The 288,358-nt window shown below is 39.7% G+C and overlaps 1 protein-coding gene, 1 long non-coding RNA gene, 1 other non-coding gene and 1 pseudogene across 14 annotated transcripts; 2 read left to right on the top strand and 2 right to left on the bottom strand.

Moving 5' to 3' along the window:
• Positions 1–54,741: 54,741 nt before the first annotated feature.
• CCSER2 (coiled-coil serine rich protein 2) lies at positions 54,742–244,436 on the bottom strand. 12 transcript variants are annotated; one of them, XM_025435088.3, is made up of 13 exons: positions 244,290–244,433; positions 238,349–238,409; positions 202,309–203,758; positions 200,986–201,182; positions 149,248–149,338; positions 143,977–144,139; positions 132,024–132,219; positions 105,463–105,546; positions 99,836–99,922; positions 87,614–87,703; positions 72,149–72,281; positions 66,743–66,782; positions 54,742–59,542 (listed from the first exon to the last, which is right to left on the bottom strand). In XM_025435088.3, the coding sequence occupies exons 3-13, from the start codon at positions 203,717–203,719 to the stop codon at positions 59,479–59,481; spliced, it is 2,556 nt and encodes an 851-aa protein (XP_025290873.1). In that variant the 5' UTR covers positions 203,720–203,758; positions 238,349–238,409; positions 244,290–244,433; the 3' UTR covers positions 54,742–59,478. The 12 variants fall into 12 exon arrangements, 10 of the variants coding, with proteins under 10 accessions (XP_025290873.1, XP_025290877.1, XP_025290875.1 ...); XM_025435092.3 differs by having other exon boundaries at positions 72,197–72,281; XM_025435090.3 differs by having other exon boundaries at positions 72,149–72,245.
• LOC118354624 (U6 spliceosomal RNA) lies at positions 163,391–163,497 on the bottom strand. The gene has a single exon (XR_004815507.1). It is a non-coding gene; the product is annotated as a U6 spliceosomal RNA (small nuclear RNA).
• A 204-nt stretch (positions 244,437–244,640) lies between the features above and the next one.
• Positions 244,641–282,969, top strand: LOC118354566 (uncharacterized). The gene is made up of 4 exons (XR_007410185.1): positions 244,641–245,041; positions 270,928–271,046; positions 280,966–281,253; positions 282,125–282,969. It is a non-coding gene; the product is annotated as an uncharacterized LOC118354566 (long non-coding RNA).
• On the top strand, positions 272,259–277,551 carry LOC118354565 (heterogeneous nuclear ribonucleoprotein A3-like; annotated as a pseudogene).
• Positions 282,970–288,358: the final 5,389 nt, after the last annotated feature.

Raw genomic sequence — 288,358 nt, 5'->3', positions numbered from 1 at the left:
GGACTCTGTGTTCGCAGAGGGCTGTGGTCTCACCTCCTGGGAGTGTGTGGGTGACACAGGAGCTGGCGTCAGGCTCCCTGGAAGCATCACACCCCCTCCCAGACACGGGGTGAGAGCCAGGCCCCCAACCCCCAGGACACTCTGGGCTCAGAGCCTCCCCACAGCCGAGGGGCTGAGGACTAGGAACTGAGCAAAAACACAGGGAGGCTCCAGCTGAGAGCACTGGATAAGATGGCCGTGGTAGACGATGCTCAAAATGCTGCTTTGGGGGGGCAGGGGGGACACAGGGCAGCGGCAGTCCATGTGAACATCCCTCAGGCGCTGGGCCTCGGCTCCGCAGCCCCCCACCACCAACTATCAGCTAACGGACTCCCCCCGCCCTCAGACACCCTCCCCAGGAGCGCAGCCCTCTGGCGGGCGTGGCGTCTTCTCCAGCCCAGCTCTCGATTCCCCAGCCACCAGGTAACTGGGCTCCTGCAAGACCTTGCTATATTCTGGAACTCAGTCTTTGATTTGGGCATTAACATGTGATGATTTGGGCTAAGTGATGGCAATAATAGATGATGGGTTGTTGTTCGGTTTGGGTTTTGGGTTTTTTTTTTTAATGCCCACATGTGACATAAGAAAAGGTTGACAACATCGGGTTGGTATCTGAAATTCCAGATACCTATGAAAGCCAGATCTGGAGACTCCTAATATAGGGGAGGTAGACTTGGATCCTAGGGGATGTATAGACTTGGATTCCTACAGCCATGCTGGAAACTCCAGGTTCACTGCCCGGGGACCTGCTTGACCTTAGGCAAGCTTATTTGCTTCAAGGGGACAACTGGGGAAGCATTAGTTTTCGCATCCTAAAAAAAAAAAAAAAATTGAATGTCTTCATGCGCAAAACTTAATTAGATCTTGATTAAAAAACAATGAAAAGGCCAGAAAAGATATCTGAGGAACAACTGGGGACATTTGAGTATGAACTGGGTTTTAAATTATATCTAGGTATTATTAATTTTCTCAAGTGTGAAAACAGCATAATGGTTATGTGGGAGAAGATCCTTATTTTTCAGAGGTGCATGCTGAAGTATTTAGAGGTGAAGTTTTATGAGGCTTGCAATTTCCTGTGAGATGGCTCAGGGCAGAACAAAAAGGGTAGGACAAGAAGCAGATTCAGCAAAATGTTAACAATTGTTGAATCTAGGTGAGAGATATATAGGAATTCACTATAATAGACTCTTAAATTCTCTATAGTTTCAAAGTTGGTATAATAAAAAAGGAGGAAGTCCTTAAAAACACCTTATTTGCTGATTTGTTGGGCAGATTAAGTAAAACAACACATCAGAGAAAGTCTTGTCTGAGAACAAACTACAGAAAGGCAAACAAAACCTATGACTCGGTCAACATTCTCAGGATCCTTGCTCTTGCCCCACTCCAAGGTGGGCAGCAAAAGAGGGTCTTGGGTCCAGGAGATTTGTCACCTTCTAGGATATTCTCAGTTTTCAATGCCACCGATAAGCTTACCATTGTGTTTCTGGAACCCCAAGTTATGGAAATTTTATGTATCTCTGGGGCTGGGTACCTGGCCAAGAAGTTCTGGAATTCAGTTATGAAAGACAGAGTAAGAGGGAGAGATGGAAGCAGAGGCAGAGAGACAGACAAAGAGAGAGAAAGAGGAAGGAGGAAGAGGAGAAGGAAGAGGAAGGAAGGAAGAAGAAAGGAGGAAGAGGAGAAGAGGAAGAAAGAAGAAAGAAGGGAGGAAGAGGAGAAGGAAGAGGAAGGAAGAAGAAAGAAAGGAAGAAGAGGAGAAAAGGGAGGAAGGAAGAAGAAAGAAGTGAGGAAGAGGAAGGAAGGAAGGAAAGAAGGAAGGAAGGAAGGAAGGAAGGAAGGAAGGAAGGAAGGGAGGAAGGAAGGAGAAAAGAGGAAGAGGAGAAGGAAGAGGAAGGAAGGAAGAAGAAAGAAGTGAGGAAGAGGAAGGAAGGAAGGAGAAGAAGAAAAAGAGGAAGAGAAGGAAGAGGAAGGAAGGAAGAAGAAAGAAAGAAGGAAGAGGAGAAGAGGAAGGAAGGAAGGAAGGAAGGAAGGAAGGAAGGAAGGAAGGAAGGAAGGAAGGAAGGAAGAAGAAAGGAAGGAAGGAAGAAGGAAGGAAGGAAGGAAGGAAGGAAGGAAGGAAGGAAGGAAGGAAGGAAGGAAGGAAGGAAGGAAGGAAAACAGGAAGAGGAGCAGGAAGAGGAAGGAAGGAAGAAGAAGGAAAGGAAGAAGAGGAGAAGGAAAGGAGGAGGGAGGAGAGAAAAGCCCCTGAGCACAACTATGATCGCCAGAAGCTTCTCTGAAGGCCAGATAATCAGACCAGGGGCAGATTTAAAAACGTCTGCCCACTTAGCTTCACCACCAACTTCATTTATTGTTAATCCTTCTTACTGCTCATAAGCCTCAGCAAGGTCCCTACCTTCATGAAGCCCACACATCCTGCCTCAGAATGCCTTTCTCACTTGTGCCTTTACAAGTTCATTTCCCCTGCATGTAACGCTCTTCATTACTTTGCTGCCGGTTGGAAGTCTACCCAGTTCCTCAAGCTGAAGGGGTACCTATTTTATGACACACGACTGGATCCTGATTCCAGGCAGGAGTGATCTCTCCCTAGTCTGTGCTCCTATCTACCTTTGCCCACACCACTGTGAGATGATCACGGTCTGTCTCATTATAAAGAAATGTACATTTGTCCCCACTTCCCCGCCAAATTGAAAACTCCTTGAGGAATGATTAGTATGAATTTTATTCACACTAATGTGTACAACACAGATCCATAGTAAATATTGGTTCGATGTATTAATGAATGGTTCAGTGAGTGAACAGACAAGTAGATACTTGGATGGATGGATGGATGGATGGATGGATGGATGGATGGATGGATGGGCTGGTCTTTCAGGCCTATAGATAAGAATGGAGCCTACCCCAAATTAGTGTTTGAAAAGACATCTCTATGTAAGTGTGAAGACTAGGGCTTGAAATACCTTACATATGCAAAGGGAGAAACTAAAAAGGAATTTCTGCTTCTTGAACTTGAGAAGACATGAGTCTTCATCTTCATCTCTCAGCTTCATCTCTCAGCTTTTACCAGTTCATACGTGGATAAGCCTCTGACTTTTTTGCCCCAGAAGGCTGGGTGAGGAAAAAATTGTCTTTCTAGAAGAGGGACAGAGAAAGCATGGGGACCCAGGCAGCAACCTTGCCGGGCATCCAGGCACTGTTCCTGCATACAGAGTGAAGGGAACCTACAACACAAGCCACAAACAAAGTAGATTTGTTGTAGAATATGGTCTTTCTGCACATCCTGCATTGTGATACTGCCAAATTCACTGACTCTCTAACAAAGAAAAGCAGCAGATGAAAACTGATCATGTTTATCTTGGAAATTCCAGAAAGCCCCTGGAGGTGAGCACTTCCAGAGCTTGTAGCATTACTGTTTAATCAAGAGCCATAGCACGGTGTATACTATGGTTCCATTTCAGCTTCAATGGAGAGAGAGGCAGGGAAAGGGAGGGAGAGAGATAACCTGGTCAGAGAGAGGGGGCCAAGAGAAAATGAGAGGAGGGAAGAGACAGAGGGGAAGACAGCTTCAAAGCAAGGGAAGAGAGTAGAAGGACTCACCTCCCAGACCTGCCTGGCACTTTTAGGGACGAAGGAACAAGACTGATGGTGCCCTCATCTGATTCTTCCAGAGCAAGGTTGGTGTGCTTTGGGTAGCCTCACAAGTGGAAGGTGTTTTATTCAAAAACTTTACTCTTTTTATTCAACGGTTCAGGTGGCAATCTGGATGGGGAAGGAAATTCACATCTGCTGAGTGTGCAATTGTACTATGCCAATAGTACTGAGCTCTCAGGATTTTATAAAGTAGATACTAACATTTCTGTGTATGGATAAAGAACTGGGACCTGATTAAGTCAGCTGATTTATCCAAAGTCATCCAGTTAGTAAGTGGCAGTGTCAGAATCCATCTCCATTTTGTCCTACTTCAAACCACCCCACTGACAAATTGGTGCCACCTCCACAGCTCATTATGTCCCAACCCATAAAGTAGATTTGGTGTGTACTAGACAATTCCTTTAAGATTCAAACCTTGCATATCCTTACAGTATTTGGAAGGATAGTGTTTGGAAGCTGTTAAATAACATCATGTTCAGGATATAGGAGATGTGAAAGTCTTGCCCAACTCCTAGCATCCTGAAGACCCAGGTAATGACAATAGGAGACAGGAACCAAAACGTCACTTTCTTATTGGCAGGGACAGTGTCTAGAACCCAGAGAGTAGAGCTCCGATAAGTCTGGCTCCAATATTTGGCTTAAGGTTGAGCACAAGCCAGTCCTTCAATTCTTTCCTATGTCGCAAAGCAAAACTTGTGACCTTATCATTGTCTGGTCATCATGTGGAGCTATGGTCAGGATACTCCCGTGATAGTGAGTGATTCTCTGGAGTGTAATCTGAAAGTGCCAAAGAAAATTCTTCCACTCTGTGCATAACCATTAGTGAATGATGACCCTGTGCCCTAGTAAAACAGGCAAAATCAGCATCGTTCCTTCTCCTTCCTCAAAGAAAACCTAAGAAGATTGTGAGCACAGAAAAGCTTTGGCATATGGGAAGGTAACTGTGTGTTTCTGCAACTATTTTAATAGCATAAAAAGGGCCTCAAATGTGCTTTGTCACATGTAAAAATAGGCATGGACCCCCCAGAGAGGCAACAAGGGTATGATTTTGCTAAGGAGCTGGTGATGGGAACCAGAGAGTGCATCTGTATGGTGCCTGAAGGAAGTTTATCCTATTTATCCTACTCCTGAGGGATGAATAAGTTCAACTCCCTTTGGTGGAAACATGGACAAAAGATTGATGGAGGCAGCCAACCTACCACCATCATGAGTAACCCATGCTGATAACCAGCAACATGAGCTCTGCTGCTCCCAGGACAGCTTCCATATGAAGCGGTGCTGATAGGTGGAACAGGTGCATTCAGAAACACTCAGTGACCTGAGGCCCAACTGGTAGGATAAACCACAGACAGACAGTGCTTAAGAGCTTTCAGTATCTCCGGTCCAGCACGCTCCTTTTCCTCTACCCCCAAATCAAACTGGCCCACATACATGTGAAATCATTAAACATACTCTCGTAGACTCCTTTCAAACTCTGAACCAGTTCCTTCATCTCCTATGACTGCCAGAAAATTAAAAACCCAGGCTCTGTTGTGCATTTCATGGAAATGCGCTAGATGACTATGTTGGTCTCAGTGGGTCTTGGAATTTCCAACATAAGAGAAAGGGAATACAGATATCAGGTATATATGGTTAAGTAAAAACCCAACAATCCTGGATTAGAATTCGAAGTAGCAGTATGTTTCATGATGCCTTTTATTTAAAAACAAACATACATTTCCTAGCCATGTTTACTGAAAACATCTAAAAACAACTGATCCAAAGGCAATGAGCATCCCTAGCACTCCGATGGTGGTTTTCTTTCTTTTTTTTTAAGATTTTATTTATTTGTTCATGAGACACACAGAGAGAGTGGCAGAAACACAGACAGGGAGAAGCAGGCTCCATGCAGGGAGCCCGATGTGGGACTCAATCCCAGGATTTCAGGATCACGTCCTGAGCCAAAGGCTGGCGCTGAGCCACGCAGGCATCCCAGATGGTGGTTTTCAAATAGCATTTCCCATGAATGGAGTCAGAGTCAGATTTCCAAGGAGAAATGGCAGATTCCAGATCAGGACATGAACAAGATTAGTCTATTACATCTCACCCAACCGGAAAGTAAGGAAATTATCAGTGACTAGTTAGGTCACACCAACTGAACTCAAGCCAATTTGAATAGGTTCTCACAGGCGAAGATGAGACAATCTGAGCATCAGCAAGGGTAACAGCTGCAACAAAATATGTTTCAATCCGTTGAGTTCCATGATGGTGCTCAACAGCATCAAGAGCAGCATGGAACTAGGCTCCACGATAATGCTCCATAGAAGGGAAAGAGCTACATTGGCCACCTTTGAATGATATTATAGAATCGCTGTTTTGAAAGCTTATAAGTAAAGGGAAAGAACTAAGCATAATTCTCTTTCCTATATAAACTTGATTTCTGGGTAACCCAACAGCCAATGAACTGAAGTTTTTTTTTTTTTTTCTCTTTGTAGATATTTTCCAGCTTACGAATGGAGAAAATGAAGAAATTAGAATGACACTATGTTGTAAGCCCTAATGAATTAATGGGCTTGGGCTACGATCATCATGGCTGCTAATCACGAAAAAGAAACAGCCAGACGAGTGTCATGCCTTCCAACACAAGTCATAACTCCACCCAAGGAAGGAGCCTTGCCATCAAATCTCCCCTGAGCTGGTCTGTATCTATTTATAGGCAACGTAAGGGACAAGGAACATGGAATCAACTCCATGAGGATTCCATTCGCCAAACCAACTGAAGGAAATTCTACAAAGCAACAACAAAAACAAAAAGCAATGAATAAAAAAGGACTAAAAAGACTATAGTTAATCTTAAAATAGGGACCTCGTTTGGATCCTGATTCAAATAAACCATTAAAAAAGTCACGTAAAAAAAAATTTTAAAAATTAACGTTTCTTAAACATTCAGGGAAGTTTAAGTGTTAATGGAATTTTATGTTGAAAAACTTATTAAATTATTAGATGTAATAATTATATACATATTTTTTTGAAAGTCCGTATCATTTGTCAGAGATCTGCTCAAAAGAATCCAGAAACAGAATAAACAAGGTCGGCCATTGTTGATAATTACAGAAGCTAAGTGATTGATACATAGAGATGAGTTTCTTCTCTTTGCTTTTGTGTGGGTATAAAATCCTTCAAAATGGAAAGGCTCTTATAAATAAAAGGAGAGGTAGTTTCTTCCACTTTCTCATGTCTGACTCTCCTAATATATTGTTGACCTAGATACATTTGCCTGATTCTGCTGAATCAATACATCCTAATTCTACCCCTTTATAAAAAAAAAAAAAGCATAATACACAAAATATTTGTAAACACAAACATCTGATGAGAGAAATCTCCCATTCATATCACCTAACCTAAAAACTTCTATGTACTTCCATTTCCTTTTTTGCTTAGTGTCTCCTATCACCTGCCTCCCCATACCTGTTGCAGATGACCCTCCAAATGTGTGATCATCCTGTTAAAGGAACCAACTGCTGGGTGCTCCCCAACTCTTCTCCTGATAATCCCTCAGCCTAGCAGCACTACAGCTGGAAGTGCGGCTGGCCCCACCCAATAAATGAAAGCGTGGCTAGTCACTGAGCAGAAATAGGAGCCGGAGGTGACACACAACCTTTGCTGTCAGGCCAACCCGGGTCTTCACTCTGCCTTTGACCAGCGGTGATCCTTGGGCAGGTTATTTCAACTCTCTTACCCTTCACAGGATCTTCATGAGGCTTGAGATGATGTACATAAATATTGAAAAGAGGTCCAGACAGGGCAAGGGCCCAAGGAGGTAAAATTCCTTCCCGCTGGAAATGGAAGATAATAAAGACAGTGGGAATCTCCGCGGTGAGAAAGAAGAGACCCAGAGTCAAAGTGAGCCCAGAGATGGTGTCGAAGCTGCAACACAATGGCCAAGGTGACAACAAAAAGAGAGCTGTGGAGGGTAACGTAGGGACTACAAGAAATCTTAGTGGACTCACGGGGTAGGTCACCAGGTCCCAGAAGGGGTGGCCTCCTTGCTCTGTCCACACACCTGTCCTTTACCTCACATCCAGCCACCCAGCACTGCCCCCCATGCCGTTGAGCGCTTGGCCAGCTCAGCCTCTCCAGTGAGTCCCATCCTTTGGCCTTCCTCCCTATGCTGCTTGCAGACTCCGATTGGCACTTTTCCCTGGCACAACCTCCTTGTCCCTAATAATCTCATCCATGAAGGGAAAATGCTTCGATAAACAATTCAAAGGATCCATGGAAGCAGCTTCGGAAGATCAAAAGCTAGAGGCATGTACCATCCACACAGAGCCAGGGTCCTCACCAGATACAAGCCAAGACTCCCAGTAAACCAGTTCCCTCCGGCCTCTTTTGTGCCCCAGGACCTATTTGCATAAATTGGCACTCGGGTTTCTAGGCAAAAGAGAAAAGTAGGGAGGAAACGATGAAGGAAAGCTAGATTGAGGTCTTTTTCTAACTCAGCCTGCGGGGACACAGTGACTGCACGTAAAAGCCAACAGTTGCTTTCATGAGCATCCGTGAGGCTCCAGACACAGGCTGCGCTGCCTGGGGCCCAGGTGAAAAGGTGGCGCAGAGGGTGGGCTCCATTTCATCCTGGCCCAGGGCCGACTTTGATTCAGGAAAAGTGAAGCATATGCAAGAGTGCAGAGCCCCACTTGGAGGGCACTGGGAGGCAGGAGGCAGAGCAAAAAGGAGGCTCTAACAAAGGGCAGCGGGGGTCACAGTGGTGAGGGCTCTCTCCAAAGGGACAGCAAACAATGACCCTATAAGGATCCCGGAACAGAAGAAAATGAGTGGCTGTGTTGAGATCACATCGGACACCCCCCCGGGGACTCCGGGATTTCTAAGCACCATCAGGAGGCCGAGATCCCGCCTTGGCCACGGGAAGAATTCAGCCAGTGGCATTTGGGTTATTAAGGCAGAAGTTATTGTGGTCGCTTGCTGACGGGCCTGGGGCCATTCAGGTCACGCACACTCACAGGCGAGCACCCCTTCGAGGAGATTCAAAGACAAGAGGCACCCCTAGGCACCGAGCTGTGGTTCCAAGGGCGCCGCCGCTTGGCAGGAGGGACAGTTTACATTTGGCCAGGGAGGCCGGCGATAACCCACAGTCCAAGGCCACAGGAATGGCACAGACAACAAGAAATTTGAAATTCAGAGAAGCTCAAGGTCAGGGTGTGCTGAGGAATCCAGGAAGGCATTTTAGGGAGGAAAAAAAAATGTGTTTGTTCTCTTCTCTGAACATTTATGGAGCTCCAGTGCCAGGCATTGCTCCAAGCTCTGGGGACGTGGGCAGAAGTCAGAGCTGCCCGCAAGGGGCTCAGGGCCTTCCAGGAAGAAGTGACTGTGGCCTGGCGACCATCTCTCTGATTCAGGTCCCTACGGGGGCTGGGGGCACAGGGATGCCCTTCATGCAGGTAGGTAGGAGGGGGGCACTGAGCCTTCAGAAGGTGACAGTTGTTCCAGGCTTAAAGCAAAGGAGCAGGGACGGTTTGGGCAGGGGGTGCAACAGAGACCCCAAACTGGGGTCTGCCCATGGAAGTTCTGTGGGGTGGGAGGTGGGCTGGGGAGAAAGGGGGAACTTTGAGTCCCGATAGTGCAAAACGGGACTCGGGCTCTGGGGAGAGGTGCTCCAGTTGGAAGGGCTGGGGGGCCTGGGCTGGGTGGGCTGCAGCCAGGCTCCTACCCTCCCCCGCGGCTCCAGCTCTTGCTCCGCTAGGGGGAAGCCACCTGCCCCCACTCCTCGTCACCTCAAATGGAAGGACCCAGTGAGCTGTGGTTGGTGGGAGTCCTGGGGCGACTTGCGAGAGGCTTCCAAGCGCTGCCTGGCTCTGGGGGCGCCCGGGGAGGCCCCGCTTGCTCTGGGCCGCGGGGGGCAAGCCAACAACCCACTTGATCACCACTGGGCCGGTCAGGACTGCGGCCCGAGCGCCCGGGCGCCCTTCTCTAGGCGGAAACCAAATCTAACTGATTTATTTTAAGTGAGACTTACACAAGTCATCACCGAGTATGGATTTAAGCTTTAAGAATTAATGAAAGGAGAAAAACTGCGAATGTGCCCCAAACCACAATCCGAATGAAGCTTTGTCCTTGAACAATCATAATTTAGGATTGTCATCTGCGGCCCTGATCATGGAAAGGAGACTTTCTCCAGCCCCTTCTCCAAATAATAAGAATTGATTTTTGACCAAGGCCAATCTATTGTTCCAGATCATTAACTTCGGAGGGTCCATCATTTTCTGATGCAGTGAAACTGGTTTCAGGGCGTTTGGTGCTCCAGGCGGTGGGCGGCGTGGCTGGAAAGCCTCGGGGCGCTGGGAGCTGCTGGGGCCACGGGGGCCACGGGGAACATGGGGGACACGGGAGGACACAGGGGACACAGAGGACATGGGGGGCCACAGGGGGCCAGGGGGATGTGGGGGACACAGGGGGACACGGGGGGACACAGGGGACACGGGGGGACACAAGGGGTCATGTGGGACATGTGGGACATGGGGGACATGGGGGCCACGGGGGGTCATGAGGGGCCACGGGGGCCATGGGGGGACACGGGGGACATGGGGGCTGCCTGCTAGCCCCTCAGGCCCATGCTGAGCATCTGAGCCCCAGCGAGGCCCTCTGCCCGCACACCCACCTGCCCCCCCACCCCCCCACAGGTGACCCCGGGTCGGGCCTGCCCACCTGGCACCAGGAGCAGAGTGGGGCCGGCGGCCAAGGTCCCCGCACTCGGGCCCAGTCACCCCCGGCCGCCCCGGGCCCACCCAGAGAGGGCAGCAGCTGCGGGACCCTCGGGGAAAGTGGGTTCTGGGCCATGGCCGTGGCGCCCAGCGGCGTCCTCCGTGTCCAGCGCCTCGCGACCAAGCTGTCCCTTCCGTGTAGGGCAGGGGGCGCCGGCAGGTACTCAGGGGCCAGGGACAGTGCGGCTCAGGGCTTGCACTGCCCACCCCGCCTCTCAGGCCCGTGGGGCGAGGGGACATCGTGGGACCCTCCGTGCAGACGAGGGGCCGAGGCGTCGCAGGTGTGGGTGAGGACACACGGACCCTGCATCTCCAAGCGCAGCCACGGCTACCACCGGATCCCTGGAGCCCCAGGGTCGCCCCGGCTGCAGCCCCCTGGGACCCCAGGGAGTCCCTCGGCCGCCCACCTGCCCCCGGCCTGGCGAGCCAGGGGGACAACGCGGGCCCTGGAGCCCCGCCTGCTCCACATGGTGGGGGGGGGCTAACCCTAACCTAGGAGACGTACCCCCGCCAGGACCGCTGCCAAGGAGGAGCGTGGCCCGATGTCCCAGGCCTAGGCCGCCCTCCTCCTCCCCACCTGTGGTTGCGTGTGACTCTGGGGCCGCCCAGGGGTCTCTGCGGCTCTCAAGGCTTCGGCTGCTCAGAAAATCTCAAGTCTGAGCTCACGGGAATCCCACAGAGGTGAGTCCTGAGTGCGTGTGTGAGAAGCAACCCTAAACCCTTACCCGCACACGTACGCACACACGTGTACTCAGAGTCACACAGGGGCGCAGCTGAAACACGCGACCACTGCTGTGACATGGGACCAACCGATCAGAACCGATGAGGCCGCCTGTGAACGTCAGAGCCCGTGTCCCCAGCACACTCCCCAGGGGGACGCCGCGCCGGTTGCATCCGTATGGCCCTGGAAGTGGAGCCAACTGATGAGAGTCTGTGTCTGAAAATTCAGAATTAGGAGAAAGAGAGTCAGGGCTTTTCATGGAGAAACAGTGGGGCAGCCTCGGTGACCCATTAGTTAAGCATCTGGCTTCGGCCCAGGGTGTGACCCCGGGGTCCCAGGATCAAGTCCTGTGTCGGGCTCCCCGAATGGAGCCTGCTTCTCCCCCTCCCTGTGTCTCTGCCTCTTTCTCTCTGTGCCTCTCATGAATAAAGAAATAAAATCTTAAAAAAAAAAAATGGAGAAAAAGTAAAGTGAAACTGCGGTTGACCGGTTTCACATCCCACGGGCCGCGAAGCAAATGAAGACCAACTATGAAGGAACAACCGAGCTGACGGAGAGGGAGGCGGAGGCGGAGGCTCTTCTCCTGGGCCTTTCAGCCTCTGCCCCCCCCTTCCGGAGCCCGGCCTTATTTAAAAACAATTTCCCTGTGCTTAGGGTCAGGGTCAGAAACCATGCCCCGCCACACAGATTTGAAAACACCTTCTTGGTTTTGGTCTCTGTCCTCATCTTCCCTGAAGCCTCCGTCCCCATTAATGAAGCCGCTCCCCTCAGTTCCCCGTCTACACAGGCGGGAGGTGGGGAGCGGATGTGACGCTTGCCACTCAGAGGTGGGTCCATCTCTCTTGAGAGACAAGACTTTCTCAGGTTAAATCCCAGGAGGGTTGAGTCTTGCAGGATGCGTCATCCCCTGTTCCAAGGTCACCTGGGTTGACAGCCCCAGTGGCCTCTGGGGGATCAAACATCTCCCCCCTCCTTTTCATTTCAATGGGTGCGAGCGGCTCTCTAGTACCTTTAAAGATTCTCAGTGGACACAGGAGTAGACCAGAAGCTCCTGCTTGGATCCTTCCAAACAGTCCTCGGGGGCTTCCACTTTCTGAAGGCACCAGGGATGGGGGCGCGGACAGAGGGGTTCGACCTTCGGTCCCACCTGTCCAGTTCCTGCCTCTTCCTACATGCAAAGGGGAGGCCTCTGGGCTGGCCTGCTGCAAACGCCCCCTCTTAGCGGAGCAGGAGGTGGGCTGGACCCTGACGTGTGCCTCTCTCCATTCCCTACACCCTGTTCCTTGCAGAGCCAGAAGCCGGGTGCTACACAGGGCCTAGCACCCTGCGCACCTGCCCAGCCTCCCCGTCCGCCCCTGTTCCTGTGAGTCAGCCCAGCCATCCCAGTGTCTCTCATCCACTCCACACCCCACGGAGATCCAGCCCTGGGAACCGATCTCTGGGCCCTCCAGCCAGGGCGGGGAGGAAAACGGGATGGGGGCCTCTGCCCAGGGGAGTACCAGCTCCTTGGACGTTGTGGCCAGAAAGCTCACCCTCTTGCTTCCTGGGTCACGTCTCTCACCCCCGCCCGAGGCAGGGCTTCCCCGCGGCCAGGCCATCCCAGGTCACACGGTCTTGGTCCCCTCACACCGTTTAGGATGCAAGCTCCTGGTTGGCCCCACAAGCCCATAAAGCTCTCCTCAACAGCAGATCTAGAAGCTTCTTACCTCCCCCCAGAGATCATTCTGGTCTCAGCTACTGTGGCTTGAGGGCACAGGAGACAGACCTGGAAGCTTCCTATGAGGGTCCTCTGATCCACTGGCACCTGCTCCCCCCGTCCAGCCCCTCCGTCTCCCCCACAGGGGCTCTGCACTTCCTCATCACGGCTTCACTGTGGCTGCGTTGCTTGAATCCACTTCTGTAAATCGCAGAGGCTGGCCCTGGGGGGTGGGGAAGAGGGACACCGAGTGACAAGGGTGCCGCCAATGGAGGCAGCAGCCTCGAGCTCACTGGTTTAGGCGTTGCAGGGAAGGGCCAGGGCAAGTGGGAACACCGGGCTCCAGCACATTTGCTTCCCAGAGGCAAGTGGCGTGTGCAGCTGACTTTCCCACAAATGCATCTCCAACTGGGACTGAGTGTCTTTGATTGAGTTTAATATCTAGACTAGAAAATGCATTACCATCTACAAAGTCGTCTTTAATGATTTCATACCGTAATCTTCAAAATTTAATAAGCCCTCCAGAGATAATTAATAAAAATGTGACCTAACAAAAAGTAAAATGTAATAGTACAATATCTGCAGATATTAAAAGGCTGTGTGTCCAATGACCCTTCTCCCCCCTTTCTGGGAACGTTGGCTCTTTCCCAGCACTGCCCTGGCAGAGGGAGGTAAGATTTAGACCGGAACAAAGAGGGAAGGTAAATGAGCCCCATTCTAGAGCTGGGTCCTTTAAAGGGAAGGTTTTCCTTTGAATTTCAAAGGATATATTTGACTCGGATAATCCAGAATCAGAGCTCTGTGAATGCAGCGTAAAATCTAATCAAAAACACAGGAAATAACCGGTATGGGTGAGGATGTGGAGAAAAAGGAACCCTCCTTGCACTGTTGGTGCAGCCACTGCGGAAACAGTGCGGAGGGTCCTCAAAAAGTTAAATACAGAATTACCCTATGATCCAGTAATTCCACTGCTGGGGGTATTTACCCAAAGGAAATGAAAACACTAATTTAGAAAGACATATATCATCCCTACATTTGTGCGGCATCATTTATTTACAATAGCTGAGATATGGAAGCAATCCAAGTGTCCATCAATAGGTGAAAGGAGGGGGTGCCTGGGTGGCTCAGCAGCTGAGCCTCTGCCTTCAGCTCAGGTTGAAATCCTGGGGTCCCGGGATCGAGTCCCACGTCGGGCTCCCCGCAGGGAGCCTCCTTCTCCCTCTGCCTATGTTTCTGCCTCTCCTTCTGTGTCTCTCATGAATAAATAAATAAAATCTTTAAAAAATATAGATGAATGGGAAAAGAAGATGTGGGAGATAGATGATAGATAGATAGATGATTGATAGATGATATAGATAAATGATAGATGATAGATGATATAGATAGATGATAGATAGATAGATGATTGATAGATGATATAGATAAATGATAGATGATAGATGATATAGATAGATGATAGATAGATGATCTTGCCATTTGCATCAACATGGACCTAGAAGATATTACACTAAGTGAAATAAGTCAGAGAAAAACAAATAACACAAGATTTCACTTATATGTGGAATCTCAAGAACAAAAACAAGCAGGTTTGCCAGAGATCACTGTCGGAAGGGAGAGGGATGGGAGGAGGGGTAAAGAGGTAAAGGGGATTAAGAGGAACCGACTTCCGGTTATAAAATAAATAAGTCACGGGGATGTAAAGTACAGCATAGACAATATAGTCGATAATATTGTAATGACTTTGTGTGGTGACAGATGGTAGGTACACCTGTGTGGTGAGCATTTCATAATGTACATAAATGTCAAATTACGATGTTTTGCATCTGAAACCAATATAAAGTATATGTCAACTATACGTAAACAATTAAAAATAAATAAATATTTTATCAAAGAATGGGACACTGCCTGCGTCCTTTTGAAGGGATTGAGGAGCTAGATTATACTGAGGGGGGCCCTGAAAGCAGAGGGCAGGAGGCCGCTCCACTTTCTGCCTGAGATTCTGGAATCTTCTCCCCTAGATGCTCTGCAGCCACACGGGACCCGGGAGCATCGAGGCTGGCACCATACCATCTTTGGTGGACACATTTCTCAGGATTATTGGTTTCAAACCAAGAAGCCAGTTCTGGCTAAAGAATTAGAAAAGACGCTGATTGACAGAGGACCGGAGGCCCCACGGAATGGACAGAAGGCATGTGTGGCAGGCGAGCCCCGGTTGAGGTCGGTGGGGACGTCCCAGCCTCTGGTCTCTGCCCTTGAAGACGCCACAGCTGATGGTCCGCGGCCGGCCCAGGCTCTGCACCCCTCTCCCAGGGGTGGAGAAATTGTTGTGGATTTTCTCCAGGCCCCGTGGGAGCTAAAAGAGGCGAGGGCCGGAGGGCAAAGGCTAGCTCAGGCCCTTTCTGGCTCCAGAAAATATTTCTCCTTTTGGCCACCCAGAATCTGAGCATCTGTCCTATTTGGGGGAATCCTAAGACAGAAGAGAAGTGGCTCTCCCTTGGAAGCCATGGGGTGGAGGAAAAGGGGGTAAGTGTTCCTTCTGGCCCTTAGGGTAGACATGTGGTCCGAGTGTGGCCAGGCAGGTGAACTACCAGGTCTTGGTTCTTGAGTGATGTGAAGGTTCAGGGTCAGGTAGCTGGTTTCCAAGTGGCCCATGTGGAACGAAGTCCAGCAATCTGCTGGCAGCAATGCCCATGGCCAAGTTGAAAAGGGCCCAGCTATCATCCACAAAGGGAAGGACCCTGCCTTCTTGGTATTTGCCTGAGTCCCGACCTGCAGCTTTCCTCCGAAGCCAGCACAACACACAAACACACACTGAAAACTTATTTAACCTCAGCGGGCGGAAGACAAGAGAAAGAGAAGGGGTCGCTTACTAGTTTGGCCGAATATTTAACCAAATTTACAATATCCTAAACCATAAGAAATGGTATTACCAACATTAAAGTCGTCGGTAGGTGGTAAGAGGGGGTGGTCCTACCTTTAGAGGAAGTGAAGGGTCCTGACCACACTCAGTTCCAGCTCGTCTGAGACAGCCTGGGGCATAGAACCAGAAAAATACCTTTTTATTTTCTTGAGCTTTGTTGCCTTTTCCAACCGCCTTGGAGTCTCCCCACTGTCTTACCCAGAATTGCACTCTCCCCCCTGCCCGCAGATAAGGGCGCCTTTGGCACTGTGCCCTTGGACCACCCTCCTTGGTCCCAGGCAGCACACTACCACTGGACTCATTCTGGACTCCAGGCCCTGACCTGTGTGGGCCCGGCCTGCCTGGAGAGGTAGTAAGACAAGTGGACACTACATCAGGAGTGATGAATGGATCAGATGACAAGGGACCATGACAGGAGCCCCTGTGGAGCCAGGATAGGTGGTTTTTAGCTCAAGAAGGAATGTGGGTGCTCGACAGTGCAGAAAAGAGGACCAAATGGCCTCCCGGGAGCCTTCACTGGATACCCTACAATTACCATCAGATAAGAAAAGGGCTGGTGGGTCTATGAACCAGACACCTCTTCACTTGGTAAACACACTTCTTGATGGTTCAGCAGAAGATATGACCCAGGAAGGAGGAGAACCGAACTCTCTAGTTAGAACACGGGGTGAAGATAGTTTCAATAAGTCCTAAGTGATGTTGCCCAGTTCCTAGATGGAGAGCCACGTGCCTAGGGATAGAGCACGAGAGCAAGAGATAGTGCTCTCTCCCCACACACAACCACACCTGACAGACTCCACACCCCGCCCCCACCTCAGGCAGTCACCAGCAGCTGCAGGCGACAAGAAAGGTGCAGCCCCTCTAAGAACCCCATGGGAGCCCATCCCCACTCTCTCCTCTCAAAGGAGCAAAGCACACTCATTAGGGCCCCCACTATCAACATCTTCTATATTCTAAAGAGATGAGATTTAAATCAAGGTTGACGTTGACGGTATAAATTGGGATTAAACTCTAATACCCAAAAGGGATCTGAAAGCTACAGAGCTGACCAAGATGCTCTTAAGAAGGGGAAAGAGATGCAGCAAGGTAGGGACAAAAGAAGTGAGTGGGGAAAAATAAAACCACTCCTGCTCCTAGCCCTGTGGGTATGTAACCCTCTCTGGTATGTAGCCAGCCAGGGAGGGGGAAGAGTGACTCAGTCGCTGAGTCACTGAGGCTCTAGATGGGCTGGTAGAACTCACACCCATGTCACTCATCCCTCAAGGAGCTGAAACCATCTTCATCTGGCGCCTTTCCCCCCTATCTTCTGTGAATGAGAAGGAGACGGGAGATGGGGAGAGGAAGGGAACTCATATGGTGTCAAGCTTGGCGCTTCCCAGCGTCGTCCCCCTTACGCAGGCAACCCACGCAGCAGCGGGCAAACTGGGCAAACCGAGCCTCCAGGAGGTGGAGCAATCAGCCCAAACGCTCTTCACGTTACTCCCAGGCATGTCCGACATGAGTCACACTCTCTCCTCTATGTCATGAGGAGTCTGACAGTACACTGCCCTGCCTAAAAACACACCATTCTCGTCTTTCTCTCCTTTATTTTCCCGATTCACACCACTCCGCACAGGCCCTCTTCCCTCACCTCCGCCCCTCCGGAGCCTGGCTTTGTCATCATGAGTGATGCCTTTGCCAACATTCTCCTGGACATTGGGAGTTGTGCCAAACATTCTCAAGCTTGATCCTACCTCCCTGTCCTCCACAGGGAAGTGGCCCCCAACACAGATTATTTTCATGAGCCACAGCTCTGACCCCACTAGATGTTGCCCTACCATTTGAAAACATGCCAGCTGGGCGAAAAAAGGCGTAGTCTTCTCTATTCAATGCCCCTCTGCTTTCACAGGTACAGCTCCCCAGGCTTGGCCAACCGGCCTGGAGACTATGCCTCCCAGAGGGAATCTCTTCCAGGATTGCTAGGTCAGGCTTAAAACAGCTCATTTCCTTTCCACAGTGTCTCCTGCCCAGTCTGCCCAGGCCTCACCTCACCAGGGAGCTGTGTTTCATTTATCTATCCAATGGGCCAGTCTTTGCTAAATGCGTGAGGGGAGATGGTAAGCCCAGGAGCTCAGGCCAGGGGAGACTCTTATCAGTGGGCAGCCCACAGGGGCCAGGGGGAGCTGTGGGGACACAGAGGGAGGAAGCCAAACTCAAACTCAGGGCCCAGGAAGAGCCTAGGGAGGTGATGTGTCCACTGAGCTTTGCTGGGCAGACACTGGCTCCAAAAATAGTCTATATGGAGAGGGTCTTGAGGAACTGTGTAGGTGAGGTATGCACCGGGTGTAGACTTTGTTCAAGTTCAAACTTGGTTTCTTCTGCTTCCGGGCTAGATTTACTCTCCTGTCTGAAACAACCAAAAAAGCTGCAGATAAAAATGTATGAGACAGTGGCTTTCAAGATGTTGGCTATCTGGCCGGGAAGGACTATGGTCCCTGAAAGATGGGCAACCAACAGGGTGAGCTTACTGCCTTGTGAGAGCTTCCAGGGAAAGGCCCAGCAGAGCCCACCACTCTCTCGGAGTGGAGAGACAGCAGTGAGAGCCAAGGAAGACCCAAGTGCCTGGAGTTCACATGACAGAGGCTAGTGAGGACACAGGTAGAGGGAGAGACCCCTGGAGACGTGCAGATGGTCTCCTCGGGTATTTGGCAGACTTCTGATCAACCTGTGTGTGTGTCCATGTGACTCTGTGTGTGTGTGTGTGTGCACACACGTGAGTGTGAACCACGAGAGGCATGGCTGGAAGGCATCTTCAAGAATTAGAGGAAGAAGCGTCCAACAAGGCCAGAAATAGTGTCCGTTCCCACAAGCCAGGCTGGAAAACCAAAACCATGAAATACGGTCCCGGATTTTAGCTCTGAGTGTGAAATCCCCAAAAGCCATCAATCAAGATCCTGCCTGTCGGTGCCAGGCATCCCATGGTGCTCCTCAGTAGCTGTCACACTCCTGCTCTCACTGCCCCCACCTATGCAGTCCCCTTGGGTGGCCAGTAAGTGGATCTCACCCTTCCTGGCCGAACCCGTAGCTTTGTTGCCGCTGGGATTCTTTCATTCCTAATTCCCATCATTACACTCAAGAAAAAGCACTCTAACTCACCAGCTTTGGATTTTCTCTTCCTTGGTCAGTGAAAGAACCAAGTGGACCAGTGAAAGAACATCTTTTTTTAAGATTTTATTTATTTGAGAGAGAGAGAGAGAGAGAGAGAGAGAGAGAGGGAGGAAGAGGGAAAAACTCTCCAGAAGAGTCAAGCTGAGCACAGAGCCTGATGTTGGGCTTGATCCCAAGACCCCCAAGATCATGACCTGAGCCAAAACCAAGAGTCAGACACTTAACCAACTCCACCGCCCAGGCATCCCAAGAACCTTTTCTTATAGCTCTTTCACTTGGCTCCATTTTGGATGACTGGACACCTCTCCTTAGGGACTGGGCACAGACCTTCCGGAGACCAGTCAAGAGGTAATAGATTAACGCCGATTGGCCACACTCAAGACCGTCACTCCACTCTACCCCCGTGCAGGGCGTCTGTGCTGTGGGCTTCATGCGGGGGCCGCTCTTCGCTATAGTGAACACTGTCCAAGAGGCGATCGGGAGAAGGAGAAGGAGAAGAGGAGGAACAGAGCAAGGAGGAGAACCAACAGCTGATTCCCCAGGCTGTGCCCATCGCAGAGGTGGACTGCAGCGGCACCGCAGCCCACCTGGGTGGCCCTGAGAGATGAGAAAGAAGGGTGACCCTTGCAGCCGCCCAAGCTTTCCGGAATATATCTCTGATGAATCTGCTTGAAGGGAGACGTGAAAATGCACACAGGTCCGTTCACCGAGGCTTTAGGAGCCACCGAGCACTTCGACTCCTGCTGCGGCAGCCAACCTGGCTCTCCGTGAGCCGTCTCCCCAGCTGAAGCCGGGCGGTGCGGGGGACGTCGTCAGTAGAGAACAAGCCCCCTGACGATGGCTTAAAGCATGGACAACCTAAGGCCCCAAAACATGATCTGTAGGAAGTCAAGGGAGGAAAATGTGCACAGAGAGGAGGGAGAGAAAAGAACATTTATTGAATACTTGCTCTCCAAGCCTGTCCTGATCTCACCAGCTGTGCTAGGACTTAAACAGCTCCGGCAGATCCCAGTCGTAACTAATAGATGGTCCTACAGGTGTCGGCTGTGTTCAACTGCTACCTGCAGCGCCTTCCCTTGCTGATCTTGGGATGGAACATGTTTCCCTCATTGCTCTTCTCTGCTCATTCCAGCCTGCTGTCACCTGGTTGGTCTTGTAGGACTTGTCATTCTTCGCTTCCCCAGGGATTGTCCTTCAAATTCAGTGTGATCTGCATATCCTCACGACTCCAGCATTTCATTCAAGTGTCTGGGTTCATTTTACTTCATCTCAAATACTTCATTTTTGTTTCATAGTTTCTCAGGATGCTGCCTTGTGGCAAAAGAAGTGCCTCTTAAAATATTTAAGGGTTTTAATGAGGAAATAGATTCTCAAAATACATATTATTTGATGAAATAAACTGTCTGAAATAAGTATTGGTAGAAATACTCGTATGCCTTCAATTTTTTTTTAATTAGAAGAGATGAAAAAAATTAAAAAATAATAAAAAATAATTAGAAGAGATGTTTAGGAAGTGATAATGTTTCACTTATTGTTGACGTCCTCGAACATAGGTTACCTCCACTTCATATCACCAAGTATGTGCATAAGTATATATGAGACACAGTTCACATAGCGTAAAATTCATCCTTTCAAAGTGTACACTTCAGTGGGTTTATATATTCATAGAGTTGTACAGCCATCACCACCATTTAATATTAGAATATTTTCATCACCCTAAAAAAGAAACCTTGTGCCCAACTGCAGTCACTATCCATGAATCCTCCCCAAGCCCCAGTCAACATTAATCTACTGTTTCAGTGAATTTGCTTCTTCTAGGTATTTCATATAAATGGAATACACAATATGTGGTCTTTTGTGACTGTCTTATGTCAATTAGAATAATGTTTTCAAGGTTTATCCATCTGAAGTGTGTGTTAGTATTTCATGCTTTTTTATTGTTGATAATATTCCATTGTGCGGGTAACCAACGCTTTGCTTATCCATTCCTCAATTGATGGCCATTCCCATGGGTTTTGCTTTGGGGATATTACGAATAATGCTGCCATGAACAGTCATGGCAAGGTTTTGTGTAAGCATATGGTGTCATTCCTCTTGAGTATATACATAGGAGTGGAATTAGGGGCTCATAGGGTAACTGCATAATTAACTCTTTGAGGAACTTTCAAACTGTTTTCCAAAGTAATTGCACCAGTTTACATTCTTACCAGCAATGTATGAGGGTGATAGCCAGGGGTGTGGCTGCCTTAGTCACTCCTCCATCAGCAATATGAGAATGTGGTGGGTATAGGCAGGCAAAGGAGTCACAAGGTCACTAATGCTTATAGTAGAATGAAATGGAAAAAAATGCAAATAATATTAAAGAATAAATAATCTTACTGAGCACCTCATATTTGCCTCTTGATAAGTAAACAAAGATGTTTGTGTTTTAAAAAGGGTGTGTGTGCATACTCATTACTGAGTACATTACTCATTACTGTTGAAAGCAAAGACCAACAGCTGTCATAGCTCCCTGCCTGGTCACACAGAGACCCCTGTGAAGGACCCCTCCTAGTCCTCTCTTCTCCAGCCCAGGCCACCCTTCTCTCAGCTCCCATGTGGCATGAGATACGTGGCTTCTACCTTCCTCTATTTTCTTTCCAGTCTTAGCATTGTGGTACAAATTGTGTACCTTCACTTGGTTTCGTCCTTTTGAATCGTTAAAAGTCTGTTTGGGGAATCATATAGTTGCAATCTATTTCTTGCCGGCTTTCTTCCTACTTATCTTATTCATCCTGAAGGCCACATGAGCATCTTGATTGACTAGAGGCAGAGATCAGGCAATGTGTACAAAGAAATGGCAGGGGAAAGCAATAAGAATAATATTTCAAATCACTATCATACACACGAAACACATACCTGAAAAATATTCACGTGAGAGAAACCTGCAATAGACCTACAATACATAGGTGTGGTTAGGGGCAGTTCCATCCTGGAGAGGAAAAATAAATATATTAGGTAATCCCCAGCAAGTTATCTCAGAGGTACAGCCTCTTTGCTTCTATTCCTTAAATTTGTTCTTTTCCTTCACAGCCAAACTCACAGTCAGCTGGTTCAAGTCCAGTGAGTATCTGATTCAGGTAAGAGATGGATTACGTTTGTATGCCTAATGATTTGGGTCTTGGATCCTACTTCCTTAAACTTATGAAACCTACACTTCTATCTGTACTTTTTTTTACCATCTTCCCTTTATTTTTTAAAGTACTTGCATAAAGGTACACTGCTGTGTAGACAAAGAAGGTGTGCTGTCGCCAAAACTAGGCCCTTAGCAGGTGGGCCTTAAGTACCAGCTGAAAGGGTCATTTATCAGCTAATGGGCAAATGTGTACATTCAATAATGCAAGATTTCTTCCCTTGTTAAAGACTGTATTAGAAATGTTTGATTTTGGGTTCCTGGGCGGCTCAGTTGCTTAAGCATCTGCCTTTGGCTCAGGTCATGATCCCAGAGTCCTGGGATTAAGCCTGCATTAGGCTCCCTGCTCAGTGGGGAGCCTGCTTCTCCCACTCTTCCCCATTCATGCTCTCTCTTGGTATCTCTGTCTCTCTCAAATAAGTAAAGTCTTTTTAAAAAGTGTTTAATTTTATAGAAGTTCTAGGTGATCATTTTAAAAAGTTAAACAATAGAACTACGTGAGGAAAAGGTTAATTCTTTTGCTCTCCCACATGCCCTTCTCCTCCGGCACCATACCTGTAGCTAACCAATGTTAATTGCTTGGTGTGTTTCCTTACACCTTTCTCTACACAAACAAAAGTGTCTATAAGCATATGTACACAAATGCTTGGTTGTATTATTTTTAATCTCAATGGATTCATACAACCTGTTTTTTTAGTCATTAGTGTACAATGGACTGCTTTCCAGACCTCTGCATAGAGATGTAGTTAATTTTACCTTATGCATAATATTTCATACTCAGGATGTTTTCAAAATTTATTTAACCATTCCCCAAATGAACCTTAAGATTAGTTTCAGCTTTTTAACACCACAATAAATCATCTTGAATATTTACAGAAAAATGAATGAAGCTATAATTTCTGTAACAACAGTAGCCAAAATCAGTTTTACTAAATCAAAGGATTTGTGTAATATGTATATTACTAGATATCATTATATTACTTTCCCAACAGTTACAGGAATTCACAGTCCCACCAGCCATATCTAAAAGTATTCATTTCTCACTATTAAGATGTGTCATCTATGGTTTTAACATTTGCCAATTGGATGAGGAATGGTATCTCATTTTCATTTACCTTTACCTGCTTCATTAGCAAGATGAAGCATCTCTTCAAATGTTAATTGGATAATTCTGTGAATTTTCTATTCCTATCCTTTGCCTGTTTTTCTGTTGAGTTATTTGTCTTTTCTTACCATATAGTTTTCTATTGCTACCATAACAAATTACCACAAACTTGGTAGCTTATAGAACACAAGGTCATTATCTTACAGTTACGGAGGTCAGAAATGAGAAATGGGTCTCGTTGAGCTAAAATCAAGGTGGTGACCACATTGTGTTCCCACCTGGAGGTTCTAGGACAGAATCTGTGTCTTTGCCTTTTCCAACTGCTAGAGGCAAACCACCTTTCTTGGCTTGTGGTCCTTTTCTTCATCATCAAAGCCACCAATGACAAATCAAGTCCTTCTCACACTGCCTTCTACCTGGTTCTCTGTAGCCAGGGAAGGTTCTTTGCTTTTAAGGATTCACCAAATTGAGCCCATCTGGGTGATCCAGGCATATATCTCCAACTCAAAGTCCATTGATCACATCTGCAAAGCCCTTTTGTCACATAAACCAACCAATTCAAAGGTTCCCTGGGTATCTTGGTGGGCCTGGGATTGCAGCATGGGTATCTTTGGGACCCGTGAGTCTGCCTACTACACTTAACAATGTATGGAAGTACTGTATTTTTTTAAAAAGGTATTAGCTGCTGTCACCATAAATATTGCACACATGCTAACCCTATCATTTGGTTTTTGGTATTGCCTATGACTCTGCTCTCCTCAGACTTGCAAACAACTTTCCATTTCATCCATCGTAAGGCTGTGTAATTGTTGTAAGGTAAGCAATAGTCTCCTGCAGTCTCCTGATTCAAAGCATCAGTAGCTCCAAGGACCAGAATCACAATGTAAGTTAAATTCACACCCCTACCAGGTCTCTCATGGGAAAGTCAGGGTAATAATGGTGAAGCACCCTGAGCCACCTGGGATTCCCCAATCCTTCTGAGTCATCCTTTGCCAAAATAAGTCTCCCTTCTCCCCTCAGTGATTGTGCCTACTCTGCCTTCCTTAAAGACTCGAACTCATCGGGGATCAAGAGGATTCTAATTGTAAGGGTAGTCTCATTCTCCTTAAGATCTACTCCCCACCACTCCTTGTCTTGAACACCCATTACTAGGACCAGATCCCAGCATTACCCAGGGGTATGAGTCTAAATATGACATAATGTGGAGCTCTAATAGTTTCAAGCTTATAATGACAAAGGGAGAAATTATTCTACTGGAGACAGCTGGAAGTTGACATTCCCACATGGCAATTTTGAGCTCCACATGCCAGTAAAGCAGCATGCAGTAAGAGGAACCAATGATACAGACTGGGGGAAAAAGATTATCAAGGGGTAAAAAGATTGCTGCTTATCAAGGGGGAAAAAGATTGCCACTCTCTAATGGGAACACCAAAAGAATGTCTAAAATAATGCAAAGATATACGTGAAGTGCTAAAACAAAATAACTGACAACTAAGAATTTTGCATCAGAATAAACATCCTTTGTATCCTACAAAATACATATTTCCAGAGAGTAAAAAACTAAACAGAGATGCATTAGATGAAACACTAAAGGAAATTCTTCAGCCTGAAGAAAAATAATTCTAGATGGAAGCATGAATTTTCAAAAATAAATGAAGAGAATTACACATATAAGGAAAGACAGATCTCAGTGAATACTGACTGTATAAAGCAACAATAATAATGACATCATATGGGGCCTAAAAATACACATGCAAAAGAACACATGCAATTAAGACACATAAAGAAAATAATATGGGGGTGCCTGGGTGGCTGGTCATGATCTCTCTTTCTCTCTGCTCCTCCCCCCACTCATGCTCTCACATGCTCTTGCTCTCTCTCTCTCTCTCTCTCTCTCTCAAATAAATCTTTAAAAGAAAATAGTACAAAAGGCCAAAGGTACATTAAAGTACTCTAAAGCCTTTAACTAGAATGTGAAAGATAATTTCTTAGACTTTCGTAAATTTAGGATGCCTACTGTGATGTCTCCAGTAACCATTTTAAAAAACTGTAAAAGAACATAAAGCTATTAAACTAATAGAAAAAGAAGGAAATAAATAAAAACTGCAAGGAATAAAGAAAGCAAGAAAGGAATGGAACCTAGGATTTCTGGAATCAATAGAAAAATGCTATTAAGATAATAGATTTAAGTCTAAATATATTACAATTACATTAAAATAAATTAACTGAATACTCTGATTAAAAGATAAAGTTTATATGAATTAAAGGGGGAAATGCACCATACAAACACTAACTAAAAGAAAGCTGGTATAGGGGCGCCTGGGGGGCTCAGTGGTTGAGCATCTGCCTTTGGCTCAGGGCGTGATCCCGGGGTCCTGGGATCGAGTCCTGCATCAGGCTCCCTGCAAGAAGCCTGCTTCTCCCTCTGCCTGTGTCTCTGCTTCTTTCTGTGTGTCTCTCATGAATAAATAAATAAAATCTTAAAAAAAAGAAAGAAAGCTAGCAAGCTAGTATAGCTATAATAATGCCAGAAAAATAAAGCAAACTTCAGGGATAATATATGATAAGTGATAATGTGGGATATTTCATAATGATAAAAGAGACAATCATCAGTAACATTGGGGAAAAGTCTAAAATTGTATGTAGCTAATGGCATGGTATCAAAATATATAATTCAGTAATTGACAAAACTGAAAGAAAAAAACATGAATTCACGATTTTAGTGTGAAAAATTTTAAGACACCTCTCTCCATAACCAAAAGAATAAGTAGACAAAAATTCAGAAATACAGAATACTTAACCTTATTTAGCACACTTTACCTAACTGATATATGAAACACTGTATCACAAACTGCAAAATATACTTATTTTCAGGTGCATGTAGAAAATACGCCAATATTAACCCATATTCATAGACCAAATGTCAATGAATTTTAAGAGATTAAAATCTCAGAGTATATTCCTTGACTGTAATGAAAGTCAAGTTAGAACTCAGTAACAAAAAATATAACTAGGAATTTCTCAAATATTTAGGAATTAAGCAGGATACTTCTAAACAGCACATAAATGAAAGAAAAAGTTACAGCAGAAATTAGAAAATATCTGAAGCTGAATGGCGATGAGAACGTGGCATAGCACAATGTATTGCAATTCAGTGAAAACTATGAATAGAAGGAAAAGTGTATCATTAAATGTACACATGAGAGAAGATAAAATACCAAAAGAGAAAGATCTAAACATCCATCTTAAGAAGCTAAAGAGAGAAAATAAATTAAACTCTAAGAATGTGGAAGAAAATAACAGAGCAGAAATTAATAAAAAGGAAACAAATGATGAACAGAGGAAAGTCAAGAAAACTTAAAACGAAGCTTTCTCTTTGAAGGCACTAATAAAAGTCATAAATCCCTGGGAAGGCTAAACATGATGGGGAGAAAAGAAGGCACAATAAATAAATCGATACCAGGAATGAAAAAGGGGATATGTCTACACACCTGCCAGGCATTAAAAAGAAAATAATCGGAAATGATAAAAATCCTTTGTCAATATATTTAAATATGTAGATGAAAAGGGTATGTTTTTAAAAGATTCAACAAAATAGAAAACTTGAGTCATACTATGCATTTTTCAATACAACCCTTATCAAAATTACAGCAGGATTTTCAAATTCAGTTTGAAGTTGTTAAGCTGATTTTTAAATTCATATAGAAATGCAAATGTCCAACGAAAGTGAAGAACCTCTTGAAGTAGAACCAGTGAGATTTTTTTTCCATCTTCACTTATTTATTAAATAACAACTTTTCCTGAAGAATGGGCTGAGGTTCATTTTCCCTTTCCTCAAAGCTCTACTCTAGCTAGAGTAGACCATCCAGGAACTTAACATATATGTAGCCTAGCTGGTTTAGAGCTACCAGCTGGACCCAGAGATTACTGCTTGAGTCTTCCTTTTGCTCCTTCCTTCCCAAATTGCAAGTCCCAGGCCAGGGCTTGCCCCAGCAAACATGAAAACTTAGAAAGCCAAAATAATTAAGGCAGTAATTAAACCAATAGAACAGAACATGGAGCCCAGAAAAAGGCTCATACACTTTGACTTCTGGTTTATAATAAAGGTAATGTTCTACACCAGAGGGGAAAATGATGGTCCTTTAGTCAATATGGTGCTGGGTAAAATGGGGAAAGGAAAAAAAATATGAAAAAAAATCAAAACTTGACCTCTACATTATCCACAAAATTAAACACATTTGGATTACACATTTAAACACATATAACAATAAAGCTTCTAGATAATAATATGGGGAAATTTCATCATTATCTTGGAGTAAAGAAAGATTTCTTAAATAGGACCCAAAAGGCACTAACTTTAAAGGAAGTAATTGCTAAATTGGACCTGATTAAAATTAAGAACTCATTCTCCACAAGATATTATTAAGAGTCAAAACCAAAAACAAAAGAAAAAACAGAGCATAGAATAAGAGAACTTCTGGAATATGTATATATAAGTAACAAAAGACTTTAATCCAGAATAGGATGCCGCAAGTAAAGAGGAATAAGACAATGCAATAGAAAAGGTACTTCATTAAAAAGTGTGGACTAATGTCCAATAAACACATGAAAGCCTCCACAATAGTGGTCAAGAAATTACACACTAAAACCGCATGAAATAGGATTTCACACCCGCCAGAACGGCTAACTTTAAAATATTAGCAATGCCAAGCGTTGTCAAGTATAGCCAGCGGAACTGTCATATACATTTAAATAAATTATGATTTGATAGATCCACACAATGAAATACCCAGGTGTTTAAAAAGTGTGATGCATTTACACGTACTTATATAGGAAGAACTCCAACGCCTGTTTTTAAATGAGAAGAGGAAAAGGAAGAACAGTATCTCATGCGTATTTAAAAAATGAAAGCATACAGGTATGTGTACATATTTACATATATTAATAGTTATAAGGATATAAACTTTTGTAAATATACACATGAAAGGGTTAGTAGTAGCTTCTCTTAAGGAATAGGACTGAGGATCAAGGGAGGCTTTTATAATTCAGGGTTTGAATGTAACATGTGCATAGGTTTCGTCACATGTGCTTGTGTGTGTACAAGCCCATATATACCATCCACATGTACACAACACATTCATGCGGACACTCTTTGCTGCAACGTTTAAACCTTTTTTTAAAGTTACTATAAACTTTTATTTTTTTTTTTAATTTTTATTTATTTATGATAGTCACACACAGAGAGAGAGAGAGAGGCAGAGACACAGGCAGAGGGAGAAGCAGGCTCCATGCACCGGGAACCCGATGTGGGATTCGATCCCGGGTCTCCGGGATCGCGCCCTGGGCCAGAGGCAGGCGCCAAACCGCTGCGCCACCCAGGGATCCCTAAACTTTTAAATGTTGGCTGACATTTATTGTAAAATGACTTGGAGTGCACCTGGGTGGCACCACTGGTTAAGTGTCCAACTCTTGGGGATCCCTGGGTGGCTCAGCGGTTTAGCGCCTGCCTTTGGCCCAGGGTGTGATCCTGGAGTCCCAGGATTGAGTCCCACATTGGGCTCCCAGCATGGAGCCTGCTTCTCTCTCCTCCTAGATAGAGAGGCAGAGACCTCTCTCTATCATAAATAAATAAATAAATCTTTAAAAAAAATAAGTGTCCAACTCTTGGTTTAGGCTCCGGTCTTGATCTGACCGTCATGACATTGGGCCCCATGTTGGGCTCTGTGCCCAGTATGGAGTCTGTGATTCTCTCTCCAGCTCCCACTCCCCCTTCCATGTGTGTTCTCTCTCTCTCTCTCTCTCAAATAAATATATAAACCTTTAAAAAATGGCTTGGGCTTAGAATATCAATCTAGTGCTCTAATTCTGGCAATGACTAAGATAATAGCCCAATCTACCTCTGAGGACAGGCTCATTCAGGGCGATGAAATGTTTCATCCCATTCAGAAGCATAATCCTGCCACAAGCAGGTCCCCAAGATAACTGCAGAGCCGAGAGTCAAAGCACAAGTTTAGAGGGAGTGAGGGTTCAGCTTAGTACACTCTGGATGCCCATGATTTATCCAAATAATTCGTCCACTATTCTACTGATGGCAAATAGAAGTGATCCAGAGAAATCCCAGACCCATCAGTGCACATCCGCTACTACTCCCCTTCTTTAGATCTTAACCTTATTCCTGATTCATCCCAGTCCTTCCTGACTCTGGGTTCGTTTTCTTAGCTTTATCTCTGCTTTTACCTAATTTTTATTATTTCAAAGCTGTCTGGGTTTTTTTGGTTTGCCTTTTATTGTATCTAAACACTTTGGTTCCTTCAACGTTTAGCTGACTTGGATAGGTAACCACTCTCTACTATTTAAGACTCAAATCACAGTCCTAATGCCCTCGGCCACCACCAAGCTAAGTCTGCATCTACAAGGGAGTTTTAGTACTGATTTTATCTGGGCAGAACTTGCTTTTTCCAAGACCATAGCATCCCTACCCTACTCACAGGACGACCTTAAGCAAAGGTGTATCAGAGCCTAGGATTTGCAGTCAGTCCAGCAGAACACAGGAATGGTGACTGGGCTAATTCTACCATCTGTACTTTCACTAACTGTATGACTTATAAAAATAAAAAAATAAAATAAAATATAAAAACAAAAAAAACACCAAATTATCTAAACGCCTATATAAAATAACAGTATTCCTTGATAATCAAAGAACTTTATTTTAAAAATACTATTATGATAAATAAGTGAATATGATATGGTTGCTAGATACAAGATAATTATACAAAGATCAGTAGATGGTTTAGTTCTGTTTTTCGCCTGTGCAGTCAGAATTCTTTAATGTACACAAGCAACATGCACTAGTTTAAACAGAAAATAAATGTATTAAAAAATATGAAATCTCTTAGAGGGCCAGAGAATCAGGCTTGGCATTTAATCAGAATCAAATTATTTCACAGAACTGAAGCAATAGAGCCACCATTGCTGGGAGAAACATTACAGCTTGCATCAGCAACCCCACGGGTACTAGGCACTGTATGTCACAACTAGAAAATGTGCTTCTCCAAACTATGTGTAGCTCCTTCCAACCGTGCCGGAATTCTTTAGTACATCTTTCTAGGTCATTAGCTTCCGACTCAAAGTCTGGAACAATATACTAAGTGGCAAAGCCAGAGTCAAGTGCCTGAGTCCCAGCTACAAGGGAGGCAGGGAAACTTCCATATGGGAGATGGTAATTTGCATAGATGCATAAAATGGGAAATTCCTCAAAGATAGAAAATAAGTTCAATGCTCTGGGTAGCCAGAGAGAATGAGAAATGTCTACCGTAGTCCACTCTTTAATCATCCAACATCAACATATGACTTTTTTCCTTAATCTTCCAAATCACAACAATGATGATCCTATCAAAAATAATGAAACTATCTGCCCCCAGAAAAAGTGTACTCATGCTCTTCCTGAAAACAGACAATGCAAAACCTTATTAGATGTTTCACCTATCCCCTTATCTAGGCTTCTAAATAATGTCCATTCCTCCTCTAGTCCTGTGATAATCATGTATTGACATTCTGCAAATCATGGACTAAACAGTAGAGTTCAACATCATAATAATCCTACATAAAATTACCAAAAAAGGAAGACAAAGGAAGCATGTAATTAGCTACAATATACCATTATATCTATGATGCTGCAAAGAGGAAGTGCCTGTATTTATACTTCCAAACAATACCGTGCTTCCACCTAATGTCGTGTACTAGTACAAAGAAGGGCACAAGAACCCTCTCCCCAAAGAGAGATGAAACCCAAAGCCCACGGGTTACTAAAACCACATTTGGATGATATTTATGCATCATATCACTAGTCCCGATTCCATTTTGCTCTTGTGGGTGACCTAAAACTATAAGATTCACTTCAAATAACATGTATAATACAAACTAGTATAGAGAGAAGATAGAGAAAATTGATCAACACATAAAAATCTACACATATCCACATAAAGAGGAATATGTATGTCTCCTCACTTCTGCAACTAGATATGAGGCTGTATTTACTGATTACAATTTTCTGTTTCCCCTATCGACCCTTCACTTTCGGCCAGTCTTTTAGATCATCACAGCTCCTGCCTGGGCACTTCCCCGCCCAGCCTGTCCAGCAGTACTCCAGAAGCACTTAGACTGTTGGCTGGGAAACAAGTCGCATGAGGCTGAGTAGGTAAGATGTGGGAGACCAGCCCCCTGCATACTTGGTCCTCCTCAGGGCTCACCCCCTTCTGCCCAAGGCCTACGAATGCCTGGAAGGACCCACTGGCACAGGATGAGGTCTGGTGACAACATAAGGTCTACGAAGCAGAAAACAGGTACGCTTGGTCTGTTCCCAGAGCCCAGGTCAATGGCGGGTTCCTGAGGAGAAGGCCAGATGAGGTTTGGGTCCAAAGCCTAGATCTAGGACCAGACGGAGCTGGATGTGAAAACAGTCTCTGAATCTTGTTAGCTTTGTGAATTTGTGCAAACTTCGTGTCTCTAAGCCTCAGTTCTTTGTAAAATGGAAGTAACAGTAGCAACTCCTTTACAGAATGGTTGCCATGACGAAGGGAGACAATGCACCCAAATACTTAGCACGGTTCTGGGACAATCTGAACATGCAATGTATTCAGGTAATATTTCTTTTTGCCACAGATGCACACGACAGATTTCCGTTCCTTAATCAGCAAGCCTACATTCAGGGATCCTGGGGTCCCTAGGAGGAGCCCGAGGTCCCCAGCTCAGCCTGGTGTGCCAGGGCTGTCCCCGGGTCCCTGCCAATTCTTTTCTGTTTCTAATAGGTGCTCTGGGGCTGAAAAGTGTTCTTCTCCCAGAGCCCTGCCTATTGTCTTGGGCTCAGGTCACCTCCTCCAAGCTTTTACAGATCCCTGTCTTGGTGGTATCTGGCTCTGGCATAGCCCCAGGCACAGGGAACTGCTATTGACTTCATCGTCAACGCCACCACCACCCGGAGGCCCAAGCTGTTGAACCACGATCCCACCCTCAGGATTCCCTGTCCAGCCCTAGCCGAGACAGAAAGCCTCCTCCCCCCCCACCCCCACCCCATGCTCTGTGGACAGGTCGCTGGCATCTCCCAGCTGGCCTCTCTTGCTTCATCCTCGGCATACCTGAGGGGCTAAGCTGTAGTGGGGATGAAAATAGACTAATTCACTGAAGTTCAGTTTGCCAAAGCCAATCTGTAAACGATTGAGCCACCGACTTATTGAGAATTAATTTAATTTTCGTCTTCGTTGCATCATAGCTTTCTTGCAGCCATTTAACGATGGAGCAGCGTGCTCAGGTCAACCGGATGGGAGATCCTTCAGTGTCGCACAGTTCAGAGGCAGAGCGCTGCTTAAAATGAACAGCGTCTGACTCTGAACAGTTGGACTCTCGGTTAGATTTAGGCTCCTCTCTCTGTGTCTTTCATGAATAAATAAATAAAATCTTGAAAAAAAAAAAAAAAGATTTAGGCTCCTGTCTTCTTGTTAAGTATCTTTCTCTAACCCTTACTTTGCATCTAAATCTTCTTTTCATGTGCTTCCTGCTCTGGTGACACAACGTCGGCAGCCAGTCATCCGAAACACGGTTGAGGGCTGGATGGTATTCAGTGAATTGGTCAGTAAGTTATTTAATGATTCAGCAAATTTATTTTCAGCAAATTAACTTTTGGTGAATTGGCTTTGGCAATTAGCCACTCAATAAATTAGCTTTCATCAAATCGACCTAGTTCCGTTGGCAATCTAGGTTCCCAAGTGATATTTTAGAACAAAATGCCAACTGGTAGCAAAGAAAGAGTCACATTTTTCTTATCCTCTAAGAGAAGGAGGACTCACTGACGCATAATGAGTGTGAGAGCCAGCATGTGAGTGCGCTCACACACACTCACACTCACACACACACTCTTTTAACGAAGGATGCAGTTGCCACACTGCGGCAGCCAGAGTCTATCTGATCTGGCCGTCCTCGGGAGAAGGGAGGTGGAGGGGATGGGATGAGGCCACTCCCATGCTGCCACCCAGGGACAAGGCGCTGTGGAGGCCCAGATATATTCAAGAGTTGGTTGCAAAGAGATAAACATGTTACCTGGTTGAGAATCAGGTTCAGTGGCTTCACATTGATGGCTGGGTCTCATGATGACAGTAATCGACATTTATCGAGAACTTTAGGAGTATAGACATCATCTGAGCCCTTCCATCAACTCTGGAAGGTGAGTATTCTTATTATCCCCCCAACAACCAAAGAACAGAGAAATGAATTAACTGGCTCCATGTCACACGGCTAATGAGTGGTGGAACCTGCATTTAAATCCAGAGTCTGGGATCCCTGGGTGGCGCAGCGGTTTGGCGCCTGCCTTTGGCCCAGGGCACGATCCTGGAGACCCGGGATCGAATCCCACGTTAGGATCCCGGTGCATGGAGCCTGCTTCTCCCTCTGCCTATGTCTCTGCCTCTCTCTCTCTCTCTCTCTCTCTCTCTGTGACCATCATAAATAAATAAAAATTTATAAATAAATAAATAAATAAATAAATAAATAAATAAATAAATAAATCCAGAGTTCATGAGGGGCTCCGTGGTTGAGCATCTGCCTTCTGCTCAGGTCGTGACCCCAGGGTCCTGGGATCGAATTCCACATGGGGATCCCTGCAGGGAGCCTGTGTCTCCCTCTGCCTTTGACTCTGCCTCTCTCCCTGTGTCTCTCATGAATAAATAAAAATTAGAATCTTAAAAGCAAGCAAACAAATAAATCCAGAGCCCAAGACACGCCATTTCTCTGGGGGAAGCCAAAGCTTGATCTCAGCACAGATGGGCCCTTGGGAAAGAGGGCATCTGGGCCACTATCCAACAGTGGAACAAAGCCATGGGCCGGGCTGGGAGTAGGAATGGGAGAGGAGAAGGGAGGGAGAGGAGGGAGAAGGAGAGGAGTGCAGACCACTGAGCTCCTGCTCTGGGCTGGGAACTGTGCCCAGCACTTGCTTCCCAAGCGTCCCAGTGCTGCAGTGCGTCCCAGCTGCACAGAGGAGGAAACTCGAGCCCAGAGAATTGTTCAGGGCCCGTAGCCTCCAAGTGGTAGAGCCGGGCTTACATTCAGATCGGTCTGGTTCTAGAGCCTGTGGAAAGTGGGCTCCAGCTTGGGGCTGAGAAGACAGGAAACGGCCAGAGTCTCTGCGGCCGAGGCAGGCACAACCCGTCCCCTCGGGAGGCCCACTCCCTTTCCCAGGGGCAGCGTCTGGAGGAAACCCAAGACCGGAAAGCAATCACTGGACCCTTCCGGGGTGTCCGGCCGGGGGGGGGTATTCCAAGGACAGCCCCTGCCTCCTGGAGGCCGCCGGCACCTGCAGTCCTCTCTCAACCCCTCCCCGAGGCTAGCCCCCCCACCCCCAGCCATTTAATTTGGCAGAGCCAACCCGGCCTGTGAGTGAGGATGCTGAGCAGGTGTGGGCTGGTGCTTCGGGTAATTGATGACTAATTACCGGGCTGCGGCCAGTTCGGTGCCCAAGCAGTCCCTTCCACTGTACGGCGCCAACGGGACAGTAGTTGCACGTTCCTCAGTTCAGTGACTCTGCGGTTAATTTGCTGTGAGCCTTTCAGAATATGGGGGGGGGGGGCAGGTATCTAATTGAAACGCTGCTCTGATGTGGCTAAGGTCGGCCTCCTGGTCTCCGCCTCCCTGAGAAATCAAATTATTCCTCTTTGCAAAGGTCAGGCTCCACTGGAGGTGTCGGCGCCACGCATGGGCAAGCACGTGTGACAGAAAGGAGCTGGACAGGCTGGGGAGGAGAAGCAGGAGAAGCATGCTCCCCCTGACACCCCCGCCCCCGGGCCGTCTGCCTTCCAGCTCCTCCAAGACCCGCTCCAGCCCCGGGGGCGCTGCCGCTTCCCCACCACTTCTCCTGAGCCGCCCCAGAGCCTGCGAGCCCGGCACCCAGGCAGTGAGCAACCGGGCACCTTGCGAGGGTCCTCGCCAAGCTGTGCTCTCCGCTCCCGCGCCCTCGGGGCGCCCGGCTGGCCCACAAGGACTGCAGCAGGGCCGCCAGCAGGCCCACGGGCCCCCGAGGAAACAGCTGAGCCCGAACGACCAGCACGAACGAGGGGCGAGGGCGCCCACCCACCTGCCCAGGTGCGGGGCAGAGGCTTGGTGCGTCTCATTGTCCGGGCGGCGTCAGCCGAGTGGCCTGGCCGCTCTATGCCTCAGTGTCCTCGCCCCTAGGACAGAGGTGACGCCAGTCCCGGCCACTTAAGTCTGCTCGGCTTGTGCTGAGTGGAGGCGCGGGCGGGGCCGGCGGAGACCCGCGCAGCAGGTGCCTCCCATCCTTGACAGGCAGGTGCGAGGGGTAAGGAGGACAGCGCAGGGCGCCGGGCATGCAGGGCGGGGGGCAGCGGGCTGCATGGGCTCTGGCGGGCACGTCCAGCCTCCTCGATGGCCCGTGTCCCCGGGACAGGGCCACCTCCCACCGCCCGCCCTACGAGGCTGCGCGGGGCCACGTGTCTGCCAACCTGGAGGCCCAACGCCCTGGGGGGGGAGCAGGAGCTCTGCAGGCAGCCTGCAGCAGGGGACCCCAGCCCTGGGTCAGGGGGTCGCGGGGAGGGAGTAGGAGAGGCTGTGGGGAGTGTCCCGCGTGACAGGACAGGCTCGTGGGGCGTGTAGGCAGACAGGGCCTCGCCCCGCACCCCTGGCCCCGTGGGGCCTGCACAGCGTCACAGGACCTCCAACGCCCGCCGGCCTCGGGGGACACGGTCCAGGTTCACTGCTGAAAGCTCTGTCACCGTCACCCCTCGCCCCACCCCAAACAGTCGGGTACCCGCGGGGTCAGGTGCTGACACAGGGCTGTGACACCCAGCGCGGCGAGCCCGAGAGACACCTGAGCGCCAAGCTCCTGGGCCTATGGGGGTCTGCTCCACACAGGCCTCTGGCGACGGAGGGGGTGACCCCGCGGCCCCCGGCCACTGAGGGTCCTGAGGGGGACTCACTCCAGACGTCGTGGGCTCCGCGCAGCAGCCTCCAGGCCGCGCCTTTCCCCGCCGCAGCCTGTGAGCCCTCCCGGAGCTCAAGGGCATGTAGGGACCAAGCTCCCACGGGCACACACCCAATTGTTTTAAAAATCGTCCCAAGGGGGATCCCTGGGGGGCTCGGCGGTTTGGCACCTGCCTTTGGTCCAGGGCGTGACCCTGGGGTCCACGGATCGAGTCCTATGTCGGGCTCCCTGCACGGAGCCTGCGTCTCTCTCTGCCTGGGTCTCTGCCCCTCTCTCTCTGTGTCTCTCATAAATAAAAAATAAAAATAAATTTTTTTTTAAATAAAAATAAATTTAAAAATCTTTAAAAATCGTCCCAAGGAGCAAGTGTTTCGCCGGTTAGAGGCCGCGCCCTGCCCCAGCAGCTGCCACCTGCTGATGAGATCTGCTCCTCCTTGGCCAGGGCCCCCTTTCCAACCGCTCTGTCCCCTGAGCTGCCTTGCCCTCCCCTCGTCGTGACCCCAGCTGCCGCAGGGCGCTGCTTTCCCTGATGTGCAACCGGGTCCAGGTTTCACCCAACAAAGCTCACGGCCCGGTGCCATCCTGAGGCCGCATCTTCTTCCCCGACTGGCCCCCCAGCCCCTCAGGCCCCCCTAAGACAGGAGCCTCCGGAGCGGAGAGGCCAAGTGTGAATCCAGGGACCCACATCCGTCCTTCCGCGACAGACAGACCAAGGAAGGGGCCCAGACTCCTCTCCCGGGAAAGCCGGGGACCGGACCGGGGCGACGCAGCTGGCCCCGCGCTCTCCCCGACACAAAGCCCGCGCCCGGGGCCTGAAGTTATTTTGGCGCAGGGGACAAAGCCAAGATGTCAACATTCTTGTTTTCCAAATATTTTGCCAGCGGTTGCAACACCGTCAGGTAAGAAAATGATGTGTCCGCTGTCCTGCGATGCCATGTTGATTGTGAACAAAATTCTGGCGTCACTTGAGTCCATTCCTGCATTTCAATGTCGCTCACTAATATGCCCACTTCTCTGCCAGGACCGTATTCTTTCTTTTTTTTTTTTAATTTTTATTTATTTATGATAGTCACAGAGAGAGAGAGAGAGGCAAAGACACAGTCAGAGGGAGAAGCAGGCTCCATGCACCGGGAGCCCGACATGGGATTCAATCCCGGGTCTCCAGGATCGTGCCCTGGGCCAAAGGCAGGCGCCAAACCGCTGCGCCACCCAGGGATCCCGGGACCGTATTCTTTCAATCACTGTCCCTTTGTAATAAGGTTTAATATCTGGAAGAAGCTTCATATCTGAAAATGTTTCATCTCGGGATTTTTTTTTTCTTGGCTGGTCTGTGTTCGTTATTTTAGACGAACGTCATTAAAAGTCAAAAAAATAAAATGAGGCCCCGGTAGTATTTTTTAATTGACCTGGAATCCTATTTATATTCGGCTCCGGGGGAACTGCCACCTTCACAGCGTTGAGTGTTCCGGTCCCTTCGTTCACTGGCTGAGGAAGTCATTACCGAGGCTCCCAGGTGCCAGGTGTAAGGCAGGTGCTGGCACCCGGGCACTGTCAGCTCTGATCCCCGTCCTCTCAAAGCTTGTTTTGAACTTTATATTTATTTAAAGAATTATTCACACATGGGTGAGAGTTGAGTTCTGGCTGTGAGAGCAAAGCGGGGAGCTTGGCTAATAAAGCACATGATCAGGACTCACGACCCAGCTTCCCCTACAGGAAGACAGGGCTGTTAGGCGCCGTCCCCAGAGAGCACCCAGCGCATCCTCGAGCCTGTGATCCAGTGGAGAGCGCCCAGGAGCCCGTTTAATGACTCGGGACAGCAGTGACACAGACACCGGAAATAGTGTCCAAATCACAGTCCTGAGCATTGTCGCAGAGGGGCTCACCTGAGGAAGGGGGTGGAGAGCCTGGCCCTCCTGCCGCCCCAGGAAGTTGGGAAATAACCTGTGAACCCAGAGACTCTTCATGGAGGGTAAACGTGTGAAGGGCCAGCAGACCCCCCCAGCCTCCCCGCCTCTCGTCCTGGCCTCCTGGAGCTGCTCCTGCTCCGCCCCTCCCCAGCCTGCTCCTCAACACAGGCTTTCTTCTTTTTTTTTTTTTTAAATTAAAAAAAAAATACATCTCTTATTTTTTATTTATTTTTTATGTCCATTGCATATGACACCCAGGGCCCATCCCATCACGTGCCCTCCTTCATGCCCGTCACCCGGTCACCCTGTCCCCCCACCCCTTCCCCTCCAGCGACCCTCAGTGTGTTTCCTATGATTAAGAGCCTCTCACGCTTTGTCTCCTTCTCTGATTTCATCTTGTTTAATTTTTTTCCTCTCTTCCCCATGATCTTGTGTTTTTGTTTCTTAAGTTCCTACAATATGATAATTCTTTCTCTGGTTGACTTATTTCACTTAGCATAATATCCTCTAGTTCCATCCATGTCGTTGCAAATGGCAAGATTTGAATTTTTTTTTTTTTTTTTTTTTTTGCGGCTGAGCGGTGGTGCATTGTGTATCTAGACCACATCTTCTTTATCCAATCATGTGGGTGGACAGCCGGGCTCTTTCCACAGTCTCGCTATTGTGGACATCACTGCTGTGAACACTGGGGTGCAAGTGCCCCTTCGGATCACTCCAGCAGCACAGCTGTCTACCCCCGGCCCACGGCCCGCGTTCCTTCCCAGGGTCTCCACTGCCATTGTCCCGCCCCGTCTGGCGAGTACCTCCTTCCTAAGCACTCAGATCCTAGTCGCCGGCATATGACTTCCGGGCGATCCCATCTCCTAAGCCGGCCTTGAGCTCGCGCGGGTTAACCCGCAAGCACGGTGAGGCCACTGGCTTCTCTGGGCCCACGGGCTCACCTCCTTCCTTCTCCCTGGGAAAACTAACAGGAGGAAACCTCAGGAAAATGGAATCCAGGGCCTGGAAGGGGGGAGCAGTACCACTCGGTGGCAGTTACAGACGCTAACAGAAGAATCCCAGACTGGGATGAGCGTCGGGTCCCAACCAGGAAAGGTGCACGTTGCATCCCCTTGCAGTTCGGCCCCTGAGACACCCACCTCCCTGTGAGGTCCCCCAATGGCTCTCCGTCCAAAGCACCTCCTCCCAGTTTCCTCCTTCTTCATAAAATAACATTCTTCTCCTTTGTTCCTTGGACTCGTTTATGGTTTCGCCACAAGGTGCACGTCCCCAAAATTGCAATTCCCTGCTATTCCCAAACAGGCACTTTTTTTTTTTTTGCCAGTAGGAAAATCAGCAACTCACGGGAGAAAACTTGCGTGACCGACAGACATAAGAAAAAGAGGCTGAACCTCATCAGTCCCGAGGAGACGCAAATGAAACCGCGTTGCCTGCTAGCCAGGGAGACGAAAATGGAAAAGTCTCACCACACTAAGTGTCGGTGAGATCTGAAGGCAGTGTAGACATGAAATCCTTTGGGGTGGGGCCCATGAAGGGGTGGACCTCAGGCCACGTTTGTCGGGGTTGAGGGTGCACAGACCCCACGTACACGCGGGCCCAGCTGCTCTGGGGACACTTGCGAGGCCGCCTGGCCCGGGTGCCCAGGAGGCACGTGCCAGGCCAGTTGGTGAACACACCGCAGTGTCTGTCGCAATGGGTTCGTTCGTGGGGAGGAGCAAGGGCCAGCAGGGCCCGCTGGGAAGATCAGAGGCACCCGCTGCACAAAGGAACTGAGCATTTACACAAACCACGGACGGTTCCCAAGACTGTGAGGTTGAGTAGAGACTCCATCTGATTTTAGGAGCCGGGGGGGGGGGGGGGGGGGGGGGGCAGGGGGAAGCGGAATTCAGGTTTTAGTTGCATCCTCTGATTTTTCTTTCTGGCGAACCGAACGCGGCAAGCTGTTGTGATCCAGTAAATCTGGGTTCTGAATACATGTTTGTTGTTTTCTGTGGCTTCCTAATGTTTGAAGTGTTCCAGAATAAAACATTTAAAGGAATATTTTGTAGAACGGTCCTTAAGAAGTTTCTGGACTCCTGGGGACATGAGACAAGTAGGCAACAATTAAAACTGATAAATAGGGGATCCCTGGGTTGCTCAGCGGTTTGGCACCTGCCTTTGGCCCAGGGCACGATCCTGGAGTCCCAGGATCAAGTCCCACGTCGGGCTCCCTGCATGGAGCCTGCTTCTCCCTCCTCCTGTGTCTCTGCCTCTGTGTGTGTGTGTGTGTGTGTCTATCAAAAATAAATAAATAAATAAATAAATAAATAAATAAATAAATAAATAAATCTTAAAAAAAAAAAAAACTGATAAATAAAGGGCCAGCACAGAGAGCCAGAGCATAGGCCAGACAGCAGACAGGTTTGGGGCGGCCGTGACGGTGGCATCACAGCAGGCGGGACACGAGCGGGGTGCTGAGGGATACAGAGAAGTTCTCCGGCTGGCAGGGGGCAGGGCGGATGGCGGGGCTCCTCAGGTAGATGCAGGTGCAGAGCCCAAGCATGCGGAAAGCGTAATGCTTAGGCGACCTAGATTGGTCCGAGAAGGCTGGAGACGCGGGCAGCACCCTAAGAAAGGCCCTGTTGACACACCAAGGTCCTCGGGCCCCATCTTAGGGGGTGGGAGCCACTGGGGAATCCAGCCGCGAGTGGCACCCTTGCACTTTGTGTTCCTCGATGCTTTCCCAGACAACAGGGACGCCAGAGGGAGAGCAGCAGAAAACCAAGTACACGAAGCAGCGCTGCAGGCCGGGAAGGGCCCCCCACGTCTGTGGGGTCCTGCTGGCCTGCCCTTCCCAGACCCTCCAGTGGCCCCAGGCCTGACCCCCCTTCCCCCAACCTGCCTCCCCGTCGGCAAGCATCCTGGGCGAGCAGATTCGCCAGGCTTCAGACGGGGACTCACGGAGGACCACCCCCTGGGTTCAGGGGAGCCCATGGCCCCCATGGGGCGAGCACAGCAAGTATTGGGGCGGGCACAAGGGTGAACACGTGGCCCCATCGGTGTGTGCTCAGAAAGGGACACTCCCCGGGGCCCCAGAGCCTGACAGGATGCCAGGGCAGCGCCCGGAGGTGCAGCCTGAGACGAGGCCCCACGTGGCAGAAAATGGGGCGCCCAGGGGGAACCCAAGAGACGGCCTGCCTGGCTCCCCGAGGCTCAGACCAAGCCCCCCAGGGCCTCCCCCCGGCCCCGCACGAGCCAGGTGGGCCTCCTTGGAGGCATCCCCTGGTCCGCCCACGGCTTCTCCGCACCCATCGCTGGGGGCCCCTATCTGGCCCCCGAGACCACGGCGGCCCCTCCCGGCCTGCTGGTGCCCAGGCGGGTGGCCCGCGGTGCGCACCATCACAAGATCGCGGCTGGGCCGTGGCCAGGAGCCCTGCGCCGGGGCCTCACTGGGCAGATGCGGGGGGAGAGGAGCTCAGGGGCCCACACCCCGTTCTCCGGGAAGCACCCCAGCGCCACCCGCCTTATAGCCGCGGCCCCACCGTGGCCCCCCTCCAGCTGCGACGGCCACTTCTCTGGTCCCCTCGCCGGCGCCTCTGACATGCAAGCAGCCCCACGGCGACGCCGAGCCTCGCGGAGCCGCGCCAGTCGTAGTAGTCATCTCACTACAACTGGAACTACCTGGTTGTCTGGGTAAACTGCAGACGGACGCGTCCCGTGCCAGACGTCGGGGCAGGAGCCCACAGTCCCTCACCTGGAGGAACCGGAGCAGCTGCCCAAGCCTGTTCCCGCGTTTTGGGGTTTAGGAGCCGCACATGAAAACAGGAGCCTGGGCGTCACGTGCAGTGATTCCATGAGGCCCCTGCTTAAAGCTGCATTTTCTGATGACAAGTCCCTGGTGTGTGTGTCTTTGCACAAAACAACCCCCAGCAAGATGCAGTAGAGGGGCCGGGGGAGGGGGAGGAGGGGTCCATGGCCAGGAAGGCCCCCCTCCCGGCGCCCACCGCATCCAAGCTGCAGAGAAGCTGGGGCGGGAGCCCACAGTGGTGACCAAAGGCCAGCTGTCACATGCATCAAGCCTGCGGGGGTCTGTGTGTCCCCCGGCACAGCAGGGGGTCCCTTTGCCGCCTGTTTCTCTGACTTCTGGAGGCAAAGATGTGGGGCTGAGGCCTGAGCGCCACACCCAGGCCCACTTTTCAGGCTGGGGCTGGGCTGCTGTGCAGCACCTGCTCTGGGCCTCCCTCCGCAGGTCCCTCCCCGGCCCCTCCCCGCTGGCCTCCCCGCAGGTCCCCTCCACAGGCCCCCCGACCGGCCTCCCCGCAGGTCCCCCCGCCGGCTCCCCCGCAGGTCCCCCCACCCGCCCCTCCGCAGGTCCCCCTGAAGGTCCCCACCGCAGGCCCCCCTGCCGGCTCCCCCACACGTGCTTTTGGGCTGTTGGATAGGAAGCCGCTTACCCGGCGTGTAGACTCAGGGCAAACTGGAATCCAGGACACGTCGCACTAAATCACAGGAGGGCCAGACGTTCATGCTACCTGGAAACTCTGGCCAACTGGCAGCGGGGTCTTCTGTGACTTCGCCACGGAGACAGGACGACTGCCCGCCTCCACCGGCGAGGAAAGAAAACAAAATGAGCATCTAGCGACCACTCCCCGCGGGGACGCTGCTGGACACCGAGGGCCAGGCTGGCCCGCCCGGCACACCCCCCCCCCGCCCCGCGCCCTCCCCAGCGTGGCTCGGGCCCGTCCTGCTGCGGGTGCTCATTCTGGGGCCAAGCGTGTACCTGGGGACGCTGGTCTCACGTGTGACCCCCAGGGTACAAGGCGCCGAAGCCGGGCGGCCCGCGGGCCAGGGAGCCCCTGCCAACCTCCCGGCTGCTCGCACTCCAGGGCCAAGGCCAAGGCTGTAGCAAGGTGCCTGCAGGACCCTATCCCAGGCTGGCGAGATTTAGGACCAGTCCTTGGGTCTTCCGGGGTGGGGGGGAGCTTCCCGGGGTTGCTTGGGGGAGATCCTGGGATTTCTAGGCGGTTCACGGACAACCAGGGAGTCCCACGAGGACGCAGGAGTTTGAAGCTAGGCATCGTGCAGAAAATGAACTGTTTAGCTGGGTAGCCGTCGGGGGGCTGGGCTCAAGGACTCATCCCCGGGGGCGGCGGCCGGGTTGTGAGTGAGCAAGTGGGGAATGACAGCGACGTCACAGGTGGCCTGTCCCTTGCACGGGTGGCCTCCTCGCTTGACCTAAGAGGCGGAGGGCAGAGCCGGGGCGAGAGGGGTGAGGACAGGCCCATTTCCCCGGGGGGCGCGGAGGCCCACCTGGCCCGTCCAGTAATGCAGTCGCCGCCTGCTCGGGCTGCACCCCAAAACCCAGGGAGGAGCCCATGGGGACCCCCAGGCTGCCTCACACGGCAGGGCTGGACCCCCAGTCCCGCCTCAGACACAATGTCTCCGTCCTCTCCACGTGTCTTACCTCAAATCCAAAACCCTGGTGGGAGTCCTTGGAGGGGGCCTGGGGGGCGATCCCCCGTGTGGACACGATCCCTGTGACCCGAGCCCCAGCCCCCTGCTCAGCACCCGCCGCCGCCCCCCCTCCCCTGCTCCTGCTCAGGCCTGCGCTCTCCAAGAAGTAAATGCAATCTTCACCAGCAAGGAACCCCTGTGCCTGGGGTTAGGGCCTTGGGAACGGGACCCCAGGGATGACCTCAGCCTTGACCATGGGGGGCTACGGTGGGAGGGCCGTGGCCATGCCACCCTGGAGCTGGGCCTCCTCTCCGTGGTGCCCCCCAGGGGCCCGGTCACCCCGCCCACAACCCGTGCCCTGAACCCAAGCAGGGCTGAACCTCCCCACATGCAAAGGACGGTTATGCCTCAGCTTTTCCTCACTTCTTGTTTACTTTTTGCCCGTTTTGCTGTGTTCCCCCTTTTACACGGCCTGTTCTGGGGGGATGGTAGGGGGGCAGGAGTGTGCACGCGGCCACAGGGTGCTGGGGGGTAACAGGAGCGTGCACCTGGCCACAGGGTGCTGGGGGGGACCGAGCATGCACCTGGCCGCAGGGTGCTGGGGGGAGCAAGACCGTGCACCCTCACTCCCCGTCATCCCCCGCACCCCCGTACCCTCACCCATCCCCATCTTCCTGCCCTCCCCATCCTGACCCAAGATAAAGCTGCTCCAGAGAGGGAGCCGTGCCTGGGAACTGGGTCCCCGGCCTCCCCAGGCTGGGGCCCGCAGCCCCCCTGCCGTGTCAGCCGCTTGACAGACCCGCTCTCCTGGGACAGCCACCCCCTGAGGCAGTTCCCGGGCGGCGTCCTGTGGGCAGCACACAGCACCCTTGCCACCCGTGTCACCTGCGAGTTGAGGTGTGACGTCACATGCACCCGAAGCAAATGTGCAGGTTTGAAGAAGCCCCTGCAGGTGCACGGCGTCATGGGCTGCCTGGTGTGCCCGGGGGTGCCCACTGCTCCCGCTGTGCCTGCTGTGCCCAGGACGCACACGGGAGCCCCGTGCCGCCCTCCGGGTGTCGTGGGAGACTCCGGCCCCTGTGACCTTCCGGGCCCCAGCACATCTGTCTCTAAAGGACTTTCGCTCTTGGGTCCCTGGGCCAGCAGGGTCAGTGCCCAGGACACGCGCCGCCCCCGGTGGGCCGACGGCCTGGTGTCCGTGGCGCTGGTGCCGACAGGAAGGGGCTGGAACTTCTGCAAAACTGATTCTTAACATCCTAACATGACGCCCGAAACGCAGACTCGCGGCCGTGAGTGGGGCCCGAGGGTGCCCAGCCCACCCCGCGCTCCGAGCGCCCGCCACTGCGTCAGAGCCCACAGGCCCCGGGCAGGGCCACGGCCGAAAGTCGCAGCGGGTGTGGCCACCCCGAGGCTGCCCGGCGGGTGGGCGCCCACCCCGGGCCCAGACCGGCCACGGCCCCTGAGTCACGTGCCCAGGACCCAGTGACTCCTCACAGGGGACCCATGAGGGACACACGGGCCCTTCATGCCCGGCCGCCCTCCCCAACCAGGGCCACCCTCCCCATCCCCATCTCGGGCCTCCCTCCCCATCCCTGGACCTCCCTCCCCATCCCGGACCCCCCTCCCACCCCACCCCACCCCCGCCCAGCACTCCCCTTCCCCAGGCTGGGTGTGCACCTGCAGGCGACCAGGTGTCCCCACCACGCAGCCCAGCTATTGGGAGGAAAACCGGAGCTGAATACTCCAAACCTCACCCAGCTCCACTGCGGTTCCTACCAAGGTCTAGAAAATCCGCTCTGGAAGCGCCCCGTCTAGAGGACAGAGTTCCTGCGGCGACCGCGTAGCCCATTCTGGCCGGGGCGCTGCACGAGGCCACCAGCTGCTCGGCCACCGGGCCTCGGGCGGGAGCCAGGGGAGAGGGCAGAGGGTCTGCACCTGCTGCTTCACAGAAATGCGATGCCAGCCGCGTCGGTCACGTACGACTTTGTAGAGGACGCATTTAAAAATTTAAAAGGAAGAGAAATTGATTTTCATCACATATTTAATCGACCTCAGGAAATCACTCATGTCGAAATGTAATGGGAATGAAAATCGTTAATGAAATATTTGCCCTCCTTCAAGAGGAGCTGTGCTGCGGGCGGCACACCTACGGGCCACCTCGGTGCCCTAGCCCGCTTCCCGCGCCGCAGCTCCGTGGGCCTCGCCTTCCTGCCTGCGCAGGGCGGGTCCGGCTCGGGGCACACTGGGCGGCATCACGGCCGCCCCGAGGTCCGACCCTGGGCGTCAGGTCCCCAGGGCCGGGCCTAGAGTACAGGAATGTGGGCGCCTGGGGCTGAAAGCCCGGGTAAACGGGGTTTGCCAAAGCCTGCCCGGGGGTCCCGTCGGGGGCGCCGGGGCTCAGAGACAGGCGGGCGGCTGCTCTGCACACGGGCACGCACCTGTCACACTGAGCCCCGACCAGGGCGTTTCCAAGCTAGTGAATGTCCACCCGGAGGCCGTCTGTTACCGCTGCTGCCGTCGAGTTCCCGATGAGGCCCAAGATCAGGCGCACACTCGACCTACTGCTTTGGACCCTGAGCACAGCCACCGCACGGGTTTCCTTCTTTGCCTTCGCTCCCAGGGAACTCGGGGTCAGGGGTGTTCTCAGTGCCAAGACACACCCCAGCGAGACCCCCAGTCTTATCCAGTTGTGCTCTCACTGTTGCACTAGGCAATACCTTGGGGATTTTTCAGGGTTTCTGTCTTCGGAAATTGTAGGGAACTTGGGAGCCTTTGGGGAGTGGGCCGGGTAGGAAATGGGTTAAGGACGTTGCCCAAAACGTCGCACGGTTTCCCACCAGATGGCAGCATCGGGTAACAGAATGTGTTGGTTGCTCCTGTGGGCCTGTTCTGCTCTTTCCTGTGTGGCCGGGGTGGGGTGGGGTGGGGTGGGGGTTGGGGGGGTGGATCTTTTCAAGCCCCGAGGGTCCGTCTGTCCTACGAGGAAGGAAGGGCTATGGTGACCATGACCCGCGGTGAAATACAGCCAGAGCCCGGGGTGGGCTGCCGCGGCCAAGCCAGGTGGCCTTGCGGGCTCCGGGCCGTCATGAGCCTCCGCTTCCTCGCTGCCCAGGGGACATGCGGCCTGCCCGTGAGGGCTCCGGGAGGGCCTGGGGCAGCCCAGGTGCTTGCAGGGGCGCACACGCGGGACTGCGGGCGCTGGCTTTCATCGCGGCCGGTGACCCCCTGCCCACCCCAGGCCTTGGACGCCCAGCTTCATGGTGCGGTGCCCACCCCCCCATGCTCGAAATGGGGCCTCCCTGCGGCCCACAGGCTCTTGTGTGTGTGAGGTTGCAGGACGGACCCCGACCCTGGCCTGGGGTTGGAGATGCCGTGGGGCGGGGAGCAGGGGGATCAGGGCAGGAAGACACCTGAGGGGCTCGAGCCCTTGGGGAAGGCTCGGGCTGTGGGCCGAGCGGCTGAAGCCACCCCCGGGGCACTGCTGCTGCCAAGACCTTGTACTCGGATCCCGTCACAGTATTTCCCAGGGCAAGGAAAGAATTCACACCATTGCACGATTATTTTTGGCAGCCAGACCGTGTTGTGCGTTTCCCACTTAACCTCGACTCAACACGGAACGAATGGGTCCTTCATTTGGGACCCTTGCCTTTATAAAGCATTTAATCCTATTCTTGCAAACAGAAGGCCCTCAACAAACACTAACTCTTATTATGGGCCGAGCCTCCTCGTCCTCATCGGGCACCCACCCCGGGAGACAATAACCGCATTTCTCCAGCGTAGGCTCTACCCCCACATTCTATGTTTCCTCTGAGACTCCCTGCAGTTTTCAGTAACGAAGATGACTTTGTTGAATTTAACTTTTTTTTGGTTCGTATTGAAGTAAAATAAGTTCAGATTTGGAAAACAAAAATTCAAATTATAGGATTGAATATTCTTTCCTTAAAGTGTACCCGTCAGACATTGTAACGTACCCCACTGAAGCAGCCCCGTCTACCTTGAAGCTTCTCAATTCCCATGAAAAGGAACCTCCTTCCCCTCACTCCTACCCCTCATCTCTGTGCCTCTTACTGTGCTAAAAAATAAATATGTATCAGGCACAAGGCTCTATATTCAGCTTGGGGAGCATATATCCAAGCCATAGGCTCTACACCCTGGCATGCTTCAGCTTTCAAACACCTCTGTACTTTATCTCTAAGATCCCAGGTATTTCAGTAAGGGAAAATACGAGATGGATTTTATTAAAACAAATTTAGGGCCACCATTTGGGGCCTATGTGGTCAGCCCCTGCTGCAACGTGTATTTGGAGGAATGAAATAGAAATGAAATGCTTAAAGCCTTCAGTGGGGCTCTCCGATCCAGGAATCCCAAACTAAGAGGCCTTGCACCCTTTATGTGCCTCCTGGCTCCGTGGGCCTACGTGACAGGCCGCTGACCAAGTGAGCACGGGCTTTACCCTCCTTGCCCCCCAAAGGTCGAAGGCTGCGTTGATTCATTGCTGCTGTCCTCCAGGCCACTGAAGACCACAGCAGGAGTCTGTGGCCACGGGAGTCTGTCAAGTGTGTCCCACATCAGCGGCACCGGGCTTGAGAGGGCTACGCAATCAGGCAAGGAGAAGAAGGAAGAAGGCATCCACATTGCAAAGGAATAACTAAAACGGGTTTTTGTTGTGTTTTGCTTGTTTTGTTTGCAGGTGACATGAAGAAGACCCTATATGTAGAAGACCCCATGGAACCCAGAAAGGTTCTATGAGAACGGATACGGAAGTATAGTAAGTTGTAGGATTCCAGAGCAAGATCCAGAAATTGTTATTTCTATATATGAACAACGAATAATCCGAAAAGAAATTAAGAATGCAATTCCTTTCGTAATAGTATCAAAAAGAAGAAAAAATAAACTTAACAAAGGAAGTATAAGAGGGGCACTGGGGGGGCTCGGTGGTTGAGCATCGGCCTTTGGCTCAGGGCGTGATCCTGGGGTCCTAGGATCGAGCAGGGAGCCTGCTTCTCCCTCTGCCTCTGTCTCTGCCTCTCTCTCTCTCTGTGTGACTATCATAAATAAATAAAAATTTAAAAATATATATATATATGAATGGATTGCATTAATTTTCAGAGGGGTGTTCTGCAGAACCTGACAAAATGATCCTAAACTATATATGGAATTATAAAAGGACATGAATGGTCAAAATAATCCTTAAAAAAAAGAACAAATTTGGAGAACTTTAACTTCCTTATTTCAAAACTTACTATAAAGCCATAGGGTAAAAGCAAGGTCCTTGTAAAAGGACAGACATGAAACCATAGGCCATAAAAAAAAGAAAGAAAGAAGGAAAGAAAGAAAGAAAGAAAGAAAGAAAGAAAGAAAGAAAGAAAGAAAGAAACCATGGACCATAGAAGAGAGTGGACTGCCCCCAAAAAGTTCTTTGTATTTATGGTTTATTTTCAACAAAGGTGCCAAGATAATCCACCGGGTAAGGGATAGCCTTTTTAACAAATGGATCTGGGACAACTGGATATCCACATGCGAAAAGATAAACCTTAAAACCTTAACTCACACCCTACACACAAATTAATGCAAAATGAATCACAGACTTAAACGTAAGAGCTAAAACAATAAAAGATGACAGAGGGGGAAATCTTCAAGCCCTTAGATTAAGCCAAGATTTCTTAGATACGATACACAATATATTACACAATATAGCACAATATATTTTTAAAAATTGACAGAGTTGATCTCTTTTAAATGGAAAACCTGTGAACTTCAAAAAACATTACTCTGAAAGGAAGACAAGCCAGCAGATCGGGAGAAAATATCTGCAAAACATGTATCCAGTAAACGACTTGTACCTAGAATATAAATAGGGTCCTCATACCTCGATGATAAGACAAGCAAGCCCACCAAAGAAAAAGACAGAAGATTTAAATAGAAATTTTATCAAAGCAGGTGTAGGAATGGTGAAAAGGCCCATGAAGAAGACGCTCAGCTCGGTCGTGAGGAAACCACAAGGCAGCACCACGATGAGACGCCCTTTGGCACCTGCGAGGGTGGCTGTGACCGGGACAAACAATAACAACTGTTGTCAAGGATGTGGAGACACAAGCACCTTGCCCGTTGCTGGAAGGAACATAAACAGCGCAACGACTTTGGAAAACAGCTTGGCCATTTAAGCAAAGATTTTGTCCTGAGGCCCAGCAGGGCCCCTGTTTCATCTGCCCAGGAGACAGGACGCCACGGTCCGCACATGCACACAGGACTGCAGTTAGCAACATGATTCACCAGACAACAAGCTGGAAACAATATCGTCTGTCTGTCCGTCTGTCGCTGAAGGTGGCGTTTCCACCGGATGGAAAATCACTGAGCAGCAAAAAGCAATAATGCACGGGTTCCTGCTGCACCTGGTGAAGCTCGACAGGTTATGCTGAGGGGACGACACGGTACCCGAGATTTGTATCTTATTTGATTTCTTTTTTTGTTTTTAAATATTTTATTTATTTATTTCTGAGAGACCCAGAGAGAGAGAGGCAGAGACACAGGCAGAGGGAGAAGCAGGCTCCCTGCAGGGAGCCCCACGTGGGACTCCATCCACGGTGTCCAGGATCACGCCCCGGGCCGAAGGCAGGCAGCAAACCGCTGAGCCACCCTGGCCCCCTTATTTGATTTCATTTATATGAAAAAGTCTAGCTCGCTCTCTCAAGTAAGTCAGTCTAGAAAAGGCAAATTTATAGAGACAGAAAGCACAGTGGTGATGCCCAGGACAGTTCGGGGGCCCGGAGTAGATTACACTGCACGTGGGAGCTCACCAGGGCGAGGACCGTGTCCTGCAGCTGAGGTACCCGACGTTGCACAACCCGGTGTGTTACACACACATGCACACGCACTGAGGGGGGCACCTGACGGGATGAGCACTGGGTGTTACACTGTTTGTTGCCAAATTGAATTTAAATCTTAGAAAATGTGATGAAAATAAAAAGAATAAAAAAACCCAAAACATTGAATTGTGTGCTTGGAACGGGTGCATTATACGAAATGTAAAGTTACGTCTCAATGGAGTAGCATTCAAACAAAAAAGGAAAAGGAGGCCACACAGCTTTGGGAAAAACGACCTACTTTCCGTCCTTACCTGATTTACAGGCTCCTGCTGAGCGTGGACCACGGAGAACCCAGGGAAGCGCCTACTGGGAACGAACGCTCAGAAGCCCAGCGAGGGGCGTACAAGGGGCTCCGAAGAGTGTCATGTCTTGGGGCCCAAATCCTGCAGCCTGTGGAGGGGAGGGGGAGGGGGAGGGGGGACGGGAGAGAGGAGGGGAGGGGGAGAAAGGAGGCGGGGAGGAGAGGGGAGAGAAGGGGGAAGGGGAGAGAGGAGGGGGAGGGGGCAGGGAGGAGGGGGAGGAGGGAGGAGGGCAGGGGAAGGAGGGGGAGGGGTGCGGCATCCCCCCTCCCCGGGCGCTGCGCGTCCCTGTCTCCCTGCGGGCTCCGGCATCCCGGGGGGGTGGCGGGGGGGCCCTGGCTGTGGGCGCTGGACCCCGGTGCCGGGGCAGGTCTGGGGCGGCCCTTCCCCCCGCCCCGCGCGGACCGGTCCCAGGCAGGGAGCGGGGCGGGGCGCGGCGAGGGGCCGGGGGTGGGGGGGGGGGGCGGGGTGGCGCGGGGCGCGGGTCCTGCGGGCTCGGCTCCACCCGCCGGGGCTCCGCGCGTCCCCGCCGCGTCCCCCGCACCCGCGCGCCGGGCTGGGGCGCCCTCCCTGGGCGGCGGCGCTGGCGGGGCCGCGGGGCCGCGGGGTCGCGGGGCGGCGGGGGCCGCGCTCCAGGGCGGGGCCGCCCGGCTCGGGTCGGGTCGGGTCCCGGGGCACAGGGCAGGCCAGGCGGCCCCCCCCGCCACCCCCCGACCCGCGGAGACCCGCGCGGCCACGTCCCCGGGGAACAACGGGACTTGCCCTGGAGACGCTGCCCCTGCGGCCCGACCCAGCTCCACGGCCGGTGGGGGGGAGCGGGGGGCAGCGGAGGGGCAGAGCGGGGCGGGGGGGGGGTGCGTGCGGGGGGGCTGCGCAGGGGCTCAGGGGGTCCCCTCCCCGGGGCTGCGGAGATGCCGCCCTCCGCCCCCCGCCGGCCTCGGTTGCAGGCTCAGGGCCGCTGCAGGGGAGGATGCTCCTAGGCGGTAGGCACGACCGCGCTATTTAAAACAAGCCAAAAACCGCTTTTCTGATGATAAGAGCAGTCTCTTAATTAAAAAAAAAAGGGGGGGGGATCCCCGGGGGGCTCAGCGGTTTGGCACCTGCCCTTGGCCCAGGGCGTGACCCCGGGGTCCCGGGATCGGGATCGAGTACCACGTCCCTGCCTGGAGCCTGCTTCTCCCTCTGCCTGGGTCTCTGCCTCTCTCTCTGGGTCTCTCAGGAATAAATAAAATCTTAAAAAAAAATAAAGATTAAAAAATCTAAAAGAAAACATGTACGGTGAAGATAACGTGAACCCACCCATAATCCTATCAGGATTGTTAACTCTGCTTCTTATCAGGGATTTGGAAGCCCATCCATAGGGGATTGTGCTGCTTACTTCGCTCTTGTCCCCACGCGCTGTGCATACTAGCAAGGAGCAAAGGTCACAAGGTGACCGGCTGAGGAAATATTAAGATGTTAAGGGACTATAGTATGATTTTCAGGATGGATTTTCACACGTGAGTAATTTGATCGTTCCCCTCCTGTCAAATTTATTTTCCACTTTTAAATAGCTCTTTGCATGCAAAGGTAGGTGGCTGGCTGCTGTTCCATGTCGCCTGGCTCGGCCAGCAAAGGTCAAGTGTCCCTGTCTGTTGGCACTTGGTCTGCGGCTGGGCCGCTCTGCACAGTGGGCAATGCTTGCTGCGACTTTCACCGGTGACCAGAAGTCCATGGTCTCCCCTCTTGGCCTTTACAGTCCCAGGGGGCCCTGGGAGACAGGCAGGCATGGCATTCTGCCCCCCGTCCCTGGAGAGGGAGAGCCGTGGGACCAGGGCCCAGGCCTCTCAGGGGGGCAGGAGGTGAGCCGTGGGGTCAGACCCAAGCCCATTCCCAGGCATTGCTCCTAAGCTCCCTCCAGCCCTGGACCTTTGAACCTGACTGAGGTAGCAGGTGCTCGGGGTACGAGTGTGCGCATCTCCGCATTAGTCTGGAATACAACTGAACACGAATTACTAACTCATCAAAGATCCTGTTCTTTTCATTGAAATTCATGACAACTTTTAAATTACACAAATGCAACATTTCAACTAAAATCGTCGTGAAAATTCCCTAGAAGTCAAAAGTATTTTGAGCTCATCATGGGCTTAAAAAGGTCTCAAGGTGGTTGATGTATCATTACCCACTCCAGATTATGTGACAGTAATCTAATCTTCGTTTAGCTGTAATAATAATAAAAAAATTCTAACACAAATGTGTATTTGCCAAGGGAGGTTGGTTTATCGTTTGGGCGTCTGTCTGTTGTGCTGTAATGTCGCCTGTCCCGTGGCAGGACGGTCTCACTCAGCCTCAACCACAAGATCGAATCCCAGGGGTTGACACACAAGCAGCATTTTAACCATATTTATTGGGAGGAATGAAAGAAAAGCAGGTACCTTTCACTTCAGCAGATGAACGTTTGAGATGTACTTTTACAGAAAACTATAATCACCTAAAATCACCGAAGAAGCATTATTCCTACTCAAAATGGATGCCTGAACAGATTTATGGGTGGATTAGATCAGATAACTGGCCATGTTCCCCAATGTGGGCAACAGCAATACTGTTTCTACGGCTGGAAAATCAGAGAGGCCGGTGAGGAACTGTTCCTTTTTCTTTCACTTTTTAGAATTTGAGGATTTTGGGGGGGAGGGGTAGATGAGCTAAATTTCTCCTCAGAGGTCACACAGCAAAAAATGGCAGGGAACCAAAAACATCAACTATCAAGGCCATAGTAGATACGAGAACGGGACAGAAGGAAAACGAAGCCTGGATGTGAACTGAAGGTTAAAAGTGGACTTCGGATCCTATGGGCCAAGGTCTAAAAGGGAGGGTGGCTTAAGACAGCTGAGAAGTCCCAAAATTAAATCCTGACTAATGACCTATGAAAGAAAAGGCAGAGAATTTAGGAATATCTGATATGGCTAAAGAAGAAGTTCCTGAATTAAATCAGATTATCAAAGGGAAATGAAGGCATGTAGCCAGGAATACAGGAGCAAAGATGAGAACGGTGGAAGGCAGTTAAAACCCAGAATGAAGTGAGGTGAGCGGAGAGGAGTTTTAGGGTCATGCTCTAAAAAAGAGAATTAGGGCATTCCTGAGCAGGATGGTGTGAGGTAAAAACCACCTGTGGCTCCGCAGCTCCAGGAGCCGAGGACCCTGTGGTGTTCACCTCAGTTCACCTGGCGGCTCGCACAGGGACGGACATCCTCAGGCAGCTACAAAACTTCCTTAAACCCCATTACTAGAAGGAGCAGATTCAACGTGTGCTTGTCTTTTCTGGGGGGAGGGGGAGATGTTCAGAATGGAAAATGTGGAATGAGCACGAGAAACAAATGAAATTACTACACTTGGTGACAGCCTAAAAAAGAACCTGGAGTTAGTCTGAGAAAGTACTTGCTAGTAACGCAGAGGGCCCTAAAGCTGATAGAGAGGTCTTAGGAGGTAGTAAATGCCATTATCAGATTTATTAGTAATGAAATTTCCTTCATTCTTTTTCCTGCATTTATATAACCATCTTGGATTAATCCTATCACTGTCAACTTCCTAAATCTTTGATATAATGACTATTACATATAGTTAAATTGGAAAATAAACGATAAAGACCCTGTTCCATTTGTTCCTAAAAATTATGTAAAATTTCGTTAAACAGTCTTGTTGCTTCAAGCTTTTTTGTACAGGTTTAAAAAATAATTAAAATTACAATGTCTTCCTCTTGTATGCAGCATTCCTCACTCAAGATGCTAATATTACTTTAGGTAAAAATTATCCGTTATCCCAATATTTTTCTGAGCTAAAAAGCAGGCATTTGATTAAAATGGAAAGTGATGTATTTGATCACTTATAGAGTCTATGGAAACGCTGAACTATTGCTTACCTCCTACTCAATCAGGATTTGGAGTGTGATGTGTGTGTAGAAGGAAGTGTGTAACATGACACAGAGTTTGAAAATCAACCGAATGAACATCACACTTTGGATCTTTGTGGAGAAGAAGATATCCAAGAAAAAGTACACTATGGAAGGCAGTGGTGAGGACAAGAAAACTTTTATAATTATGAACTTTATTTTTATTTACTATGCCAACATTTTCAGGAAAGAGACTTTACATCCAGTTTTTATAACTCATTTTACAAGCAAATTCTAATATACAGTATTTACTCTGGTTTTTAAAATCAATGGGGAAAACAATACTGCAGGTATTAAAGACTGTGGCGTTTTTGTTTTTAGTTAGTGATGACTTAGAGACTTTAAATTCTTAGGGTCAGTGTTATTTTGTTATGGTGACGCTCTAATGAGGAGAAAGTGGGTAGCTTTTCCCCAACACAGTTAAAATATATGACGTATCTTTAATTGACAGCATAGTTGTAGATTGGCACCCACCATCATAATCATTTATCCGAGTGTATTCTTTCAAACTGCTGCAGCAGAAAAACTGAAGGGAGGTGTGGAAAGAAAATTAGAAAATAGAATTCAAGCATCAGAATTAAGAAAAAATAGCAAGGCCATCATCCTCAAGGAAAAACATCAGGTATTTGTACTACAGCTATAATTAATTTTCGAATGTGTGCTTAGGCATGCAAACGTAACCACCCAAACTAATTTATAAACACGAAAACTACTATGTGAGGTGAAGAGTGAACTGAAACGATGCTGCAGTCTTAGTGAACTTCGTTGCAGGCTTAGTCGGTGACTCCAAATCACATCGTCCGTGCCCCAGAGACCAGAAAATCATCGTGACAACTCTGCTCAGAAATGAAAAGTGCACTTCTGTGTCTGTAACGATCACCTATGCGACAGGAAGACCCAGAAGTGACAGCTATGGGGGATCGTGTTCTCTTTGATGCATTGAGTAAAATACTTCAGGGAACCATGAAACATTCAAAGAACTTAGTGCTTTAATGAGTAAAGTGACATGCTGAGGATATAATTCTGTGAAAGGCTGTACTTCAAACAGCAACAATTACAGAGAAATTCGTTTCAACAAAGAAAGCCACGCCCAAGAGGAGGCGTTTCGATATTTCAGGCACAACTCCAAGCAATTAAGCTCATTTAAAGTGCAAATCTGATACTTTCTCTCATTATTCAGATTTTTACTTGTTAGAATACTTACTAAAATTCCCTAACATCTATATAAATACAATGAACAGTAGTCTATATGCCTGAAAACATTGCACAAATGAAAATGAGACTCCAAAAGAAAAATGCTAGAGGGTCTCAGTTATTAGAAACATTCTAAATGATACACAACTATTTAATCCTTTGTTTAATGCCTTAAAATCATCTGCACCTGTACTGATGAACTCCTTAGGCCAAGCTTTCTCTAAAGAATTCGACAAACATCCACCCACCAACAGCCAAATGTCTAACTCTACATGCTCTATTACTTTTCTCGTTCACGAATGTGAAACTTAACCAACCCCCACAAAACTTTTTCTTCAGGATTTACAATTCATATACTGCAGCCATCTACATTGCAATCATAAGAACTCAGAAAAAAAAGTGATCCGAGTTCCCGTAGAGGATTTGGCACAGAGTTGACTTATAGAAGCACTAAACAGAGATCAAGCCAAATCTGAGAGTGACCCCTGATTATCCAGGCGAGTTACACATCCTCACCTCATTTCTCACTTAACGTTGGACTATGGAGCAGTTTTTAAAGAAATATTCATGCAGTTTTTAAAAGCAAACTGCAGGCAAAACCTGTTTTGCACAAGCATCCTAGATTTTTTCTCTTAAATATATTAGGCTTCAATAATTATGTTGCTGAGCCAAGGCTGAGGCTCAACAAAAGCACAGAGAAGTTGATAAACTGATGGGTTAATGTTTCTGTAAATTCATCAGGGAGAAAAAAAACCGAGCAGGGAAAAGACTGGAATAAACAAAATTGCAGGAGTCAACATTTTTATGTAACAAAGGTATTTCCCCCCAGACTAGGGGGTTTGCTTAAAAATAAAGTTTTAAACTTTTATTTGTAAATAATGTTTCACAAGAGTCTACACTAACTTCCAAATAAACCAGAAATCAATTCATCAATGTGTACTTTAGGAAAATACAGTGTGATACCCCATTTGCAATATATGACATCAGTTTTCTTTCTCCTCAAGATGCAACACCACATGTACCCACTTACGGCTGCCAGCCATCACTTCTTGCCTCTATGAACAGAGAGCTTTGCTGATATGTCTGAGCACTTTAACAATATCTGGACTATGTGAAAACCTTTCTGAACTTTAGTGCTTCTCCAACAAATGTGCTGTTGAAGGAGACTAGATTTGTGTTGCTCACCTGCTACCAAATCCAAGAATGGTTTTTGTATGCAGTGAATGGCAAATTCACTTGAATGGTCCTCTGGTAGGTAAGGGAAGACTGCACCAAAATGACAGTAAACGGCTCTTTCAAAATTTCCACTAAAGCACTTGCTGTTGTTTTTTCTAAAAGGGGCAATTTCACCAGTGTACATTTTTTAAAGTGAAATTTCAAGAACTTTGAGTGACTAACTTCTTGGTCATAATCCCTTATGATACATTTTTGGTCAGCTGATCACAACAAAGATTAACTTTGTAAAAGGCTATTTGTCAGAAAAGCATTAATTCTAATTAAAGCAGCAACAGGTGAACAGCCTAAAGATGACATGATTTGGGAGAACAGAGGTCAAATTCACTGAACCATCTGACAAGTGGCCCGCAGCATGATTAGGTTAGTGCATATGGTCCCTAAGTGGTTCCCCAGCTACCTTCCTAGAACATTAAGCTAGCTTTTAATACTTTATAACAAAACACAATGTCCCCTCTCCAATTCTATTTTTCATCCCAAAATCTACTTTTCAAGAAACTGCCATTCAAACATACCAACATAAAAGGGAAACCTGGAAAACTCAGAAAAACAAAAAAAGAGTTCCAGCTTCCTCAAGATAGTCTTACTAAGTTTATAATTATTCTCAAAATACTTTAACTGTTTTGCTATAGAAAATAGTTTCAATCCCTGTCCTTAGGGTATTTATATCTCATCAAAGGTTTGTGCAAACATTTCAAGTCCATTATTCCAGTCTCCAGATATTAGCAGAAAGTCAATAAATATAAATATTATAATAAAGACTTAATTTAAAATATATGCTGTGGAACCTTAAAACAGCTATCCTGGATCCATAAGCCTATAGGGTTCAAAACAATTACCAGCAAAACTCTAGCACCAACAATACATGTTACAAAATGAATACATCTTTAGGTACAGGCTTCAAGATGCAACCCAGGCTTTCTGAAACTTAAGGAGTTGCAAAAAGAAATAGAAATTTTGTGTGTGTGTGTGTGTGTGTGTGTGTGTGAGCCTGCAAAACAAGACATTCAAGCAACATATAATTGGTTTTTACATCACATGAAACATTTTTAGCCAGGGGAATTTGGTAAATAAATAAATACTGAAACTAACTGGCTGATCCTAGCAAGGAAAAATAAAACTTACATAGACTTCCCATTAAAAGCCTGATCTTTTATTCATCATAAAGCTTTTGCATAGACCTTTTGAATACACAAATCACTGGCCAGAATTTTACTTACAGTCTACCATCTTCAATTATCACCCTATCTTTAGTTAAAACAGTAACCATATTCACAGGAGACACAGGTGAAAAGGGGTTAGGCTCTGAGAACCACAATTAATACAGGCCTTCAAAAGGCTAAATGAACAAAGCACATTGCTTGCCTGCTACACGGGATATCGGGGACTTCTTGATGTGCAGAGGGATGGATAACATGATTAGAGCCCGCTGTAGGCCGCTGAAATGGGTAAGCAAACTTTTGTGTTTACCTGAGACAAATACGCTCAAATGCTCAAATATATCAACCAGGATATAAAATGGAAGAGCCAAACTATTAGAAGCTTCCACATTTTAATTTTAAGATTTGCAAGCTTTCAATGGAACCTCCGTCATGGTAGCAAACTGCACGTAAAGCTATTACAGAACAGATTGTTTTTTTTTTTTTTAAAAACAAATTGGCAGGTGATGGCTATGTACTTAATGTATCTTTGGTTTAGGAAGACGGGAGTATCGATTAGAGGCCAAACAATCCCCAGAATTCAAATTGCCGTTCAGATTCTGCATGATTTCCTTTCTTCTTATTAGTGGCCGTGGGATGCTTGTCTTGGCCTGGAAGTTTTGAGGCTCTAGTTGGGAGTTGCTTATTTGTTTTTGTCTGAAAGAGCCAGAAGGGGGGCGGAGCTTAGATGCTTTTGGATTCGGATTACTTGCAAGATTTGTCTGACTAGATGTTGGCTGAAGTTTTGATGAACTGCATGGTGTGATTACTGGTGACTTTTTACAAGTGGGAGTCCTACTTGGAGAGGATTCAGAAACTGGAGGAGGTACCAAAGAATTTGAGACGGATGGTTTAAAAAGTGGTAAAGACTTGGGCTGGGATGTGTAGCCCTCCAGTGAAGACGGATTTCTTTCAACTCTCTTAGTCTGGTCTACTGCACTTGACTGGGGAAGCATCTGAAGAGAAGTAGGTACAAATTGCATGTCACTAATTTGATTATTTGCCGAATGATAAGGCTCTTGAGCATTCATGGTCATGTTCAAGTTTGCTTCAGAAGGTGTACTCTCAGCCACATCCTCAGTGAATTGTGGGCTTGAAGAAAAAGGCCGGTCTTCCACATCATAGCTGCTTTCTTGTTGTAAGCCACGTGTAAAGCTTTCATCCAGATGTGCAACACCCTGATGTATGCCCTGGATTGTGGGTTCACTGTGGGCCTCGATATGTTGCGGCTTTATTAGTTTTCCCTGGGCGTGGTCTGTGGGTCTGGGAAGGCTGCTGGAAGGCTGTAGTACTTGAGGCTATTAAAATTAAAAACAACATTAAGCAACAATTCATTTTATATATGCCACCCAGAATTAATATAAGTTCCAATTAAGCTGTTGATACTTATGTTTTAATATAAGAAATATGTAAGGTTTTTTTTTTAATTGAAAAATAAACTGCAATATTCAGGTGAATTCATGACACACATACAAGAGTGATAATGCAAACAAAAAATGATACAAGCAGTAAACACTAAACAAGATTAAAAATAAAACAGGGGAAAAGAAAAATATTAAAATACTTATTTACTGTAGAAAAAAGATTTCCTGCCTTGATTCATTAAGTATTTAAAACTTTATAGGTAAGATAGCTTGAGAGAATGATTTCTATAGCACTTTGATTTAATCTTCATAAACCACAGATAAAAACTGTGACCATTCGGAATATTACCCATTTTGAAGACTTTTTTTTTTTTTTTTTTTTTAAGGAAAGCTGTATAACACTTTAACACACTTGGCTAGAGAAAGTATTAATTTAAAAGTGTCAAGCTGCTATACTTCTATCAAGAGTTAAAATCAACCATCAGATAAACAAGGCTTAGATTGATTATATTCTTGTTGACGTGAAATTCTAATTACTCAAACAAAACAGGTCAATACATTTAGCTAATATTAACCTATCTTTAACATTCTTGTTGAAAAGTTTCAGAATAAAACGTTTTCACAGCTTATTTGTTCAGTCTCACTGCCATATGAGGGGTCAACTAGGGTTCTGGTAAATGGAGAACAGTTAACCTGCCCAAGAGTGAACACCCATCTAAAATTTAAAATGATCAGCCTTTTGAATAAACGACTCAGAGTAAAACAAATTTGAAATTACCTCTAACCTGAACTAAAGCTGAGAAGCTTATAATAGCAAAATTCTTTAGGCCAATGTGCCTCACACACACTTTTCTGGAGCTCACTGTGTGATCATATTCCATACAAATCAGAGCAAACATGTAACTTCTACTATTACTTTTGGGAAGTCAGTAAAGAAAGTTCTCTTTCAATGGCCCAAATAGTTAAAGCATATGGGGCAGAGCCTATTGTTATCAATGTATAAACAAAATACATACACATTCTCTATTAAATAATGTGGACTGAAAATATAAAAAAGTTTGCCGAAGGGCTCTGAAATATAGACTTTGATATTCTTTTTTTGCTATGCTAATCCACAAATAAATATACACCGTATATCTGATTTCTCCAATGAAAGGGGCAAATCTATTTACACTGCATCATTCGTGTTCTGTCACTTTTTCACCTCCTCGACCAGTACTGGAGGATGACTGCGGAGCCAGGAGTCAGGCCAATTAGGGCAGGATAACAGATAACGGAGAGCCAAGTGCAATGACTTGTAAAGGGATGGCTGGCCAGGATGGTTTAAGGCCAGCAGGCTATTTAAAAAAACAGTAAAATCAAGACAATGACTACTCAAAATTCATATAGAGTATTACATTTGACTCTTATTTTAGAGTATTTAAAACAAATAAGCCATCTCAGTTTATTTAAGCTAAATGTCTTATTCAAGCTTCAAGCTTTATGTCCTAAACTTCAAAGGCAGTGCGCATTTTCACAATAAACCACACAGAGATGAATACCTTCAAGAAGGAAGGTACCAAAATCACCAGGTAATTACAATTGGCTGGGAATCCCTAGAAAAAAAATGACAGTGCCAAAGTAACCATACATTTTAGAAAGATTAGTAAAAATATAGAGTAGGACCATATTAAGCAAGCCAAAATCTACCAAAAGGAAAAAAAGCAACCAAAGAAGGGAAAGGTGCAGCATCAAAAGGCTGATTGAAATGGGGATTTGCTTTCCCTTTTTACCTTCAAAAATATCAAAAGATATTCTAATCTTGAGTTAAAAATCTTAAAGCAACTTAAGACCTTTGAAAATATCAGTAACAATTTAAAAATGACTTCATTGTAGCATACCTATTGCTGGTATGAAAAAAAGGTATAGATGTGCTATCAGCTCAAAGCACAAAAAGGTATGATTTCCTAATTAAGTATTAAACTTATGATTAAGACAGCCAAACCTCCAGAAAAGGAGCACTGTGAACTATAGATAAATTATCCATTAGTCCTATTCTCATTATAGTAGTCCCCCTTTATCTGCATGAATATGTTCCCAAACCTACCATGGTAGTAACAACTCTGTATTTACTATGTTTTTCCCTATACGTACATACCTATGATAAAGTTTAATTTATAAATTGGGCACAATAAGAGATTAACAATAATCGCTAATAATAAAAGAGAACAATTACAACAATTACTATAGTAAAAGTTATGTGAATGTGGTCTCTCTCACCCTTCTTCTTGTGATGTGAGATGATAAAAGACCTACATAATGAGATGAACGGAGGTGAGTGATGTAGGAGTTGTGAATGATGTAAGAGTTGTGGCATAGCATTAGGCTACTATTGATCTGACAATATGTCAGAAGGACAATCATCTGCTTCCACATGGCAGTCAACAGCAGGTAACTGACGGGGCACCTGGGTGGCTCAGTGGTTGAGCGTCTGCCTTTGGCTCAGGGCATGATCCTGGGTCCCGGAATCGAGTCCCACATTGGGCTCCCCACGGGGAGCCTGCTTCTCTCTCTGCCTGTGTCTCTGACTCTCTCTCTGTGGCTCTCATGAATGAATAAATAAAATCTTAAAAAAAAAACCTCCAAAATAACCAGCAGTTAACTGAAACCAAATAAAGCAAAGCTTTGGATGGGGGTGGGGGCAGAGAGGACTAGTGTACTTTTATTACTCAACTGACTACTGCTTATCAGAAAACTAAATAGAAGTATAGCAGGAAGATATACTGCATGTACTAAATGCAATAAAGCTGCATATCAAATATTAAAGAATTTAAAAATAATAAGGTTTTTTAAAATAATAAAAATGAGTCATCTGAGGAGTTATATTGAACAATTATATAAAAGACGCCTATTACTTAATTACAGTGAATAAATTAGTAGTTTCTAAATGCTTTATAAATAATGCAGATTTTGTATTTTTATTAAAAGTTAATTTTAGCAGTGTGATCTAATTTCCCTATCCCCAAATAAATGTCCTGTTTTATTATTTATTTGAAAATTAGTTTGGAAATCAATTCCACTACCATAAGAAAAAAGTCTCTTAAAGAAGATAGAGAAATGGGGATCCCTGGGCGGCTCAGTGGTTTAGCGCCACCTTCAGGCCAGGGCGTGACCCTGGAGACCGGGGATCCAGTCCCGCGTTGGGCTCCTTGCGTGGAGCTTGCTTCTCCCTCTGCCTGTGTCTCTGCCTCTCTCTCTCTGTGTCTCTCATGAATAAATAAATAAAATCTTAAAAAAAAGAGAAGAAGATGGAGAAATGAGTATAGTGAGGACCAAGGCAATTTCTCCTCAAGGTGGATGACTGCATAGAACTGGTTACCCACTAAGGACTGAACTGTCATTAGCTACCTGCTGGTGAGTTAAATGACAAACTGCCTCTTAACCTCTACCAAACAAAGCAAAGATGCATTTCTGAGACCTTGTTGCTTGCAGCACAATTTTCCCTAATTTCTGAACATTCAACTATATTAACACAAAGGCAAGATATTAACAATTCTTCCTGCCCACATTCATTACTGCTTCTATGCCCTCAGACACCTTTAGATCGAATTCTGAATAAATAAAAAATGATCCCATATTCTCATGGATAAAACCAACGGGAATGAATATCAAAGACTATTTATTAATTTTTTTTGTAAATGTCTACAATACATCATGCATTGTACTAGGTATAGAAAAATACAGAGGTGAATACAATGCAGTTCTTATGGTTGAGAAGACCTAGTGAGGGAGATACGTAAACAAATGATGAGACCATGTCTCAAGCATAACAACATATGAGAACAAAAGAAAAAATATGCTTGATTGTATGGGTCATAGAAGGCATCCAAGAATCACCAACATCTGAACTGAGTTTTAAGATGAGTTAAGAGTTTGCCAAGTAGACAAGAAGGGAAAAACATTCAGTGCTGAGCACCAGCACATGCTAAACACAGAGGCAAAAAAAGAATATGGTATGTTCTAGTAACTTCAAATTGTTAGACTGAATTGGGAGATCCCAGTGCTGGCGGGAAAGCATAGGCAAGGGACAGCGCATAAAGAAACTCCTGTCAGGCTAAGTGGTTCTGACTAACACTGATAAATTTAAACAGAGGAATTGTAAGATCCAATATATATATATTTAGGATGTTATTTTGGTGGAATTAGTGAGCAATGTACAGGAGGGTTGATTGTAAGCAGAACAGCCAGGCAGTATGCTATTACTAATAGCCTAGATGAAAAATTATAAGGGCCTAAAATTAATATACTGAAAGCAAAACTGAAAAGGGTAAAAGAGATTTTTTTTTTTTTTTTTTTTTTTTTAAAGTGGTCAAGTAAGCAGCTACTTGGAAGGAATTCAAGATGAGCTACAGATTTCTTGCTTTGGAGATGCATGATGAAGTACTAATCTGTATCCAAAAAAGTTGTCCACCAGCCCATTCATTTCCTGGGCTCAGCAGCCCAGAAGACTCAGGACAAAAGGAATCCCACCTACTGGGGAGTGGGGCAGACTTCAGGAAACAGCCTGTAGTCACAAATACGTAGAGCTTTAGTCCTCCACCTTTGCAGAGCTAAGCGCTTCTAACTAGACTCAGCAACTTCATGTCTTACTTTAGTTAGATACATCACCTCAGCACACCATTCTGAGGATTCTCAGAGGCAACGGTTACAGGTATGAAGGTCAAGAGTGCCACAGGTACTACTGGGTAACTGTGCAAGGGATTGGTAGGCTCTTCATTGATAATCTTAAATGTCTATTTTGGGCTGCTTACAAAAATAACCAGAGATACGAGATCCTTATAGGTATGTACCAAGCTTTATTTGTTCTTATAGTTGGTGTTCCTAGTATTTGGCACATAGCAGGGATTAAATATATACTTTTTAGATAAATTAATAAATAAATGAATATTAGTAACTGGTATATTCCAGAACTGCTTCTTTGGTAATAAATAATCAAAATAATACTTTCCCTATTAGGTCAGGGATGCAGCGCTAATAACCAATAAAAACAAGTTAAAAAAAAAAACACTGATGAAAAATCTTATAACAGAAAAAAAAATGTTCTTTCTAAACAAGTTTGGGGTTAGCATAATGATTAATGTTTAGAAGGGCAGCAGGAAGAATTATAAATTAACCAGGACACAGCACCTCCCATGATACTAGCTAAGCTACAACTATTTTTTACCTACAGACGGACATTTCTGGATGAAATAAGTTGGGAAAACTCTGAACAAGCATTCAACAATTTTCCATTTCTAATGTTAATAACTAAATATAATTATACACGTAAAACACTTAGCATAGGACTTCCTAGCATATCAAAAGTGCTCAATAAATGTCACCTATGATTATTAAAAGGTGTGAGAATGATGAATTCAAGCCACTGTCCTTTTGTAACAGGGTTTTGAAATAGAAAAGGCAAGTTTTATAGCAGAATAAAAACTAGTTGCTATACAGTAAGAGCTTTCTAGGCTTCAAATAAGTATTTCAGTAATGTCAGTTATATCTAAGTGTTTTAAACCCATTGCAGGCATATCTGATATGATACAGAAGTCAAGATTCCTTAAGTGCCTTCCTGAAGATAAAAGAGAGCTAGGACATGCAAAGCACTTTAAAGTATAGAAAGAATTTATATACAGTTATATGGCAGAGCTAGTACAACACAATATTGAATCACTTAGCTTTTGAAATCAGACTGACCTGGGTTTGAGTTTTGACTCCATCACTTACTACTGGTGAGATATTGGCAAATTGTCTTACTACTCTGAGATGGAATTTCGTAATTTATAAAATGAGGATAGTAACAGTATTTACACCTTACCAAATTGTTGTAAATAATAAATGATAACATGCCTACCAAAGTGCTTTATATAGTACCTGACACATTACAAATACTTGAGAAATGCTATATTCTGGGCTCTGACAGAACAGTTTCCCTTCTTCCAAGGGTAAATAGTCAAACACTAAGTTTGTATGTAAGTTTGCATGTGTGATCTCTGATTATCACAAGAGACTCAGTAGAAAGTACTGTCTTATTTTTGCAGATGAGTAAACTTAGTTAAAAGAAATTAAGCAACATATTGAAATTCACATGCTTTAGCAAATAGTAAAGCCACAATTTGAACGGAACAGAGAACTTAAAATGCGGCACTAAAACTATTATTCTGTTATTTGGGTAATTCCAAGGAATTCACAGATGTTCAGAATATGCAAGTATAGCACGGTGATTATTTAAAAAACTTAAAAGGCAGGACACCTGTGTGGCTCAGCGGTTGAGCATCTGCCTTTGGCTCAGGGCCTGATTCCAGGGTCCCGGGATCAAGTCCCACATCGGACTCCCCGCGGGGAGCCTGCTTCTCCCTCTGCCTGTGTCTCGGCCTCTCTCTCTCTCTGTGGCTCTCATGAATAAATAAATAAAATCTTAAAAAAATAAATAAAAAATAGAAACAGAATAGGAAAATTCAATACCAACATTCAGGGACTAACTTTCCTGCTTTCCTGGATAATGTCCTATTTCTTCCTCAGATGATCTATCCTACATAGATTAAGTCTTAGACACCAAACTCAAGTCACAATATGCAACAATATTTTGAGGGAAAAAAAATGGTTCCAAGTGCCCTACTGGAGGAATACACTGAACACAAGAAAAGGCAAATTAGCATTCATCACTGAGAAAAACTTCACCTTTATTGTTGTCCTACCATTTGAAAGATTTCTAGTATTAGCATAAGAAAAAATACTCATAGCAGTTTCTGTAAACATTTTCTTCTAGAGTTACCAAAGATAAGATGGCAGCTAGGAACAACAAGTCCTGACTGAGAAAAATATGTCTACGTGTGTAAGGTAGAAAGCAGGAAATGTTCTAATGCATAATAATGCTACTGCATAGCAGACACAGGAATTACCTCAAATTATTTTCTTGGTACGTATAAGTTTATTACTATTATTATTATCATTAAATACATTTTAAAAGCTATAAGATGGAAATGGAGCCATCTGTAACATGCCTGTATTTTCATGCAGGCTCTGACATGCATCATGCAAATTGGAAAAAAAACAAAAACAAAAGGTGACTATGAGGAAGGTGGTAGGAAAAAATCTGAAATTGTACTGTACCACGCTTTGTCAGAGAAGTAATGGACTAACTTCTCAACTCCTTGCCAATGGCATAATGGGAGAGCAGAGACAAGAAAAAGACAGGACAATGGTTGTCAGAGACCACACACAACACCAAGGAATTGCCATGACTGGGTATAGCAGCCAACAGTATTTGCTTAGCTTTTGTTGTGTTTTTCCAGGCAGTATTATTTTATTTAATATATTTATGTAAAATTAAAACATTTTTAATAAATTTATACTCTCTCGCTAAAGAGGTTTGCAAGTTAATATAAATATTCATAATCACAGAACAAAATATATAAAACTTCTCACACTTAAAAGGAATCATTTGAAGAATCTTACCAAATAAAGTATTGAAAGGATTTTGACACAATATTTATACTCCAAAGATCTAAAAAGGTTTAGCACATGTAATCCCTTACAAATCAAGTAGAAATTTCTTTAATAATTTCAGAAAGCCTTGCACATTATAAGCTAAATATAATTCAACATTAGTTTACGTTTATTATTAACTGCTGCATTAAAGACCAATTAAAGTATAATCTGATCTTCACGTAAGTCTGTCTTAAATATGATGTTCTAACTTATCCTCACATCACTACAAAGATGGAAGACATGACTGGATCCCTAATATAACAAGATTCAAGGAATTCTGCTGTATAATTCACATTAACCCATCACAACTTCCAAAGTTTTCTGGGAATCAGGAATGCTCTTATTCCTCTAGACCTCAGAACGGTGCCTCTAGATCTCAGAGAATTTAGAGAAGATAACTGATTGATAAATAGAAATTACATATAAACAAATTCTGAGATAAGGAGTTCAATGGTTTTTTAAATTTGATCAGTTAACTTGTTTAAAAACTATCACACTGATTAACATTCACTTAAGTAATAAGCATTTATTACCCAAGCACAATCAGTGTGAGGTGCTTAATTTTCATGGGTCTTATCTCTAAGACATAGAACCCATTAGCATTTAACCTCTGGGATTCAGAGTAGTTCAGAAAACAAAACTAAACATAATAGTACCATTCCATTGCTGTGATCAATATCACATGATATAGTTCTCCAGAGTAAGATACTGCAGGCATATGGTACAACGAATACAGCTAACAAAACAATTCCACAATCTACAGAGCAGGTTGTTGTAAAAGGCTTATACAAAAAACAGCAACTGCTGTGTTTCTCATCATTGCAAAGTGCCCAGAGAAACTAGTTTATGGGACAGCCTCCTGGACCATGAGTTTGATGCACATTTCTAGTCAATCAACCAATGACTAAACTAAACAGCACTTGGAATTAGCTGCAAAAATGGACAGTGTCATATTCTATATTATTTGTTCAATTTTTACTGAGTTATCCCAGTTTCCATTTCACTGAAAATATTTTATTTTTATGAAAAGTCACTCCCAGAGCTAATTTCTCATTGAAGCACTGAAGCTAATGCTACCCTTACATATAAAATTGATTATAGTCACATGGTAGAGCCAATCAGAGTGAGCCACATTAACATATGCCTTATGAACACGTTTGGCAGTTCAATAATACACATCAAGTGTTTCTAGAAAGTGCACAAACCCTTTAATTAAGCAACCTCCTTCCAGGAATCTACGTAAGAGAGATGATGCTACTGATCTATACACAAGTATAAATGGGATTGCAAGAGTATCTCTATTTAGTGGGGAAAAATGGAAACAACATCAATGCCCAACAATAGGAAAAGATTAATTATAGTACAGTCACATAATAATGTATTAACATGTACCCATTAAAATGATACTTTCAATATTTACTAAACCAAAATGTTCATATAATGATACTATGTGAAAAAAAACAAAAGTTTAAGAAGAAAATATGAGAGTATTATATGTTCTAAGAGAAAGTATTATTCATTCAACTTTTATCTTAATTTTAAATACACTTGTGTGCTGGGGTTGTAAGTACATAGTTTAGTTTAGTAAACATGTATTGGGTTGTAATATAAAATGAATTCTTAAGTGTCATTTGTCAAAAAGGTTTGTGAAACACTCTCTGAGGGTTATAAAAAGAGGAGGAGGATATAAGAAAATGTAATCATCATTCTTAATGTAATTCTGGGTGGAATGCAGTTAGTTACCATAACATAAATTTAGAAGTCAGGCAATACTAACACTACATCAAGAAACTGCTGAGCTATTAATGTAGATGCACTTACATTATTTTTATTGTTTAAAAACAATTTTTGTCTCATCTAAGTGATTGTACATAAAAGGTAACGGTTGATAAGATTTCTGAATTCTTTCAAGGTGTTAAAGAGCACATTTAATAGTCTTTTTAGGCATGACAAGAAGTAGGTATTACTTAAAATATACTTTTGGAGAAGTCAAGTATTCCTAAAAGCATATGATCTGGCAAGAAGTGCTACTTGAGATTATGATTAGGGCTTTTTACCTGCCAAAAGCCATTATTTTTATTCAATTTTCCTACTCTGAGGTAGGTTATTTATCTTTCCTAATTTTACACAGCTGGAAATCAAAAAGACTAAACCAATGTTAGTTAAGTCAATTCGGACAAAAGCTGAAGTCAGGACAAGAAAAAGACCCCTTCTATGTTTAAAAGTAGATATTTTCTACTAACCCAGAGAAAAAATTAATTTGAAATTAGAAGACAAGCATCAAGTTAAGAGTGTGATATACTCAAGAAAAGAAATGGAAGTCAAAATTTCCTGAGAAAGATAAAAATATAAGAAGACCAGGATTTTCTTTTTTCTCCATTTTTCTAGAGTTATTCTTAAATTCAGCAAGAACATTCTTGGCCAGTGCAGCTTTCCTGAGTGACCAGAGCTAAACATTCCCTGTAAATATTAATTATTTCACTTTCTACATATCCAGAACAGGCTATCTCATTATGCTGGAAGATCTACTACTCTTATAATTAAAAACATAAACAAAACCAGATTGCCCTTATTAAAGCCTGCCTGACTTTTGCATTTAGAAGAAAAGGCAGTTCACTTATGTTGATGTTAAGAGGGCCTCAGAAAGAACTTATTAATGAAACAGATTATAATAAAGGAGAACTTTCTCCACTATCTACCATCACTTACAGAATTAACCCATCCAAAAATCAGCCCTTTGAATCACATACTAACTAAATATGGAGACAAATATTATTTCACTAAGTTTAGTGTAGGAAGGGGAGATCTATTCCAAAACCCTCTGAAAAACCATTGGACTCTATACCCTTCTTTTCTCTATTTTATAAAAATTCAAAATATTCTTTAAAAATTAAAATTCTGTATTTATATAATTTATATATAATTCTATATTTTACATTCTATAAAAATTCTACATTTTAGAGAAATTTAAAATATTTTTTAAAATTACAATAATAATAATGTTATTAGTAAACTGCTTTAGCTGTTCTCAGGATAAATCCAAAATAGTGTAGTGTTTAGAACATATTTTTCCTTTAGGAATCTTCCCAAGCTCAGTAAGAAATATCAGAAAGCCATGAACACTATGGAAAATTATCACTTTCCATAAAGGAGGTCTACAAGTCTCGATGATCAAGTTCCAGGGACAGTTCTCTTACCTAAGCCGTTAGCACTTACTCAAGACTACGCTGTGAATTATCTTCTGATAGGTGGCTAACACATCCAAATTCTAGAGAACCAAAACTTTCTCCTTACTAATTTGAAGATGAGGAGAAAGGAGGTTTGATTTACAAAAGTCAGAAAGACAGATCTTGATAGGGTTGCAAGACAGTGCTTCTTCATAGTTGGGAAATGAAAAAGGCAACTCTAACCCAAGAGGCAAGAAGGAAGAAACATTTGAAAATGGAGGGCCAATGACTAAACAAAAGGACCAGAAAATTCTAAAGCTATACAAATAAGAAACTAGTGAAATGAGTGACGTATTTTTAAAATAAACATAAATCTTTGTTTGCAATACAGAATAATCAACCTTAAACTTCAATTCCACATTATAGCTAACTGAAGGTAAGAAGAATGAGGTAGAAGAATGGCAGAGAAAGAGGACAGGAACTAAAAAGGGGTTAGAGCAAATTCAAGGCAAGGATGTTAATCTGAGGTAAATCTGTCAAACAATGCAATTTACTAGCTATAAGCCTAAAAATATATTATCGTGTTATAGCTGCCTTTGAAAGATTAGTTCACTAGCGAGTTAAAGTGATTTCTTACGTGCTAGGAATACTTACAGAGAGGAGGAAGGAAAGGGAAGTACTTGAAGACAAGAGAAGTAAAAGGGAAGCCTACAAAAGTGGTAGGAGATGGAAAAGGAGGAAGAGAAGGAATCCCTCTTCTCACTGCTTCCACTCAACAAATTAACTTGCTACTAAATAATTTGATATAAAAGCCTGTACAAACTTTCTATTCTGTTTTTCTTTAAAACAAAAAGCACAAAAAAGAAGCAAAGGCAAAAAAGCCAAAAAATAAACCTCAAACCTTGTCTCAAATTCACACTGATACCTTGTAATTTTGCCTAATTCAATGAATGAATTTTTATTTAAATAAATCACATTCTTAATTTTAAACTGCTTAAAATTTCTCCCTTTGGGACCTTTGATACTTCACATGGATAAAGATAATTTATGAAAAACTGATCTGAATCAAAAATCAGGTAAATCCATGGAGGAGGCATAAAAGTGACTGACTGACAATATTAATACCTCTTTTTTATTAATATTAGCTTTTTTTGGGTGACTTTTCAAAAAAGATAAAATATAACCAACTTACCAGGTGTACTTAAGTACATAATATAAATAATAAAACACTGTTCTGGAAAGCAGATTCAATGTAAACAAAGTTTTGTTTTTTTTTTTTTTAAGTCAAACCATTACTAAATCATTAGAAATGTTAGTAAACCATGCATTTTCAGAAGCCATTTTCTTCTGGACTGTACAGCAGCTGATGAATTACAAAAACATATTAGTCGTTAAAAAAAGTCCTTTAAATGATTAAAGACTTCTTTTAGATGACAGTGAAACGCAATCACAGCTTTTTGATTAGGTAATATTTAAAGAAATGTGCAATGGTCTAGTAAGCCTGCTCCCTCAAACAGTATGCATCTGTTCATATCACTGTATACAGTATGTATATTTTTGATGTAGATAAAAAAATTGTTATTCATATATCTCAAGGTCACAAAAAAAGAAAATACATTTAAGGCAGATGCATGTCAATAGGTCTAGGGCCACTGGCAATAGGTTTAAACAGCATTAGAATGAAATTAACTTCAGGTAGTTCTCCTAAGGCTCTAAGTAGAAGTCTATTCACATGCAGTCAAAGGAAGGGTTAATTAATAGGAGAGAGCCCAGGAAGTGCTGGTTTAGCACATGCCTGCAGGTCACTCTGGACGGGAGGCGGGGTGCTGGGGAAGGGACAGGTCATGCAGAGGGGAAATACCATGAACGGGAAGCCAGAGCAGGAGAGGAGTGAGAGACACAGACTCACTCTGTCTGCGGTGCGGCGGAACAGTCCGTGGGATCCCCTGGAAGGAGCCCTGCCAAGAAGAGAAGGAGGGAGCACAATACCCACCCTGTGCAGAGAGAGACGGGGTAGGGAGGTATAATAAAAAAGGGAACCGAAAAATAGAGAAACCAAAGTCATACTTTAAAAAAAATAACAACAATAGTGTTAATAAGAAGACAGATTTCATTCTTTTTTAAACACAGATCGTTCAAATGATTAAAAATACAACATAATCCAAACCTAGGTATTTTTTCAAATATTGTAAGAAAAAATTATTTTCCCGTAGTATTTATAGTAATACATAAGAAATAAAATATTCTTTCTGGCATAGGTTACATTTATCATCATATAGTTCTTTTTTAAACAGCAGATCCCAGTCTTTTAATGTAAAAGCATTTAAAAGGGGAGATAGAGTTTTAATCGTCAAACACAGAAATTGCATCAATTATAAATCAGGCAACAAAAAACTATCATACAAAAAATTTTCATTTCTTTTTAAATCATAGGTTTCCAGAAGATTAGCAGGTGAAATAAAGAACATTGGCTGAAGATAGCAGAACCAACACAGCATTAAAAAGACTTAGGATGTTTTGAGAGTAAGTATTGTCAAGAATGTGACATACAGGCCACAGGTTAAACATGCATGCTTTTTAGTATGAGTAACTTATGGCTTCTTAGATTTACTTAATAACATGATCAGAATTGGAATATGTCTGCAATAGCATTTACTTCAATTTCCTCACTTTCCAGATAAAACTGGGTTATCAAGAAAAAAATGTGTTCAATGTCTCATAAATAGAACCAGATTGGGTCTCAGGTCGGTTCCTAGCTCCCTCACCAACTAAAATATAACCACAAATAAAACTACTAAAACACTAACAAAACTGTCAAGGAAAATAAGCTGTAAATCATCATCATATCCAGTTCAATTTGCAAAAGAAGGTAAGCATAATTTTTCAGATGAATTAATCTGACATAGAAATAATTCATTAGAAAATTACTAATATAGTTTTTATTGGTGTTTACAGATTTAATAAACACTGGTTCAAATAAAATTTTTTTCCACTTCTGTATCAATATTTCTTGGCTCAGTTCAGTATAATCAGATACTTATTTAAATATAAGAGTAATCGTAGCTATACTGGCTCACTATAAAAAACAAAATGATCCACTTTCTCTGTTAATGAAGGGGGAAAATAGCTCCAAGAAATCATGTAGAATTAATTATTTTTAGAATATCCTAGTATATCATAATCCGATCTTCTGAAATTATTGTCTTTTCTCCAGTAATTTAGCCACAGATATTTGTGAAAAGAGCTTAGAAAATATTTAATAGGGTGATAATCCCAAGTGTTCTCCAAAGATAAGCATGATACAATTCTATTTTACTGTTTCAGAAATGTTTTAGTTCAAAAGTTTTACACAAAACAAGTCTTCAACCAAGAAGGGACATGCACTTTTGCTATGAGTTTCACCAGGGCCAAGCTTCTACCCACTGAACTGGGTAAACACACTTTCAGATGAGTATTTTGTAGATGAGCTAAACTAGCAGTCAGAGATTCCTTTTCCAAGAAATAAATTCTCTCTGAAGGTTTGTGAAAATAGTACTAACTGGGAGTCGGGGAACTGTTTTTCTTTGGATCTTCCCTAAGTCCTGAAACCTTGAAAAAGTCACTAATCTTCTGTGAGCTCAGATTCCTCATTTGTAAGATGCAGGATTGGAATGTGCTACAGAATGAATTGTTTGTGTTTCCCCAAAATTTCATATGTTGAGACCTATTCCCCCAGTGTGATGGTATTTGGAGGTAGGGACTTTGGGAGGTGAGCAAGTAGGTCATCAGGGTGGAACCTCGTGAATGGGATTAGTACCCTTATAAAAGAAACCCCAGAAAGCTCTCTTGCCCCCTCCACCAAAGGAACACAAGGAGATGGTTGTCTATGCAGGCCCTTGCCAGACATTGAATCTGCTGGTGTCTCTACTCTTGGACTTCCCAACCTCCAAAACTGTGGGAAAAAGACTTCTATTGCTTATAAGCCATACAGTCTATGGTGTTCTGTTACAGTTGCCCAAAGAGACTAAGACAAAATGGTTCATTTCTAAGAAGATTCTTTCAGTTCTTAGAAAGTTCATAGAATCATTATTCCCACTCCAAGCATGGTTATCCTTTGATTTTATAACTATTTATATGGCATTTAAAACAATCAACTTTGTATTAAATGTTCTTGAATTAGTTCTTTGAAATAACTTAAGTCAAAGTATCTGCCACAATACCTAGAACCTGGCAGGAGTTTTAAAGGATGTTCAATGTCCTACTTTTGTTTGCCTAATAGTCCCTAACATACAGCAGACTCTAAATAATTGTTTATGGATTTAAACTGAATTAAATAAAGCTATTAAAACATAAATGAAATTATTGTATTTAACTAGAGATGAAGCTATAACATCAAGGGCTGGATACACATTGCAAGCACCTAAGAATTTTAGAAACAAAACAATGATACCCATCTTTACTCACCCAAGACCAATAAATCATGATCTCTGGGATGGGCTTGAGTATGAGAGGGAAAGAGAGACAATCTTGTGAAAGAAATACGTAAATAGCTATGCCTGCTCCTGCCAAGGGGCACCTGTTTATTGAATTGGTTGAAGAGCTGTCATTTCAGTTTATGCCTAGAAAGGCAAAGAATATTACTCATTTTACTTTAGCCTCCCTTTCACTTTTCCACCCCCATCTACCTAATTCCTACCAAACCTTCCAAGCCCAAGCCCATTTCAAACCCATTCCCTAAAAGCTTCTCTGGATCCTACCTAAATTCATTATGATCAATCTTGTTTATAAATATCTACATCATTTAATGGGCACTTGTCTTAGGGAATTTTTCTTCTGCTTTTCATTGTGTTGATTTGAGTATTTCTCTCTTCTATGAAATATAACCATCCTGAGAATAGCTTTCTCACTTTTCTGAGTGTCAACTACAGCTACAGCTTCATTATGTGACTTTCAGAGAGTAGAAATATACTTTGATTAAAATTTAATAGGAGCAGTACTTCCAGTTCTGGAAAGTTCCATCAAAAGATGAAATAGGTAACACTTCCCTCTTTTCTTTCTGCAAAGTACAGGCAAAAACTCTGGACATTTTACATGAAATGAACATGAAACTCTGAAAGGTGGAGCTAAGAAGATAGACCAGCTAGGAATCTTGAAATCTGAGGATAAACATAGTAGAGAATGCCTGGGTTATCTTTTTGCTTAATGTATCCTAGACTAGGTGATGGAGAAGCCAGCACACAGAAATGCCAGTGAGTGAAGACAAAAACAAAAATAGAAACAGTGTCAAGAGAATCCTGAACCATGTCAAAGAATCAGGTAAGAGGCAGCCTCGCAGTTCATATAACCTCTACACAATGACCTGCTAAATGTCACAGGAGAAACTGTAGCCCCAGCTCTAATCCCAACAGAAAAGACCAATGAGTGAGCCATGGCTCTAATATTGTCGTATGTCATTCTTGATGTGTGTATAGGAAATATTTAAGACACTTATATTACAAATGGGGGAGAGAAAGGGACTTAAAGGGTAGTAAGGTTCTCTACTTAGTAGACTACATAAGTTATGTAGGTATAATACCTAAACAACTATAACAGTTCCATACAAACTGATACACTCAAAACACTTATGTATAAACCAAAATGGAACTCTAAGAGATACACGTAACACACAGAAAGGCAAGAAAAAAAAAAAAAGCAGCAAAGAAGTGAGGAAGAAAACAGAAGAGAGGAAATAAAACAAAAAATAAAATGGCAGGCTTAACATACTGATACATTAAATAAAAAGAATGTACTGATACCAAGTAGACAAACTAGCAGAGTGGATAAAGAATCATGACACAATCATATGCAGGTCACAAAAAATTCACTTTATATATAACAATATAGTTGTTTTAAAGTAAAACAAGAAAAAGTTCTACCATGCAAAAAAACAAAAGAAAGTAAGAGTGGTTATAAATTAGTATCAAATAAAGGAGGATTCAAAGCAATTACCAGGTACAAAAAGTGATCTTATAAAATGATAAAAGGGTCAATCTACTAAAAAGACATCGTGATCCTAAATGTGTATGCAACAAACTACAGAGTTGTACAACACATGAAGTAAAAACTGATAGAAGTGAAAGGAGAACAGTCAAATCCACAATTACAGTTGGATAGTCCTAACACTCCTCTCTTAATTAATAAAACAATTAGGCAATTAAATTAGCAATGATATAGGACTCAAGGATGCCATCAACAATGAGGATCTATTCAATATGTACAGAATATTCCATCCAGTAACAGCCAAATATACATTCTTTTCAAGAGTACATAGAACATTTACCAAAACATTTACCATAGAATATTACCACAGTGTAGGCCATAAAACAAACCACAGAAAACTAAAATAACAGAAATTGCACAGAATGTGTTTTCTGACCACAAGGGAATCAAATTAGAAATTAGTAATAGAAAAATTTCCAAACACTTGGATACTAAACAACATATTCATGGATCAAGGAAGTTTCAAGGAAAATTAAACACACACACGTCATATACTCCCTGAATACAAAAGAAATACATATCGAAAGTTGTAGAACACAGTTATAGCAGTAACAAAAAAGAGGAAAAAAAACCCAGATCAGTAACTGAACTGCCACCTTAAGACACTTAGGAAAAAAATACCAAAATAAACCAAAAGTAAGTAGAAAGAAGAATACAATCAAGAGCAGAAATCACTGAAACTGAACACAGAAAAGTAGAAGTAATCAAGGAAACAAAAAGCTGGTGCTTTGAAAAGTTCAATAAGATTGAAAAACCACTACAAATGATAAAGAGTATCAGAAAGATGACTCAAATTGCCAAAATCATGAATGAAACAGGGTCACAACACAGATCCTCCAACCATTAAAAGGGAATACTCTGAGTAACCTTACAGTCATAAATTTGACAAATGAGAAGAAATGGACAAATTTCTCAAAACCGCAAACTAAGAAAACTCATCTGAGATGACAGAGATCACCTGAATAGGTCTATAGCAATTTTAAAATTTCCCCCAAAAAGAAATCTCCAGGCCTAGATGGTCCACTGGAGAATTCTGCCAGTGTTTAAAGAATTAATACCAATTCTACACATTCTCTTCCAGAAAATAGAACTAGAGGAAAGAATACTTCCCCATTCATTTATGAGGCTAGAATTACCCTGACAGAAAACCAGACAGTGATAGTATAAAACAAAAACAAAAACCAGAAATCAACAGATTATTACTCCTCATGAATACAAACATAAACAATCCTTAACAAAATACTATTGATTAGAATTCAGAAATATATAAAAGAATTATACACTGTAAGTAAGTGGCATTTAGGTCAACAAGGTTGATTCAAAAATGATCAATGCAATCAATAGACTAAAGTGAAAAAAAATGACACATTCATATGTATTAGTATAGCAAAAGGACTGAACAAACTCCAACATACATAATGAAAACTCTCAGCAAACTAGAAATAGAAAGGAAATCCCTCAACTAGATAAAAAGCATCTTTCAAATATCTATAGCTAACATTTAATTAATGGTGAAAGACTGAATGCCTTTCCCCCTGTAAATCAGGAACATGGCAAGAATCTTCACTTTCATCACTCTTATTCAACATATAATTGGAAGCCCTAGCTAGTGGCATAATATCAGAATAGGAAATAGAAGACATACAGATAAAAATGTGAGAAAATTGTTCCTATTTGCAGATAAGAAAATTGTTCCTATTTTGATGACATGCGGTCCACATATAAAAATCCGTATCTACAGGAAAAACTCCCAGAACTAGGAAGTGAGTTTCCTAAGTTCATAGGATAAATGATCCATAAACAAAAATCAATTGTATTTCTAAATACCAGCAATGAACACATGAAACTCAAATTTAAAAGACAATATCATTTTAATCACTCAAAATGATAAAATACTTAATAAATCTAAGAAAGCATATGCAGAACTTATATTCTGAAAACTAGATAATGTTGATTAAAGAAATAAAAAAAATGATATAAATTAATGGAGAGATATACCTTATTCATGGACTGGAAGACCTAACACACTAAAGATGCTAACTCCAAAAGGATATTAGGTATAACACATTTTCTGTCAAAATCTTGGCAAGATCTTTTTTAGATAAACACAGGCTAATTCTAAAATTATGCAGAAAAGCAAATAAATTAGAATATATAAACAATTATGAAAAAGCAAAAGTACAAGGAATCATTCAACTTAAGACTTTTTATAGTTATAGCAATCAAAATAATGTAGTAATGGTGGAGGGGTAGACACATAGATCAATGTAATAGAAAACCCAGAAGTAGATCCATACAAATATATAATCAACTGATCTTTGACAAAAACACAAAAGTAATTCAATAGAAAAAGGATAATCTTTTTAAAAATTGATTCAAAGCAATTGGATATTTGTCGGAAAATAATGAACCCTGACTTAAGTCTCATATCTTACATAAAAATTAACTGATATTTGTCGGAAAATAATGAACCCTGACTTAAGTCTCATATCTTACATAAAAATTAACTCGAAATGGATCACAGATTTAAATGTAGAATGTAAAACTAGAAACACTTCAGAAGAAAACAAAATTTTCAGTGTCTTGGCCTTGGTGAAGAGTTTAGATATAATGTAAGAAGCACAATTCATAAAAGAAAAAATATTGATAAATTGGACTTAAGAATTAAAATCTTTTAATCTTGAGTGACTCTTTGAAGAAGATGGAAAGACAAACTATCGGGGGAAAATACTTCCAAACTACAGCCTTTACTCTTATGTAAAGGACTCAGAGAATATATCAAGAAATCTAAATTTAACAGTAAAAAAAATTAAAATCAAGTTAGAAAATACGACATGAAGATATATTCAAGAAAATGGCAAATAAGCACACAAAGAGACAATAAAACTATTAGCCATGAGGGAGATAGAAATTAAAACTACACTGATATATTACTACACACTTCTCAGAATGGCTAAAATTTAAAAATAGTAACACTACTAAAAGCTGATAAAGATGCAGAGAAACTATCACTCATACAATATTGATGAGAAACTGTTCTGGCAGTTGTGATAAACAGTTTGGGAATTTTTTTGAGTGCTAAACACAGAGTTATCATATGACCCAAAAATTACACTACTGGGCATTTATCCCAGAGAAATGAAAATTTACATCTATACAAGATCTTCTACACAAGTACTCACAGCAGCTTTATTTTTAATAGCCAAAAACTAGAAATGATCAAAATATCTCTCAATAGATGAAGTGGTTAAACTAACTGTGGATCATCCATATCAGGGAAATCTACTTGGCAATAAAAAGGAACAAATTATTGACAGACACAACTTCTTGGATGAATTTCCAAGGTGTTATTCTGAGTGAAAAAAAAAAAAAAAAACAATCTCAAAAGCTCACACACTATATAATGTCACTTATGCAAAATTCTTGAAACGTGTGAATTATAAGTATGAAAAACCAGATTAGCGATTGCCAGGGGTTAGGAATGGTAGAGGAAGAAGGAAATTATTGTGACTATTAAAAGGAGGCACACATAGCAGAACTTTGTAATGGCACAATAATTCTGCATCTTAAATATGGTGGAGTTGCTGGAATCTACACAGTTATAAAATGGCACAGAACTACACATATACCAATGTCAATTTCCTGGTTTTGATATTGTACTATGCTAACATAAAATGAAACTATTGTGGGATAATGGTGAACCGTACAAAGGATCTTTCTGTACTATTTTTATAACTTTTCATGAACCTGTAAGTATTTAAAATAAAAAGTAAAAAAAAATTAGAGTAATAAAACTATAATGCACACTAGAAGAATACAGAGGAAAATTATTCAAAACACTGATTATAGTGGTAGGGTCATATTTTTTGGGGGGAGGAGATGGAAAACATATTTAAGAAAATTCTCATCTCTATAAACTAAAGGTTATTTCCTAAGTATGAAAAAGAAGAAAGATAATTTACTCCTTTCAACAGTAAACAATGGAAATAGCTATAAAATACATGACTAACTAAACTATGAGACCAGGCAAGTTCAGAAATACTGGACATCTGAGCAACACTAAGCAGCAGCACTAAGAGCAAGTGTTGCTTCCCCATGATTCCCTATCTATTGGGAGTGTTTCTAAAACAAAAGAGAACTTGTGGAAAGAACTTAACTTAGAAACTTATTAGACTTAGATTTATAATTTGTAAGCAAAGGATGGGAGACCTGACCTTCAGCAAAAAAGATCGCAGAAGCAAGACAAGTTCCCAGATGCATGGCTCTGTTTCAGCGGTGAGTGCTGGAACACAGTACACTCCTGAACTCAAGTATACTATAAGTTACAGCAGTTTTAGGATGGATCTGAGAGCCAGAAGGTCTAGTTCTCAAATTTGGAACACATGTCTACCACTCTCTGGTCCAGAAACAGCCTAACTCTCCTATCATCTCTGATTTACCTTTGCTGTCTGCTTGTGAGCATCATAGACTAAGAATTGGTGAAGCTCCTGCTTCTCCGGGACGGGGATGGTGCTTTCCTGTCCTGGGGGCACTCGCCCAGGCCTTAGCCCGGCTCCTCGCGGGGCTCCTCCCCCTTGGATGTCTCTTGTTTCCTTACTGCCCGCCCCCCCCCCCCATCTTCCTACTTTGATAGAAGCTGAACTCTTCTCACTGTAGCATTCCAGCTGTTGTTCTTTCTAAATCTCAGGCCGAATTCGTAGATTTTCAGGATGATTTGAAGGTTATCTAGGTAATTTGATGGGGACAGGTGACTTGGGGACCCTACTCTTCCGCCATCTTGCCCTTCTTCCTCATAAACTAAGAATTAAGCAATGTCTTTGATTTAGTATCCAAAACCCTTAGCACATTGGATTGAAACATAGAATAAACTACTCAAAGTTCACTGAATGAATGAATGGTCTTATGGTTTAAAACCTGAAGGAATGTACTTTTTTTTGGGGAGGGGGTCATCAATTCCAGCTACTTATACTTAGTTCAGGTTTAAAGCCTAATCTAGGGCAGCCCCGGTGGCTTAGCAGTTTAGGGCCGCCTTCCGCCCAGGGCATGACCCTGGAGACCCTGGATTGAGTCCTGCATCAGGGTCCCTGCATGGAGCCTGCTTCTCCCTCTGCCTGTTTCTCTCTCTCTCTCTGTCTCTAATAAATAAAAAATCTTAAAAAAAAAATATAAAGCCTAATCTAATGACCACCACACAGAACTGAATTATGGATAGTCTGAAATAAAATGCTGTAGAAATGGAAAATACCCCTCAAATGGTAAAGATACACAGACAAACCCAAAACCCAAATATCAGTAAAATATCTCAATATCTTCTTTATATTGATTCCATGTTTAAATGATACGACTGGGTTAATCAAATATTTTATTAAAATTAAATCTGTGTGAGGCGCCTGGGTGCCTCAGTCAGTTAAGTGTCTGTCTTCAACTTAGATCATGATCCCAGGGTCAAGGGATCAAGCCTCAATCAGATCCCTGCTCAGTAGGGAGTCTACTACTCCCTCTCCCTCTGCCTTTCTCCATTTGTGTGCACTCTGTCTCAAATAAATAAATAAATAAATAAAATCTTTAAAAAATAAATAAATAAAACTAATTCTGTGTGTTTCTTTTTACTTTATTTTGGATAGTAGGGCATTTACCTTATATATGTAGCTCACATTATATTTCTACTGGAGCACGAATCTAGAGGGCAAAGTGCCTAATTTTTTCATAGTTGATACTATGAACTCATGAAGTTCTCTAGCTCTAGCCAGAAAAGTATCTTTTTGCTCCTCTGAGTCTACTTTAAACTTCTGATGACTTTTTAGATGAAATGGTAGATAGGAGGTGCTTTCTGTTAGAGAAATCACAGTGGTTTCTCTAAAACACTTTGTTTTATATAAAAACAAAGAGCAGGAGGTATGCATATGAATATATTCCATCCAAGTGGAAAAATAAAATATACTTGTAGAAAAACATACCTGGGATATCTGACATATAGTTTTAACAATATACAAAATATTCTAATTATACTTTAAGTTGGTGGGACAAAAACAAAAACAAAATAAAGGAAAAAGAAAACACGAAAAATAAAAGCATCTGAACTCAGGGTTCTAGAGGCAACTTCATTTCATAAAGCCTATCAAGACCAAGTTTTCATGTAAAAACATTTGTGTGAACTCCGTGTGGGATAAGATAAGGAGCTATGAGCCAATTCCTCCAGAACACTTGTAGCTTTTCCCTCAAACAGCTGCTTTTTCTTAACATAGAGGTGAGAACAGATGACAGTTTTCACCTGAAGTTAGAGTGTGGGGATTTTTACTTAACACTGAACTGTTAAAACTTCCTGATTCATGATTAGTTTGCTTATTTCTCCCTTTTCTGGAAGACTTTAGGGAGCTTCCTGGAATGGTCTTACTTGCTTGCAAAGGGCCTGTGGCACTTAGCACTAACAATACGAGCTGTCCTAGTAGATGAAACTCTATCACTAAAGATTTGTCTTTCATATACTCAAGTCCCCTCCACACTCTGAATCTACATCTCCACCTAACTTTTGATTAATTTCTTCTGAAAGACTGATTTGATCAAGTTACTTCTTGAAAGCTAATAGAATTATCCATTTCTCACTGATTGCTATCATTAAATTTCTAAGAGTAAAATCTTTCTATATCTATACCCTTGATGTACAAGTCAATAAATTAAATTCTATATCACACAAATGAAATGGATCCCAGTAGTAGAAAACTTTGGTGCTATCCTTTTTTTTCTAGCTACACTGCAGATACAAACTTTGCTTCTTTCAATGGATACTTTATACAAAGCTTTAAAAATGCCCTATTTGTTTCGGCACTGAAGGGCACAAATTTAGACACCCTTAAATTTATGACCAGACAAGTCACTCAACTTCTAGATTAAAATAGCCATGTAATAGTCATATACATATAACAGAATTCTTGTTGTGCTGTCATAAATACATGCAGCTAGAATGTGATAGCTCAGCCACACAGATGGCTCCTGTCAGCATTTAGCTCATTGAAACAGGCCATATTCAATGGCCCATATCTAAAAATGACTGACTAGACATTAACAATTTAAAAATAATTACATGAATCACATTATAATTATTATTTGTTTAAACACCAAAGTATATGAGTATTTCACTTAAAATACTTCTAGTGGCATATGCTATATATAAACAATAGTGAATATAAATAAACACTTCCACAAAGAAATAAATCATTTAATTCCCTTCAGAATATATATGAGTAGTAAAAGGACACCTCTCCAATTGGGATAAAATGGAATACTGAAGAATAAAATCAGGACGTTAATCTCACATAAATTAACTAATAATGCTACCCACTCCCAAATCAGGAAGGCATATAGTGTAAAAGAAAAAGGACTTAGGAAGAAGTCATCTGAAAACAAATCTTTGGGTTATGATGTTCCTTTCATTTAATATTTTGTCTCATCTCCCAGGCAAGCAAAAAAAAAAAGGGAGGGAGCAGAGTCCTTTAACAGTACATACATCATGCTGCCCCTGGCAAACTCCTTTTCCTTTGGAAATTATGTACAGTTGACATGATTTCTGTGATATGTCTATGATAAGGTTTTCTGATTTTTTTTCTATTTTATAAATAGTTATGATAGGAACATACTTAACTATGACATTTTGAGATATATGCATAACCCAGTAAATCTGAGACATTAGATCATAATTCTAAGCACAAAAATTGCTGATAATGTGGACCACATTCTAATTGTTGAGCTTATTTTAGTTATATACATATCTATTAAATACACCATAAAATGGATTAAATCTTTGATTCACTACTAGAAACTAATTCTAAGAGAACATTTAAAAATGTATATAAAATCATCTTTTCTCACCTCTTTGCTATATAATACTGTGAGTTCTTAAGATACGAGAGAAAACTAGTAAAGATCTAATTGTGTACATTCCGAATTTCAACTGGTAGACAACTTTCCCACTGATACTGATATAACAGCATTTCTTTCTACACTCAATTTTAAGAGTAATCCATGTGAGCCATTATGTGAAGGTCAGGTGGATCCTTGGGTCCATCTTATAATCCCTTCTTGGAGATTCAAGGGGATAAATAATAAGAAGGTTGATAGTGTGAGTCTAGAAAGGTTTTCTGGTATTTTGGCTGCTCTAGTTCGGTAAGATGTTTAAACAAATGCTTTAAATGTATATATTGTGAAAATTTAGAATTTACTTAATGTGCAATCTTCAAACACTGATGTTAAATGTTTTGAAACAATACTGGAAATACATCTAAAACATTTTAAATGAATCTTTTCACATAAGCGCCATCTTTTCTCACATAATCACCATCTTCCTAGTATTCTTAGTCTTACTTCAACTACTTTTGTGTGAATGATTAGATACGCTCCACACTGCTGTTCTTTGCAGGTTACCCATCTCGCCACTTTATCAGGTACTCTGTCCCTCAGATGAGAATATTTCACCAGAAGTAAGACTTCTCCATTCTCTTCCGACGGTACCATAATTTCCTATAGCCCATTCTTATCTCTTTTCCCTCTTTCTTTCCCTCCCTAAATCTGAAATCCACTTCCTTTATTTTCCTTCATTTCTTCCAAAAATGTCTATTTTTTTTTCATGTTTCTTTCCACCTCCTAAATGGCTGCCAACAAGTATTATAGATGGTATCTCTCTTTTCTCCACCATCTTTCAATGCTTTCTACTACAAACAGATTTCTTCCGCGGATGCCAGGAAATGTTCTGAGGACATGCTTACATATGCCTCATAAACCTGATTTAGATTTTACTTCAGATCCTCAACTAACTCAGAGAGTGTCATTTAAATTTCTCAATATATTTAGGGAATGGTAAAGAACAAGGGCTCAGACTATAACTTTCAATCTTCCCAAACTCTTATGAGCCAGATCAAAAAAAATGTTGCCTACGCTAAACTTGGGGATTTTGAAATTCAACATGTTTTGATTCTCTAAATCACTACCTAACAGACTCGTTGCCAAAGAAGAATCCCAACTGCACTACCCAACATCAATATCTTTTTTAAATATGTTGAGTTCCTGCTAAAAAAAGAACATGTAGAGTCAAGTATAACTTTTTAGAAGAGAAAAGAAAATCTTTATTATTGTAAAATGATTTCTAAGATACAATAATTTTATTTCAAATGAATCTTAAGTGCCAAAAACATAAAAATCAACTTTAAAAATAAACTCAATATTTAATGTTAATAGTTAATAATTGTCTTAGTATCATGTATTATATTACATTAACTAAGTAAATAAATATATGTAACTACCTCTTTACCTAAATACAACTCAGTAAAATTACTTTTTCAGTAATTCCTGGATAAAATTTTTAATTCTATCTTTCAAATGGGCTTTAATACCAACTTCAACTACTTCCCTAAACATACAACTGTGCTGCAGTTGAAATCATGTACTTACTATTGCCTAAATGTATCTTTCTACCTCATCATCACCTTTACTTGTACTTCCTTTTGTCAAGAATATTTCTCCCATTTCAATCGCAAAACCTCTCTCAATCCTTCAAGGCTCCTCAGTGTACCTTTGTGGGAAGGAACCTTGAACTAGCAGTGAACAGCCTGAAGCTACAGTATTATCTCAGTCACTGATTGATTATGAAACTTTAATATCCCACTTAATCTCCTTGCCTTTTGTTAGCTTAGATAAGTATAAAACAAAAGTCCTAAGCTAGGTGATTTCTAAAGTAGAAGATGGCAAGGAAGCCTAAAGTCTGGTTTGTTAGGAGTGTTGGACTGAAAAACGGACCTTCATTTCACCCAAAATTATAGTAAACTAAGCAATGTCTTGGGGTTGTTTCCCACCATTTACCTTTGTCTGATTAATATCCAGTTTTCAGAACAATAAGATCGAAGAAGCCAGAGATGGTATAAAAACACCCATGAGGATGGGAAAATGGAACTTCTCACACTTAAAGAAATCACCAACCTACTTAGTATCAGAAGGCACAAATATCTGTGAGGAAACTGGAGAAATGGGGGAGGCCCAAACTCCTATCTAGAAGCAAAAGGTAGTCTTATTTTGCAATTTCCTCAAACCAGTAAGTTTCCACCTCCTTTAAAGAAATATTACATCATCTCTGTCTACCGGTATATTTCACTTTCTAGAATTCAATCACAACCTTTACCTTCTTCAACAAGCTCCTTGATTCTTCCAACTAGACCTTCCTCATCTTTTGAACCTAACAGAACTCACTTCACTTTAATTGTATCACATCACCAGTTCCTTTGATAAGTACCTGCTAGTAGAAGGAATCCTTATTGGACTGTGTATTTTCTTCCCCAATTCCTACTTCTACTTCAAGAGCCTAGTCACTGAGATTGGAGCTTACAAACTTCTGTTGAATAAATTAATTAATAATTAATTAATAATTAATAAATTAATTATTAGCATTTTACCTTAGAGCACACACAAAAAATTACTTATTAGATGAAAATGAAAAAAAAAAGTAATAAACTTTAAAGCCTATAGTTAGGTTTTAAAAAATTGGATTGCTGATTACATTAACCATTATGGTTCCCTGTTCATTTATGTTACTAGGATTCTACTGCTAAAATAAGGCAAAAGAAGAGTCAAAAGTGGCTTATTAGGCATTTTCTTAACAAATAATGTCTATTAGTTGGCACCCAACAACAGGATTATGATGACTGGATGGCCATGTGATGATTCTCTGGCTCAGGAACACCCTGAACTAAGTTTCAGAACTCAGGTTAAATTATGGTCAGTGTATTTTAGACTAAATATATTTCAAAAAATAAGAAAGCATGGTTACTTTCTACTGTTTAGAAGAAATCATTCCCAAATCATGCCTTAAACATAACCTTTACTATCTATATCTTAATGCCTTTATACTTGAGTAATTGTAATAGAATATATTTGAAAGGTTTCAACAACAACAAAAGAATAAGCTACATCACGTATTTCCAGAGTCATGCTGCTAAAAAGGGAAGACTGCATTCTGTGGATTTCTGTTTCTTTTAGGGCATGGGGAAATACTACTCTCATAAATACATGCAATGAGAGACTAGACACTCAAAATGGGCTACAGTGTGCAGAACAGAAAAGCTATTAAATGCACATTCATTTATATAAGACAAACAAGAGAAGCTTTAGAAAGCACATAAACACCTAAAACACAAGAAAAATCAACTTACCTAGAAAAAATTACAGTCATGGCAGATTCAAAATTATTAGGTTAGAGGAAAAAGAGTGAAATAAACATTGAAAGAGTAAATGACATGCGAAGAGGTTAAGGACATATGTTACTTACGGGAATTCTTCTCCAGGGTGTTTGAGTATATTTATCAGCATATGTGCACTTTTCCTCTTTAGATTTCTGGTGGCAGTTACACCGGGTTGCCTGAATAAAATCACAAATGTTGACACCGGTGTAATTTCATATACACATATTTACATACAAAGTAATCAGAGGCTTTCATAAAGGGTACAAAAGGGTACAAGACCACCACCACAGAAACAGGGCAAACAGCCAGGTCTATTCAGTAGTTTCCCATTTGATTCAGAGATTGGGTTCTAGAGTCAGTCAGTAAAGCTAAAATTTTGAACAGTAAGAACTTTGGGAATCTCTTCATTGTCCATAAACGCATTATTTATGATCCTATGTATATAAATATATACAATACTATGTATATGAATGTAAAACATATATATCAACATACAGTTTATAAAGAATACAATTGCAAAATATAATGTATTTCTCTAAACTATAATGGTACAATAGACACTACACCACAGTTTCTTAAGTTTATTTTTGATGGCAATAAACTGGATATTAAATACGACCAGTCCACAAGTTAGGTTGTCTATTTATATGTGCAGTGCTTTTAAGCCTCCTTAATAATGTGTTAACCTTACTGCACTAAAGAATTTGAAGGACCACTGCCTTTTGATAAGATCCATCTGACCATTTCAGTTCACAAATGAATCCTCTACATATGGTTTCACTCAAAGCATACTCATTTAGTCATTTATACAACACAAAGCAATGTACCTAATTGTGTGAACTTTGGTCTCTCAAATATCAAATTTTTAAGAAAGAATGAAAACAATGATAATGAGAATTTCTCCCTAGTATGAAGTTAGACTATAACCATATTATGTATTAAACAACCTCACTGGAGGTAAACATACTTACTCTCTTGTAGGAAAACCCACATAGCAAATTCTTTTTTTTCTTTTTTTAAGATTTTATTTATTTATTCATGAAACACAGAGAGAGGCAGAGACACAGGCAGAGGGAGAAGCAGGCTCCATGCAGGGAGCCTGATGCGGGACTCGATCCCAGGACTCTAAGATCATGCCCTGGGCTGAAGGCAGACGCTCAACCGCTGAGCCACCCAGGCGTCCCATCACATAGCAAATTCTTGATTACTGCATCAAATTAAAACTATGTGTCTAGTTTAAAAATATTTACCAAAATTCAGAATTTTTCTTAATTTTAATCAGATTGTTCCCTTTTCCATATATAAAAGATCTAATTAAAAACAGCTCTGTAGTATAGACATTTTTCCATTCCTTATAGTACATATTTCCCATTCCTAAGAAATGGGATAGTCACTGAAACAGAATTCACTAAAGAAGCAGACAACTGAAAAGTCTGTCTCATGGGGGCACCCAGGTGGCTCAGGTGGTTCAGCATCCGACTCTTGGTTTTGGTTCACATCATGATCTCAGGGTCCTGAGATGGAATCTCACTCTGGCTCTGTGCTCAGCACAGAATCTGCTTGAGATTCTCTCTCTCCCTCTGCCCCTTGCCCTGTTCATTTTCTCTCTCTCTCAAAATCTTAAAAAAAAAAAGTCTCCTAGAATTCACTGTAATAGGATATAACTTTTAATATATATGGGAGGTATGTAAAGATAAAACATTTACCTCTTTTTTTGTTTTAAGATTTTGAGAGAGAGAGAGAAAGAAAGAGAGAGATCACAAGCAGGGTAGAAGGGGAGAGGGAGGAGCAGACTCCCAGCTAAGCAGGGAGCCTCATGCCAGACTCAATCCCAAGACCCTGTGATCATGACCTGAGCTGAAGGCAGATGCTTAACCGACTGAGACACCCAGGCGCCCTAAAACATTTATCTTAATGCAAACACATTATGTATTCTATCCTGAGTACTGTAATTCCAGAATTAATTTCCTTTTTGTTGTCTATGTGTTAGCCTGTTTAATTAAGCTGAGTTCCATTTTCTATGACTCTATAAAGGAAAGTCTACACAAGTAACTTCACCAGATTATTTTAAGGACTCAATGAGAAAATGTATCTAAATTAACTATTACTAAGTAGTATATTGAGGGGAAAATAAAAGGGTACTCTCAGCATTTTAAATAAGGTTTAAATAGCTGAGCTTCTATACTTTCCAGTTAAATTCTGGGAGCATTGCAATCTGATTTTATATATGCACATTTCACACAAAATATGAATTCAACACTTTATATGGTCGCTTTTCTGAAAGTCTGCATGCACACACAGGCTAGGGGTGAGTGCTTTTATTCAAAAAAAAAAAGGTAAAATTCATAGAAAGCTAGAACTAGAAAAGGACTTTGAAATCACTGAGAAAATCCTTCACATTTTTCCTTTTTATTTCTTAAATTCCAGTGTGGTTAACATACAGTGATAAATGAGTTTGAGATGTATAACATAATGATCCACCAATTCCATACATTACTGTGTTCAACAAGACAAACACACTCCTAATTCCCTTCACCTATTTCACCCTCCCCATCCACCTCCCCTTTGGTAACCATCTGTTTGTTCTCAACAGTTTGTTTCCCCTCCCCCCATTATTATTTGTTTTTTTCTTAAATTCCACACATGAATGAAATCCTATGGTATCTGTCTTTTTCTAACTGGTTTGTTTCATTTAGCATTATACTCTCTACCTCTACCCATGTTGTTGCAAATGGCAAGATTTCATTCTTTTTTATGGCTGAATGATATTCTAATACATATACATATACGTGTGTGCTTAATGGAATACATATTTATGTGTATACACATACACACATACACACTCTTGCATATACATAAACCATATTTTCTTTATCCCCTCATCTTTTGATGGACACTTGGGCTACTTCTATAGTTTGGTTATTGTAAATAATGCTGAAACAAACATAGGGGTGCGTATATCCCTTCAAATTATTGTATTCTTTGAGTAAATATTCAGTAGTGTAATTACTGGATTGTATGGTAATTATATTTTTAAGTTTTTCAGGAACTTCCATATTGTCTTCCACTGTGGCTGCACCGGTTTGCATTCCCATCAACAGTGTACAGGGGTTCCTTTTTCTCCACATCCTCACCAACACTTATTGTTGAGTTTTCTTACGTTAGCCCTTCTGACAGGTGTGAGGTGGTATCTCACTGTGACTTTGATTATCCCTGATGATAAATGATACTGAGCATTATTTCATGTGTCTGTTGGCCATCTGTAGGTCTTCACTGGAGGAATGCTTATTCATGTCTTCTGTGCATTCTTAAATTGGATTGTCTTTTTGGTGTTGGTGTTTAAGTTCTTTGTATATTTTGGATACTGATCCTTTCTTGAACATGTCACACACAAATATCTTCTCCCTTGCAGTAGGCTGTCATTTAGTTTTGTAGGTTGTTTCCTTTGCCATGCAGAAGCTTTTGATTTTGATGTAATCCCAATAGTTTATTTTTGCTTTTGTTTCCCTTGCCTCAGAAGAATGTTACTATGACCAATGTCAGAGAAATTACTGCCTGTGCTCTCTTCTAGGCTTTTTATGGTTTTAGGTCTCACATTTATGGTCTTTAATCCATTTTCTAAAAGACTTTATTTACTCATTTGAGAGAGAGGAAGAGAGAGCATAAGTGAGGGGAGGGTGAAGCATACTTCCCACTGAGCAGGGAGCCCGATGTGGTGCTTGACCCCAGGACCCTGAGATCATGACCTGAGCTGAAGGCAAATGCTTAACCAACTGAGCCACCCAGGTGCCTTGGTCTTTAATCCATTTTTAGTTTATTTTATGTACAGTGGAAGAAAGTTGTCCAGTTTCCTTCTTTTGCATGTAGCCCTTTCAGTTCTCCCAATACCATTTGATGAAGAGAGACAATCTTTCCCATTGCATATTTCTGCTTCCTTTGCATATTAATTGACCATATAATTGCAGGGTTTTTTTTAATTTTTATTTATTTTTATTATTATTTTTTTATAATTGCAGGTTTATTTCTGAGTTTTCTATTCTGTTCCACTGACCTATGTGTCTATTTTTATACCAGGGCCATGCTGTTTTGATTACTACAGCTTTGTAATATAACCTGACATCTCAAATACCACAAGTTTTGTTTTTCAAGATTGTTTTGGCTATTTGGGGTCTTTTGTGGTTCCACACAAATTTTAGGATTCCTTATTTTAGTTCTGTGAAAAAAATGCTGTTGGTGTTTTGATAGCAACTGTATTAAATCTGGATATTGCTTTAGGTAATACAGACAATTTAAGAATATTTGTTCTTCCAATCCATAAGCATGGGATGTCCTTCCAATTCTTTGTGTCATATTCAATTTCTTTCATCAATATTTTATAGTTTTCAGAGTATAGGTCTTTCACTCTTTGGTTGTTTATTCCTAGGTATTTTATTCTTGGTGCAATGGCAAATGGGATTGTTTTATTAATTTCTCATTCTGCCGCTTAATTATTAATACATAGAAATGCAGTAGATTCCTGTATGCTGATTTTGTATCCTGCAAGTTTCCTAAATTCATTTGTCAATTCTAGTAGTTTTTTTGGTGGAGTCTTTTGGTTTTCTACATAAAGTATCACGTTATCTGCAAAAAGTAAAGGTTTTTCTTCCTTACCAATATGGATGCCTTTTATTTCTTTTTGTTGCTGATTGCCGTGGCTAGGATTTCCAATACTATGTTGAATAAAAGTGGTGAGACTGGACATCCTTGACTTGCTCCTGCCCTTAGAGGAAAAGCTCTCAGTTTTCCCCCATTGAGTATGATGTTAGCCATGGATTTTTCATATGTGACCTTTATTATGTTGATGTATGCTCCCTGTAAACCTACTTTCTTGAGGTTTTTTATCTTGACCAATGTTGTACTTTTCCAAATGCTTTTTCTGCATCTCTTGAAATGATATGGTTCTTATCTTTTGTCTTATTGTGGTGATGTATCATGTTGATTGACTGGCAAATATTGAACCATCCTTGCATTCCAGCAATAAATCCCACTTGATCATGGTGAATGATTGCTTTAATGTATTGTTGGATTCAATCTGCTAGTATTTTGTTGAGGAATTCTGCATCTATGTTCATCAGAGATCTTATCCTATGGTTCTTTTTGGGATGTCTTTATATGATTTTGTTTATTGGTAGTTTTTTGATTACTGATTCAATTCCATTGCTGATAATTGCTCTTTTCAAATTTTTTATTCTTCCTGCTTCAGTTTAGAAAGATGACGTTTCTAGGAATTTATCCATTTCCTCTAGGTTGTCTGATTTGTTGGCATAAAAGTTTTCAAAATATTCTCTTATAATCATTTGTATTTCTGTTCTGCTGGGTGTTATTTCTCCTCTTAGATTTGTGATTTTGAGTCCTCTTTTTCTTAATAAGTCTGATTATTAGACTTATTAGATATTTATCAATTTTGCTGATCTTTTCAAAGAGCCAGCTCCTGATCTCATTGATCTGTTCTACTGTTTAAGTTTCTGTATCATTTATTTTTGCTCTAGTCTTTATTATTTCCTTCCTTATGCTGGTTATGAGTATTGTTCGTTCTTTTTCCTAGCTCCTTTAGGGGTAAGGTTAGGTTGTTTATTTGAGATGTTTCTTGATTCCTCTTTTTTTTTTTTTTTTAAGATTTTATTTATTCATGAGAGACACCGAGAGAGGCAGAGAGACAGGCAGAGGGAGAAGCAGGCTCCCCACAAGGAGCCCAATGCAGGACTCCATCCTGGTATGCCAGAATCATGCCTGAGCCAAAGCCAGATGCTCAACCACTGAGCCACCCAGGTGTCCCGAGATGTTTCTTGCTTCTTAATGTAGCAATTTTTATTTCTCTCCACGTAATTTTTCATTCATTCTTTAATAGTATGTTATTTAACCTCCATGTATTTACTCTTTCCAGATTCTTTTCTTGTGGCTTACTTCCAGTTTCATAGTGCTGTAGTTAGAAACGATGTATGGTATGGCTTTGATCTTTCTGAATTTGTTGAGACTTGTTTTGTGGCCTAATATGTAATACATTCTGGAGGATGTACCATGTGCACTTGAAAAAAATGTGCATTCTGGCTTTTAGGATGTAATGTTCTAATCACATATGTTAAATTTATCTGGCCCAGAGTGTCATTCAAAGCCACTGTTTGTTGATTCTGTTTAGATAATCTGTTTGTTGATGTAAATGAGGTGTTTAAGCCCACTACTATTACTGAATTATTAGTTCCTTTATATTTGTTATTAACAATTTTATGTATTTGAGTGCTCCCATGTTGGATGCATACATATTTACTATTGTTATATCTTCTTGTTGGCCTGTCCCCTCAATGGTTATATAGTGTCCTTTATCTCTTGCTAGTTTTTTTAAGTCTATTTTGTCTGATATAAGTACTGCTACCCCTACTTTCTTTTCAGACTCATTTGCATGATAAATGTTTCTCCATCACCTAACTTTCAATCTGCAGTTTCCTTTGGTCCGAAATGTGTCTCTTGTGGCAGCATAAAGGTAAGTCTTGTTTTTGTCCTCATTCTGTCACCCTATGCCTTTTGATTGGAGCATTTAGTCCATTTACATTCAATGTAAGTACTCACATATATTTATTGCCATTTTGTTGCTTGTTTTACAGTTCTTCTCTGATCTTTTCTTTTTTGCTCTCTTTTAGGCTTTCTTTAGTGAGATACTTAGATTCTTTTCTCTTTACTTTTTCATATCTATTACTGGGACTTGATTTGTGGTTACAAATCAAGGTTCGTATGGAACATCTTCTGCATATAGTAGTCTATATTAAGTTGATGTGTCGCTTAACAAACTCTTTATTCTTCTCTCTACATTTAGGTAACATGCTTTTATTTTGCGAATCCCTTGACTGATTTTTATAGATACATTTATTTTTACTGCTTTTATGTGTCCTACTTTTTCTACTCTTACTTATAGTCTTTCCTTCTCAAAGAGTCTCCTTTAGCATATTTTGTGAGGCTGGTTTAGTGGTCAATAACTCCATTAGCTTTTGCTTGTCTGAAAACTTCTCTCTACTCTGAATGATAGCTTTGCTGGATAGAATACTCTTGGCTGCAGATTTTACCTTTCAGCACTTTGAATATATCATGCCACTCCCTTCTGGCCTGAAGTTTTGCTGAAAAAATCTGCTGATAGCCTTAGGGGGTTTCTCTTTTAATGCAATTGTGTTCTTTCTTCTTGATGCTTTTAGAATTTTCTCTTTATCACTACTTTTTGCCATTTTAATTACTATATGTCTTGATGTGGACCTCTTTGGATTAATTTTGTTGGAGGATCCTCATGCTTCCTGGATCTAGATGTCTGTTTCCTTCCCCAGAGTGGGGAAGTTTTCAGCTACTATCTCTTCAAATAAATTTTCTGCCTCCTTTACGCTCTTCTTCTCCTGGGATCCCCATATATTATGCTTGATGGAGTCTCTGAGTTCCCTAAGTCTATTCTCATTTTGCATAATTTTTTTTTTCTCTCACCTGCTCAGATTGATTACCTTCCATTAATCTCTTCCAGGCCACTAATTCATTCCTCTGCTTCTTCTATGCCTGCTATTTATTTCATCTAGTTGTATTTTTTATTTCATTTGTTGTGTTATTTCTGATTGTGGTTCTTTTTCATCTCTTTGTTAAGGATCTCACTGATGTCTTCCACTCTTTTATCAAGTCCAGAGAGTATCTTTATCATCATTACTTTAAATTCTTTATCAGGCATATTACTTATATCTGTTTCCCTTAGAAGTCTCTTATTGTTGTCTTGTCCTTTTCTTTCATTTGGGACATATTTCTCTGTCTCCTCATTTTGTCTAACTCCCTGTGTCTGTTTCCAAGTGTTAGGAAATTTAGCTATGTCCCCTGCTCTTGAAAAATAAAGCTCTTATGAAGAAGAGGTCCTAGAGTGCCCTGCAGTGCAGTGCTCCTTGTTCCCCAGGCATTTCACGGTGGAGTTTCTTCTATGTGTGTTGTGTATGCTCTGGTGTTGTGTCCTGTTCACTTTTTCTTTTGTCTGCAGAGGTTCTCTTTGCCTGTTGTGGGCAGTGCTTGGTTCCTGGCTAGGGTGCAGTGCACAATTTTAACACCATGGGCTTCCACAGGGCCTACTGCCAATGGGCCCTTGCAAAATGCCTGGGTCAGGAGACAGTGTTGGCAAGGTTTATATAGGTCTTCTGGGGGAGGGGACCTGCAGTACTGGGGGTTGAAACAAGTATGACTGGGAAGGATGGATATCCCAAAGCATGGGGAGGTGGGCAGGGCTTGGTGTTAGCAAGTTAGTTAGTGAATATCAGTACTTGGCTGGTTCACACAGGTGGCCATGTGTTTATGCTGGGGGAGTGGAGGAGGCAGATGGCACTGCCATCTCCTCTGTTCCTGCAGAAATTCCTCAGCAATCCTTGCCCCTCAAGGACATGCTCCAAAATGAGTAAACTACTCTCCCTTTTGTTTGTTGTGTTTTTCAAACTGCTGCTTTTATGCTGTATCTCTGTGGGTCATCATGCTATCTCTTGAAGGGCAGGGACTCCACTTCCTCTCACCCTTCAGGCTCTCTCAGATCCAAGCCCACGGATTTTTAAAATTCCAGGCTTTAAGTCTCCTTGTAAGAACTCATGAAATTCAGTCCCTCTTGCTTTCAAAGCCAAATGTTATGGGGATTTGTCTTCCCTGAGCAGGCATCCCAGTGTGATAGTGTGTTTCTCTCCCTTCTCCATGCCTGGGCCTCCCTCTTCTCCACAGATGGCTGCAGTCTCTTTTGTTCCCCACCACATCTCCACTCTTCCTATCCTCTTTTTTTTTTTAATATTTTATTTATTTATTCATGAGAGACACAGAGAGAGGGAAAGACAGAGAGAGAGGCAGAGAAACAGGCAAAGGAAGAAACAGGCTCCATGCAGGGAGCCCGATGTAGGACTTGATCCCGGGTCTCTAGGATCATGCCCTGGGCCGAAGGCGGCACTAAACCATTGAGCCACCCGGGCTGCCCCCTACCCTCTTCAATGTGGCTTCCTCTCTACCTTTAGTTATGGAGTTTCTTCCACCTGTCATCAGCTCATTTTCTGTATTATTTGCACTGATGTGAGTGTTATCTAGGTACACCTGTGGGATAAGCTAAGTTTAGGATCCTCTTACTCCACCATCTTCGCAGCATCCAAAACCTTCACATTTTTGATAAGAAAAGCACTGGAAAATGGTAGAAACTGCCAATGTTATTCAGCTAATTAATACTGAAGTCAAAACAAAGTCCTCTAATTTATGATGATGTTTTGCTATTAAGAAAAATAGTTTAGAGATGTGAGGAAAGAAAAAGTATTTTAAATAGAAAGACAATTTTAATTTTCATAATGTGAAAAATGTTGCTACTGATCTCTACCTACAGTGGTTTATATCTTTCTAAATTCTCTTGATTTGAACAAGTGACTTCCTAGAGTTCCATTACTAAACTAAAGATAGGTAATGAGCTCTTCTAAAATAAATATAATTTCTAGGTTTAATATAGCAAATACAGAGAATTTCAAAGAACCTTTTGCTGAGAAGTAATGCTTTCAACTTTTCTTCTGTTTTCTTTCTTTAGGATTCTCTTAGACATTTCTACAATCTTTATAAAAATTATTTGCAAGGTAAGTCTCTTCAACAAGTCAGTACAGTCTCTTCAACAAGCCAATACAACAAGGAAAAAGAACAGTTCTAAATTAAGAGATTTAAGAGATGTAACCAGATGTAATGTACAAAGGCACAGGATATTTTTGAAACTAGGGCAACCTAAAGATGTTAGGATATTAGAAGACATTAAGGATTCACTATTAAGTGGTTAAGGACAGTAATACTTCAGCTATGAACTGTTCTTATTTTCTAAAGAAATATATTAACAGAATACTATTAAAACTTAATATAAAAAGCTTTAAATTTTCATTACTTATTAATCATATATCAATATACAGTGAGCTCTTTTCATAATTTTTTTCCAACCTAAATTTGTTTTTCTAGTGCAACCCCAGCATTTTGATGAGAATAATTTCATTCTGTCTCACTCAACCTTTTTATGTTCAGCATTATACCATTTTACGTGATCTAAAATTTCCTTTATATACAAAGAAAATTACTGGATTTTGCATTAAATCCTCAATGAAACTGTGGGAGATAAGACCATTTTCATTTACTGTTATATTTCTTAAATTTGATCTAATCTGTCACCTTGGTTTTGCTGTTTTTAGATATCCTTGGTATTTTCCTACTTTTTATGTCTTTTTAAATATCTTTTGCAAGATTCATTATTCTAACCTAACAGTTATCTTAAAAGCATTTCATAAACATTTTATAATTTATTTAAGTATATAAAAATAATTTTAAAAATCCATTTGTAGAAGATAAAAACTTCAGTACTTCTGACTTCTTCAGGATTTTCCATATTTCCTTCCTCAAACCTGAATTTTACTTAAACATTTTCAAGAATTTAACAGGAATTAAAAATTTAAAAAAAAACTTTTCATTTCAGAAAATAAAATGTATAAATTCAAAAAAGTCCAACATTCAAATGATATATAATTACATAAGATAAAATAAGGAGCAAAAAGTTTTCTCCCATTACTGGTTGGGAAGTTTAGCCCATCTATCCTACCTGAAAATGGCTTCCTTTATTTATTTATTTATTTTTTAAAGATTTTATTTATTTATTTGACAGAAAGAGAGTGAGTGAGCACAAGCAGGGGGAGTGGCAGACAGAGGGAGAGAGAGAAGCAGGCTTCCCCCTACCCCCAGCAGGGAGCCCAATGTGGGACTCAATACCAGGGCCCTGGGATCATGATCTGAGGTGAAGGCCGACACCCAACCAACTGAGCCACGCATTTTAATCTTTACCTCCCAATTCTTGAGTTATTTTTAAGTTCCTCCCTCAGGTATTTGGAATGCATTATTAAGCAATTTTACAAAGATAACTGAATGGCATAGTTTTCAAGACAGTAAAGGTCTGAAATTTTACCTTGGTATATGAATAAAAATATGTTTAGATATAAAATGTAAGGGCATAACCTTTTTCTGAAGTGTACTAGACACAATTCTTGTGCTCTGTAATACATTTTTGCAAAATCTGAAGCTTACTTAATTTCCTGATGCTTTTTTCTTCTCCTTAAAAACTAGCTAGGTTCCTATTTTAGTTTTAAAATACAAGTGTTAGGTCTTATTATTTTCCTTCTTAATTTTATATTTGGTAGGCCCTCAATTTGCAATATTCATTCATTCGTTTCTCAGATTTGTAAGTTTTCTTCATATACTTAAAACATAACATCTGATTCATCTGTCATTATTTATTCATCAGCCTGATTTCTGTAATCTGACCTCAGTGGCTCAGAGTTCATAATAACCTTTATATTCTAAGTGAGATTAATATTTCATATTGCTGAATTCCATTGTTATACCAAAACATGCTTTTGACTTGCAACAAAGATTTTCCTTGGCCTGTTGTCATTTTTATGCCATAACGTTATTATCCTGGCCTTTCAGATTTTACGAACTAAATTATAATTAAGTTCAAACTGCTGCACATATTCTTTTTTTTATTTTTATTTTTCTTATTTTTATTTATTTCTGATAGTCACAGAGACAGAAAGAGAGAGAGAGAGGCAGAGACACAGGCAGAGGGAGAAGCAGGCTCCATGCACCGGGAGCCCGACGTGGGATTCGATCCCGGATTTCCAGGATCGCGCCCTGGGCCAAAGGCAGGCGCTAAACCGCTGGGCCACCCAGGGATCCCGACATATTCTTTTTATAGGAGACTGACACTTGAAATTGTAACAATTATAAAATTACAAAGATCCAAACATGACTCTGAGAGATCCTGCAATATATCCAAGGGGAGGAAGTATTTTCTTAGAATACCACTCACTCTGACAGTCTTACTGACAGAAATCTAAGCCTACTATCCAGTTTAGTTTCTGCTCTCAGAGAGAATAAACGCCCTGTTCTCAATTCACCAGTTCATTTCTTTAAACATATATGAAGGAAGACAGGCCTTCATCAATAACATGAATATAAGCTGGTGAATTTCAAAATCTCCAAATGAAGGCTACTGAAAATGGTTGTTTGATGAAGACTTTCTTTACACTTGATACTTAGTATTTAGATTGAAGTAAATCACATACTTTCAGAGTTCATATAATCTAAATATAATACAATAGTGCAACTTTGAAAGGCAAAAATAAAGTCAAATTTCAATTCTGGCTAGACCTTAAAAAAAAAAAAAAACACATGTATGGTGCAGTTTGAAAAGCCTCTACTTTTATGTACTACACTATAATACTTACAAGCTGATGTTCTAATAGTTGGATTTTTTCATCTTTTTTCTTTATTTCCTCTTTAAGTTGTTTTACTTCGTTTAATAAATCTTCATTCTGAAATATTTAAAAAATTAATAAGCATTAAATCAATGATGAAGAGTGAATAATGGATGGTTTGTGAAGAGGAAAATTTTTCTTAAATATGCCAGCAATTCACCTATACACAAACAAACAAAAACCCATTTTGGTCTTCTAAGAATTCATAGTGTAGGGGAGCCTGGGTAGCTCAGTTGGTTAAGCGTCTGACTTCGGCTCAGGTCATGATCTCAGGGTCCTGGAATCCAGCTCTTTGTGGGGCTCCATGCTCAGCAGGGAGTCTGCTTGTCCCTCTTCCTTTGCCTCTCACCCCATTCATACTCTGTCTCTCTCTCAAATAAATAAATAAATAAAATCTTTAAAAAAGAATTCATAGTGTAATAGAGTTCAAAAATGTAAAAAATGAGTAACAGTAGCAATACAGCTAACATTCATTAAGTACTTATCAGGTACTTTTAAATATCTAAGCATTTGATCCTGAGTACAAACCTGAGACCCTGAGGTAGATAGTATTATATCCCCCTTTTACAGATAAGGACACTGGGACATAGGCCATATAGTAAAATATATTACAGACAAAACAGTAACTTCAGATAAATTTAAAAGGGATGTATGAGAGTTGCCTATCAAAAACAATGCAGGGCACAACAAACAGAAGGAACAGCATAATTAAAGGCAAAGAGCCATTTCACAGCTGGCTCAGTAATCAGCAAAAGGATAAACAGGGTAATAGCGAGATTCTTTTTCCATGAGCTACTTTCCTGAAAACTGCCTTACTCAAAGACAAAATACCCTGTCAATTTAGTTTATAAGAAATTCCTAATAGTATTAAATGGAAACCTACTATCAAGTTAAGCTGGAATCTGGTTACATTTCCAGGTGTAAAGTATCATTACCTTATAGTTAGTTCATTGTACTTACTACTATTCGATTATCCAGAAATATATACTGAGGAAATAACACCAGCAAGGAAATTAGGATATATATGTGAATGATATATATTTCCAGAGAGAAAAATATGTAAGCAAATAATTATAATATGTTGTTACTGAGCAAAGGATGTCAACTCTAGCAAATACATTGGGAACAAACACAAAATCTCAGTCTCTTTAATGAGATCAGAAAGAGACATTTCACAAAGGCTTTAACATATCACATAAGTATCACAAACAATGGGGAAGAAAATATTTTTGTAATGCTGTTATGTATATACTGTCAACTGGAGCAAGACTGTTTATTATAAGTAAAAAATGATTTCCATTCCAATTCAAAGAGTTTAACTTTTTTTAATTATAAATCAAGACCAAAAAAAGAGACAGACTGCAGATTATGAAGGATACACTTTTAAGCTATGTGACAAACAAAGCTATTAAGATATAAGAAGTATATTTGATTATATAAAATTTTAAAGCATCCATACAATTAATGTTAAAGCTAAAAGCTGGTGAAAACCTATATGATAAAGGATTTATACTCAAGTATATGAAGAGCCTGTTCAAACATAAAAGGATCATTTTCTAGGCCCCAAGACTAATAAACCAGTACTCACCAATATACAGATAATTAGCAAAATGTTGTATCTGACTTGTTGAAGAAATACAAATTCAAGAATTAAGGTATTATTTTATGGGTATTAAGTTGGGGGGAGAAATACTCAATGTGATTAACAAAATTGCAGGAAAAGAATGGTACATTATCAGACATCAAAACTAGCCTTTCTGGGAAACACATGGCTATACACAGAAGAGTCATAAAAATGCTTGCATTCTGATTCAATTATCTCACACAAAGAAACAATCCTAAGTATGGAAAAACCTATGACAAGGTATTATCTAAAAGTTTACAAATTCACAATTGTCTCAAAGGGGGGGGGGCTACTGAAATACAACATAGCCATCATTCAGGCACTACTAGGTTCTGCCAGTGTTGGCAGAAATAGACTTGAAAATAAAATCGAAATACAATGTGATAACATATTAAGAGCCAACATGTATAGAGTATAGGCACTGCTCTAAGGATTTTACACATAATGATGGGCAAAGGAGAACATATCAGGAAATGGGTAACTCCAGGGAAGCCTTAAAGGATGAGAATGAGTTCCAAAGACACAGAAGTGTATCAGGCTTTGGATTTTAGAGTAAGAGATTCTCAGATACAGAGATACTCTGTATTGTTGTATTACAATACAGAGATTATACAGTCCTCTGTATTATACAACAATACAGAGACGAAGGCAAGCCTAGCATACCATATTTGGAGAATTACAAGCAGTGATGTCGCTGCACAAAGGCTGTAGTGAACAACAGGTACTAATGTGATCAGTAAATTAGGCAAGGGCCCAATCATAGACAGCCATGAATACCAAGCATGGCCTAATAAGCCAGGGGAGTGCCAGTGCATTGGAGATGAATTTGACAGCTGTTCGGAGGATAAACTTGACAGCGACAACACAATTAGGCTAGGGAACTTGTTACCAAGATGTAATACTCCAGATGACAAAAGGAGCCTGACCCGATAGAGTGATAATAGGGAGAAGAAGGAAGAAGAGCAGGAATCAAAATTAGGAGATTTTGGTGATTCTCTTCATGTGAAACAAAAAGTACAAGGGGCAGTCAAGAGTAAGACATATATTTCTAGCTTCCTACCTCTATTTCTAGGGTGATATGGTGATTAGTTGTGTCACTGAAAAAAAAAAAAAAAAAAGAAAGAAAGAGAGAGAGAATAAAAGAAGAGAAATATATCCAAAGAGGAATATCTGTGAGTTTTAGATATACTATTAGAGATACCTGTGGGTGGGACACAGTGGAAATGTCCACAGGGCAACTGGATTACTAAGTATGAAGAAGAAATTTTATGTTATCAAAAGATATGTCATATATGGAAATCATGACAGTAAAAAGTTCAAAAAGAACCAGATAAAAGATATAAATCTATATCCTAAAGAAGAGAAGGAACCTAGAAAGAAAAGGGAAAATGGGAAAATGTTGAGGAATATAAGGAGTTTTAGAGAGAATGACATAAAAATCAAGGATAAAGCTTTTAAGACAACAGTCACCCCAAATGTCTATAGCATTAAAACCAGTAGCTGCTTTCATTTTTCCAGGTTTCCAGGTTAACTGGAAAAAGGTTTAAGGAGAGTCAAGGAAGGTTTATTTGGTTTATGATAGATAAAATACAGAAATTTATAAACTGAGGATAAAGAGAAAGTAGAGAAAGCACAATGAAGAGAGATGAGAGAAGAGGAGGTAGTTAGGTCCTTAATAGCAGCAGAAGATAGCCAAGAACCTAACAAAGAATGGTCTTCTATAGTATATAGTGGCTATTTTTGCCCTGTAACTGGAGCAAAGTGAATGAGAATGATAACAGATACAGGTAAGTCAGAGGGCAGGAAGGCATGTACCAGATCTTGCTTGATGAACACAAGGCCACCTGCAGAAATGGAGAAGAGTGGCCGATAATGAGGCTTGAAGAGAGTGGTCAATATTGAGACTAGCTCATCAGGGGGAATGGGAGAGGGAGCTGTCCTGAGATAAAAAAGATTAGAGACATGGCAGGTCCAGTAGAGATTTTAGACCCTAAATTTCCAATGACACAAGTCACCATATTTGTATCATTTAAAACTACACTGCTAAACCCTCTTGGACAAGAAGGGGACATAACTGGGAATTTGACATGCAAGAGAGTCTAGTATACTGGAGCAGAATCAGCTACAGCATCTCACCTTCGAAAAGGAAAACTAGGAATGACTTGGAAGGAAAAATAAATAAATATCATGTAATGATATGTCTACCACGTAACATTAAATATATAGACAAACTAAAAGGAACACAGAAAAAAATTGACACTAGTTGTGTAAAAAAGTTGGAATTAAATTTTTTTCTTTAAAAATTATTTCTTTATATGCAAAATTTTTCCCAAAAGAATGCAGAAAAAGTCCACTTTACTTTGAAAATGTCAGTCACAAACCTTAAAATTGAGAGATGATCAGAGATCACCTAAGTCAATGGTTCTCAACCACTATATATGTAAAAGTTTGTTTTTTTTTTTTTTAAAAAAAGACCTGTCCTACTGCAGATTTGCTGATTTAGAATACTATACTCACAATAGGATGGAAGAAAGCACAGAGACAGGAAGAAATTTGCAAGAACAGGTAAGATAACATGTTGAAACACCAAAACTACAAAACCAGACGTGACTACTAATGCTTTATTCTTTTGATTTTTTGGTTGTTTTATAGACAATATTGTTCCCAGTAAGTCACCCCATATCCTATGAGAAAATCATGCTTCTCTGATCTCTAATGCCAGGGTTGGCTACTTGACTTGATTTGGAAGTGAAATATGTAACATGCAAGCAGAATCCAAATGTGGTTATGCCAATGATCTTCTCCCTTAGCTACAAAAACATGTCCCAGGGTAGGGGCTAATCCTTCAACCTGGGTCCCAGAATGAAGCAGCAGCATAGAATTCCAGCTGATCTATAGCCAGTATGCAACATGTTAAAAAATAACAAGTGAAAAATACAGTTTTGTCATTGTAAGCAACCAGTACTTCAAGATTGTTTGTTGACTACCAAACCCTGAAAATAGAATGTAAAAGAATCAATTTTAACTTGGAAACATTAAATCAAGAATACTTTCATGTACTTCAGAAATAACTGCCCCCCCAAAAAAAAGCTTTTTTAAACTAAAAATGAGGGGTGCCTGAGTAGCTCAGCAGCTGAGCGTCTGCCTTTGGCTCAGGTCGTGATCCCAGGGTCCTGGGATCGAGTTCCGCATTGGGCTCCCTACAGGGGGCCTATCTCCTGCTGCCTGGCTCTGCCTCTCTCTCTGGGTCTCTCATGAATAAATAAATAAAATCTTTAAAAATAAATAAATAAACAAAAAATGAGAATTATAAAAATATACTTTCAAACACTAAAATGCATCCGTATTCTATAATTGTATTTTTTTATTTTTATTTATTTATGATAGGCACACAGTGAGAGAGAGAGAGAGAGAGAGAGAGAGAGGCAGAGACACAGGCAGAGGGAGAAGCAGGCTCCATGCACCGGGAGCCCGACGTGGGATTTGATCCAGGGCCTCCAGGATCGCGCCCTGGGCCAAAGGCAGGCGCTAAACCGCTGCGCCACCCAGGGATCCCTATAATTGTATTTTTAAACATGAAAAAAGATGAGTTAATCTCATTTTCAGTCTATATCTTCAGTGTTGTGATTCTATGTGAGAAGTACCTGTTAATCATTTTGATTGGTAGTTATATTTTAAAAACTTATTCATAATTATAAAAAATAATTTTAAAATGTAATAACTATTGATTTAAGAAAAAGAATCCTGAATAGAGACAAATAATAATCCAACTGATAAAATAAATTCAAATTCAAATACTACAGTGATAACACTTTATAAGGTAACAAAAGTTAAAAGTAGACCTGATTAAAACTCAACACAGCAAAGCTTCAGGTTTTGATACATTTACTGCTAAATGTTTTAATGGTTACTGCTTTGTAATTTTAGTAATAAAAAAGAATTTTGAAAAATTTAGCATGACTACTATTTATACCTTATATATTTGATCACCATCTTCTGGTTCTGGACTGGATGGCAATGATAGCTGAATATCATGCAGCGAACCACTTCCATCATGCTACAGAGAGAAGAGAAGGAAAACATGAGATTAATAGAGTAATTGCTGACACTCATTTCAACCTGAATTCACCCCGACCAAATGCTACCATGGCAAAGAACAGGAATTAAATTTTAGAAATCTTCTTTTTATACCTACACAGAGGTAGAAGGCAATGTGGAAGAGGGAAAGAAGAGTGCTAGGGCAAGAATAATTTGTGCAAATAAATAACAGACACTACATGAGTGGATGAAATAAAAAGCCCTTGAAAGTTTTAGAGTAGGAAAAAGAATATGGAAAATTTCCTATAAAATTTGAAGATTATCTTAACTACAAAAAGCAAAATGAAAGTCAAATTATATGTGCTTTGGTTTAGATACGGTTTTGAGTATGTTGTTTTCTAAGTCAGAAACAATACCTCAACAAGGATTGACCACAAAAGTCATTCGATCAAAAGTATTAGACAAGAGTATACATATTGCAGGACTATATTTATACAAAGCCTGATAGCAGAAAAAACTAATTTATGGTGTTAGAAATCAGAACAGGTGTTGACTCAGGGGAAAGGGGCTATTGACTGGGAAACAGCATTAGGAAACCTACTAGGATGCCGGATATGTCTTGACTGTATGGTGGTTATATGAGTAGGTACATATGAAAAGTTTAAGCTGCACACTTAAGATTGGTATACCTTAAGTACCTTACTGGATGTACGCTATACTTCAACAGAATTTGAAAAAAAAATCAAACTTCTTCTCCTTAAATGCAATAAAGAAAATGACAAGATAAGAATTAAGGTCTACCTCTTGCTGTATTGGTTAGTAATAACCAACTAAGAAATGACATATTAAATAATTCACAGACAATTTCAAGAAAGATGGATCAGTAAAGAATATGTCTGGAATAATGGTGAGGGATTGAGCCCCTGACCAAGGCAGCACAAATGTGGCCGGACACCTGGTTTGTTCAGATGGTATCCAGCTGCCTTGGGACACCTACTGAATCAACAAGCTTCAAGATCACTGCCATCACAATCTTCCTCAGACATAACTATCCTGAGAAAATCTCTTAGACCATAGAAATGTCCTGTATTAAAACAAGAGTGCTAAAGTATAAGACATAATCATGTAGGTCATTTTCTTTTTTATTTACTGTATACCAAATGAACCAGAATCTCTAGGTGTGGGGTCTACAAATGTGTATTTAGTAAAGTTCAATAGGTAATACTGATTGACAGCAAAAAATAAGGATCTGTCAAATTTATACAATAAATATATTTTTATTGTGCTGTTATATGAAGACAAAGAATTTGACATAAGAGTGGAGGCAATGTCCTAGTGAATAACAAATGTTTTTAAAATGCCTCTTTAAACGTTTAAAAGAAAAAAGAAAGAAATTTTACAAGATTCATCTCAGTAAAAAGTTCATCTCTGTCGTAAACGACTTGACCTATAAAGACAACCCCACATCTAACTATTTATTTGAGAATAAAAGGAACTGTAAAATCTGACTTATTTCCAAACATCTCCATCATCTTCCTGCCCATTGCAAAGCAGGAACCCTAAAGAATGGGACACAACACAAGTATACACCACTTTTGCCTTGGACATGGGTATAACTGTGGAAAGCAAGCAGCAGAACAGGAAAAATAAAACACCAGCTTTAAGGGTGGAGGAACAAAAATGGGAACCCCAGGTAAAAATATCTGGGAGATCATGAAGTACCAGCACAGGAAAGTGACTCCAGAAAGCTGTATGTAAATTTCTAGGTTCACACCTCAGCAGCACTTGGCTTGAATCTGATCCTAAACAGTATATTAAAGACTGAGAAATAACATTGCCCAGACCCAATCTAGCCTCTGAAAGATGTATACTAAGAACAGATCTGAGAAGTATGGCACAAAACCTTTGAAATAGAACTGACATTATGACCATAACCCAAACGTGGCTGGCCAGCTGGAACTTCTAGCCTGAACCCAGAGTATTTACCTGCTTTAAAATAAAAACAAAAAACAAAAGCAAAAACCCCAAGAACCACAATATTCTCCATAACATTTAAACAAAATTAAGTGTCTCACAGCAAACCATGCAAAGATTTAAGATATAATCCAAAATTACTCAACCTACAAACAACAGGGAGAATCTCAATTTACACAAGAAAAGACAATCAACAAACACCAATGCCAAAACAAGACAGAGGTTGGAATTCATTGAAAGAGATTCTAAAAGGGCTATTACAAAAATTCTCCAAAAGTAAGAAGTCTTGAAGGAAATGAAAAGAGAAAGTCTCACCAAAGAAACAATATATCAAGTGGAAACACATACAAAATTTAAAACTACAAAGATTCAATAACTAAATTTTAAAATGCACTAGCAGGACTAAATAACAGCATTTGAGATGACAGACTGAACTTGAAGACAGATCAACAGAAATCATGCAATTTGAACAATGAAGAGAAAAAAGAAAAAAGGAGAAAAATAAAACGGAGCCTACTGAAGGAGCTATGGGACAAGAAGGAAAGATGTAATATTCACACCATTAAAGTCACAGAAGGAAGGGTCGGGGGCAGAAAAAAATGTTTGAAGAAATAATGGATAAAAACACCTCAAATATGGTGAAAGACATAAATTACATATTTGAGAAGCTCATTTTAAAAGAATAGAAAATAGACAAAGCATGCTCTCTGAACACAAGGGAATTTAATTAGAAATCTTCAAACTCTTAGAAAGCAAATAATAAATTTCCAAATCATCCATGGGTCAAAGAAGAAACCTGAAGACAAATAAGGTATTATTCTGATTTGAAGGAAAATGAAGTTACCACATTATCAAAATTTGTGGAATTCAACTAAAGCAATGCTTAGAGGGAAAATTACTGTAGAAATGCTTAGAATAAAACAAAGGTGTCAAATGCACAACTGAAGCAAAATAAATCCAGAACAAGCAGAAAGAAAAAATAATAATAAAGAGCACAAATTAAATGAAATTGAAAATCAAGAAATAGAAAGAAAGCAATGAAACCAAAAACTAATTATTTGACAATTGTAAAACTGCCAAAGAACAAAGTTAGAAGGCACAAATCAGATACATACCAGGACAAAGAAAGCATATACCAGGAATGAAACCGGGGATATCACTACAGATGTCTCAGGCTTTAAAAGTAATAAGTAAGGTGGAAAACCAACTGGCTCAGTCGGTTAAGCATCTGGCCTCAGCTCTGGTCATGATTCCAGGGTCCAAGGACTGAGCCCCCAAATTGGGCTCCCTGCTCAGTCCCTGCTTCTCCTTCTCCCCTCAACCCCACTCCTCCTTTGTCTCGCTCTCTCCCTCTCTCAAATAAATAAAATCTTAAAAAAAAAGTAAATAAGGCAATAATACTATGAGTGACTCTATACACACAAATTTGACAACTTACATCAAATGAAGAAATTATTCAAAAACCACAAACTATCAAAACTCACCCAAAAGAAACAATCTGAGTAGATCTGTGATTATTATTAATAAAGTTAATTCACAATTTAAGCTTTCTGTAAAAGAAATACTGAAGGCCAGATGTTTTCTTAGCAAAGTCTTCCAAAGTTTAAGGAATAATATCATTTCTATATATTCTTAGAGAAAACATAAATCAAATTAAATTAGAAAATCAATCAAATCAAGTTAATGAGCCTTGATGCATCCAACTTTTGATTTTGTCTGGGGGTCATGATCTCAGGGTTGTGAGACCTAGCCCCATGTCAAACTCTGAGTTGGGCATGGAGCCTTTTTAAGATTCTCTCTCTCTCTCCCTCTCCCTTTGCCCCTCCCATTTTCTCCCTCTCTAAAAAAGAAAAAAAAAAAAAAAAGAAGACTTACAGATCAATATCTCTCATGAATAGACACAAAAGCCCTTAACAAAATATCTTTAAATAAAATTCAACAATATATAAAAAGGGAAAAACGATCATGAACAAGTTAAGTTGATCTTTGGAAGGTAAAACTTATTCAATAGTTAAAAAGCAATGTGATTCCACATATCAAGAGATATCTATATGATTATCCCAAAAGATACAGAAAAAGTTTCTGGCAAAATTCAGCATTCATTCATGGACAAAACCTCAGCAAATTAGGAACAGAAGGGAACTTGCTCAACCTGATAAAATCCATCTAAATGACCCTCAGAATTAACATCGTATCTGGGATCCCTGGGTGGCGCAGCGGTTTATCGCCTGCCTTTGGCCCAGGGCGCGATCCTGGAGACCCGGGATCAAATCCCATGCATGGAGCCTGCTTCTCCCTCTGCCTGTGTCTCTGCCTCTCTCTCTCTATGTGACTATCATAAATAAATAAATAAATAAAATTAAAAATAAAAAAATAAAAAAACATCATATTAGGTGAAAAACTGAAAGTTTTAGCCGTAAAACCAGGAACAAGGCATTCTGTTGTACTGGAGTTTATGGCATATTATTTGAATAAGTAAATAAATAAAATTGTATTCAGTGCAGTAAGACAAGAAAAATAAAAATACAAAAGACAATTAGGAAAGAAGAAATGAAACCATCTTCAGGTAATATAATTTTAGCTGTAGCAATTCTAAAGTATCTACAATACTATTACTAGAATACATGAATTTAAGAATGTCACAAAACAAGATCAATATACAAAAATCTACTATTTCTATGGTGAAGAATAACTGAAAATTGAAATTTAGAAAAATGACTTCTATTTACATACATTAAACCAAAATCCAAGAAATAAAATCAAGGGGAAAAATAAAAATCCAAAATTTTAAAAAAGGAAATATTTAGGTACAAATATAACAAAATATAGACAAACTCTCTATTTAAAAAATCAATGGAAGAAATCAGAGATGACAAATAAATGGAGAGGTATACTCTATTAATGAATTTAAAGACTTAGTAGTTTTGAAATGTCAATTCTTTTACAAATTCAACTACAGATGAGTACCCCAACTCCACCAAATTCCTAGAATTTTTTGCAATAATAGAAAAGCTGCCTCTAAAATTTATATGGTATGGTAATAGAACTAAAACAAACTTTGAAAATAAAGTTGAGAGACATCATACTACTTCAAGACTTACTATAAAGCTATAGTAATCAAGAGAAAGTGATATTGGCAAAAGGACAAACATTGATCAAAGGAACAAATCAGAGTTCTGCAATAGGCCCACATATATGTTTAAAGGCATTTCTGAGAAAAGTACCAAAGCAATTCAATAAAGAAAGCCTTTTCAACAAATAGTACTAAAATATCCATATGCAATAAAATAAACTTCACTCATACCTCACAGCATATATAAAAATTCTCAAAACAGTCTGTAGACCTGTATGTTAAACTTAAAACCACAAAAATTCTTCAAATAAACAGAAAAATTTTTGTAATTTTGGGTTGGATAAAGATTTCTTAAATATGATACCACAGATATGACCATAATACTGATATCTGACTTTAAGAGAAGAATTTCTGCTCTTTAAAAAACTATTAACATAATAAAAAGAGAAGCTATGAACTGGAAGAAAATATTTGCAATAATTCAAGTAAAATAATGAGCATAGTGTCTAACTTATAGAATATAAACTGTTGGGGATCCCTGGGTGGCTCAGCAGTTTAGCGCCTGCCTTTGGCCCAGGGCGCGATCCTGGAGTCACGGGATTGAGTCCCGCATCAGGCTCCCGGCATGGAGGCTGCTTCTCCCTCTGCCTGTGTCTCTGCCTCTCTCGCTCTATGTCTATCATGAATAAATAAATAAAACCTTAAAAAAAAAAGAATATAAACTGTTAGCTATTTTTTAAACAATCGTAACAATAAAAATAATAATAATATGAAGCTTTAGGGTTTATAACGGACTTCATTAACTCACTATTCTAGTTACCTAAAAAGCAAATTCCATTTTTTTCAATATTCGTTTGTTTCATCATTTTCATGTCTGCTTAAGTACTTACATAGAAATACATAAAGAACTATCAAAAATCAATAAGACAACATTTTTGTTCATGGGCAAAATGACAGACACCAAGGAAGACACACAAATAGCAAATTAGGTACGTGAAAATATGCTCAACATCATTAGTCTTCAGGCAAATGCAAATTCAATTCACAGTGGATACCACTGCACATCTACATGAATGGCTTTTGAAAAACAGGCACAAAGATGCAAAACAACTACAACTTTCATTAATCAATCGCTGGTAGGAATATAAAATCAGATAGCCACTTTGGAAAACAGTTTCAGCAGTTTCTTAAGTTAAATATATACTTACCATATAACCCAACAATCCTACAACAAGGTATTTACCCAAGAGAAATGAAAACATGTGCACATGAAAACCTGTGCAGAAATATTTATAGCAGCTTTATTCATAAATGCCAAAAACTGGAAAGTGGCACAAGAATCCTTCAACTGGTAAATAAATTAACAAATTATGATACATGGATATGGTGGAATATTACTCAGCAAAAAGCAGGAAAAGATCAGCAATATGAGGACAGCACAAATGAATTTAGAATTAATTATGGTAAGTGAAAAAAAGCCAGAGTCAAGGGACTAGATATGATTCCATTTATGTGATAGGCTTGAAAAACTAAAACTACAGAGACATAAAAAAGATCCAGTGCTTGCCGGGAGCTAGCAGTGGATATAGGGATTGACTGCAAAAGTTTGAAAAAAAAAAAAAAAAAGGAATTTGGGGGACTGTAACAGCTATGTAATTGTACGGATTTGCAAAGTTTACAGACTATACAATGAAAAAGGCTGAATTTTAGATTTTAGTGTATGGAAGTTACACCTCAAAATAGCTGTACTAGATTGAACAGTGCCCCCTAGAAATCCACGCCAATCCAAAACTTGTGACTGTGACTTCACCTGGAAATAAGGTTTTTGCAAATGTCATCATCAAGTTGAGGTCATAATGGATTAGCATCAAGCTTAAATCCAATATGACTGGTGTCTTTATAAGAGAGAAATTTGACACACAGACATATAGGTAATGTGAAGGTCATGTGAAAATAGGAGGCAGAGATAGGTGTCATGCACCTACAAGGCAAAGGATGCCCTCAATTGCTAGCAACCAAAAAAGCTAAAGAAGCAAAAAAAGATTCATCTCCTAGAGCCTTCAGAGCACATGGCCCTAAAAACACCTTGATTTCAGATTTCTAGCCTCCAGAACTGTGAGAACAGATTTCTGTTGTTATATGGCCCCCCAGCTTGTTGTACTTTATTATGGCAGCCCTAGAAAATTAATAAAAGACCAGACTTAAAAAAAAAAAAAAACTAAAAGCAAACAAAAGGAGACAGTAACACCAGATAAATCTTAACAATCACAAGAAAAATAAAACTGATAGAATATAGACAGGGACGCTCGGGTGGCCCAGCAGTTCGGCACCGCCTTCAGCCCAGGGCATGACCCCAGGGTCCTGGGATTGAGTCCCTGCAGGGAGCCTGCTTCTCCTTCTGCCTCTGTCTCTGCCTCTCTCTCAATCTGTGCCTTTCATGAATAAATAAATAAAATCTTAAAAAAAAAACCTGATAGAATATTACTATAACACAAGAGGCAAGGTAGAATTAAAAAGTATTAATGAGGATAAAAAAGATTTTAGTGATCAAAGAAATACTCCACCAAGATGATGTGCCAATTCCAAACATTTATATACCTAAATAACAGCCTAAAGACACTAAAACAAAAATTGATAGCATTAAAAGAATAAATTGAAAAATCTATAATTATAGCAGGAAACTAACACTACTCTAAGAAACTCACAGATCAAAGAGAAAACTTTAGTAAGGATAAGGTGCAAATAATACAATTAAAAAGCTTAATATAATAGACATACTGCTACCTTAAATGTAGAGAATATATGTTCTTTACAAACAGACATAGAAAGTCACAAAAATTGAGCATACTGTAAGCCAGGGAATAATAAATTATGGTCCACAGGACAAATCCAGCCAGAGGTCTATTTTTATTATAGTCCATGAGCTAAGAATGGCTTTTACATTTTTAAATGATTGAATTTTAAATGATTTTATAAATATCGACTAAGAGCTGCAATTTTGCTTCTTGCCCAAAAAAGCTAAAATGTGGGGCAGCCCGGGTGGCTCAGTGGTTTAGCACCGCCTTCAGCCCCAGGGCATGATCCCAGAGTCCTGGGATGGAGTCCCACATCAGGCTCTCTGCATGGAGCCTGCTTCTCCCTCTGCCTGTGTCTCTGCCTCTCTCTCTCTCTCTCTCTCTCTCTCTCTCTCTCTGTGTGTGTCTCTCATGAATAAATTAAAAAATAATAATAAAAAAAAGAAAAGGAAAAAGCTAAAATGTGGCTGGCCTTCTAAGGAAAAGTTTTCTAGCTCCTGCTTTAGGATACAAAAGCAAACATCGACACATTCCAAAGAACTTGTATCAGATAGATATCCTTTATTGTTAATATCCTTTATTGTTAATGTACCAAGATTAGGAATCAATACAAAATGAAAGCACATACACAAACCACTATTTTTGAAAAATAAAAAAATATTATTCTAAATGAAATAAATTTATAATATAGGCCAAAACAATTGAGAGTTACTAATGTTTAAGTTATTTACAATGCCTCAAAGAAAAAAAATCCAATTTTTTAAAACATAAACTGTCTAGCAATCTAGATTTAGGCAATCAAAGAGGGAAAAATTTATTTCCATCAAAGCACAAGAGCTTAGAGATCATGAATAAAATCTCCAACTGAATCAATTAATAAAACCATCTCCCCTCCAAATAACTGACACTAACCAATGGTAATACTATTAAACCTTGACTCAAATAAAAAGTGTCCAAAGCAAAATTGGGAAGAGCTTCTTTAAGCATTAGAGGGGGAATGGATAGAAAATTTTCTCTTTTTAAAAAACTGAGTAAAAATCATGCATGTGATGTTTGTGCTTCATATTACATACACTAAGAAACTAACATTTATTGAACAATGCTGTCAGTCCTTAATATTTTGCATAAACATATTTAACAAATGCACAGATGCAAAATACTAATAACCATAACACACTACTACACAAAAAATAAGCAATTCATAGTTAACGGACTGTCCATGTATACTAGGTTGCTTTATTGAGTAAAGTGTCTCAGCAGTTTCTATGGGTTCTAGTTAGGATTTTTGAACTCTAAATACAATTTACCTTAACTCAAATGCCATTCACATTTTATTAAAGATTCAAAAAGATAAATAAACTTTCCTTTATTCTAAGAGCATTAGGAGACCGCTGTCTGCAAGTCATCTTCCACTTTTCTGTTTTGACATAGCATCAAGATAAACTTTTGTTCTAATATTATGAATCTTCCACATATTAACTTATTGGAAAACCCTATAACAAACTCCATCTTACCCAGGTGGTTCTTCCATGAGTTTGCAAAATCTGGGATCTTCCTAGAAGTTCCAGAGCAGCTGCAATGGACATAGACACTTGAAATGACTAACAAAAAAGTTTGGCAGCGTTGACCAATCTCTGCTGACAAGCATCATCAGTGATGTCAACAAAGCTGCCTTGTTTTTCAGATATGCTACAACATAATCACAAGAGGCATCCTAGGAAAGGGAGTAGAGGAAGAGGAGAGATTGATTTTTTCATTTTCTTTTTGAAAAGTTGCTCTTTTTAAAAACAAAAGTATATGGATGAACAATCACATCACATAGACTCTACAATGTGCACGGAGAATAATTTTTGAGTTATGCTGTAATTCACCTACGGGATTTAACATCTAATCATTCAAGCTATATTTGAGAGGATTTCTAAAATAGAAACGTATAAAGCCTGATTTTCAATAAGTGCTTCAGAGATGAGGGGATCCTAACAAATGGGTGGAAAAAAAGATATTTTTAAAACATAAAAATCTGGCATTCAAATTGTTATATACGGATAGACTAGTAATATTGTAAGCAAACACTATTTTCAAATTTCTTCTGTTTAGACTTTCATATTGAACCAAATTGTATGTATCAGAGTCAGGATATCCTTTCCTATATGTTCCTTTTGTCACTTGAAAATGTTAGTTATAAATTTCTTCTACTTTAATTTAAAAAATAAACTCTTTAAATCATCTGTTTACTATAGCATGAACTAAATAACTGCTTCTTTTTTTAAATAACTGCTTCTATATGAGTTTTTCCTCAACATTTACTTTATAATCCTACTGTGTCCAATTGTTTTTTAGTAGATCCTTCAGCCCATGTGTCTGCATTTTCTATTTTTTTCTGCTGTTTTATGTTTCTATTTGTGTCAGTACTATATCCTGCTCTAAAGAGTTCCCTCCCACCCCCCTTTCTCTTTTTGTCTTTTTCATGTCTTTTTCAAAGAATGCAAAGAATAAGCTCTTTGGTGTTAACAATTTTGGAGCCACTTTCATGAATACCACAAATAAAGGTGTTTTGATTTTGACTAAAATGATATTACATCTATAAAAATAGTACTGGGAAGAACTATTAAGTTCCAACCATTTATTCAGTTTGTAACTTATCTTTTGTCCTTTGTAACACAACATTTTTATAATTATTTAATGCTTATACGTTTTTCTAGACTATTAGGTAGCTGTCTTGGTTACAATATTAATATCCGTAGGAGTAAGTTAATTTTTGCAACACTTAGCAAAACTTAGTCTTCTTATAGAACATACGTATTTCCTTCAACTCTTTTATACAAAATTCTGCAGGAGTCTTTATAAAATGTCACAAACATCTTTTAGAGTATTTACCAATGATTTAATGTTTTATTGATGCAGCAATCATTTCATTATTTTCTATTTAAATCTATGGTTTATAATCTTGGAGTTTTAAGTATAGCATTGTTTATGTATTAGAACAGGTTTATTTTGGGGGAAACCATAACCCACAATAAGAAGTATATTTATATCATACCAAGTATACATATTCATGAATATGTGTGCATGTATGTGTGTATATATCTAAATAAGGATGTATGAACAGATAGTGGACAGTTATAAATATCACATTAAAAACAAATTCAAAAGCGATATTTGTCATTGCTACATGTGATGCCCCCTGATAGTGCCTAGACTATTTTATTAGGAAAAAATTCTAGTTACAATGGTCAAAATTTATTTCAAAACCCACTAGCCAGTTGTAATGTATAATTTTAAGAAGAAAACACTACATAAAAGACAAGAATTGTGGGCAGCCCTGGTGGCTCAGCAGTTTAGCACTGCCTTCGGCCCAGGGCGTTATCCTGGAGACCCGGGATCAAGTCCCACGTCGGGCTCCCTGCACGGAGCCTGCTTCTCCCTCTGCCTGTGTCTCTGCCTCTCTCTCTCTGTCTCTCATGAATAAATAAATAAAATCTTAAAAAAAAAAAAAGACAAGAATTGTGCCACCTTTCTTTTTATCTTCATTATTACTATAGTCTTAGTACTCAACAGATGCTTAATAAAATATACTAAATGATGGAATAACACTAATTAAATGAATACTAAAGTAAATGGAATTAGCTTTTTGAGTAGCCACATAAAATTTTAAGCAATGCAAGCAATTAAAAATCCCTGACCTTCACATTTTTTATTTTACACATCTTATATATTATTGTTAGTAATACCTCACATTTATTCATTGTTTTCCATGTATCAGAGATTATGCTTAGCACTTTGTCCAAATTTCCTCATGTATTCTTTACAACAGTCCCAAAATAGGAGCTATTATATTCTCTGTATCTTTTATAGGTAATTTGTCCAAGACCACACAACAAACAAGTGGAAGAACTGGTCTAAATTCACATTATTATTTTTTGAAATTACATTCATTTTTGTTAATTTTCATCATTAATATCTAGAAATTCAGCATTATCCCAATTATCCCACAACTAAAAACAACTCAAAGGTCTATCAACAGGTAAATGAGTAAAATCAAAGTTGTAGTATCTATATATGTGTATATGTATACACACACAACAAAATGCTCTTCAGTAATAAAAAGGAATGAATTACTGATAACCTCAATAACATAGATGAATATCAAAACCATGATCGTTCGTGAAAGAACCCAGAAACAAAAAGAGTACACATTGGATGATCTCATTTAGATACATTTCTAGAAAAGACCAAACTTAGTAACAGTAAGCAGAGCAATGGCTGCCTGGGACAGGTTTGAGAGTCTCCAAAGGGAAATAAGAGGATTTCTGCAGCTATAAAAATACCCTTTATCTACAAATGTAGACATATTTATCAAAATGTAAACTGTATAGGGATCCCTGGGTGGCGCAGCGGTTTAGCGCCTGCCTTTGGCCCAGGACACGATCCTGGAGACCCGGGATCGAATCCCACGTCGGGCTCCCGGTGCATGGAACCTGCTTCTCCTTCTGCCTATGTCTCTGCCTCTCTCTCTCTCTCTCTCTCTCTCTCTCTCTCTGTGACTATCATAAATAAATAAAAATTTTTTAAAAATGTAAACTGTATAAAGAAAATGGGTGTACTTTATTTGAATGTAATTATACCTTAATGAAGCTGATATAATTTCTTTTTCTAACTTGCTCCTTCTTCCTCTTCACTATCTTTTCCCTTCCTGAACAAGCCATTAGGCGAGACAGAGCAAGATAAGTCTCTACCCTAAAAGAGCCTACGTAAAGAATATGTTCCTGCAGAGGGGCAGCTTACCAGGCATGTCAGAGTCCACAGGAGTAAAAAAGACATTCACAGAGGGAGGAGGGGACCATGTGATAGCAGAGTCAAGCCTGAGTAGAATGAGAAGGGCACATGCACTAATGGGCAGCCTGGAATGGACTGCCAGGAACCAAGCAGACTGAGGTGGGCACACACACATGGTGTGGCCTGGCAGAGGACTACTAGAACTCAAACAGCATGAAGAGGGCATCTACAGGAAAAGAACTAGTGTCAGGTGTCAGAACCAACTAGGACAAGAAAGGTGTCCATGTGCAGGTATCAATGGACATATGGTATCAAGCCCAAGCAGAGTAAGGAAGCATCCAAATGGAGAGTGAGACTGGTAAGGAGTGTCCAAATCCATGGGGCTGGATGACAAGGCATCAGAGCCCAAGCAGAGTAAGGAAGGTGAACACAGAGGATTGATGAAATGAATAAACATATTAAAGAAAAAAAAAAGTTCTCACTGTTGGAGGAGAGAATTATAAACACAGAAAAAGAGAAATGCTGTATTTACATTGGAATTAAGCTTATGAGAATAAACCCACAGCTTCAATACATAGAGACAGATACAGAAATATAGTCAGAAGTATCCATATAAACACCCACAAATACATCCACGCATACTCACAGGCCCTGAGAGGGCTTAAGGGCACTGACAAGTCATTAACAATAAGCACACCTAGCCCCCAGATCTTGGCTTCTAAATATCATTCTCCACTAGAAGTAACCAGGGTTCCTTGAAAAAATGGCTGTTTCCAGACAGGAATAGGGAAAATATTTTTTTTTAAAGATTTTATTTATTTATTTATTTTTTTAAAGAATTTTTTAATTTACTCATGATAGTCATAGAGAGAGGAGAGAGAGGCAGAGACACAGGCAGACACAGGCTCCATGCCAGGAGCCCGATGCGGGACCCGATCCCGGGACCCCGGGATCGCGCCCTGGGCCAAAGAAAGGCGCTAAACCGCTGAGCCACCCAGGGATCCTCGGAATAGGGAAAATATTTAATTAGAATGGGATATCTTACATTTCCAAAAAAGTATTCAAAGAATGATGGGTACAAGTCAAAAATACAAAAGAAGCCAACCCAAAAGAGTTCTCAAATTCCAAATCATGGACAGTGTGAGCATCAAATAAATTATATTCACAGATTGATGACATAAAATAAGGAACTATGAGTATATGCATAATATAATAAATAAGTCACTGGATTATATGGAAATATAACAAGGAATACAATATTTATATAGTTTCAAAATTCTTCCCAACAAAATACTAATAAAGGGGAAAAGAGTAATGTTACAGTTGAGAAGCCTAGCAGACAATACCTTTATCAAGTCATGAAAGGTAGTATCACTAACGAGAAAACCAAAATCATGAGCCACCTGACAATGAGCAAAAGGCAATGAGAACAATGCAGCGCTGTTTCTGTGACATCCCTATTGAAGATGTAGAACCTGAATCATATGGCTACACAGACACACCCAAACTGAGGGGCATTCTGCAGAATAATTGGCCTATAATATTAAAAAATGTCAAGGTCATCAAAGCTAAGGGAAAACTGAGGAAGTATTGCAGTTTGAAGAAAACCAGAGACAATGACAATTAAAAACAGTATGTGATTCTAAACTGGATCTTTTTGCTATAGTGGACATAACTAATGGCAAGCTGTGAAGATTACATGGTAATAATGCATCGGTGTTCACTCCCTGATTTTGATGACTACATTGTGGCTACACAAGAGAAAATCTTTATTTGTAGGAAATATACATTTAATATTTGGCAGTGATGTACTTCAGCAAGCAACTTACTCTCATACTGTTCAGGGGAAGAAATATGAAATGAAGAAAGTACTTAAAATGTTTTTGTAAGAAGGAGAATGGTTTTTTTTTTAAACATTAAAAACAAAATAAAAAACACATTTCCTTCACCTCATAAAGGGTATCCACAAAAAGGGATACAGTAAAATGTCATGCTTAACATTCAAACATTGAAAGCACTCCTGTTAAGTTTGAAGCAAAACAGGAACAATTCAGTATTAAACTGGAGTTCCCAGCCAGCACATAAAGCAAGGAAAAATACAAACACTGAGAAGGAAAAAGAACTGTCATTATTGCAGATTATATGATAATATAAATAAAAAATTCCAAATAAATCTATGGATAAATTATCAAATAAGTAATAACTGTATCTAGGTTGCTGGATACAAACTCTTTATATCAAGAGTCTATTGCATTTCTGTAAACCAGTAACAATCCATTAGAAAATGATAGGACTTAAAATAGCAACAAAAACTTCTAAGAACTGGAAATAAATCTAAAAAAATTATACAAGTTTTTAAAATAAAACTATAAAACTTTATTAAAAATACCTCTTAAAACTGAATCAATGGACCTGTATATCATGGTTTTGGATAGTAAGTCTAAATATTGTAAGATGTTAATTCTTTCTGAAATTTGATCTATTATCAGTTCATTGTTATTCCCATTAAAATCCCAAAACAATTTTCATAGGACTCAACAAAATGATTCCAACATTTTATGAAAAAACAAAAGACTTTAGCATAGTTAAGATACTTAAGCAGAAGAACAAGATAGGGAACCATGATAATGCATTATCAAGCCCTACTATAAAAGTTAGATTGTGTTTCTTGAAACAGGGATAGTATCACATATATGGACCAGCACTGCATGTCAGAGGAAAAAGAGTGGACTCTTAATAGTTTTAGTACTGGACCCACTCTATGATTATTCATATAGAAAAAAAATGAGGGATGCCTGGGTAGCTCAGCGGTTAAGCATCTGCCTTTGGCTCAAGGCATGATCCTGGAGTCCCTGGATCGAGTCGCACCTTGGGCTCCCCGCGTGGAGCCTGCTTCTCCCTCTGCCTGTGTCTCTGTCTCTCTGTGTCTCTCATGAATAAATAAATAAAATCTTAAAAAAAAAAAAAAGTCGATCTCTATCTCATACTTACACACACTGAAATCAAATACAAAGTCTTTGCAATTTAATTGAGAAGGTCAAAACTTATTATTTTTAGAAAAGTAAGGGAGATTATGTCTATAATCTCAGGGGAAGAAGAGATTTCTTAAAGATTTCCGAAAGAGAAAACCACAAAAAATAGTCTGATAAACTCAATTATATTAGAATTGATAATATTTGTTTATGAGAAGATAACACAGAATGAAAAAGGAGGCTACAGAAGCGAAGACATATAACTAAATACTTACATTTAGAATATACAAAAAACTCTAAAACAGAGATAAAAGGCATGACCAAGCACAAATATTCCATAAATACACAAAGAAGCTCAACTTTATTACTAGTCAGGGAAATGCAGAATAAAACCATAATTAAATATCACTATATTCCCATCACATGAAAAATTAAGAAGTTGGATAATACCAAATGTTGAACAGATGTAGAACAATGGAAAACAGTATATACTACTTAAGGGGAGTGAAACACATTGAACAATTTTGGGAAATAGTATGAAATTTCTTGAGTACAATATTTCTGTGTTCCATGATCAGAAATTCCACTCTTAATTTATTCAGAAGTTTTCACACATGTACAAGGAAAACGTTCATATTATTTGTGACAGCAAAAAAAAAAAAAGTATATTGGAAAGAAATAAAATGTACACCAAGAGTAAAATGGGCAAAGAAATTATTGTTTGTTCATAAAATTCAGAAATGAAAATTTACGAAACAGAACACAAGTATAAATGAACCTTAAAATGATAAATAAAAGAAGTCACAGAGAAACACTTTTAGTATAATTTCATTTATATAAAGTTCTAAAAGAAGTAAAACTGAGGTTCCTGGGTGGCTCAGTTGGTTAAGTGTCTGCCTTCAGCTGGGGTCATGATCCTGGGGTCCTGGGATGAAGTCTCGCATTGGGCTCCCTGCTCCATGGGGAGCCTGCTTCTCCCTCTCCCTGCCTCCCCATTCATGTGTGTGCTCTCTCTCTCACAAATGGATAAATAAAATCTTAAAAAAAAAGAAGAAGAAGCAAAACTAGTATTCACAGGACTACAAATATAGATGGTTAAAAATTAACAGACAAGGGAAATGCTAGATTCTGGAAGAGACGGCACTGCCATCAGGAAGGAATATACAGGAGCTTCTCAATGCCTCATTTATTAGCCTGGGTATTAAGTATAAACCTGTTCACATTACTCATTTAACCGTACCCTTATGTTGTATATGTGCTTTCCATGTAGATTTCATAAACTTTTTTTTTCTCCTGGAATGATGAAAGAAGTCTGGAGATAGAGAAGCATGCGTTCCCTGGCTTTTCTGTGGTTCTCCACGATCAAAAGGCATTATTTCAGCAGCTCCTTAATTCAGTACACTCACCTAGGTTGCTGCTGCTGCCACCACTGCTCCTAAACGCACACACGCACACACACACACTCACACAGAGAGCAAGAGTGATGGTAGAGGGCAGACAGGAGCATTATATGAGGGAAAAATTGCTGGTTTTATTCTCAACATTGAAGGTGAAAGGAAATAATTAAATAAAACATTTGTATTTACACTTGACAGTTCATAAAACACAATTATACATTTATTTTTATCCCCCAAACAGGTAGATAGGGTATGAATCATCAGGATCAATTATTTTACAATCCCAAAGAAAATGTCAGAGGTGTCATCATGCTCTTCTCATTATTCCATTTTAAGAGTCTTCACTTCCTACCCTAGGGTCAAAGAGATGCTGACAATGATAATGTGATAAAAGCAAACAGGGAAAATAATAAAAAGAAATGAGAGGCAAGAAAATGGATGAGCATAACCACTTTGGAAAACTGTTTTTGTACTACATACTAAAGCTGAATATCTACATACTTTATGAGTCAGCCATTCCACTCACATAGACACAACAAAAGTGCACATATCACATATGTTCACCAATATTATAGCAGCATTATTCATAATAATCCCAACTAAAAAACTGCTAAATATTAACTGTAGAACAAATAAACTGTGTATATTCACATCACGTAATATTCTTATTTATAGCAATGTGAATGAATGCAGAAAATGGATGACTTACAAAATGTTGAGCAAAAGAAGCCAAATACAATAGAGTATAAATAATTTCACTTATATAAAGTTCAAACATAAAGAAACGAATCTGTTTTCAAAAATCAATAGTCATTAAAAATGAGGGACAGTGGATGCTTCTGTTTGGGGTTTTGGTAATGTTCTATTTCTTATCGGGTGCTGTCTACATGTATATTTTCAGTTTGTGAAAACTGAAATAGACATTTATTAACTATACACCCTTCTCTACATGCATATTATGCTTCAAGTGTTTGAAACAGGACATACAGAATTAAAGTAAGGAGACAAAACACTAAAAATTATTTTTTCTGTATGTCCCCATGTTCTTCAGATCAGATCAAAATTTATTTAAAATTCCCTAAATTAGGCAACACAGTAAGTGCTAAGCTAAAAGATTTCAAAAGCCCTTAGTTTAAAAATCATTCTGCATTAGAATGCAACTGTGTGACCTTAATAAAAATAATTAAATCTGGGAATCTCAATGCTCTGTCATTAAAATAAGATTACTGCAATCCTCTCTGTCCCACAGTGTCATTGTAATAAAGAAAATAGGGTACATGAAAGTGTTGCTTAAACTGTGAAATAACCTTGAACTACATATAACAAAAACCGGATCAAAGGCGAAATACAATGTTTTACCATTTTAAATTTTAAAATTTTCTCATTGTGTGCAACGAGAACTCTGTTCAGGTGAATGCTTAAATATAGAGGCCTATTTAATAAAGATTCCAAACCTTGGGATTGGCTGAGGGGATGCAGGGTGATGTGATAGCGAGAAGTTGCCTTCACATTCTCCTTCCTCTCCCTGTTGTCCCCCAGTGAATCGCCTAAGAATGCCACTGTGTGCAACAGGCCTTGGAATCATGAAGATTGAGGTAAAAAAAATCCTAGTTTTATAACTAATTAGCTATCTTTTATTTTTAAGATTTATTTATTTAATTTGGAGAGCGAGCCTGTTGGAGGGGGCGGGGGGACCAGAGGGGTTAAGGAGAGAAGCAGACTCCTCCTTCTCCTTGAGCTCAGAGCCCTATGCAGCTCGCTCTCATGACACTGAGATCATGACCTGAGCTGAAATCAAGAGTCTGACACTTAACCAACTGAGCTACCCAGCTGCCTCACTAATTAGCTTTCTGAGCCTCAACTTCCTCAGCTGTGAGATAAAGCAAGTTTCACCTACTTTTCAAGGACTAGAGATAATGTGCATTAATTAGAAAAATGCTCGGTATGCATCCCAAAAAAAAAAAAAAAGAAAGAAAAATGCTCGGTATGCAATATAGACAACTACATAAAAGTTTTACATACACAATTCTGTAGGACATATGCATGAAAGAGAACACAATTTTAACTATTTTCAAAAGCAACTGAAAATTGAAATTTAGGCTAAAACTTGGATTCTGAAACATTCTCCTAAATATTGATTTAACCCATTCCCTCTGATATTCATTTTCTGAAAATCCCTTCGAATAATATTTTTAAAATACCAAGCAGGCCAGGCCACTCATCTGGCTTACTACTGCCTAAAGAGTAATGTTCAAGCACCTTTTGTGGCCCACAGGCCCTTTACAATCTGCCCTAAGCCTATCACTATTGCTTCTTCTCTAACATCCTACATTGAAACCATAATCCATTACAAACTGATCTTTGAATAGGATGTGTACTATTTCAATAACTTTTTTTCTCCAAAATAGTAAATACATATTATAGAAATTTAGAAATGAGAAAATGTAGATTTAGAAAAAAAAAAAAACATCGCATGCTCACCATCCAGGTATCATCACCATTAACACCTTAGTGCATTTCCTTCTGGAGATACACATATATAGATATATGTAAATATGTATGATTCTAATGCGTATACTGTTTTATAACATGTCTTTAGTCAACAATCTCTATCTTTCCATTTCAGAAAATTTTTACCTCATCTAAGACATAAGCCATATTCAAACTTCCCTCAATGGGCCAAAAATGTCTGCCATAGTTGATCTGTCAAACAAATATCAATTTAGAATCTCACATTACATCTAGTTGTCCCTTAAATTTCTTTCAGTGTAGCACTTTCACCTCCCTGCACCAACTTTTTGGACACTAATAAGCTAAAAAAGAATATTACTATTTTTTCCTACAGAATTTCCAAATGTGAATTTGTCTGGTTCCTTCCTCTCTTTTTCTTGTATAAAAAGGAAGTTGTTAAGCAATGGCTTGAGGAATTAAAATTAAATGGTTTTGCTAGAATATAGTATGCACAATTACATTTATCACATGAGCAGATACATACTCTCAGGATAACTCAACTCAATAATGGGAAAACCATCTCAGGATTGGGGTGATGACAGTTTGATCTCTTCAGTGAACAAGTATATTTTTCTCTTGTAACTACAAATAATTTATATGATGTTATTTTGACACACTAACTGACTAGGAACCCACTGCCCATTTATCTAACAGTTCTTTAGGGTTTGTAAAATAATGTTTCTCTAACTTTATCACACTTTCTACATTTATTTGCTGGCATTCTTCAGCAAACTTCCACCCTATTTCATTAAGGATTTAGTTACTGAAATACAGATCCCAATATAAATGCAGTATAAATGCTTAATTCTTCTTAATAATAAACATTTTTACAGTAAGAAGTTGTATTAATAGTGACCTCAAAGTGTATCAGGTAAGCACTGCTTTTTCTGGCTTTCTCTTTATCTTACATACTCATGGGTTTTCCCATAGTCATTATGACAAATGTAGATCATGTTCTCAAGAACCTATAACTATATTCATACTATCTCCCCCAAATTCTGCACCTAACAAATTCAGCTTACAGTTTCACATCTCCATAATGCCATAGAGTGAATTTTTTCATCTCCATTCCCAGAGCAATTTTTCTGTTTCATATACTACGTAAAGATACCTCTAGTGTAATACTTGATTGCATATCTTTTTCATTCCCTGGACTTCTCTTCCACAAGTAAGGATAGTAACTTTCACCAGTGTGATTTACAGTTTGATTTGCAGATCATTTCTGGTACAAACTATATTCTGTCTGTGATACGCAAAAAAGCTTGCACCAAACTATAAATCAACTAGTCACTAAACACAGTTTAAGTTTTGGTTCAGTTTTTTCTTTGATAGCAAGAATTTCTATAACAAGGATGAAATGTGTTTTCTATTCTGGCAAGAGCTACTTTAATTCTCCATGGACTAATAACAAACACTTGTATGAGCTACTCTGAATAGCACTGTCCAATCATCAATTTACCCTTAACTGCCAGGAACACAAAAGGAATATAAACAATTATTTGTAGAAAAAGGCGGCAGCAAGAAGGAGTAAGGACCATGGGCATGTCACAATATCCTTTCTAAGGTGAAGAATAAGTCACTATCTATATCTTTCTATAACCAAAAAAGATGTATAGTACCTAGTAGGCATGTTTGGATTTTGGAGGTAACATATTCCTTGTTTGGATGTGTTATTCTGGCCCATTTACCAAGTGACCCAAATAGCTGCTAGTTTTGAGTAGGACCCAGGAGGTTCTACAACAGGTCCAGGCTGCTGTGCAAGCTGCTCTGCTCCATGGATCGTATGGTATGGAAGTTTCAGTTACAGATAGGGATACCATTTGGAGACTACAGCAGGCCTTTGAAAGATGAGTCTCAGTGCAGGCCCTTACGATTTTGGAGCAAAGCCCTGCCATCCTCTGCAGATAACTACAGTCCTTTGGAGATACAGCTTTTGGCCTGTTACTGTGTCTTAGTAGTGACTGAATGCTTAATCTTGAGCCACCAAGTTACCGTGCTACCTGAGCTGCCCATCATGAACAGGGTATTTATTATCTGACACACAAAGTCATAAAGTTGTGGGTGCACAGAAACATTCTATCATCAATCAGAAGTGGTATAAATTTGATTGGGCCTAAACAGGCCCTAAGGATACAAATAACTTACATGAAAGAAGTGGCTCAAATGCCCATTGTCCCCACTCCTGCTACACCGCCTTCTCTCTCCCAAACTACACTATGGCTTCATGGGGAGTTTCCTAGAATCAGCTGACAGAGGAAGAGAAGACTCAGGTCTGATTTAACAGATGGTTCCATACGATATGCAGACAACATCTCAAAGTGTTCAGTGCAACACTACAGCTCCTTTCAGGTACATCCCAGAAGGATAGCACTGAAGGGAAATCTTTCAAGTAGACAGAATTTCAAGCACTGCATGTGGTTGTTCACTCTGCTTAGAAGGAGAAATGTCCAGAAATGCAATTATATACCAATATACAGGCCATGGTCAGGGACTTAGAAGAAATATGACTGAAAAACCAGAGACAAGGAATGGGGAAGAAGTATATATGGACAGAACTCTGGGCAAAAAATAGCAAGATATTTATGTCTCATGCGAATGCTCACCAATGGGTGACCTCAGCAAAAGAGGATTTAAAGAATTAAGTGGATACTCTGATTCATTCCATGGATACCAGTCAGCCTCTTTCCCCAGCCACCTCTGTCATCCTCCAACAGGCTCATGAAAAAAATGGCAATGATGGCAGAGATGGAGGTTATGCACAGAGTCAGCAACATGGCCACCTTGGCTATGGTCACTGTTTCGTGCTTAACTCGCCTGCAGCAGAGATCAATATTGAGACCTTCATATGGCACCACTCCTTCAATGATCAACCAGCTACCTGGTGGAAGGTTGATTGCACTAGGCTACTTCCATCATGAAAAGGACAACATTTTGTCCTTACTGGAATTGACACTAGATATGGATTTGCTTCTCTGCTTACAATGCTTCTATCAAAACTACCATCCATGGACTTAAAGAATGCCTCCCCAATGTGGGTGGGCCTCATCCAACCCACTGAAGGGCTGAATAGAAAAAAAAGGTGGAGTAGAGGAAAATTCACTCTGTCTGACTGCCTTTGAGCAGTCTTCTGCTGCCTTTGTATTCAGACTCATTCCGCAACTTAACTGTTGGTTCTCCTGGTTCTCAGGCCTTCAGACTCAGACTAGAACTATATACCACCAGCTCTCCTAGGTTTCTAGCTTGTCAACTGCCGATCTTGGGATTTCTCAACCAGCATAATCACATGAGCCAATTCCTTAAAATAAATCTCATCTTATCTCCTCTCTCCTCTTCTCTCTCTCTCTCTCTCTCAGTTCTTTTTCTTTGGAGAACCCAGACTAATTTCAAAGGCAATTCCTTCAAACTAGTAATAGACACTCAGGGGGAATCTAGAAAATGCAAATGTGGTTTCCTATTTGTTTTTATCAAGCAAGGCCTCTTGATCAGGTCCTGGTGATTAAGAAAATAAAGACAGCAATGAGAGGTCACTGGATTAAGGAATAACCAGCAACTAAGGCAGGTAAGGCAATTATAAAACTGTTGGATTAAAATCAATCTAACATACATTTACTGAGTAGTAGGTAATAGGACTTTTACATATTTATATGTAAAGTTCTCAGGAGCTCTATAAAATTCTGTTGTTTCCACTTAAGAATTAGGCTACAGAAATCATTTTTATGCTATTTATATTTTCATTAATAGTTTCTTTTTAGTTTCCTTTCTATAAATTTAATTCAATCTTTTTTAAAGATTTAAAAAAAAACTTATTTGAGGGAGAGAGCACACACAAGTGGGGGGAGGGACACAGAGAGAGGGAGAATCACACTCTCCACTGAGCACAGAGCCTGGCTGGGGAGGAAGGGGTGTTTTATGATGGGAATTAACTGGAAGTCAGCATAAGGCAAGAACCAACTTCCAGTCTTCTATCTCTACTCCAAGCAAAAAAATAAATAAATAAATAAAAAATAAATCAGGTTGCCTTTCTGGAGAAAACAGAACTAAGAAGGAAAAATCCTCTGCTCACTAGATATTGAGGGTCTCCCAATATCCATCCAGTAATACAAAATCAAGCCAGCCAGCTGACCAGCCCAGTCCACATACAAAGAGTCCTGAATCAAGTTTTTAGTTCCTCACTTTTAAATATTAATAAACAAATAGTCATTAGATATTTGAGGAAAGATTCCAAAAGAAACCAAAATAAACACAAAGAACAAAATGCTTAGAAAAGAGATGTAACTCAAGGAACCTGAGAAATCTTAACAAAACCTAACAGAAACACTCAATATAGTTACTGACAAAACAAAAATTAAATTATATACATAAGGAATGGAATATAATAAAGAATTTTTGGAAACTGAGGATACAATTGCCAAGATAAGTAATTCAACAGAAATGGAGAGCTGGAAAATGATATTGAAGAACTATACCAGAAAAGATAATCAAATCCAAAGGAAAGTATGAAAGAAAAAGATAAAAGACTAAGAATCAATTCAGAAGTCCTAGTTAGCAATTAATAAGAATTCCATAAAGATCCAGAGAAAATGGGGTAAAAAATAAAATCATAGAAATAAGAAAATTTCACACTATATGAATCTCTAAAGAGTCTACTAAATTACTCATATATTAAGAGGGAAATATACAAACAACTACAACAAAACTCAAATCTCAGGACATTATTGTGAAATTACATAATGCCAGAAATAAAAGATTAAAGTGCCAGAAAAAAAAAAAAAGATTACAAATCCCTCAGATAGATAACATAAACAGGCAACATAAAATGTAAAATGGATCAGAATGTAGACTCTTCCCAGTGGATAACCTGAATCCTAGAAAAGTAATGATTTCTAAGGGAAAATTCATTTCTACCCCTGCCAAACCATTAATATCAAATATTAGAGTAGACAAAAGAAATTTTCCATAAGGCAGTAACTAAAAAAAAAAAAAAAAATTTTACCATCCATTTGCCCACTCTTAGAAAGTAAAGATATACTCTCGCAAAATGAGGGAGTAAACAAACAAAAAAGAAGGTATACAAAAAACAGTGAACCCAATCCCAGAATTAGGACAAAAATAAGGCCCTACATGATAGCTCCAGAGAAATCTTCAGATGGTTATCTGTTCAGACTAGAATGGTTGGCTGACATGGAGAGAAGGACAAAAATACTGCATTTTTATTAAGTCTCTGAATACTATGTGAATTTTTAAAAACTATATCACACTGAATTTCTTTAAATTTAGTAATACTGAATAGGGAAAAAATAGAGGTAGTTATATGAAACCTTAGATTCATTCAGCTTTTAATTTCTATTACCATTTTGGGAAATTTCAAAGGTGCCCTAAAAAAATTCTGCAACTTTTCTTCTCATAATTTTTTCACTGCATAAACAAAAAGTAAAGTTAACTTGACCAGTGTTTACTATAAAACTTCGGAGGTCATAAAATGACAGAAAAGAGCTATTAAGAGAGTTACAGTTTTTCTTTAAAAAGTTTTCTATTTTTGTGGCGGTTATCACTGGTTATCAATTCATGTATTTCTCTCCTGAATCATGCTACTTTTCCCATTACGCCTGGTCTGATTAGCTGGTATTTATCATGCTTCATGTTTCAGGGCAATAAACCCAGACACAAAAGAGGCTATGTGGTATATACAATGACTGATTCAAAGTAGATACCTAACATATTTTAGCCATTCCCCACACCTTCTGCTTTCTCTTCCTTTGACTCTGAAGCTTCTGATGAGAAAAATCTCCCCAGACTAATGAGCAGAGAAACACTATAAACCAGTCTATCTCCTAGTTACAGTTAAAATTCTATGCTCTATGTCTAGATATTTCAATCATAAAATCTCTTTCTGCCTCTAGAGAAGTCCAAGAATCTCAGACCTGAAAAAGATCTTCCCCTTTCTTGCTCCCAGCTAACATTTAGAAAGGTTTCTTTTCAAAAAGTAATCCAACATCCATAAAGAATGGAGAAGACCAGTCCAAAAAATCCATAATTAAGTATCTATAAAACAATTTACATGACTTTAACAGGATACTTATACTAAACATCATTACTATTACTAACACAGGGGCTGTATTTCACTTCGGCTAGTCTTAACTGAGCATATATCAAGAGTTTAGTTTTGATGGACACCAGAAATTATAAGAATTGGTCCCTGCTCCTAAGAAGCTGTAACATACAAGCCTGACAAAGGTAATCCAGAAAGTAAGTTCAGCAGAAAAGCTAGACTGTTCTTCCTCAACCATAATTTTAAGCAAAATGTGGCTAGTCTACAACAAATAAAAATGGGTTTAAAACTAACCAAAACATTTTCATGATTTTAAATTAGTGTTTTATTCCTTAGTTTTCTGCTATGTATCTGACCTAAATTTGGACAAAAAATGTACTATTGAATGAGAAACCAGGTTCTACCATCAGCTCACCCTGTATCTTTGGACAAGTCCTATCACTGCTATGAGTCTAGATTGTGAAAAATGAAAAGACTGAGGAAGACTAAACTTGAAGGTTTCAAATAAAAGTTAAATTATATGACTATGATTATTTAAGTAAAAACTGCTGTTTATTTCCTACTCAGCTGAAATTATAGTAGCAGCCACTGATGACTAACTGCCTGAATACTATACTTCAGGTATTAGATCTCTAAATTTACAACTACTATTTCTAATTCTGTCAACAACCTTATAATGTAGGTACTATAAAAATAAAAAAAGGATATAGGAGAAAAATTGGGTTACTAAAAAATATCACACATTTCATAAATGTTGGAGATTGTACTGAAAGCATTATGCAAAATCCCATTTTGTTTTCTCCCACCAAAGTTATATACTATTTACATGCATTATTTCTACAGAAATTTGAAGACATTAGAAACCCAATTAACTTAAAAAAAAAAAAAGTAAAGTCCATCCATTTTGCAATTCAAAATATTAGAGCTAAAAATGTTCATATATACTCACCTGATGCAACAGACGTTTCAGTTTGAGTAACTGAGTTTTTACAGCAGTACAATCTTGGACCATGTGCCGGAGTGTCATCTCATCCAGTATCACTGTATTTTCAGGTACATCTATAAACATCTTCTGAGCCTGGAAAAAGGGGGTCCCTCCATAGCTTTCAAAATGACCCAAAGGAGATTCTCTATAGGGAGAGCCTCTAGAAGGGCAGAGGAAAAAGTTGGGAGGGAAAAGATATACAATATAATTTCAGAAAGAAATAGGGTAATGAAATTATTGCAGAGATTATTACAAATCATTTATCATTATCACATAGCCTTTGATTTTGCTTAACTCAGACACTCAATTTGTTTCTACCAAAATTTCTAATCAGTTCTAGTTCTCATTAACACAATTATCTTCTGTACTCCTCCCCCTTTTTGTATATTTTACACATTGATGAATAAACCTTATTCCTTAGGAAATGTAAGAGAAACAAAAACTCTAGGGACAGGCCTTGCCTAAAAAAAAAATTATATTTATTTTCCTTGTTTGAATAGATCATCTGCTCTTTAGCTTTTGACTTTAATTGGCCAAGCTATACATGGCATGATAAAAAAAAAAATAGCAATAATAAGTTAGCAAGGCAGTAAAACAAAAATATGGAGTCATCTGGCATATAAAGAGATGTTTACAGAGAAAAAAGTTGACATACTTTGGAAGGTTTTCTGGGACAGGAAAGAACCTGGAATGAACTATAAAAGCATCAGGTTTGAATATGATGGAATGAAAAGTGAAGGCTTTCTGGAAAAAGAAAATGAAAAGCAATGGCACAAAGTGCAAGGCATGTTTTCCAGGGACAAGGAGACTCTTTAAATATGGCTTATGAGGCCACAGATAGCTTGAATCCAATTTATTCTTTAATTTCATCCTTCAACACATCTGCCTCCCTCAAACGGACTTCTTAATACACAGCCAATTACCTGAGATTGCCTGAAGCACACTACAATCTCCCTCATCTCCAAACCTACGTCAATCTCTCTGTACTCCTGGCCAGGCTGCCCAGCCTGCCCTCCACTGCACACTTGATCTGGAGAAGATAACTCCTCTTCATCTTAAATTAGTTGGCATTTCCTCAGGAAAAGCTTCCCTAATCCCCCAAAGCAGGGCTTGGTACTTCCACAGGTGTCCTTCACAGACCCTTCTAGTATGCCCCACCATAGTACCTAACATAGTATACTGTGTTCATTTGCAATCTGTGCCAAATTATAAACTTCATGAAGACACAGACCATGTATTCTTTTCCTCTGTATCAGAGACCAGGTAGTTTTTTACTTGTTATTTATCTCTGTTATTGCTTTCACTGAATGATTAAGGAACATGGATTTTAAGCATTATGTTGTTTCTTTTCAAGCTTTCATTGCTGAAATTCTAAAGTTCTTTAGCTGTGACATAAAAAGTACTACCTTAAAATTATAATCTAGATTATAATAATTAATAGTTAATTATCAAATTAAACTTTACTTTCTATGTAATCAAGTGAATAAAATAAAGATTAGAGAGGGAAGAGACTGAAGGAGACTGGTCAGCAATCTAAATATGAGAATCAGGTACAGAATAAGGCTTATTTTAGGTTGACTAAATATCAACCACATGCAAGGAACTAATGAATTAAAAACTTTCAAAGGAAGAGTCACAAATCTTTATCACTAATAATACAGGATCAAAGATTTGGTATCTAGAAAACCACAGTGGTATAAAAGAGGCACATCTTGCCTAAGATTAAGGTTTAAATCCTGACTAGACAGTAACTAGCTACTGAAAATACTTAATGCCTTTGGGCCATAATTTCTTTAACTCTCAATGTTTTCTAGTGCACACCAAATAAAGTTCATCTACCTTAGGTTGCATTTCAAATACTTCTACCATGAGACCTAAAATGAAACTTACGTGTTCTCAGCATACTAAAATGTTACTTCCTCTAAAAGCCCTTGCTGATTCCCTCAACTAAATAAAATTAGCACTTTAGGATCCTTAATTTATTTAGTACAAATTAAAGAAATCTATATACCTATCACACTTCTAATTAGATCACAAGCCCTCTGAAAGCAGGGCCATTATATTGCCTGCACAGAAACCTGAGTTCAAATCTCAGCTCTGTCACTTACTAACTAGTAACCGGACAAGCTACTTTATATATCCTTCATTTTCTTGATCTCTATTATGATGATTATACTTGCCAAAGTACTTACACCTCATTAGGTTGATATAAGCCTAAAATGAGGTAATATATGTTAAAGTGCGTGGAACAGTGCCTGATATATAGTAGATGTTAAATAAAAACTAATTGCTATTGTATTATTATTATTACTATAAATAATTTCCAACTTCTTTATATTGAAAAAAATGTTCTAATATAAATGTCAAAAAAATACTATGCCATATATGGCATATATGGCATATAACCTTCACTTATATTCCCAAATTGGTAAATTTTACACGATTTGTTTATACTTGAGTGTTTGGTGTAAAACCATCTGACAATACATTGGAAATAACATAACACCTTACTGAACTTTGCTGGATAAAAAGAAGATAACTGAGAAGATCAAGAGGCAAAAGAAGACAAAGATGGAACAGAAAGCAAATAGGTAACAGGGGTTATTTTCAGGAAATAAGAGGACACTATTAAAAACAGGAAAGGAAAAAAATAGGATAGAAAGATAATGAAGATTTTGAGATTCCACATTCTGAAAGGATGATACAGTTCACACATTTGAATCTGAACATTTGAAACAGAATGAGAGGTTAAAATCACTTTCCAAGAGTGCAAGCACAAACCCAGGGATGAATACATAAAGAAAGTAAAGAAAAATGAACATGAGACAATAGAGGAATTATTGGACACAATACTCATATTAAGTTGACAGGCATTAATCTGTATTTGTATACAGATTTTAACAATTGTGGATTTCTGGTGGAGAACTTAGACGGTGAATGCAACAGAAGACTGCATGCTGTTTTGGGCAATACACTGGATGGTTAGCAGCATGTTAGCAAAGGCAGATTCTATGTAGCTGACCATAGGCTAGGTAGGCTATTGAATACTGAACCAATACAGGTATGGTTAAGGCAAAAATGAGTTCAATAGTTACAGAAGCATGAGAAAGAAATGTCCACCATTACCAATATTATTTAATATTGTTCTGTAAGTATAGCCAATAAAATCATCCCCCCCAAAATGGGATCAGAATAACTTAAAAAAAAAGTGAATCTCTAAGAGATAAGCATTTTTTAAAACCCATTTAAATTGAATCCATACATTAGCAGCACCTGATATTCAATCCACACACCTAATAATCACATCACTGCATAATCCTTATTGCAGTTTTATTTTTTTATTTTATTTTATTTTATTATTTTATTTCATTTCATTTTATTATTTTATTTATTCATGAGAGACACAGTGACAGAGGCAGATACACAGGCAGAGGGAGAAGCAGGTTCCATGCAGGGAGCCTGACATGGGACTCGATCAGGTCACGACCTGAGCTGGAGGCAGGCACCAAACCACCATGCCACCCAGGCGTCCCTCCTTATTGCAGTTTTAAAGGAATCTCCCCAAATAAAGTGGCCATACCCATATACTTATATCCTTCACTTCTATTCAAGCTTCTTGATTACTAAAATGTGTGATTCTGTGCTAATCTGAAGGCTTGTGACCCACACATTAGACTAGTAGGTAGAGATGTGTGTGTGTAAAAGACAAGGAGAAAGAGAATTTTTCTTCTTTATTTCCTAATCTGAGTTACATTTTGACTTCACAAAACCATTAATGTTTCTTTTCTCATCTTTAATAAAAATTGTGTATTAAAAATAAATATATTATGTTTATATTCATGGTTCTTATATTTTTTCAATGTTAGATTCAACACAATCTCAATCAAAATCCCACCAAATTATTTTGTGAATATCCGCAAAGTGTTTCTAAAGTCTACATGCACAGGAAGAAGAGCCAGAATAACCAATACCAAAGAAAAAGAGAGAATACTGACACTATCTGATTTCCACTTACTACATGAAGTGACAGTAATCGAGACTGTGGTACTGATGAAAAAATAGATCCGCGGAACAAAAAAGAGAATCCAAAATGTATCCACACATATAATCAAATGATCTTTGACAAAAGAACAAAGTCATTTCAAAGGAGACAGGATAACAGAAATACCATATTAACTTAATAATTCCTCTACTGAGTATTTATCCAAGAAAACAAAAACACTGATTTGAAAAGATATACACATGCTTATGTTTACTGCAGTATTATTTATAACAGCCACAATATGGAAGCAACCTAAGTGTCCACTGACAGGTGAATGAAGATGATGTAGTGTGTGTGTGTGTGTGTGCACGCGCATATGTATGCACACAATGGAATATTACTCAGCTATTAAAAAAGAAAAGAAAAGATCTTGCCATTTGCAACATGAATGGACCTACAAGGTATGCTAGGTGAAATATGTCAAACAAAGAAAGAAACAAACTTTTAAATACAATGAACAAATTGATGGTTGCTAGAGGGGATCGGGGGGTGGGGGGTGTCTGTGAAATGAACAAAGGGTATTAAGGGAACAAATTTCCAGTTATAAAATGAGTAAGTCACAGAGATTAGTCACAGCACAAAGAATACTATTAGTCATATTGTAATACTGTTGTTTTGGTGACAGATGGTGACTCTATCATGGTGAGTACTGAGTATAGAACTGCTGAATCAGTATGTTGTACACCTGAAACGAATATAACACTGTATATTAATTATACTTCAATAAAGAGATAAGAAAACCTAGGAAAAGACAAAAATAAAAAACAAAAAAGACTAATCTTTCAAAAAGTGATAATAGAAAAACTAGAATTCATATGCAAAAAAAAAAGAAAAAATGACCTTTCACACAGTTCACAAAAATTAACTCAACATGTATCAAAGATCTAAATGGAAAATGTAAAACTACAAGATAACAAGGAAGAAAATCCAGGTGACACTGTGATGGGCAATAACTTTTTAGATACAATAGAAAAAGTACAATCCATGAAAAAAAAAATTTAAAAATCTGCCTAAAATTTAAAACACCTGCTCTTTAAAAAAAAATTCATTAGGAGATTTGAAAAGGCAAGTCACAGACTGGAAGAAAATATTTGTAAAATGTCTGATAAGGGACTGGTATCTAAAATATACAAAGAACTCTTAAAATTCAACAAGAAAACAAATTTGAAAAGGAGCAAAAGTTCTACAAAGACATCTCACTAAAGAATGGCAAATGGCAAAGAAGCATATGAAAAAAATGTCCTACATTATATATCCTTAGGGAACTACAAATTAAGACAATGAGATATCACTACGGCTCCTATTAGAATGGTTAAAATCCAAAACACAACACCAAATGCTGGTGAAGATGTGTAACAACAGGAGCTCTTATTCACTGCTGGACAAAATGCAAAATGTACAGCCAATTTGTTAATTTCCTACCAAACTAAACATCTTATTTATATGACCCAGCAACTGTACTTCTTGATATTTATCAAAACAAGTTTGAAACTTACATATGTAAATACTTAAAGCAACTTTATTCATAATGGCCAAATTTTGGAAGCAATCAAGATGTGTTTCAGGAGGTGAATGGATAAATGAACTACAGTACAGCCATACAATGTACTTATTTAGTGATAAAAAGAAATGAGGTATCAAGCCATGAAAAGACATGGAGGAAATTTAAATACATAGTGCTGAGTGAAAGAAGTCAATCTAAAAAGACTACACCTACATGGCATTCTGGAAAAGACAAAGCTATGGAGACAGTGAAAAGATCAGTGGTTGCCATTAGTATTGATGGGGGCTGGGGGAGAAGGAAGGGATAATACAAAGACATGGGAGTCTAAGGACGTGAAATTATTCTGTATGAGAGGTAATGGCAGATACAGATCATTAAGCATTTGTCAAAGGCTACAGGATGTATACACAGAGCGAACGAACCCTAAGGCAAACTATGGATTTTAGTTAATAAGTGTATCAATAGTGACTCATCGATTGTAACAACTAGTGCAAGATGTTGATAATAGGAAAAATTGTATAAAATTGTATAAAAGAGGGAGTATACAAGGAGACTCTGCGTTCTGCTCATATTTCTAAACCTAAAACTGCTCTAAGAAATTAAGTCTATTAATTTAAAAAAAAATGAGAGTAGGTATTTCTAGAATGGCAGAATAAAGATCTCCAAAAAGCCCATTCTTCCATAAAAGCACTGAAAATACTGGCAAATTTGTCAAAATCAACTTATTCAGTAGTATGGAAATCAACCAAATGCTTGCCACAACTAAGGAGCACTTATTAAAAAAGAAGAAGAAAAGGAAAGAAACCCAGTTTAATCGTGGTGAGAACAAGTCTATGGATTTTAATTTATTCTGTTGCCATGCCTATCTCCCCAGCTCTGTGTTAGCTTGAAAAACAAGAGCTTTACAAGCATAATAGCAGTGAAATGCAGCAATCACTAGGGGGAGGGGTAGACGGTAAACTGGGTTTAGAATTCTTTGAAAAGCACCATTTCCAGAAAATAGTTACTATTTGACCTAACTAGCACCTCCCTAGAAAAGGCCCATTCTCAGTTGTTTTATTTGACCTAATTCCGAGGTTTCTCAGTGGGAACAGCCTTATCTCTAGCACATTTGTTGAAAAAAAATAGTGCAATTGCTTAAAATTTCAAGCTGTGTGAGATGGCAATAGCAATAGCAATTGGGGTAAACAAGAAGGTAATCAAAAACCTTAAAAAAAAAAAAAAAACTGAGGAAGGAGATGCCCACAGGAGGCTTTGAAAAGCCCCAACATATTCTTGGACATAGAGGAGGCCATACACCTGTATAGAGCTGCACACATGCTGAGGAAATGCCTGAGAAGGCCTTTACCTCTCACCCTTGGCTGACCCTGAGTCTCCCAGCAAGTAGGAAAAGAAGGCTAAGGCAGAGCTGCAAACTGCTTACCAGGTTGCTGAAAGTATCCTTAAACACACACACACACACACATAAAGAGTCCCTTGGCAAAGGCTGGGATACTTATTGGTTTAAGGCATTTAAAAACGAAACAAAACAAAACAAAAACCTGCTGTCTAGTCATTTGCTCAACTCCAAAATATATTAAGAGAAACACATCACAAGCTGTCAAAAGCTAAAGAAAAAGTGAGAATCCTGAATAAATCAAGAAGAATATGACTCATCAAAAGACATGCCCAGTAAGATTAAGAGAGCTGACTTTTCATCAGAAAGCATGGGGGGGTCGGACAGCCCGGGTGGCTCAGTGGTTTAGCGCCACCTTCAGCCCAGGGCGTGATCCTGGAGACACGGGATCGAGTCCCACGTTGGGCTCCTGCATGGAGCCTGCTTCTCTCTGTGTGTCTATCATGAATAAATAAATCTTAAAAAAAAAAAAAAAAGAAAGAAAGAAAGAAAGCGTGGGGGTCCAAAATGTTAAAAGGAAGATTGTCAACCAAGAATTCTATATCCCACAAAATTAGCCTTCAAAATTAAAGAGAAATTAAAACATCACCATATAAACAAAAACTGAGAGAATGTGTTGCTATCCAACCTTCCCTACAAGATAAACTGTAGTTAGAGACTTTAATACTTTCTCCTCATTAATGGATAGAACGAGGAAAAAGGTCAACAAGGAAATAAAAGACTTGAGCCACACTACAAACTAACAAAACCTAACAGATATCTATAAAACATCTATAGAGATTAAATTAGTAATCAAAAAAACTTCCACAAAGAAAAGTCCAAGCCTAAATAACTGCACTGGTGAATTCTACAAGGTCTTCCGAAAACAGAAATGAAAGAAACACTTCCCTATTCAATATATATGATCATCATACCAAAAATACATAAAAAGCCATCTCAAGAAAAGAAAATTATAGACTAATACTTATTATGAATATATACACAAAAATCCTCAACACAATACTAGCAAATTGAATGCAGCAACACATAAAAGGATTATATACCATGACCAGTACAATGTATCCAAGAAATGCAAAGGCGGTTCAACAAATGTAAATCAGTCAATGTCATATACCATGTTAAGAGAATAAAGGCAAAAAAAAAAAGATTATCTCAATAGTCACAGAAATAGCATTTGACAAACTCCCAACACTCTTTCATGACAAAAACACTCAACAAAATATGAATAGAAGGGAAAATCCTCAATTTTTAGAATCATGGCATGAACAGTGGAAGCACTCAGGATTGCAGCAAAGCTTAAGATGAGGAGGAAAGGGTAAAGATTTTTGTCAGCATGGGTTAGGGACCATAAGGAGGATTTGACTCAGCCAAATACCCTACATCTCAAAGGAAAGAGACTGAAGAATACTACAATTAGAAGCAAATAAGGGGGATCCCTGGGTGGCGCAGCAGTTTAGCGCCTGCCTTTGGCCCAGGGCGCGATCCTGGAGACCCAGGATCAAATCCCACGTCAGGCTCCCGGTGCATGGAGCCTGCTTCTCCCTCTGCCTGTGTCTCTGCCTCTCTCTCTCTCTCACTGTGTGCCTATCATAAATAAATAAAAATTTAAAAAAAAAAAAAAAAGAAGCAAATAAGGAGTGAAGACAAAGACCTCACCTCTAAACAGTAAGCTACTAAAGTGATTGGAAAATAAGAATCCTTCATATAAAAATACTACTGGGGGAATTAATACATTTAGGAAAGTTAGATTTCAGCTACAATCTGTAGGCAGAGGTCAAGAATGCGAATTTTTTAGGATGTGAGAGAATTCCATATAGCACAGTGGAAGGTATAGAAAAAGAATGAGGTTGGGGAGAGAGAGGAGTGAAAGCTTAGGGCAGATGAAAAGAGAGCATAGTATTATGATAAAAAAAATATAAAGGAAACAGTGGTTCTGAACTACCAGTCCTCTGAAATATGGGTAAGACATATTTCTATAATTAAAAAAAAAAAGACAATGAGAATTAAAGGACAGAAAGGAAAGGGAACTTACACTCAAGAAGTCACAGAATGGGAAAGAGATACTTTTGCATGGGAAAGAGATACTTTTGCATATGTAATGTTAAAAAGGCCCTGGGGTTAGTGCATCCAGATTTTTAAAAATCAAGGCATGGAGAGAAAAGAATAGTTTTAAGGTATACTGGAGAGTAATGCTTGTCTTAAATGGGGTTTCTCTCTGTACCACCCAACCCATAACTAGCTCTAGGGGATCTAGAAGTCCCAAACCCAGATGGCCATCCTAAAGGGCCATCCCCCCCGAAGGGATCAATAAACTGGTTAACCTACAACTATTCATGATGAACCAGTGCCCACTTGTTGAAAAGTTCTCCATTGGGTCAAATGACCAACCCCCAAGAATATGGTGCATCTCTCTCTCCTCCCTAAGAATCACCAGTGTGGAAGATCCACAAATCACTAGTCCTGCAAACTACACTGTCTAAAAGGGATCTGTGGTCCTATGTTTTGTGAAATGGCTATATATTCTATCTTTTATTACATTTTGCAAAATAGTAGTACTATATTTACATCTTAAAGGCAATGCAAAGCCCACTATTAAAAAAACTCACTTAACATTAATTTGTTTATTCCTATACTATTTGATCAGATAATTGCTCTTCTATACCTATTAACATCCAAGAATATGGTTTTGGAAAGTGTTCTTTAACTTTTCTGAAGGATGACTCAGTCTCAGCTTTATTATTCCCAGGGACAGAGATTACTACCTCCATCCAGGTAATTCATCCATTTGGGACAGTCTGATTTATCGTTCCATTTCAGGCTGAAATTTGCTATTCTATCTTAAAATAGAGACTTTTGCTGTTAAGAGTTAAAGATCACATCTATTCAATCCTCCAAATGACCTGGCAATCCAGCTATGAACTCAGTTCACTGAAAATGCCAAAGTACAGAAACATGGTTTTGCACATGCTATTTTTTCCATCGAAATACTCATCCTTCTCCTATAGAAACCACTCCTCTGCAATCTCTACAGTCATACTTACCTGTTCAATAGTAACTTCCTTTACACACCAGTACCCTAGACAAACATCAGATGTTGCATGCTTCTGGAATCTATATAAATCACTTTACAAAGGCACCTATCAACACTGTACTGCACTAATACTGCAATATAACTGCCTACATATCTGCCTCTCCCACAGACTCAACATCCAAGAGGTATTTACTATTCAACCGTGGATGGGATGGAAGAGGCAAATCAATCTTCTACATACCCAATAACTGCAATGAAGCCAATTGAGCTCATGCATTTTTAGCATCCTCAGAACAATGCTCTAAGAAGCCATTACCAATCCACAGTTATCACCTCTCACACTATCTCCAAATTCATCCCAGCTTGAGAATTTAGCACAGAGTTGAACATACAGGTTCTCAATGAATAACTGTTAATGGATGAATAAATCTTATCATAAGTATAAGCAATGGCTCACATTTTAGTTAGGCTTCTAAATTTTCATAAGTTGGCCTTAAATTTACCTTCTATAAACCAACCATCAAAGATGAGAGAAGCATAATCTTCATTATTTGCAATCACGACTATCTACATCATATTCTTGCCTGATAATAAGAACTCTCCAATGTCCATTCCTTATCAAAATCCCAGCTATAAAAAACAAAAGCCAAAATAATGTCTAGAAAAATATATTCTCCATGTATTCTTCTAGATCTTCTATATTTTATCCTTACACCAAATTATACCAACGTAAGAATCTTTAGTTAAACCTCATTATTTTGTGACCCACTGCAGCACTGCCTTTTCTCACCTAGTGTAGAGATCTTTGTAGCTTGCACTGAAGAACATAAGTAAAAAACAGACTTGAGGAATTTGTCATTATTTCTACTTTGGGAAGCTGAGACCTGTCCACTATATCACAAAGCATCCCTCTTTTAAGAACTCATGCAAAGCAACTTCTTTCAGGTTTCTGTCTCATTAAAGCAAATCAATTCAGGAGAAACACATCCTTTACCTCATGTATAGTATACATCTTGTAATGGATCAAGATTTGGTCTTTGTTTTTGCTTCAAGGAGTCTTAGAGCCAATTTTTTTTTTTTTCTCACTTCAAGAACTATATGGGGTTATACATTTCCCTTCTATTGTTTCTTTATCCAATTTTATTATCTATATTGTACCTATGTCTCAAAATGACCTCAAAACCCAGTGAAATGAGATGAGGAAGTGAAAAGGAAGAAAATTAATAACTATCACCACTGGGTGCACACTCTAAGCCATATACTGCTCAAGTACTTGTGTCCCTTACCCTTGAACGCTGAGAGAAAGGTATTATTAATTATGTTTTACAGGTGAAAACTGAGGTAGAGAAGGTTTAAATAAATTATTTAAACTCACAAACCTATTTGTGTCAGGCCAGGTTTTGATCCCAGGTTTGACTGTCTACAGAGCCATAAAATCTTATCAAATTAAAGACTATGCAATGCTTCAAAAAGGCAAAGAATTCTAGCATTTAAAGTATCTTCCTCTGTTTTTGATTGTACTTGAGAACTTTTAAATTAACTTTTGAGTTGCCTTCTAAGTTTTGATTTATTTATATAAGTAAAAGAAGATAAAAAAAAAAAAAAAGACAAATCACTTGGCCCTAATTTCATACATCATTTTTAAATAATTAACTTTAACAAATTCAACGTATAATCATTCCCAAATCAGAGCTAGGAAAATCACACCAAAACATGATGCCCAAATAGCAAACATAAATATTTTTAGTTATGATAAAGCTAATGAAAAAAGATTTGGGCCAAAAAGAAAGAATCAGACATATCATCTAATTAGCACCGCATACAACTTGAAGTATTTTTTGGTGCCTCTAAAAACCAGATTAAAAGACAGTTTTGTGGGGGCAGGGGAATAGTATGATTCAAAATTAATCAAAAGATAGGAAATGTAATCTACATTAGACTCACCTGCTCAAGTCACTTTTTCCATGGTGATGATAGTGGTCAGGATGGCTGAGGTGGTAATGCTCCTGTCCACTCCACCTCTGGGGCGGCCTTTTCCAAAATCCTTCCTGAGACTGCCGAACATTTCTGTCTGACCGGTCAAAGCGGTTCATATTGTCACACTCCACTAAACAGATTCAAAAGCAAAACACTATAAACATGTACACACTCTATAAAAGTTAACTACTTATAGCTTGATAATTAAATGCTGCAGAGAATATAAAAATGATATGCTAAAAATACCAGCCATTTATATGGGCTAATTACAACATCAACATTTCCAGAGGAGAAGTAACCAGTTCTTTTGGTGAAAACTTAACTCTACAGTATTCAAACTGAAGTAAATCATAAAACTTTCATATCACAGGCACTTAAGTAACAACGGCCTCAGTGTTTTAAAACAAGCAAATTATCCTTGTTATGAACATTATACATTTTAAACACCAGTAATCAGTTTTTAGTGGTTTTCATCATTATCACTGGCTGGTTCTGACTTCAGAATGAGAATGATCTGAAAAAATAGAAGATTTTAAGTCTAGCAGAGAACTCGTTCCCAAAAATGAACGCTACAATTAGCTTTCACTGATTTCAAGAAGCACAAATTAAGTTTTCGTCACAAACAGATCGTATTTCTTAAATTAAGCTCACAGTTTAGAAAGTAAGAGGCTTCAATCTGCCTACAGTAGAGCGTGTTCAAAAAGTCTAAAATGCCACTGAAAACAAAGCCAGTACTTTGCAGCAACAAATAGTACACTCCCTGAAATCCAAATGCCACAAAAACAAGGAAAGAATCTCCTTGAAACACCCCAAGCCTCTTCTTCACTTACCCAAACACTTTTTCCTCACATATCTGAGCTCTCACTAGGAGAGTTACTCTGTACAAGGGAGACATTGTGTCGCTGGCTGCCTACTCAGACATAGTTGCATACAAGGCTCTGACAAACAGGCCTTCCTTCCTGCTCAACTCCCAGCCCTCCCTGTGGGAAGCAAGCCCAGTTTACCCTGTGACTCCATCTTCGCTCAGTGGTTACATAGCTACTGAGTTAGGACTGTTACTAAAAATACAACCAAACACTAACTCAAGCCAGGAACAGGAAAGGTTTCTCTAGTCTGAGAATTATCACATGAGAAAGTTCAAACCCAGAATGCTCAAAATTCCTTGATAAAGACATTAGAAAGCAATATAATCCCCAATTTTAAAAAAACTCATTACTTAAAAGATTATTTTCACTTAACCTAAAACTTGAAGTTGAAATATGAAAGTGTTTCATTACAGTACACCAGATAAAAACAAAGTTCTCCACTCCAAGAAAGTAGTTAAAATAAAGTATAACTGTTTAATTCTCATAAACATTAAACTCACTGTAACATTTCTAAATGCATAATAATTTTGCATAACTTTTTAAAAGACTCTGAAACTTTGTTTATGATCATTAGAGAAATCAACTTTGGGGAAAAACTATACATTTTATAGTTTTAAAATTTTTTAAAGGAAAAAATTTTTTAAAAACCTTACATTTGAAATTATTTCAAGTTCTTGTCGTTTTATTGAGATGAATTATAATCTATTTCTTTAATTTTTTTAAGTTCAATTACAGAAAACCTGACCGTTAGATAAATAAAGGCATGGTGACCATTAATAATGAAAAAAATCAGGTGTAGAAGATCAGATCAGAAAAGAAAAATAAACTTAAAAATATCTCAGAAATAGAGATCCCTGGGTGGCTCAGTGGTTTGGCGCCTGCCTTCGGCTCAGGGCGTGACCCTGGGATCCCGGGATCGAGTCCCGCATCGGGCTCCCTGCATGGAGCCTGCTTCTCCCTCAGCCTGTGTCTCTGCCTCTCTCTCTCTCTGTCTCTCATGAATAAATAAAATAAAATCTTTAAAAAAAAATCTCAAAAAGGCTTAACACCGATTTTAGTTCACATTTGTATTACACTCAGAGACTCAGTTAAGCTCATCAAGTATTTCTCATGGCATTAAAATGTTACTTTGATTTAAGCAATTCTATACAGCTGAGGGTTAATCTGTATCTACTTTTATCTGAGATCATATTTAATTCAAAGCAAGTGAAGTTCTTCTACTCACTTCCCAAACAAATTCTGTCATAATAAAAATCTGATATGCAACTAGGATGTCACCAACACAGCATATGCAGAGTAATAAGCAAATAAACCAGGCAAATAGGCCAGGAGATGGGGTTAAAAACTGTGGGTAATTAGAGTGCCTAAAATTGACGTGCCATTTTTGTGTTTACTAGAGAGGTTGTTGATACTACACACAGGCTACAAATTAAAGCACCTGTATTGAAACAAGAGCTCAACCACAGGCACAATGGCAAATAAACACTGGAAACAAACATTTGCTATGACCACAAACGGCTATTGGTAGAAATGGAGATAGAGGGGCCTAAATTTTCAGATAAATGACTACTCTAAGACTCTTCAAGGGTCCTGCTTTATACAGCTGACCTTTGAACAATGTGAAAGAGGTATGGGACCTCCTGCATAGTCAAAAATCTGTGAAACTTTTGACTCCCCCCAACTTAACCATTAATAGCCTACCATTGACTGAAGTTTTACCAATAATACAGTCATTTAACACATATTTTGCATATTATATGTACTACATGCTGTGGTTCTTATGATAAAGTAAGCTACAGAAAATAAAATGTAAATAAAATTATAAGAAAAAATGCAGGGATCCCTGGGTGGCTCAGCGGTTTAGCGCCTGCCTTTAGCCCAGGGCGTGATCCTAGAGTCCCAGGATCAAGTCCCGCGTCGGGCTCCTGGCATGGGGCCTGCTTCTCCCTCTGCCTGTGTCTCTGCACTCCCCCCATGTCTACCATGAATGAATGAATGAATGAATGAATGAATAAATAAATAAATAAATAAATAAATAAATAAATAAAACCAAAAATAAAAAGAGAGAGAGAGAGATCCCTTGATAAAGGTAAAAGAAAAAAGTAAGAAAATTAAAACAACTGTGTCTTTCAGATCTTTCCTAATCACAACTGAAGCCTAAAGTCCTTTCTCCCTTTATTCTTCCCTCATTCTATGCTCCTCCATTTTGCTCTGCCCCATCTCTCCCTTGACCTGTTTCCCTACCCTGAAGCTGGCAAGAAACCTCAAAGGCTCACTACATCTTTTAAAGTTAAACATCTTTCAGAAGAAGAAAACCCCATAAGGTTGGTCTCATTCTAAGCTGAGAGTCATGGCTATAGATCATCATCATCTCATTTTCCCCCCATAATTGTCAATGGTTTATATTTTCCCTCTGTGTTCTACAATATTTTTCCACTTGATCTTCCAAGCCACTAATTTAGATTTCAACACCAGCTATGGTTTCTGTCATCTAGTGAACTGTTCTTTTTTCTTTTCTTTTTTAAAGATTTATTTATTTATTCATAAGAGACACAGAGAGAGAGAGGCAGAGACATAGGCAGAAGGAGAAGCAGGCTCCATGTGGGGAGCCCAATGTGGGACTCGGTACCAGAACTCCAGGATCACACCCTGAGCCAAAGGCAAACGCTCAACTACTGAGCCGCCCAGGCGTCCCGACTGAACTGTTCTGTTGGGAAATCTTTTATAGCTCCAGAAAGCATTGTGCTGCAACTTTATTTCCTTGTGTTTTCATCATTTCCTTGGGCCACTCTAATCCTGGGAGTTCTGTTGTTTTTCCTCCCTGTTCTTCTTCCCAGATGCTGGCTCGATTTTTCCTTCTCAGTTGACTGGAACTCAGCTCTGGTTACCAAAGTACCCCAGGTGACAGCAAAACCTCGAGAAGGTTTAACAGTCTCTACCCCTATGGTAGAGTAGATAATGTTCTCAGCTCTTCATTCTCTCCTTTAATAGAATAATATATTCAGTGTCCCCTGTCACAGAGTTTCTCACTACAAACAGAATACACTTCCCAGTCCTACTGGTATTAGGCTTGGCCATGTAACTTGCTTTGGCCAACAGAAAGTGGGCAGAAGGAACAGTATGTTGGTTCTAAGTCAGACTGTAAGAGATATTAAATTCATGTTTCTGCTCAACCTATTGTCCTGCCATCTGCCATGAGAGCAACTTGCTCCAAGTAATTCTGGTCTCAAAAGAAGAAACTAGGAGTAGACCTGAATTCAATTCCACAGCTGGAGCTGTCCTACTTAATTGCTAATCTACAGATCCATGAATAAGGAAAATAAATGTTTATTTTGAAAGCCACTGAGATTCTGAGACTGTTACAGAGCATCCTGGCAGCACTGGGGGGGAAAGAAGTGACAAATGTGAGCTCCTACTACCCTCAATAGCATTAGAACAAACACCTCCACTCTCCGAAATATCCCTGCATTTTTCTAGCATCATGTATAAAAAGGACTTCATCACCTTCTTTGGTTCGTTCATCTCTCACCCCTGCGAGGCCTGAGAGACCAGGCAAATGTTGACTGACAGGGAATCCACAAATCTTCTGGAGCCAGCCTTCTCTCCAGAAGGATTTCCATTTCAACTAGAACCTTGCCCCAGGGACTTTTTTAAACTAGTCTCTGATTCTAGATCCGTCCTTATTCTGTATGTTAGTAAATTGAACACCAATAAAAAATAAATTAAAAAAAAAAAAAAAAAGAAAATCCTACAAATACTAAGGCAAGAGTACCTAAGCCCCTTTTACATACAGACCGTCTAAATCACTACTTCAGCACTTACTGGGATTCAGAGAGGAAGGCAGATTGGATTTGGGAATAAAAAAAAAAAATGGAGTGATTCATTCAGAAGATCACCATTTTCCCAGAATTAAAGTTTTTTTTTAATTTTCAGAAAAATTAAAAAAATTTTTAAAATTTTATTTTTTAAAAATATCAACTTAACGAGTCTTGGCACTGTTTTCACAAGTCAAATGATATCTGTTTCTCAAAATGTATTTCTTCTTAGAATCAAAATAAACAAAAGGAAGAAAAGTTGTATATGCACACAGAGGGGAAAAGGACAAATCCTATCTACTACTTACTTTGTGATAGAGATATACAATTTAATTGGATCATACAGAATTATATCTAAGACCTACAAAACCAAGGTTTTAAATGTTTAAATAAGCTTGCAAATGAATCTATTTAACATCACTTAAGACTGCTTCTCAGTCTCAAAAGATTTCCTCCATTGAGATTAGGAAGTTTGTAAATAACAAATATTAAATTAACCATAGACAAGCAGCCCAACTATATATAGCTCCCTGGGGTTTCAATTTGTCTGCACTTACCATTTTCAAGAGGTGCATCCTCAGGCAGATCCACATCAAGCATAAGGTCATCGTCCTCAAGGTCACATGATTCAAGATTATTCAGAATATCCTGTGAACAAAAACAGTAATAAATGCTATAACCTATTTCAAAAAATGTATCTAATCATTAGTTTTGAGAACATCTCTGTGAGTCTTAATTTACTCAATATTTGTGTTGTAAAAATCAACTTTTAAGATAAAATTTTTAACAAAAAAAGATTCAGTTAGTTTACTTGTTAAACTATTTGTAACATCCTTCTCCTACTCTTCCTCCCACCAAGAAATTTTTAACTCATTTTTAAACTTACAAAATGCTCACTGTCTGCAAGATACTGTACTAAGTACTTTACTAATATTAATTCATTTATTTAATCTTCAAAATAACCCTATGATTTAATGACTAGTACAATTACTTGAAATTAATGCACAGAGAGCTAAAAGTAGGATGCAAACACAAAAAGCCTACCTCCTGAGTCCATGCTTTTTTTTTTTTTTACCAATTTCCTTGATAACATGAGTAATTAAAAATGCTAAAGAACCTCCCAAAATTTATTCATATCTGGTATAAGAGGTTGTGCTTTATTATATATAGGGATTGGACCACTCATGTAAAATAATAAAAGCATTTAACAACATGATTATTCCATTTCATTTCTGGTGCCAAGCCCATCTATAGTACCACCTTCAGCACCACTACTAACTCGGCTTGATTTGCCTTAATTTTTTTTTTTTCTATAAAAGACAAATAGGACTGGACTAGTCAAATTGGTATAAGCAGCCATTCCTGGGTTCTAGTTGTAACCTTGCCAGCTACAACCTATCCTGAGAAAAGTAATGTTTTGCTTTCAAAAATTCTTGTTCTGAAGTCTAATTAGCAAAATAAACAAAAACTAAGTTTAAAGTCAGGAACTGGGCAGCCAGGGTGGCACAGTGGTTTAGCGCCGCCTTCAGCCCAGGGCCTGATCCTAGAGACCTGGGATCGAGTCCCACGTCGGGCTCCCTGCATGGAGCCTGCTTCTCCCTCTGCCTGTGTCTCTGCCTCTCTTTTTCTCTGTCTCTCATTAATAAATAAATAAAATCTTTTCGATAAATCAATCAATCAATAAATAATAAAGTCAGAAACTCAGTTTGACCTGATGCTCACTAATGGATCCTTCCAATCCAAGAACCAATTCAATACTGCAAGATCTTTTGTTAGTATACATAAATAAAAAGATTAAAAAATCCACAAATTTTTAAACTAAGAGATTATGGACTTGAAAAACTCTTATAGAGGGAGATGTTTACAATATTTATTACAGATGATATGAGTAAAATTAGAAATTGTTTCCTATGTTGGGTATTCTATACATAGCTTTCCAATTTTGTGTTATTGGCCTTCCTTCCAGGATGCATTGAGGTCTAAAAGCAAATGGAATAATTGTTTCTGGAAAAGCAGAAACAAAAACACACCTCTGGATAATTATTTAACTTTGACACATAAAGGGATTATTTCACAGAACCTCTTTCCATCATGAAAATACCTGCTGTCCTTAATATAGAAGCTGTCCTAAAAGCAAACAAAACAACAACAAAAACCAAAGGCCATAATAGATAATTCACAATATATAAAATAAACAACTAATTAATATAATGTAGGAAAAAATGCTAACAGTTATTCTGATTTACCACAACTGAAAATAATCTAGTACTCTTTAATATTCCAGATGGGATTAGATTAATAAACATTAAGGAAGACAGTTTGTCAAAATTTAACTAAAACCTTTTTTAAAAAGACAAATTTTCCTTTCTAAGAAATTATCCCTCAGAAATAGATAAATGAAAAAAATATATGTGCAAAGTATGGTTATTGCAGCATTATTTGATGGCAAAAAAGTAGAAATGCCCAAGAACGGAAAAATGGCTAAACACAAAGTACGACACAGTCATACAATAGAATACTGTTTCCTTAAAAAATAATAATGAAAATATATAGACATGGAAAGATGTCAATCAGGGAAAAAAACAGACTTAGGTTGTTTCTAATCTTTGATAAATCCCTATAAGTCAAAAATAAAATAAGTAAGTCTAATTATGTATTAAGTCGATGGCATTGTACTCAGAGAAATTATTTCAAGTGAGGAAAAATTTTCAAACTATTTTCAGTAATTATATTATGGATGGTAGTACTGGTGTTATTCTGGTTGTGCATACATGAGTATAAATGAAAACAATTATACTGGTGTTTGCTGAAAAGTGGATTCTCATATTAGGAAAACGGAAATAAGGATGTAAGGATGTAAAAACCAATGAAATTAAATTAAAAACTCTACATTCCTGAATATAAGTGCAAAGTATTGGTGTGAACACAAAATGTTTTTCATCTTAAGTGAAAAAATACATTTTTTCCACTGAAAAGGCCTAGATATTAACTAAAAACTAGGTCTATAAAACAACATATACAGAATTATCCATTTCATGAAAAAAAATTGTATAATATGTATAGAAAAAAGCTGAAAGGAAACCACAACATAGGTTATGGAGTTTTTCTTTCTTTTCTTCTATTTTTGTAATAGTAACTGTATTTTCTCATTTTCTGCAATAAGCAATGACTTATGTACTAAAAAAATCATATCCCCTATATAAACATTTGGCTTTTGTGTATGTATAAGTATGTATGAAACAAAAAATGCTGGGTGCCCCAAGCCAGCTCTAATAACTAAGGACACAGCAAAGAATCAAAGGCAATAGAGAACCTTGCTTTCTAAATCCAGAGCAGGTCTTGGCTTGCTGAGACACACCAAACAGCAAAAGCAGCACTGCTACCACCATCAAAAAGATGTTCAACTTTTAATAACTAACTAAACCCTACATTTGTTTTGTGTGGTTTTCTGTGGGTTTCATTTTATAATGAAAGGTTTAAAAAATTAGTCTTAAAGAATGAGCCTTAAAGTGATGGAATGAAAAAAAAAAAAAGTGATGGAATGATTATGATATCACTCTGAGAAGGTCCTAAGAAAGCCCACTGGAAAAGGAAGGAGAACATAGTTAATAGTAGTTACAACAGGGAGGAAGACAGGGAGAGAAAACCATCCAGATTTATGCCTCAAGTTAACACTCACCAATAAATCATTGCATATGTTTCATAAATTTATCTGGTTACACGGGAAAATGGTCTATAGCATGGGGGGAGGGGAAAGAAGACTGCATATATACAGTATGACTTCATCTTCCATGCTAAAAAATACATTTAAACATCAGGATGGTAATAAACCAAAGGATTATTATAATTTTCCATTATGTGAAATAGTATGTACTATGCTTTTTATATTCCTTTTTATTTTTCTGTAGTAAGCTTTTATAATATGCATAACTTCATGCTGGAAAAGTCTACCTCTCTTGGTATCAGCAAGGGTTCAAACCACACAAATATAGCCTGAGTGTTGGAACCCATCAATCTAGCACATCCCTTAACCACAATAAAAACCAAGCTACCAGCCCCTCTTAGCTTCATTCAAACTATTCCACTCTGGGTACCTGTCCTGCTCTTCCCAGAAAGCCTCATTATGTGAGTAATAAATCTTTTCATATCTTCTTAGTGCATATGTGGCACCAATAGTTTTGACATCTAAACAAACAGGGAGGGCAGCCCCGGTGGCGCAGCGGTTTAGTGCCTCCTGCAGCCCGATGTGTGATCCTGGAGACCGGGGATCGAGTCCCACATCAGGCTCTCTGCATGGAGCCTGCTTCTCCCTCTGCCCCTTCCTCTGAATAAATAAATAAATCTTTTAAAAAAAAAAAAAAAACACAGGGAAGTTGACTCTGTCCCTCCATGTGGCAACTGCAAGACACACTCTCTGTAACTCAACACATATAAAAACCTATATATGCAAGGCATGGGATATACTCATAAAAAATAATCCCTGTCTTTGTCAAGAGTAGAGCCAAACTACTCTATGATATCGCTGCCTTGGCATCCATTTTGTGTGGCCAAGGGATCTGCAGGGGCCTTGAACTGAAGCCAACCCCTCCAGTGACTGCATGCCCCAGCATCAGAAGCAAATGTAAATTGCTGATATGACTTCCTCAACAGCCCTTGTGAACAATAATCACCCTGTCTCCCAGGGTCTTCCTTTTGTGCACCCCTTAGACAGACCCTTGTGGGGCTTACCAAAACCCTGCTCTTTTTGGTTTGAATTGACCAATCCAGACAGTTCAGGAATCCCAAAGCACTCTAGTCATCAACCCTAATAAAGTCACATACCCCAGATCCTGTGACTCTCCCTATCTGCACTGGTATGGCCCCTCCAGGCATGCCAACTACCTTCCTTCAGAACCTGTTAATAATAAACTTCTCTATTTCAATTTCCCTTGTGGTCTTTTATTGAATTGGGGTTCACTATCCAACACTCCAGGGCTCTACTTTACAAATGTTAATTTAACAAATTGGCAACAGCACTCCAAGGCTACTTGTTTTCCCTCAGACAGACCGTTCCTTCACAATATGGTAATGGCTCAATTACTAGGAAAACACAATGGATGGATATCTAAGTCTTGAAATGTCAGAGAAAATCTAAAATCAAGTAGTCAGAGAAAATCTAAAGAACAAGCAAATATGGCCTCTAGAACATGGAAGAGGAGAATGCCTTCTGAATAAACACTATGCTAAGAGCAAGGAAGTAAAAAGCATAATGTTACTATTCTAAATGTTACCAAATTTGTTTTTCAAAGACAAAAAGTAAATACTTAGATTTTGCAGGCCCACAGACAAAATCAGCGTATTATACAGGTACTTATATAACCATTTAAAGTGTAACCACCTAAAATGTAAAAAAAACTTATTTTTTAGGTGGTGAAAAACAAGGTAGTTGGTCAGATGTGACTTACATAACACAGTTTGCTGACCTGCTCAATGTAAATAATTGGAAGTAGTTCGTTAATACCTGTTATGGATTTAGTGTTTATATTTTCCCAAAGTTCTTATATTGAAGCCCTAGCCCACAATACGAGGGTATGTGGACATAGGGTCTTCAGAAGGTTATTAGTTTTAGACTGGTTCATGATGGTGGGAACCCTATGATGGGATTAGCATCCTTACAAGAAGAGAAAGAAACCAGAGCACACACTCTCTGTCTTCCCGCCATGTGAGTATATCGTGAGAAGGTGGCTGTTTGCAAGACAGGAAGCGGGTCTTCACTAGGAAATGAATTTGCCAAACCTTGATCTTGGACTTCTAGACTCCAAAACTGTGAAATAAATAACTGTTGTTTAAGCCACTCAGTCTACAGTATTTTGTTATAGTAGCCCTAGATGATTAAGACAACACTCACAGAGTGTAACAGGAAAAGACAGAGAAGTAGATCTACATCACGAACAACTATTTAGGCCAAATTAAGACCCTGGATTTTATGTCAATGACAGGGGTATGACTGATGAGTTTTCACAAGTGGTAAACTGAGATTTACATTAAAGAAATATTATTTTGGCTGCTGTGTACAAAATGAATTTAAGTAGGAAAGATAAAACAGTTTTGTGGCTATTGAAGAATCCATGCAACATATATGATGGTAGCCTGACATTAATCAGTGTCAATGAAACTGAAGAATAAGCAGTTATGAAATATACAAGGTAGTTAGGATCTATATAACCAAAGCTCACCGAGAAGTAAGAAAAGAGCCATCGATAATTCCTTGGTTTCTGGCTTAAGAAACAAATGGATAATTCCTATTCACTGAAATAAATTATAAAAAAGGAAAACCAAATCTAACTTTAGAACCTGGTAATTTTGACATGCTTACTGCATCTTAGAGAAGGCATGCTCAGGAGATGACAATATATGAATGTAGCATTTGGCAGAGAGATTTGAGGTGTGGAAGTCAGCACCACACAGATGCCATATGAAAGATGTTGAATAAGGAGTTTCACAAGAGAGACAGTGCAGAGTTGAAAACTGGATTCTAACATCTGTTTTAGATGATTTTCCCCTATTCATCCTTATAGGAGGTCTATGTTTCCAGAGTTATATCAGAGATATTATCAAGACTTTTCAGTAAGGATCTGGGCAAAGAAAGAAAAAAAATTGATCTACTGTTATTTTTCTTCACCAGCTCACAGATGTGTCATCTGCCCAGGTTAGGAGCTGTATCATTATAGAAAGAAAACCATGTAGCATGGAAATTGGTTAACATGGGAAAGAGTTTCTGTTCCCATGTTTGTTTTGCCAGGCTCCTCTAACTGACAAGCCTGCACTTTTTGAGAGCCAATATCCACATATACCTATTTTACTTGGGAGACCATCTAATAAGACCATTAGCTGGGAGTATGACAACAAAAACCTAAATCTGTACACTCTGGCTCCTACAGGCTTTCCATAAGCCTCACTGGAATTAAAACTCTGAATACATATTAGCAGAATCGTCATAGAATTTTTTTTTTTTTTCGTCATAGAATTTCCTTGGCCTCTGAGAATACTTTTCCATTCAAATAGAGCAAACTATGAGATGGTAAGCCAGTTCTTCCTTCCACGAATTCCTCCTTCACTAATAAACTGGAGAAAGTCTCCAATTTATTTTTGACAAATGAATAGCACTATCACTACTTGCTGTAATTATCATGAAACAACATTATTTTCTCATGGAATACAGTTTATGAATTTTAAAACACATATTAATTTGTATAAATACCAATACAATTATGAGGCAGAACTGTCACCTCACCTGAAAAATCTCTCCTGTACTATCCAGTTATAATTACACCTTCCTCCTACCCATAACCCCCAACAATGATCTGTTCTCCATTACTACAGTTTTGTCTTTCAAGATTGTCATATAAATGGAATTATATAGTTTGTAACTCTTTGAGACTGTCTTCTTTCACTCAACAGAATGCCCTTAAGATTCACCTAAGTCACGAAACATAAAGTAATTCATTACTTTTTATTGCTAAGTGGTATTCCATTACATGGAAGTACCAGTTTGTGTATCCATGTACTCAATGAAGAACATTTCAGCTTTTCCAGTTTTTAGCTGTTATAAATAAAACTATTATAAACATTCATGTACAGGTTTTTATGTGAATATAAACTTTCATCTCCAGGAGTGGGATTGCTGGGTGACATAGTAAATATATGTTTAACTTCTTAAGAAACTTCTAAACCCTTCCTCAGAGTTGCTGTAAGGTTCCGCATTCCAATTATCAGTGAGTCTGGCCTTTCCTATATGCCTCTCTGCAGCTTGACTGCAAATCTGAAAACAGCAGATCTTGTTCCCAGTTTAGGACCTTGGTCCCTGTTTTCATAGAGCTCAGTGGAGACCTTATTCCAAAAACTTGTGTTTCTCTGTTCTAACTTGTCTGGGATTACCTGAATGACTGACACAAAATGTATGTCTTTGTTCTGCCTAACTTAGAATGCACACAGGGTGGAAATGTAATGGGCATTGCTCAAAACCACTGTGAGGCAAACAATCCACAATTACCCTGGAGCAAAATATTATAGTTGATATATATAATTGAATACTGAAAGATTGAGAAAAAGGCCAGGGAGAGTGTTCCCAAAATTAGATAATTCAAAGGTGCCATGTATAATAGGGAATTTATTCTTTATTTTGAGAGAGAGAGAGAGAGAGAGAAGTGGTGTATGCATGTACATGGTAGGGGAGGGATGGAGGGAGAGAGAGAGAAAGAATCTTAAGCAGGCTCCACACCCAACACAGAGTCTAACACAGCGCTTGATGTCACAACCCTAAGATCATGAACTAAGCTGAAATCAAGAGTCAAACACTTAACTGATTGGGCCACCCAGATACCTCTATTGTGGGGAATTTAGAAAGCCACAAAAAAGCCCAGGGCAGGATGCATCTCAGTAAAAACCTAAGAGGACCCAAAGCTTTCAACTGTAGCTGATGTCTAAGCTCAGAAAAAAGTAGTAAGGGAAGGTTAAGATAAGAGTTGTAAATGATCAGACAGGCTAAACACTGAAGGAGCACCCCATCACAGAGCCAAAATGCAAAGATGAAAGATGAGAAGGGTTTTTTTTTTTAATTTTGACTTTGAGAAATTTTTATTCCTCTGCTTTGAATTCTTCATTCTTTCTCTACCACCCTCTTTTTCTTTTCCTCCTTCCTTTCTTATTCTCACTCTTCTCTCCTCCTTTTGTCTTTTTTTTTTTTTTTTTTTTTTTTTGGTCTTTGGCATTCAAGGAAATCTCTGTATAAAACACCAAACAAACACAAGCTAAAGTAACATAAACTTCTTAGACCAAATATGACAAGCAGAATGACTTCACAAAAATAGTTTAGAAAAACTACTTAAAAAGCAAACACCTACAGCCTACAGCAAGTAACAAAACAAACCCTGAGAATAAAGAATAAGATTTCCAGTGTTGCCACATTAAAATATTAAAAATGTCCAGTTTTCAACAAAAATTAGGGTCACGCAAAGAAAGTATCATCCATTCACAGAAAAAAAAAAAAAAAGAAATGATCACTGAAGAAGCCCCAAACATTGAACTTTGTCTATTGACAAAGACTTTAGAACTGTCTTTAATATGTTTCAAGAACTCAAGAAAACCATAGGTAAAGAAGATCTACCCAAGTACAGAACATCAGTGAAGAGGGAATTAAAAAAAAATTCTGGAATTAAGGTACAACAAATGAAATATTCACTGAAACTCCCGGGTTTATATTCACAATAACTGAAAGCAGGATCTCAAAGAGAGATCACCCACATTCACTGCAGTTTTATTCACAATAGTCAAGAGGTGGAAACAATCCAAATGTCCATCAAAAGATGAATGGATAATTGTGGTGTATATACATATAATGGAATATTATTCTCTTTTAAAAAGAAGGAAACCTTATTACATGCAACAACATGGATGAACCTTAAGGACACTATGCTAAGTGAAACAAGACAGTCACAAAATGACAATGCTGCATGATTTCACATATATGAAGTAACTAGAATAGTTAAACTCATAGACACAGAAAGTAAAATGGTGGTTACCAGAGACTGGGGGGAAAAGGAGAACTTCTTGATCAATGGATATAGAGTTTTAATTATGCAAGATAAAAAAGAGTTCTAGAGGTCTGTAGCACAACAATATGAATATAGTTAATGCTACTGAGCTATACTTCAAAATAGCTGAAATTATAAATTTTATGTAATTTTTTGTCACAATTAAAAAATTAAGAAAGAACCAGGATCCCTGGGTGGCGCAGCGGTTTGGCGCCTGCCTTTGGCCCAGGGCGCGATCCTGGAGACCCGGGATCGAATCCCACGTCGGGCTCCCAGTGCATGGAGCCTGCTTCTCCCTCTGCCTGTGTCTCTGCCTCTCTCTCTCTCTCTCTCTCTCTGTATGACTATCATAGATAAATAAAAAAATTAAAATAAAATATTAAAAAAAAATTAAGAAAGAACCATTATGCAATTATACGTATGTAAACCTACGTTTCTGCATATCTACTTGATGCCAGGTATTATAAGCATTTCAAATAAATTATCTTGATCTAGTGTTCATGAAAAAAAGATCACGAGAATTTCAACAGCAGATTTGAGCAGGATTGGAAGATATATCCAATGCAATTATTCAGGCTAAGTAGAAAAAAGAAAAAAATGAATAAAAATAAAAAGCCTGATCAAAATCACGATGAAATACCACTTTATATGGATCAGAATGGCTACAATTAACAAGTCAGGAAATGACAGATATTGGCGAGGATGCAGAGAAAGAGGAAGCCTCTTACCCTGTTGGTGGGAATGCAAACTGGTACAGCCACTCTGGAAATGAGTATGGAGGTTCCTCAAAAAAGTTAAAAATACAGCTACCCTATGACCCAGCAATTGCACCACTGGGTATTTATCCAAAGGGCACAAATATAGTGATTCAAAGGGGCACAGGCACCACAATGTTTAAAGCAACAATGTCCACAATAGCCAAAATATGGAAAGAGCCCACATGTCCATCAACAGATGAATGGATAAAAAAGTTATGGCATATATATATATATATATATACATATATATATATATACACACACACACATATATAATATATACACATTATCTATACACATATTTACATTATATATACATCATATATATACATCATATATACAATGAAATATTAGCCTTCAAAAAGAATGAAATTTTGCCATTTGCAATGACAGGGATGGAATGAGAGGTTATTGTGCTAAGTGAAATAAGTCAGAGAAAGACAAATACTGTATGATTTCACTTATATGTGGAACTTAGGAAACAAAATGTAGGGGGAGGGAAGGGAAAGGGAACATAGGGGAAGGGAAGGAAAAATAAAATAAGATGAAAACAGAGAGGGAGGCAAATCATAAAAGACTCTTAACTACAGGAAACAAACTGAGGGCTTCTGGAGGGGAGGAGGGTGGGAGAATGCAGTAATTGGGTGATGGACATTAAAGGAGGGCACTTGATGTAATGAGGACTGAGTGTTATATGTAACTGATGAATCACTAAATTCCACCCCAAAAACTAGTAATATACTAGATGTTAACTAAATTGAATTCAAATGAAAAAAAAAATTTTAAAGCCTAAGAGATTTCCAAAGACACAGTAGAGGCACTTCAAAATATGCATGATAAGAACTTCAGAAAGAGAAGAGAATGAAAAAACAGGCATAAAGAATATCTGAAAAAATAATAGCCAAAAACTTCTCAAATGAAAAAAGACAGGAATTTAGATATTAAATAAGCAAACTGAATTACAAAAAGAATAAATGCAGACAGCACATCAATACATATTGCAATTGAATTGTCAAAAGGCAAAGATAAAGTGAAAAGATGTAAAGCACCAAGAGGAAAGCAATGCACTATGTGCAAGGGATCCACAGTAAGATTAAGAACCAAGTTCTTATCACAAAGCATGGAAGCCAAAAGCCTATGGAATGGCATTTTCAAAGTGCTGAAAGAAAACTAAGAGTTCTCTATCCAGGAAACCTATCCTTCAAAAATGAAGGAGAAATTACGAGATTACACATTAAAAAAAAAAAAAAAAAAAAAAACAGTGAACACGTTATTCACAAAGTAAAAACAAAAAGCAAAATTTGTAACTAGTAGGCTTGCCTTACAAAGATTGCTAAGGGACAAATACATAAAACAAGAATTAAATGTTAATGGGTATACAATGTATTATGATATAATCTGTGACAATAACATGAAGAAAAGGGGAACAAAATTGTATAGGAGCAGAGTTTTTATATACTACTGAAGTTAAGTTTGTATCAATTCAAACTACATTGTCATAAATTGAGGATTTTCATCTTAATTCCTAAGTAACACAAAAAATATTTTAGATAAAATTTTTAAAATTAGAAGAGAATTAAAATGATATATTGCAAAAAAATCAATTAAACTCAAAAAAGTAGCAATTGAGGAAAATAAGCAAAAGTACAAGACATGCAGAAATAAAATAGCAAAATGAAATAACAAAATCATTCTTTATCTGTGACAACTGTAAATGTAAATGGATTAAATACTCCAAATAGTTTAAACCACACAGAGACTATCAGTGTGGTTAAAAATTTTTTTTTAAATTCCAACTCTATAGTCAATATAGTCACCTTAGACTCACATTGTATCTAAAGACACATATAGGTTAAAGGTAAAAGGATGAAGGAATCTTGTCTCACATTTAGATCTTTCATCCATTTTGAGTTTATCTTTGTGTTTGGTGAAAGAGAGTGGTCTAGTTTCATTCTTCTGCATGTGGATGTCCAATTTTCCCAGCACCATTTATTGAAGAGACTGTCTTTCTTCCAATGGATAGTCTTTCCTCCTTTATTGAATATTAGTTGCCCATAAAGTTCAGGGTCCACTTCTGGGTTCTCTATTCTGTTCCATTGATCTATGTGTCTGTTTTTGTGCCAGTACCACACTGTCTTGATGACCACAGCTTTGTAGTACAACCTGAAATCTGGCACTGTGATGCCCTCAGATACGGTTTTCTTTTTTAAAATTCCCCTGGCTATTCAGGGTCTTTTCTGATTCCACACAAATCTTAAAATAATTTGTTCTAACTCTCTTTTTGAACTCAGCCACAGTAAATTCTTGCAAGATACATCCAGGAAGGCAAAAGAAACAAAAGCAAAAATGAACTATTGGGACTTCATCAAGATAAGAAGCTTTTGCACAGCAAAGGATACAGTCAACAAAACTCAAAGACAACCTACAGAATGGGAGAAGAGATTTGCAAATGACGTATCAGATAAAGGGCTAGTTTCCAAGATCTATAAAGAACTTATTAAACTCAACAGCAAAGAAACAAACAATCCAATCATGAAATGGGCAAAAGACATGAACAGAAATCTCACAGAGGAAGACATAGACATGGCCAACATGCACATGAGAAAATGCTCTACATCACTTGCCATCAGGGAAATACAATCAAAACCACAATGAGATATCACCTCACACCAGTGAGAATGGGGGAAAAAAATTTTTTTTTTTTAATTTATGGTAGTCACACAGAGAGAGAGAGAGAGAGGCAGAGACACAGGCAGAGGGAGAAGCAGGCCCCATGCACCGGGAGCCTGACGTGGGATTCGATCCCGGGTCTCCAGGATCGTGCCCCGGGCCAAAGGCAGGCGCCAAACCGCTGCGCCACCCAGGGATCCCCAAGAATGGGGAAAATTAACAAGGCAGGAAGCCACAAATGTTGGAGAGGATGCGGAGAAAAGGGAACCCTCTTACACTGTTGGTGGGAATGTGAAATGGTGCAGCAGCCACTCTGGAAAACTGGAGGTTCCTCAACGAGTTAAAAATAGACCTGCCCTACAACCCAGCAATTGCACTGTTGGGGATTTACCCCAAAGATTCAGATACAATGAAACGCCGAGACACCTGCACCCCGATGTTTATAGCAGCAATGTCCACAATAGCCAAACTGTGGAAGGAGCTTCGGTGTCCATCGAAAGATGAATGGATAAAGAAGATGTGGTTTATGTATACAATGGAATATTCCTCAGCCATTAGAAACGAAAAATACCCACCATTTGCTTCAACCTGGATGGAACTGGAGGGTATTATGCTGAGTGAAGTAAGTCAATCGGAGAAGGACAAACAGTGTATGTTCTCATTCATTTGGGGAATATAAATAATAGTGAAAGGGAATAGAAGGGAAGGGAGAAGAAATGTGTGGGAAATATCAGAAAGGGAGATAGAACATAAAGACTCCTAACTCTGGGAAACGAACTAGGGGTGGTGGAAGGGGAGGAGGGCGGGGGGTGGGGGTGAATGGGTGACGGGCACGGAGCGGGGCACTTGACGGGATGAGCACTGGGTGTTATTCTGTATGTTGGTAAATTGAACACCAATAAAAAATAAATTTATTATAAAAAAATAGACAAGGAGAAAAAAAAGTAAAAGGATGAAAAATATGTTACATGCAAACAGGAACCAGAAGACAGCTGGAGTGGCTACATTAATATCAGATAAAATACTGTAAGTCAAGAATCACTACAAGAAACAAAAAAAGATATTCTATATTGGTAATAGATCAATTAATCAAGAAAGTATAATTACAGACATGTATGAAGCAATCAACAGAGCAAAATATATAAAGCAAAGATTGACAAATTTGAAGGGAGAAATAGGGTTTTACAATAATATCTTTAAATGTCAATAATACATTTTCAATAATGAAGAGAATATCTGGACAGAAGATTGTTAAGGAACTAGAGAACTTGAACAATACTATAAACCAACTGGACCTGAAAGATAAGTATACATATAGGTATAGACACAGATATATAATATTTAAATATATACAACATATTTATACAAATTATTATAAATATATAACTTTTATATATGTTACATGTTATATATAAAAATTCAATTATATAAACATACATATATATGTATACACACAAAATAATTTACCCTATAAAAGCAGAATACACATTTTCATGTGCATAGGGCATTTTCTCCTCCAAGATACATGTTCTTCACAAAATAATCCTCAATCACTCTTTAAAAACTGAAATCATAAGAAAATCTTCTTGGTCCAAATGTAATAAAATTACAAATTATAAGAGAAAGAAACCTGCAAAGTTCACACACATGGAGATTGAACAAAGCATTTTGTTAAGAACTTTACAACAGTTTTTTTTACTAAAAATACGGAATGTTTCACAAACTTGCATGTTATCTTTGTGTAGGGGCCATGCTAATCTTCTCCATATCGCTCCAATTTTAATGTATGTGCTGCTGAAGCAAGCACTCAACAACATATTCCTTATTCAACTGATCAAAGAAAAATCAAAGAAGAAATCAGAAAATACTTAGAGAAAAATCAGAGCAAAAATATAAAATACCAAAACTTATGGGATGGAGCTAAAAAACAGAGCTCAAAGTGAATTTTTTTGCAGCAAATGCCTACCTTAAGAAGATAATAAAAATAAATAAATAAATAAATTTTTAAAAGAGAATAAAAATATAAAAATCAATAATCTAACTACAGCGTATGGATCTAGAAAGATAATAGAAAACTAAACCCCAAAATTAGCAGAGGAAAAAAAAGAGAAAGATTAGTGCAGAACAAAATAAAACAGAAAACAGAGAAAAATCAATGAAACCAAAAGTTGGTTATTTGTAAAGCAAAATAACCATACTAACAAACCATTAATTAGACTGACAAAAAAAAGAAAGACAAAACAAAAATAACTAAAATCAGAAGCAAAAATGGGGACATTACTACCAATCTTACTAAAACAAAAAGGATTTTAAGAGCATATTATGAACACTATGAACAACAGTATACAAATTAGACAATTAAGATAAATGGACAAACTTGTAGATACATAGAAAGTACCAAAATGACTCAAGAAAAAATAGAAAATCTGAACAAACTTAGAACAAGAGACATGATCAGTCTTCACAAATCTCCCAATAAAAAAACTACCAAATCAGATGGCTTAACTCGTGAATGCTACCAAAAATTTAAAGAATTAACACCATTCCCTTTCAAACTTTCCAAAAAAATATAACATTTCCTAACTCATTCCATGAGCCCAGAATTACCCTAATACAAATGCCAGACAAAAACACTACAAGAAAACTATAAACCAATATCCTTGCGAGATGGATATAAAAATACAAATATATTCTAATAAACTCAACCAATCACCATAGCAAAAAGATTTTAGGCCTGGGATTTATCCCAAGAATATAAGGATACTTACATATATGAAAATCAACCAATATAACATATCACATTAATAGAAGGAAAGGAAAAAACCGCATCACCTCAAATAATGCAGAAATAGCATTCAACAAAATTGATCATTCTTTCATAACAAAAATATTCAGAAAAGTAGAATATACAGAAATATAATGGAAATTTTTTCAATATGATAAAGGACCTTTATAAAAAATCCACACCTAACACACTCGATAGTAAGACTGTTTATTTAAGTTTATTTTCCTAAAATCAGAAGCAAAAAAGGATGTATGCTTTTACCACTGCTATTTAGCAATGTTCTAAAGGTTCTAGCCTAAACAATTACACAAGAAAATTAAATTAAAAGGCATCTGAATTGGAAAAGTAAAGCTATCTCTTTTCACAGATGACATGATTTTTTACATATAAATATGTATCACTTCCATATATGTGACATGATTTTACTTATATATATCATTTACATATATGTATCATATAATATATCTGACATATATATCATATATATTTTTGGGATGATATATATATATATATATATATATGTATCACATCCACTAAAGAACTACTAGAGCTAATAATAAACTCAGCAAAACGTTGCAGGGTACAATATCAACACTGAAAAATCAACCCCTATTTTTTTCTATACACCAAGAGGAACAATCCAAAAAATTTAAGAAAACAATTCCATAACAATGGCACACAAAAAACAAACAAACAAATGTCTAGAATAAGTTTAGCCAAAGAAGTAAAAGACTGATATGCTGAAAAGTACAAAATATTGCTGAAAGAAATTAAAAAGGATAGATATCCTAGATATCCTAGATAAATGAAAAGACATTTGTGCTCATAAACTAAGAACTGACATTAAAATAGCTACTAATCAATCTATAGATTCAATGAAATCTCTTTCAAAATTCAAATGGCTTTTGTTGTAGAAATGGAAAAACAGATTCTAAAATTCAAATGAAAATGTGAGATGCCCCAAGTATCAAAACAATATTCAAAAATAAAACAAATTTGAAAGACTCATACTTCCTTCTTTTAAGATTTATCTTTGTGATTAATCAAAAACATGTGATTTCAGATTACTACAGTATTCAAAACAGTGTGATACTGACAAAATGACAGACATACAAATCAACAGAATAGAACTGAGAGAACAGAAATAAATGTATACATCTCTGGCCAACTGATTTTTGACAAGGGTACCAATATCCCTCAATAAGGAAAGAGTCCTCTCCTCAACAAATGGTGCTGAGAGGGGATCCCTGGGTGGCTCAGCAGTTTAGCATCTGCCTTTGGCCCAGGGCATGATCCTGGAGTACTGGGATAGAGTCCCACATCAGGCTCCCTGCAGGGAGCCTGCTTCTCCCTCTGCTTGTGTCTCTGCCTCTGTGTCTGCCTCTCTCTGTGTGTCTCTCATGAATAAATAAATAAAATATTTTTTAAAAATGGTGCTGAGAGAGGGTAAATACCCACGTGCAAAAGAAGGAAGTTGAGGATCATCCACATTATAGCCTGTATGTGTACTCCATTCCTTTTTAAAGGACCATTACTTCACACCATATAATCTGTACAAAATTAAGTGGGTCAACAAACTAAATGTAAGAACTAAAACCATGTTAAGTTTAGAAGAAAACATAGAGGTAAATCTTTGTAACTTTGGATTTTGCATTTCTAAGATATGACACTAAGAGCAAAAGCAATGAAAGAAAATATAAATTGGATTTCATCGAAATTAAACTGGACTTCATTAAAATTGTATATCATAGGATATTATCAATAAAGTGGAAAGACAACCTATATGACAGGAGAAAATATTTGCAAATTGTGCATCTGATAAGTGTCTAGTATCCAGAATATATTAAAAACACAAGCACCATTTTTTAAAAAAATGGGTAAAGGACTTAAATACACATTTCTCTGAAAAAAGATATATAAATAGCCAGCAAACACATGAAAAGATGCTTAACACATCACTATTCATTTGGGAAATGTAAATACAAACCACAATAAATACCACTTAGCATCTAGTAAGATGGCTTTAATTTAAAAAAAAAATGTTTAAGGTAAAAAAAATAAAGGAAAAAAACAGAAAACAACTATTGTCAAGGACATAGAAAACTGAAAGCTTTATACATTCCTGGTGGTTTATAAAATGATTCAGCTGCTATAAAAAGTTTGGCAGTTCTTCAAAAAATTAAACACAGAATTAGTACAAAGTACATGCCCCTCAAAATTAAAGCAGGTACTCAAAGAAAAACATGTACATGCATGTTCATATCTGCACTATTCACAATAGCCAAAAGACAGAATTAACCCCTGTGTCCATCAACGGGTGAATGGAATGTATATATAATGGATATTAATCAGCTTTAAAAAAGAATATACTACCAATACATGCTACAATGTGGATGATCCTCAAAAACATCTTGGCAATAAAGGAAGCCAGACACAAAAGGTCACATATTATATGATTCTGTTTATATTAAATATCCAAAATAGATAAATTTAACATACAGAAAGCAGAGTGGAAGCTTCTAGAGGATGGGGAGGGGCAGATGGGAAGTAAATACTTAATGGGTAGGAGGTTTACTTTCGTGTGATGAAAACATCTTGAAACTAGACAAGAGTGGTGGTTGCACAATATTGCAAATGTACTGTCACTGAGATGTTTGTTTTAATATGGTCAAATTTATGTTATGTGAATTTCACCTAAGGGGAAAAAAAGCTTTTGGAAATTAAAAATTATTGCTCAAATATCTTACAAAATTACTTGCACATTTAACCTTTGGTCCAACATCACAATTCTAAGTATCTATCCCCCAAAATACAGAAAGACAAGGCTATTTATTAAAGATTTGCTTGTAACAATAAAAGCGTAATACATATGCTTAGAAATTGAAAGGAAGTAAATATACACAATATTTGCTTACTTTTTCTAAAATCACTGAAGTAACAAAAAAGTAAGTTAAAAAATTTCAAACAAAAACAAATATATTCATATCCTTTCCACTACTTAGCCTCCATAATATTATGCTCTTATGTAAAATAGATACTATTTGGATATTTGGGCTGTTTCCAATCTTCTCACAATTATAAATAATGCTTAAATGAGTCCCTAAAAATCCAAAGTAGAACTATACACACAAACCCAACTATGTATCAAGTTCATGGACTAACCACTCAGGGAGAAACTATTTCAAGTAGGAAAAAAAGGGAAAAAAGTCCTCAAACTGTTTTCAATAATTATATTGTCAGTGGTAGAATTTTTCACAGAACAGGAGAATCCCATCAACTGTTGCATCCCCAATAGTAGCCTCTCTCATTTAAGGCCTCACCAAGCAGTTCTGGTTTTACAATATGAGGTAAGGCATGATATTATTTTGCATAAAGCATTCAGGAAAAGGAAATCAATCATTTCACATAAAGCTTATTTAAACACTCCAGTTTCTCATCAATCCATACATTACTATAGTCTCACAGTCTAAAAGTAGCCACAGTTAGGACATCATTTACAAGTTTTGATACCGAAGTATACGCGGCTCCTGCTAAGGAGTACCAGAAAGGGCTTGTTTAAACCCAGTCATCATTTTACCTATTTGTGTATATAAGGCCTTAGGTCCCCTGAGGGGAAGTGTTAGGAGCCAAGGGACCCAGACCCTACTTCAATCTTCATTTTGACTTATCTACCAGACCACTGTCCCAGGGGATTCCAGGTCATTTGCATCTTTGCCTTTCACCTTTTACATTCTTCCAAACTGGGATATATAGAGAGTGGCCTTATTTAGGGCCTTTTAAGGTCGTGGAACCAGCACTGGCTCCCACTGGTACACTCAATGTTCAATAGTATTAGACTGGCAACTCTGCTTCAACCTCCTCAATGTTCGATACATTCATCCCATTTCTAATAAACATCCACCCTGAAAGGACAAGTCTCCAGGCTCTCCCCTTCTGTCTTCTCATCCTTTCTTATTAATGATTCTTCTTTGTTTTTAGAGACTTTAATAGCTATAAGGGAAACCGAGACAGCAAGTACAACAAAGGTTCTTGAACAGCTGCTTGGATTTACAGCATGTTTACACGCGATGCCCATGTAAACAGGGCCCCCTTACTCCTAGCAGGTACCATAATCTGGGTAAGAGATATACATTCAGTAGATGATTATCCCAATCACCATAAAGAGAGTCCAGCAGGGCTTGCTGTAAGGTATACAGGCACTTCATCTGGGGTTTTCCAGTAGGCATTTATAGAGGAAAGACTTTCTCTCTTCTCATGTGAACAAACTTCACAGGAGCTTTTATCCAGTCTACCAGGATACCTGCTCCCTTGGGAATCACCCACTGTATATTGCAATTTGTGACTGTTACATAGTGAGCTGTGGGTTCTATATCACCCAAGCATTCTCTTCCACTCTATAGCATTCAAAACCAAAGATACTACCCCTAAATTAGTCCAACCCATTTCAGTAAAAATTCTTCAAGAAACTAACGATGAACAGATCCACAAAATGAGACAACCCCTTGGCCCTATAACCACTGGTTTCAGAAGTTTCTTGGTTTTTCCCTCCCTCCAACAGGACTAATTTTCCAGTAACCAGGGGTCATAGCAATGCTGTCTGTTGTCCTAGGATAATTGTTCCCATTGCAGGTGGCTTCAAGACTACTGATTGTAGTTCAAACGGACTGAAATCTAAGCTCAGCATCAGAATCAGCTCCAGAACTCTACATTACTTTCATTTTAGCCATTACATATAACAGTAATCAGGGAATTGTATGTTTAGTTTCTTTCTTACGTATGTATCTGTGAGCCATCTCATTGGGAGTTGAATCTATCATCATTTCTAAATTCCATTCCATAACTTTTGCCTTTACTGATGGATCACAGCACAGCTGCAGTTTCATATCATGAGTGAATATATATAGCCACTGAAAAATAAAAAATTCCTCACTCTTTTGCCCCTTCATCCTTTCTCTTCTCAAACTACAGGTTTCAGTGAGTCAGGGTAATGACACAAACTCCAATGTCTTTTCATGCTAGCTAATCAGAGTTAAAACAAACTTCATAGGTTAAAAGTATAGTCTTCCAAAGGCTGACCTTAATTCAGACACTGCCAGCTAAAACTCACGGGTTCCCCAGCCCTAGAATAATCGGCTGGCTACAAATCCAGAGGTTCCCAGTACTCCCTCAGGTTCAATGATTCACTAGAACAACTCACATAATTCAGGAAGGCAATATAGTTTACAATTACAGTTTTATTACAGCAAAAGTGTATAAATCATGCCCAGCCAAAAGAAGAGACACATAGAGCAAAGTCTGGGATGATCCCAAATGCAAAGCTTCTGTAGTTCTCTCTCTGTGGAGTCAAAAGAGGTCATTTCCTTGGTATAGTGATGATTAACAATATGCAGAATATTGGTAGCCAGGGATGCTCATCTGTGATTCAGTGTCCAAAGTTTTTATTGAAGTTTCATTAGAGAGATACAACTGATCAAATTACTGGCCATATACTAAAGTTAATCTCCAGCCCACTTCCTCTGCTCCTCAGAGGTCAGACTAATACCACATGGCTAAATGGCCTAACCCTATAATCACTGGTGTGGTTTTTCTTGTATTGTTTACCCCCATCCTGAGTCACCTCATTAGCATTAACTATCAAGGCCATCATGAACAAAACACTCCTACCACTTGTGAAATTCCAAAGGTGTACACTGGTTCCCATGCACAAACTGTATACAAAAGCCAGCTGAATTCTTTGTTACACAACACAAGACTTACTTACTGTAAAACAAAACCACACAATAATACAGCATGTTATTGGCTAAAGAATAGACACACAGATCAACAAAATAAAACTCAGAAGTAGACCCACACAAATATACTCAACTGATTCCGACAAAGAGGGAGGGACAATTCAACATAGAAAGGACAGTCTTTTCAACAAACTGTGCTGCAACTCTTAAAATTATATGAAAGAGGGGATCCCTGGGTGGCGCAGCGGTTTGGCGCCTGCCTTTGGCCCAGGGCGCGATCCTGGAGACCCGGGATCGAATCCCACATCGGGCTCCCGGTGCATGGAGCCTGCTTCTCCCTCTGCCTGTGTCTCTGCCTCTCTCTCTCTCACTGTGTGCCTATCATAAATAAATAAAAAAAAAAATAAAAAAAAATAAAAAAAAATTAAAAAAAAAATTATATGAAAGAAAATTAACCCAAATACAAGTATTAAACAGAAATTAACTCAAAATGGATCACAGACAAAAATGTAAAGTACAAGACTATAAAACTTCTTAAAGTAGAAAACCTACATGACCTTGGTTGGGTTTAATAATGATTTTTAATTACAATACCAATAGCATTATCTTTGAAAGAAAACACTGATAAGCTGGAATTTATTAAAACTTCTGCTCTGTGAAAGACACTTTTAAGAGAATGAAAAGACAAGGCACAAACTAGGAGAAAATATTTGTAAAACATATATCTGATAAAAGATTTATATCCAAAATATACAGAGAATTCTTAAAACTCAACAATAAGAAAACAAGTCAATTAAAAAATGGGCAATGGATCTAAACTGACACTTTACCAAAGATATATAGATGACAAATAAGCATATGAAAAGATGCTCAGCATTATTATTAGGGAATTGCAATTTTAAAAACAATGAGATACCACTGGACACCTATAAAATGCCTAAAATTCAAAACACTGACAATAACAACTGCTGATAAGAATGCAGAGCAACTGGAACTCTGTTAGTGGGAATGCAATTTTGTACAGCTACTTTGTAAAATAATTGGACAATTTCTTTCAAATAAGGCTTTTAAACATAGCCTTACCATATGATCAAGCAACTGCACTCCTTGGTATTTTCCCAAGTGATTTAAAGAAACATCTGTTCCCAGAAATACCTACATGTGGATATTTATGGCAGCTTTATTGATAATAGCCAAAAACTGGAAGCAAGCAACATTTCCTTTGATAGATGAATGGATAAACAAACTGTGGTACATTCATACAATGTAATATAATTTATCAGTTTAAAAAATGAGGTATCAAGCCACAAAGAGGCATGCGTGAATCTTTAATGCATATTGCCAGTATGAAAAAGCTATATATTGTATGATTTTAATTATATGACATTCTTTAAAAGGCAAAATTACAGAGATTGATCAGTGTTTGCCAGGGGCTCACTGCGGAGAGGAGTAAACAGATGAAGTATAGGGAACATTTTAGGATGGTGAAATTACTCTTTATGATACTGCAATGGTGAATACAAAACATAAAGCATTTGTCCAAATCCACTGAACTTTACAGCACAAGGAGTAAACCTTAATGCATCCAAATTTATTTAAAATTCTTTCAGGAGTCAGGATCTCTGGAGGAAGTATAGAATGTAACAAACATCTAAATGTATTTATTACAAGTGTATGAAACAACTCACTGAAGGGGATGAGTGGTATAAGGTGCTGACCTAAGTAACTTCAGAAACGGAGTCTAAGACTAAAGGCTATGAAATTCTATAAGCACTGTACTCTAGTTGATAAAGGTGTTTCCTGTAGAGGTATAAATTAACAACTCTGAAATGACTATACATATATACTAGAATTGAATTATTATACAAATGGATGATTGAAGGTAAGCAGTTTTCTTTCTCTTGGAGTGGGAGGTTTCAAACAAGCTAGGGGAAAAAGCAAGAATGATGCACATCGTAATGTGCATGGTAATGTGAAATCATGTTTAGCTCAAAATGTAAATGGTTACATACAGAAATATTTATAGATAGGTGTATATATACAGGTTAGCACACATATATCTCCTCTTTCAGCTGACAAAATCTAGAACCCAAACCTTCATTGCCACACACCTCAGATGCAAATTTTCATTTCTAATACAATTATCCAATTAGAAGCAGGCTCTTTGGGTGCCCAGGTAGCTCAGCTGGTTGAGTGTCTGATCTTTGATTTCAGCTCAGGTCATGTCTCAGAATCCTGATATCAAGCCCCCCACGCTGGGCTCCATGCTCAGCAGGGAGTCTACTTGGGACTCTTACCTTCTGTCCCTCCCCCTGCTCATGCACTTTCTAAAATAAATAAATCTAAAAAAAAAAAAAAGAAACAAAGAAAGAAAGAAAGAAAGAAAGAAAGAAAGAAAGAAAGAAAGAAAGAAAGAAAGAAAGAAAGAATGAATCTAAGGCTCTTTGGAGAAAGGGCTGATTCTAATACTGAGGCAGAAAAAAATACAAGGGGAGTTTGGAACATCTTGTAATGCCAGAAAGTTTAAAAACAGAAAAAGTTACCCAAAGCCAAAGTCACAAAAAAAATACAATGATACGGGTACAAATTAGAACCAAAAGTATAAAATATATAAGTCCATACTAATGTAAAGAAATGATGGAATAAATAAGCAAGTGACAAATGAGAGAAGTCCCTTTCCATCTTGGTCTTCTATCCAAAAACATATTTCCCCAATCTAATCATAAGGAAAGCATGAAATAAATCCCAGTCAGGCAACATTCTAGAAAATATCTGACTACTAGTATTCTTCAAAATTCTTCTTTCAAGGTCATCAAAATCAAGGAAAGTCTGAGACTGTCACAACCAAGAGGGGTCTAAAGGAGACATGACTACTAATTCTAATACAGTATCCTGGAAGGAATCATAGAACAGAGAAAGGAGGGGAAAATGAAGAATATCTAAATAATATGGACTGACTAATGAGATATCAATATTGGTTCATTAATGTGACAAATATGTCATATTAATGTAATATGCTAAAAAGGGAATAGGAGATGTGGGATATACAGGTATATCAGCAATAATTTTATAAATCTAAAACTCAAAAGTTTACTAAAAATTGAACATTTACTGGGATCTTAATGATATTAAGAAATGACTTAATTTTTAGAGGTACAATAATGAAATTTAGCTATGTCTGAATAAGAGTCCTTATCTATTAGTAAAACATTCAGAAATAACTAATTATTAAGGCATACTGAAATACCTACATATAAATGTACAAATGTACATTTACATGTAAATATTTTATATTACATTACCACATAAATCATGATGTGTGTAAGACTCACTCAACCCCATTTGGGGAGAGGAGTGGGTAAATACAGATGTAAGTGAAAAAAGGCCATGATTTTGATCATCCTTTAAGTTGAATACCTGATATAGTGAACCCCCTTGGCTCTTCTCTCTAGGTTTGACTATGTCTGAAACTTTGTATAAAAAATTAAGTAACTGCCTGATCTAAATAAAACTTAACAGAAGAGCCAGAAGATAAGACTCTAGAAGACTACCCTCAGAAGGATAAAGGACAAAAGAAAAAAAAAGTTAAAAAAATGAATGAAGAATGAGCAGAAATAGAGAAACAGGATATAATAATCAACTATTAGAAGTTCTAGGAAAAGGGCACAGAAACAATGGAAGGGATAAAATAGTAAAAAAAAGAAAAGGAAATTTTCCAGATTTGAAAAGGATAATGGATCATTTAAGAAGGCTTGAAAAATTTTAGTTTGTAATAATATCACAGATACCCAAAATATAGTGAGCAAAAATAAATAAATCCAAACTAATACTTAGCCCCAGTAACTTCTAAAGCAGTGTTTTTCCTTTTCTCTCACTCCCATCAGAACACTGAAAAATTTCTGCTCAGAGCGATTTCAGATATAATACTTCTACAAGACTCTTCCAGAAATAAAGGTTAAGACAGTCTAACCCCAAAGAAAACTCAAATGGCCAGAGGTGATGACAGTGACCAAGTTTAAATAAGCTTGTAAAATATCACTACAATACAAATATTTTACAGAAGAAATTTCCTTAAAATAGAGCTTGTTCCCAGACTAAGAGACTAGAACAACAAGGCTCTATTGACATGTCTACTCAAATTCTTTACAAAGACAATGACACAAAAATCTTAAAAAAAAAAAAATTAAATGACCATCATTGTATTCCCTGTGAATTATGTAACTAGAAAGAAAAGACTTCAGCTATAGCTCAATGCTTTATAAATTTCTTTTGCTCTCAAGACACACTTATCTTAGATTTTCTTCCATCCTTCCCAGGAACAAACCTACCTTAATTCCCAGGAACACCTTAAAAAAATAAACACAGTATACAGGGTCACAAATCTAAGAGCTCCAGATGACAAATGACTACTCACTGTTTCATTTTGGGATCTCCATGCTGAAATTATGATTTCTCATGAAATATTTTTAAGAATTCTACTGCAATAAAAATAGGAATTCCAGAGAAATGAAATAATTTTCCTGATAAGGAGAATAATTCCTGGAATAACCCCTGTGAATATGTTAGGTTACACAGCAAAAGAGGAATTAAGGTTGCAGGTGGAATTATGGCTGCCAGTGAGCTGACCTTAAAATAGGGATTTTATCCTGGATTATCTACATAGGTCCACTGTAATCAGAGGAAGGCAGAAGAGAGGCAGAGGAAGAATGATCAAAGAGATGCAATGTTGCTGGCTTTAAAGATGGAGAAAGTGGGGAGGGAAGCATCATTAAACGGCAGCTGCTTAAAATGGAAAAAGTTAAAAAAAAAAAAAAAAGGATTCTCCCCTAGAACCTCCAAAAAGAACACAGCCCTGCTGACAACTTGATTTTATCCCATGGAGATCTGTGTCTGACTTCCTACCTACAGAACTATGAGATAATAAATGAGTATTGTTTTAAGACACTAGGTTTGTGGTAATTTGTTAAAACAGCTAGAGTAAACTAATAATACACTGTTTCTTTAAATTCTATAATAAGACTTATTTCAGTTTCTTCTGTTTTAAATCCAATCCTATTCCCATTGCCTGAAAACTTCATAGTTTAAGTATCTGTTCCCTCCATTCTGTGATACTTCCCAGGGCTGAAAGAAAGGCCAACACATAAGCACATTCCCAACTGAAAAGGAAAGAGAGTCAGTATGTGACTTGTGTGGTATTTCTGGTGGAGGCGGATAACTGTCTCTACCCTGCCAATCTTTTTTTTTTTTTTAATTTTTTTTATTTATTTATGATAGTCACAGAGAGAGAGAGAGAGGCGCAGACACAGGCAGAGGGAGAAGCAGGCTCCATGCACCGGGAGCCCGATGTGGGATTCGATCCCAGGTCTCCAGGATCGTGCCCTGGGCCAAAGGCAGGCGCCAAACCGCTGCGCCACCCGGGGATCCCCTACCCTGCCAATCTTATAATACACTGCACACCTGGGCGAAAAATCCAAGTCAAGTTCTGCTTGACTTAAAACCTTTTTAAAATTTACTTTAGCCTTTGCAGGTTTCAGATGAGTAATTTTAGCCACACTGATTATCATGGTGGGTGGCAGATTTCAGTTAACATGTATGTTTGTTGACAGTTTAGCTGAGCTATTCCATCATATTGCTGCCTCAGCATACATTTTTCAAACAAACTGTCAGCAAGGGCCTTAAACTGATCTTAATCCCTTGTGCAAGTATAAACCCTAGATAACAGCTCACAGTCACAAGCAAATTTAAGCTCCTTGCCTCCCAACACCTTCCCCTTGTGTGGCCCATAGGCAAAACCCCTGAGAAGCTTACCAAAACCCTTGACTGGGTCTAACTGGGCAATCCACCTTAGCCCAGGAACCCTAAAGCCCTCTAACTCACAGACCCTAATAAAGGCATGTGCCCCAGTTCCTCACTCTTTCTGCCTTGATCTTCCTATGTGGTGCCTCAAGGCAAGGAGTATACTTTCTCCAGGGCCTGTGAGTGGAAAAGTTCTCTTTGTTTCTCTTGTGGTCTTTTGACTCACCATCCAGCACCTTGGAGGTTCTATTTAAAAATGTTGATTTAAGAAAATCATAACAATGTTTAACAAATTGAAATGCCAAATGCAGTAATGATTTAGTGTAGTACTCTTGTTGGATGATGGAAAAATTAATGTATTTAATGGCCCCAACTCCTTCAGTATTCTGAATTTCCTTCTTTGAGATTCAATTTTCTGTCCTTAAAACCATTCAACTTACAGCATTAGTGAGTGCTCACTTTTAGCTGGGCATCAGATTTTTGTTTTGTTTTGTTTTGCACATTACATCAAAGGGAGTTTAATATGCCTCTTTCTATGCCTAAAATGAATGCTCACCCCTCTCTTTTCCTTGGCCAACTGGTCAATTTTATATTCATTTTTTGAAACTCAGCTCACTGAAACCTGAACACACAGAGTTAAAACTCCCTTCTGCATTATTTTGAGACCACATGCATACTAATCATAGCGTGCATATCAGTTATAAAATTACACTATGATTACTTATATCTGCCAATCATACTAGACTTTGTATTCACTAAGGACAAAGACAGCCTTATCCGTATCAGTATCTTCAGCACTTAACAGTATGCCTGGAACACAGTAAAAGTTCAATACATAACTAGTAAATTTAACTTCAGATTGTAATAAACAATCTCTAAGAAATAATAAAGAGTGAAGAAAAATATGTTTCAAGGGTCACCACAACTATATTTGTTAAATTTAAACTTTTTCATATATAAAAGTTACATTAACAGGTCAAAAAAGAACCTACAACAATAATTAAATGCAAATGGAAGATTTACTAGTTTGACAAAAAATATATATAAATTAAAAGAAATTTAGTTTCCTCATCTCATTTTGTCCCCTTATCTGTAAAAACAAAACAAAAAACAAAAAATGAGTTGGATCCTTCTATGTGTTCAAATTCTGTATTCTCTATCACAGCATAGCTGAAAGTATCAGTTTGAAATTTTCATTTACCTATATTAAGACGGTCTCAACTTTCTGTAAGCTGTCCCTCCACTATGACGTCTGTGCTAATGTCACATTTTTAGTTACTTGTACCTTGCTATTATGACACGTGGTACCTTAGAAACTTACTTTGTAAATAGGTTATGTCACAGTATGAATGGGAAAATACTGAGTAGTATTAAACAGCACCTTTAGTTTTTCTATTTATCTCAAATTAAATGGCTTGTCATTATAGCACCAATTTCAACAAGAATATATTAAGCCCTTATTTAGTGCCAGAAACCTAAGAGTGATGAGAGATGATGAAATATCCAGTATATTCAAGTATATTCTCCAACATAACAGGAGGTTAAAAGCAACTAGACAGACCAGCATAAGATGATAACAACCCACAAAGAACCAGTCAAAGGAGTATAGATTTGACATTATAAGTAATGGGAAAACTAAGAGAAAAATAACAAGTCAAACCAACAATTCAGGATAATTTTGGCAGAATGAATAGAACCAACAATATTAGTCAGAATTTCTAAAAGTGAGGAGGTTAACACTACTATTCTCCCCTACACTCAACAAATAATGCAATTTTGCCAACTGTACCCTCTAAACCTGTTTTCAAAATCACCCATCTCTCTAGATCTCCATTTTTCCACTTTAGCACAAGCTACTACCATCCTTTCGGGAACAATAACTTCCAGCATCTTTTCTAGTTCCCTTCTAATTCAATCTTCATAAAGAATATTTTTTAAATGTAAATCAAATTATGTCCCTTTCAAGCTTAAAATCCTCCCAGAATTCCCTTTTAATTTTTAGGACAAAGATCAAATCCTTTGAGCTCCATAAGAGCTCTGTACTTATAGCCTCCTCTCCTGCCGCTCCTCCCTTCTGTGTCAGTGCTCAAGCTACAGTAAGTAGCCTTCTCATAGTTCCTCAAACATTCCTTAATCCCTTCCTGCCCCAAAGCCTTCCCACATGCTGTTTACTAAAACACATAACATACTTGTAACTATGCATACCCTTTTAGCCCTAGGGCAACTTAACCTAAATATCATTTCCAAAAAATGCCTTATCTAACACCCACACTACACCATGCTTTCCAATTACATACTTTCATACTTTGCAATTCTCCTCTGTAGATCTTTCCCCACTTAATAACTGAAGATAGTTACTAAGCTAAGTATTACAACTACATCTGCCTCATTAGGACGCTAGCACCACTAAAATAAAAGCTCTAGCTCCCTGATCAACACATCCTCAATATCCTGCACCTAACAGTCACTCAAATATGTTGGATGGACTCATGAGGACCAGAGAAAGAATGGTGCTAGGAATGACAACAGAAATAAAAGTGAATGCCTAAAGAGTTTACACAGACTTACATTTAGTTTGAAAATTTAATTTCTGAATCTTTAAAATTTTTTGTAGTATTCTAAAGCAGGAGTCAACAAACTTTTTTAAAAGCCAAAATAGTAGGGGTGCCTGGATGGTTCAGTCAGTCAAGCATCCAACTCTCGATTTCAGCTCAGGTCATAATCTCAGAGTCATGGGATCGAGCCTCGCATCGGACTCTGCTACTCTCAGTGCAGAGTCTGCTTGTCACCCTACCCCCATCCCTAAAATATATAAATAAATAAAATCTTAAAAAACAAAACAAACAAAAAAACAAAGATGACCAAATTGTACTTTTTTTAGGTTTGCGGGCAATACAGTCTGATGCAACTATTCAATCCTGCCATAGCAGCATGAAAGCAGACATATACTATATGTAAATTAAAAGGCATGGTTGCACTGCAATAAAACTTTATTTACAAAAATAGGCAACCTGCAGGCTACAGCTTTACTGGCCCCTATTAATATATCCCAAAGAAACAGAACACAGAAATTAAATGCAAAAAATAAAAACTGTTCTCTTTTCATTTTAAACTCATAAAGAAGCTTTTTTTGAAGTGCCTTACAAACTTCCCCAAACTCTGAACTCAAAATGAGTTAGCAAGCATTAATTAAAAGCATACATGGAATCTTCCTTTAATGGTCAAAATTAAGTTTATCTCCTCTCTTAATTTGGATCTTAAAGCTCCTGTTGAGGCAGTAACTGTCTCTATTAATATGTATGTCTCATAACCAGAGTACAGAGCACATAGTGGAAATTAAAAACACATGCTGAACAAACGAATGAACCAACCATAGATTAGTCTTTCCCCTTTTTATTCTAGTCTGCTATAGTTTGGTGCAGAGACAAGAGGAGAAGCAATTAATCTGAATGTTTTGATTGTCAAAAAAAGGTATTCTCGAGTAAGACTGAAAAGAAACAATTTTCCAAAAGGCAGACATTTAATAACAAAGAGAAAACAGAATACAACGGTAAACATCTACTTCTTTACCTTAAAGAAACCCAGTATAAATTTATGGTCCCACATAGTACAGTAGAGATAATAAACTGGGAGCCAATTTATTCCAAGTTTTAATTCCTCTGTGTTTCTTAAGGGATTGTGTGACTTAGCTTTTCTAGGTTTCAGTATCCTTACCTATAAAATGAGTGGATAAGAGTAAATGATCTCTACGTCCTCAATTCCAGAGTATCTAATTTTTCTATATATAAAAGCCAAGAAGATGAATGAAAACAAATGCAAAATCTCATAAAACTGAATAATAAAGGGTAGGAAAGGGTAGTATACAATCTCCATTGTGATCAGTATGACCAATAGGTCTAAAATGAAAATTCAGAATGTATAAATTGTCACAATATATGTAGATCCAATGTCCAAGAAAACAAAAACTGGGAGTTAAAAAGTAATCCCATCCTCCTTTATTTGTAAAAATAAAAAATCATGGTGCAGCACACTTAGCATGCTGAATAGATACATGTCAACAGAAACACAATGGAAATGCAGGACAATTAAACAATCAAAGGAATGAAAATAGTCCACAGGAACAAAACAAAAATGAATAAATAACAAAAAATGCTTTTATCTCAGAAGAAATCTAGATCTGTCGTTATTTAAGGCAGCTATTGATGTAAAGCAATCAATAATATCAAATAGACACATTTATCATGTGCACTGTTAGCAAATAAAGACTATTATACACTGTGCTAATTCGTGTTACACTTATTTTACAGTACTGGACACTGTATTCAAGTCATTTCTATAAACAATTCTTCCTAAAAATTGAATTGAAAATATCTAACAGACCAATAATTCCATTATCCTCTTAGTTGCCTCTCTTAGAAATCAGTAATCTTTAAATTCCACGTCAATTTACAGAAAATACAAACACATACACATACACACACACACACAAGCTATTGTGAGTTATTTCCACTTATTGGAAGATAGCAAATACTAAGAATAAAAATATTCCAATATTTCCAGCTAATAAAACCTATGATTAGCTTCAGTGATGACAGACCTTGGTGAAGGCCACTTCAATAACTATGCCATCAGTTTAGAATAACTTAAACTGAAAAAAAATGAGTTTTGCTAAACTGTGCTTAAACTTAACTATTTTATTTATAGTACAAGAGCTAAATTTATCAACGTCAAATGAATAATTTCTTTAAATTAATAACCATATTATTTTTTTAAAAACTCAAAAGTATGTCTCCAGTCATGTTATGCAGAAGCATAATGGCCCCCTCAAAGATGTCCATATCTTAATCCCTGGAACCTGTGAATGTTAGATTACATGGCAAAGAAGAACTAAGGTTACAAATGAATTACTATTGCTAAGGAGGAGACCTTAAAATAGGGACAGTCTGGATTATCCAATTGGGCCCAACGTAATCACAAGGGTCCTTATATGGAAGAGAGACAAGGTTACAGTAACATGATGTGAGACTCAACCTACCATTGTAGCTCCGTAGATGGAAGGGGCTATGAGCCAAGCAATGTGTGCAGCCTTGGGGCTAGAAAGACAAGGAAAGAAATTCTCCTCTAGAGCTTTCAAAAGGAACACTGCCTCGCCTACCATTTTTTTTTCAGTCCACTGAGAGCCTGGGTCCTAAAACAGTACAATAAGTTTGTGTTGTTTTAACCTATCAAGATTTTTGGTGACTTGTCACAGCAATAAGAACAAACTAATACACCTATAGATTTATAAATGTGTTTTTAATTAAAGTCTGAATCTGATTACAAAAACAATAAAAATCAGAATGCCTAGCATCCTTAATAATGAATCCTATTCTTCTTTTAAAGAATAGCAATTATGTAGTTCTTTACTGCTACAACACACAACAAAGATAGTATTATATGTGCTATATTTTTTCCAAATAAATATTATTTTTCCTCTTTGAAACAGTTTTGCAATAAATGCCTCTTTAATCTTAACGGTTGAGTTGATCCCAGATTCTCAAATAACCTTCCAACACAAAACACTGTGCACTTTCCTCATTGATTATAAGTTTACTGAACATTATGATAATCTAATTCACATTTCCTAAAAATCAGAGCAGTTCACGTCAAACTTTGAATGTAACCAGTGTTTGAAAAATGAAGCTTTTAGCTCTCTTGGCACTTCTACACCCAAATTTCCATTTTAATCACATAAAATAAAACAGATTCTATAAAATTTGCTACATATAGAAGCATTTTCCATGATTTTTATGAATTTGTTGTCATTAGCTTTGATAATAAAACAGATACATGTATAGATCTGGAAATGTTTATACTGCACTGTATTATTAAGATTAAGATGTCCAAGAGCATCTTCATAAATATTCTTTCAAATGGGCAGGTAGGATTGGGGGTGGAGGAGTGAGGCATGAGGAGTCAGAGACTGAGCAAGCTAAGGAAGACATACATACAGAGCAGCAGTGAACATGGGGAATTGGAACCTGAGTAATGTGAAAAGAGTATCCATGCTCAGGTTGGCCTAGCATATCAGGGGTTGAGCACATCAGGAGTAAAGATGGGTGAAAAGGGGGCATCTGAGGCTGGAGGTTGGCCTGGTATGAGATATGAGAATTTAAGCAGAAATATGTGGGGGATGGCTTGATGTAGTAAGTCAGAGCCCAAACAGAATAGAGACATTATCCATGCATGGTGGTGACCCACTTAGGGCTTCAGAGCCCAAGTAGGATGAGAAAGATATAAATGGGAAAGAGGAAGTGGTGGCAAAGAATAGAAATCCATTACACAGGGGAAGAGATCAAATAAGTAAATATTTTAACGATAACAGAAGTCAGGTATATCAGCATCAGAGAAGGGAGGTCACAAATCATAAAGACTCCTAACTCTGGGAAACGAACTAGGGGTGGTGGAAGGGGAGGAGGGCAGGGGGTGGGGGTGAATGGGTGACGGGCACTGAGGGGGGCACTTGACGGGATGAGCACTGGGTGTTATTCTGTATGTTGGCAAATTGAACACCAATAAAAAATAAATTATTAAAAAAGTATATATATATATAGAAAAGGGAAAACTATAATGAACCCTGTGGCATTGGACTGGAATTGGAGGTATTAATATGAACTCATGGTTTTCAATACATAAAGATAATGTAGAAACAAATATTGGTGTAAATGTGTATGTATAAAGTCAACACACACATTTATATTCCCTAGTTCTTGGTCGACTGAAGATGCCTGGAAGCAGCAGCTTTTCAACAGCAGGAGTATACCTAGCTCCCAGAATTTGGCATCAAAAACAGCATTTTCCCTTAAAAGGAACCAAGGCTTTTAGAGAAATGGCTGATTACAGGACTAGGGCAGAAAAAGTGTAAGGCGAAACTAGAAATGTTTTGTACAAGAAAGCAAAAACTGCTCAAAGAATGACAGATCTAGCAGAAAAGGACACAGAAGTCAGCTACACATTGGCCGGAAGACTAAAGAAAGACCACAACAACCAAAACCAACATGTGATTCTAACGTGGATCTCTTTTGCTAATAGAAGATATTATTAGTCAACTGGAAAAACCTGAGTGGCATCTGAAGATTAGAGAGTAGTCATGTATTAATGTTAGTATCACGATCTGAAAGGTCATACTATGGTTACATAGGAGAATGTTCCTGTTTCTCAGAAATTTTCATTAAAGAATCTGAGAGTGATGGGGCAGTAGGTAGGCAATTTACTCTCAAAGGGTTCAAAGAAAAATAAAATCATTTGTACTATACGCTGTCACTTTTTATTATGTACAAATGGTCTCTGGATCATTTGTAAATATTATCAATACCATTTATCCCAACCTCTTATCATCATCTTATAAATATGAATGAATGATGAAAGATCTCAAGAAATCTATTAATTCTTAAATCTATTAAGAAGAAAAGACAAACATGAATGAGGTCAAAAGTTTAGCCATGCAAACAGCATATGGGCCACAGGCCAAAATCTGAGACTTTATTCTAAACTTAAACAATAGAATTTAAACATAAATAACAAGGAGCTTAATAGTGACGCAAAATCTATGGTAAAACCTCTGGGAGTGGGGGGTGGGGGGGTACAAATACCAGAAAATGAAAATTTTACAAAAGTAAATTAAAAAGTTTATATATGTAACTCACATCACTGGCACTTCACTTATCTAGGGTACTCATTTCACTTCACAATAGCAAGTTCTACCTCAAGATAGGAAGAAAAGTGAATAAGACATAGTCCAGGGACTCCTGGATGGCTCAGTGGTTGAGCTTCTACCTTTGGCTCGGGCATGACGCCAGGGTCCTGGGATCAAGTCCCACATTGGGCTCCCCGCAGGGAGCCTGCTTCTTCCTCTGCCTCTCTCTGTATCTCTCATGAATGGATAAATAAAAATCTTTAATTAAAAAAAAAAAAAGGAGACGGACCGGTTCTTGCCTTCCAAAGTACTTCAGTATAGGTGGGGAGACCAATAAAAAGCTATATACCTCAAGGCAAAATAAAGTTGCTAAAGCTAGGAGTAGGAAGATGCAGTACGGTTAGAAGAGAGGACAGAGTAGTTAATTCTAATTGGAAAAAATAATTTACATTGTTCCTACATATATTAAGTCAGATTAGGGCAAAACTAGATGAAAAGAGGCAGTCTTTACCATCTAACAGGAAAAAGAAAAATAGAAAACCAGAATATGAGTGAAAAAGTGCTATAGGGTCTCATGACTGAACAGTTAACCCTTCTGGAAAGGGCATGAGGGGAAGTCTGAAGCCTTAGGAGGTGAACAGACTTGATAGGCAGAGGAAGAGGGAAGAGGGAAGAGGGAAGAGGCATGCTAGGCTATAGAAAAGCTTAGGCAAAGGCAGAGAATAGGAGCATTAGAGAACTATAAATAAACTCAAATGGTCTTTGTATATCGATGCAGCCCCTGAACACAGATACAAATTTAAAGCAGCAGCAGCAACATGATCTCACTGGAGTTTAATGAAAACAGTCTGACAGTAATGTGAAAGACAGTTAAACAGGGTGAAAACCAAGCAACATGGAGACAAGACCACCCCTGAGATAATTTATGTGAATACACTTTAAAAAGATTAAAACACCCCCAGTCTCTCCCTTAAGTAAAAGTACTGCTGGCAAAATTAAATAAGAGTAAGACCACAAAAATTAGAGAATAATTTAAAACTTCCTGAGAGTTCCTCTAAAATTCACAGTAAAACCAAATGAAGCAAACACAAGCCAAATTTGATATTCCTCTCCTACATTTTCAACTACAGAAAAATTTAAAATTCAGTAGAGAACTCCTATTCCCCTAAACTATATCTAAGAACATTTATGATATTCAGCACACATTTAAGTCTCAGCAAAGTCTAGCAATGTGAGTCACTGAAGTAGAAACCCAAATCTAGCTAGTTGTTCCCTTACTAAATCATAGGTAGAGAAATGTGGAATAAAGTGTGGTATCATGAAAAGTGAATGCACAACTACATATTGGTGCACCAAAAGCATTCAAGCCAAAATTTAAATATACACTTTAAAATAAAAAATATATATATATTTTTTTAAGATTTTATTTATTTATTTGAGAAAGAGAGAGTGACAGAGAGAGGGAGACAGAATCTGAAGCAGACTCCACACTAAGCACAGAGCTTGGCACAGGGCTCACCCCTGCAACTACGAGATCATAACGTGAGCCAAAATGAAGAGTCGGACACTTAACTGAGTGAGCCACGCAAGCATCTTCCCCCCCAAAAAAAACTATTTTAAGAGGTTAAACTTGTCTTCTGTGTGAAGATAAGGCTGATAAAACAGAAAAACAAAGCTAGGCACTTTCAAGGATTATCTGGTTCAGAAACTTCTAGGTATCCTATAAAAATCCTTCCCAAAATAAAAGCACTGTATGTGATGATTTAAAATTATCAGCTGCTGGGGCAGATGGGTGGCTCAGTTGGTTAAGCATCCGACTTGATTTTGGCTCAAGTCACGATCTCTAGGTGGTGAGATCAAGCCCCTGCTGGGCTCCATGCTGGGAATGGAGCCTGCTTAAGATTGTCTCTCTCTCCCTCTCCCTCTGCCCACCACCACCTCACACAGGCACGACTGCATGCACGCTCACTCTTTCACTGTCTCTCTCTCTCTCAAAAACATATCAGTTCCTAATTATTTCAGTGTTAGGAAATCAGTCATCATGACAGTGTACAAACCCCTCTTCAATAAGAGCTTGCATATTGGCCATGGCATTGCAACAAAGGGGATCCAAAAAAGTTTTTGCCTAAAATCATGCACATACAATATGATTCTGATAATTCTAAGGAAATAATTGCTCTATTTAATTTTCAACAAAAAAAAAGTTAAATATCATTTAAGCTTATTGAGTTAAAAGAAATGCTAGTTATCCTGAGTGGATGTAAGGCTGAAAACCAAGAATACCAGACTGACTATATAATAATTAGTAAACTAGTTCCCAACCTACTAATATTAATTCATTCAACTCCTCTGAAATTCATCCAAATCTGAAACAAGGGTTAGTGATTGGTCCATAGCTTCTCCAAAAGACTATCATAAAAAATATAAAACTGTGTCTGTGTGTGTGTATAAACAGTACGGAGTTTCCTCAAAAAATTAAAAATTAGGGATGCCTGGGGGGCTCAGTGGTTGAGCGTCTGCCTTCGGCTCAGGTCATGATCCCGGGGTCCTGGTATCAAGTCCAATATCAGGCTCCAAGCAGGGAGCCTGCTTCTCCCTCTGCCTATATATCTGCCTCTCTCTCTCGTCTCTCATGAATAAATAAACAAAATCTTTAAAAAAAATTAAAAATTGAATTACCATATGATCTGGCAATTCCACTACTAGGTATTTACCAAGAGAAAAGGAAAGCACTAAATCAAAAAGATACATGTACCCTATGTTTATTGCAGCATTATTTATAATAGCTAAGATATGGAAGCAACCCAAATGTCCATCCATATATGAACAGATTAAGATGTGTTGTATATTAGCTATAAAAAAGAATGAAATCTTGCCATTTGCAACAACATGGATAGGACTGGGTATAGTGCAAACTGCAATAAGCCAGTCAGAGAAAGACAAATACCATACAGTTTCACTCATATGTGGAATTTAAGAAACAAAACAAAGAAAAAAAGAAAGAAAAAAGAGACAAACAAACAAAAAGCGGACTCTAAATACAGAGAACAAACTGGTGGTTGCCAGAGAGGAAGTGAGCAGGGGTATGGGTGATAAAAGGAATTAAGAGTACACTTACCTTGATGAGCACAGAGTAATGTACAGAATTGTTAAATCATCATATTTTACACCTGAAACTACTATAAAGCTGTATGCTAATTACACTCCAATAAAAAAATATAAAAGATGATGAATAAAAAGATACTGTCATTCAGTGAACAAAGATAACTTTGTATCAGTAGCTGTCAGAGTCCTCAAGACCATACCCCCTTATATGATTCATAAGGACTCACAGGACACGATATACAGTCACATCTAAGATTTGTTCTAGAAAAAGGACATAAAACAAAATAAGCAAATATGGGGCAAAGTTGGAGAGAATCACATGTAAGTTGTCTAAAAGCCCTCTCCCGTTGCAGTCACACAGGATGTGCTTAATTTCTCAATGTCCACAAGCTGTGACAACACATGAAAAGTGTTGCCCCTTATGAATGTTCCTAAGAAATGTAGTGATTTAAACTGGGGGCTAGTCATGTGGGCACCCTCTGCCCAGCACGTACCACAACTCCAAAATCTCTAAAGGAAAGCAAGGGCTCAACATAAACTATGTATTTGTATAAACACTTCAGGCACAGTGAGCCACTTTTCTCTCTTAAGGAAAGGTTTACATCACTGTAGGGGAACCCTTTAGGAGGAAAGAGCCAGCGTTTCTGAGGATAGGCAGTATCAGGCCTGCTCTGCCAACTTTTTTCTTCACGGTACCCCATGTACATTATGAAGAAATATTAATAAGGTTAAATTATTATGCCTATGCCAACTTCAAATAAGTCTTAAATTTAGAACAATTAAAACTAGAAGATAATAAAATAATAAATAGCTAACATGTACTGAGCTCTTGCTATAATTCTGGCATTAACTACGGTATACATATGACCTTATTTCATGTTTACAGCAACCCCATGAGATAGATATGATGCTCAAATACTCAACACCACAATCACATGGCTGTTGCACTACTCAGGCATGTACTTCCTAATACTAGCCCAAGAAGTAGGTGCTATTATAACCTCCATCTTTTCAAAAAAAGGAATAAACATAGAGAATCCAAAGATACATAGCTAGAACATGACAGAATGGGATTTTTAATTTAGCTTGTTCCAGAGCCCTGGAACAAGAGAATCCTGGCTCTTAATCACTGTGCTATATTGCCTATCAATATGCAAAATACCTATATGGTCCTAGGATAGGAAAAGATGTCTTAAACACACACACACACACACACACACACACACATGCACACAGTAAAAACTATAAAGAAAAAAATTGTTGAATTTAATTATATCAAAATTTAACACTAGACATAGTAAAAGGTATAAAAAACAAAGTTAAAAGCCACTGGCTAAGAGATTATTTGTGACACATTTAACAAGAATTAAGTCAGACCACATAAGAAACTTTCCTTATCGATAAGAAAAAAGGCAAAACAACACAACAGAAAATCAGCAAACTAAAAAAGTAATTCACACCAAAGGAAATCAAACAGCCAAGAAACATATGGAAAAAAGATAAAAATAATAATTATGTAAATGCAAATTACATGATATACAATTTCACACTCACCAGACTGGCTAAAATTTTAGTCAGATAATAGCAAGTGGGGTGAATATGAAGAATAATAGAAATCTTTCTTCCTTTCTTTTTTAATTTATTTTTTATTGGTGTTCAATTTACTAACATACAGAATAACACCCAGTGCCCGTCATCCATTCACTACCACCCCCCGCCCTCCTCCCCTTCTACCACCCCTAGTTCGTTTCCCAGAGTTAGCAGTCTTTACGTTCTGTCTCCCTTTCTGATATTTCCCACACATTTCTTCTCCCTTCCCTTATATTCCCTTTCACTATTATTTATATTCCCCAAACGAATGAGAACATACACTGTTTGTCCTTCTCCGACTGACTTACTTCACTCAGCATAATTCCCTCCAGTTCCATCCACGTTGAAGCAAATGGTGGGTATTTGTCATTTCTAATAGCTGAGTAATATTCCATTGTATACATAGACCACATCTTCTTTATCCATTCATCTTTCGTTGGACACCGAGGCTCCTTCCACAGTTTGGCTATTGTGGCCATTGCTGCTATAAACATCGGGGTGCAGGTGTCCCGGCGTTTCACTGCATCTGTATCTTTGGGGTAAATCCCCAACAGTGCAATTGCTGGGTCGTAGGGCAGGTCTATTTTTAACTCTTTGAGGAACCTCCACACAGTTTTCCAGAGTGGCTGCACCAGTTCACATTCCCACCAACAGGTAAGAGGGTTCCCTTTTCTCCGCATCCTCTCCAACATTTGTTGTTTCCTGCCTTGTTAATGTTCCCCATTCTCACTGGTGTGAGGTGGTATCTCATTGTGGTTTTGATTTGTATTTCCCTGATGGCAAGTGATGCAGAGCATTTTCTCATGTGCATGTTGGCCATGTCTATGTCTTCCTCTGTGAGATTTCTGTTCATGTCTTTTGCCCATTTCATGATTGGATTGTTTGTTTCTTTGCTGTTGAGTTTAAGAAGTTCTTTATAGATCTTGGAAACTAGCCCTTTATCCGATATGTCATTTGCAAATATCTTCTCCCATTCTGTAGGTTGTCTTTTGAGTTTTGTTGACTGTATCCTTTGCTGTGCAAAAGCTTCTTATCTTGATGAAGTCCCAATAGTTCATTTTTGCTTTTGTTTCTTTTGCCTTCGTGGATGTATCTTGCAAAAAGTTACTGTGGCCGAGTTCAAAAAGGGTGTTGCTTGTGTTCTTCTCTAGGATTTTGATGGAATCTTGTCTCACATTTAGATCTTTCATCCATTTTGAGTTTATCTTTGTGTATGGTGAAAGAGAGTGGTCTAGTTTCATTCTTCTGCATGTGGATGTCCAATTTTCCCAGCACCATTTATTGAAGAGACTGTCTTTCTTCCAATGGATAGTATTTCCTCCTTTATCGAATATTAGTTGACCATAAAGTTCAGGGTCCACTTCTGGGTTCTCTATTCTGTTCCACTGATCTATGTGTCTGTTTTTGTGCCAGTACCACACTGTCTTAATGACCACAGCTTTGTAGTACAACCTGAAATCTGGCATTGTGATGCCCCCAGATATGGTTTTCTTTTTAAAAATTCCCCTGGCTATTCGGGGTCTTTTCTGATTCCACACAAATCTTAAAATAATTTGTTCTAACTCTCTGAAGAAAGTCCATGGTATTTTGATAGGGATTGCATTAAATGTGTATATTGCCCTGGGTAACATTGACATTTTCACAATATTAATTCTGCCAATCCATGAGCATGGAATATTTTTCCATCTCTTTGTGTCTTCCTCAATTTCTTTCAGAAGTGTTCTATAGTTTTGAGGGTATAGATCTTTTACATCCTTGGTTAGGTTTATTCCTAGGTATCTTATGCTTTTGGGTGCAATTGTAAATGGGATTGACTCCTTAATTTCTCTTTCTTCAGTCTCATTGTTAGTGTATAGAAATGCCACTGATTTCTGGGCATTGATTTTGTATCCTGCCACGCTACCGAATTGCTGTATGAGTTCTAGGAATCTTGGGGTGGAGACTTTTGGGTTTTCTATGTAGAGTATCATGTCATCGGCGAAGAGGGAGAGTTTGACTTCTTCTTTGCCAATTTGAATGCCTTTAACGTCTTTTTGTTGTCTGATTGCTGAAGCTAGGACTTCCAGTACTACGTTGAATAGCAGTGGTGAGAGTGGACATCCCTGTCTTGTTCCTGATCTTAGGGGAAAGGCTCCCAGTGCTTCCCCATTGAGAATGATATTTGCTGTGGGCTTTTCATAGATGGCTTTTAAGATGTCGAGGAATGTTCCCTCTATCCCTACACTCTGAAGAGTTTTGATCAGAAATGGATGCTGTATTTTGTCAAATGCTTTCTCTGCATCCAATGAGAGGATCATATGGTTCTTGGTTTTTCTCTTGCTGATATGATGAATCACATTGATTGTTTTACGGGTGTTGAACCAGCCTTGTGTCCCAGGGATAAATCCTACTTGGTCATGGTGAATAATTTTTTTAATGTACTGTTGGATCCTATTGGCCAGTATCTTGTTGAGAATTTTTGCATCCATGTTCATCAGGGATATTGGTCTGTAATTCTCCTTTTTGGTGGGGTCTTTGTCTGGTTTTGGAATTAGGGTGATGCTGGCCTCATAGAACGAATTTGGAAGTACTCCATCTCTTTCTATCTTTCCAAACAGCTTTAGGAGTATAGGTATGGTTTCTTCTTTAAATGTTTGATAAAATTCCCCTGGGAAGCCATCTGGCCCTGGACTCTTGTGTCTTGGGAGGTTTTTGATGACTGCTTCAATTTCCTCCCTGATTATTGGCCTGTTCAGGTTTTCTATTTCTTCCTGTTCCAGTTTTGGTAGTTTGTGGCTTTCCAGGAATACGTCCATTTCTTCTAGATTGCCTGATTTATTGGCGTATAGCTGTTCATAATATGTTTTTAAAATCGTTTGTACTTCCTTGGTGTTGGTAGTGATCTCTCCTTTGTCATTCATGATTTTATTAATTTGAGTTTTCTCTCTCTTCTTTTTAATAAGGCTGGCTAATGGTTTATCTATCTTATTAATTCTTTCAAAGAACCAACTCCTGGTTCTGTTGATCTGTTCCACAGTTCTTCTGGTCTCGATTTTGTTGAGTTCTGCTCGAATCTTTATTAACTCCCTTCTTCTCTTGGGTGTAGGATCTATTTGCTGTTTTTTCTCTAGCTCCTTTATGTGTAAGGTTAGCTTTTGTATTTGAGTTCTTTCCAGTTTTTGAATGGACGCTTGTATTGCGATGTATTTCCCCCTTAGGACTGCTTTTGCTGCATCCCAAAGATTTTGAACAGTTGTATTTTCATTTTCATTAGTTTCCATGAATCTTTTTAATTCTTCCTTAATTTCCTGGTTGACCCTTTCATCTTTTAGCAGGATGGTCCTTAACCTCCACGTGTTTGAGGTCCTTCCAAACTTCTTGTTGTGATTTAGTTCTAATTTCAAGGCATTATGGTCTGAGAATATGCAGGGGACGATCCCAATCTTTTGGTATCGGTTCAGACCCGATTTGTGACCCAGTATGTGGTCTATTCTGGAGAAAGTTCCATGTGCACTTGAGAAGAATGTGTATTCAGTTGAGTTTGGATGTAAAGTTCTGTAGATATCTGTGAAATCCATCTGGTCCAGTGTATTATTTAAAGCTCTCGTTTCTTTGGAGATGTTGTGCTTAGAAGACCTATCGAGGGTAGAAAGAGCTAGATTGAAGTCACCAAGTATAAGTGTATTATTATCTAAGTATTTCTTCACTTTGGTTAATAATTGATTTATATATTTGGCAGCTCCCACATTCGGGGCATATATATTGAGGATTGTTAAGTCCTCTTGTTGAATAGATCCTTTAAGTATGATATAGTGTCCCTCTTCATCTCTCACTACAGTCTTCGGGGTAAATTTTAGTTTATCTGATATAAGGATGGCTACCCCTGCTTTCTTTTGAGGACCATTCAAATGGTAAATGGTTCTCCAACCTTTTATTTTCAGGCTGTAGGTGTCCTTCTGTCTAAAATGAGTCTTTTGTAGACAGCAAATAGATGGGTCCTGCTTTTTTATCCAGTCTGAAACCCTGCGCCTTTTGATGGGGTCATTAAGCCCGTTCACATTCAGAGTTACTATTGAGAGATATGAGTTTAGTGTCATCATGATATCTATTCAGTCCTTGTTTTTGTGGAATGTTCCACTGAACTTCTTCTTAAAGGGGAATTTTAAGAGTCCCCCTTAAAATTTCTTGCAGGGCTGGTTTGGAGGTCACATATTCTTTCAGTTCCTGCCTGTCTTGGAAGCTCTTTATCTCTCCTTCCATTTTGAATGAGAGCCTTGCTGGATAAAGGATTCTTGGTTGCATGTTCTTCTCATTTAGGACCCTGAATATATCCTGCCAGCCCTTTCTGGCCTGCCAGGTCTCTGTGGAGAGGTCTGCTGTTACCCTAATATTCCTCCCCATAAAAGTCAGGGATTTCTTGTCTCTTGCTGCTTTAAGGACCTTCTCTTTATCTTTGGAATTTGCAAGCTTCACTATTAAATGTCGAGGTGTTGAACGGTTTTTATTGATTTTGGGGGGGGATCTCTCTATTTCCTGGATCTGAATGCCTGTTTCCCTTCCCAGATTAGGAAAGTTTTCGGCTAGAATTTGTTCAAATACATATTCTGGCCCTCTGTCCCTTTCGGCGCCCTCGGGAACACCAATTAAACGTAGGTTTTTCTTCCTCAGGCTGTCGTTTATTTCCCTTAATCTATCTTCATGGTCTTTTGTTTGTCTCTTTTTTCCTCAGTTTCCCTCTTTGCTATCAACTTGTCTTCTATGTCACTCACTCGTTCTTCCACCTCGTTAACCCTCGTCGTTAGGACTTCTAGTTTGGATTGCATCTCATTCAATTGATTTTTAATTTCTGCCTGATTAGCTCTAAATTCTGCAGTCATGACGTCTCTTGAGTCCTTTATGCTTTTTTCTAGAGCCACCAGTAGCTGTATAATAGTGCTTCTGAATTGGCTTTCTGACATTGAATTGTAATCCAGATTTTGTAACTCTGTGGGAGAGAGGACTGTTTCTGATTCTTTCTTTTGAGGTGAGGTTTTCCTTCTAGTCATTTTGCTCAGTGCAGAGTGGCCAAAAGCAAGTTGTATTGGGAAAAGGAGAAAAAGAGAGGAGAGAAAGAAGGAAAGAAAAGAGAAAGAGAAAAAAAAGGAAGAAAAAAATGAAAAAAAAAAGAAATAGAGAAAGAAAAAGAAACAAAGGAGAAAAAAGGGGGGTGGGGGAAGGAAACAAATCAAAAAGCAAAAAAAAAAAAAAAAAAAAAAAGAACAAAAAACAAAACCACGGGGCAGTATCTTCTGATTCTGTATACTTTAAGTCCCTTGACTTCCCCTGGAACTTGTCTGTCTAGCTGGTGTTCTGGGGGAGGGGCCTGTTGTGCTGATTTTCAGGTGTTAGCACTTGGGGGAGCTGCTGTGCCCCTGCCTGGTGCCGGGCTCAGTGGGGGTTGTTTACCCCGTGAGGCCCCAGGAGCAACAGCCCTAGTGGCGGGGCCAGCTCTGCAGCCCTGGATTCATCTCCGGCAGGAACTCCGGAGCTCTCGGTCTGCAGGGCCTGGAGGCTCCGGGCGGGGCCGCTGATCTGCTCAGCTGGGGCAGGAGCGTCCTCGCTGTCCTGGGCCCTCCCGGCCTCTGCCTGTCCCGGGGGAGGCCGGATCCTGGGCTGTGTCCCGGCGCCCTGTGCTCCGGAGCCTGCGCTGTTGGATTCGCGCTCCCGCCCCGCAGCCCCCTCCGCGGAGCCGCCCGAGCCCCCCCCCCCCCCCCCCCCCCCGCGAGCTGCTCCTGGAACCGCGCAGCCCCCTCCGCACGGAGCCTCTTCCTCCGCCCGAGCCCCTCCGAGCTGCTCCGGGTCCCGCCGTGCGCGCTGCAGCCCTTAGGGAGCTCGGCGCACTCTCCCGGGGCGCAGGTGTCTGTTACTGTCCCAGGGAACCCGAGGGCATCCCCGCCCTCCTGGGTCCTGCTCCAACTCCCCGCGAGCCCCTTTCCGCCCCGGGGAAGGTCGGTGCCGCTCCTGCTCCTCCGGGACGGGGCTCTCCTGTCCTGGGGACACTCGGCCCGGCCTCAGCCCGGCTCCTCGCGGGGCCCCTCCCCCTTGGAGGCCTTTTGTTTCTTTATTTCTTTTTCCCCGTCTTCCTACCTTGATAGATGCGCGAACTCTTCTCACTGTTGCATTCCAGCTGGTCTCTCTTTAAATCTCAGGCCGAATTCATAGATTTTCAGGATAATTTGAAGGTTTTCTACGTAGTTTGGTGGAGACAGGTGATTTGGAGACCCTAGTCTTCCGCCATCTTGCCCCTCCCCCCCAGAAATCTTTCTTCTAAGAAAGATGGTAAAATCATTTTTGGAAGATATTCAGCAGCATCTAGTAAAGTTGAAGATCCAAATATCCTCTGATCCAGTAATGTTATTTTTAGGTTTATACACTACATACAATATGAGTAAGAATGTTCATTGCTGCACTATCTCAATATTATTATTATTATTATTATTATTATTATTATTACTATCAGTGAGGAATAACTTGAATGTCCGTTAGCAGGGAAAGAGAAAAAACTGTCATTTAAGTGATATTGCACAGCATATTATACAGCAGTAAAAATGAATGAATAAATTTACTTATAATACACTTGTACCACAAAAACATAAAACTAAAGAAAGAAGTTGCAGAACATTATGTATCATTTATATAAGTTGTAAAAACACCTACAAAGCAGTATTATTGGCCTCCTGGGTAGCTTAGTGGTTGAGCCACTGCCTTTGGCTCAGGGTGTGACCCCAGGGTCCTGGGATTGAGTCCTCCATTGGGCTCCCTGCAGGGAGCCTGCTTCTCCCTCTGCCTGTGTCTCTGCCTCTCCCTCTGTCTCTCATGAATAAATAAATAAAATCTTTAAAAAAAAAAGAAAGAAAGAAAAGAAAAGGAAGAAAGCCAGTCAGTCAACATGCCTACCTACCTAACATGGCTTTAAAGCAAGGCACATTAGAAAAAACTCACTGCTAAATTTAGTACTAGGGTGCTATTCAATGCATTATTTACCATATAATAAAGTCTTCTCTTTTTGAAAAATCAATGTATACAATAATAATAAAAAAACAAAGGCTGAAAAATCAATACTGTAATTTCCATGTCAAGAATTCTGGGGGGGGAAAAAACAAAACTAAATAAATAAAACTTAAAAAAAAAGTAGAAGGAAGGAAATGAAGATATGAGCCAAAATCAATAAAACAGAAAGAAAAAAAAAACAATAGAAAGAAATTAGGAAAGCTCAATTTGGATTCTGAAATGAACAAAAAGAGAGGAAATGCCAGTTATCAATATCAGGAATGAAAAAGCAGATATCACTACAATACCATAAAGATATTAAAAGATAAGATAAAATCCTGAATATCCTTTTTTTTTTTTTTGACAGAGAGAGAATGCATGTGTGAGTTGGGGGGGGGAGGCAGAGGGTGAGAGAGAATCTTAAGCAGACTCCACATTCAGTGCAGAGCCCAACACCAGGCTCTATCTCATGACCCTGAGATCATAACCTAAGCTGAAATCAAGAGTCAGACACTTAACTGACTGAGACACCCAGGCACTCCTGAATAACTTTAACCAACAAATGACATCTTAGATGAAATGGGCAAATTCTCAAAAAGCAACACAAAAAGAATGGGCAGATCTACTTAAAACATATTTGTTATTAAAAACATCTCACAAAGGAAACTCTAAGTTCAAAAGTTTTCATTTGGTGAATTTGTAGACATTTAAGAAAGAAGTAATATCAACTGTACATAAATTCCTTGGAAGGGCAAAAAAAAACAGAATACTTCTCAACTCATTTATGAAGTCAGCACAACCCTAATACCAAGTGTGAAGAGAGGAGAGGGGAGGAGAGGGGAGGGGAGGGGAGATGAGGGGAGGGGAGGAGAGGAGAAGAAAAATAGAGCCATCTTGCTCATGAACATAAATGCGAAAAATCTGAATAAACTATTAGGATATCAAGCCCAACAACATTTAAAAGAATAACACATCATAACCAAATGAATTTATTCAAGGAATAGAAGGTGGTTTAACATTTGAAAATCAAGAAAATAATCTACCACACTAACAAAATATATAACATATAACAGGAAAAAAATTTTTGATGATTTTAATAGATGTGGAGAAAAATTAACATCTACTCACATAAAAAGAAAAATTCAGCAAATGAAGTAGAAGGGAACTTGCTTAATCTGATGAAAGATTATCTATAATCACCCCGCCCCCATATATACACACACACACACACAGAAATTTTAATGGTGAACTATTAAAACCTTGCTGAAATTCTATCACCACTTCAACATTATGATGGAAGTCCTAACAAGTTGAATAAAATGGAGGATGGGGACATGGAGACTTTGCAAATGGTATGACTTTATCGTAGAGGTAGAAATTCCAAAAGCATCCACGGCAAATTATTAAAAGTAGTAAGTAAATTCACCAAGATCATTGGAACAACAGCTCAAAATACAAAACTCAAATACATTTGTACATACAACAAAAACTTATTAAAATTTTAAAAGTGGGGGATCCCTGGTGGCTCAGCGGTTTGGCGCCTGCCTTTGACTCAGGGCATGATCCTGGAGTCCCGGGATCAAGTCCCACATTGAGCTCCCTGCATGGAGCCTGCTTCTCCCTCTGCCTGTGTCTCTGCCTCTCTCTCTCTCTCTCTCTCTCTGTCTCTCATGAATAAATAAAATAAAATCTTTAAAAAAAATTTTAAGTGGTACCATTTATAGCAATGAAATCAAAAACCTAAAAATAAAGCAAATATGTATAAATTTTTATAGAAAAGTCAAAACATGAGCAAGAAATATTTCTGAAGTCCTAAATAAATGGAAGAACACACCATATTCACGAATTGGAAGATATACTGTAGTAAATGTGTCAATTCTCCCCAAACTGACCTACAAAGTTAATGCAATCCCACTCAAAATCCCTGCAGGTTCTGTGTAGAAATTGATATGCTCATTCTAATAATTAAAGAGATTGCAAAAAGTGAGCTAGGGAAACCTTGGAAAAGAACAAAGAGTAAGACATTACCAGATGTCAATATTTAAAGCTACAGAAATAAAAAGTGTAGCATAATACAAGGATAAAGGAAGAAACCAATGAACTAAAAGAGTCAAGAAATATATTGATATAGTCACTGATTTATGACAAAGATAACCCTGCAGCAGAGTAGGGAAATAACTTTTCAAAAAAAGAAAAAAAAATTAATCTTGACCTCTATCTCACACTATGGACAAAAGTAACTTTTAGATGTCTCATATATCTAAGTGCAAAAGATTAAAAAAACAAACAAAGCTTTTAGAAGAAAACATTGGAATATATCTTTAAGACTTCAGGGTAAATGAAGCTTTTGCGGTTCCAAACAGTGCTAACAATAAAGGAAAAAATGTAAACTACACTATATTGAAATTGTTAACTTCTATTCAAAAGACACTATTAAGAGTTTTAAAAAAATAACCCATATATATGGAATGTATACACATGTATATAAATGTGCATGTATATGTGTGTGTAAAAAAATTTATGTTCCAAATATATGAAGTTTTTACAAACTGAAAAAGAAAAAATGCATACAGTCCAATATAAGACGTCACAAAAGAGTATATCCTAAGGGCAAATAAACATATGTGAAGGTACTCAATAAGCAGTTATCACAAAATACAAGACAAAAATCTCAGTGCAATACTATACCCCCACCAGAATAGAAAAAGAGAGAGAGAGAGAGAGAGCTCCAAAAGAAAGTGGAAATTTCTAGAACGCTCATTTACTACAGTAGGACTGTACAGCCACTTTGGAAAACTAATAGCATCTAAAGCTATATACATAAATACTTAATCCAGTGGTACCTCTCCTGAATATTTTACCAACACAAATGCATAAATGTTCATCTAAAAGTATGTAACAAAATCTTCCCAACAGTAGCAGTTGCCAAAAACTGGAAACAACCTGAATGTCTAGCAATATCGGGATAAAGTAAGTTGTATTATCTACACACAAAGGAATATTATATAACAAAACCATAAGCAAACTACAAAAAGTATCAAATATTGGGTCAAAGAAGACATATAAAATAGACGTGTTTATAATTCTACTTTTATAAGTATATATAGGTAAAACTAATATATAGTGATAAAAATCAAAACAGGTTGCATCTCTGCGGGGAGGGGTTGAGAAAATGACAGAAAAGCGCAAGAAACATTCTGGGGTGATAGAAATATTCTCTATCACAATGTGGATGACTTAAAACAATTATATACAAATATTCAAAATTCTCTGTGCTGTATGAAAAATATTTGTGCATTTAATTTAAAGTAAATACACAACAAGACACTATGCATATTTAAACAACAACAACAAAAAATCACCTAGATTCTAGATAAGTGATATGCAAAGTAATCAGTCTACAAACTGTTAAGAGTCCATAACAAGATAAGGAGCTTGCACTACAATGAATATCAACACATTACTTTCTTCAAAAAGAAAGTTTTACCATGAAAACAATCAACTAAACTAAATAGTGGGTTGAATTAAACCGTATTAATAAGTGACACAGTGGACTCACATTCTAATGAAAGCTCCTTATCTTGACCTGGGCTGGAAGGAGCACCACTGTAGAGAACAACCATGATGGTGATTGGAGAACTAGGTGGGATGGGAGGGGTGTGGGGAGAGGAGACACAGGCTTTGGTGAGAGGGTTGGGGAGACCAAGAAAAATGAGAATATGTTAAAGTTCTTTTGGGATTAAGTTTTAAATATGTATTTAAACTACTCTAGGCAAAGAAAGGAGAAATAAAGAAACAGAAAAAGGTAGACAATAAAATAAAAATAGTTAAGATGGCAGAATGAAGTCCAAATATATCAATATATGCAAACATAAAAGGACTAAACTCATTGGTTAAAAGAAAAGAAGAAACTGTAATTTAAAAAAATTACAACCTTTTTGCTATGTATCAAAAAGGTTCATAGCAAAAGGATGGAATATACATAAATAAAACTGATAAAATATACTAGTATCTGAAAAGGCCTTAAGACAAAAAGCATAATGAGGAATAGAGACCACTAAATTATGACTGTAAGTTCAATTTCACCAAGAAAACAACTCTAAACAAGTACCTACCTAACAAAATACACTCAAAATATAAAAAGCAAAAAAATAATAGATTTTCAGAAAATGGTAAATCCACTATCACAGTAGGAGATCCTAACACTACTTTCAACATTTGCCACCAATCCTCCATCCTTTCTCAGACTGTTTTCCTCTTAAATCAGAAGATCTAAGGTCTTCAAGACCAATAGTCAACCCAGGTGCGTCCTGAACTCTTTTAGAGGCATCATTAAGATATAGGAGAAACAATGTCAGGTACTGCGTGGATTATTGCTGCCATCTGCTGGACACAATGTTCATTCCCACGTCGATCATACTTGGCTTTAACAAGTCCTAGTGAGAAAGCTTATAAAGCCCTAAACTGTAATCTTTTCTAAACTTGTTTTATCTAATGAAATAGAGATACCCTCTCTAAATTAAATATGTGTCCCCTCTATGTTTGTGGAATTAAACAATCCTCTAGTAACGATGCTTATTCTTTTCAAGTCACAGGTTTATGAGAGTATAGAAAATTACAATGCCTGAAATCCACTTGAAATTTAATATATCTATGAAGACTACCAATCTTTCCATACAACTACTGCAAAATCATATTTTATACACTGAGTAATTACAATGAGTCACTTCAAACACACCAACGATTCTCTACTTATACAGCGTATTAGCCACATTACTTGCAGTATCTCTTAAAATTTGCCTTCCAGGCACACAGGAAAATTACACTTCCTGCCCAGTTAGTACTTAAAGTTGCTAGGGTCAATGGTTGTGAGTTAAAGTACCATGTGGCATCTGCATGCCAAGGCGAGTAACTGCACACGCGAGACCTGGCTGCATTCTCCCTCTACAATAGCGACAGGACGGGGCCTCCAAAAGAGATGGTGAAGCCACCTTTTCTTGGAGATGGTGAAGATGAAAGCAACTTAGAACACTGAAGAAAGTTGCCCTAGAGTTTTCAGACTTAGAATAGACTTGGGAAGAGGAAAAACAAGCTTTTATTGTGTTAAGCCACTGAGTTGGCACTTAACTGTTACCTCAGCATAGCCTAACCCAGGATTTCTCAAAGTGGCACTACTGACACGGGCTGAATAATCCTTTGCTGTGGGTACCACTGTCGGGCATTAAGCAGCATCCCTGGCATCTTCCCACTACTTTTCAGTAGCACTCCTCAATATGACAACCAAAATTAGCTCCAGACATTGCCTTCCTCCCCAAATTTGAGAACCACTAGCTTACCTTAACCTGAATACAGTATATCTATATACATATACGTATGTATATTAATATGTATGAGAGTATATTTAACTCAACTGTCATATGACACAAATATATGCTTTATTAGGTACTAAGGTCAGACGTTTTATAGGCTCTTAACAGATATGAATTTCCTTTCTTAAACTAGGAGAGCTAATTTATAAACTTAAAAAAGTCCAATCAGTATCACAAGTCTTTCCATAGGAAGGTAAACAAAATGTTGCAAAAGGACATGTAAATCCATACATACAATGCTGTTCATTTCCGAGGATTCATAGCTCCCAACTGGATGGACATTTCCAATGGGCTCCAAACCCTCTTCATCCCACATGTATGTTCCATCAGAGCTATCAGATGGAGAGAGCTCAAATGAAGAACCAGCTCTGTAATCTGTATCTGGTGAAATCAAGTTATTCCCAGAAGTATGTTTTGTACATTCACTCCTGTCTTCAATTGATTTTTTAAAAAGAGAAAGAAAAAAAAGTTATTAATTCACAAAAATGTATTTCTCAGGTTCTGAAGAGATAAATTCTAATAATTTATTAAATCAAAAAAACTGGCAAAAAATATTAGTAACTACAGTATTTTCTAAATCCCAAACAATAAAAAAAAATCAAGAAAAAAAATCAATCTTAAATAACCTACTGAAATATTTTCCAATACACATAAAGAAAATTCATTGAGCTATCTTTCACTTCTGGAACATTTCTAGAATTATAAATAAAGCCTCATATTCTTTTAATACTTCCTAAGATACTTACTTTTACACACTGGCCATGAACTCCTTACCCTGTATATAGCATTTAACCTTGCAGTTACCTCCTTATAAGGGAAACACTTGTTCTGGTATTCACTTCTAACTAGAAGACCTTCAGACAGTCAAGGGTTTATGTATATCTTTAAGCATGGCCTAGACCCTTCACCAGATCACAGGCCTACACCCAATCCCTTCAGTTTGTTCTTTTTTTCAGGCCATACAGGCACCTAGATATTTCTCCAGACTTTTAGTGCCAGGATAACCAAATATAAGGGAAAATGTTTAAACAGGTACTAATCTCACTTTCCTCAGTTAAAAATATAAAGTTCCTCTGAAAGTATAACTATAAAGTTTGTTAAACAAGAAACCAAGTCCTCCTTTAAAAAAAAAAAAGTATATTTCCTAGGATAAAAACATTCATTAGATTGGACATAACCTATATTATTACCAGTTCATTTACCCTTTGGCACAGCCTTACTCTAAACAAATAGCATCCATTACCATAAGGGAATAGATGGTCTAAACTGGCATGCCACTGTCGAGGAAGTGGGGGGAAAAAAAATAATTCTGAAGCATGACAGTCAAACAAGAACATTAGGGGAAGAGTATTTTTACTGACATTGTTTTAAATAGTGAAAAATAAGACCCAGAGCCAAAGCCACAGGAAAATAAAAGTTGCCCTGCCCCAATTTTATCTAGATCCATCCCTCCACAAAATTGACAGTATCTTGGAATTAATCAAAAGGTAATTCTAAATTTAAGTTCAGTTATATTATCTAGGAGAAAGCAAACAAACTTAAGGATATTAATATTTACCAGAGACACTTATATCTATCCACTCATCAGTTTTACTTTTTTCATTTTCCTTGGGGGAATCAAACATATCCTTTGGTGGTACAATTTCATGCTTTTCTTCTTTGAGACAAATTTCCTCTGGAGTTATTCTAGTTCTGTTGGAGTCTTCTATATCTATAAAATCATCACTAAAATCTTCACTTAAATCATTCTTATCAGAAGATGACAAAGACGACAAGGAAATATCATCCACATCATCACTCAAGTATCTAATTTTAGCATCATGCTTCATGGTCTGGTCATTTTCTGTTCTGTAACTATCATTTTCAATTAGTTCTTGGTCCTTATTAGTAGTTCTGTCCTTAGCCATAAGTTCAGCATCTTCTTCTACACATGAATCAGCAGGTGAATTTTTATTACCATCAACTGTGATAGTGCCAGAAAATGGAGGTCGGTTAGATTTCAGTAGAGAGGGATGAACCATCCTATAACCCAAAGTGGAAGTTACACCAGGGCCATTTGGTAAAGCCAACTTCTTTCCACCAGCAGCATAAGGCCTATTAAATCCATACCCTAAGTGGTCATTCCCATTGAGTACCTCTGACTGCCGGGAATTTCTTGCTAGCATACTTGACCTCAGAGGTACTCTAATGGGCAGCTGTTGGTTCTGATAAGGCTTTGTAAGATCTGCAGCTCTATTGAAGGAATGTGATCTGGTTATAGATGAAGGTGGAAGGAATGAATTCTGAATGGAATGTGAAAAACTCTGTGACCTTACCATTTTTTCACAAGTAAGAGATTTAATATTGTCTAGGGATTGTACTAAGCCTTCTCCAGAACTGCTTCTGGTGGCACAGGAATTTGCTCTAGGCCTTTGTATGCTACTAGCTGAACGGTTTCCATATAATCCATTCAACTGTGATTTTGGAGCACTGACTGAAGAATATGAAGTCCTTCCTAATAATGTGCCTTTGGTGAATTTACCCAAACTAGGTGGTCCAGTCAAAGACTTTTGGTTTAACTCCTCTGTAGATGACACAAACATAGTGGATGGCTTTGCTAACTTTGATGAGAGTAAAGAAATACTTTTCAAGCCTCCCTTTATCCCATTTTTATCAAACATTCCTTGAGTAGGTGCATGTTTTTCAGGATCAATTACTTTATCGCGTGAAGTTTGAATACTGTTCCGCTCTTCAACACTTTGTGCACTAAGCTGGTATTTAGTTGCCGTTCTCCAATTAAATGAATGGGATGATGGGCAATCAGAGCCATTATTTTTGATGTAACTTTTGACATTGTTACTCTTAGAAGTTCCCAATAAATCAACAGGTGTCCCATTTGACATTGGCTGCAGTGTACTTCTCACAGATTTTGTTCCATACTTTGGCAACTTGGAACCCAAAAATGTCTTGATTTGTGTTTTTTCTTCCATGAGCTATAAGATGCATTTGTTCTTAAAATTTGACAGAATCTGAGGAGACAAAAAAGGAGATAAATTGTTCTTAAATAAGCATAATTACATGGGTTATAACATAATAAGAATATATATTTGTAGACAATTAAATGCAGCAAAGCTCAAAACCTACTTATGATTCCTACCAAACTCTTAATAAATATTGAATGCATTAATTAAATTAATAAATTGTCATTAGGAGAAAGTAAAGAACATTTTTTTTTAAGATTTTATTTATTTTTTCATGAGAGACACAGAGAGAGAGAGAGAGAGAGACACAGGCAGAAGGAGAAGCAGGCTTCATGCAGGGAGCCCAACGTGGGACTCGATCCCAGGTCTCCAGGATCACGCCCAGGGCTGAAGGCAGACGCTAAACTGCTGAGCAACCGGGGCTGCCCAAGAACATTTTTATAAACCTGGGCTATGCATAATGATAGCAAAATCCGGAATTAACAAAATTAGACTGCCAATTTTTATTGTATTTTTTAAAAAAGAAACACTTCTATAGAAAGAACGCCTATCTTCCAACTTTCAATCCAATTTTTTTTTTTTTTTCACTTTGGACATTATCTCCTTTAAAATAAGAAAATGTGATTTTATTATTTTTTAAGCACATTTGATCTTATAAAACAATACATTTTTAAAATTCATCACTAAAATCGTGGTAGGATGTAGGAAAAGAACACAGTAGCACCAAAAAAAATTCTTCTGATGTTAAGTTGCATTGTATCCATCTCAAAAGAGCTTTCAACTGGTAATATAAACAGACACTATAGTAGGTGTCATGGTGAAAAGTATAATAGTTTTGATAAAATTGACTAGTCCACTAATCTCTCCCAATCCTAACATTAACAGAAAATGATTATATAAAAATTCTAAGCATACAAAAATGCAAAATATGAATAAAAGTAAAGTATATGCCTTATGGTCACTGATGGCTTTTAAAATTATATATCTTACAACACTGTTATTTGTTGGTTTTGTTTCTTGATTAAAAAAATCTGATTCTAAGCCATCCCTATACTTTAAAAATTCAAAGTTTCTAGAGTATGCATGCTATTAAGTCAAAAGTAAATATTTAGGGACTCATACATTCAAGTAAAGATGGTGCAGCAGCACATGCGTAAAACTTTTAAATGAATAAAAATATGTCTAACAGGCATGCTTATCCTAAGTGGTTCTGCCCATAGGAGCATACAATCAAAGTTTGGAGGCTTCTGATTTAGACTTTGCAGAGGGGTGAAGCAGAATTCTAGAATTTCCCAACCCCAATAACTAATAAAAGGAGAGGGGAAAAAAATTATTTATATATATATACACACACACACACACACACACACATATATATATATATTCCTGCGTGTGTGTAATTTTTAGCCAAAACTCACCAGCTCTGTCAAACAGAAATTGTTTAAACTAAATACCTCTAAACTTTAAAAAGTAGCGGCCAGAAAAAGATTGTGTACAATGTGGTCTGGCTCCTAGGCTGATGACACTGACTAAAAGCAATAATGGGAAAAATAAGTGAGTTGATAAAACTTCAAAGTTGTAATAAACATCCTCCAGTTTGGATAGAAATATATGATTTGGCATGCTTTAGAAAAGTACAGGAAAACATCTTCAGCACAGAATCTCTGAAATCTCAACTGAGGCACAGTAGGACCAGAACCCACTGACTTCCAAGACACTATTCTGACTTAAGGGAAGGGTCTGAAGCCCCTAAAATTGTACTACACACTCAGCAGGATGGAGTGAGGCTAGCAGACACTTAACAAAATCTAAGGAGACAGGAGAGCCTGGAGCACCAGAAGAGTCCCTCCCACAACACACCACCTTATACCCTTCAGCCTCAGAGAAACAAAAAAGAGAACAGCATACAACAGCTCAAAAGGCATACTGAGGGGGTACAATAAAAGGAGGAGAAAAAGTAACAGTCAAGGAGAAAAAGGTACCAATGGGAATTCACCCTTGTTATACCAGGGCAAATACAAAGTCTTGATCCAGCTATTCGAGTCTCTAACTAAAAAGATAAAAAGAAATGGCCCCATAACCATATAAACAAGAGAGTAGAAGGAAGTAAAGTAACAAATAATGACTATGGTAAGCAGAACGAAGGAAGAACCCAGCCTGAAAGAAAACAACAACACAAGAAAATAAAATTCCCAGTGAGTTCTTTGTAACAGAGAACAACCTAGGAAGAACAAACATTTAATAAACAAGAATTCAAATATAAAAAGAACAAAACAGGGAAGTTGAGATGAGCTAAGGAAATCAATTAGGAAGGAAAGAAGCAAAGATTGAAAATTAATGGGCAAGGAGAAAAATCTTAAAATAACCTGAGTACTGAGGAGAAAAAAAGACAAAGAAGATGTAGGACAGAGATTGAATGGAAAGATAATTAGTCTCCCTGACAGAATAGCTAAACAAATAGAAGAAAAAAAGCAGATCGACATAATAGCAATACCCCTAAAATAAAGGGAAAACAACCTACAGAAGGAAAATTTGTAAAATTTTAATTAAAAAACTAAACCACATATCTAAGTACATATCTAGGTTAAATTAATAAAATATCAAGGATGGATAAAGAAGTAATTCTCCAGTAATGCAAGAAAAAAAAAATCACTTTGTCACAATGACTGAGAGTTCGATTTCATGGACTGCCATTTACTAATAATCCCTGATGGTTTATAGAGACCTATTCTGTGTTGAGTGAGAGAAAAAGGAGAATTTGATCCATTAGTCATTTGTTCATTTATCTCTTCCGTTTACCTATTCTGAGTTCAAATCAATTAAGAATCTCACACTGACCAGAAAGAAGAATAGCTCTTTGGTATCTGGACAGGTTAGGTTTTATGTTTCTGTGTTAACTCTGTAGCCACAGCTAAAATTGTAGAATTGGAAACAATAAACTCTCAGTATCTGGGTGGCTATATATCCACAATTCAAAAAGGTCTTTATTTCTCATCCCAAGTACCAATTACTTTTTCTACTCCTGAAGAGTATTAATAAATTAGATTATAAAGTCTCTTAAAGTAGCTCTGTTCCAATTAGCTTATAGAAACAAATATGCATTTATAAATTGAATATTACCAAAATTCCCAGAAAAGAAAATTGATCTTCTAATATTTAAAATGTGTTATACTTTTAAAAATTATTCTTACAGAAACTAAGTCAAAAAGGTTTTAAGAACCAAGTCCACATAATTAAGGTAAGTATCTGGTAAACAAACCTAGTTTAATGGAACAAATCTGTCTTCTGATTTTTTTGTCAGTGTTAAATATAATGTAAGCATATATTTTTATCCCAGTAGAGTAAATTTAATGAAATACATACAGGTTTGGTGATCAAATAAGCCATTCTTATTCATAAAACAATGTTTAAGATTATGAAAATGTAAATCTGTGTTTAAACTGAATGATCATCCTGACAAACGTTTTATTTCAATAGTAATTATGTTTTATGGTGTCAGCTTTAGGGATAATTTTCAAGAACTTTAAAGGTAACCTAAAATGTTAGGCCAATATTAAATTGAATTAACTAATGAATAATCATTAACTTACTAGATCATTTCTAAGTAAGATAGAATACTAAAACATTAATTACACAGCATCATTTCAAGTTTACATGCTTTTCCTTCTTGTTATTACAGAAACTTCTTGTTATTATACAGAAAGACTATACATTTGAGACAGGTAAATGAACACACTAAGTTTTGATACTTTGAGAAACTGTACACTGGATCCCATTTTTATAAAGGCAGCGTGACAGAAATCACATAAAGATGTGGGTGCACATGTATGTTTAAACACAACAAATTGTTAATAGTTGTTATCATTAGAGAAGTAAGAATCAGGTGAAGGGAGGACTTCTTTTTACCTTTACATCTTTATTATTTAAATATTCTAAACATGCCCATATTTTTACAATGTAAAAAATTTTAACTACAAAACTGCGTCTTAAAAACACCCATTTATTCAATATGAAAACAAGTCTTTTTAAAAATTTATTTATTTATTTAGGTAATCTCTACACTCAATGTGGTACGCAAACTCACAACCCCAAGACCAAGAGCTGCACGCTCTTCCAGCTGAGCCAGCCAGGCACCCCTCAATATGAAAACAAGAATTAACAGTTTAACTAAAAACAATTACTCAAAATCCAGTTCAATATTATGTGAAATATACTTAAAAGACATAAAAAATAGAAGATGTCTGAATAAGAAACAAAGGATTTTTTATTCAACAGACAGAACATCTTCATAAATTACCATTTCTATTTCTCCAGACCACCTCAATTCAGTGTTTCACTTATCAATTTTACCTTTAAAAATGTATTTGAAACTCATGATTTCCATTCCATAACTCTAGTTCTTACCCTCATCATCTCTCTTAATATTTCTACAAAGGCTTCCTTCCTATGTTATAAAGACTCCCATCTGACTTTTATTCAAACTGTCAACAGTTACACTCTTATAGCACAGATATGATCATATCCTTCTACGGATTAAAAACTATCAATGGCTCAGGAACAACAAAATAAAACCCAGAATCCACTACAGAGATCAAATTTCTCTATTTGACTCTACACTATCTTTGCTGACTATACATTCAAGCTGATGCATTGTTCGTCATTCCCCTAAATCTATTCTGTATTTTCTACTTTCTATGCCTCTGCTATTATAAAGACCACCCTCAAGGCTCGACTTTCAAAGTTGAAAATCCCTACACCCACAAACCTTTCCGGTTAAAACTGATTTCACATCCTTCTCTATTCCCTTTGTAACATTAATATAGCTGAGTCTGTCTTATAATTGTGGGCATGTCTATTTGACCCATTAGGAAGTAAATCTGTTAAGAGCATAAAATGAGTCTTAAATACTCTGGGGCCTGCCACAGGACCACAAATTTGAAAGCTCCTAAACTTTTAAGTAAATTGACAATCTCTTAGTGCAAGTTAATTGAATAAATACTAAGTCAAGACTGAAAAATAACTTTGCTTTTTGGGCCTGTGATTGTAATGATATTAGATTTAAGGGTCATTTTGCAAATCACTAAATAACATAACATTAAAAATTCTGTCCTCTGGTGAATTTGTCTGTGAGTCAGGAAGGCTTTAACATTTCCCTGTCACATGTAGACTAAGGACAGAAAATTCTATTCTTTCACTTCTTTATTCCTTTATTTTACTGTCTAAAATAAGAATAATGTATATTATCTCCCAAGAATATCTTAAGTATTAATAACTTGGAGGCATAAGATAAGCCCACAAGAAAGACACACTACTGCTACAAAGTGTTTGGGGGGCTGCCATTCAGAACAACAACAACAAAAAAAAAAAAGATTAGAACCTGAATGCACTATTTCCTATCAAGAGTATATATTGATTTCTAAACACACAAACAATTGTAATAAATGAAATCCATCATCTTGGGCTGTGCTCTTAAGTCAAAACTAATCTGATGGCTCAACTGTAAAGCTTCCATATCTGCTTATATTATGAATATTGTCACTTCATTAGTTGATTCATGAAACTTTCTCCTACATTTGCTTATATAACTATGACATGAAATAAAACTGACATTGTGAGTCTGCCTCATTTTAGTAGCTATAGTACCTCTGATGAACTTTCCCTGATATGTAGTCTGTTAAGTGATTAAAGAATGCAGTCATAACAATTTGAAAAGTACATGCTGGCTACAAAATCTAATGATATCATCTTCTCTGAAACACTTCAATATTGTCTGAGAGCTTTAATTTAATGGTGAACTAAAAATAATATCTGGCACGTGGCTTAGAAATGTCTGAGATTTTCTGATTTAATTTCTGTAAAATGATTTTTGCAGTATAGCACATTTATAATGTCAGTATTTCACATTTGAAAGAATCTTCAAAACTACATATAAATTCCTTTTAAAAAACTAGTAAATCAGGGGCGCCTGGATAGTAGCTCAGTCAGTTAGGCTCCCGACTCTTGATTTTGGTTTAGGTCATGATCTCAGGGTCCTGAATCAAGCCCCATGTTGGGCTCTGTGCTTAGCGGGGAATCTGCTTGAGATTCTCACTCTCCCTCTCCAACACACATTCTCTCTCTCTCCCTCTCTCTCCCTCTCTCTTTCAAATAAATAAACCTATCAAAGTTTCTTGGTTTTAGTTTTAATTTTTTGTTTTATGCTTTTTAAAAGGAATCCACAATTGGATGAGAAGGGGAAAGAAAAAGCAAACTTTATTGAGCATTTATTTACCTGATGGGTATCATGCCTACTATTCTATCCTTGTTTAATCTTCATAACGCTGTAAGGTTGTGGATGTCCTCCCATTTTAAATAGATAAACCAATATTTGGAAAGGCTAAAATGCTTGTCCAAAAATTCATACACTACTGAAATGGATTCAGGTTCAAGTCTACCTGATTCCAGAGTCCATGCAGACTGCCTTCCTGACAAAGGAATAAAATATTCTTTTCTTTTTAAAAACTTATTTATTTGAGTGAGAGAGACAAAGAGAGATCTCTTGGGGGGGGGCGGGGGCCGAGGGAGAGAGAATCTCCAGCCAACTCCCTCCTACCCCAGCAGAGCCAGACTTGGGGCTAGATCCCAGGACCTAGAGACCATAACCCTAGCTGAAATCAAGAGCCTAACTGACTGACCCACCCAGACATCCCAGGAATGAAATATTCTGAGAGGATTACTGAGAAGTACAAGGGACTCCATAGCTAAGATTGGGAACTATAAAGACTGCAAAGAACCAAAGTATAATTAAATCAAAAGTTTTGCAAAGCAACAGTAGAAGCTTTCATTTTTTCAAATTCCTTTCATATCCATTACCTTATCATCTGAGAAACCACCCACTCACATTCTTTTTTTAGTTTTTCAAATAGCTTTTTAGAAGGTATGAACTGCCTGCATTTTAGGGATTTACATAGGCATAAATTCACTACTGAGACCCAGAGCAATTAATTGAACAGTCACTTCTTAATATGCACTTTCACATTCAAATAACTGTATCTTAATTTAATTTTTTGACCTTGTATTACTCAACCACTTTCCCCAAATTTCCTTCTGTCCTGTTTCTCCTAGCTTTCATCTGTGACATAAACTGATTCAAAGGCTTGACCGCAATAATCAAATAAGCAAAAATGACACCTTTATCCAAAAGTAAAGGTTTAAAACAGTACCTCAATCCAGATTGTTTGTGGTTTTAAAAAGAGCACACAAAGCTCGACACAAAGCCCCATTACTGTATCAAGCCGACTTTTCTGTCCTCCAGCTACAACTTTTTACTCAGGCATATAGAGATCAAAGCAACTTGTGAAAGTGAGGCTTTAAACTAATTTGTGGCTTAGGAATATTAAATAATGTTATTAAATTTAGATTCAAGGCATATTATTTTCTGAAGTTTTTTAATTTAAGGAACAGGAGAATACTAGTAGATAAAGAGGAACCAGAAGCGCCCTTGACCAAACCACAAAAATTCTCTCCAAATTTTACCTTTTAGTTCTGATAAAACTTAAAAACTATGTGGGGCATGCAAATGACATTAAGGTGCTGAGGGCTAGGTAAAGATGACAGGTGCCAAGCTGCTTGAATTATGACCAAACCTAATATCTGAGTAGTTGTGCTGCTTTTGCTTTTCTTTTTTTTTTTTTTTTTTTTTTTTTTTGAGATAGAGAGAGAGGGTGGGGCAGAGGCAGAGGGAGAAGCAGGCTCCATGCAGGGAGCCTGACATGGGACTGGATCCCGGGTCTCCAGGATCACACCCTGGGCTAAAGGCGGCGCTAAACCCCTGAGCCACCAGGGCTGCCCAGTTGTGCTGCCTCTTAAAATAGTATACAGGCACAACAATTAACCAGACATTTTATAAAACACTGCGTATTGAAAAATCACAGTATGCAATCCTTTAGCATTTTGGTCTATTTAGGACTTGCTCAAGTAAAGTTTCTAAATTAAATAAGGCAATGAGAACAAGGATATAGAGAATCAGGTGTCAGAGAGAAGAGTGACAGGGGTAACATTAATACAGATGGATCATTGCTAGGTTATAAGTTCAAGGACGGCAAAGACTGAGTTTGATACACCAGTGTATATTACCCAAACCTAAGTTTGTTCAGTATATGGCACGCACTAAATACCCTAAAATGAAACATTTTATTAAGATTTATTAAGATTTACTGAAAGAATACTTTCTAAGAGGAAAATAAATTTTAGTAGGAATTTTGACATAATAGAATACAATATGGTAATTAAAAAAAAAAGAGCTATTGGTTACATGCAACAATACAGATGAATCCAGCAAGATCTTTTACACAAAAGAATCCAGATGTTTAAGAGTATATATAGTGTGGTTCCACTTACAGAAAGATCAGAATGTCACTTCCACTTAGGATTTAGAAAGCTGCAGTGAATGTCACTACTACCTAATAACCTGGAATAGATAATCTTCAAAATCCTAATTTTTCTTGAGCTTATCACAGAGCCAACATCAGAATACAACCAAATCAGCCAAATTCCAAATGGAGCCAAGACCATCCAAGAAGAGACATGATATTTTTTTAAGTTTCACTTTCAGCAGAGCATAAAAGAAGTGACCACCATAAGGAGTAATACGCTAACATTTTCATGGATGCTTAAAAGCCAAATGTGGAGTAAAATGTCAGTTTGGAATAGCAAATTCTTTTCCATGGGCCTCAACCTACTATTCAAGGAAAATACACTATAAAGAGCAGAGATAAGACGCTAAGCTGGGACAAGAACAAAGCCCCACTAGCTTCTATGCATCCTTCTGTTTTATACAACAAAGCCTTAAACTGCTGGGGACAGGGCAGCAAGCCCTCTTACCCCTAGGATACAGAGAAAGATCCAGTGCACCTGGGGAAATAAAATGGAACATAAAAAATGCTCAATTGATTCATTTATATAAAAGGAAGGTCAAGAACAAACTAATTTTGACAATAAGGATTAGAATAGAGCAATGGATCACCAATGTTGGTGTGTATCAGAACCACCTGGGAGGGCTTATTAAAACAAGATTGTTGTCCCACCCACACCCTATAGTTTCCAAGCCAGTATGTCTAAAAGAGTAAAATATGTCTAAAATACAACATGTATTTCTTTTTTTTTTTTAATTTTAAAGATTTTATTTATTTATGAGAGACACAAAAAGAGAGGCAGAGACACAGGCAGAGGGAGAAGCAGGCTCCATGCAGGGAGCCCGACGCAGGACTCGATCCCAGGTCTCCAGGATCAGGCCCTGGGCTGAAGGCGCTAAACCGCTGAGCCACCTGGGCTGCCTACAACATGTATTTCTAACAAATTCCTAGGTGATATTGGGGTTACTGATCTGAAGTTAACATGTTGGAATAGAGATTACCTCTGTGAGAATTTGCTGACCGAGGTATTGGTAACAGCTAACATCCACTTAATCTGGATGGTGTTTTTCAGGTGAATGCTTATGTAAAAATTCACCAAGGGCTACATCATTTAAGGTATATACATTTTATTGTATGGAAGTTACAACTCAAAAAAAAGTTTCTCTAAAGAATTAAAAAATCTTTACACTAGTATTTCCTATATTTCAAGGTAATCAAATAATTGATGATAAAAGTTTTCCTTACAGAAGAATCTTAACAAATGCAGAAAAAATGACAGAATCACAAAATAAGACAACCAAATATACATGTTGTTGGGTGCAAGCAATCCCTAATTAATATATCCCTAATAAATATATCCAAGTAGCAATCATTAATGACTGTTAACTCCATTAGGTGAAAAGATACCTGATTCTGAATCAGTCTTATGTCCTATTATGAGACAACAGGACTGACACAGTAACATCTATGAAATATTCTTCCTAAAACAAACTCAACTTGAATCTATTCAAGCCTCTTACCAGTTTACAGGAAAGACAACGAACAGAAAAATACGTTAAACATTAGGACATCATCAGCTAAATCCAGAGTGTGAAAATGCTACAAGAGGAAGGATTTAGTTTCTTTCATCACCAAATAAATGGGAAGAAAATGTTATAAGTTTAAGAGATATATTAACCAAATGCAATGTGTAGACTTTGCATGGACCCTAAATTAATCAAACCTCCAATGGTAACTGTTTTGGGGACAATTCAAACATCAATTGAGCATGAAATGGGCAATGGGTCATACAGATTTTATTTTTTGTTGTTGTTGAGTGTTAAGAGTATAATGCTTCTATTAAAAAAAAAAGTGTTATACATAAAACAATACTGACAACTCCTAAAAGTTGAGTGATAAGACACTGGGGTGAGGGGGAGTCACTATACAGAGAAGTATATCTGATACTCGATACATAATTTTTTCTTTAAAAAAGTAAACATTGAGGCACCTGGGTGGCTCAGTAAGTTAAGTATCCAACTCTTGGTTTTGGGTCAGATCATGTTATCAGGGTCCTGAGGTCTAGCCCCAAGTCCAGCTCAGCATTCAGCACAAACTTTGCTTGAGATTGTTTCCCCTCTCCCTCTCCTTCCCCTCTGCTCCTCCCATTGCACCCATGTGTGCACTCAAAAAAAAAACAACAACAAAAAAAAACTTTAAAAAATAAATGAATTTAAAAAGTAACCTTTAAATAAGGATGTTTCTATTGGAGGAAGAGAGATATAATAAAGTTTAGCACATTCTACATGTTCCCCTCCTCCTCTTAGCATTCATTTTACTCTCCAACCTCCTACCCCCTCTCTTTCTTCCTCCCCTCCCCCTCAACCTCCTCAGGAGTACTTTTCTGTTTTCCTCCAGTAAGACTCAGTTTGTACTTCCATTCAGAGAACTCCCAATGCCTAGATCTCTACATTTAACTTCTCCGACAAAGGCCTCTTGATTTAGCAGCACCAAAAGCCTCAAAGGCCTGAGAGACTCTATCAAGAGAAAAACTATCTTGCCAAGTGATAAAGGGTAATGGTTAAGAGGGCTGTGGAGTTGCCCAGATTAGAATCTTACACTCACCACTTCCTAGAAGTGTAGCACAGGACAATACTTGGTCTCTCATTAAATGTTTTTCATATGTAAATGATAGATAAATAATAGTACCTAATCATAGCTTTTATCTTAGACTGTGCTGTTTTTAGATTAACATTAACAATCTAATCTGATGAAGCCAGTCTGGATCTGTTTTTTTTAACATTTGCAAAGGGATATTTAGTGAAAACACTATTAAGTAAAGAACAACAGGCACCCTTGTCCCTTACACACTAGAGTTCTACCCTAAAACAAAGCTCAGAAATGATGCAAAAAGGGTTGTGTCACACATGACTTTGTGGTTCACAAAAGTGAGATACTTAATATTTATTTTTTTTTAATTTTTATTTATTTATTTATGATAGTCACAGAGAGAGAGAGAGAGGCAGAGACATAGGCAGAGGGAGAAGCAGGCTCCATGCACCGGGAGCCCGATGTGGGATTCGATCCCAGGTCTCCAGGATCGCGCCCTGGGCCAAAGGCAGGCGCCAAACCGCTGCGCCACCCAGGGATCCCTTAATATTTATTTTTTAAGTAAAACAAAATGTTTCCACCAAAACATCTAGGTCACAAACAATGTATCAATTTTCAGTTTTATTATCAGCATGGCACAGAACCTCTCTATAATACTCCCAGCTCCCTTCCCCTATTTAAAAAACTTTAAAGTTTAAAACTTTAAAAACACTGTTTAAAAAAGAAAACTATTTAATACAAGACAGTATATTATATCATAAAGCTAATATTTTAATATTAATCTCAAATGTAACTTAACAAATACTTAAATAGTAAACTAATCTTGTAAACTAGGTAACAAATTGTTCTGATAACCAAATACTGAGTAATATAAGGAATTAAATAATATACATTTGGTGCAAGAGCTATAGTAACACCATAACGTAAGCTTTCTCTAATGATTCAGGAAGCACCTCAAGACCACAGGCTCTGTCTCAGAGTTATCACAACTCAATTATTGTGAAAAATTGGAATAGAGATTTCACTGATTAGAGATTTCTAACTAAAATAGCTGGACTGAGGCACCTGGGTGACTCAGTGGTTGAGCACCGGCCTTCGGTCGGGTAGTGATCCGGGGTCCTGGGATCAAGTCCTGCATTAGGCTTCCCCACGGGGAGCCTGCTTCTCCCTCTGCCTTTCTCTGTGTGTCTCACAAATAAATAAAATCTTTAAAAAATATATATCTGGATTGCAGTCCTCCATTCCTACATAACTTCAAAAGAATGGACATCTATATTTTCTAGTTCCTTCACAGTTGCAGATAAATCAAGTTTCTGGTAATTCTTGAATTATATACAATAGTATTAGAAATAACTGAATTAGCTAATCCTTTAGAAATAAAGCTCTTAAAAAAAAAAATCTGTCTATAGCTGAGTTAGATGTCCCCATCATTTGAATCAGTAATAGCGGGAGGAAGTTACAGGAGTCCTTTCGGGGAGCAAGCTTCACACAGCCAATCAGGCTCCTGGGACCACAAGGCAAGAATAAATGCTGAAGGTTCACAGATCCTATATACCAAGGCTCCTCTACTCACTTTCTATTCATAAGCTGCTATACATGTGAGAATGAAGCAAAGTGAAGATATGAGAGAAGATACAAATCTTTTTCCCTCAATAATTCTGTTTGTACATGCCCATCAGCATAAGAATGTTACCATGAATATGATACTATCTGAAGATAGACTTTTCTTGCATCAGCTAACTACTTGAACTAATGCTCCAGAAAAGCTGCAAAAACAACAAACAAACAAACTAGGTTGTCTTAGGTCACCATCTAACTTTTCAAGGGCAATTGTGACATTACGAGATTTTTAACCTACATGCTAACTAAAACCTAATTTCAAAGATGTCCTTTGTCCTTACGTATGTCTTCCAAATTACTGGAGGCAGAAGAAATCAAGACAAACAATTTAAGATCACATGTGTGTTCTCTATGAAGTCTAAATGGCTAGACTACAGCCAGCAGGTAAGAGAAGAAATCTGACCTGAAATTAAAAGGAAAAGAACCCATAGCTAAAAACATGCATTAAATCACACTCTCTTCTCCAACAAAACTATTACTATATGCTTCTCATAACACTATTACAATGTTATCTTTAATACTATTTATTCACTGACTTAATGTTCACTGAGCACTCATTATAAGCCAGTCACTGGACAAGGTCCTGGGGAAACAGATGTGACTAAAACAGACATAAACCTTGCATTCATATAGCAAAGACTGGACATGCATGTAAAGACAGTAAAACATGCATAAAAGTGTAATCATTGTAATAAAAGATGGTATCAGGACATACAATAGGAATCAAGTCCAATGGAAGGGTAAGGGGGGTGAGGGAATTTTGAGGGTTTCTATGGATAGTGTAGGTAGTCATCTGCCCATAAGCGCTCATGGTTGATCTGTTGAGTTTTGGGACTCACAGCTCCCACAAAATATCATGGTCTCCCACTAACATATGTTTAAACATAGAGTTTCTTCTGGCTGGAATGCACAACCCCTCACCCTTCAGAGTATCAAGCAACCTTTGCAGAGCCCAGTCCATGAGGCTAAAGTTGTGGACTCTTATATTTTGTCAACAAACCAAGAAGTACTCCTCAGACCACCTCAGGTTTATGTTCCCTCCACTGGAGGCCAAGTTCTTTGAGAAACCAGACTCTATGCCTTTCACTTATCTGTTTCTTCACTCTGGCCTTAGGATGCAGCATGGCACAAAACTGGTGTTTGATAAACGTAGGTTGTTTATAAATGAACAGCATATCCCTTAACAATGTCTTGCTGAGAACTGTTTTACTTCAAATCCACAATATTAACATTTTTGTATAAAAAGCTTAAGACAGCTTGACAGAAAATAGGCAGTACATTTCAACAAATATCTGAGGTCCTACAGAACTGACTTATAAGCTTCTGTTTATAAGCTCCTCTTTTCCTAGGCAAAAAACAAACAAACAAACAAACAAAAATCCAAATCCATGATATTGGTTTTTTCCTCATCCTTCCACAAACCACAATGGATTATGAAACCCAGTGAACAAACCATTCTCTTCCCTGATAGCTCCTTTCTTGGTTAGTAATTAATTCTAATTTGGAATATCAATCCCTACTCCTATCCATGATGCCTAATTCTTTAGTCTTTTTCAAGAAGAAACCTACAATTTTTGGATAAGACACCATTGAAAAAAACTAAATTACAAAAGAAACGTGACATGACACAATCAATCTTAGTCTGAGAGTGCTTTTTACCTGCTGACCCCTTGCGTGATTTAGTTAGAAGTATTCTTTTTAAGCTTTATTTAGTTAAAAGAGAGAGAGAGAGAGCATAAACAGGAGGGGCAGAAGGAGAGAGAGAATCCAAAGCAGACTCTGCACTGAGCCCCAAGTGGGGCTGGATCCAACAACCCTGAGATCATGACCTGAGCCAAAACCAAGGCTCAGACACTTAACCATCTGCATGCACCACTTAGCAGGCCCTAATTACAAAGTATTTTAGATAATTACACCCCACGACTTTTAACAGCAAGTAGGATATCCACACTTTAACATTTTTAAAAAGTAAAAATCCCCAAACTGGTTAACAGCGTTTAATCAATCCCTAGAGTACTGACAGTGAGAATCTTCTTGATTTGACAAATATCATAATGATTAAAGTTGGGTGCAATGTTTCCATCTATAAATTATGATATATGGATAAAACATAAGGACCATTAAATATAAGAATAATCTTACTGTGCTTAAGACAAACACAATTCAACTTTCCCCTCTGCAGGGAAACCCCGCTTAAGCCACTGCATACCTACACCTCTGGTTACAACACTTTTTTATTAAGCACCTATGAGACAAGATGCTGAAAAGCAGACAAGGTAAGATATAGTACTTTCTAGGAGAAGCTTAAGATCTAGTAAAGGAATTCCTACCTAAGGAAAGAATGTCTCATTATGGTAATTACTTACATTTACTCATTGATCAAACGCTTATTGAAAGCCAATTACAAATCAGGTTCTGTGTTTGAAGGTTCAGATACAATAAGACATTCCATACAGAGAAAAAAACATAGATAAGGAAAGGGCAATGAAGTTCTATAATGGCCATAGGAGAGTGTATAGAGTAGTACATGGGACTACACACACACAGACTCCTTAATTGGGAGAAGGGGATATCATAAAAAGCTTCATAGAGGAAGCAATGTTTAAGGTGGGTCTCGAATGATAAATAGCGAATAATAATAAAGACATTGAATGTGAAAAGTAATACAGCCTAAGAGCATAAACAAAAGCATAGAACCAGCATTTGCACATTCAGAAAACAGTTATTAACTATTATTAAACAAGAGTAGAGAGCAGAATTCAAAGAAATGCAGCAGGAAAGGAGAACACTAGAGAGGAAAAAAACAGCCCACAAAAAGCCTTACGTGCCATACTAAGAAATGAACTTTACTATGGGAGTTAGGAAGTCAAGGGTTTTAAGCCAGAAAAACATTGATTTGACCTCAATATTGAAATTTTTGAAATTCTGAAATGATTTCAGTATGAAGGAAAGACCAGAGGAAAGGGGAGATAGGTCAGATTATGACATGAGAAAGATGGCAAGAATTATAACAAAATTCTTAGAGAAAAGGTACAAACACAAAAGGTATTTTTTGTGGCAATATTGAACCTTAAGAATTTTATCACAACAGTGGGAACAAACTGAGAGTACATTGTTTAACTGGAATAAATGGATGACTAACTAATTGTGATTAAATGTAGGAGATGAAATCAAAAATAGGGTTCAAAAATTGCAGGGTGTCTGATTTGACAGACGGTAGTACCTTTAGCTGAGGGTAAACATTATTGTCTGGAAAAAAGAAATCATGAACTTAGCATGTCAACCTAACTTTGAAGCACCTACAGAGGGTACAGGTGGGGTGTTTACAAATTATATAAAGAAGTCTGAAAAGCAAGGACAAAATCTAAATGGAGATGATGATTTGGGAATTGTGAGCACAGAGATATGGTCAAATGTTCCACAAGAAACAAGTGAGGTCACCTAGGGAAGATGCAGAACAGGAGAAAAAGGCTAAGGGCACTGTCCAGGGAATGGATCATCAACATTTAAGGAATGAACAGAAGGGGGGAAAAAAAAAAGCAAGAGAAAAGGCTAAGAATATATAATCCAAGAAGAAAGAAAAGAACTGGAAGATAATTTTTAAATGGGAATAGTAGTGTCAAATTCTATAGATAAGGAAAGAAAATCTAAAAACTAAAAAGAATGATTGGACTTGGTAGTTTACAAATTTGGTCATTTTTGCCAGAGCAGTTTCAGGATACAAGTTGAGGCACAAACAAATGACTACAGTGAGTGCAAGAGTAAAAAAAGATAAATGAAGTCAGAAATATAACCCATTCTTTTAAAGACAAGAAAGAAAAAGGCAATAACTTGAGAGGATATAAATACAATAGTTTTGGGTTTGTTTTTTTTTTTTTTTTTTCTAATTTTGTGCTCTCTTTTCTGTTTCTAAGATGCAAGGAAAGAGCTAAAAGAGAAAGCTAAAAATAAAAAATAAATTAAAAATGGTGGGAACAATAGCTGGAGCAAGCTCTCATAGGATACAAAATCTAGGTGGATTTCAGTCCAATTATAAGGCTTGGAATGTCAGACAAGAAGACAAGGCAAAGGTTCTGATTTATAGCTGTGTTGCAAGGAAGGTGGCAGTGTAACAGGCACACGGTTCAGGGCTCTAGCCCCAGGAACACTGAACACTGCAACTATGATAGCCACACTAGTTGTAGGCTCCATCAGCTCACCTTAGTCCGGACTGGCTGAACCTGTAGGGTATGGGAATTATACCTGCAGCTGAATGGAGCTAGGGAAGGTAGCAACCAGCTCTTACTAAATGTTATGAGCACACAGGAAAATTACACAATACAAATAACTTCAAAAATGTTAAGTATAATGAAAATGCCTATAGCATATAATCAATAGTTTAATTAAAAGACTCATTTTTAAAAAATTCTCAGCATCTAGCACAGAGTCTGACACATAAAAGACATCAGCACATACAACTGAATGATGTTCTGGGGCTACCTCAGGCCAAAATCTCAAGAGAGGGAAATCTGTGGAAGGTATACTCTGCAGTGTTTCCATGACTTGAACAAGAAACTCTTTTTCCTATGGGACCAGGAGAGTAGAAAGACCTAATTGTCCCTGCTGAAGACCAGAGAGGACAACATGAGGAGGAGGAGCCTTAATGATAATGGCTAATTTTTATCAAGAACAGTATGTGCATGGTACTGTTAAGCAGTTTATAAGAATTATCATATCTTAACCTCACAACACATTAGAAATACATTTATTTTCATTTCAAAGATGAAGAAGCTGAGGTTTGCAGACATCAAGTAACCTGCGCAAGTTCATATGGATATTACGGGACCAAGAACACTGACCCCAAGTCAGTGGTACTCAATATAGAGTACAGTAGTAGTACTAGTGGTAGGAGTAGGAACAACAGAAGTAGCATCTAACATTTTTATAGCTCTTACTATGTGTTAGGCAATGTTCTAAGGATTTTACATATATTAACCTATTTAATCTTCGTAACTACTTTAAGAAGTAAATATCTTTATTCTACAAACAAGGAAACTAAACAGAGAGGGGTTAAGTAGCTTTCCCAAAGTCAAACAACTAGTAGTAGTGGGGCTAGAATTCAAATTTAACCATTACCCTATATAGCCTCTCTCCAATTCACTTTCTTAAGCTAACACTCAACATGCCTATGTTTTCCAAACTGCGGATCATGACATAAATATATTAGTTTATGACAAGCAAGTTTTGTTGTACATGAAAAGACTAGCCCCCTGCCCTTCTTTTCCCAGTACCTTCTTTAGTGCTGGACAAGGTGGCTGAGATCCTGAAGGTGGCAAATTGCAGAAAAAGCATTAAGTAATGGATGTGTTTAATTCTGTAACAGGTGACGAAGGAAATGAATTTAACAGTGAAGTATTCAAGAACTTATTCATGGAGCACAAATCAGAAAATCTGTTTCTTCTTTTATGAGTGTAACAGTTTTATAGAATAGATAAGAGAAAATGTTTGAAGATTATTCAAACTAACTATAAAGACATAAAAAAATCTTTTTTTTTAAAGAAATCAATACCTCAGGGAAACTTCTAGAAGAATATGAGGAAAAGGGTAGGAAGTTGAGAACAGAAAGCTGAAGATGCTCAACTTAACTCTAATAAAAAACAAAACAAAATAAAACATAGCCACTGAACACAAGTATGAAAAATTAAAAGAAAAAAGAGCCAGTTACCAGACCCTTTGAAGAACTGAAAACAATATACAAACTGCAATTTTTTCAAGATTATCATGGTAAGAAAAAAATTCATTTTTTGACAATGAACTGTAACATGGGTAGGAACTGTATCTTAAAATAACTTTTTTAAAAAGTTTATTTTTTTTTTAGTAATCTCTACGCCCAATGTGGGGCTTGGACTCATGACCTCAACATCAAGAGTCACAGGCTATTCTAAATGAGCCAAACAGGCACCCCATGTATCTTAAAATAACTCTTTATGCAAACATAGCTAAAGCTAAGAAAATGAAATATGAAATATAAATCAGAAGAATACTACAAACAAGAAAAGAATTAAAGTCTCTTCTACATTAACCCAAAGAAGATACTTCTCACCATAAAGAAATTAGAGGTGGTTAAGAAATCATAGAAATAATTGAAAAGTAATGCTCTAAATTGGAAAATGACCCCAAAGAATACAAAAACACTAATTCAAAAGGATATATGCATCCCCATGTTTACTGCAGCAATATTTACAACATCCAAATTATGGAAGCAGCCCAACTGCCATCAATAGATGAATAAAGATGTTGTGTGTATATACACCACACACACAACAGAGGAATATTACTCAGCCATAAAAAAAAAATAAGATCTTGCCATTTCCCACAACATGGATGGAGCTACAGAGTATAATGCTAAGCAAAATAAGTCAGTCAGAGCAAGACAAATAAATACCATAGGATATCACTCATATGTGGAATTTAAGAAACAAATGAACAAAGGAAAAAAAAGGGGGGGGGCAAACCAAAAAACAGACTTTTACCTATAGAGAACAAAGATGAGTGATGGGAGGCAGCACACTCATCTTGAGGAGCACTGAGTTATATGTAGAATTGTTGAATCAGTATATTGTACAACTAAAATGAATATAATACTGTATGTTAGCTATACTGGTATTAAAACAAAAATAATAATTAAAAATAATAATAAATAAATATGAAGATGGCAAAAGAGCACTGGAAGAAGTGGCTGATCCAGATGATGCAGAGAGAAATTCTGAAAAGCAGTTTGAGAAAGAAATATTAAGTAAAAGGAGAAATACTGAACTGAAAACAAGTCAGCTCCATCATTTTAAGGAAGCTAAGGAGCAAATAAGGAAAATAGTAGCTATAAAAATGGCAACTGAAAAATTTTCAGTAAGACAAGACAAATGAAGGAAGACTGATATTTTTGTAAAGAGGAAAGAGGTGAAGTTCAGGGAAATCTAAAACTTATTAAAGAACAAATAGAAGGCAAAGAGATGTTGGAAGAGTACACACATACATGTAGGTATTGATTGTTTGAAAGGGAAAAATATCAAATAGAAACTGACTGATGTAACTGAGAAATCAAAATCAAAACTGTCTCAGGGTGAAAAAGAATTATCTTACTTGGGGTGAACTACAAAATACCCCTGGAATGAGCCACTATAAGAGAAAACACTAGCAAAGGAGAACAGAAGTTCTCAATTGCTTCAAAAGGCTTTATCTGAATTCTATAATCAAGCTGTCAAAGAAAGATTAAAGTAGGGAACCTGGGTGGCTCAGCGGTTGAGTGCCTGCCTTCGGCCCAGGGCGTGATCCTGGGGTCCTGGGATCGAGTCCCACATCAGGGTCCTATGTCTCTGCCCCTCTCTCTCAGTCTCTCATGAATATAATAAAAAAATCTTGAAAGAAAGAAAGAAAGAAAGAAAGAAAGAAAGAAAGAAAGAAAGAAAGAAAGAAAGAAAGAAAGAAAGAAAGATTAAAATAGTTTAAAGATTGTAACATGGTTACCGACAGTTTCTTCACGTGGAGTGATTCTATTTGTATATAGTACTGATCTTTTTTTTTTTCTTTTTTAATTTGAGAGGGAGAGACAGAGAAAGAGCATGTGCCAGCAAGCGTGGCGGGGGGGGGGGGGGGGGGGGGGGGGACGGGCAGAGGGAGAGGGAGAAGCAGACTCCCTGCTAAGCTGGGAGCCCTGTGAAACCAGGCTCAAACCCAGGACTCCAAGACCCCTGAGCTGAAGGCACGCGCTTAACCGACTGAGCCACTTACGTACCCCCCTGGTACTGGTCTTATTGTCAGGTCAAAAAACCAAGGCATGTCACATTCGGTGGACTTAGAGTAAGAAATTTGTTCACAATGTTTCTTAAAATTAAAGCAGTACAGTAAAATTATTTTATGTAAATGTTTTTGCTTTTAAAGTGTCTCTTATAAGGAAAACCAATACAAAACCTAAGATGGTTATAGCTTCAGCAGTTTCTATAATGTACAGTTGGATTTTCAAAATTAATTTTGCAACATTTCAGTCATTTTATATTTTGGAAATTAGATTTACTGTAGTAATATCCTAAAGCAGACTTTTCCTATTTAGTAGTAAGTCAATATCCTTGCTACACATACAATAATAGAACAGAATAAAAACATAAGAAGGCAACAGGACTACAAAGTGTTTCATGACACTTTAGTTTGTTATGTGTGCATATACATGTGCAGCCTGTAAAATGTTCTGAACATCATAAGACTTAAAATATACAGGATAAAACTTTTTATGTAATGTCTAAGAAATTTTTTTTCTGCATAGGTATTGCTTAAAATATAAAGACTATCAACAAACTTCTGCATATAAAGAAATCTTCTTGCACCTTGGCCACCACTCATCCAGAAGACTGTTCCCCTAATTCTTCCTCTTTCCCCAGTGCTTGTCCCATAACCAGCTGATTTGAGTGGACATTGCCACCTTACGGCCAGTGCAAAGAAATGTATATCTAGGGACCCAGCTTATATACCTACTCTCCTTCATTCTACCTTCAAGACTGAGCCTCTTTTGTCTTAAAAGGACTGTGCAGACAAGTCACCATTTTGTCTATCTTCACTCTCATAAGTAATCCTATACCATACAATTTCTTATTCTGGCACTGTCCACAGAACCTTCTGTGATAATGCAAATGTTTGATGCCTGTCCTATCCAATACTGTAGACGCTAGCCACATGAGGCTACTGAGCACTCAATGTGGCTAGGGTGACTAAGGAGCTGAATTTTTACTTTTATTTAATTTTAACTCATTTAAATTTAAAAAGCTATATGTGTATAGCTAATAGCTACTATAATGGAAAGCACAGTCTTACATATAAACATAAAAAACAAAGTATTTATCCTTCTCCCCTTCTGTCTTTTAAATCCTTGTCCAGTTATTATTTCAGGGGAAAAAAGCCTTTTATTTATTTTCATTCTGGATATGAATCAAAAACAAAGCGTGCTTGTGGAAGACAGATAAAACTTGAAAAATAGATAAACCACATCTGTCAGAATGGCTAAAATCAACAACACAAGAAACAATAGGTGTTGGTGAGAATGTAGAAAAAAAGAAGCACTCAAGCACTGTTGATGGGAATGCAAACTGGTGTAGCCACTGTGGAAAACAGTACAAAGGTTTCTCAAAAAGTTAAAAGTAGAGCTACCTCTATGACCCAGCAATCACACTACAGGGTATTTACCCACAGGATACAAGAACACTAATTCAAAGGGATACATGCACCCTATGCTTATAGCAGCATTATTTACAATAGCCAAGATATAGAAGCATCCCAAGTGTCCATCATTAGATGAATGCATAAAAAAGATATAGCATATAAGGGTGACTGGGTGGCTCAGTAGGATGAATGTCCAACTCTTGGTTTCAGTTCGGGTCATGGTCTCAGGGTCGTGGGATCAAGCCCTGTGTCAGGCACTGTGCTAACAATGGAGTCTGCTTGTCCTTCTCCCTCCCCACACTTGCACTTGAATGCTTGCTCTCTCTAAAATAAATAAATAGATAAAATCTTCAAATATTTATATAAACCCAGAAGATATAGTGTGTATTTATAATGGAATATTATTCAGTCATAAAAAATGAAATCTTGCCATTTGCATTGACATGGATGGGGGGGCACTAGAGTATAATGCTAAGTGAAATAAGTCAATCAAAGATAAATACCATATGATTTCATTTGTGTGTAGAATTTAAGAAACAAAACAAATAAGCAAAAGGAAAAATATGAGAGAGAGAGACACAAACCAAGAAATAGACTCTAAATTGTAGAGAACAAACTGATGGTTATCAGAGGGGAGGTGAGTAGGGGATGGATTAAATAGGTGATGAGATTAAGGAGAGCACTTGTCCTGATAAGCACTGAGTGATGTATGGAATTATTGAATCATATATTGTACACCTGAAACTAATAGCACACTGTATTATAACTGGAATTAAAACTTAAAAATAAAATAATGAATGAATCTATCAAAATATTTTGTCCAGCATGGTTATTTATGATTAGAAGGAATGTTAGCTGGAATGTCCTAGCTCATCAGAACCAGAAATGGAGTCTCCTCTTATGACTTTAAGAAAACTTAAAATTTTCCACACACACAAACTTATTACTTTCTCCATATGAAAATACAAAAGTGACATAAAAAAAGATAAACCAGATAAAAGTAACTTCTTAGCAAGAACAGTATTTTTAAATGAAATATTTTAATGTAATAGAAGAAAGGGCTATTAACTTCTATACCTTTGAAAATGCTACTCTGTCATACAGTGTACTTCAATAAAGCAGAATTTTAGAATTGGGAAATTACAGCTCATACAGGAAACTGAATCGAGAAAAGTTAAGAGAATTGCCATTCAGAGTCTGCTGACCACAGAGCCAGCCTTTCTCATACAGGATAGGCCTAGCAATTCTTTCAGAATTCACTCAACAACCACTTATGACAAATTACTAGATACAAAGAATAAGAAAGAAACCCTGCTCCCATTCTTTCCAAGTGTCTACCTATCTCATCTAATAAAACTTGATTTTTTTCATGTACCAATTAAAAGAACAATTCCAGTTTTATTTTTTAAATTTAATTACTAACATCCAATGGTGTCATTTTCTATTATTCTTGGTCGGCAAATATAAAATAATGCTTTCATAAGAAAAAAGCTTTCCAAGTTTGGACATTAAATAATTCTTTTTTTTTTTAAATATATTTATCCATTTATTCATGAGAGACAGAGAGAGAGAGAGAGAGAGAGAGAGAGTCAGAGACACAGGCAGAGGGAGAAGCAGGCTCCATGCAGGGAGCCCAATGCGGAATTCAATCCTGGGTCTCCAGGATCACGCCCCAGGTCGAAGGCGGCACCAAACCGCTGAGCCACCCGGGCTGCCCCTGGACATTAAATAATTCAATGATAAAGACATTTTTCTGTAAAAATAAGGTATGGACTTATTTTTAAGATTGCTTTTAAATATGCTAATTTTAGCATATTAAGCTTTGTCTCAGAAATAACTGCCTAAACTCTAGTTATAATTACTACTTATTAGTTTTGATTATAAATAATATTAGGGATGCCTGGGTGGCTCAGTAGCTGAGTGTCTGTCTTTGGCTCAGGGTATGATCCCAGAGTCCCGGGATTGAGTCCTACATCGAGCTTCCTGCAGGGAGCCTGCTTCTCCCTCTGCCTATGTCTCTGCCTGTCTGTCTTTCTGTGTCTCTCATGAATAAATAAATAAAATCTCTAAAAAATAATAATATTATTAAAATATTAACCTATTTTAGGACAATTAGAGTATTGGTACAGAATATTCAAATAATATACTAGCAGTACTTTGAATAAATAATTTAGACAGCAAAAAAATGCCTTACACAATCCCTTGGTCATTCACTGTATTTCAGGTCTCTACCCAATTTGATATGTTACCATGAAAAATTCAAATATTTTTTAATCTCAAGAAACCAAATTTTGCTCCTTAGTTTAACAATTTTAACTGATGAGTTCAAAGGGTTTAACAGTGTGATAAGGCCACAAAACAAGCAATCTTACTACTACACTAAACGGAACATAATATCAAAATCAGAAGAGTTAATGCAGACTATTGAAGGCTCACTTCCAGCTGGGAAGACATTAACAGTTCTAAGCATTACATTTTCCCCTTATGAAACTAACCATAAACTAGTCAGTTGGCTATAATAACTAGATAAAATTTAACATTTTACTTTTTACATTATTTTAAAGTATTTCCCACATTACTACAGTTACATTTATTATTTTAATGGCTACAATAGCTATACTATATTACATCAAGATAATATGCTTAAGTCATTTAACCACAAATTACTAGACCAGAGGTTATGAACATCTTTATTCTTTAATATGCCACTTTTAGAATTACTCTGACAAAATGGATATATACAGAGGGGCTAAGAGTGAAGAACTATGTTACATAATATAAAGCATTTACAAATGTGTTAGCCTATCCAATAGAATATATGTTACTATCATATAGTTTAAGGTGTCAGAGAGGGACAGAATTAGTATTAATGGATAAAAATAACTGAAAGGCAGTGTCAGCTCAAAATAAAGAAAGCCTTTCAAACTATTAGAATTACTCAACAAGGTAATGTGCTGTCACATAAAACACTAAGGTGTGCCTCTGAAAACATTCTAAAACAAGCTGAATAATCACTTGCTGAGAGAGTGGCGACTCTTACACCGGGCGGGCAACAGACCAGATAACCTCTCATGTTTCCTTTCACTAAGCATACTCAAATATTTAATCTTTTGCCATGATCCTAGCAAGGTGCTAGGTGCTAAGTATACAAAAGTTGACAAAACAGACCTGGCCTCTATCGCTTTTGCAATCACAGCCCAGTGTAGGAGACAGAGAAAAAGAGAAGGAAAACAAAGACAAGAACAGGCAAACAACTATGAATCATAAGTCCTATGAAGGAAAAACAACAAAGTGCTATAGGAGAAAACACAAGACTGGGCATCAAGGAAGGCATCTTGAGGAAAAGTATTTAAGTTATAACCTAAAGAAAGAAGAGTAACTAGACAGAGTGCTCTGGTCCAAAGGAAAGCCACTGAAGGTTATAAGGAGAGTGACATGATCTGATTTTCATTTCTAAAAAGTCATTGTGGCTGCTATGTGCTATTCATTTGCTATGTGGCAAATGAATTGGAAGGGAGAAAACACTGGAGCAGGGAAATAGTAAGCAGCTAGGCAGGAAAGAGCCTGGATGAGAAATGATGATGGACTGAGCAGGTTCAAGTAAATGGGTAAAAAGAAGTAGAAGAGTTCGTTGAAAATCCAGGCAGGCGGAAATGGGAACTGTGTTACTGGGTGATAGATTAAATGCAAGGGATGAGGAAAAAGGGAAAAGAGAAATCAAGGATGACTCTCAGGTTTCTGGCTTGAAAACTAGTCAAATGGTGCTGCCATTTTCTGAAACGGAAAGACTGGAGAAGAGACAGATTTGGAGTAAAAGGGGAAATCCAACTTTAAGTTTCTATGATTTTCTTTAGATCCTTAATAACCAAAAATCTCATTCTTTATTTTCTGCTCTTTAAAAGGCAGTCTGTATAAGGAAAGAAACGCTATAAAGGAGACTTGGTCACTGAAAAAAAAAAAAAAAATGGAATGCAAATGGTAGATTAATTGTATCAGTGTTAAACTTAGTGAAGTCCATAACTGCATAGCGGTTAGATTTTTTTTTTTTTTAAATCCCCATTCTTAGAAAATACATGTGGAAAAAGAAAAAGAAAAAAAGAAAATACATGTGGCTGTATTTAGGGGTAACATATGCAACTTACTCTCAAATGCTTGGGTGGGGTGTGTATATGCATGTGTGTACAAAAGACCACATATATGTATACAGACATGTATGTACATGCATATGTACATACGTATATATGAAAGAAAGGAAATAATAAATAGCATTAAATTTTGACAATAGGTGAATCTGGATAAAGATTATTTGAATATTCTTTGTACTATTTTCATTCTTGCAACTTTCCTCTGAGTATGAAATTATCTCCAAATTTTTTTTAAATGTTAAGCAGTCAATACTACACTTATCTTATTAAAACTAAATAATTCTAATTATTTTTGACTCACTTCTTTTGTATTTCTCCCCAACCAGTCATTCTGTCTTTTCTATTACCCAGAGTAGTATCCCCATCAGGAGACACGAAGCATACACAACAGCTCCACAAAGAGAGCATGACAAGAAGTGAGGGTATAACAACAGGCTTCTTGGAATTTGTAATCTCCCATGACATACAATATCTATATCTCTGCTCTCTGGAAGGTACTAAGTCCTATGATCTGATCTGTATCAGTCTGCTAGATGACAGTGTTTTGTAGTTTTACTTCTCATGTAATATATAGCAATAAACTCACTGTAGAATCAGCATGTTCATGTGACACCTGCCTGGATTAAGTGCTCCTCCTCTATGATCCCATACACCTCTGGGAATAGCAACTGTCCCACCATTTTATTTTAAAAGCATATCTACATGTGTTCTACTGTCTCTATTAGACTGGGAGCTCCTTGAGAATAAGGACTACAATATATTTGGTTTTTTTCAATTCCTAAAAACTATCATAATATGTAGAAAAAACATCCAATGAAAGCTATTAAGTAAAGAATGAAAGTTACTGAAAAACCTAAATATGCATGACTGCCCTTTTACTTAGAAGGTATTCTATTTCTTCCCCTTGGACATAACAGTATGTATAAAGAGTCACTCTAATTCCTTAGCAAGGGAGACATAATTTCTAAGTGTTTCTGATAAAGAACTGAAAATGCCAGTAATACTTACTACACACAATCCCCAAATAGTGTTTCCTTCAATAACACAAATAATTATAATTTTATAAAATATGACTAATAAAATGTAAAAGTGTATACTGTAGGCTGAGGCCTAAGAATCAACCACACCTTAAAATCAAAGTACATTTATATTTAACCTATACTCACTAATGGCCAATCAATGCAAGGAACACTTCGGTGACAAGAAAATACATGTCATAATATTCTAGCCAGAACTTTGTTCTATATCATCAAAGAGATTTTAAGCAAAATTATGTAAAGTAGTAAATAAATGAAAATTTATTTTACTAATCATTTTACTATGAAAGGTAGTTTTTTAAATGCTACAATTAATGTTGCCAAAGAATATATGATTAAATGAGAATATACATAAAATACTCCAAAAACAAAATTATAAAGCAGATATGCATCCTTAAGAAAAATGACTATATGTTAACATCTCAAAATGTCCCAAATATCAAATGCTAAAATACCAAATGTTTAAAAGACACTTCTGAACTTATAAAAGTAACAAAACTTAGGTGAGTCCCTAGTAGGGCCTGATCTGTTTTTAGCATTCAGAAAGGGCAGAACCCAGAGATTCAAATTGAAATATAATTTAAAACCGTCAGTGTCTTTCCAGCCACTTAGGAATTAGCTCTTCCTCTGTTTCAAGCTTGATACTGGTTAGGTCTACTTGTGGTTTATATCGTGTCTTTCCTGCACTCATGAGAGTTTCCTGATACTTGGTACACTGTCCCTGTGTGCTGCCCAACGTTATTGCTCTGGACTCACCTAGAGGGGCCCAAATACTCCAGCCCCACCTAGAGAATGGTAGGCAGCCCAGCTCTGCCGTTAGACCCCTGACAATGGTGAGTATGTGCCTCTAACCATCCTCTTCAGCCTTCTCCCATTAATGAAAGAAAAAATACAATGTCTCCTACCCAGGTACTCTGTCTACATCCTTGCTATTTTCCTAGTTAACTTTAGATTTTCCCAACTCATAAAATATAACGCACATGACAATTTCTTTTAAAGGCGGGGGGAACAGAGGGAGAGAGAGAATCCCAAGCGGGTTCCATGCCCAGTGCAGAACCCAACACAGGTCTTGAACTAACAACCCTGAGACATGACCTGAGCCAAAATCAAGAGTCAGAAGTTTAACTGAGTGAGCCACCCGGGGGCCCATATATGTCGATTTTTAGTAATTCTCAAATCCATCCTGTCTTCTCCAACAACACTTAATCTAGACTTTTACCATCATTAGCCAGAATTCTAGCATAAGGTTCCTTAATTCCCTATCTTCACCTTGTTTCTGTTAATCCACCCTTTATACTTATCTCAGACTTAATACTCAAAATTATAAATCTGACCATGTTACTCTTCAATTTAAAATCCTCCAATGGCTCTCCAAAGAACAAATGCCTTAAAGCAGTACTAACAGTAGCAGCCGGTACCTACTGAGCATTTGTGTGCCAGGTATCTGCAATACCTCATTTAAATCTCACAACAATCCTACAAAATAGATAACTTTATTATTCTGATTTTGCAGATTTAAGGAAATTGAAACATGCAGAAATCACATAATCTGTCCACAGACACACAGATAGTAAGCAAATATAGCTAAGATTACAAAGGCTTTCCAAATATGGCTATGGTATTCCTTTGCAGCTGTTCTCTCCCATCACTACCCAACAAACCCTGCCTTCCACTCATGCCAAACCACCCACTCTTTTCTAGTTCATTAAAAAAATATCCTATAAGATCATTTCGCTGCTAGACCTTTGTTTCCCTATCTTTCCTTGCCTTTTCCCTTTAATCCTTAGAAATAATATTTTCTTAATCCACAAATTTCTTATACAAAGCATAAATTATTTCTTACTATCATCTTCTAGAGATATTAGGAAATTGACCTTTTATGGATACATAAAGATTACTACTCCATGGTTCTGGTGCTACTTAGGGTAGAAGACAAAAAGCTATTTTGTTTCTGCCATTCCTCCAGATAGAATCAACATGAATTTCTTTTTTTTTTTTTAAAGATTTTATTTTATTTACTCATGAGAGATACAGAGCGAGTGAGAGAGAGGCAGAGGGAGAAGCAGACTCCACGCAAGGGAGCCCGACGCGGGACTCGATCCCGGGTCTCCAGGATCAGGCCCTGGGCTGCAGGCGGCACTAAACTGCTGCGCCACCAGGGCTGCCCTCAACATGAATTTCTTATACAATATCCAGCGTCAGGCAGAAAACTTACTTTCAAGGACTTTTTGCAATGGTCTACTCAGGATATTAGAGCCTGGCCCAAGGAAACTGTAAAGGGAATGGAGAACAGCGCCAACAGCAGAACTTACCAGCTAACAGAAAATGAGGGCGAGGAGACCAGAAGTCAGGATGATTCCCAGGTTTATAATTTGAGTAACTGAGTGACTGGCAGCATCATTAACCAAAATAGGAAAATGAGGTGAATACATGAGTCTAGAGAAAAACATGTACTTAATTTTTGATGTTTCTAAGTTTCAGGTTTTCTACTATACAATCAAGTGAGCATTCTAAGTAGCAAACCTAAGGACTGGAGTGCTCAAGAGGTAAACAGGGCCGAAGAAATGAACACAAAGGAGATAATGAAACACAATATGTGTTCCAAGAAAGCATGACAGAATGAAGATAAAGAGGTCAGACTGAAAACCCCAGGACACACCAACATTAAAGGATGGGACTGGTAAAAGACAGCTGAGAAACAATAGGTAAGAAAAGGGAACAGGAATGATGTCAGGAAGGCAGACAAGGTATTATGAACATGGGCATGGTCATCTAAAAGGTTCACACCATATTTAACAACCAGGAACTACATCCAAGAATAGATACAATTTCAGTAAGTAAAAGAAGCAAAAGTAACAACACTGTTTCGGATGGCAGAATGGCTCAAACAAAGCAAAAAAGGAAAAGTATGAAGTGTGTTCAGAACAGAACGTAGAAGAGTTTTGCTGGAATGGAGAGTTCATGTAGCAGAAGAGGAGAAAGGAAGTCTGGGCCAAAGCCTTTGCATTCCAGATTATATTCTATTTTGGATTTCCATGAGCAGAAAGAAGGACTTGGTTGTTTTTGTTTTTTTCTCTTAAAGACAATGAAGCAATCTGATGACAGTGTTCATGAACTGGAATGACAAGAGAGTTAAGGCTAGACAAACTATTAAGCAGTCTTAAAATTATCTAAGGCCTGAAAAGGACTGGTAGTAGCCAAAGTAAGAATTAAGGAGTACATAAAAAAGAGATTTCTCTACTCCCAAGGTGCCCTAGATATTCCACTATTACTAAAGTACTATACTCATCATATATCACAATAGTTCACGGACTGAGACCTTCTCTTCTTCAGCCTCTCATCACGAGTACTGACAAATCAGGAACACAGGATGTGGCCAAAAACTGTTTGTTGGATTAGTTGGATTATAATAGAACTCAATAATAATAAGATATGAAGTGAGACTTAAAAATACTACACAGAAACCTAAGTAACTTACAAGATGATGCTACAGAAAACACTAATGCAAAGTCAAGATCAAGTAGAGAAAATGAGTTTAAGATATGTCTAGGATAGAGACGGTGGGGAAGGATAACCAGATAGAAACATCAAAGAGAAAAAAATTGAAACCACAAAGGAAAAATATTCAGATATTCAGACAAAAAAAGATTTGAGATACATAATCTATCTGAATTACTCATTTGTATAATCTTTACAAATTATATTGATGCAAAAAGCCCAACCAAATGGGTCAATCAAAACCGGGTCAACGTTGAATAATCCTTTGCTTTACTCAATTATTCAATCAACAAAAATTTATTGAGAGACTCTAAGTTTAGTGTTGAGGTAAGGAAGACCCAGCCATGAAAGCAAACAGATTAAAAATACAGCAAATACTACAATAAGATAACTTCGTGCAAATGTTACAAGAATACAAGTAACAGAGAATATAATGGAGGAAGGATAGAGGAGACATGATGAAAATATGCCTAGAAGCTTTCCCAGGGGAGGAAACTTTTATTTGGATTTTTAAAAAGAAGAGGTGATTTAACAAAGTAGCTAAGAAGTTGGATGGTATTCTGGAAAAAAGGAATATTATGTGCAAAACCATAGAGATGTCAGAGTTTCCCTTCTTCATGGAACCATGACAGAAGATAAAGGCCACATCAAGTGGAGGACTTTCTGTACACAGACAGCAATTTGACCATTCTTCTGTGATAAGAAACATCAGATATGCCTTAGAACCAAGTAAGGAGCATTCTGAATCCTCTACCACAGAGTGCTGGTGCAGGCAGGAGGTGAGCAAGAAGCCAAAAAAAAAAAAAAAAGGTGTCTAACATCCGTAGACAACAGAAAGCCACAGAAGATTTTTAAGCAACAATAAGACCTTACCAGATCTGTGTTTCAGAAATTCAAGTCAGAAGTATGGATAAGTGGCTAAGGGAAGAAAATCTGGAAGAAGACCAATGAAGAAGATTAAAAAGCGATTACAGTAATGCTTCAGCACTAAATATTGACAACTACGTACTCAAACATAAATGAACCACAGAAGAAGGCATATAAAGTAATGTAACTGTAATATGGGCTTTCAACATAAGTTTCTAAACTCATCTCAAACATCAACTCAATAATCAGAAGCAATTACAGAAAAAGTGTGGCCAAGTACATTAGGAAAAAGGGAAAAGAATGGCCATCAAATCTTTCTCTTAAGAATACTTCACTTACATTTTAAGTTTTTTTTTAATTGAATAATTTTTTTCCTTTTTAAAAAACGGTACTTCACAGTAAAACTACCATATTGGACACAGATTACCAAAACAGATTTTAGAACCACAGGGCAAGCACTTGTGCAAAACTGCTGAGAACGATAAACAGGGAGAAGTTACCAGACAAAAACAGGTTAGCAAAACAAACAAAAAACACACATTTGTAACTCACAAATAAAAACTAGTTTTGAACTGATAAAAATTCACCAAATTAGGAATAGGAGATGTTCTTTAATACCTCTCTCCACTAGCTACTGTCTTAATTTGAAAGAAATAGGTCAATACAGAAGGATATATATTTGATAATGATAGACCGTGGGATCACAGATTAGAATTAATTTCATTTATTTTTCAAAGACATGGCTCCTTTAATTTTTCCCTCTCTATTGGATCATTTTATCGGCTATAAACATTTTTGTATTTGTTCAAATATACTAGAAAAGCATTCATCTTTAAAAAAAATAATTCCTTGACTCCACATCCCTTCTAGTTATCACCCTGTTTTTCTCTTCAATTTATAGCAAACTCCTTGAAAGAATCAGTTGTCTCCAATTCCTCTCTACAGTTCTCTCTTAAATTCCCTCCAATAAAGTTTTCATCACCATTAATCTACCGGGAACTTGTTATAATCACCAATGATTTTCAATACTGCTAAACCTAACAGTCACAACCTAGTCCTGGATCTAATAACATCTGACACAGCTGTTCACACTCTCCCTCCTTCTTAAAACACTTACGGGCTTCAGGGATACCATTCACTCTGAGTCCCCCTCCCTCATAGTGCTTCTTGCTCTCTTTTGCTAGCTCTAGCTCTTCTCTAGTTCTCCCTCTCCTTTTCCCTTTCCCTGTCAACATTACAGGACCCTAAGGCAGAATCTCTGGGCTTCTTCTCCAGCCATACTTCCTAGATTATCCTAATCAGTTTCCAGGGTATTAAACACTACCTCTATGCCAATGACCGGAAATTTCTACCTCCAGCCCAGACCTCGGCCCTGAACTGCAGAGTCATGTATACCTCATTGTGTCAGACAACATCTCCGCTTGGACTGCTAATGTAACATGTCCAAAATTAAACTTATTTCCCACCTGCTTTTCCTAAAGTCTTCCCTATCTTAGTAAATGGCAATTCCAATTCTTCCACTTATTAGGATAAAACCAACAAACAGCCACATCCAATCCACCATCAAATTTTGTTGGATTTGCTTTCAAAATGTATACAGATCGCGAGCACTCCTGCCAATCCCTGCCTAAAATCACTATCGTCTCCCACATTGAATTACTGCGGGAGCCTCCTGAATGATCTCATTACACCTAGCCTCAGATAGTCTCTACATAACTGCTGAGAGGTCTATTTAAATCAAGCCAAAATCTTTCAGTGCTTCTCCCCTTCAGAGTAAAAGTCAAAGTCCTACTGGCACCCAAGGCCACGTATGATCTACCACGCACCCGTCTCCCAGCACCCCTTACAGTCCCCCACCTCATCTTCCACTAATCATTCCCCTCATTGCCTCCAATCATCTATGTGCGGCTCTTCAAGCAAGATGAGCATGCTTCAGCTACAAGATATTTGCATTACTTTCATCTTCCTCAAACACTCTCTCCCCTAATCTCTGCAGATTAGATCACAATCTCATTTCTTCCATATATCTGCTCAAATATCATCCATCATTGCAGCCTTCTCTAAGCATCTTATATAAAACAGCAGCATCCTCCTTGCATGCTCTCTTATTCTGCTTTTTCTCCACAGCACTATAATAACTGACATATTACATATACTGTTGCTTCTTTTCTGTATCTTGTCGTTAGAATGAAAGTTCCACAACAGCAAAAAATGTGTTTTCTTCACTGCACTATTATTAGGACATGCTCAGTGGGTATTTCTTTAATGGATGAATGGCATGAATCAGGAAAATCCAGACTGAGGATCTGGTCTCAAAGCCTGGGTTGAGAAGATTTAAAGTGTGGAACTTCTCAACTCCCGGGAAAATGCTGACTGCAAAATGGCCATGAAATGAAGAAAATAAACCCAAAAAACTTTTTAAGAATAAAAATAAAAGAATAAGAAAAAAAAATGGCCATCCCTGCCTTCCCACTCCCCAGATATGTTTCCTATAACCTGGCCTATGGACTCAGAGTATCACCAGAATATCACCAGACCCATTCTACACTTAAATAACTGTTACAAATAGTTCCTGCTTTTCTAAACTATGATTGTCAGAGAAAACTGTAATTGCCAACCCCAACACTGGCTGCCAAGTCATAATGGTCAGAGAAAGCTCTCAAATTTCCCCAAAGCACTCAGGCTGCAACCAAATATCATTAATATGATGACAACAACAATTCAAAGTACCTTCTGGTGTCTGCCTAAGTTAGCTGTCCCTAGTGTATTCTGTAGGGGCTCTATCGTCAAGATTATGGTATCCTGGTATGGGGGGAGGGGTGTGTTTGAGGAAGCTGGGGGAAGGACAGAGAAAGAAAGGAAGAAGAGGCGGGAGGGCAAGGGTGCTGGAGGGGGAGAAGGAAAGAGACAGAGGGAAGGATGGAGGGAAAGAGAGGAGGGAGGGCGAGAGGGAGGCAGAAGGAGAATGAATGAGAATTAATTCAAAGAAACAGGGCCTAAATTTATTTTTTGTATTTTAAAGAGAGGTAGATTGCCAGGGAATGGAAAGGATCTACTAAGCTATAAATTATCACATTACAGAAGGACCAAAACCCTGAGACATCCAGCATTCCTCAGCTAAAAAGCTGTCTTGCATCTCCCACTCCCACACCCAGAATTGAAGATATGGGGTAGGGGACCATGATAAATTGGACAGTTGGGAGCGGTGAATGGGGAGAAGAGTGTGGTAAAAACTACAGAAAAGAAGGGAAAAGAAAAGTAGTTATCCTTTTGACGCCCTTTACCCCTTTTTATTGTACTTACCAAGTACAGAAACCGGCCAGATGAAAATTGGGAAGAAAGCAGAGCGAAGAGTAAGGATGCTCTGAAACAAACAAGAGCAGAAGAAATCACACACAAATTCCTTTTCTAAGTGGCTCTATGAAACCAGTCATATGAAATAAATTGGGAACTGACCAAGGAAATTTAAAACAAGCCCCACACCTTAGATAACTACAGGACAGAAATTCATAAATATTTGCAATGATGGCCTTAGGGCATTTTTAAGATCAACAATCCTCGAAGATGATCCAGCTATATTCAAACTGATCAACAGGGAAAAGTAAACAGATGAAAAACTTCAGCTTTCATGGATGGATCCAGTCTTTAGGACTCCTCTAGCTTCTCAATGGTTCCAAATCTCAAAACCACCAATCAGAAGTCTTGAAAGTGAGAAAAGTAACTCAGGGGGAACATTCAAAAGCAATCAACTCAGCAGAGAAGAGCTGAAAACTCACAGATTACATCTAACATATTCTGATTTGTCAATTCACTTAAAAAGGAAGGAGGATTCTGACTGGTTGCTCTCAATAGGCTGAGTCATATCCCAGCATCAGCACCAGTAGCAGGCGTTAGAAGCTAAACGCAGGAAAACCACAAGATACTGAGAAAGGCAGGGAGGAAAAAGTCAGTAACAAAGACAACGTAGCTGTACGTAAGCATAAGCGCCGGACAGCAGCGTATCCCACTGGGACACAACAGTCAGAACTGCCTATAGCCTCAACAGCATCCTGTATTTACCTTTGTGCTAATATTTCCCTCCCCTTAACACACCTCCCCAGTCTGGCACTGATGACTCTCCCTGCTTCTCCCTGACACCTGCCACCTTCTAGAGCTCCTCCTCCTTCAGGCCCTCTTTGATTTAGGTGATTTGGTGTTTCCCCACCCCCAATTCAGTCTTCTGTCTTCTTCTTGTATTAGTTCATCCTGTATTAGCTCATGCCTCCTACACAGTCCCTGTCCTTGAAAAATGCACATAATCCAATAGGGTGGGTGAATGTGTCACTAGATTAGGTGCAATACATCATAGTCAGTGCCATGAAAGATAGAACAAAGTGTCGGAAGCACAGATTCATTCGTCATTACCCTACTCCATAGGGTAGGGAACACTCCAGCTTCCCACTCTCCTGCACATGAGTTACTAAGTCCTGTATCTTTCCATAATATCCCCTGATCTCCAAATCCACTCTGCATTTCAGGCTTCATTTCTCATATGACCTACTTCAACCACCTTCTATCAGAAACACAATTCAATATATTTCCACACTGCCACATCAGCCAACTCCCTAAACAACATACCCTATCATCCCTTTGCTCTCAAACATCTAATATCTTTCCATTGCCTACAAGACAAAGTTCAAATCCTTAGCACAGAAAATAAGATAATACAGTTCTCAAACAGAGCCTTTTAAAAGTAGTTGACTGGGTAACAGTTCTACTGCTCACTAGCTGTGTTACCTCTGGCAGGTCACTTTGCCTAAGTTTCCTCATTTGCAAAGTGAGGATACAAAAAGGACCTACCTCCTATGGTTGTTATGAGAGATAAGTAGGTAAGTAACTCCATGCCAAGTACCAGCACCGTATCCAGCATTCAATGTTAACTATTACCCTGGGATAGCTCATCTATCTAGAATGTCTCACTCCCCAAAGGAAGCAGATAACCAAAGCTTTACTTTCATATATTTTAGAATGATTAACAATAAGCGTTAAATCAGAAATGACCTTCCGGTTAACCATGAACCAACAAAAACTTCAATTAACCAAAATATGCTTTCCTGAAATTTTCATTTATCAAAATTTACTATAATTTACTTAAAAACAAGTATCCATTCATTTAAAAAAAATAATAACTAAGTTAGTTTTTTTGTTGTTGTTTCCTATTCAAGCTCAGGAAGGAAAAAAAGCAGCTGCTTACCAATGGAAACTCAGATATTTATAAAAATGTGATTCTCTATAGTACAAAATCCACATAAACTAAATTCAATCTTAATTGCATATATAATTTTCTAAAGATATATACATATGATAAAATAAACTCTAGAAGCTTAGGAAAATAAAAGTGTACATCAGATGGTGGACTAACATTCATTTTCGGACCTCACAATCAAAAGATGAAATCACAAAAAATTTTTTGTAAGTGATTTTAATAATTTTAAAAACTGCCAAGTCCACGATAATAAAAATAAAACAGATCAGAAACATATTTTAAGAGATTCAAATATTTATGATGTTAAGTGCTTATGAAAATTGGTAAAAAGATTCCAATAAATTTATGGGCAAAAGACAAACAACTCATACAAAGGAGAAAGTAAAACTAGAAAAATACTGCATTTGCTTTTCTATTGTAGACACTGATGTTAGCCAGTAGGTACTCTTACACCTATTTTTAAAAAACAAACTCTTAAGAACCTATAAAAGTATGATGAAACTGGTCAACCAAACTGCAGGAGGCAGTGTAAATCAATAAAATCAATTAAAAAAAAAAAAAAAAAACTTTCAGAAATAAATTTGGCAATATTTTTCAAAAGTGACAAAAACCTTCATGCCCCTTGCCCTTGTAATTCTCCTTCCCGGGTCTTTATCCTAAAGGGAAGAAGCAAAACATAGCACAACCATGTGATAACTGCATTCCTTGCAAAACAAGAAACTAGTATGTCCAACTATTAAAAATAAGTAACTCAATTCACTGTAACATTGTATAATTGAAATGTACAAAAATCACAGCAAAAAAGAAAACATTATATATGAAAGTAAATATTGAACATTATATTTATGCTTTGATTATAGTATAAAATCACGTAGATTTGGTGAGAAACAAATGAGAAGAAAAAGTAAACTTTTTTTTTTCTTATTTCTTTCATCATTAAGTTGTTTGTAAAGTAAAAAGCTTGTTGGAATTGATCAGGCCCACTAGAGTAAGTACACGCTTGGAAACTGGCTTTTCAGAGGCATAAAACCACAACTGTCCATCTTCTTTCCCCCAAAACCTATCACGGAAGAGTAATCAGATAGACTCTTCTCACGCACACACTAGCCCTACGTGTAATTTTAGCCATGCTACCAGCCATCTGTAACCTTATTATATTAAAATCTCATTTTACCATCAAAACGTAACTATATGTGGGATCCCCATATGGCAAGCAGAAGCCACTTGTGATGGGGCATCTGGAGAGGGCCCCAAGCACTGAAGTTAAAAACTATTTGGCCAACGGAGTAATGAAGGTTAGGTTTCTCCTCTATCCCCAAATGAATAATCATGTTTCTCACCACTCAAGGGCTCTGAGGTCCCAAGAGTGGCAGCTAAGTATTCAAGGAGGGAGAAAATACAAGCTGGTTTGTTCTCCCTCTGAAAATTGGCAGCCTCCTCATCTTCCCCAAAAGCACCATGAAGTAATGAAAAGGACACAAGCATGAGGTCAGGAGATGTGGGGTACGACTGACTCTAAGCAACCTCAAACAAGGCACTTATCTTTCGAGCGTTAGTTGTTTAATGGGTAAAATTTTTAAAATTGAACCAAGTAATTTATTGATTCCTTCAAATTCAACATTCTATTTATAGACCCCTTTACTAATACATGTCTATGCCCCTCAAAATCTTCCACTCCGATTGTAGAACAATCATTAAGACTCTGAATTAGGAAACTGGGGACAAAGGTAAAATACAGTCAAAGCTGTATCTCAGGTCTGTCCCTTTCTACTTGCATGACCTTGGGTAAATTACTTTGCCTCAAAATAAAGTCCTATGAATTAACAAAGCAGCAATCCTTACCGGCCATGCCTTTTTTAGTCTTGCATCACAGAATGCATTGGTTTTTGCTGTCATAACTGGGGTTTTTAGTCCCAACCAGCAACACTTTTGACTGTGTTCTTGGAAATTTCAATGCAACTTGCATATTCATTTTTCCCATGTTTTCCGATATTGCAAGAGATAGTTAACAAAGTTTGCCTATCTTAAACCTATATTCAGAATTAAGAGCATTCCTCAAAAATTCAATTAACGGTTGAGTACCTGTACCACATAAGAGTACATGGGAGAGTTGCAAAGGTCCTTTCGGAAGAAACCCAAAAATCTTATGGAGACAGACACATAAACACATCATCACTAACTGACAAATGCTAAATGCATAACAAATGATGTGCATTGGGTCAGTCAAGACAAAGGGGATAAGATGTCTGGACCGCTTCCAGAGGTGATATTTTCAGGAGGGTCTTGAAGAGTATACGAGGTAGAGAAGAATTCTCAACAGAGTGAACGGTGTAAAATCACAAAGGAAGATGTCATCTTCCGAGAACCCTTAAGTAGTCTTTGTATGGAGAGGTGGGCGAAATGGTAGAAACAGAATCAGAAACGCAAGTTAACAGCCACTGTAAAGGACTCTGACTTCGATCACACACAGATTATGTAGAGTCATGATGGACTCAGCAACCTATACTGAGTCACTGATGGAAGCAAAGTCCCCTTCTTCCAACACACCAAGCAGTTGAGCCAAAGCAACAACAACCAAAAAAAAAAAGAAGGTCTCCATCTGGAAATATAGGATAAATGGCTGGTTGTTGCTATTGTTTCAAATGGAGACTTCTTGCTCTCAGGATGCTTCTTCTAGCAGTTTCTTACCAAGGCACATCAGTATCACACCGGGGTGAAAGAGTAAGAATTATGGCTAAAGGACTCAGGAAAGTGTGTGTTGAAGTCAATGGTGTTGGGAACACTAAAGGAAACCATCAAATAATACTAAAGAGCCATAATAAATCACAAGACAAAACAGGAATAAATGTCTGAGAAGATGGACTCAAGGCAAAACATTCAGGAGCGTTTAAGACCTTATCCTATATGGATTGCAGATAAGCCATGTTTTGTGCATGTGGGGGGGGGGGTGCCTTGAGAATCCCTTTCGGTTAAAGGAGAGGTTAAAAATCTTTAAACCAGCCCAAAAGATGATGTGCTGTTTTTGTTGTTTTTGTTTTGTTTTTAAAATGGCAAAAATAATAGGCTCCATTATATTTTAATCGGGAGAATAGGAATGCCTTCGCGAACGTCTATCCTGAAAAGACTAGAGCTCAATTTTCATCTCACGGATGGGAGTGAGACATGCACATTTCACTCTGGGACCTCGAGGTCCGTGCGTCAGTAGGGTCCACACTGCCAAGGCCTAGTCTCGGGGCTGCAAGCCTCCCCGGCTGGGGAGCCCTACAGACATGAATTGGCAATTATTGCAATTCAAACTCGGGCTTAGCCACCAAGGACTGTACCTCAGAGGCACCATTCTTCCTTTTACTTTGATTAAAAAAAAAAAAAAGAAGAAGAAGAAAAAAAAAAGTAGGAGCATTTAAAAAAAAAAAAAAAAAAAACACCGATAGGTCTAAAGACAGCAGGTGTCCACAGGAGACGAGAAGCAGCATCTGGACCCTCTGGCAACCGTGGGGTCCACCGAAGTTTGGTCTCAGGATGTGCCCTAGGGTGTGTCTTTGTTTGGGGCCCATTAAAAAAAAAAAGAAGAAGAAGAAGAAAAAAAAAAGAAAAAGAACAGCCGTCCTTCGGGGCACCCGGGTACTTTCCCCCATCAACCCGCACGAGCATCCTGGCTCTGAAATCACTGGGGGACGTGGCCTCGCCCTGATTGCTCCAGGAAGGCGCGGCCCCAGCGCCCGTCACTGCCCGCGGGGCGCGGGGCGTCCGACCCTCCCCGCCCCGGGCTCGGCGCTCGCCCCTCCTCGAGCCGCTCGGGGGCGCGGGGGGCGCCGGGGGTCACGGCCTCGCCGCAGGTGCAGGGCCCCTCCCCCCCGGACGGCCGCGCCCGGCCCCGACCCGGACCCCGACCCCGACCCGACCTCGACCTCGACCAGACCCGACCTCGACCCCGACCCCGACCCCGAACCCGACCCCGACCCCGACCCGGCCCGGCCCGCCCCCGCCCCCGGCTCTCACCGTGCGGAGGTCACGCCGCCGCCTCCCCGCCCGCGGGCCGCCCGAGGAGCGCAGGTGAGGCGAGGGCGGCCCGTCACATCCCCGCCGCCCGGCCCGCCGCAGCCAGCATCGCGTCCGCGGCCCGAGCCAGCGCCTGACTCCCGACGCGCCGCGCCCCCTCCCTCGGCCTGCGCCCGCCCTGGACTCCGCCCTCCGGGGCACGCGCACCGCGCACGCGCGGCCCCGCCCCCGGCGCCCCCGGCGCCCCCCGCGCAGGCGCACTCCCCGCGCGGCCAGGCCCCGCCTTCGGGCCAGCCTCGGCCCACCTCTGGCCCCGCCCCCGCCTCCGCAGGCCCCGCCCACCCCGGGCCGCCCCGCCCTCCGCCCGACCTTGCTTGTCTGCACCCGGGCTCGGGGGTCGGCCGCGGGGCTGACCTGGGCTGCGCCCGCGCCCTGCTCTAACGTGCTCTAACGTGCTCTAACCTGCGCTGCGTGACCGCGGCCAGACCTAACTCCGCCTCCGACCCCGTGGAAGCTCGAGGGTTGAGCTCCGGGACGGATGGGGGCTCCCCTCCCGCCTGCAGCATTCCCGTCCTGTCCACCCCTGCGCCCCCAGCCCTGCTGCGCTCTGCAGCCTGCCTGAACCCACCAGACCGCGGGGTCTTGCTGAGGCTGACGGCTAAGATCTGCAGCATCTCCATGGCACCGTCAATCTGGGTTCCTCTTGCCAGGAATTGGTTCCTGCTTTCCGCTGGAGGAAAGCCCGGACCTAGGTTAGTTCCACAGGAACCCCACCCCCTCCCCCACCCCCGGGTTCCAACCTGGAGCTTGCCCTCCGGTTCTGGGTGGCCTTATCCCATCGGTGCAAACCAGGCCTGCAGTACAGTGGTTTGAGAACATGTTTGCCCTGATACCCCTTCTAAATGTTGAGTGTTATTTTTGGGTATAAAGATTTTTCGCTCATGATTAAAAAGCCAGTCCTATGCATTTTTAAATATCCTCACTCCTGAGCTAGGTGAATTTCTTGGTCTGAATAGACTGGAGTTAGGGACTTTATTGGAGTCAAGACTTAATATTTATAAGTGTAAAATAATATTTATTTTGTGCTACCTGCTTGGCTGGATGGCCGGCAAAATTGTTTTCCTTTAGGTCCTTTTTTTTCTTTTTCTTTTTCTTTTTTTTTCCTTTAGGTTCTAAGATCATATCCTTTTGATGTCCTCGGATGAGAATTACAGCTGCCTCCTTAGGTGTACAGCCTCAAGAAGCATTAATTATTTCAGGCCCATGTTTGGGGAGTTAGGGCTTGATGATAATCCCCTTTCCTTCCAAACTGCCCCATAGGCACTTAGCACTGGAAAAGCATATTTGGAGTCAGTATAAATATTAATTTGTAGAGCTTTTGCCAATTGAAGAGCACAGGTAAATGCTATTAATCCAGCCTTTGGAGCATAAGTATTTATTGGAAGGGCTTTTGCCTCAATGGTCTTAGTTTAACTACAACATACCCAGCTTTTCTTTCTCCCTTATTCATGAAGCTACTGCCATCTGCAACTGTGGACTGTAAACCAATTGTTATCTGCATTTTCAATAGGGGAATCTTTTAAATCTGGTCTGCTAGAATAAACAAGATCAATAATCTCTGAGCAGTCATGCTTTAACAGAGAAGTATGATGGTCAGGTACAGGCATAAGAGTAGCTGGGTTTAAAGTTTGACAGGTTTTAAATATTAATTTAGGTGTGTCTAAAAGCATAGCCTGGTATTTAGTAAGTCAGCCTCCCATCATCCATTGGTGGCCTTTGGTCTCTAGGACACTTTGAACCTGATGTGGAGTCATCAATGTCAAGGATTGTCCCATGGTAAGCTTTGAAGCTGCTTCTACCAGGAGGGAGGGCTGTTCCAGCCACTGCTCGAAGACCAGCTGGCCACCCATGAGCTACATTATCAAATGACTATGAAAAATAGCCCACCGGTCCTTTTTCACTTCCTAATTTCTGGATAAGAACTCCCAGAGCTTGTCCCTGTTTTTTTTCTGTTACATATAAAATGAAAAGTTTTTCTAGGTTTAGTAAAGCCAAAGCTGGGGCTGATGAAAGCTTAGCTCTTAATGTTTGAAAGGCTGTCTGCTGGGCTTTAGTCCAGAGTAAAGTTTCTTCATCGGGGCCTTTAATTGAATCATACAATGGTTTGGCTAAGAGCCCAAATCCAGGAATCCACAAGTAGCAAAAACCTGCATGCCTAGGCAAGTATGGAGTTGTTTATTTCTTAACGGGGGGTCCAAGGTCTAATATAGCTTTTTTCCAGTCAGTAGACAGGGTGCAGTGACATTGTGTTAGTTCATATCCCAAATATTGTACTTTCTGTTTAGATACGTATGTCTTTTTAGGGGAGAAGTGATACCCTCTGTCTGCCAAGAAATTAAGGTAAATTATGGAATTACTATCAGATGTTTCTTTTGCAGGGCTAGAGATTAAAATATCATCCACATAGTGAACTCTAGTCCCTTGAGACAGAGAGATATCATGGATATCAAGTGCAGCCCCGAGTAGGTGAGGACTATCTCTAAATCCCTGCAGCAAGACTATCCAAGCTGATTGAGCAGCCTGTGAGCTTAAAAGTGAGGTCCATTCAAAATCATAGAATGGCTGTGTTTCTTCATTTAGAGGGATGCAAAAGAAGGTGGCTTTTAAGTCAAATACTGTAAACCAGTTGGGATAACCAGGGCCCTGGGTGAGAATAGTATATGGATTTGGCACTATAGGATGAGTAGACACAACTGGTTCATTTATAGCTCTTAAATCTTGAATCATTTCATATTCCTCATTTGGCCTTTTTACTGGTAAGATTGGAGTATTATAAGGAGATTGACAAGGTCTTAAAAATACCATGTTTGAGAAACTTAACAATAAGTGGTTGTAAGCCGGCTTTTGCCTCAGGTTTTTTAGGGGTATTGTTTTTTGTGAGGTATAGTGGTTGAGTCCTTTGAGGTCATTTTATGGGTTGGGCTTTGAGAGCCCATCCGAGGATGTCAGAATCCCAGACCTGCGGAGTTACTGCCTTCCAGATATTAGAAGAGATATTGGGGTAAGGTTTTAATTCTCCAGGTGTTAAAGAGAACATGTCATCCACCTTCTTTTTTAGTGAGAGCAAACCTGCTCCCTAGTTTATATATCAAGTCTTGTCCGAGTAATGGAGTGCAGCAAGATGGAAAGACTAGAAAAATATGAACAACCAATGGACTTCTATATTTGCAAGCTGAAAGCATTGTCTGGTGGCACATTTTAGTTTACCCTTCTATGCTAACAGTTTTATGGTTAGAAAGACAAGTAGGGCCAGAGTGCTAAATAAGAACAGAGTAAGTGGTTCCTGTATCAATAAGAAAATTGATAAACTTACCTCCCACATCCAAGATAACCCAGGGCTCTGTAATCTTGCTGTCAAAGGCAGCCAGACCAGCTTGAGGGGCCCATCATGCCAGACCCTCCAGTTTCTGCTCTTGGGTGGGGAAGTGAGTTCCTGTCTTCATCTTTCTCTGGAGTTGAGGACAGTCTCTCTTCCAATATCCTTTGTTCTTACAAGCAGGACACGGCCCTGGTGGAAAGCATTTGTCTGGACATTCTTTGCTCCAGTGTCTCATTTGGCCACATTCATTGCATGGGGTCTTACTCGATCCTTTGTCTGATAGAGGCATTTTCTTTGGCCCCTGGTTGGTCTGGTGTTGTAGGGAATCTGCAATAGCAGCAGCCAATATTTGAATCTGTATTTTATCCTGCAGTTTAGCTCTCCAGTCCTTTTCCTGCTGTAAGGCCATACCTCTATTATTAAAGACTCCAGTAGCTACTTCTAATAGGCACTGGGTGGGGGTTTGGGGACCTAAAGTCATTCTAGTCATTTTTTTGGCAAATGTCAGGTGCCAACTTAAAAAATGCATGGTTTGTGTGGTTGTTCTCTCAAATGAGATTGTGTCCAGATTTGTATATTTATGGATGGCTTCTATTGAGTGACCCTGAAATAGAGCTGGATTCTCATCACCTCTTTGAGTGACTTCCTAAATTTTATCAAAGTTTACAGGTTTCGAGAATCCTTTTCTCATTCTTTCTATTAAACAGGTGATTATGGTCTTTCCTTTCCCTGTCTCTTTTGGTAATTCCTGGGAGATTCAGTATTGGAAACAACCCCCCCACCTGATGACAGCCTCTATTCTGGCTGCTAGCTCATCAGCAAATTCTTGAGCCCCTGCCCAGATATGATTCTTTTCCTCAGGAGTGCAACAATGGGTTAATATGATGTATATATATCTTGCCAGATCAAATCAAACTTAATAGATCATTGTTGAAAGCCCTCCATAAATTGAGAAAGGTTTTCCGAATATTGTTCTGTTGTTTTATCTGAGTCAGGTCTGTCATGGAGAATGGGGCATGGATTTTAATTGTGCCTATTTCTCCAATAGAAACCTCCCTAAGAGGATGTGATCCAGATTTAGGTGGAACTGCCAGATGATAGTTCTGCTCCTGGTATGTCCAGCGGGACTGGGAGCTGAGGGGTCTTGAGGTTTATAAGGAAGAAGGATAGCAACAGAGGCAATGTCCTCTTTGTTTGGACCAGCCAGTGATTCCTCCAGTAGCCAAAGTGAATTAGGAGGAATGGACCTATTTAGACAATCATCATCCAGTATGTCCAGAGAGATTTATTAACCTGGTTGGTAGCTAGACACATTCTGCAAGAGGGCCTTAGGTCAGGGTCCTGATTTAGGGCCATGAAGGCCTGGACTAGGGTACCTCAGTCCATTTGCCCTGCTTTTTGCAGAAGAGACCTAAGTGATAGATTATACTGAAGCTTAATGTCCCATCAATAGACCGTTTTTCCTTGTCTCTCAAGGAGTACTGAGGCCATGCAGTATTACAGAAGAAGACCAGGTTTTTTCTTAAATCTTGCAATCCAAATTGATTCCAGTGGGTTAAAAGGCATCCCAAGGGAGAACCCTTGGGAACTGAAGAAGAAGATCCCATGTTCCTAGAAAAGTAGAGAAAGTCCATTACCAGAAAAAAATCCATCCCCAACTCCTAGGTGGCATCCCATGAAGGATATGTCAGAGATTCCTGGTATCAAAGGACTGGAGCAGTCCATTCAAAAGAAGTTGCTATAATCACCACCCTGCCTTGTAGGAGGGATATGGGGGATATTGCCCCCACTTCCTGATTGCATCCTAGGCTGCAAATGGTGCCAGTGAATGGTCCGAAATGTCATGCTGTGCCATGAAGAACTTGCCATTTTTAACCCAGGGAAAACACACAAAAAATGTTTTACAAGGGGAAAATTACCCAATTTTGTAATTTAAGTAGTGAGTAAGGGACATGGACAGAAAACAGTAAGGATAGAAATCCACCATGATCTAAGTGACATTTCAACACATGTAGTTTTTACAGCTGGCTTCCCTAGGAAATAGTCCCTGGTTGGGTTTTAACTCGACTGGGTACTCATTTCAGCTGGCTCCAGGTGGAGGTCATGCCACCAAAAGTGGTTAGACCAGAGATGTGAAGGGGACCAGATTAGACCAATTAGGAGAAATCTCAGTCTTAAGATTGACAGCTGTCCTAGTGACTTAGATGGCTGTCCTGTGCCCAAGAAAAGACAACTTTGCATAAAGACAGAAACGATGAGAGGCCATCAAGTTTCTAGGTCTTATTACCATTCCGGTACCATGGTACTAACTTCCAGCCAACAGGCAGGTTTTTTTCCTCCCTCTAGAGTAGCCATGGGCTAGAGGATTACAGCCTGAACAATCAACATGAAAGTTTTCCAATAAGCCCATAGTCTTTGAATAGCCCCTGAAATGACAGAGAGAAAGAGAAGAGGAATTACTCACCAAGTTGGCACCAAAGCTCCGAGTCCAAGTGAGAAGACTTGAGCCTCACGTTGAGCACCAGAATGATGAGTTTTGATGTTTGGGTCCAAAAGTGAATGGTCAAGAAAGAATTCTTGAGATGTTTCCAGTGCAAAAAGATGGTTTCATTAACCATCTTTAACCAAGCATAGGACAGGACCTGTGGGCAGAAAAAGCTGCATTATAAGTCTGAGGAATGACTGATTATGTAGTTTCTTACCTATGGAAGGAGAAGGTGATGTTAGGGCTCCAAGAAATTGAGTCTATAGGTTCCTGGAAGTCTGGCTACTATTAAGATTGTGTTTTTCTTGTAAATTATTAGGGCAGTGACAAACTGACAGAATTTCAGGTCCTGCATGACTGTGATCTTTATCAGTTGGCCATTTGTTTTTCTTTCTTTGTTCTTGGGCAGTCATGAGTGCCTGGGGAATGAAACACATCCCACTGCCATCTTGTGGGCCGAGGGTATGTGGAGTGTCACTTTGCCTTTTGCCCTCAGCTTGCCTTTTGTTACCTCATCAATTTGAGATGCTGCCTTTGTCATATATTACCTTTATAAATGGAATTGAGTCTATTTCTGGATTTTTAAATTCTGTTTTATCGATCTTCCTGCATATTAATGGGCCATTACCAAAATGTTTTAAATATAAAAGCTGTATAAGATCAGCTCCAAGTCTCTCTATTGCTTTCTTTTTTCCAGAGGGTTTTTGTCAAATTTTGCTTCTCTGTTCCTCAAATTTTATCATCAACTAATGTGGTTTCAGAAAATAAAAAAAAAAAACATAATATTTTTATTGGAATTGGTCTGCATTTATAAATTAGGGAGAATAGACATCTCTATGAGGTTGTATCTTCCTATCCAGCAACTTGATGTCTTTCCATTTTTTCATATTCAAATTTGGGATTTCTTAGTCATTTCACAGTTTTCCTTCTTTGGTTATTATGTCTAATATCTATGCCTTGGTATTTTGTGTGCTGTAATAAATGGGGACTCCTTCTGTTTCTTGTTTGCATGTGTGAAGGTCTTTAGGTTTTATACATTGGTTTGATAACTTTTTTGGATACTTTACTAAATTGTCTTGTTTGTACTACTTTTCCCATTAATTCTTTGGTGTTTTCCAGATATGCAGTTTGTTCTCTGTAAATATCCCTGGTTAATGCCTCCAACTTTATATTATATAATAGAAGACATAATGACATTATTTTGTTCATTTCTTTAGCAGAAAAGCTAGTAAGGAGATAACTTTTGAGCTATAGTATATTTATTTATCATGTTAAGGATATGGGTATCAATTTCTAGTTTACTAAGTGTTTTGGCTTAAAAAAACACACAAATAGATGCTGAATCTTGTCAGATGCCTTTATTACATCTGTGGAGATGCTTATGTATTAATGGGTTTTCTAATATTGCCTTCTTTTGCATTCTTGAAATAAACCCCACTGGATCACAAGGTATTTTTTAAATTTGCTGTTAGATTCTATATTTTTTTTCATTGACATTCTTTAGTGAAAATGGTCTGTGGTTTCCCTTTATTTGAATAAAAATCTTTGGACTTTTTTCCAAATAAATTTGAAGTTTATTAGAATAAAAACCTGGCAATCCTTATCAGTTTTGGGATTAATATTTTATATGCTTCCTAAAATGAAACACTAAGATAATTTAACAGTGGAATTACCTGATCCTTAAAGATTATGTAGAATTTCTTTGTGAAACCACTTGTCTTTTTTATATATGCTTTGTGTTTTTCTTTTGGGGGAATAACCTTTCAGCCTTTTTATTTCTTTTACATTAACTAGTTTTTTCGACTGTATGTCTCTCTATTAGGATCAATTTTGGTAAGTTGTGTTTGCCTAAAAACATACCTATTCCTTCTAAGTCTTTACATTTATTTGCATAGTTATACAAAGTATTTTCTTCTTAAAAATCGTATTCTCTGTTTTCATGCTATTTCCCCTTTATCATTTCTATTTTTTGTATATTTGTGCCTTCTCCCTTTTTTAAAGATTTTGTTTATTTATTTGGGAGAGGGAGAGCATGAGTCAGGGAGAGAGACAGAGGCAGAGGGAGAAGCAGACTCCCCGCTGAGCAGGGAGCCTGTCTTGGGGCTCAATCCCAGGACCCTGAGATCATGACCTGAGCAGAACCCAACTGCTTAACCCTAAGCCACTCAGGCGCCCTGTGCTTTCTCCCTATTTAAAGCTCAAATTAGCTAATGGTTTCTGTATTTGTGTTTTTCAAATAACCAACTTTTGGATTTGTTAATTCTTCTCTTTTCTGTTTTTGAAATTATTATTTGTAAGTTCATCTTTACTAATTCCTTTCTTCTTTCTTTTGACTTATCTAATTTTTTTCTAGCTTTTCATTTTGGATGTTAAATTAAGTTATATTTATGTTTCCATTTTGACTGTACCAGGTATTTAAAGCTATAAGTTTTCCTGTGATACATGATACATGCTTTAGCAGTATCACAGAGATTGTGTGTGTTTTCATTTTTATCTTCAAGAAATTCTGCTATTTTATTTTTTATTTTCCCTTTATCCCAGTAATTATTTAAACATTTTTAACTTAGCAGGGAAAAGAAAATTAAAACATTTTAAGAAATTGCCATTAATTTCTTTTTAAAAAAATTCTATGTATTTATTTGACAAAGAGAGAAAGAGAGCACAAGCAGGGGGCGTAACAGGCAGAAGGAGAGGGAGAAGCAGGCTCCCTGGGGAACTTAGGATCCTGGGATCATGATCTGAGCTGAAGGCAGACACTTAACTGACTGAGCCACTCAGGCGCCCCTCTGTCATTAATTTCTAGAAGTATTATTACATTATGATTAGAGAATGTTATTTGTATATTTCTATTCTTTGGAATTTCTTGAGATTTTCTTGGTGGCATAACATTTGCTCAATTTTCGGGAATATTCCATATTCACTTGCATAAAAAGGCATATTCTCTCTTTATAGGTACAGAATTCAGTATGTTTTATAGGATCTATCTTTCCCACTTAATAATGGACAGAAAACCAAAACTGTAAGACACTGGAGGGCAACCTTTAACATTGAAGACAGAGACCCAAACAAAAAGACCTGAAGGAACCAGAAACTGCAGGAAGAAGAAAACTCCCCTCCATATACTCCCCTCCCAAAAAACTATAAATAATACGTGCAGAGAAGAAAGAATATTGTGTCCATGAAACAAGAATAGGTATTATAAAAAAGAAATGTCCTGAAAACACAAAAGAACCCTTGAAAATGAAAGAGATACAGCAACAATTGAAAACTCAACAGAAAGGATGGAAAATAAAGTTGAAAAATATCTCCGGGAAACTGATACAAACACAAAAAGGGATGGAGTGTAGGGGATAAAATGATTTAATTAGATCTCTTAAAGTTTGCCAAAGTCCTCAGCTACCAAGAGGAAGCCCCTCACCACAGATGATTCACTGTGGGATAAGGGCTTAGTAAGCTCTCCCAGGAGGCTGGGCAGGCAGGGTATGTGCCCAGCGGTAGTTTCCTTTTCCCACTGTGCAGCCTGACCTGGATGTTTGCCTCTGGGTGCAGGACAGCCCTTCACTGGTCTGGTATCCTTCCTGGGCACTCCAACCCAAACCCTTGTGGTCCTTTGCCCCTGTTCACACTAGATCTGACCCTTTCCAATCAGATGAGACCACTCCCAGATGGGCCAGGCACTGGACCCCAGGCCCCAAAGGTCTTCTTCCTGTCTTCTATCCTCAGCCATTTCTTAGGATGCTGACTCCAAATCCATCTAGTATCACTCCTAAAAAAACAAAAACAAAAACTCTCATTTTGCTTCTTTTCTGTCCTAACATGGCTTAAAGTCCTTTCAGGCAAAAATTCTCAAAAAGGAGTTCTGTTAGCAATGCAAAAGTGTCTGCTAAGTTAAGGAGAACCTACCAATCCTTAGAAACACAATGGCCACTCTGCTCCTGCAGGGGTGAGAGGAAATGCTTTAATTCTTTCTAGATGAGTCACTGTTCCTGATGCTGGGCACAAGGCCACTTGCTAAAGCAGCAAAGACACCAATGCAGGTTTAATTTTTATGCCCTGGAATAAAACACAGAATTCCATATGACTCTTAAAACAAATGCGGTGACTATTTGGGTACTGATATGGAAAACCACCAGGAAGTTTAAGTGAAAACCCAAGTTTCCCTGTGTTGATGGAGCGCGTCGCTCCAGAGCCCAAACACCTGGCTCTGAATCCTGGCTCTGCCACTTGACACTTTGCTTTGGGAAGCTCTAGGCAAGTTACTTTCTCTGTCCTTCAGTGTTCATACCTGTAAATGGGGATTAAATGAAGTTGTTATATATTTAAAAAAAAGGGGGGAGGGGGGAGGGATCCCTGGATGGCTCAGCGGTTTAGCGCCACCTTCAGCCCAGGTCATCATCCTGGAGTCACAGGATCGAGTCCCACGTCGTCGGGCTCCCTGCATGGAGCCTGCTTCTCCCTCTGCCTGTGTCTCTGCCTCTCTCTCTCTCTTTCTGTGTGTCTCTCGTGAATGAATAAATAAAATCTTAAAAAAATTAAATTAAAATAAAATAAAAGGGTTCATTTATATAAGCCCTTAGAACAATGCCTACCACATAGGAAAAGCTAAATAACTAGATATTATAGTATATTTAAAAATAATGAAGATGTGACAGGGTTGTAAATTCATTTAAACTGTTATTCAGATATGCAGATGTATTCGTTTGCTATGGCTACCATAACAAAGTACCGTAGACTGGGTGGTTATACAGCAGAAATGTGTTTTCTCACAGTTCTGGGGGCTGAAAGTCCAAGATCAAGGAGTCAGCAGGGTGGGTTTCTTCTGAGGCCTCTCTCCTTGGCCTGTACACGGTCATCTTCTCTCTATATCCTTTACATGGTCTTCCTCTGTGCCTGTGCCTGTGCCCTAATTTCCTCTTTTTATAAGCACACACATTATATTGGATTAGGGCTCACCCCAAAGATTTCATGTTAACTTCATCACCACTTAAAATACCCTGTCTCCAAATATAGTCACACTCTGATGTCCTCAGGGTCAGGACTCCAACATGTGAATTTTAAGCGGACACAGTTCAGCCCATAACAGCAGAGAAATTTAAATTCCTTTGTTTGACTATAACTAAGCTACCCTTTTTTTTTCCTGAGTCCTTACCTGATGTTTTTTAGGAGGAAAAAAATTACTAAAATATCAAACTGTTTAAAACTTGGACATAGCTGATTCTTTAAACAATACCTTTGAAGAAGTTGGATCAATTCTGGGTAAAAAGGCCTAATATCTCCATGGCTTTCTCCATTCCCTGCCTCTCTCTCTCTAAGAAGGTATCTTGGAAGGTATGGGGGCAAGGGGGAAGGCCACAGCTTTCAAGACTTCACGGTGGTGGGAAGAGTTTCGATCCTCAAACACGATGGCTCCTGCCTCCTCTGCCCCCCTCACAGAGGATTGCAGAGGAGGTAACAGCAGATACAGTTCTCTTGACTTATATGGGGCTCCCTAGTTCTCCCTGGATGACTTAGTCTCTCTTTAGGTCCTGCAAATACAGAAGACCCTCTGAAATGTGTCTGTGATCCTGGGCAGGTGGTTAAACAATGGGCCAGGGAGGAAAAGGATGAGGGGTGATTCCAAAGCTTATGTCATTGAGGACATTGTCGACAGGGCTTCTCAAAGAAGGGACAGGAGTCTCCATGAGCAGCCGCGTATGTAGCAGGAGTTACGCAGGAGCAGGTGTGCACCTCAGTCTGGCCTAGTGGCAGCTTCTTGAAGCAATATGGACATCCTAAGTTGTGGGCAGCAGCTGAGCGCTTCCAAGTGACCCCTCTGATTTAGAGCTGAGGAGGGTGCTGGGTAAATATGCCCATGCATCAGCAGCCAACAGTGGTGCCAGTGATAGGAAACCATCTGCTTAGTGGCCCATGGGCGGCCTTTCTCGCTTCATCCCAGCTGGCTCCTATGCCACATCTGCTTCCAGTTTCCCTGGTTCTGGGGACCGATTATGGAGAGGATATCCATCCCAGACCACCGGCCAGGAGCCGGTTCTTCTAACAGACATTAGAAGAGGATGTGTGCCCTTGAGAATAAGTGGTTTGTGCGTGACAGACAGGCAAGAAGTCTGCCTCTGACTCTGTGGGTCAGGCAGGTGTTAGGCTGAGGGTCTGAATACATAAGTGTCCAGGGCGTCACCTCCATAAAAATGAGCGTGTTAGAATCCAACCTCCCAAAAGACCAATTTCAAACTGCCCTGTAGCCCTCTGCCCTGCCCCACATACACACTGCATGCCCGCCGCTTGGCTCACCCGCTGACTAGGCCTGAGGTTTCACGCTGAAGGATTTACCACGTCGGTGGGAAAGGCAGGGCTGAGAATGGCTGATAGCTTTTAAAATCCACATCTATAAACTAACCATTGCCATTACTAACAGCAGAAATTTAAAAATAGACAGTAAAATCTATCCCTTGAGAATTCTGAGAGGATGGTGGTTTGTTAGTTAGGATAGAGTAGAGATGAGAAAAAAGTCAGCAAAGTTCAACCTGACAGAGGCTGGAACTAAACCGCAACATATTCCTCCCTCGTAGAAGAGTCAGGGGTGTGTAGGCCCACGCTGGTTAGGAGGAGTGTGGCTCCATCAAGTCTCTACCATCGCTAGGGTGTGGCCCTCATCTTCAAGGTCTAAGTCAGCAACTGTGTTCTAGACAGCAGGCCAGAGAGAGGAAGGAAGGAAGGAAGGGCAAAAGGCATAGTGTCTTAAGGTGGGTTCCTGAAAGTGGCCACAGGACACTTCCTCTTACATTTCCTCCACCAAACTTTATTCACGATCACAACTAGTTATGAGAGCCTGGCAAATGTGTTCTTTCTTCTCTGCAGTTCTGTGCTCAGATACAAAATCTATAACCACCGAAGAAAAGGAAGAAGAGGGTGGGGCACATGGGTGGCTCAGTGGTTGAGCATCTGCCTTTGGCTCAGGGCGTGATCCTGGGGTCCTGGGATCGAGTCCCACTTCGGGCTCCCTTCATGAGTCTGCTTCTCCCTCTGCCTACATCTCTGCCTCTCTCTTTTTGTCTCTCATGAATAAATAAATAAATTTTTTTTTTTTTTTTTTTAAAAAGGAAGAGTGTGTATCAGGGGCAGTCTCTGTCACAGATGACTTCAGTGCAGTGTCTGGTTCCTTCTGCCTTCACTCTTTTCACTCCTTTGCATCATCTTGAGCACCAAGGACACAAAGCCAGGGGAGGCAGGAGCCTCCATTTCCCCCTGAGCCATGGAAATCACTGGGGGCAGGAACAGGAACAGAAAGCAAGCAGAAAGACTGAGCATTTTCCATCCTTCCCATCAAGTTGCTCTCCAATAGAACTAGAATACAAGAAGCAGCCACCAGAAGGTTTTAGAGCATATAAAAGGCAAGATTAAGAAGAAAAAAAACCATAAACTAGATTGAGAAAAGGGACCGTGCCTTCCTATACAATTATATTCTTGGTACCTAGAATTACCTGTAATGTAGTAAGCATTCAAAAATATTAGTTAAGTTGGGGAGTAAAAGGCTAACTTTTTAGGAAGTGATAATGCAATAACCTGCATGATCAAGGAGTAAGGAAATTGAGATATCTCGCGGCCCTGGGTCCTGAGAAGGTTGCTGACCGTGACTTGTGGAAAGTGACCCCTTGTTTATATTACACGATAAACACTCTGATAAAGCAGAAAGGATTGCTGATTTGATACTGCTGAGCCTTGCCCTCGCTGTATAAATGCTATTTGTCTGCTATGGCTGGGGAGGTTTTGTGACTCTGGGCTCCTTGCCAGGCGTCAGCATGTCATTGTTGAAGGTCCACAGACTCCCTTCCAGAAAGAGCCATTTCCCTTTTCAGCTCAGCTGTTCTGGGAGAAATTAAAGTGCTGTGGTTAGAACTGCTTCATTCTCGTCCACCAGTGGTAGGAAAGCGGGAGAATTGCAGGGAGGGTGCCAGCCGCTGAGTGGGGGGTGGGGAGGGGTAGGGTGGTGTCTGGGGGTTGGGAGAACTCAGGGGGTACCTATTACTGGAAGCTGCCATGTAGGGAGCAGAGACGGCAGGTTGAGAGGTCCTCAGAATGACCTAAGACATTTTCCCAAAAGTCAAAGTCAAAGAATCGTAATGGCATTAACAGGAATAAGCAGCTCTCTCCAAGTCATGATGGAAAGAGGGAAAAGCCAGGTGCGGAGTAGTTTGTAGGGTGTGCTACAATTTGCATAAAGAAAAAGAAATATATGTATATGCACAAATATTTGTAAATTCAAAGGCCATCTCCCAAAAGATACACTCAAGAAATGTTAACAGTGGTTGCTTTCGCTAAGGGGGATTCCATTACTGAGGGATGTAGCATGAGAGACTTTATTTCACTCTCTACTCTTGCGTGGTCTTTCTTTCTTTTTTTTCAGGTAGGCTCCACTCACAACCCCAAGGTTCAAGCCTCAAGTAAGATCAGGAGTTGAACGTTTGACTGGCTGAGCCACCTAAGGACCCCTCCCTTGTAGAGTTTGTCAATATTATATCCTGTGCAAAAACAAAAACAAAAACAAACAAAAAACCCAAACCACTCAAAATGGGAAATAAATAAAAATTATATAATAATAATAATACACAACCAGAAAAGAAATGACCAGAATCATTGGTGGAAGTATCATAAAGCTAACAAAATTATTCAATCTGAAAATAGGAAAAGGGTAGAATTAATAAATAAACCCAAGTCAAGAAGCAGAAACACATAGAAGAAGGTACAGAAATTTAATAAAGAAAAAAAAAACATAATTTCTGCATGTATTAAGGACAATATTTTGAAGACATTGCACTATGTGTCTCTAGATGTCCTCTAAATCAGGCTCCCCAGCAGCCACCCTGCCATTAGGGCTCCAGGGAAGGTGGCCAAGTGTCCACCACGGGAAGAAGGAGGAGTTAACACTGGAGAAGTGATTTCCAGACAAGAGGGGAAATCACTGAAAGGTTCTGGGGGTGGCGTGGGGAAGAGGTAAGAGAGAGAGATACGTAAGGGGTCAGGTGCCCGTGCTCTTGGTCTACCAGTCTCCACATTTGGATTCTAATGTGTACGTGGGGGGGAGACGACAGGGGGAAATCACCCCCTTCAGGGAGGAAGCCTAGAGCAAAGGGAGCTGGTGTTGCTCTTCCCCTTTGGTCCTGCAGAAGGGTGCCTCTCACAGGGAGCTCCCACATCATTTTAGGGGCCCAGAGGGGGCACGGGATGCCCCTCAGAGGGACAGCCAGACGAAGCGCTCCCCCAGCCCGTCCCCCTGTTTCTCTTATGCGATGCAAGGACTCCCGAAATTCTCTCAGGCTCCCTCATCAGGCGCACGTCCATTTCCTCAATAACGTCAGAGCTTTAACAGGTTTTATAAAAGTCCTGTGCAAACGTGGCTACAAGTGCGAAGAGGATGGTGATGACAGTGATGAAGCAAAACCCTGCAGGACCCCTGACCGCACGCCAGCTCTCCCCGCACAACCACTTTTAATCACAACATTAGTTTTAGATATTCTCTCTTCACTTGCTATAGATTTGAGCTCTCCTACGTCACCTGCTCTTCCCTCCATTTTCCCAATATAGCTCTATTACTATTTTTGGTTAAATCAATAAACGGTGGCTACCTTATGTCTACGTTGACAATGTTCTTCGTAGAGCTGGGGAGAGGGTTATGACTCCGCTCCCTTTCTTGTATAGCTCTGTGTCATTCTCTCCTGCAGTCCTAACATGCTTTCTTTTCTTAAATAATAACCACAAAGACAAGGCCTCATGGTATCAAGTAGGGAGTCATCTCCTTCCTTGACCAGGAGACAGAGCCCTCTCCTAGGGCTCCTCTGACCTGGGCCTGCTGCCCTGATGTCACTGAGAGGCTTTGGTTAGGACAGTGGAGGAAGAAAATGTGTCTCGTAGAAGGTGGTAATTAGCATTTCTCCCTAAAATCCAAAGAGCACCAAGGAAATGAGCTCCTCAGGAAGGAGGCCACTCAGGGCATGACCCAGGTCCTCATCCTGCCGTGGGCCTCCTGCTTGCACCTGCCTCCCTGTGGTCTCTTTTCTCCAAACCTCCACCCACCATTTGAGCCACACAGCCCCCATCCGAGGAGCTAGGCCTCATTCCCCATGCCCAACCTATATGGCTCCAGCACTTGCGCAAGTCTGGGTCTTTCATCTCAAGCAGCCCCCTGGGCTTCTGCAAAATGATGGGGAACTCCTACCCTATAACCTAGTCCCCTGTGAATCCTGGGCAAGGAGGGGCTTTGGTCCTTAGAGGCCAGTGGCAGAGGTGTATGCTGCCTACCATCTGGTCAGCTTTCCTTTGTCACATTCCTACTGCTCTTGGGCTCTTCTGCTTCCTCAAATGATACACCCATTAAATCCAGCGCCAACGCCCACATGTCCCATGGACATATACCAATGTTAATTGTCAGGGACAGTCCCCAAACCTACAATGAGGAAAGGGCTCTTCCCTGACCAGTCTTATAATTAGTAGCACACCTCTCCTTTTCTGGGGAGTCATTATGCTGCATTATGAGATGTCCTATTTGGTTTGTTTTCTCGGGGCTGACCTGAAAAATAGAGAAGCTGTATTATCCTTTGGAGGGGCCCCTGGGTTATCCCAAGAGGGGCTGTGAAATGACCCAAAAATGCCTTCATTTCATTCTCACCCAAGAGTCTTTGGTCCCCCAAGTCCTTTCCAAGAAGGAAAGGGAGATAATGGCCAGTTCTCCCCATTACAGGGATGTGTGGTATGTTTCCAATTTTCTGTATAGTGGGAAAAAAAGAAACTGGAAGGAAATGCATATGTGTGTTAGCAGTTGTTATCTCCAGGTCTGGACATAGATGTGATCATTTTTCTTTTTTTATACTTTTCTGCATTTTCTTCTTTCAAAAAAGATATCTACCATGAGATGCTACCTAACAAAAATTTTTTTAAATATTTTATTTATTTATTCATGAGAGACACACAGTGTGAGAGAGGCAGAGACACAGGTAGGGGGAGAAGCAGGCTCCATGCAGGGAGCCCATGTGGGACTTGATCCCGGGAACCCGGGGTCATGCCCTGGGCTGAAGGTGCCACTAAGCTGCTGAGCCACCCTGACTGCCACTAACAAATGTTTTGTTTTTTTTAAAAATAATTTTTTTAAGGCAATTCTGTCAGAAATTTCTTTTTTTTTTAAATTTATTTGTTTATGATAGTAACAGAGAGAGAGAGAGAGGCAGAGACACAGGCAGAGAGAGAAGCAGGCTCCATGCACCGAGAGCCCGACATGGGATTCGATCCCGGGTCCCCAGGATCGCGCGCTGGGCCAAAGGCAGGCGCCAAACCACTGCGCCACCCAGGGATCCCACAAATGTTTTTAATATTAAAAAATACTTGTCTGTCTATCTATCTAATCTATCAAGTTGCAGGAGTAAAAGAACCTATCTTGAGTTTGAGTTGGAAGGAAGTCTACTTGGACACGTTTGACCTTGGGGTGATAGGAGCAGAGGTTACTCCCCAAGAACGAGTGCTCCGTGATGGCACAGACTGACCACTGTTGAACCCGCAGCACCTACAGCAGCGCCTGGTGCTGAGTGGGCCCCCAAAGTATGTTTTTAAAGTGCACTGGTGAGGGGCACCTGGGTGGCTCGGGGGGTGGAGCATCTGCCTTCAGCCAAGGGCGTGACTCCGGGGTCCTGGGATTGAGTCCCACGTTGGGCTCCCTGCATGGAGCCTGCTGCTCCATCTGCCTGTGTCTCTGCCTCTCTCTCTGGGTCTCTCATGAATAAATAAATAAAATCTTTAAAAAAAATCAAAATTAAACAATGCACGGGGAGTGAGTGAGAGGCAAGGAACTCCCGCAGGTGGAGCTTGATCCTCGGGAGGAGGCCAGGCCTGGCTTCCCTCAGCTTTGTCCCTCAGCCCAGTGTTTAATACCCAAAGTTCCGGGAGAACAGGGTGTTGTAAGTAAAGCTGAGGGACTTCTGGAGACCAACCCCCTGCTTTGCAGCTACACCAAGAACAGGCATCACAGAAGGTAGGGAAGGTATGTTCACTGCCCTGCTTCTTCAAAGACCACACATGCTCTCTGGCAATGCCCCCCCCTCCAAAGCCAGGTGAAGCCCACCCCAGGGGGGCTGAGGGGCTTGGTGAGGCAGGGAGCCCGCTGAGTAGTTCTGAGTCACTTAGCTTTCCCTGCCTCAGGCGCTGTGTTAAAATTCACGGTCAGCAGGATGCTCTCTTAAATATTCCTATTTGGGGGGAGGGCAGTGCAGTTTCTGCCTTTCCCCCACCTTGCCAAGTCTAATAATAGCTCATTCTTGAAGGTGAGGAGACAAAACTGTAACAGAAAGTGGAACTTGCCACTTCGATCATCCCTGATTGTTAGGCCTGTGGCCTAATTTGTCCTTGTTCTTCCCTCCAGACAGCTTCGTGATGCCTGTTTAGGTATTCTGATCATTTTTGCCAAACATCATTGCTCAGTAGTCAGCATGAGGGTGGCAGGGGTCCCTGGACCATGGGTCTCTGGGTATAAGAAGTCCACTTGAGGTCAAGAAGCAAATACTTTCTACCTCATTTTTATCTCTAGGTTATAAAGAGGGGTGTTGTAGGGGGAGGGACTCCTCAGAATTGTCCTCTCTAAAAATGGAATTGGGAGAATGGTGAGCACCCCTCAGAAGTCAACGTGGACTGACACGCTCAGCTCGGCTTCCACGTACCTTCTTTGGACGTATAATGGATAATTATACGTCAATAGGGCTAAGCTACCGTTCCAGTTGTCCGGGTGAATGTTAGTCTAGATATGAAAGTATTTTGTAGGTGTGATTGACATTTATAGTCCGTTGACTTCAAGCAAAGCAGATTACCCTCCAAAATGTGACTTGGCCTCATCCCATCTGTTGAAGGCCTTAAGAGCAAAAAACTGACATTTCCCAGAGAGGACACTCTGCCTCTGGGCTGTACCCAAAGTTCAGCCTAGATTTCCAGGCAGCTGGCCTGCCCTACAGATTTCTGACGGGCCAGCCTCCACAATTATGTAAGTTGATGCCTTGAGACAAATCTCTCTCTCTCTTTCCTTCCTCCTTCTCCACCCCACCCCCGACATCCATTGCCCTACATCTATTACCCTCCTTACTCTCTCTCCATATACATATAACCTATTGGTTCTATTTCTCTGGAGAATTTTGACTGTGGCAGAGACTCCCTCCTTGGCCAAACTTAATCAGCCTTGACTGGGTCCTCTTCTTGACTAGGCCCCATCCTTGGCCTGCCCAGCCCAGTTTTACCAAAGAATCCACCCACCATCCAGTCAAGCTCTTCTTCCTCTGCACTTGATACCTAACCAAATATCTCCTAGTGAGTTTGTGTCTTCTCCATCACCATGCCCTGGCTATAAATCCCCACTTGCCCCTGTTTGTATTTGGACCTGAGTTTAGTCTCTTCTATTGCAATGGTATCGAGTAAAGTCTGTCTTGTCATTTTTAACAAGCATCCACTGAGTAATTCCTCTGTAGCAATACCAAACCCCAAATCCAAGGCTGGTTATAAGGATTTTAGATTCCAAAATCAAACTCAGATTCTCCTATGGCTGCTGTTCCCTGTGTTCCTATAGCAACCAGAAATGCTAAAATCAAGAAGAGCACACAAGCTGGCCTGGGGTGCAGCAGGCACTGGGAGGGGAAAGGCAAGCAGAGGGATGGGGGAGGCTGTGCTTTACTACAACTGCTCAAGTGTGGAACATTATGGAAGGTGGTAGCTTTAATGGATGGATTAATGGATTTAATGCTTTAATGGATTTAATTTAATTTAATTTAATTTAATGGATGGATTTAATGGATTTAATGCTTCTGACTCCCTTTGGCTCACGTGGGTAAATCAGATGGCTGGCTGCAGTCTGGTGTGAGGTAGGGCCAGGAACTGAAGAACAAGATTGTTTAATCACAACAAGCTTCCTTTGTGTATAGATGTCCTGTGTGAGGACATCTACAAGATCCACAGAAACTTTAGCAATATCAAATCGTGGAGAAGCTTAGGATGCCAGATTAGGTCTCCGAGGACTGGAGAGCCTCTCTAGAAAGCAGCTGCAGATCCACAGAGGGGTGGCAAGTGCTCATCTGGGTGAGGGAGTCACAGGGACAGCTGACACATTAAACAGATAATGCCATCCTTCTTCTGACCTCCTCACATAGGAGTGAGCTCAGCTGCCATCACTCTTCCCCCAACCTCTTGAAAAGACCATAGGATCCAGGTGGGGATCCAGCCCCAGACAAGTGTCCAGCAGAGAAAATGAGTTGGAAACCAGGTCAGATAGACAAGGACAAGAGAAGGCGTAGCCTGGGATTCAGTGGGCATTGACTGTGGCCCAGCTGGTGGTTGAGGCTGTGATGTCCTCCTGTCCTAGTTGGAAATATTTCAGGATGTGGGTGGGGCTGCCTCTGCAGAGGAATGTCACCGACACTTCAACAGGGAGGGCCTGGGGCAGTGAGGCCCTATCCATCTTGTCTTTCCAGCTCCACTTCAGCAAATATAGAGACATATAAAGGAGTGTCTCCCTTTTATTGTAAAAAATTTGCAACTTTTCCTTCAGTGACCTGCATCACTGCGTGGTAATGATAATAATACTACTACTCATAGCTACATTTTATTGTATACTTTCCATAGGCCAAGCACATAACATACCTAATTGTACACGATCAACCTTATTATCCCCATTTTACATATGGGAAAGCTCAGGCTTATAAAAGTAAATGCCCCCAAATTACACACCTAGTGGAAACAGTGTGAATGCAGACAATCTGTGTTGACACTTAACCACCACGTTATCTTACCACAAAAGGTTTTTCCGTATGTCTGTTGATTGCTGAACCAACCACATCTCAGGCTTCAAGGTGGGTTCCTGGTCTTAGTTTGTGAAGCCGATTCTAATCACTGGTAACCTAACCACACACCAGAATATCCGTAGGCTGTGGTCAAGCACTGGCGCTCTTAAGTCACTGTCTTAGGACATTGCCAGTCCACATCTTCAAGGGCTGATCTTACTTTCTCCCACTGAGTAGGGATGTGACTACTTGCTGGCTCCTTGTAGCACCAAGACAAGCTCCCCTCAGGGCTGAAGAAGTGGTTATGGAGGAAGTATCCCCTGGCTTCAATCAGACCCCTACAATAAGAAGTAATCCCAAGAATGTTACCTCATCCAAATGCTCTTTAGTTCTTCTTAGGTAAGTCAAGGGTCTGCAGTGCTGTCAACTTTTGGAAATAGCAGCAGCCAGAGTATGAGGAGCTGGAGCTCTGAGCTAAAAGAGACCTGGAATAAAATTCTTCCACCACTGGTAGAGCTGATTCATACAGGCTCAAGAGAGCTCACTGTGTGCAATTTTTCCCAAATGTGGTGATAGCATGAGCTTCACCATGGTGGGAATATTTATACCACAGAACAAGATAAATACTACAACCCAGAGCTTCTAAATTATTGGAGAAATAAAGCATATGAGCACACCACTGGCTCGGGCTGTCAGAATAAGGCATAGGCAATGTCAAAGTCTCTCATTCATGCCTCTGGGTTTTTGTCTGTGCTTTTCTAACCACCTCTATACCACACAGGGGAAGTGGGAATTAACATGGTTGGTATACTAGTTGTCTATTGCTGCATAACAAATTGCCCCAAAATTTATTGGCTTAAAGCAATAGTGTGCCTTATGTCTCATAGTTTTTTTGGGCCGGGAATTTGGGAGAGACTTGGCTGCATGGTTGTGGCTTGGAGTCTCCTATAAAAGTGCAGGCAAGATGTCATCTGGACTTCCAGTCTGAAGCCAGAGCTGGAGGATCTGAGCAAAGCTGATTCACTTCTATGGCCAGCAATTTCATGCTGGCTGTTGGCAGGAGGCATCAGTTCCTGGCCCATGGGGGGACTTTATCACTGGATTGCTTGAATGTTGTCACCACTTGAGAGCTGGGTTCCTCTTGAATGAATAATCCAAGAAAGTGAGATAAAAGCTGCAATGTGTTTGATGACTTAGCTTTGAAAGTCAGATTTAAATGCTGCATTTCCACAACATCCTGTGGGTCACACATCAGCCCTATTCTGTGTAGAAGAAGACTACATGAGGGTGTCAATAGCAGGAGGCAAGAGTTACTTGAAGCTCTTGAAGGCTGCCTACCAAAATTTGTATACAGAAATTGTAATTTACTCATCCAAGAGGACTGGTAGCAAATCATTTTCTCCTAAATCCCATGGCCACCTGCCTGATGTCTGTAGCAAATAGTATTTTTCTAAGCAATAAAAAAGAGGGTGGCCATTGGATAAGCAAAAACAAATGACACTGTCTGCCACATTATACACTCTCCAGACAAGAAACCCTTCTTGTGTCCACCGTACAATTGGCCTCTACATGTGTCTCCCTAGCTTATTAACCAGAATAAATTGCTCCTGTGTCTTTTATGCTTGGTTTGCACAAGCCAACTTTGTGTCTCTCTGATTAAATAGAAAGCCTTTTCATGGGGTGGGGCTGGGTCTCCGAGCAGAGAGCAAATAAAAAAACAAAACAAAACAAAACAAGGCTGATGTGGAAAATAAGAGTTTCTTTGCCCCTGAGGAGACAAGGGCAAATGCTTCCACTACATTTGGTCTGATCACAGGTGCATAATTCTGAAGCTGCTGCTTGCTGGGTTAATATCCAGGTGGAAGGAAAATGTTCTGTGACTGCTCCCTAGACAGTTGTCTTGGAAGTACTTGAAATATTTTCAGAGCAGTGTACAAGGAAGGCAGGAGAGGCCAAGGCATTTTTTTTTTTTTAATAACAAAGTACTTCTGATTATTGACAAGTGATTCCTTGATAGTATCAATGATACAAATGAGTTCCAAGGAGGAAGATATGGTGCCCTTCACATCACAGACTGTATTTTTTACTCAAAACTTTAATACGGAGAGCCTAAGACAGTAAGTGGTTAACAAACCTTCACCTTGTAAAAATATTTGGGTAAAGAAGACGCCACGGCTTGTGCTCCGTATGCCCTCCAAGGCCCATATCGAAGACTTAAATCCAAGGATTCTCAACTAGAAAATGCCATATGTTTTCCTCCTAACAGACATATTACTGAGTCTGGGATGGAAGACTTTGAAAGCAGCTCTTTATTAATTAGATCATTTGTCCCATCCACCTGTTATGAGTGTACAGTGTGGAAAATCACACCATGCACAAGACTAGACTCCATCGAGCCACTTGTGATGGGATCACTAGACAGGTGGAGTAAAGAAGCGCTTCACACGGTGGTGTCTGGCCTTCAGCGAGGCACAAGGTGAGCACCTCCTAGTTACCACAGCGACAGACGCAAGGGGTGGGGGCCGGAGCGCTATCATAGAGACTGTCGTAACTGGTCGTTTTCCAGGGATCCCAAGTGACAACCTCTATTGACCTGAAGCAAGGTTCCCTGTCTCTTCCAGAGACTGTTCAATGTGTTCTTGTCAAAATCCCTTGAAACAGGGTCTTTCACAGAGCAAATGTTTTTCATTTTGATAAACTCAGATTTTTTTAATAAAATAATTTTTATTGGTGTTCAATTTACCAACATACAGAATAACACCCAGTGCTCATCCCGTCAAGTGTCCCCCTCAGTGCCCGTCACCCACTCACCCCCACCCCCCGCCCTCCTCCCCTTCCACCACCCCTAGTTCATTTCCCAGAGTTAGGAGTCTTTATGTTCTGTCTCCCTTTCTGATATTTCCCACACATTTCTTCTCCCTTCCCCTATATTCCCTTTCACTATTATTTATATTCCCCAAATGAATGAGAACATACACTGTTTGTCCTTCTCCAATTGACTTACTTCACTCAGCATAATACCCTCCAGTTCCATCCAGGTTGAAGCAAATGGTGGGTATTTGTCATTTCTAATGGCTGAGGAATATTTCATTGTATACATAGACCACATCTTCTTTATCCATTCATCTTTCGATGCACACCGAAGCCCCTTCCACAGTTTGGCTATTGTGGACATTGCTGCTATAAACATCGGGGTGCAGGTGTCTCGGCGTTTCATTGCATCTGAATCTTTGGGGTAAATCCCCAACAGTGCAATTGCTGGGTCGTAGGGCAGGTCTATTTTTAACTCTTTGAGGAACCTCCACACAGTTTTCCAGAGTGGCTGCACCAGTTCACATTCCCACCAACAGTGCAGGAGGGTTCCCTTTTCTCCGCATCCTCTCCAACATTTGTGGTTTCCTGCCTTGTTAATGTTCCCCATTCTCACTGGTGTGAGGTGGTATCTCATTGTGGTTTTGATTTGTATTTCCCTGATGGCAAGTGATGCAGAGCATTTTCTCACGTGCATGTTGGCCATGTCTATGTCTTCCTCTGTGAGATTTCTCTTCATGTCTTTTGCCCATTTCATGATTGAATTGTTTGTTTCTTTGGTGTTGAGTTTAAGAAGTTCTTTATAGATCTTAGAAACTAGCCCTTTATCTGATATGTCATTTGCAAATATCTTCTCCCATTCTGTAGGTTGTCTTTGAGTTTTGTTGACTGTATCCCTTGCTGTGCAAAAGCTTCTTATCTTGATGAAGTCCCAATAGTTCATTTTTGCTTTTGTTTCTTTTGCCTTCGTGGATGTATCTTGCAAGAAGTTACTGTGGCCGAGTTCAAAAAGGGTGTTGCTTGTGTTCTCCTCTAGGATTTTGATGGAATCTTGTCTCACATTTAGATCTTTCATCCATTTTGAATTTATCTTTGTGTATGGTGAAAGAGAGTGGTCTAGTTTCATCCTTCTGCATGTGGATGTCCAATTTTCCCTGATGAACATGGATGCAAAAATTCTCAACAAGATACTAGCCAATAGGATCCAACAGCACATTAAGAAAATTATTCACCACGACCAAGTAGGATTTATCCCCGGGACACAAGGCTGGTTCAACACTCGTAAAACAATCAATGTGATTCATCATATCAGCAAGAGAAAAACCAAGAACCATATGATCCTCTCATTAGATGCAGAGAAAGCATTTGACAAAATACAGCATCCATTCCTAATCAAAACTCTTCAGAGAGTAGGGATAGAGGGAACTTTCCTTGACATCTTAAAAGCCATCTACGAAAAGCCCACAGCAAATATCATTCTCAATGGGGAAGCACTGGGAGCCTTTCCCCTAAGATCAGGAACAAGACAGGGATGTCCACTCTCACCACTGCTATTCAACATAGTACTGGAAGTCCTAGCTTCAGCAATCAGGCAACAAAAAGACATTAAAGGCATTCAAATTGGCAAAGAAGAAGTCAAACTCTTCCTCTTCACCGATGACATGATACTCTACATAGAAAACCCAAAAGCCTCCACCCCAAGATTGATAAAACTCATACAGCAATTTGGTAGCGTGGCAAGATACAAAATCAATGCCCAGAAATCAGTGGCATTTCTATCCACTAACAATGAGGTTGAAGAAAGAGAAATTAAGGAGTCAATCCCATTTACAATTGCACCCAAAAGCATAAGATACCTAGGAATAAACCTCACCAAAGAGGTAAAGGATCTATACCCTAAAAACTATAGAACACTTCTGAAAGAAATTGAGGAAAACACAAAGAGATGGAAAAATATTCCATGCTCATGGATTGGCAGAATTAATATTGTGAAAATGTCAATGTTACCCAGGGCAATTTACACGTTTAATGCAATCCCTATCAAAATACCATGGACTTTCTTCAGAGAATTAGAACAAATTATTTGAAGATTTGTGTGGAATCAGAAAAGACCCCGAATAGCCAGGGGAATTTTAAAAAAGAAAACCATATTTGGGGGCATCACAATGCCAGGTTTCAGGTTGTACTACAAAGCTGTGGTCATCAAGACAGTGTGGCACTGGCACAAAAACAGACACATAGATCAATGGAACAGAATAGAGAACCCAGAAGTGGACCCTGAACTTTATGGCCAACTAATATTCGATAAAGGAGGAAAGATTATCCATTGGAAGAAAGACAGTCTCTTCAATAAAGTCAGATTTATCAGATTTTCCTTCTATGCATCATCCCTTTGGTGCCTATCTAGTCTAAGAATACTTTGCCTGGCTCTATATGCTATAGATTTTTTCTTTTTTTTTTTTCTAAAAGTTTTATAGTGTTATACTTTATATTTATGTCCATGATCCATTTTAAGTGATTTTTTATGAAGTGTGACACTTAGGTCAAGTTTCATTTTTATTCATTTATTTGTTTGCTGAATCCTACGGATGTCCGATTGCACCACTTCTCCCTCACCAAAAATCAGGTGGACCTATTGAAATGGGTCTTTTTCTGAGTTCTCTGTTCTGTTCCACTGATCTACGTGACTACTTCTGCCAATATGACAGTCTTGATCACTGTAGCTCTATAATAAGCTTTGAAATTGGGTGAATGGATTCCTTCCAGTTTATTCTTCCTTTTCAAAAATTTTAAGGCATTTAAGTTCCCTTGCCTTTCCACATACAATTTTTAAAGATCTATATTTATAAAAATTTTTTGCTAAGATTTTAACAGCAATTGCATTATACCTGAGAATGAACATCTTTACTGTGTTAAGCCTTCCAATTCATGAGCGTGATGTGTTTCTCCATTTACTTAGATCTTTTTTTTTATTTCTTGCATCAGCATTGCATGATTTTCAGCATGTAAGTCCTATATGTGTTTTGTTAGATTTACATCTAAGTATTTCATTGTCTTTGAGCAATTGTAAATGGTACTGTATCTTAATTTCACATGCAAATATATGGAAATACAATTGATTTTTGTATGTTTCTCTTTTTTTCTTTCTTTTTTTTTTTTTTTTTAAAGTAAGCTCCACGCCCAGCACAGAGTCCAACTTATGAGCCTGAACTCACGACCCTGAGATCAGGACCTGAGCTGAGATCAAGAGTCAGACACTCAACCAACTGAGCCACCCAGACACCTCTGTATGTTTTTCTTTTATCCTACGATCTTTCTTGAACTCACTTGTTAGTTCTAAGAGTATATTTGTACATTTGCTGGAATTTTCTATGTAGATCATTTGCCAACTGCAAATAGAGGCAGTTTTGTGTCTTCCTTTTTAATCTGTATGCAGTTTATTTCTTTCTCTGGCCCTTATTACACTGACTAGAACTTCTAGCACTATATTGAGTTTACTCCTGATCTTGGGGATAAAGCATTTAGGTTTTTTGCCTTTAATATGATGTTAGCTCTACGTTTCTTTAGATGTTCTTTATCAAGTTAAGGAAGTTCCCTTTATTCCTAGTTTTCTGCGAGTTTTTATTATAAATAGGTGCTGATTTTTATCAAATGTTTTTTCTACATCTGTTGATATGATTGTGTGATTTTTTTTTATCCTTCAACAGTTTAATCTGGTGGATTACATTGATAGATTTTCCCATATTGAACCAGCCTTGTATCTGGAAATTCACCCTCTTGGATCATGATGTAAAGTCGTTTTCATTTACTGTTGATTTTTATTTGCTGATATTCTAAGGGCTTTTGCATCTACATGAATGAGATATCAGTCTATAGTTTTCTCTTTGGTTTTGGTACTAGGGTAATTATAGGTTCATAAAACGAACTGGGAAGTGTTCCCTCCTCTTCTATTGCCTGGAAGAGATCGCATAGAATTAGTGTTAATTCTTCTTTAAACATTTGATAGAATTCTCTGGGTCTGGAGATGCTGTTTCTGGTAGACTGTAAATTGTAAATTCAATTCCTTTAATAGTTGTAGGGCTATTAAATTATCGTTTCATATTGAGTGAGTTGCGGTAGTTTGTGCTTTTTAAGACAACGGCCCATTTCATCTGTGCTGTGAAATTATGTGTATGGGGTTGTGCGTGGTATTCCCACATTAATTCTTCTACTATCTGCAGAGTCTGTGGCAATACTCATGTTTCATTCCTGATATTGATAATTTGTGTCTTTTTTTTATTCTTGTCATTTTTATTAGAGTTTTGTCAATGTTATTGACTTTAAAAATCTGTTTTATGGATTTTCTGTATGATTTTTCTGTTTTCAACTAAATTGATTTTGCCCTTCTCTTTACTATTTCCTTCCTTCTGTTTGTTTGGGATTATTTTGCTTTTCTATTTGTAGATTCTTGAGGTGAGAACTTAGATAAGTGAGTTAAGACCTTTCTTCTTGGTCTCAAAATGGAGGTAAAACCACAGCCCGGTCGCCCCCAGCCCCACTCAGCCATCACCGCTGCTGCTAGGGGGAGGAGGGCCATGATCCAAAGGAAACAGAGCAGTTGAGAAAACCGTTTATTGGTGGTTTGAGCTTCAAAACTACAGATGATAGTTTAAGAGAACATTTTGAAAAATGGGGGCACACTTACAGATTGTGTGGTAATGAGAGTCCCCCAAACAAGACTTTCCAGGGGATTTGGGTTTGTGACTTACTCTTGAGTTGAAGGGGTGGATGCAGCAATGTGTGCCCGGCCACACAAGGTTGATGGGTGTGTAGTGGAACCAAAGAGAGCTGTTTCTAGAGAGAATTCTGAAAAGCCTGGTGCCCATCTAACAGGGAAGAAAATTTTTGGTGGTGGTATTAAAGAAGATACAGAAGAATATAATTTGAGAGACTACTTTGAAAAGTGGCAAAATTGAAACCATAGAAGTTATGGAAGACAGGCAGAGTGGAAAAAAAGAGAGGATTTGGTTTTGTGACTTTTGATGATCATGATACAGTTGATAAAATTGTTGTTCAGAAATACCACACTATTAATGGGCATAACTGTTAAGTGAAAAAGGCCCTTTCTGAACAAGAGATGCAGTCTGCTGGATCACAAAGAGGCCGCGGAGGTGGATCTGGCAACTTTATGGGTCATGGAGGAAACTTTGGAGGTGGTGGTAATGTTGGCTGTGGTGGAAACTTTGGTGGAAGAGGAGGCTATGGTGGTGGAGGTGGTGGCAGCAGAGGTAGTTATGGAGGAGGCGATGGTGGATTTAATGGATTTGGAGGTGACGGTGGCAACTATGGTGGTGGTCCTGGTTATAGTAGTAGAGGAGGCTATGGTGGTGGTGGAGCAGGATATGGAAACCAAGGAGGCAGATGTGGTGGTGGTGGAGGATATGATGGTTACAATGAAGGAGGAAATTTTGGAGGTGGTAACTATGGTGGTGGTGGGACCTATAATGGTTTTGGAAATTAGAGCGGACAACAGCAATCAAATTATGGACCCATGAAGCGGGGCAGTTTTGGTGAAAGAAGCTCGGGCAGTTGCTATGGTGGTGGTTATGGATCTGGTGGTGGGAGTGGTGGATATGGTAGCAGAAGGCTCTTAAAAAAATTCAGAAAAGGGCTACAGTTCTTAGCAGGAGAGAGAGTGAGGAGTTGTCAGGAAAGCTATAGGTTACTTTGAGACAGTCATCCCAAATGCATTAGAGGAACCATAAAAATATGCCACAGGAGGAACGATGATCCATAGTCAGAAAAGTTACTGCAGCTTCAACAGGAGCCCTTCTTGTTCAGGACTGTCATAGCCACAGTTTGCAGAAAGTGCATCGATTGATTAATGCACTGTAGTGTCAATTAGATGTGCATCCCCGAGGTCCTTTAACTGTTGTAGCTTTGTCTTTTTCTTTTCATTACATCAGGTATATTGCCCTGTAAATTGTGGTCATGGAACCAGGAATAAAAAATTAAGGAATTTTTAACTTTTCAATATTTGTGTAATTCAGTGTTTCTACATTTTAGTACAGAAACTTTAACAAAATGCAGTTTTGAAGGCGTTTCTTTGTGAGTTAACCAGTAAAGAAGATCATTGTTAATTACTATTTTGTATGAATTCTGCTAAAGTGAACTGTAAAGAAATACCTGCTGACTTGCAGTTTAAGGGGGAAATCTATTCTCTGCGTTTCCAAACCATGAAATGAATAGGCTCTGACATGTGGAGAGAATAGATATTTGTATGTTTGCAATGTGTGTTTTAGATAAATAGAATTGGGTATTTAAATTAGCATATGTGTGAATTTGATATAGCATTAAGATTTACCTTCAAATGAAAAAAATCTCAAAATTCCTAAAAAAAAAACCTTTCTTCATTTTTTAGATTGAGATATGATTGATATGTCACATTACACTCATTTCAGGCATTCAACATAATGATTTCGTATACGTACATATGGTGAAATGATCGTCGCAATAAGCCTACTCAATATCCATCACCGCACACAGTTACAGATTTGTTTCTTGTGTTTAGAACTCTTAAATTCTATTTTCTTAGCAGCTTTCAAATATACCACAGAGTATTGTTGACCACAGTGACCATGCTGTACATCGCCTCCCCGTGACTTACCTGTTTTATACCTGAGAGCTTGGGCCTCCTGACCACCTTCACTCATCTTGCCTGCCCCCACCCCCTGCCTCTGGCACCCAACACTTTGTTCTCTGGATCTGTGAGCTTGGGTTGTTTCTTTCGAACTTGGTTTTTAATATTCCACAAGTAAGTGAGCTCATATGGCTCATATGGCGTTTGTCTTTCTCTGACTTGTTTCACTTAGCATAATGCCTTCTGGTTCCATCCACGTTGCAGCAAAAGGCAAGATTTCCTTCTTTTTTGTGGTTGAATAATATTCCATTGTGTATACACCACATTTTCTTCATCTTGTTCATCCATCGATGGACACTTAGGTTGTTTCCAGGTCTTGGCTCTCATAAATAACGCTGCAGTGAAAATAGGGGTAGAGATATGTTTCTGAGTTAGTGTTTTTGTTTCCTTTGGATAAATACTCAGAAGTAAAATTGCTGATGATGTACCAGTTCTATTTTTAATTTTTTGAGGGACCTCTACTCTGCATTCCACCTTTCTTCTTTTCTAATAAATGCACTTAGTGCTGTCGGTTTCCCTCTCAGCACTGTTTTAGCCACGTATCACACATTTTCATGTGTTGTACTGGGGTTAGATGCCTTTTAAAAATTTCCCTTGAATAAATAAATAAAATAATAAATAAATAAATAAAAATAAAAACTTCCCTCGAGACTTCTCCTTGGACTCATGGATCATTTAGAAGTGTTTAGTTTCCAAGTATTTGCAGGTTTTCCTCTTATCTTCCTGCCACTGATTTCTAATTTGGTTCCATTGTGATCTGAGAACACACCGTATAGGAGTTTAATTGCTTTAAATTTGTTAAGGCTTATCTTACGGCCCAAGACATGGTCTACTTTGGTGTATGTTCTGTGACCGCTCGAAAGACCCTATATCCCGCTGCCGGTGGGTGGGGTGCCCTGCACCTTCGGACCCGAGGTGTTCCCTGGTGGCATCTGGGCTCCCCTGCATCCCGGCTAACGTCCCACTTGTCCACCCACCATGGACAGGGAGCCGCGGCTGTTTCCCGCTGGACTCTGTGTCTTTCCAGCTTCCTTGTCGGTTCTAGCTGTCTGCGCCTTACGTACCTTAGAGCTCGGGGGTTTTGTGAACACATTTAGGGTTGCTATGTCTTCTTGGGGAATTTATACTTTTCTTATGATATAGAATTCTGGTCATTTTCTTTGCTCCAAACTCTATCTGACATTAATGTAGCTCCTCCTGAATTCCTTCGAGTAAGTTCTCCTCTGTCCCCTCCATTCTGCCGTGGGCCCCATCTGCCAAACTTGTCATTTCGGTCATTCTATTTTTCTCTTCTGAAGTGTCCATTTGGTTTCTCTTCATATCTTCCGCTTGTTTGATGAGGTTTGCTAGCTATTTGTATTGTTTTGAGCGTGTGTCTAGTTGCTTGCTGAAACATTTTTATCACGGCTGCTTTGGAATCTTTGTCTAATAATCCTAACTTCCTTCTCATCTTGGTCCTGGCATCTACTAATTATCTTTTTTTTAAAAAAATATTTATTTATTCATGAGAGACAGAGAGAGAGAGAGAGGCAGAGACACAGGCAGAGGGAGAAGCAGGCTCCATGCAGGGAGCCCGACATGGGACTCGATCCTGGGACCCCAGGGTCACGCCCAGAGCCAAAGGCAGATGCTCAACTGCTGAGCCCCCCAGGTGCCCCTGATTATCTTTTTAAATTCAGTTTGAGATCTTCCTGGTTCTTTGTATAATGAGTGATTTTCAACTGGAAGCTGGACGTTTTCATATTACGTTGGGAGCCTCTGGATCTGTTTTATCTGGCTTTCTCAAGCAGAGGATGGTGACACCTCCCCGTTATTTAGAGGTTGAGGAAGGAGTTCAGGGTTTCCGTCTGGCCTCTGTTCGTGTTCAAAGTGGGGAGAAGGCTCTACATTGCTGCCAGGTGGAGGTGGATGCTCAGGCTCCCAGCATGTTCTCCGCTGATACCCTGGGGATTAACTTAGTTGAGGAGGAAAGTGCTAGCTCTCCACCTGACCTTTCCTGATACCACCTTGGCAGGAGCAGTCGGGTGCATTGTTACAGGCTCACAAGAGTGGGAGTATAGTCTCCTCGCTCACTTTTTCTTAGTGCGGGTGAGGAAGGGGAACCATAATTTTTTTCCATGGTGTTTGATTGAATGGGGCCAGTCATTGTCTAAAAGTGTTCTGTTTTGCTAGAAATGTCTTTGCTACAAATTCCACTAGAGAATATTGCAACAACTCTGGCGACTGGACTTATAATGGTGATCATTTCATAATGTATGTAAATGTCAAATCACTGTGCTGTATAATTGAAGCCAATAAAATATTGTGTGTCACCTGGACTTCAATTTCAAAAAAGGATGATGGAAAATCAAAAAATATAAAAATGACTGTAAAAAAAAATGTATTCAGATGTAGAAGAAACGTCCACTGACAAATGGATGGACAAGTGGGCCTTGAATTGTGTGAATATGATGTAAATAAAGCCCAGACAGAGGAAAGGAAGGCACTAGGAAGGAGTATCAGAGTGCGAAGTGGGACCTTTCTGCTCTGGAGAGGCACTGCTTTGGGACATGATTATAAGCCAACGATAGTCAGAGACCTGTGAGCTAGGAAAAGGACAACCTGCATCACTTCCTCAGGGAAGCCCTCCTGGATCCTCCCTTTAACTTTTGACTTTCTTCTGAGCTCCTGTAGCATTTTCAACTCGCATACCCCAAAACTAAGGTATATGGGAAGATATATATTGAGATATCATTCACAGACCATAAAAATCACCCCTTTAAAGTGTATGATTCAGTGGTTTTTAGCATATTCGCACAGTTGGGCAATCAATACCACTATCTAATTCCAGAACAGCTTCAATATCCCCAGAAGAGCCACGTATCCATTAGCAGTCACTCTCCTTTCCACGATTCCCCCAGTCAGACAACCACTAATCTATTTCCTGTCTCTGTGTGTTTGCCAATTCTGAATATTTCCTTTAAATGAAATAATATATAATGTGGTCATTTGTGTCTGGCTTTTTCCACTTTCATCCATGTTGTAGCATATATTGGTATTTCATTCCTTATTTATTTATTTATTTATTTATTTATTTATTTATTTATTTATTTTTATTTCATTCCTTTTTATAGCTGAACCATATTTCATTAGCTGAATACACTACATTATCCACGTATCAGCTGGTTGGTATTTGGATTGTTTTCACATTTTAGCTATTATGGATAATGTTGCCATGAACATTAACATACAATATTTTGTCTAGAAATATGTTTTCAATTCTCTTGAGTGTATACCTAGGAGTAGAATTGCTGGGTCACATGATAACGGTTTGTGTAGCTTTTTTTAGAGGAACTTCCAAATTGTTTTCCAAAATGCTGCATTCTCACCAGCAATATATGAGGGTTCCAGGATCTGCACATCTCTGTGAACACTTGTGATAGTCGATCTTTTTTATTATAGCTGTCCCAGTAGGTGTGAAATGATATTTCATTATGGTTTGGTATTGTTAACTAAAACCTAATGATGTTGAGCATTTTTTCAGGGGAATAATTTGCTATTTGTATATCTTTTTTGGGGAAATATATATAAAAATATTTTGCCTGTTTTTTAAAAAATTGGTTATTTGTCCTTCTATTATTGAATTATAAGAATTCTATATATTCTGGATACCAATCTCCTATAAAATATATGGTTTGCAGATATTTATTGCAGTCTGCAGAGGCCTTTGCATTCTTGAATATCCTTTGAAGCACAGAAGTTCTTAATCATGAAGTCCAATTTGCCCATTTCTTTTTGTTGTCATTGCTTGTATTTTTGGTATCCTATCTAAGAAACCAGAGCCTAATCCAAAGTCACAAAGATACATGTCTGTGTTTTCTTCCAAGAGTCTCATAGTTATAGCTCTTACATTTAGGTCAACGGTCCATTTTGAGTTAATTTTTATATATGGCAGATGTCCAACTTTGTTCTTTTGCGTGTGATTCCTTGTTGTCCCAGCACATTTGTTGACTATTCTTTCCCTCTTGATTTATGTTGACATCATTGTTGAAAATTAGTTGATCATAAATGTAAGGATTATTTCCAGGCTTGATTGTATTTATTGATCTATATGCCTGCCCTCATGACAGTAGCACACAGTTCAGATTGCTGTCGCTTTAGAGTAAGTTTTGAAGTCAGGTAGTGTGAGTCCTCCAATGTTGTTCTTCTTAAAGATCATTTTGGTTGTTCTGGGTCCTTTGCACTTCCATGTGAATTTTAGGATCGGACTGTCAGTTTCTGCAAAAAAAAAAAAAAAAAAAGTCAGCCAGGATTTGACAGGGATTGAAGTAAATTTGAAAGCTACTTTGGAAAGTACTGCCACTCTAACAATATTAAGTTTTCTAATCCATGATTATAGTCTGTCTTTCCATCTATTCGGGTTTTCTTTACTTTCTTTCAACAACTTCTTTATGGCTTTCAGTGTATAAATTTTGCAGTTCTTCTGATGAATTCATTCCTAAGTATATATTTTTTTAAATTTCAGTTGCTATTATAAATGGACTTGTTTTCCTAATTGAATTTCCAGATTGTTCTCTACTGTTGTATAGGAAATCAATTGTTAATTTTATTCTGATTTTGTATTCTGCAAACTTTCTGTATTTGTTTATTACCTCTAATAGTGTCTGTGTGGGGGCATCCTAAGAACTTTTAAATATGAGATCAGGTCACCTGAAAATAGGAAAGTCTTACTTTTTTCCTTTCCAGTCTGGATGCATTCTATTTCTTGCCTATTCGTCCTCCAGCACAATATTGAAGAGAAGCTATAAGGGTGAACACCCTTGCCTTGTTCCTGATCCTAAGCAGAAAGATGTCATCCTTTCATCACCATGTATGATGTTAACTGTGGGTTTTTCATTGATATGCTTTATCAGTTGGAGGAAGTTCCATTCTATTCCTAGTTTGTTGAATCTTTTTATCATAAGAAGGTCTTGGCTTCTTGTTAAATGCTTATTCTATGTCTATTAAGAAGATAGATTAATGTTTTTCATCAAGGTTATAAAAATTTGGGCTTTGATTTCTTCAAATATTCTCTTTGCCTCTTCTCTCTTTTGTCTCTCTCTCTGGGACTCCCATTATGTGCATGTTGATATTCTTCACTCTGTCCCACAGGTCTCTGAGGCTCTGTTCATTTTTCTGAATTCTTTTTTCTTTCTACTGTTTACCCTTGAAAATCTCTGGTGGTCTATCTTCAAGTTCACTGATCCTTTTTTTTTCTGCCTTCTCAAATTTGTTGTGTTAACTTTGAAAACAACGAACCTAACCCAAACCCCTTAGTAGACAGATGAAAATGCAGACCAGAAAAATTCAATGAGTCATCCCCCAGCAAATCTTTCATGTCAGCCATTGTATTTGTCAACTCTAGAATTTTTATTTATTTTTTTAGAGGTGGGGAGAGGGACAGAGGGAAAGCGAGAGAGAGAGAATCTTAAGCAGGCTCCATGGTCAGAGCAGAATCTGACCTGGGGCTCCATCTCACAACCCTGAGATCATGACCAGAGCGGAAATCCAGAGTCAGACGCTTAACTGACTGAGCCACCCAGGCGCTGCACAACTCTAGAATTTTTATTTAACTCTTTTTATAATTTTTTTATTGACATTCTATACCTGGTGAGACATTGATCTTGTAGTTTCCTTCAGTTCTTTGAACATGTTTAAAATATCCAATTTAAAGTTTTTGTCCAGTATGTCCAATATATGAGCTTTCTCAGTTTGTATTAGTTTCCTAGGTATGGGACATACTTTCTTGTTTCTTTGCGTGCCTTATAATTTTCTGTTGGAAATGAGATTTAGGAAAATTTCCTTAATAAACACTTCTTGGATTCTTGGAAGATTTTGGTTGATGTCCAGGATTGTAATAACATTGATTTTCTAATTTTTTTTGCCAGTGTTCTCATTGCTTTCATGGTGATCTTCAGAGGCACTTAATTCCATCATATCTGCCTACACCCCATAGCATTTTGAATTAACCTCTATTATAGCACTTATAACAAATGGTATGTATGACCTACTTTATTCCCCTGCTAGGCTGCAAGCTCCTAGAGGGAAAGGATTGTGTCTCATTCACCTCCTTATTTTTCCCTTCCAGAGCAAATCCAGGTCTTTGGAAAATAGCAGGCTGTTGCTGAAGCAATGAGTGATTGAACTCCTAAGGAAGCTAACCACTGAGGAAAAGTTTATGTTAACTTAGAGTACTATGGTCTTATTTCTTAATCTTAGAGAATTCTGGAAAAACTATTCTTGCATTTGCATCTAGACAATTCTGGTCGTTTCCATCCCAATTGTGACACTTTGTAACAGAGTGTCCTAAGGCAGTTTTCGTAATCATTTAGAACCTCAGTTTTCCATATTTTTGCAACGTGGATAATAATACTTAAGATCATAACATTGCGGTCCTAGTATGTTTCAGAAGATTAGATGAGATGACACATATAAAGCCCATAGCACAGTGGAAGGCAATGCTGCTCATAATTATGAGTGTTTATTATTCTTGCCTTTCCTAACTCCAGGAAACTTTAATCACTTCCTGCTTAATTTGAGCAAGGGTTTGGCAAATGCACCTGCTAACAGCAACTGATGAACAATGCTGTCTTCAACTCCCTCATGCCTGAGCTTCCACAAAGGCCTTCTTTGAAACCCATGCAAGCAGAACAACCAAGGTGCTTCATCAATGGGGCTCATGTACTGACAGGGCTCCGAACAGAAAGAATTTGCTGCCTTGTGGTGCTGGCCAGGTGTGGAGTCAGGGATTGTGAGGCAGCCTTCCTGGAGGACTGGAGGCTTCGAAGCTGGGGGAGGTAAGAACTCCAGGACTGACCTAGGAAGAGAAGCAACCCTACAGACTCCTAAAAAGCAAAACAGAGGGGTCCCCAGACCTTCCAGGATGATGTCCTGGGGGAAGAGAATGGAAGGCAAGTTGTGCTGAGAGCTCTCTAATTTATTGACACTTCCTAGTATGGCTTTTCTTGGAGAGAAAAAAAAAAGTGTTTTGTTTTGTTTGTTTGTTTGTTTGTTTTTAACTTTGAAAACAATGAACCTAACCCAAACCCCATATTAGACAGATGAAAAATACAGAGCAGAAAAATTCAATGAGTCACCCAAGATCAGACAGGAAGAGAGCAGCAAAGCTCCAAGGTAGCTGTTGTTCTGACTGGGAGTCCAGGACTTTTCCCATCTTATCTGCTGTGACCCTTGTCTTGAGTCATGTACATATCTCATCTCCAATAATTGTTTATCTGACCATAGACACTTGGATCTACAGTGTTTAAAGAGCTAAAATTAGAATCAAGAGGGTGGGGTTCAAACACAAGACCTGGTGTCATCAGTTAACTTGTATGAATCTCATTGTTTTCATCGAAAACATGGGGCTCCAAATCCCCTCCCTGCTTCTCTCTCCTCTTGTTATTCTAAGCAGCACAGAAATAAAAGACATGGAAAAGATTCTTCACTCTAATTTTTTTCATCCAGACATTTATGAAGATCCACCATTCATTCCCTTAGTAGCATAATATGGATACTCACGGCTTTATTTGGTTTGGAAGATCGCTAGCCCTAAACCTTTAATCAGAATCCTAGGCCACACCTCTCTTCCTACCAATCCCTGGGCTAGGAGTCAAGGGGACACTGCATCCGTGGCCTGACGTTTGTCCCTCTGTCCCATACCTCCAGGACGCCATGTGACGTGAGTGACTCCACCCAGGACAACACCCTTTGGCTCCTGCTTATATGTCCCAATGTTCACCGGACTCAGATGCTTGAGTGTCTAGGAGATACCTGTGCTTATTCCCCTCCGAGCCTTGCGGTCCTCCCCATCTCAGCACGACACCTCCAGAAACACAGGTGTCACCCGCATGTTCTTTCATGCCCTCAAACCTAATATAGTTGACAGTAACGGAAGTTGGAAGTTCCTCCTCCACACCATGTGATTCTTCACGGCCGTGTAGCCCCTATGCCGTCTGGGTAGGGCCGCTCACTCCCATACCTTCCCCGGTCCAAGCCAACAAGGGTAATCTCATCCCTCATCCACGCCGTGTCTGGTAACGTCCATCTAAGCTAACGAGGCTGCGGGCAATGGACGTATAGTGGGGGTAGGAAGCTAGCCCTGGCCCGTTCTCCCGGCAATGGGCATTTGTCCAGAGATGGCTCAATCAATCCGAGATCAGGATTTTTATTTTACAGTTGTTGGAACGATGCCTGCCCCTCCCCCAGGCAAATAGGACCATCTTGCCACCCTGTATAGGTCTTGCTCTTGAAGCCAAGAGGTATGGACTTGCATCCAGGTATGGACTCAGCATAAGGATAAAGGGATGCAGAAAGGGTGGGGGACAGACGGAGTGGGACTGAGAAGCAGAAGAATACATTTAGAGCCCTGATCAAACCTTACTTGAAGCCCACATCTGTCATAGCTTTCACTTTATAAGTCTGTAAATCGTCCTTATTTTCTGAAGAAAGTTGATGGAGTTTTGTTTCCTGAAATCGAAAGAACCAAACCAATAAACGTATCCACGCCACTAGCCAATTGTTCTATTTGCTTCCGAAACCCTGTGTCGTGTCCGTTCAGTTCTTACCATGAGCGCCGCCACCACCACCACCGTCACTGTCCTGGCCTCCACGCCGCAGCACCTCCAGCCCAACCGGCCTCGCGGTCGTCGGCACCCCTCGCCTCCCCTGCTGCCTCCTCCCACGTAGTCGCCACACAGAGACACGAGGTAAAAACAGCAACCAGATCTGGCCGCTTTCCTGATTAAAACCTTTCCAAGATTTTAGGTTGTTCTTAACACAACAACAGCAACAACGTCCAGCCTAGTCCATCCTTGTGTCCACACCTCCTGCCTCTCACCTTGCAGCCCCGCTGGGTGCCGTCTCTGAAGCCCCTGTTGCCCTGGCCCGATGGCCTCGTGTCCCTTGAACAGGCCCAATCGCCATCCCCGGCCTAGGGAGCTCGTCCCTCTTCCCCCCCACCACCCCGCCCAGAGCTGCCGAGCCAGACTCTGCCCCTAACAAGACCCCCCACGACTCTGCACGCTGCTTGATGATGAGAGGACTCAGGCTCCCTCTGCACCCATAGCCCAGAGCCCCCGAGCCAGGGAGCTTCCCCAGGCACTGTCGACCTTACGCAGTGTGTCTAACCTTTGTATGCCCCGGTCTCTCAATTACTCACAAGGCCCGACCCTATGAGCTTGTAAATGATATCATGGTGATAAAACAAAAAGCCTTGGGCTGAGGATCTGCTGGTCTACGATCTTTGGGATTTGGGGAATTAGTAAGAGAAAGATGAGAGCAGGCTGTAGGACAGGATGGAGGAGAGTACAAATCATAGGCTTCTGGAGGAAAATGTGCGTGCACATGTATGTATATTAACACGCATGTGTGAGTTTATCAGTATGCCCGTGTGTATTATATATGCACGTGTGTATATATTAATATGGGTGTGAATATATACCAATATGTATGCGCCTGTGTGCTGTAGACACATAGGCACGTATGTTATATATGCGTGTGTCTATATATCATACATGCATGTGTGTGCACATATATATGTATGTGTGCATATATTAATGTGCATATGTGTTATATATGCATATGTGTATATGTGATACACACATGTGTGTCTTAATATGCATGTGTGTATGTGTTATTTGTGTATATGTGATATGCATATACTAATATACATGTGTTTATGTGTTGCATATGCATACGTGCACATATATTAATATGCACATGTGTGGATGTGGACGTGCATATAAAACAGCAGAGAATGGCCTCGGAGATGACTCAGTAAATCTCAGCTAAATCACTCTTTGTAAGACGGCTGTTACCCGAACCACCCCCCCACCCCCCCACCCCCACCTCCCATCACTGGTTCTTGATCCTGGTTGCACAATAAGACCACCTGGGAGCTTTTAAAAGTCTCAGGCTCAGTCAGCTCTTCGGACCAATTACACCGTTGTCTCCGGGGGGGTGGGGTGGACCCAGACGTCAGTAGTCTGTAAATCTCTGCTACGTTTCTCAAGCTCTAAGTGCCCACAGATTACCTCATGGGGGGCTGTTAAAAAGCACATCCCGATTCGGGAGGTCCGGGGCGGAGCCTGAGAGTCTATCTTTCTAACAAGCACTTGGGCGAAAGTGGTGTTTCGGGTCCAGAGACCACACTTGGAATCGCCCAGCCCCAGATGATTCAAATGTGCAGAGAAGTGTGAGAACTCTGAGGGTGTGTGGGAAATTAACTGAGGTAGTGGATTTGATGCTGCATATAATCGTCACTCCCCCACCACGATTTTCCTATATACCCGTTTCTTAAGTGACTAATAGGAAAATTCAGGGGGAAGCAAGAAATAGCCGGTAAGGTCCCTGATGGAGGGAGTCTAGTGTTTGTTGAACAGCCACTATGTGCCAAGTGCTTTAAGTTATGCCGCCCCGGTGAGTTCATTTGGGGGGGGGGATGCATGGAATAAATTCAGAGATAAGAGCCTTGCTCCAACTGGGGTCCACACTGAATGAAAGGCACGTCCCGGGGTCATGCCCGGGTCTCTCCACTACCCGAACCTGAGCGTCTTCCGAGCTGCCCTGCTGCCGCTCACCTAAGGAGCAAAGGCCTTGCGTGTGCTTGGGCAGCTGCAGGGGGACGGGCAGCTGGGCTGAGGGCGCCTGGCGGGGAGACAGCGGGCCATTGTGGGAGAGGCCCGGGGGGATGGAGGAAGAACAGGTGTGCGCTGTCAGGGCCAGGGAACAGCTTAGGAGGCGAACAGCAAGTTGCCACCACCAAGAGGAGGCGAAGATTCAGGGATTAGGATTTGGCCTCCGCCCAAGGCTCTTCCAGTGCCCGTTACCGTGGAAACATCACCATCACCAAATGCCATTTCCTGCACATTCGCTGAGGCTCGGGCTGCCTCTCGGAGCATAGTGCTTGGAATGCGCTGGAAGACTTTGGAGGTTTACATTTGGTAGGTTTCCAGTGACTGTTCTGGAGGCAAAGACAGGGGAGCTCCGTAGGGCCGTGGGGAGGCCTCTGGCTGATGGGCGGGCAGTTGTGTTTCTCTCAAGGAGACACGTAGAGTCACATCATCATTTGAGGTAGAAAACACTAGACATCAGGCTTCTGCACCCAGAGCAGCCAAGAAGCCTGCCTGGGATCCTGCAGGACCTGGGCTCCCCGGCTCTCCCGGAGGCCTGGGGCGGGGGCAGGCTGGAGCCATCACTGAGGTGGCACTGCCACCTGGCGGGGGAAGCCGGCACCGCGTGGTCCTGACCTGCGAGTATTCAAATCTCTGCTTTCCCCCTCATTTTCTCTTCCTTGGGACAGAGGCATGATATTCACCGAGATGGGGAAAACCATTCTGGAGGCAGTTTGACGGGCTTCAGGGTGGGCTTGTGTTTGAGCAGATTGCACTGGGAGCGTCTCTAGCAGGGAAAGCAACGGAAATCCCATCAGTTTCGCGGCAAAGAGAAAGATATCAATAAATTAGGCCCGTTACCTTACTACCAAAGTTCTTTCTCTATGTGCAACAATCCCCTTCTCAATGTGCAAAAACCCTCTTACTTTTAAGCAAAAATATGGGCATGGTGTAGGCTCTACTTAATTCCTATTTCCACCTTTGCTGATGAACCAGGTGCACAGCCCCTCCCCTGCCCCAGGAAAACCATCCCAGCGGGGATGTGGGCGCCAGAGGCCTGGGACTGTACATTCCTATGCCTCAGACACGATTTGCTATCTTGTTAGTGACTTTAGTTCAAGTTCAGTTGTCGAAGGGCAGCAAGGAGATGGGGCAGGCGGGGCACGAGGGGATCCTATTCCGTGGTCCTTATGTCTCTTTACAAAAGTAACCTCTGGAATAAGTGTTCCTGGGGACGGTAGGTGATCTAAGAAGATGGGTTTTGTGCCTTTTCGATTGGGCTTCATACAATTCCAGGCTCTACAGAGGTGAGAGTGGGTGGGTGCCCCACGTGCCGCTGAGCCGGGCCGCAGCTGGACGCCCCCTCCCTTCTGTCGTCATGTCTTGAACAACATGCTTTGGGATGACCCGCAGCAGCCACTAGGGCTGCTGCATGCATGCACAACCCGCCAGGCGGGTTGAACAACAGAGACGCATTGGCTCATCGTCCTGGAGGTACAAGCCCAAGATCCGGGTGAGCGTCTGCTGCGAGCTCTCCCGTTGGCCTGCAGACCCCCCTCCCTCGCCGTGTCCTCACCTGGACTTTCCCTGGGGCATATGCACAGGGGAGGGAGGAGAGAGAGAGCGAGAACTCTCTGGTATCTCTTCTTACAAAGACACTAGTCCTGTAAGGTCCCCACCCCCCCATGACCTCACCGAACCTTGAGCCTTTCTTAAAGATGACTCCGAACATAGTGGCATTGGGCGTTAGGGCTTCAACAGATGAATTGTAGGAGGTACAGGAGCATACTCGATTCTTAACACGCACCTCGTTTGAAAACGAGTTAGACTTTCAATAGGGTCTGGAAAACCTGGAGCCCTTGCTGGAGCCCGTTCACCCTGGGATGGAAGGGATGGGCCAGGGAGGGCTTGTGGTTCACCCGGTGCCACCCAGCGAGAGGATGGCAGGCCTGGGGCCTCCTCACCCTGGGCTCCGGCCCCCCACAGGTTACATTTTTAAAACAACGGAGGCGTAAAAAATAAATAAATAAATAAAGTAATAAAGTAATAAAGTAATTTAAATAAATAAATAAATAAATAAATAAATAAATAAATAAAAACAAACAAACAGAGGCGTCTGGGTTACCGGGTCAGGTCACAGAGGCTTGGAGGGAAATCCAGAAGGGGTGCAGGACCCCACACGCTGCAGTCGGGAGGGGACAATTCTGTTGACCTCTGTGACCAAGCCGGGCTTACAGTGAAGCCCCAGGACACGTCTGACTTACCTGGGACGAGGGAAAGAGCGGAGTTTCGAGGTAGGGACTCGCAGAGGTCCCACAGGGCGCCCCTGGGTCATGCAGACAGCCCTTCCTCCCCAGCGTGGCCACAGCCTGACCTTGGTCCCTACTTTCCACTTCTGAGCCACGTGATATGGTTTTTACTCACAAAAGCCAGGAAGAGATGAGGAGGCCTGGACTGGACAGGACCTGGGGGTTGTATCCCCTCCTCTGCAGCAGGTGGGATGGGGGTGTGGGGTCTGGTCACCCCGTTCCCTCCGCAGCCACTAGGCCCAGGTTCCCTGGCAGGATGGCGATGGGGATGGGTGGTTGGGCTGGTGCATCCCCGTGGGGGGGGGGGGGGCTGTCCCTACTGGTGGAGGCCCCACAATTGGAAGGGGACAGAGAGTCGGGTAGACGCTGCTGTCCCCTCAGGGGACGAGGTAGAGCTGGCCAGGGAGGGATGCTCCCCAAAGTCAAGGAGCAGGGGGGCCGGGAACAGACGGGGAGACGCAGTCACCGCTTTCTGCTGTTTTCCCGACTATGTTCCCAGGAGGAAGTAGGAGCTTCGGACTGGGGGTCCCGGGTGCTGACTATCCCCCAGGTCAGGCCTGGGCCACGGGCTTGCAGGTGGGCATCAGAGGGGACCGGCAACCGCCTTCCCCGGTGCTGGAGGCTGGCGGCAGGCGGGCGGGGAGGCTCTGCACACAGCGTGGGGAGCCCTGAGCCCCTGAGCTGCCCGGACCCTGGGCGGAGAGGCTCCACCGACACGGCCCCCTAAGCCATCGCTCGAGCGAGAGGCGTCCCCGAGCCAATGACCGCCGCGGCCTCGATCCTTCCCGGGGCCCTGTCCCCCCACCCCCTTTGCTACCCCCAGTCCAGGGTGGACAGGCCTGGAGCCCACTCTGGCCTCCCCACAGGCTCGGGCTGCAGGGCTGGCTCTGGAGGTGACCTCCTCCCGCCTGCCTGCGCCCCCCCGGCCCCCTGGGCACAGGTCAGTCCCCACGGGCTGTTTGGGGACACGGGCTACCCTG

This window comes from Canis lupus, chromosome 4, assembly GCF_003254725.2.
Source record: "Canis lupus dingo isolate Sandy chromosome 4, ASM325472v2, whole genome shotgun sequence".
Lineage (NCBI taxonomy): Eukaryota > Metazoa > Chordata > Mammalia > Carnivora > Canidae > Canis > Canis lupus.
Note: the sequence above shows the minus strand (reverse complement) of the source record. Positions and strands in the feature narration are given on the sequence as shown.

Coding starts and splice junctions, on each gene's coding strand:
- CCSER2 (XM_035715487.2), bottom strand. CDS start 203,719: ATGGAAGAAAAAACACAAATCAAGACATTTTTGGGTTCCAAGTTGCCA. Junction 149,339..200,985: donor CCTCGGAAATGAACAGCATT/GTATGTATGGAT, acceptor TTTTGTTCACAG/GATATTCTGAATAATCTTGA. Junction 59,543..87,613: donor CACCCTGGAGAAGAATTCCC/GTAAGTAACATA, acceptor TAATTTTAATAG/CCTCAAGTACTACAGCCTTC.